General features: G+C 41.6%; 1 protein-coding gene and 2 pseudogenes across 1 annotated transcript; 1 reads left to right on the top strand and 2 right to left on the bottom strand.

Moving 5' to 3' along the window:
• Positions 1-104,572: 104,572 nt before the first annotated feature.
• On the bottom strand, positions 104,573-105,302 carry LOC117720117 (large ribosomal subunit protein bL35m pseudogene; annotated as a pseudogene).
• A 13,971-nt stretch (positions 105,303-119,273) lies between these two features.
• Megf10 (multiple EGF like domains 10) lies at positions 119,274-275,577 on the top strand. The gene is made up of 25 exons (XM_034518166.2): positions 119,274-120,035; positions 163,101-163,233; positions 171,210-171,311; positions 172,834-172,934; positions 196,719-196,811; positions 217,420-217,666; positions 219,387-219,507; positions 223,130-223,266; positions 228,616-228,828; positions 233,710-233,884; positions 235,125-235,245; positions 236,010-236,173; positions 238,230-238,332; positions 249,234-249,380; positions 250,611-250,745; positions 251,220-251,348; positions 255,254-255,382; positions 257,503-257,631; positions 259,574-259,702; positions 261,713-261,949; positions 263,117-263,244; positions 264,233-264,356; positions 269,849-269,893; positions 270,641-270,847; positions 271,923-275,577. The coding sequence occupies exons 2-25, from the start codon at positions 163,118-163,120 to the stop codon at positions 272,132-272,134; spliced, it is 3,444 nt and encodes a 1,147-aa protein (XP_034374057.1). The 5' UTR covers positions 119,274-120,035; positions 163,101-163,117; the 3' UTR covers positions 272,135-275,577.
• Positions 134,932-136,408, bottom strand: LOC117719824 (heterogeneous nuclear ribonucleoprotein A3 pseudogene; annotated as a pseudogene).
• Positions 275,578-288,358: the final 12,781 nt, after the last annotated feature.

Below are 288,358 nucleotides of genomic sequence, written 5' to 3'. Positions count from 1 at the left end.
TTTCACTGGCTTGAAACTCACCTATTAGACTAGGCTGTCTGACCCGTGAGTCAAGGGAATTAGCCTGTGTGTGCCTCCCCAGAGCTGGGGTTACAAGTGAGATCCTCCACAGCAAGCATTTAGAAAATATGTTTTAAAGAACAATTCTTTGACAATTTCTTACATGCTTACAATGTACCTTGATCAGATCCATCCCCAACTGTTCCCACCAGCTCCTCCCTAACCTCCCTCCACACACCCCCGTCTAACCTTCACATCTTCCTTCCCACTCCTCATTCTTCTGATACTTTACTAAGTCTGATTAGTGTTACCTTACACAACCAAGGGCAATCTACTAGCAGCTGCCCCCATGAAACTGCACACAGGAAAATGACTTTTTCTCTCCTAGAGGCCACCAGTGTGAGTAGCTCCTCTGCTAGAGGTGGAGCCACACGAGACCTGCCAGATTGATTCTCAAATGTCGTCTGGCTTGGTTTTGTCTAGGTCTTGCAGACAACTGTAAGAGCTATGGGTCCATGTGTGTGATGGCCATGCCATGTCCCTAGGATAGCATTTCACAGCATTTCTTTCATCCCCTAGCTTTTACATTCTTTCTGGTCACTCTTCTGTTACATACCTTAAGCCTTGGAATTATTAATATGGTCTATGAGTATAAACATAAACATTGAGAAGGCAGCCTGACAGTATTCCTATTTGGCAAAACAACAGTGGAGGTTCTTTCCCCTCATCTCAAGGGCCTACGACCTCTCTAGCCATGGGCTAGCTTTACCACACCAGACATAAGTTTCTTCCTATGAATCAAATCTCAAATCCAATCAGATAATACTTGTGTTATTTCCTTAATAATCGTGCCACTATTGCACATGTGGGTGGATTCTGCCAGGCAGGTCACTGTTGGGGTGTGCAGGGTTCACTGATACATAAGCCCCTGGCCTGCATAGCACTTTGGGTACAATGAAAGCTAGCCAGCATGGAGAAAATGTGCAGGTCAGCTCCAGTTTGATTTATCTATGTGCTGAAACCAAAGTGTGTTATGTCTTCAGCAATAGAACCTTACCATCTAATTATGGTGGACAGTCAAGGGCAACGACAGTGGCCTGTGGTCTTCAGAGCCTCTGGGGCCTCATTGGCCAAAAGCTCAAAGGAGGTGTCCCACACCTGGTGTATTCACTTAATAATCTGTGTCTTCTAGAAGAAGTAAGACACCTCTTTAAAAATTACATTTAAAGGGATCTTGCAAAGTTGAGGATTTCAATAAGACGTTCTTATATCTATCTTCAGTTTTGGTTAACTTACCCCTCTTCTCCCTTAGTCCTTCTCCTGTTCCCATCCTTGACTTTAACCCCCATCATTTCCCATAAGAGCATGTGCTCCTAACATCCCCTCTTCCCTTAACACCTTTCCTCTTCCTTTGGGTCATGGACCCTTTCTAGCTTCCTGGCCTCTAGAGACACTCCAAATTAAATATACAAATGTAAAAATTTGAAGCTAGGACACACATGTGAGAGAAAGAGTTTGTCTTTTTGGCCCCACCCCAGGTATCTTTACATGGATTCAAAGGACTGACTTCAGGTACTTGTACAGCAAATGCTTTAATGACTGAACCATCTCCCTACAACCCTCATCCTCTATGTATGTGTGTGCATGTGTGTGTGTGTGTATGTGCATCTCTCTGTGTGGGAGTGCATGTGTATGCATGTGCATGTGTATGCATGTGCATGTGTGTGTATGTGCATGTGTGTGTGTACACCCGCGTGCATACAGATGTGTATATGCATCAGTGTGTATGCACATGTATGTGTGTGTGCATGTGTGTGTATGACTGCACGCACATAGATTTGTATATGCATCAGTGTGTATGCACATGTATGTGTGTGTGCATGTGTGTGTATGACTGCACGCACATAGATTTGTATATGCATCAGTGTGTGTGAACACGTATGTGTATGTGCATGTGTATGTGTGTATGTGTGTGTGTCTGCATGTGCACAGATGTGTATATGCATCAGTGTGTATGCACATGTATGTGTGCATGTGTATGTGTGTGCGTGCCTGCATGCACACAGATGTGTATGTGCATCAGTGTGTGTGCACATGTATGTGTGTGTGCATGCACATGTGTGTGTGCACACCTGCATGTGCACAGATGTGTATGTGCATCAGTGTGTGTGCACATATATGTGTGTGTGCATGTGCATGTGTGTGTACATGCCTGCATGTGCACAGATGTGTATGTGCACCAGTGTATGTGCACATGTATGTGTGTGTGCATGTACATGTGTGTGTGCACGCCTGCATTGCACAGATGTGTATGTGCATCTCTGTGTGTGTGTTTCAAACACAGGCGATTCCCTGGGCATAGGCCTTAAACTTCCTTTCCTCTATACTCACTCATATTTCTGTGATTCAAAATTATCTGTATCGATGACTCCAAAATATCCAACTTCAGTTGCATCACCTTCCCAAACTACTGCCTAGGACCTGCTTCCATCTTCTTTTGGATACAAACAGGCATCTCTATGCCCAACACACAGCCCCCAGTCCTCTGTAACCCACCCCACCTGTGGAATTCTCCTGGTCAGCAAGCAGTAACTCCAATCTTCTATTGGTCTGCTGAAAGCCTGCAGACGTCATCTCTGACGTCTTGCTACATGCTCACCCCTGTTCAGCCAGCATTGCCTTAAAGCACATGCAAACAAGCGGTTCGCCCCCCTCCCATGTCCCACTCCTATCCTTGCCTTTCTTCCTGGAGGCTATACTTAACTTTTTGAAAGTGCATCAGGTCATGTCTCTCCTCCACTCCTGTTCCCCAGTAGCCCCTGTCTCACTTCCATTTCTGTGACTCAAAGTCATGTGGAGACTGGAGACTCCAAAGATGTAGCAGTTAAAGACCCCCTGATGGTCCTTGAGGCCCAGAAGAGCCCAGCTCCTTATTTCTTATCTGTTATCGCTCACTATTCTTTCTCCTTTAGAGTCCAGGCATGTTCTCATGTCATGTTCTTCTCGTGCTTTTTAGCCTCAATGCAGACCCCTCTTGTTTGAAATGTTTGCACTGCTTGTTCCTTTGGCCAAATCTTTACTTGCTGTACCCTTCCTGGAAAGCCTACCTGGCCAATCTTGTTAAAAGTCCAATCTTGGATGATCTCCTTTTTACCTTATATTTCCCTGTGAAATTTATTACTAAGCAACTCAGAATATACTTACCTTATTTACTTGACTGTGACTTTTCTGCACCACCAGAACAGAAGCCCATGAATGTAATGATCATTTTGAGTTCTGTTCACTCAGGCTGTTTCCTCGGTGCCTAACACAGTGCCTGACATCGGCAGGTTACTAAGTCATTATTTGTAAAATGATTTAATGACTAAGTATTTGGAAAAGGAGAAGGTTCACTTCCTCTGAGACACAATGTTTTGATCTGCAGGGCACCTCGATTATTTTAGTTACATCGAATGCTCTTCATAGTTTTGTTTTTCTCCAAGAAATAAATGCAGTATCTCCTCATTCTTTACTACATTCATTGCTGATAGACATAACCAATAAAGATTTAAAATGATACTATGAATAAAATCACTGAAGAAAAAAATATGTAAAGATATTTACTATAGATATTCAACAACTGTTTGCGTTTGTGTTTAAAAAAATACAATGGAATTTCTTTTCAAAGATCTGACCTTAAAACAGTATCCTAGGGTTTTTTTCCTTCTTGTTGCTGTGATGAAAACCACGACCAGAGCAACTTGAGAGTAAAGAGTAAATACATCCAGGTTGGGCTACAAGGTGTAGTCCATCATCAAGGGAAGGCAGGGAAGGAGATCAAGCAGGAGCCTAGAGGCAGGAATTGAAGCAGAAACCATGGGGGAATGCTGCTTGTTGTCTTATTTCCTTGGCTTGCTCAGTCTACTTTGTTATATGGCCCAAGAGTACACGTGCAGGTGGTGTCCTCCACAGTGAAGTGGGCTTTTCAACATTAATTATCAGTCAAGGAAATGCACCGCAGACTTGCCTGCAGGCTTAGCTAGTGATAGCATTTTCTCAGTGGAGGTTCCATCTTCCAAAATGGCATCACATTGGCTTAAACCTGGCCAGCATAGTATACATGTACGCATACCTGCTTTAAGTGTTCTCTGAAGATTCATGCTGGATAGTGTCTAATTTCCACATCAAAGAGGAACAACAGACTATTATGCCAACCTTTTTTTTAAACTTTAATAATAACTGTAACCTGGTACAATGTATGATCCTAGCAAATCATACTTATCCTTAATAAGATATTTGTACATTGTATTTGTCTCTATCTACAACACTCAGAAAGCAACATACCAAGATGGTGATTTGTTCTCATGTCCATTAATATGACTATCATGGAACTTGAAACAGTCAGAATTTCATAGGTGCATCCTCTGCCTAAATATATCATGGGATGCAGTTGTTTGTTTGTTTGTTTTCCCCTGTGTTAGACCCTATGGAAGAGCACAGCACAACTCTCCTTTTGACAGGGCTCACTGAGGGAATGTGATTGGGTGGGGATAGCCTTGAGTATCTGCAGATCTATAAATAATAGAGCTCCTGCTAAGGCTTTGTTTCTTTTCCCTGGGCTGTTTCCAGGCAATGACTGAATGTAACTGAGATACTAGGACCAGGTAGACTACTGACTTCTCTTCTAGGCATTTTTGGAATGAAGTGTCCACATTGGCTTGACTGAGAAATTCTCAGAGTTGTAGTGCAGTCTGGAGCTCTTTCTTCTCAACCTCCTTCTTCACATGTTGCATGTATGTGGCTGACTCACAGACATTGCATGTATATTGCCATCTCACAGACATTGCATATATATTGCCGGCTCACAGACATTGCATATATATTGCTGTCTGAAATTTTCTCTGCCTTTATGCTCCTTGTTGCTATCTTACCTTCATCAGCAAGTTCCCCAATAAATATATCCAGCATTTAATCCTGTCTTGGTGTTTGCCTCTCAGAAGATCTGAATTGTTGCAAGAAGTCCCAGCGGCAGCAGCCCAAGAATTCATGAGAAGGGATCTAGGGACTGGCTGACTTATTGCCTTGTTGACAAGAAGAATTACATCCTGAAAGGAGTAGAGGACACTGCTGCTCTGCAGCCCAATCAACAAAGAATTTACTTGTGATGACAAGTGGAAAATGTCTAGGTGGAGAATAACATCTTTACCAGTATGATGATTCAGGCATTTGTAAGCTATGGGAATAATATCTATAAAAACTGCAAGGTTGTCTGGTTATTACTAGATTAGTTGTATTGATGCTTTCAGAGTATAAAGAATACTTCAATAAAACAAAACAAAACAAATAAATCAAACAAAACAAAACACTCAGGTTGCTAACAATTGGTGAAAAGCCTGAGAGAGACAGAAGCTCTCAGCACCCAATAGCAAGGTCTTCATCCTCTATAGTGGGAGATCAAACACAGATGGAAAGCAGTCCAGGAAGCAGACTCAGTGTAATAGGGTCTCAGAATTTGACGTACAAGTAAGTGCTTAGCAAAGGTAGGCATCCTGCACTGATCTCACAGACAGGGACGAGCAGGAGCCCTGAGATTTGGGATAGAATCATATCCATGGATGTTCCTGAGGACTGTGTCTCTGCTGGAATCTTCACAGTGAAGGAAATGTGGAAACACATGTATGAGCCTCTGCCACCTTATTCCCCATCTCCTTCATCTACTTGAATAGAGCTTGTTTTAAAGACTGACCAGGACCAGCTTTCTCCAGGAAGCCACCCTTGATGCCAAGTATATGTACGTGCCTTTCCTCTGTGCCTTCATAATAGTCTCTTCATATTTTCGCTCCATAACTTGTCCCTTCATGAAAACTACATAGCCTCCCAAGTGAAGTTAATGAAGCAGAAGGCTACTCCTGTGCAGTGACCCCTTCCAAAGACCTTGCCTAAATGCCTACCCATACTATTACATTTTTCCTTAGAGAGAGCCCCAAAATGTGTGGAAGAGCCTTTAAAAATTCTTATCTGTACCCTCTTTTTAGGTCTTTTCACCTATTAGTAAGTAATTTCTATGTGGGAAGAACATTTTTCTTATTTTTCTGTCAACTGCATATATTAGGTGTCTAATAACTGTTGAAAAAAATAAATAAATGACTGAAAGATAAATCTACCACGAGGTTGGCAGGGATTGAAAAGTCTAATGGTGGTGCAGGACACAGCAAGAAGTGGAATTAGGTACACAGCAAGGTGGCCTGGTTTCCAAAAATAGTCAGGAGAGGGGCATTGTCTAGGACACCAGAAACAGGGTATAGTAGTGTGTCAGATATCACACAAATAGCAAAGGTCAGAAAGCAGTCAGAGAAACACAGACCCGATGTGCAAATAGAAGTAGGCAGAATGGGACAAACAGCCCAAGTCCAGGCCAATGACCAAGAAAACACAGGGGAAGACAATTCCAGACACAAGACGGCTGCAGTGAGCAAGCAGCTCCCGCACAGCTGTTCTACAGTTCTTTGTCTACACAGACAATCTGCAAGAGCAGTTCAGGGAGTACAACAATTCAAAGCACCCTGTCAACAGATGAGGCCTGAAGGGGACAAAGGACTCTGACTGCCAGCATTTTTCCCACGTGGGTTGGTGTCTGAAGGATATCTATTTCCAAGCCTGAGCATCTACTGAAAATTAAATGATAAAAATGCTACTGAGTTCACAAAGCCCTCTTCTTAAATAAATAAATAAATAAATAAGTAAAAAATCTGTATCCTGTCCTGAGGTATTCCTTTTAAAGATTTGCTTTCAATGATGTGACAATAAATGGATATGTTGTAGTTTGAAATCAGGACAGCCGTTATGTAAAGGAGACAAAAATTGCTTCATTAAAATGCATGAAGAGAGAAGCGATGGATTATAGTATAGATCATGCGAGAGATGAGCAGATTACTGAGTGCCAGGCACACAAGGGAGACAGATTAATGAAAAATAAATAAAGGGGCCTCAGGAAAACAGCAGGAGTCTGAGCACTGGTCCGCTGCGTAGCATAGAATAGAAGCCCAGAGCTGTAGAGATATTATTATTTTCAATTGGAATGTTGATTTGAAAATTAATGTTGTTCACATCTTTCTGTATCATATATATATCTTTAGACAATTAAAGATATTTTGAAGTTAGAACATCAACATGGTGGGGTCTCTAATGAAGGTTTCTTACCCTGGGAAAAGTCACAAGCATACTACAATTTTCTCAATGGATGGATAATCGACAATTAGAAACATGGGAGTTGGCCTTTCTTGTTGTGACTTTGCTATGTGTCTTATATGAAATACATCATGGATATGACTTTGAAGATGACTGTATTCATTAGGGTTCTGTGTATTCATTAGGAACAAAACTGAGAGAGCATATATTAAAAGGGAATTTATTGGAGTGGCTTACAGGCTGTGGTCTGGCTAGCCTAGTGTTTGGCTCTCAAAAGAAAGGTGAAGAATCCAGTAGCTGTTCACTCTGCCAGGTTGGATCTCTCAGCTGGTCTTTAGTCTACATTGGAATCCTGAAGGAGTAGGTTCAAATACCAGTATAGGAAAATGTTAGCAATAGGATAGATGAATTTGCAAGAGAGAGTGAAGGCAAGCAGGCAAAACTCTAAAGCTTCCTTTTATGTCATTTTATGAGGGATGATACAAGAAGGTGTGGCCCTGATTTAGCCTAGGTCTTTCTACCTCAAACGATCCAATCAAGAAAATTGATTAGTCTTGCCCATAGTCTTGCCCAGCTGCTTGGGTTTTTGTTGATTCCAGATGTAGTCAAGTTGACAACCAAGATTAGCCATCAGAAGGAAGCTACTTAAATTAGGAAAAACTCAGGAAAGGAATAGATTTGAGATCAGATGACCCAGGGTTCAAAAACCAACTCTAGTTAACATTTGCACTTTGTGATTCAGACAAATTGCCACACTTATTTGAGCTTCAATATTTGGCAGGATAAAAATGAGGCTTGCCTTAATTAAGTCAGAGTTTTCAGTGCATCTCACATGATTCATTTTTAAGGCAATCTTGAAAAACCTATATAAATATAAATCATCAACCCTATGTTACAAACTCCATGAAGTTTCAGCTTTGCACTTTCACAGACTCTTAACAGATGATGTTGTAAACCCATTTACTTGTCAATACTGACAGCAAGAGGCAGGGGATGACTATTTTTAAGAATGATATTATCTTTTGATTACTCAATCTTCTGAAACTTGGATTTACACTTTCTGCAATGTTTACGTTTAAACAAAACACCAACACCTCTTGAATTTAATGAGCTATGGTTAAGTATCCTGGTGACTATATGTGCTTTTGAGGATTTAATATGTTTAGATGTTTATAAAGGTTATAGGGAAGGTAAACAGAGTGGAAGTATATAGAAGAACTCTGAGAAAATGTTGAAGGATGATAGCAAGCATTATATAGACATCAAACTCTGTGACAATGAACAGTGCAGAGCAATATGAAACTCTGTGACAGGTCCCTATGCTGAATTGGCCCCTCCACAGTCCCTTGGTCCTTTTCTCTTGGGGAAAACATAGAAGAAGGCAAGTCAATAGGAAGAACTACATTCATGTCGCCGTGTTTGCACTTGGAGATACAGACACTCCCAGATGTCTCTCCTCCATTCTTCCTTTAGCTTTCCCTCACTCAGCTAGAACACTGGCTGGTCTTGGTGGCTTTCCTGCTTATATGATCCAAGCTTATTCAGAGGCATCTGAGCTTCTGGTAACCACACTTCCGTCAGTCAGAGTTGCTGTATGTATCTGCTTATGTTCATCATTAAGTAATAAGTATGAAGAGGTACCTATGTAAATTTGGTTTTACAGGTATCCCTTCCTTCCCCCACTGCACTGAAGCGGCCCTATACTCCATCTGATGACGAGGAACCACTGTCTCTGCCAAGATGATGACTTCTGCCTGCTTTCTAAACACAAGGACTCCAAAGTGCCATAAGCAATAACAACTTGTAGTTCATTCAGTGTGGGGAGCCAATAGAAGGTAGCTATTATCCTTGCAGCCATCTTGAGCCATATACCCTGACAAGAGACTTGTTTTCAACAGCCTACAACAGCTGAGCACACTCTGATAACATCTTGTTTTATATATCCAGGATTTTCCCTTGTGTGTGTGTGTGACTTAAAGGTGTGACTTAGAGATGAGACTTAAAGGTGTGGCTTGAGAAGTCAGATTTATAAAAGGCGAGAGGCAGACAGAAGAAGGAACTGGGAAAACTTGGAACTTGGAAGCACTAGGGACTAGGAACTCGAGACTTGGGACTTGAACTAGGAACAAGAAACTTGGAAAGAGAGGAGAAGAGGGACTTGAGAATAAACGGGACTGAATCACACTCTGTCTGGTCTCCATTCTGCACGGACAGGAGCAGCAGTACAAGCCGGGACAATTTAGCCCCCAAGCCTTTGGCAGTGCGGGTTCCAACATCTGGCAGAGCGGTCCGGACAATTCAGATCTTATATTCTCTGGCAAGAATATACTTTTTGGGGATGAGAACCCCAACCTTGCCAGGTCCATAGTCCATAAATGGGAACCAGTGCTTCCCCAATGGGGTTGAGGATGACGTCCAGTGGGAGCATTAACTCCAGGTTCTTTTCCTAGAGGCGCAGTGCCATCTAAAGCCTCTGGTTTATTTTACAGTATTATTTCTAATCTAGCACTTCAGGCGGCCCTTCGACTTCTAACTTCATACAACCAATTTCTTCTAGATGCAGTAATTTGTGAGATGACTGCTGGACTATTGTACATGGACCACAAGAGTAAGCCTTGGGTACTGCCAGCAGCTGCATTTTGCTGAAATATAGGAGCCACCACAGAAAGTTTTGTGTCACATTATGGATCTTAGATTTTCATCTTGGATTAACCACCTTGGTGAAAATTATGCATGTGTGGATTTCAGTGAGGAGATGCAGCAGTCACAGGAGCAGGAGGTGACAGGCTATGAAATAAAGACATTTCATCAGGAATCAAGAGAGCGACTGAAACATGTGTAGTTTAAATGTAGCGTTGAGGAAGATTGGCGAGTAAACGCCTGGCCTTCCACCTTGGGTGTGTGTATCAAAGAAACATCGCGTGAAGAATGTGCAGGGAAGGAAGTTGTTCTGGGGGAAGATTGTGTGCTTAGTTTTAAGGCAACTTAGCTTTCAGGGAAAAAAAATGGCATCTGAGTCCAAAGTTAAAAGAAAATCTGGCAGGAGGTGACCACTGAGAAACCATGGGCACTTAGGGAACGTGAGGAAGCAAGGGAAAGAATGAGCTAAGCTGGAAGGTATGAGGAAAATGCAGGGCACGGGGGAGGGAGAGAGAGAGAGAGAGAGAGAGAGAGAGAGGGAGAGGGAGAGGGAGAGGGGAGAGGGGAGAGGGGAGAGGGGAGAGGGGAGAGGGGAGAGGGGAGAGGGGAGAGGGGAGAGGGGAGAGGGGAGAGGGGAGAGGGGAGAGGGGAGAGGGGAGAGGGGAGAGGGGAGAGGGGAGAGGGGAGAGAGGAGAGAGAGGAGAGAGGAGAGAGGAGAGAGGAGAGAGGAGAGAGAAGACAGAAGAGAGAAGATGCTGGAAAGTTGTGGAAAATGTCAGAACAGACCACAGGAGAGAGTGAGGAGTGAGGGGGCTGCCGAGTCTGATACCAAGACCTGGAGTAAGATATTTTAACATGCCAAAGGCTTAGGCCTGTAATCCGAAGACAAGCATGTATATTGGGGTTTTCAGCAGCAAGTGTAGCGAAGCCAGGATGAGAAGATTCGGAAAGTAGTGATGGGACCAGGCCTGTGTCCAGGTTGAGCGAACAGGCGGACTGTGCAGGAGGGACATTGTATGCAGAGTTTTAAATGATGGACAGGTGAAAGGTGCTGAGCTTTGCCTAGTGATTAGAACCTAGAGTAGTGCTTCTCAGCCTTCCTGTGCCGCCATGACCCTTTAATACGCTTCCTCATATTAGCATGATCCCAAACCTAAAACTATTTTTGTTGCTACTTGATAACTCTAATCTTGCTACTGTTAGGAGCCATAATTTAAATATGTGTTTTCCAACGGTCTTAAGGCAATCCTTGTGAAAGGGTCATTTGACCCCTCCAAGGGAGTCTCTACCCACAGGTTCACAGGTTGAGAACCACTGATCATTTTTTAAAAGATGGGAGGTAACTAAGCCTTCTAATAGTCTAAGAAGCTAAATGTTTAGAAGATGGGGAACTGGGTCCCAAACTTGTAGTACCGTCTGGGTCTTAAGTGTGCTCCAAGGCATATGTCTTAGTTAGGGTTTTACTGCTGTGAAGAGACACCATGACCAAGGCAACTCTTATAAGGACAACATTTAATTGGGGCTGGCTTACAGGTTCAGATATTCAGTCCATTATCATCAAGGCAGGAGCATGGCAATGTTCAGGCAGGCATGGTGCAGGCAGAACTGAGAGTTCTACATCTTCATCTGAAGGCTGCTAGCAGAATACTGACTTCCAGGCAGCTAGGGATGAGGGTCTTATAGCCCACACCAACAGTGACACACCTACTCCAACAGGGCCACATCTCCAAATAGTGCCCCTCCCTGGGCCAAGCATATTCAAACCATGACAGCTCATATATTAAAGATTACTAGCCTGTGGTGCTTTGATGAAGATGGTGGCAACAGGGCCTAGAATTCTCTGCCACAAGCCCAGTGAACTGGGGCCAGGCTACACTGAAACAGCCATCTGAAATGATGAGCTTTTACACATCTTAAATTACATTTTATTGAATTATTGTGCCTACCTATCTGTGCAGGTGTGCAGATGTGTGCCTGCACCATGGCCAAGGTGCATACCTGTCAGAGGACAACTTGTAGGACTTGGTTCAATCCTTCCATCATGTTTCCAGGGACCCAACTCACATTGTCAGGCTTGAATGCAATTGCTCTTACCCAATGGGTTAGCTAATTTGCCGGCCCACATTTTCTTCTTTTAGCTGATGTTGTCAAAACTACCAGAGAGCTGACCAGTGCACGTGGGCTCCCACTGTTCCCTAAACTCCAGGTTCTTCTGTTTCATTTAGGGCACTGAGCCTGTTGCTCTACAAGCTAACTAGCACAGATCTGGTTGTCTGTGATTATAATCTTGGTATTTTCTGTCATCTCTGAAGTCGAGTGATTGATTTACTGATGGCCCAATCAAACATAAATGCTTTGTTCACCAACCAAGAGTGGAGTGGTGTGTTGACTTAGGCTCCATGGAAGGAGAACATGGGGAAAGGATCAAAGGTGGCAGCGGAATGGAATTGTCCTTTCATCTCAATGCCCAGCTCTTGTCCGCGACTCTTATCCCCTTACTGACTTGCCCTGGCAGGGAGCAATTAGTTTCAACGGGAATAGAATTATTTGGGAGTAGAAAAAGATCAGGAAGTGTCAGTTTGCTCTGGCTTCTGGAAACCTATGATTTAGGATATGATTAAAACCATAGTATCATTTCTAGAGGCAAAAAGATCAAGAAAAGGTGGTCACTGATGGTGAATGTGAAGATGTTCTTCAGCCCAGAACATGCTCTGTTGATGGCCAGCCGTTACCATCCAGTCTGAAAAACTGTTTGCAGAAGTATTCGCCTGAAGCCCTACAGTGAACAAATGAAGTAAGTAACAGCAGTTCAGAGGTGATTAATTTTAAAGCACATGCTTTCCTGGAACAGGGGAAAGTGACCCACGTCATCTGCTCAGTGCCCACTTGACGGTCTCGGTGGGATTAAAAAGTCACCCACCATCTCTCATGTACCATATCGGTGTGTGCTGAAGCAGGCCTGTTCCTGAACAGCCACAAAACAAAATGCAAAGTGCTTTGCCTTCCTCACTGCTTGGTGAGTGATGAGCACCCAATGGAAACCCTGGGCACTGAAGCCCAATTTGTATTAGTGTTAAAGACTTTCACTTGTTTGAGAGACAGCGGAAAAGAACTGTGCTATGTAAGTGTAATCAGGGATGGGTGAGTTGTGAACAAATATTTTTAAAAAATGGAAAATTAGGATTCATGGTGGGTAATATGTATCATTTGTACTTAGAGGCACAACAAAATTAAGACACACATACACACACACACACACACACACACACACACAGAGTATATTGTCCAAATATATTTGTCAGGCGTGTGTGTGATTGCCTGTAGTGTGCCATGGCAGAAATACTTCTTGTTTTCAGGTAGTTCATAATCTGTGATAGATCATGCAGATAAAGGCACAATAAATATCTGAAAAATAACAGCTACAGAGACAAGAATACTAAGAATTTTTGGAAAGAATATAAAAGGTGATAGAATGTCTATCCAGAAGGATTATTGCACAAGGAACTTGGGCACGGCAGCTCACATATCAAGTGAGACGAAAATAAATAGGGGCGGTCCTAAGATAGCAAAGAGTTTGGCAGTAAAGTCTGGGCATTCAGAGGTGGATTTGGCTGGGAAGACAATACAGCTGACCCCTCAGGGCCCCTCATTGGCACAAACCCTTCCCACAACTGCAGCGATGTGTTAGATATACACGTACCTTTGCTGTTTTAGGAAAAAACAAATTCTTTATACATTTTAACAATGATCAGTTCACATCCGCTTCTTTCCAGCCAATGTCCTTTGCCATACTTCCCCTTGTGTTGGACTGTAAAGTAACAGCTGGCAATGCCCCTGGGATCCAAGTGAGGTGAATTTACAACGCCTTTAGCTTGCATTTAGTGGGCTATAACTATGAGGGACACAGTCTCCTCCATATATAGTTGAGTGGTTCTCAATCATTTAGTGTAGGACTGACTTGGAGTAATTCTCATGCCATCCACTGATGCAGGATGGTGTGGTTCAAATAGTGACGTGAACATTGGCCTACCACACCTGAGGCTGGAAGAGTGGGTGGTGTAGGAGAAGCAGGTTTGAAAACACAAGAAAAGAAGTTACTCTGGATAGTCTTTTGGTTATCTGACATTTAACACTTTTTGTTTTAAAAAATTTTTTGATAAAGTAGATACAATGTATGGCTAACATGTTAGTAGAATTTTAATTATTCAGTACCATAATATTCGGTAGGATTAAATACACATACATTGCTGTGCCATAATTACCATCATACATACACAGAAACTTTTGCAAATGAAACTCTGTACTTATTTAAACAATTATTCCTATTTCTGTTTTTTCCAGGTTCCAGCCACAAATATTCCACTTTCTATTTCTATAAATTTGATTATTCCAAAAACTCACATAAATGGAATCATGCAATATTTGTCTGACATATTTCACTTGGCATGATGTCCTTGGGGCTCAATCACGTTGCCACCTGTCAGAACTGCCTTCTCTCTTCAAGTTTGAATTTCTTCCATTGTCTGCAGGAACTGCATTTTGTTTTGGTGATAACCTATTTAAGGACACTTGGGTCACTTCTGACTTTTGGATATTAAAAAGATGCTAAAATGAACATGAGTGTATAATTTCTCTTGAACTCTGTCCTGCTTTCAAATTTTCAAACGTAACACATTCTGCATGCGAATGTAAGAGACTGGTTAGATTGCCATTGATACCTAGTGGAATTGGAAATTCTTGTCTACAAGTACTTTCTATGATGTAGTAATGCAGTTAGAAACATAACATTTATCTTAGATTTTTGTCAACTTAACATAAGCTATGTGTATAGGGATAGGGCGCCTCAATTGAGAGAATGCCTCTATCAAATTTTCTGTGGGCAAGTCTGTAGGGCATTTTCTTGATTAATGATTAATGTAGGAAAGAGGGCCCCACTTACTGGAGGCAGAACCCTTGGGCAGGTGGTCCTGGATGGTGTATAAAAGCAAGTCGGCCAAACCATTGAGAGACGCCAGTAAATAACATTTCTCCATAGCCTCTGCTTCAGTTCCTGCCTCCGGGTTCCTGCCTTTAAGTTCCTTCCCCAATGTTCCTTCATGGTGGACTAGAAGATGTAAGATGAAGTACACCCTTCCTTTCCCAAATCGCTTTTGGTCATGTGTTTGTCACAGCAATAAAAAACAAACTAAATCAATAATTTTTTTTTTTAGCAGAACTCGCACCAAAATAAATATGTCTGAATGAATATAATTGCAACCCAAATCTATTCCAGCATTACAAAAAAGTGATAATTTTCATTTGTGAACTAACATTTTCTATATTCCAGCTGCTCAAAATGTTTTGATTAATCATCACTGAAGAAAGGTTGCTTCTGTTCTGTTTTCTCTAGAAAGATAGGAAATCTTTCAGATGAAGATGCAGTCTGATACACTGTGGAGAAAGGAATGACAGAGATGCCAGGTGGCTAATGAATAAAACTTATTTTGATATTTTTCTGTTGTGCTGGTTGTGGCCTTTGTCAACTTAAAATAATATGATTTTTAATTCTTAAATCCATAGCCACAGTCTTACCTAATTTTGTTACTTTAATCTTGTGACTGCTTTCCTTTCCTTTTTTTTTTAAAATACACTATCTCATTCTGCAGTCTTAGCAGACAATCTGAATCCTCTAGATTTCCCATTTTTTTGGAATACACGTTTAAAATATTCTCTAATGCTCCTCTGGGCACCACTGGCTCTGTTGTAATGGCTGCTTTCATCTCTGCTTGTAGAGTTTCAGCCTCCTCTCTCTTTTGGATAATTTGGCTGGAGGTTTTACTTATCTTAAAAATAAAACTTTAAAAAACCATCTTAAAAACTGTTTTTGATTTATTTATGTATTATTTTGGTACCCATATCACTGATTTCTTCCTGCTCTTTGTTGTTTCATTCTGCCTACCTCTGTTGGGTGTGGCTTGCTTGGATTCTTCTAAGACCGTGGGTTTCTCACATTTGCTTCTAGGGAATTTTAAGTTTCCTCACCGATTTCAATGATTCCATTACTCGAGTATATTGTTTAGTCTCCAAGTGTTTGTTTACCTTCTGTACTTTCCCCTGCTATTGATTTCTAGGTTTATTGTACTATGAATTGATAAGAGAAATTCCTTTGTATCTGGTGAGCTCTAATTTGTGGTTTAGGATACGGTCTATTTAGAGAAAGTTCCACGGCTATTAATAAAAGTAGGTATTCTGTTTTTTTTTTTTTTTTTGCATGGAATACTCTGTACATAATCTGTTAAGTCATTTGATCTGATACAGTTTAACTCTGAGGTTTCTTTGTTAGTTTTTCGTAAGGGAGCACTGAAGTTACTTCACTACTGTATTAGGACTCATATGAATTTTTATGCCCATTAGTGTTTGTCTTATGAGATTAGGACCTCCAACACTTGGTGTATATATTACAATTATTGTGTCTTCTTGATAAATTGTTGCTTTTAGTCATATGTAGCAGCCTTCTTCAGCTCTTCTAATTTTGGCTTTTATCATCTGTAACAGTGAAAGTGGGGGAAGTCATCACAGGCCTGAGATCTGTACAGATGGTCTGTCTTCCTGCTTTCAAGACTAGCTACATGCTAATCACCCCTCGGGTATGATGTGGCCGTGAATGTCAAGTAAACTACTGGAGCTTCAGACTTCAAGACTCTACAGCGGTGAAGGGCACATGCTATGGCTCCAAAGCCTGATCCACTCAATGATTTCAGGTTCAAGGCTATCAAACTCTACGGTTGTATATAGCTGTTGATATTCACCCAGGACACTTACGACAGGGCTACTTTTCCTAAACACGCCTTTACCGGAGCCAAAGCCTTGTTAACTGCATTTTTGGCTTTTCCTTGTCAGGGTGTCCTGCTCCCTCCAGTTGCCTCCTAGGGCTGTCTCTTACCATGGGGCTGTGGGGAATTGAGGCCAAGCTCCCTGACTCATGGTTGTTCCCTGTTTCTAGGCTCTCAGGGCATCTCAGATTTAAGCAATAAGTCCCCTTGAAGAAGGCGCCGATCTCTGAGTCATATAATTTCAAAATGAGATTCTCCTCCACTGCTGTCCCATCTGCCAGAGGAATCAGTTTCTCACCAAAACCTGCAAGTACATTTGAGGCTTAAGAGGATTAGGGGCTTTGTCCTGAGGACAGGCTTGCTGGTCTCACGGGAGTAACCTGGATTACCTTTTGGCTAAGGCTCTGCTTCCCTTCTCCCTTCTAGCCGGAGAGGGCATAAAGCTGTAGCTGTGTTGGGCTTGGCTCGCTTCCTTCTGGCGAGATAGGTGTGTTTTCCTCTGGACTATTCATGTATCTACCTTTGTGGATTTCCAAAGCTCTCCTTCCTTTTAGAGAAGAGTATGTCGTTTTTTATTCTGACTCTTCTCCTTCATGAGCTCACATCTTTCTTGGAAGTGCCCGTGGCTACAACTTTCTTATTGTTATTAGTTTTTTAAAGACAAGGCCTCCATATGTAGGCTTCGACCCCACTGTGGAAACAAGGCTGGCCTCAAACTCAGCAGAGATCCATCTGCCTCTCCTTCCTGAATGCTGGTATTAAAAGTGTGTATCACCACACCCACTACCGTGCATGGTCATTTCTTACTTTTACTTCATTCATTCATTCATTTATTCACTTTACATCCTGATTTTCACACCCCTTCCTCCTTTCCTCCCAGTGCCACCCTTACAAATCCCTCCCCCAATTATCTCTCCTCTTCTCCTGAGAGAAGGGAAAGTCCCCCTTGGTTATTCCCCCACCCTGGGACATCTAGTCCCAGCAGGACTAAGCATATCCTCTCCCACAGAGGCCCGAGCAAGCAGTCCAGTTGGGGAACAGGGGTCCAATGGCAGGCAGCAGAGTCAGAAACAGTCCTTGCTCTAATCTTTAGGGAACCCATTTGAAAATAAGCTGCCCAGCTGCCACAAATGTGTAGGGGGCCTCGGCTCACTAGGTCCAGCCTCTGCATGCTCTTTGGTTGGTGGTTCAGTCTCGGTGAGTCCTCAAGGGCCCAGGATTGTTGACTCTGTAGGTCTTTTTCTGGTGTCCTTGACCCCTCTGGCTCACTCAATTCTACCCTCAACTCTTCTACAAGACTCTCCAAAGCTCTGCTTGATATTCGGCTGTAGGTCTCTGCATCTGCCTTTGTCTAGTGCTGGATGAAGCCTCTTGGGAGACAGTGATGCCGTGCCCCGATCTGCAAGTATAGCAGAATATCATTAATAGTGTCAGGGACTGGCTCTCTCACACGGGTTGGGTCTCAAGTTGGGGCAGTCACTGGTTGGCTGTTTGCTCAGTTTTGGCTCCATCTTTATCTCTGCACTTCTTATAGAGGGCTGCAAACGGCTCAGTTTGGGCCTCAAGCCTTCGATCTGTCTCTTTGATGTTTCACCACCAGCCTGACTATCCCACTGGAAGTTTCAGGTTCTTTCCCCTCTCCCATCTGCTAGTCCACACACTCTCTTCATTTTTTGTGTTCATGGGTTTTCTGGTGCACGTTATGGGAGATTTCCCCATAGGGTACAACATCACTTATAAGATACTGGTTTCAATGTAGAGTTCTCTTAAAGTAACAGGCCATTAGTGGGGAGGGCTTTGGTATATGGTGTTAGGAGGTTTGTGCTTACTACAACACTGGCATGCAGGAGGGCAGCGTATGGCTCACATACACTTCTCTGAACTTTGTTATTTTTGGTTTGTGGGCAATTTCCCAACTCTGGAGTCACATTTTTTTTGTTTGTTTGTTTTTTTGTTTTGTTTTTGGTATTTTGTTGTTGAATTCTGTTTTTTTCTTTTTTTTTTTTTTCACCCTCCTGCTTCTGCCCTATGTCAGAGCACAATCTTGATTTCTTTTTCGAGGGAAGAAATCCCTTTCTTTGTACATTTATCAGAGGTGCTCTTTAAGTTCTGAACATCTTTTCTTTTGTTCTTAAAAATAGATTTTAATGACCCCTCAGAATTAGATGCTGGATTCATTAACAGCCAAAAATCTAATTGGTGCTTCCTAGGGTGACAAGAGAGGCTGATAATCTTTCATTATTCCCAGCAAAACAAGAGAATGCTTTCTGTTAAAGACTCTCAAAACAGCAAAGGAAAAGAACGCCACAGAGTTAACTTGCTTAATGAGAGGCAGCTTCATCCGTTAGGTCCTGACATAAATGATGAGACTTGAAGGGATTTTAGAGAGGGAAGGCAGCTTAAAGGTGCTTTGGTCAACCCTAGAGAGTTTACAGAGGAATACGAGGGTCCAGGGAGGGTGAATTCAGCTGCTAACGTTAATGCTGTGGGCTGAGGACCAGGTCCATCCCGAACCTGCCTTGGGGTGGTTTTGTTTTATCATATACAGGTTTCATATTATGAAGTAATTTTAAGCAAAGCTCTTGAATACTGCATAATATTATTTTTATATATTGAGATCAGACAAATTCAACAGTCCCCACTCCCTCCTCTTCTCTCTCTCTCTCTCTCTCTCTCTCTCTCTCTCTCTCTCTCTCTCTCTGTCTTTCTTTCTTTCTTTCTTTCTTTCTTTCTTTCTTTCTTTCAGCTGACATTAGTATTGTCTACTTGAAAAGGCTGGGTGAGTTTTCAAGGTTCCTTTAGACTTGAGTGTAGTGTTCTCTCATCTATTTTACTACAACTACGACGATGATGATGACAATGACGACGACAACAACGACAATGACTGTTACTACTACTATTTTGCAACCATTTCTCAGGGTACTCTTCCTTTCTTCCTTTCTTCCTTTCTTCCTTCCTTTTTTTCCTTCCTTTCTTCCTGTCTATATGTCTGTTTTTTAATGTGCATGGGTGTTTTATCCACATGTATCTCTGTGCACTAATTGCATTCCTAGTGCCGATGGAGACCAGAAGAAGCTGTCAGATCTCCTGGGACTGGAGTTTCAGACAGATGTGGGCTGCTATGTAGCTGCTGGGACTTGAACCCAGATCCTTTGGAAAAGCAGCCTGTACTCTTAACTGCTGAGCCATGTTTCCAGCCCTCAGGGCACCTTTTAAAGCAGGACACTTTGTCATTTACACAGAAGAAAGAAAGACTGTAAAAGAAATTCAAGCCTTCTTGAAACTTAACATACACTTGTGGACCAGATATTACTCCCAAAATATGTAAATGCATGCATATCTAAGAACAGTACACAACAATAGAGGTTATCTAAGTTATGATACAGACAGCTGAACTCTTTGCATTCTGGGTGGGTTAAACTGCTCATTGGACCAGGTTCTGATGCACCAGGAGAGTTTTGCAGATATTTAAGAGCCACAAACCATAGCTTTTAATATCTTCAGAGGGAAGGTCATTTCCATTCATCATGTTGATATTTGAGTGACATGTGAGCCAATGTCTGAAGCAGCAATGTATCACCTTGATTAAATAAGCTTACAAGAAAGGAAGACAACACAAAAAGCAGCATAGGAGGATGCCAATGTCCCAGTTCAGGAAAGAAGTGGTACAATATCTTGAAGCCAGGCCCAGCCTTGTGTTCAGGAATCACGTACTTTTTTGTATGCTCATGGATCTGGAGGAAGCAGCAAGCAATATCCCACTAATGTAATCTTCAATCTTCAAAGTGACAAAGCAAGTAACATTTAAAACATATACACCAATTATCCCTCATTTCTTTCTACCCTTTACCCCACTTGGGGTTGTGGATGGTTTTAGTCTTCCCATTGGAAAACCTTCCTCAGCTGGGTATTTGTGGGCCTCAGAGGAGGATGGAAGTGGAAAGAGATAAAGAAAAGTTGATAGCAGCATTTGGTGCATTCCAGAAAGAAGAATGCACACCACTTCCTGAGCAGAGTCCTGGGAAAGCAGAAAGACCACAGGATAAGAATGTTTGCACGCAGTCTAGACGACTGGGTGTGGACAGCTTTGGACACTCTCATGTCTTAGCTGGGCAGAGAATTGGCAAAAATGGTTATGATGTCATGGGGAAGTTGTAGATGAGGTCACGTAATAACACCCGATCTCTTTTTTGGTCATGCGTCTATGGACAGCACATAAGATGCCTCCCTTTCACAAATTCAGTGTGACATTGACCTTCTGAACCTTAAATACAACCAGAGCAAAGGTCAGATTAAAGGTCAGATTCTGCTTCCCAGAAGAATAGCTCTTCAAGCAGAAACCAAGTTTCTCTTCAGAAGAGTTCGGTTTTATTTCTGGTACCCTGAGTCTATCTCTTGAGATTCATTCCCTCTACACCAATTTATTTCCTTCCCCAAATACGTCGTGAACTGATGTCATTGTTTAAACAATTGGTGTTTCTCAGGGAGGATCCAAATTTTAAAATGGATACAGTTCTTTCTAAAATAGTGTGGTTTCTTGTGGCTTCCTACCAGCTTTCTGGGAACTGCACCTAGATCAGAAACTTCAGTACAAAAATCTGATGTGACACTCAGAAGAAACAAACCATTAGCAAACTCCACCAGAGCTGTCCTTCAAATGACTTTGGGGGCTCTCTGCTGGACAGGTTCCAGGCCAGCTGTTGTACAGCCGAAACATTGGGACTCTGCTGGAATCTGTAAAATGCCCAACCAGAATTTAGCAGTGTGGTGTTAGCTCTACTCGCATCCACTGAAAACAGAACCACTTCCACAGAAGGTAGAGAACGAGGAAACAGAGTGTGTCCTAAGCCAAACAGGCCAGCGCTCTATTTGCTGGAGGGAGGGAAGGTGAAGAAAAAAAGAAGGAAGGAGTCATTAGAAGCCATGTTCTGTACACCTACCTAGGAGGGAATCATCTACATCTGGACGTTAGCAGAGGAGCCACTTCCTCGAGATGAGGATGTACAGACTGGATGCTGCATACCCATGTTAGATGTAATTGAACTTCCTTGGGCTTCTAGTGAAAGATCAGAGTTTCTAGCCAATTCAAGCCTTGCATTGTGACTAGAGTCCCCCTGCCTCTTTGTGTGTGTGTGTGTGCTGTATAATTCATGAACCATAAAATTAGTCATTTTAAAATGCACAATTCAGGGCATTTAATATAACCCAACATTTTCCTATACAGTATTTTCATCATCCCTACCCTTATCCCCCTAAATCCCACACCAGGGATCCCTTGCTCTTCATCTCCTTCTCTAATAGCTACCACTATGGTTTGTGTCTCTGGGGTTACATTTTCTGGGTGACTCATATGAACATGTATATAATGGACAAACTTTGGTGGCTGGCTTCTTTCTTATAGTATAAGTTAATGTGACTTAATGAGTTACTGTTTTTACCATTGAACATAAAGGAGTTATTATTTCATCGGCCTTTTTTTTATTTTTAACGTCTCTTTTTATTTTGCGTGTGTTTGTGTTGGGGGTGATGTGCATGTGGAGGTCAGATGACAAATTAGGGGAGTCTTTTCTCTCCTTCTATTATGTGAATTCTGGGGAGAAGGATTCATCCCTTGTGAATAAGGCAAGGAGCTTTCTCATGCGCAGTCTGAAAGATCATACATTTTGCCTAACAACTTTCATCTCCTCTGTCTCCTAATCTTGAGAGATGCCATTCTACTACCTGAGACGATCAGTTTAAATATTTGAGATTCCATATAAAGGAAAAAACTTTGTAGCACTTCTCTTTTTGTGTTTGGCTTATTTCACTGAGAATTGTCTGTCCTCAATGTAAAGATGCCCTATCTTGTAGCTAACTGACAATATTCCTTTATGGTTGTATGCTATGTTTTTCTTATCCATTCATCCATCAGTGGACACCTAGATTGTTTCAACATTTGGCTATTGTGAATCATGTTGTAGGGATTTTTGCCCAGAAGTAAAACTTCTATAATATGGTAGTTCTATTTTTAAAATTTAATAGGAAAATCCTTTCTGTTTTTGTTCATAGCTGTACTATACAATATACCATTTATATGTTTTCTTTTGAGAAATGTCCACTTAGGTGCTTTTTACATTTTATAATTAGATTTTTGTAAGTTTTCTCCAAAGATTTTAGACATCTTCATACTTTATTTTTTATTATTATTGTCTATCAGATATATAGTTAGTAAATATTTTCTTCCAATAACTAATTTTCTTTTAATGTGCTAAAGTCCATTTTTCCCCCAACCCATGAAAGAGTCCAAACATGTAAATCTGACTGGCAGCCACTTCTAAAAAAAATAACTATTTTTACTTATATGTATACTTGTCTGTCCATTTGTGCCACATGTATGCATGCACCCTTGGGGACCATCAGATCCTCTGGACCTGGAGTTCTGGGGAATTTTTAGTTACTCGATGAGGGTGTTTGGAACTAAACTTAGGTCCTCTCACAAGAACAATAAATGTTCTTAACCGCTGAACCATTTTTCCAGCCCTAAGGACTGCTACTTCTAATAGTCCTGCAACCTTGAGAACTGCTGTGTTAATTACCTAATGTGTGCTTCTTAATCCTGTTTGCACATAAAAATTGTCTGGGAAGCCGTTAAACCTTCTCACTCCACACATTAAGCCAGCAGCTCTGGGAACAGCATCTAAGCACCTGCAATGTCTAAAAGCTCCTCAGGTGACCCTAACTTGCAGCCAGGGATGGGAGGCAGTGGCACATGTCATGTTGTGTCACTGTTGAGTCAGAATGTTCTTGTAACAAGAGGCAGAGCTGAGCATCTACGCCTGTCCCCACAATCCTCTGCTTTTTGTCTGATTAGAATTCTAGAAAGCCACAGTGGAACTAAGACCCAGCCTGGTAATTTCATGGCAATGCCCTAGATTTTTCTATCAAATCCCATCTCATTTGTTATGGAAGAGACAGCAGTAACTTTAGTGAAGTTTCTGTCCTGATTTCAATATTTAGCATTAAATTCAATAGAATTTTGCCCTGAAGTTTCAAACACTAAAACTTTTTCGAAACACCAGGTTTCACCTGGACCAGAAAGTTCGTTATTAATTGTAATTATAATTAATTGTAATTGTAATTAAGATGAACAATTATAATTATTAATTGTAATTAAGATGAACAATTATAATTATTAATTGTAATTAAGATGAACAATTATAATTATTAATTGTAATTATAATTCATATTAACAATTACAAGTATTAATTTTCTGGTCACAGAGAGTTATTGAAGCAATAAATGACCTGTATAGTTTTTAATGCCCCCGTCAGCTGAGCAGGAATTCTGTGTATATTGATCACAAACCTGTAGATTCCTCTGTTTATACCTCATCCCCATATTTAGATATAAAATAAGCAGAATTTGAAAACTGCAGAACTGGAAGGGATTTCAGAACACTGTTCCATCTAGTGATCTGCTTTTTTTACTTGGATTTTTTAATCTGCTAGGACAGCCAGGCTTCCTGATACCCGCTGGAGTCACAAAGGCTCTGGCATGGACAACTACCGCATCCTTTTATCCAGCTAGCACTGGCTCTCCCCACCCCGACCCTGTGCTTCCTTTCTTCATATTGCTGTCTGTGAACTTTTGAATCCCAAGTCCAATCAAGTCACTTGATTCCTTGCTTCATAGTTTTTGCCTCAAATTTAAGTACAGACTCCTCGGGTTCGTATATAACATCTGTGAGCTGATCTGACCTTGGCTCCCTCTGAGGACTCATCCCCTCGAGCTCCCATTTCTCACTCTAAATTGCAGTCAGCTCAGGGTTAAATGTCTTAAATGCAGTTCTCTGGGTGTGTCCTCAAGGCAACCTTGGATTTGCACATGGCTTGCCTGTCCTATTATGGTGTAAAAGGTCCTTCTATTCTCCAATAGGTATAACTCATTGCAGGTTATAATGACAGAGAAAGCTTCAGACCTGCAGCACAAGGTAAGATGTGTAAGGACTCCTTGAATTGAGGATAGAGATTGGATATAGGTGCTTATATTCTGAAATAAGAAAATTTTGTATTTTGTTTCTATATAAAGAGCTTCAAATCAAAGACAAGAAAAAAATTAAATGAATTGAAAGTAGAAATCTTTGGGGTTCATGGTGTTAGTGGTGCTATTTCAACACCATAATTTTTCTATCCTCTCTCTCTCTCTCTCTCTCTCTCTCTCTGTCTTTATATCTCTATCATATATCATTATTAAGAATCAATCTCAGTTATGCAATATTAATCGATTATCATGTATTTATCTCTTGTCTATATCAATTATCTCTATCAATTATATTAATTATATTTTATATTATCTAGCTCTGTGTCAATATCTATTATCTATGTGTCTATTTTCTAGCTATGTACCTATCATCTAGATATCTATTTATCTATGTATCAATATCTATTATCTATCTATCTATCTATTATCTATCTATCTATCTATCTATCTATCTATCTATCTATCATCTTTTTATCTATCTCATTAGTTAAATCTCTGAAGCTTCTGTCAATGACATTCCTTACTTTATGTCAAACCATTAATATTGGTCTACATATCATAGCCATTAGCTTCAAGTTTTAAAACTTTATGAAAATGTCTGTGCACGTTTCAATTGTTTTCCTCTCACAGCATAGTGACCTATTCCCATGCATCTAAGGAAATTCTTTTATTTTTATATGGTCTTTATTGTTGCACATTTTAATTCTTCTTGTAATAGTTCTCCCTGTATCTTTCTTTCCCTCACAGTCTTAAATACCATGTACATTAGCATGTATATATTAAGCATATCTCTTTTCCCTGCTATAACTACCATGCTTCACCCATTCATGCTCCCTCTCCAACAGTGACCAACTCTGTTCCTCTTGTATGCCTTCTCCTAGATGTGCAAGATATTTGGGCTAAGTACTGAGGAATGGGCCCTATGTACACAACCTGGCCTTCTACACTCTGGACACCATATTGTGTAATGCAAGTGTAGCTACCTGCAAGGTCTCAGCTCTGGGGATTCTCCTGCCCCTCCCCAATACTTAGCATTGTGCAGCTTTCTAATATCTGTTCATATTATAAGAGTAAAGTGATACCTCATTTATTTAAGTGAATATTGCTTTAAGAACAATTTTAATGGAGACACACACACACACACACACACACACACAGAGAGAGAGAGAGAGAGAGAGAGAGAGAGAGAGAGAGAGAGAGTTAGTTTTCAATGTTTAAGGACACTTGCTGCTCTTGCAGAGGACTTGGGTTCAGTTCCCAGCACCCAATGGCAGCTCCCCTTTAGTTTTCAGGCAGCGGATGCATTCTTCTAGCCACCATGGACACAGGCACACGGCACACATGTGGTGCACAGACACACATGCACGCGAATCACTCACATAGATTAAAAATATAATAAATGCAATGTTAAAAAGAGCAATGCTAGATTTGCAGTAAAATTAAGCAGAAATGACCATTTCCTACGCCCTTCAGTTCTGCCAGATCCCCACGTCTCCACCGTTTACAATTAGCATCTTGCACCAGAGTGCTGTGGGCTTTTGTTGTTGTTGTTGTTTGCAACCATTGAGCCTGACTTTACCCTCATCACTACCCAGATCTCTAGAGTTTCTCGCTGCTATTCCCACTCATATTTCACCTCCTCCTCTTCCTTCTCCTCCTCTTCTTCTGGTGTTGTATGTTCTAAAACATATACTGGCGTGCATCTACCATTAAGGTGTCATACATGATAATCCAATACCCTGCAAACTCTCCATGTCTAGCCAGTTCACCCTTGGTTTCCTGTTTCCCTCTGAAAGCCACTAATGATTTTACTGTTTCTGTAGTTGCTTCCCCATCTCAGAATGTTATACGATATAACATAAGACAGTATACGGTGATTTCTTCACTTAATAATACGTACGTTCATCAATCAATTCTTAGTATTAAGGAAACACATAAGGCTCCTCCTACTCTTTCCACAGCTTGATTATTTAATTTCCAGGGCCAAATAATACTCTATTGTTAGACATATCACAATCTGCCCCCTCAACCATTGAAGAACGTTCAGTTACTTCCACATTTAACAATTATGATAAAGAAACTTTAAGCATGTGCTGCAGGATTTTGTGTAGACAACAATTTCAGTTTATTTGCATTTTAAGTAAGGACCAAGAAGCATGCCTGCCATACCACAATAGAGAGGTGTGATTGCTTTTCCAGCAAATTACCAAATTGCCTCTTAATGTACCTGGACCATTTTTGCTTTCAGTGAGTCAGGAGTTTTTTTTTTTGCTCCATGCCCCCTCTAGCATGTGCTAGGGTCAGTTCTCTGGATTTTACCCATTGTCATGGTTGGGCGGTAGATCTCATTGTTTTGGTTGGTGGCTTCCTAGTGGCCTATGAAGTGGACCACCTCCCCATGTGTTTACCTGCCCGCCGCATATATTCTCTAGTGAGTTGTCAAAGCTTTTTCTCTACATTGAAATCTAATTGATGTAAGATCTTAAAACCTTTATGTTTTGGATAATGGATTTTAATGAACCATGTCTTGTAAACTCTTCAATTTGTGGCTTCTCTTCCCATCTCGTGATTATGTCTTTGACACAGCGCACGTTTTTAATTTTAATGACATCCAGTTTATTAATTATTTGCCTCCCAGGCCATGCTTTTAGTGTTGTGTGTCAAAAGCCATCAACAAATGCAAGGCTCTTGGATTCTCTCCCATGTTACCTCCCATGTGTTTCGAAGTTCACATTTAGGCCTATGATCCAGACTGAGGTAATTATAGTAAAAAGTATAACAAATGGAGAAATATACCTTGTTCACAGAAAACTTTCCTTGATTTTTGTCCAAAACTTTTTTTCTGTAGCCAACTTATAATTGCAATTGATGAGTGTGAGTCTCACATAAAAGTTGGCTGATTTATGGCAACACATGACATGGTGTCAAATGGTGGAGACTCGCATTCAATGCTGCCTTGATTGCCACTTGTTGATAGCTTCATCTCATTTTAAATTATTTTATTTGTGATGCTGGGGCTCAAACCCAGGCTTTGTGCATGTCAGTCAAGCACTCAACAGCGAAGCTACTGTTAGCATGAAAAAAAAACCTGTTTTTAAATATTGGAAGACTATTTCTTAATTTACATCGTGTTATTTACAGTGTAACAGCTCTAAATTGATGCATTGAGCATGTGCAGGAAGTGGTGAGCAGAGGCTAACCTTGCCATTCCTCAAGGACTGTTCACCTTGTTTTGAAACAGGGTCTCTCTCTCTGGGACTTGGACTTTGCTTGCTGCCTAGGCTGGGCTGGATGGCCAGTTAGATACACAGATCCACCTGTCTGCCTCCTCAGTGCTGGGGTTCCAAGCATGTGCCACCATGCCTAGCTTTGTATGTGAGCACTGGAGATTGAACTTGGAGACTGTGCAGGACAAGCATTTTATGGATTGACTGAACTACCCAGCATTTTCATCTTTTAAAAAATTAATCTCGGTGGCTAACATGTAAGCTAGGTTTGTGATCTCTCTCTCTCTCTCTCTCTCTCTCTCTCTCTCTCTCTCTCTCTCTTATGCACACACACACACACACACACACACACACAGATACACACACACTCACCAACCAAATAAACAAAAACAAGCTTGATATAAACACCTTAAGGAAGGGAGAGAGGTTTTGGTTCACAGTCCTCAGCTCTGCTGATTCTGGGCTATGACGAAGCAGAATATTATTGCGATGGAAATGCATGGCAAAGTCTGTTGACCTCATGCCAGGAAGCATGCAGAGAAAAGGGATGGCAGAAAGAGCCACAGCAAAATATAGCTGCTAAAGAACATCACCAGTGCCTTTCCTCCCATGAATCCCTACTTCTTTCCTTTACTTCTACTGTCTCCCACTAGCACCATCATGTTAGGTTTCTTTTTGAGGGTGAACCCATTGACTAGGTCAGAGCTCGTAGGATCCAGTCACTTTTCAAAAGCCCATAATTCAGCAACTGGAGCCCTGGCACACAAGCCTGTGACGGACATTCCGGATCCAAGCTACAACAGTGAGCAGTTTAGAGGGAGTTCTGCAAACTTTCTGTAAGAGTGAGACGGAAAGTATTTGAGACTTTTCGATCAATATAATATCTGGTACCACTGCTCAACTGTCAGTACACCATATTGTATAGGTAACCATAGACACTGTGTGAATCAATGAGCATGTCTGTTTTCTAATAAGACTTTAAAAAAATAGGTTTGGGGCTGAACTGGAGCTATTGACCATAGCATCCCCTATTGTACACAACCAATGCTAAACCCTCGTTTCAGCGTTGCCAGCTTTTGTGATGTGATTGTTGTCACCATGACTGATGACATGCCACAGCATGCAGCAGAGTCAGGAGGAGTGCACAACAGCACCTCTATGAAGCATTCCCACCATCCAGCTATAGAAGAATTCAGAGCCGGAGCCCATGAGGAAGCGTAAAATGTGACATAGTTGTTGCTACCTCTAAATCGTGTGTGTGCTTCTTGCGGAAAACAGACACTTGTATCATGGTTGCCAAAAGCACACTGGTGCAGGAGTCAGGGAGCACGGAGAAGAAGACAATTGGAGGCCTGTTTGCTACTTTTTTCTGAGGGTGGAGGTGACCCAGCAGGCAAGAAGCAGTGCCCTATAAGTATCTCACAAGGCTTGCTCTTGGGCTCTGTATTGGAAACGGGTAGGGAAGAGAACTTGGGGACATGTAGTTCAGCCTAGCCTAGTCGTCATATTACAAGGCCACTCCCTCCTGCTATTACCGACTTTCCTTCTACCTGTCATAGAGCCAAGCTTCCTTTATGTTTCCTTTCAGTCCCTAGAAGAGGGCTTTAATATCATTTACCAACTCATTGGCTTGTTCTTCATACTTACCTATTTTGCTATATGTTTATCTATCCATATCTATGTCTATAAAGACAAAATGAGAGAGAATTTTTTTTTAATATAGAACCTTGCTGCATCACCCTGGTTGGTCTGGAACTCACTCTGTAGACCAGGCTGGCCTCAAACTCACAGAGTACTGCCTGCCTTTCTGTCTCCTGAGTGGTGGGATTAAAGGTGTGTGCCTCCATGCCTGGCCTTAGATTATTAATTTAAAAAATTGCATCTATTTATGTACTTGTGAGTTTTTATGTGTGTGTCCATGTACTAGTGTGCATGTGGAGGCCCGAGGACAACTTGCAGGAGTTAGTTGTCTTTCTAAGTCCAGTTGGGTCCTGAGGACTGAACTCAGGCCAGCCGGTGTCTTTACCTGTTGAGTCATCGAGCTAGCCCTAGGTATCTTATTTCTAACACACTGCTTGATCCTTCCCGTGTTTCCTTCTCATTTCATATTGCTGTTATCATCACCCTCAACACAGTCATCACTTGAGCTTCCTTCTATGCCTCTTCCCATAGTTTGAATGAGGAGCTTTAGATGGCTGAGATTTTTATCTTCTGTAGTAGGTGTGTTCCTTTCATGGCTTTTTGGCTATGCTGTGCTAAGAGCTCCTCCCCAGAGAATATCAGTTACTATTATGGCCATGTGTCGAGAAAGGACTCAGTTCCGGCATCCATTTACTTTCAGGAGAGTTAAAGCTGAGGACAAGAGCCCAAGGACAGTCTTAGGTCTACAGAGCTATTGATTGTTTCTGCTTTCCCAACGGTCACAAAATATTTCTCTCTCTTTAAAAAGAAAATTTATCATGGCTTATGCATGTTTGTGTGTCTGTGTGAGTGAATTCTGCATGTGTGCCAGCAGAGGCTGGAAGAGGCTCTCGGAGTTCCTGAAGCTGGAGTTGCCAGTGGTCCCGAGCCACCTGAAGGGGGTGCTAGGACAGAACTCACATCCTCTGAAGGAGCAGCCAGTGCTTCTAATGGCTGAGCCATTTCCTCAGCCCTTACAAATACTTCTGCTTGTCCGGTTTCCCATTTGAAGACTGAGTCTTCAGAGGCTGAATCCCCCTGCTTGGGTTAATGCCCGTGGGTAGGGCAGTAGACACTAGTGACCTTGCCCTTCCTTCTGACTCCTAAAGGGCTTTGCCCTGCTCTGGTTGTCTCCTCCTAACATGCAGCCTAGGTTTGGGCTTCTCTTTCAGGTGGATAGCAAGCTGACACAGAAACTCTGTTGCCCTTTGACCACCTTGAAGCCACCTCTTTCACTGACCTCATGAGCCCTACGCTAAAGCGCCTCTCACCTTCCACCCAGTCAACTCCTCAGACTCCTTCTCTCAGCGTTTAATTTTGTTGTTGTTGGGTTTTTTTTTTTATTTTTATTTTTTGTTGTTATTAGATTCTTGTCTCTGTTTTTCCTCTGGCTTCTCGCTTCTCTGGGGTTGATTTCTGGGAATGTGCCAGTGGTCAGTGTAGTTTTTCATCTTGACAGGATGAGAACAAATGGTTTACAGGATGAGCAGGTGAATCATAGCTGGAAGCAGTGGGGGCTACAAATGTGCAGCGAGGAATGCTTTGCTCTACATGTAATTTTTATTGTAATTAATGTGTTTACTAACAAGAAACGTGTGGAGAAGTATATGGAAAAGTGAACCCAGAACTGAAATAAGACTTCAATAGTGGAGCAACACTGTCAGCCACCCCAGACCCATTTGTGACCCTTGAGATAACAATTCGGCATTCCAAGTTCATGTGCAATGCATTTACCCCACCCGGCACCCTCCAGACTCTTCCTATAGTTATGTCTCTGCTTCCTTTAGTACTCAGGGTTAACTCTCACACCCATGTGAATGCACTGTACATGTGACACAGCCACACACTAAATACATATTTTATTTATTTTTTTACAGTTAGCATTTGCCACTCCTCTGGGTTGTTCATGGATCCCTGTGTGGGCCACGCCCCTCTGGCAGTGTAGGGTGCTTGCAATATGGTAGGATGCTTGCAGTATGGTTTGCATGACATCTTCTGAGTCCCAGTCCCCCACCTCTTCAGAGTGAGCCCCACTTCCTGCTTTGCCCTAGTTTTTGCTTTATCAACTGAGGGAATATTTTTCTTCCTCCGAAGATATATCATCAATTTATAAATTCCTATCTCATTTGTTGACTCATTCTTTTGTCTGGTGTAGAAAGTAGTGCTTCCTCTAGCAGATTCTGAAGTTTATAAGAGGTAAAAGTCTGTGTGTGTTTGTATATATGTGTGTGTATGTGTGTCTATCTGTCTCCTGTCTCTGTCTCTCTCTGTGTGTGTGAATGTATATCTGTTTGTGTATATGTATGTGTCTCTCTGTTTCTCTCTATCTCTCTGACACCTTTCTCTCTCTCTGTCTCTGTCTGTCTGTCTCTCTCCCTCTCTCTCTCTCTCTCTGTATGTGTGTGTATGTGTGTGTGTGTGTGTTGTGTATGTGTGCAGGTACATGCATTTATGCAGAGAGTCCAAAAGAGGACTCCCTGCATCTTCCTGGATCTTTCTCTGCCTTATTCCCTTGAGACAGACCCTTGAGACAGAGTCTTTGAAGATGGAGCTAGGTTAGCAGCTGGCAAGGCCCAGTGATCCCAGTCCTTCTGTCCCTCACACAAGTACACTTGGCCAAGCTACATAGGTGGTGGGATCTGAACTCATTCACTGAGTCATCTCTCCAAATTCTTGCCTCCAAGTTTTCATCACTCTCTGGCATCATTTTAATAATCATTTAATATTTCTACACTATAACTCCAGGACTCTCAACAAAGCAGACTTTTAGGCCATCTTTTCCAGGCATGTTTATTTGTGAATTGTTTATTTTGTTGTGTTTGAGAGAGAGTCTCCCACTGTAGTCCAGGCTAGCCTCAAATTTGTGGTGTTCCTCCTGTCTTAGCTTCCTACATGCTGGAACTAAAGGCATGAGCCATCACACTCAGCTTTGACACGTAGTTTTGAGTCCATCAGCCATCTTTGCCTTGCACCAGATATTAAATACCAACCTAACAATGAATGTCTTAGGACCTAGAAATGATCTGAGGCTCCCCTATTGCTAGTGCAGATCTAGGTGAGCACACTGCTGAGTTCTGGAGTCTAGAGAATTTGGTCTGCCAGGCTCTAAACCAGTAATTCTCACCCTCTGGGTGGTGACCTCCTTGTGAGCCACATATCAGATATTCTACATATCAGATATTTATATTACAATTCATAATATTAGCAAAATTACAGTTATGGAGAAACAACAAAAATAATGTTGTGATTGGGAGTCACTAGAACATGAGGAACTGTATTAATGGGTTGCAGCGCTAGGAAGGCTGAGAACCACTGCTGTAGATGGTGCTGGAGGTAGTGGAGCTTGCCCATTGACAACAGCCCCCTGACTTGGTGGCTTCCTTGAGAAGCTCCCTCCATGGGTTTTCTTGCTGTGGTGTTGGGTGTCTCTCCTGGAAGTTCTCATGTTTCCTCCCCATCTGTCTGTCAATGTTATCTCATAACTACCTCTTTTTCTTTCTCCATAAAATGGCTAGAGGAAAGTCTATATTAAATTAGTTTTGCCAATATGCATTGTGTGCCTCGTGATGTCTTTATTCTACCACAAGACATGAGTTTGATTTGCTATAGAATTTTAATCGAGTGCACTTTCCTCAAAGATTAAAAATCATTGCTCACCGACTCTGGTGCCTGAGAAGAAGTCAAAAACCACACTTCCCGGAGTTGTGTGTGAGACTTGATTCTTCTCTGTAAAGATCTTTTGTTTTGTGCTAAAGTGATGCTGTTCTCAAAACTGTTTCTATATTATCAAATCTACAAGTGGCAATGTTTTTAAAAAACAAAGTTTCAGGTATTGCCTTATGAGAGCTCCCTGTCTCTTGAGTTTTCTTTTCCCATTCCTGTTTTTCCTCCCTGTGTGTGGGTGGGAATCGGATACTAAGAATTGAGCAAAGAATTTGTTTGGCTAGTGCTCTGCCACTGAGCCATATCCCTAGCCTCTCTTTTTCTTTTCTTTAGAAGCAATCACTTTTAACCCCATATATACTTTGGAAATATATAACTTAATTCATTTTTTTTTGTGCAAATAAAGTAGGTCACTGCAGGACTTTGAAGAGTTTCACATCTGATTGTTATATACTATCTCAAGAAAATATTATACATCAATGACAGTAGATGACTACTTTGTGTTTAAACGAACTTTAGGCTATATACATTAGAGATTTAACAATGAGGAGAGCTAACCCACTCCATTTTAGAACAGGCAGCCATGTTAGGCCTTAAGTTTCAGTTTCCCAATGAAGCAGGCAAGACTCCTCAGAAGAGCCATGGACAATGGGTTGTTAGTCAATAGCCATCCTGATGAGCCCATCCTGAGACATCTAGCTGAAGGAGATGTCTTAGTCAGGGTTTCTATTCCTGCACAAAACATCATGACCAAGAAGCAAGTTGGGGAGGAAAGGGTTTATTCAGCTTACACTTCCACATTGCTGTTCATCACCAAAGGAAGTCAGAACTGGAACTTAAGCAGGTCAGGAAGCAGGAGCTGATGCAGAGGCCATGGAGGGATATTACTTATTGCCTTCCTTCCCATGGTTGCTCAGCTTGCTTTCTTATAGAACCTAGGACTACCAGCCTAGGGATGGCATCACCCACAATGGGCCCTCTCACCCTTGATCACTAATTGAAAAAAATGCCTTACAGCTGGATCTCATGGAGGCATTTCCTCAAGGGAGGCTTCTTTCTCTTTGATAACATCAATTTGTGTCAAGTTGACACACAAAACCAGCCAGTACAGGAGATAGCAAGGCTGGAGCTGAGTCGGTTCTTGAAATTCTTCAAGGCCTCACCAAAGAGAATAGAACTAACATATCAAACAATCAGAAATTGTACTAATATCACTGCTGTGCTTCTAGCCAATTATGTTAGGGGTTACCTGACCCTTCTAGAAATTCCCCTAGCCTTACATAAAAGAGGGCTTGTGAGCACCTCTCCTCATTGCTGTTTTGATGAATGGTTGACCCCCACATGCTGGTTGTTTCTGCAGAATAAATGCTCTTTGCCTTTGCATACTATTTGAGTCTGGAGTCTTCCTTCAGTGATTTTTAGACCCTAACAATAGTAGCAGTTGTTGGTGAGGTTTTCTTCCTCGGAAGGATGTTTCATTTATTTAGCTTGCGCTTGAAAAGAGGAGAAACCTCTGTTTCTAGGAGATGGCACGTTAATAGGCTAGGAGATATGAGTCCATAAGATCTTTGACCTTAGGCAAAGGCTGAAGATTACAGCTAAGTGCATACCTTTGGAGGTCTAGGAAAGTTGGTATGAAGCTTTTTGATTAAGCCTCATACTCAAGTAATTCTCCTCCATAGAATTAATAAGAGGTTCTGTTGCCTAGACAAAGGCAGACTCCCAGCCTTAGCTGGGATCATGTTTGAGCAGCCACAGGACCACTTCCCTCCACCCTACTATTACCTCCACTACCATCAGAAGTAGGAGTAGCAGCAGCAGCAGCAGCAGCAGCAGCAGCAGCAGCAGCAAGCAAGGCACTTCCAAGCAGCTTGGACTTCAGTTGCTCTTAGGTGACTGCTCAGCCCCGATCAGCTAGCTTCTGTAATGATTATCAAGATTTCTACCCTTTTAAGGAGTAGCATTTGGCTCCAAAGCAAGGAAGTACTAACACAGGTGCAAATGGCACCTCCTCCTCAGCAGATTTGGCATCCCAGAACACCGAAATGTATGGGAGAGATAAGGGAACCAAGATGCTGAACTGACTTTCTATTTGTGTGGACACAGAGGTCTGAGTTATGCACGGGAAACCTCTTGGGGCAAAGGTGGGCTATTATTCAACCTATAAAATGAGACCTACTTGCTATGCGTATTGTGTTTTACTGATAGCATCTCTCAATTTTTCTTGACAGCTCTGGTTACTTCTAGTTTAATATATTTTAAGCAGCTGAGAATGAGGGATGAAGAGAGAGCAATGCAGACCGGACCTGTCATTATTTTGATTTTGTATATGTGTGAATGTGTGTGTGTGTGTGTGTGTTTGTGTGTGTCCAAACCATGTACTTAAGATGTCCCCAGAAAAACAGGGTAGCTCCTACCACTTCAAGATGCACTCAGCTCAGTGTGTCACTTTTCTTATGCCAAACTGAATAAAAGGCATCAGGGAGGGGGACGGGAGGCAGGAGGAGGGGAGTCTGGCAACCTGAAGTTAGGTACCAAGAACCTTAACCTTAGTTTCTCTGAACACCACCAATAAGCAATGTTCCACACAACCACATGTACATCAAACCATAAAATAAAATAAAATAAAACTTCAGGCAGAAACATCTGTCATATCATGAGATTTGTGTACCAGGGCAATAACCAACATTCAACAAATAATCATAAGCCTGATGGGAAACCAAGCAGTGTTGATCATGGGAGCCTCTCCAAGAATGAAAAGATGTAAACAGCTGGAACCAGCCCTGTGTCCGTGCTTCTCACTCAGTAACCCGGCTGCTCCATGGTAGCTGTTCGCAAGGTCCTGGAAATCAGTTCTCTAGCTCAAATCCAAGGTGAGTTGGACCCAGGGACTCTTTCAGTCACACTCAATTCTGCCCAAGCCACAAATGCAGAGCACTGTGTCAGCTGTCCCGATCCCTTGGGCACCTCAGGGCTGCAGTTACATCTGACACTAATGAAAGACACATTTATCCTTTGTGGTTAGGCAGAAAGGACGCGGAGGAGCCATTCCATATATTAAATAGAAGGTGTGGATAGGAAATGAACGAACTGATTTCAATAAGATAAGGGAGATTACTTAGCTGTGATAGCAAGGGGCTGAGACTTGAAGAAATTGGAATATGAGAAGTTCTAGTTAAGCAAGATTTTTTTTTTAACCCCTAGAAAAAGCAGAGCTCTAAAGTAAGCAAAAGTAATCAGAATGTATCAATTCAAGAGAGAATAAGATATGGCACTTGGAGAGGAGAGGTAATAACTGCAATAATAATGTTCAGGCTCTGGTACTTTCTGAGACCAGTTCAATAAAATGTAACATTAACAATTTCTCAGGGAAAAAAACCAATCAACTGTTCCCTCCCTCACCCCCTTCCCTATGGCTTTATCTTCTGCATGGATTCGTCATTCATCACTTCCTTTTACCAAGTGTATCCTTGAGAAACTCTGGGATATTAAATAACAACAGAGTAACATCTTAGTACCCACGTAAGAATAAACACCAATTAAAGTTTTATTCAAGGAAAGATTATCCTCTTTTTCAAAACCAAAATGACTCAATGTAGGGGATTGGTTCCACTCTGTTCCATTGTGGGTTTCTTATATAGTATATGCTATAGCTAATGATGTAACATTTCCATTTTTATCTTAACTGATCTATTACAGACAGAGCAAGTTTTTACCATTATTTGATAACCTGATCTCACTCTGCAGTCTTTGAGGTATGGTTGCATGATGTGTCACACACTGAACCGAAGGGAGCTAAAGGCAGTATTTTCTGTGCACCTCTGTGTACTCAAGTTGGGTGCTAGATTCCCTAGATTCCATAACATTTGGGTCTCCTTGGGTCAGGCACACTGGACTATCTTGAGAGTCTCTTGAACTAAAGCTTTATGAAAAAAAAAAAAAAAAAAAAAAAAAAAAAACAATTGAGAATAACCAGAACCTGGAATCATGGCCAGTACTCCAAGTCACATGAAAACAGAAATACTATTTCTCCTGTGATTCTGTTGATGAAATATTTACCATTTACATACTACTTATTAGGATCACTGGGTGCTGCCTATGTGATTATGGTGACATAAGGGACCGTCACCAAATGGCCTGCCCAGGCATAGCTGAAGAAAACAAAACAAACACAACCCCAAAACCAGTGGTCATGAGCCAAAAGGCAAGTCAAATACTAGATGTGGAAAACGGTCATAGAAGGGGAAGCTGAGGTTGCCTTTGTTTCGTTTTTTGTTTGTTTGTTTGTTTGTTTTTTTAATACTGCTAAGACTCCCAGGTCTTAGTTATAACGCAAACAAGAGAACAAGATGTCATCAGCAGCACCTATTCTGATGATCTCTCAGAAAGACCTCACCCCCACACATCCATATATGGACATTTTGAAGAGGGAGCCCAAAATGGGGACCACAAAAAGTTTTGAACAGGGGCCGCTACTCGGAAGCATAGGTCTAAATGGCTACCATTTAAGTAAGTGCCTCGGCAGTACAAAGAAGATGAAAAGAAATGGCCATCATCCTGAGGGCAGGAAGAGGACAGTTGGTCTCTTGAGAATAAAAATAGGCTGAGGTGAGGGCTATGGTGGTGGGGAGTAAGGAAAAGACAAGCCATTAGAGCAGATTTGGATGCCAGACTTCCAGAGAGTCTCCAGGAAACGTGTGGAGAAACTAGAAGGACATTGTAACACAGAGGGCTGCACAGTACGTGTGTGGTAGGCAGAAAGATGTGAAAAAAACACATTCTTAGGTCAAAGAAGAGCGGTTAAGTACAGAGAGAACCACAAGCTAGTCTCTAGACAGCAGGCCTCACTGGATGCAAAGGTTTGATCTAAAGTAAAATTTCTTGTCAACAAAGATCAACACTATAAATTAACAAGGGAGGTTGACTGAAGATTGTCCCAGTATAGTCAGGCATGAAGTCAAGAAAATAAGGAAAAAACAAAAACAAAGAACCAAACCTTATGTTTGAAGCCTGTAGTTTCACAATTCTCTGATTTATGAGAAAATTATCATTTCTACTTTTCTATTTCACCTACATCTGACATGAAGGCAGTCCAGGCCTAAGTGTGCCTTCTTGAGCACCTAGCCGAGGAACCCACCAGAGAACACACACAGGTTGGTGTCTGTCACCCACCATGCTGCCAAAATGCCATCAATAAATCATGGGATACACCCAAGAGGGCGCTGTAAATCATTCAGAGCTGCTATTAATATTTTAGACATGTTCATTTTTAGCAGTGTCTTAAATTTTAGTGTTTGCATTTCATTTTAATTCAACACTTGATAATTGAAAAATGGGGCTATTAAAAATGATCTTAGGGTTTTTATTTTATTTTTTTTATTTTTAATCATTTAAAGATCAAATAGAACAAGGGACTGGAAAACTGCTAGATTCATTTTTTTGTTACCGAAATTTCTTCCTGGCATTTTGCATGCTTAGTCCCTTGGCACACAGGAAGAGAGTAAGCATTGGTTATTCTTGATTAGTTAGAATTCAACACCCCCACCCCCAACCCCCACCCTCTTTTAGAGGGCTCACTTTATGTGGTAGTGAGGCAGGAGAGTAGGGTAGAGAGTGGCTTCTGGGAGGCTGAACACAAAGGCTGAGAAAGTAGCAGCAGAAGGGACCCTGACTAGGACTGGCTGGAGCTCCTGGTGCCAGCAAGGGAATACTGCAGAGTATTTGAAGATGGCCCCTGGTTCATTATTAACACTAAAATGCACTTCCCAGGCTGGAGATTTGAGATGCTAATGAGATGTGATATGCAACATTGTGAGAGAGCTAGAGTAAGAAAGTTCTCAGCTTGCAAATGACCCTGTGAACTATAGGACACAAAACATAAAAGTCCCCACTCTTTGCATAGCACTGCCTGACTCTGCTCTGGCCTGCTTCTTACCTGGGACACCTGTTGTTTCTTGAGCAATTTGCTGGATATGCCTGCTGCTATCCACATGTTGCTGTCTAATTACTTGTTTGGGGACACACAAGAACCTGGTATCTCTCCAGAGGAGTGCACTGAACCCCCAAATCTGCCGGTGTTAACAGTGCAGTAGGTGGGAAAGTGAACTCTTTATCTAGGTTTGCACAGGACCTCATTGGCTTTAGCATTGCAAGTCTCATGTGCTAGGGAATGACTTAGTCTAGAACCACCTGAAACAACTGACTACCTGGTGGGCCCCCACAATCCTTTATTGACAGTGCTGACTGTTGTGTTTTACAAAAAAAAAAAAAAAGAAAAAAAAAAAAAAAAAAAAAAAGAAAAGAAAAGAAAAGAAAAGAAAAAGGAGCCAAGGATATGTTTGATAGAGCGTGGTATGGTGAGGTGGGAGCGGGGCTTCAGTGGATCCATGCTGAGGCATCCCTTCCCCCTGAGATATCAGCCATAAGGAATGGAGTTTTTAGCCGGGCAGTGGTGGCGCACGCCTTTAATCCCAGCACTTGGGAGGCAGAGGCAGGTGGATTTCTGAGTTCGAGGCCAGCCTGGTCTACCGAGTGAGTTCCAGGACAGCCAAGGCTACACAGAAACACAGAGAAACCCTGTCTCGGAAAAAAAAAAAAAAAAAAAAAAAAAAACCAAAAAAAAAAAAAAAAAAAAAGAATGGAGTTTTTTAGAGCATGGGAACTTGGGAAGGGAGTAGAGACAGAGAGAGAAAGAGAAGGAGAGGCAGGCCAGGAACACATGGAAAGAGAAGGGGGCAGGGGATGAGGAGAGAGGGAGAAGGGACAGAGAGGAAGAGAGGAAGAGGAGTAAGAGAGCTAGGAGGGGCCAAACAGTGCCTTTTGTAGTAAACTGTGGGGCGGAGCCTAGAAGGAATGCTAACACTGACTCCAGGAAAAATACGGCAGATTTTATGTCCCATACCCTACAGTGCCTTCCTACCTCTTTCTTTCTGTAGCCTGTTTTCTGGTTTGTCAGCTCCAGGAGAAGCCCATAATATAGTCTATAGGACTAAATTACCACACCCATTAATCCCAAATAATCACTATGGTCAGAGAGTAGAAGACACTGACTGCCTTGGATGTTGACACGGGATAACATTAGAGTCATTTGACTCAAGAAGGGATGGAAAAGGTGCTTCATCAAAGTAGGAAGAAGTTTGTTGCCAAAAGAAGCAGGGGAAATGGACTCTGAGCAGGGAAAATCCAAGAGGGACGCTTGAGATGGCGGTTTAAAGTGACTTGGCTTGAAGAGAAAATGCATTTTATAAACTCGAAGGCATTGTGCAATTTAAAAAAAAAAAACTCTCCTTTTATTAATTGATGAATTGCTTCACTCAGAATTTAGAAATGAAAGGCTTTGAAAGCCAGCGCTCTGATTTGATTAGTGGAGCATCCAACAGAAAGTCATGCAAATGAAACCAGCGGAAGGCTTTCTGGGAAAGCAAAGCTGGGGCAGATTCTGAATGTTTTCATTGGCATTGGAGGAGTAGACTGTGGGGGTGGGGGTGGGGGTGGCAATAGGGGTGGTATTAACAATGGGGGTGGTGGGGTGGGGTGGAGGTAGTCAGGAAGGAAAGCATCTGAAGAGTATTGCCTATTAGGAAAGCCTATGAGCAGCTAAATGTACTTTCCTCCTCCAAGCACACATCTTTATTTTGCAAACTAATATTGATTCTCTTAATACAAATGAAGGTCATAGGCAATTTGGTCTGTGTATAATTTGGTAAGTTTATCACATAAGCGTCATCTCTAAGAGATCGCCACTTAACCTAAGTCTCCTTTTCTCCTTTGCTTCCTGGAGAGAATGTTCCCTTATATTGTTATTGGTCAGAAACCCATAAGACTAATGTTAGCAAGGCAATGGATGGAGCGCCCTGGACCTTCCACTTCCCTACAAATAAACCAGTTTGGCAGTAACTCAGGAGCAAATCCTCTTTGTGATGAACTCTTCAGCTCTCCTTTGTCTAAGGAAGCTTCTGCATCACATTTTTCGAAGGACAAGAGAGAAAGGAAGGAGAAAACGAGAGGAATAGGAAAGCACGGAGACCCAAATGTCTGCATCATACGGTGAAGAGCCTCTGAGGCAATTCACCTCAGTCCCTTGTCCCTTGTCCCTGGGTCTGAAACCAAACAGGTAGGATATTCAATTTCAATTTTAATATAAAAGTTAAGGACAAACATTTGAATAGATTTAGTATGGTAGGTTGAATTTTTTTCATTGTATATGTGTCCATGTGCAGACATCTTGATGCATCAGGTCCTTTTGGATTTTAGTCGCTGAGCTCACTGATAAGGTAGGTGAAAGGCCAGTCAGAAGAGGAGGTCAGCAAGAGGAGGAACGAGGGGCTATGACAGTGCAGGCCTTTATCTGGTGGAGGAGACCTCCAAGGGAGTCTCTGTGGGAACCTGGGCCTGCTGTTGGCTTATGTGCTGAGGTAGTTGTAGGGTAGGTGATGGGGAGGAGAGGGAGGCTGGAAGGCTTTCTTTTAAGCCCGGGATTGGCCAGAGCAACCATACTATGATGAACAGTGAGTCAAAGAATGTCCAGGTGAATAATAAACATTATCGTCAGCCTCTGTCTGGGCTGCTCTCTTGTGGTAGCAGAAGTCTAGGAAAACAAATCAGTTCTCACTATGTTGTCTCAAAGAAACTGTCACTACTTAACCGATGCAAGAACTTTTCAAAATGACATGGCCATGGCTAACAGTAGGGTTTATCTCGGAGATGGCTTTAGGTTCTACTAGGGCACAATGACATTTTGGTTTCTTTTAAACTGTACCCCTGACTACCACAGAAAGGCTGCCTTGTTCCTCATTCCTGTATGGCTTGCCAACATTGTAGAGAGCAGGGTACCAGATGCTCAAGAAGGACATATACCCAGTAGGTACAACTAGCACTTGACTAAGTGCAGAAGAGCAGTGTGAACATAGCCGATGTTGGATCCATGGAGCAGGCCAATGCTCAGAAATTCTATGTCCTCAACACACACTGTAAGATGACCACAACAGTGAAGCATCTTGAGAAGGTATGTCCCAGCTTTCTACTTTGGGATACAAAGCCTCACACTTCCTGTCCCCACAAGCCATAAACAAGCCCCACTTCACTATCTCAGCAGGCATCTAACTTGGCATCCAACATTGCTCTGGGGGAGTTCCACCAAAACAAACCTGCTGAAGGAAACCAGCCAGTGACAAACAGGTGATCATGCTTCTCAATTAAGACTGGTGGTTCTGCATCCAGGTGAAGTTCTGGGGACCAAGTAAGTGCTTCTGGTCTCAGGTAGGAGCTTAGTCTTAGAACACCTAGCATCACTTGAAGGTAGATTTTAGGGTGCCTGACATGTTCCACCACCCACGCTCAGTTGCTCCATCCTTCAAGTAGAATTCACAAGGGGCTCCTGGGATGGGTAAGATGTGGATTGAAAGACACATAGGAGATACTAAAGACACTTATGAGATGGTCAGTGACGGCAATAGATGAAGCCTAGAGATAATTCACAAAGGAGACAGCATCTGAGAGAAGTCTTGCTTCAGATGTGGGTAGTACCATCTAATAGGATAGAAGTTTAAATGGAACAAAGATGGAAGAAGGAGGGAGCCAGACAACATGTGAAAGGCCAATTGACATTAGGTTATTGCTGTTGGACATCAGACTTCAGTCATGCTTTCCAGCATGCAGCCACACTAGTGATTCTCCAGAGAGCTTAACGTCGGCAGCCTCAGAATAGGGTTACATCATTGGTCTTTCTTATTGTGTGGCTTCCAGCTTCTCACACTGAGCACCAGTTTCTTTGTCTCAAGACAGCCTCTGAGTGTGTTAGCAAATCTTATAAATCATATATATATATATATATATATATATATATATATATATATAATATGCATATAGATTATACACATGCACATGCATGTGAGCACGCGCGCGCACACACACACACACACACATACACACACATACACACACACACACACACACACACACACACACACACACACACACACACACACACACACACACACACACACACACACATTCCTGTTCCTCTTGATAACTATGTCTAACAGAGGTTCCCAAGCCCTGAATGTACTAAAGAGTAAAGAGCCAGGTGTTAGCCATCCCTGGGAGCACAATGGACAAATCCTCTGAAAGCCAATCTCTGCTAGGAGAACTGTGCATTCTGCACTAGCTCAGACTGGGTAGCAGGACAACTGAGAGCTATCCCACCTGGCTAAGGTCCTGAGCCAGCCCTTGCTCACGTGAAGGACAATATAGCACAAGACTGGTGTAGGGACTGAATATATACTCTTCTTCATAACTGGCCATTTCAGCAGATGTAAGACATGTTTTAAAATTAATTTTCTTGTATTTGTATATGTGTATAATTTACATGCATACTGTTTATATATAAACAGAAATACACATATAAATAATTGTTTTTCTTTATTCTTTTTTCTATTTTCCTTAATTTTTAAAATTCTTTTTTCCTCCGTTTTATACTTTAATATTCTTGTTTTGAATTTTCAATACTATTTTTTTTTCAGATAGGGCCCTATGTATCCCAAGCTGGCCTTGACCTAACTCTATAAACTAAGGATGGCTATGAATTTCAGATCCTTCAAGTAACCTGATTTCTCCAAGAGTGTACCACCCTCTAGTCACTGGTTTAAAAGATTCTGAAATGCATGAAACCAAATGACAAAGAATTCACAGAGTGATATTTAAAATGGTCAGCGAATTCAGAAATAAATTCGATCATATATTGTAACTAAGTGCCAAAAGTACAGAACAATTGAAGAGCGTCAAAAGGCAAAAAAGCGATGTGCTGAGTCACATATAAAATTGTTTCTGGCAGATTAAGAGCAGACTTTCTACAGAAATTCAAAAGGGCAGGAAGGCACAATATGCTGTATTTTAAGTACCAGGAGAAAGCAACCACAACATATGTTACTGTATCTAACAAAATCATTAGTCAGAATCAAGGGAGGTGATAAAGATAAAGATAAAGAAAAACTAGAGAAATTAGTGATGGCAAATAAAGCAGCATTGCAGAACAAAATGGAATCCTGTACACAGAAGGAGAAGAAAGATAAGCAGTCGCAGAAGCATAGGGAAATAATTAGCTGTGTCAGAAATGTAGATGGGCAAACAAGGACCCCAAAGAATTAAACATTAACTTTTGATCTCTAAAATTAATAGGGAGAAAGAAATGAGTGTGGATTATCCAAAACAACCATAAGGAAAAAACCAAACAACCAACCAGAAGTAGTACATACCTTTCAATAATAAACCCAAATGTAAAATTATCCAACTAAAGGATACAGATTGACAAACTCACCAGCAAGGACAAGCTGAAAGAGGAACACACTGAAAGTGAAAGTTATAAAATGATATCTGTTTGAGGTTTTAAAGATTTATGTTATTATTTTTAACGATGTGTGTGGGTATTTCTATCAATGTGCGCACATATGTGCCTGTGTCCACTGAGACTAGAGGTGTCAGATCCTCCAAGGTGGAGTTTCAGGGAACTACGGGCCACCTGACATGGGTGCTGGGAATTGAACTTGGGTGATCTGCAAGAATCATCCCTCTAGCCCCTGGAAAATAATGTTATAAACAAACAGACTTCCAAAGCAAGCATCAGTGGATATACTTCTGTATGACAAAACACAGGGCAAGGCACAATCTATCTGAAGAGACAAGGAAGGTCAGAGCATATTAATAAAAGGAATAGTCCAGCAAGAATATGTAAAGAATACAAATAAATGCACACCAACTGTTTGAGTGCCCTATTTTATTGAGTAGAAATGAGAGTTAGTGCCAAATACTGTAAACAATGGGCTTCTTCAATACCCAACTCTCAGCAACCGATCATTCCAATAACCAGCCAGCAGAGGAATATCAAACTTACTTTAAACCAAGTAAAATATGGACCTAAGTGAATCTACAGGCTATTCTGTCCAACAGCTGCAGAAAAGGCATTCTTTTCATCATTGGACAGCACTTTCTTCAAAACAGATACATCTTTAGACCACAAAGCTTGTCTTGGCAAATTAAAAAGAAAATCCTGCACCTTATCAGATCATGGTAAAGGGAAGCAGGAAACCAACAAGAAAAGCCACAGAGGAAGGAGCCCTGTGAAACTCTGTTCTCTGGAGATGACCTGACGATCGCAATGATAAACACAGAGCAGCTGTGGCTACATGCACAAGACCTGCACAAAACGAAAAAACAAAAGCCATGAAGGCAGCATGGGGACTAGGTTGGGAAAAGAAGGGTTGGCCTAAGTAAGAAAGGGATGAGAGGGACATAGATATCCCAATGCATTGGATAAAATGCATAAAATGTTAATAAGAAAAAGGAGATAACCTAAGCACACACAAACGACAACACCACAATAGCAGGAAGGCCATGTACGTAAAGCTCAGACTCACAAACTCAACAGTGTAAAGCAAGGAGCTTTTCCCTTTGAGATCAGGAGGAAGGCAGGGATGCCTGCTCTCAGCATTGGCATTCAATACAATACTGGAAGTCCTAGCCAGAACAATTAAGGAAGACAAAATAAAAAGCATCTAAATTACAAAGGAAGAAATAAAAGTGTCTACATCTGAAAACATTATATACTTGTAAAACCCTGAAGACTCCATTAAAAAACAAAAACCAACTGCTGGGAACCAGTAAGTGACTTCAGCCCGTTTCAGGATCCAAAACCAACATATAAAATCTGTTGTACTCCTATACTAAAATGCATCAAAATGAATTGTCTTAAAAGGAAATTAGCAAAACATTCTACTCTACAATGGTGCTAAAAAGCATAAAATACCTGGAATAAACTAAGGAGGTAGATACTTTTATACTAAAATTATAAAATATTGATGAATTTGAAGGAGACACATACCTCAAAGCAATACATCCTGTTTGTCTGGGCCAGGATACTTACTATTACCAGAATGTCCAAATTACTCACAGTAATCAGCAGACCCAGCACAATCTCTATAAAATTTTGGTGGAATTCATGTAGAAGTAGAAAAAGGCCCTGTAATTCATATGGAATCAAAGGGCCAAACATTTCCAATTAGATTTTGAAAGAGAAGAACAAAGCTATAGGTATATTTCAAAATATATTACAAATGACAACAACTAACAGCCTGGGATTGTGTAGAGATGTCTCACAGGCCAGTGGGGTAAAGGGAGCTCCCAAAACTGGATCTATGCATGTTTAGTTAACTGCTCCTCAGCAGTGGTGCCAGGGATGCTATCAGGAAGACTACATCCTCGTGCCAAAGAACAACTAGACCTTTGTATCATACCACACACAAATCAGCTCAAAGGGACTGAAGACCAAGGTAAGACTGGAAATTTAGAGTTCACTGAAGGAAACCAAGGAGAAGCTTCTAAATGCTGGTCTTGAGTTCATGGATCTCAAGAAGAAAGCACAGGTAAGAGGAGGGGAAGCAAGAGAGGTTAGAGCTAATGAAAAGTTCTGCACAGTAAAACAAACAAAAACCCACCCTCCCCCCTCAAACAGTCAAAAAGGGAGAAGAGGCAGCTTATGGAATGGCAGAAGAGATTTGTAAAACCATATATTAAAAACCTTTCCACACAGTGACATGACATCATGCACAGAGTTGATGCAGAAGAAGCACATATTTGAGTTACCCAAAGAAATTTAGCAAAGACGTTTTCTAATGCTTTAAGTCAGTCTATGATTTTGTGTGGTATTGCATTCCTAGATATTCTAGGGTACATGCAGCCACATGTATCCTGTAGGCCTCAGGTTGGACACACATGAATAAGGGGTTACTTTCCAAAACACATGAGGAAACTCACTAGAACAAACAAGCCCTATCCCTAATAACCTAATTTTTAAAAAAATGGGCTGTGACCAAGAACATGTTTCTCAAAAGGAGATACACAAATGGCCAGTAGGTATAGAAAAAAAAAAAGCTGTTTCCCTAAATATTATTGTTAGAAACATGCAAATCAAGACCACAAAAAGATAGCATCTCTCGTCTGCTAAGAGGATTTTTATCAAAAAGATAAGGATAAGAATGTGGAGAGATTGGGATCTGTGTGCACCACTTTCAGAAAAGGAAAACTACAGAATGCTAGGGAAAACCGCATGTGGGTTCTACAGGAACAGAACTGTTTCACAGCCCCACAACCTCACTTTTTGGCAGCCATCCAAACTAAAGTTATATTCCCCTAGAAATGTACACACTCAAGGTTCATTCCAGCACTGTTCACAACCGTTAGCGAATGGAAACAACTTAAATGCTCACTGGCAGATGAGCAGATAAAGATATTGTGTACACACACACACACACACACACACACACAGAGAGAGAGAGAGAGAGAGAGAGAGAGAGAGAGAGAGAGAGAGAGAGAGAGAGAGGAACGCCAGTCACCCTTTAAAAAGAAAGAAACCTTGCAATGTACAAAACATGAATGACTCTTGGGACAGAGTGAGAAACGAAATAAGCTTGCTGCAGAACCATAGAAAATTCTAAAATGTTTTCTTAATCTTGAAATAGTCAAGTTCATAGATCAAACAGCGAAGCACTGGGTAGCAGCTAGGAGGAGCAAGCCGGGGAGTTGTGAATGCACAGACAGAAGTGTAAGCTAAGATGTGGAGAGGTGGTTCCTTAGTGCTCTGGAGATGTGCCGGACACCCAGATACCACACTCACCTCCAGTGTTGTTAGCTTACCTACACACTGGGACAATGGGGACAGCATGGCCCTCAAGTTGAGTGTTTTCTTACACTCAACTTGAAGGCATTTAAAACCTGAAAAGCTCCTTCCAGGACCCAGGAAGCTTCGACAAAACTCGGGAGACAACTTCTCTCCAGTTTTGTTACTTTCACAGTGTTCCACTGGGAGAAAGAGGTGTGTCCACATATTCTGAGTGTTCTCAGGGCCTTTGCTGTTCCTTCTAGCTATTCTGAATCTCATTTGGCACAGAGTGAGGAAAAAAAAAAAAACAAACAACCCACCAAACCCCTTAGGTCACATGGTTCAGCTCTTAGGAGCTAAGCCTCTGTTGAATGCATCCTTCTCCCTTTTAAATTCCATTTATGGCTCCTCCTCCACATTGAACGCTTGTCTCCATCGAGGGTAGTAGGCTTTAATTAAACCAGAAACACATGAAATGGAAAAGTCAGGCTCCCCAAAGAGACAGAAAAGTACACGAATACATACGCATAAAGTTATACATTTTATGAATACTTTCTTACGACAGAGACATATGTTCATTAAAAATTAAAACAAAGAACCAGGTCAAGAGATTTCAAAATTCACCATCAGTTATTAACACTGTGAACACTGATATCTATTCTTCCAGCCTATGAGAAAGGGAAGGAAGCTTGGCAAGTGTGTATTTTCATATTTACAAATTGGGATGATGTTTTGTGATACTGTGAATGTAAAGTATACCCCCTTTTCACATGACACTATGTAATTATTGCTCTTAGAAGAATTCTTTCTTACAGCTTTATGTCCTATTCATTTTTTCTTAAAAATGTACTTTAAAATATTTTTAGCACAGTAGCAATTGATAAGCATAAATGTAGAGACATTTTTCTTCTTGTATTTCTTTCCCCCTTGCTAGAGGAAATCTTATATATTAACATTGCTTTTCTCTAGACAATACCTTGGTGCAAGGAAATAAATCTAAGAACAGGCCCCATGGGTGATATTGAAAAACAGAATCTCCTTGTGTTTTTGTCATAATACAGAGACTGTCCATCTATTTGCTGCGTGTATGACCCTACTATAAATAGACTTCCTCCTACCTTCCCCATGAGAGTCTTCAGAGAAGGAAGGGGAAAAATCAGCCTCAATATTCATTGGATTCAGGATCTCTCTCTGCTTATGTTCGGCACTTCATTATCAGTGTCAATCATGCCCTTGAATGCAATGTAGAACTGTGGTTCTATCTGAAAAGGTAATTTCTCTGTTTAACTTTCTGTGGCATACAATAATGCTGCATTTTGCAAGGAGACAAAGAGACATTCTACATGAAAGTATTTCTATCACTGTGTTAGTCTGAATACACCCCACTGAGCAAATGCATCTTTTTTTCTGGGCTACTATGTTTGTAGCATGAGCTATATGGTGAACTACCAACTAGACAGCACCACGGCACTCCATTAGAACTGAGACGATATAGTTAATGTGGGTAAAGGAATAGAGTGGAAACTGTTTGCTGAAAAAAAAAAAAGTTGCTGACTGGTGAGACAGGAAAGTCTACTACCATCAAGCTCCAAGTGGCTAACTTTCAGAACCAGGGGGTGAGCCCGTGTTCACAGCAGGACAGGGCAGGACAGGAGGGGAATCAGAATGCTCTCTGGGAAGCATTTCTATACCACTGTCCTTTTATATGCCAAGCAATCTACTTATGACATTTTATGGGTTACAAAGGCCATAGCAAAGCAGGGTCTGGTAAGGTGTCAAGCACATAGAACTTGCAGGTCAGCTTCCACCACATGTGAAGGGTGACAAATTGCTTGCAGGATGTGAGACGAGTCTTAGCTGGGTTAATCAGGAGGATAACAGGTGGACAGCAAACAGTCAGATGTAGCTCCCTTAAAAGGTTCATATTCAGAACAAAGGGTCAAGCCTGACGTCATCACTAACACATCCAACAAGAACCTAGAATGGATAAAGGCAGAAGATGTAAATGTCAGGGTGTGAGGAATCAGCAGCACCACGATGTTTGTGTCAGCATGGGAAGTTGGGTAGGTGGTAGAGAGACAGGGAACGACTTGATGAAAGACTGATGAAACCTGATGGGAGATTTCCACCTGCTGAGGAATGCTACTCCTTTCTGAGGACAATGAGACTTTTGCTGATGGCACAACAAGGCCCGTCTTATTAAATACATAAACTTCCAGGAAGCTAGCAGGGATTACTATGGAAAGCAAGGAGTTCATTAATTGGTTCTTACAATTGTTTTTTTTTTTTTTAAGGCAAAGATATGTCTTGTAATATTGATTACAGAAGGAGAACACTGAAAATAACTTAAACAGCAGACAATAGAAACGGAGCCATGGTATTGTGGAAGAAAATAAAGTAACTCGTTATGTAGTGGAGTGAGGTACTCTCCAAGGTGTTAAGTGACAGGAGCCAGGTGCAATGTGGATGCTGGTCTAGATAGTTGCATAAATGCATGAAAGAAGGGGGATAAATGTTGGCATATGCATGCAACCTAGTTAATGTTAACTAGAGGGAAGGCAGGCTGGGAAGGGGGTTATGATTCACTGTTTGGTGATTTGATTGTATTCTTAAATAATTATTAATAATTATAATTAATTAAAATAATTATAACTATTTAATTATTTTTTTTAATGTGTGAGTGTTTTGCCTGCATGTATGTCTGTATACTACACACATGCCTAATGCACAAGGAAGCCAGAAGAAGATATTACATTCCCTGGAACTGGAGTTATTGACAGTTGTGAGCTGCCATATGTGAGTTGGGAATCAAACTTGGGTCTTCTTGGTGTTCTTTCCAATTAAGCAATCTCTCCATCCCCAAGAATTATAATTTAATAAACTTAATTATCTATTATCAGATAACCTACATGAGAGAGATGTTTTAGAACTCTGTAATTCCAAGATGGGTTTCCCTGAAAGCAAGCATTTTTAGCTGCAGCATTGAGGGCATTCCAGCTAGTGTACAGCAGCTCAGCCATGCTGTTTGGTGGCAGAGCAGTATGATCTGTCACTCATATATGTTCTGGTCCAAGTGGGCAATGACTTATGAAAATGTGAAATTAGAGGACTACCCTGGGACGGTGACAGGCTCTGTGACATAGAATTCTACCTTATTCTCATTAGCCATATTAGTCAGTTTAATGGAGACAAGAATAAATAATCATTTTTTATCATGTTCTGGATGCCAATAATTGATGGATAATGTAACTCTTATTTAAAACTGTTGTTATGACAGCTGCAGCAAGCCCTGTGATGTTTATACTGAAGGGTCGAGACAAGGGTTCTTTCCGGCCATCCAGCCACAATTTCAAACAGGTTAGTTCTTTGGAGCTTTTTAAAACTTAAACCTCTGGATATAATGTACAAATATAAAACCAAGCTGAGCTCTTCCTCCCAGTGGGTTATTCATGAGATTGCTTTTATCTAAGATACACCAGTTTCCTCCTGTTGTTTCAAGGCTAAAAAAAAAAAAAAACCCAAAAACCCTTGAACTCTGTAATATAGATTTCTCAGTTTCCCCGAAGCACCTAGAATTGGCTTTTCTCTTTTCCTTTGAATCCCAGGAATGAGTCTTCTCTTCTTAGAATAGCTCTACACACACGTCACTAAGCTGATTTACTGTATTATGCACCACTGTAGGCTCAGCCATCATGGCTTTCTCTCACTGAGAGAATGAAACAATTATTCAGAGTCAGCTATAATGAAAGGATTTTGCCCAATTCTGAAAGCACTAGGCACAGGGGATTTTTCTAAAAGTCCTGATTTTATTAAGGTTTACCAGTGGGATGGGTTTGAAGAGTCAGAAACGAAGAAATTATGAACACAAATAGAATGTAAGATTCAAAGCAGGAACATGTGGCCCAGAGCTTCACATACTAGCACAAAACACTTTTGAAGGATAGAGTTTTTACTCGGGTTTTGTAGAACACCATAATGTCTTAGAAGTCATTTCATTTTGGTGGGTTTTTGATCTGCTTTTTGAATCATTACTTCATGTTTACCCTTTTAAACATACATTTACATTATACATGCACACATACTCTCGGTGATAGCTACATTTTAAGTGGTCTATGTCTCTTTTAAACACAAAGAAAGATGGATAGAAAGTGATTATTTACTATTGCTTGGCTCCCAGAGGCAGGAAGATCTTTGATTAAAAGCTGGGAGCATGTAGCTCAGTTGAGAGATCAATAAACAAGAGGCCATCACAGCCTACATTGAAGTTGAGACCATGGTATGTCCTAATCAGAAAGTAATGACCAACCGCCATGTTGAAAAAGTCATCATTCAAGAATGTCCCTCCAGGGTTTTGAAGGCATCTGAAAAGCACCTGATGACATTCACTACAGACTCATTTTCAAGACCTGGTAGCATCTCCCCACTTGATACCACTCCAGTGTCTTACTTTGTGGGCTCAAAGTGTGCTCATAAAAAGACAAAACAAAGTTGAAAACAGCAGGGAGTTGTCAAATGGTTTCTTGGATACAGAGACACAGTAGAGGGACATGAATTCTCAGAGAGTTTATATGTCCTTGTCTCACTCTGCCAAGCCCATGTGTTTCAACTGCTATGAGGTTCTCTTCTCTTCTTGGCCTAGACATTTTTTCCCCCCGCTCTTTGAAAAAGAGCTAAGTGAGAGAAATTTTGTCAATACTTAAATAAGCATGCAACCTGTCTTGGGCACTTCACGAATAAGCCACAAGATGAGTTAAGAAGATTATGTTACAAATGGCAAAGTGTGGGGTATGATAGATAGCTCCTTGCAGTGAAAGAACGATGGGTGAGCAATGGAATCAGACATCTGGTTTTCACAAGTCCCTTGTGAGGACAGAAGTTAGTATTATTTTAGAGAAATATTTTAGATGTGCTAGAAAAATATACTCTACCACAAAAAATATACTCTACCACATATATATATGAAAAATCCTCAGAGGAAGAAGCCAACATGACAAAGATCCATATTCTGTTTTATTGGCTTACCGATCAAACATTGATGCTGATGAGGGGTCTTCTGAATTTTTCCTATTTTGGTTTTTACCAGCATGAATGCAGTGTTAAGTCCTTTAGCACTTAACATGTCGTTCTTCAGCATATTGTTCAGAAATCCCTAAAGACAATTCGCTCTAATGGTATTCTGCTTTTAAGAATTCCTAAGACTTGGCCTATGTGGTTTTTCTAAAGCCATGAATCAAACGCTGATTATGTCTCACGAAATGACAAATAAAACTAGTAGATAACATAAATGGCTTTATATATAGAAAGTACTAACAGTACTTTAAGAAATTAACTAGAAGAAATTCATTAAGAGAAAAAGTCCTTCAATGATTACAAATCTCTAGACACCCAATACTTAACAAGAACTCAATACAACATTTTAGTGACTTGAAATATTATCATCAGTTTCAAACTAAATGAATTGAACACGTGACCAACCAATGCCTGCTAGATGTTAGAATCATTTTTTTTTTCTAGCTTGACAATATTTCCTCCTTCCAAACTAGTCATGATTGTCTTGTGGTCGTTTGAGCTTCTGATTATAGGTTATGTATAGATGTAGACCAGGTAAGGATTTCCAAGAGCCAAAGAAAAACCATAGGTGAGAATCATGAGAGAGTTCTTTTGGTTACTTAATAATTTTCCAGGTTAAGTATATATAGACAGGCTGGTGAGATGGCTTAGTGTGTAAAAGCACTTGTTGCTTTTTGCAGAAGATCTGGTTTGGTTCTTAGCACCAACATAATGGCTCACAAAAACTTATAACTCTAGTTCCAGGGTGTTCAATTCCTTCTTCTGAGCTCTTTAGGCACCAGGCATGCACATGGTATGCACATGTAGATGAAGGTCAAACACATACATAAAACAAAATAAATAATCTAAGGTATGTATAAGAAGTGGGTGAAACTCAAGTATAGAAAGTCAAAATAGCCTTAGTAGCTAGAAGCTCCCTAAATGCTATTTGGATCTAATATTTCTTTGTATTCTGAGTTCATAAATGTACTTGTATTTATTTAGCCATTGCCTAAAGAATGATAGCATTGATTAAGTTCATAGATAATTAATAGCATGAGAAAATCCAAAAAGGATAGATATTTACACAGCAGAGACTTCAGTACTGCATAGAGAGACTCAGGTGTACCCCCTAGTTAGTTTTACTCTATTTGGATGAAGAGACCATGTTTTTCATTAGCATATGAAAAGCTTAACTTTTGCTATGGGGCGGGTACCCAGGGAAGTAATGGGATGGCCCTGAAGAAGCAATTGATCTTACTTTGTTCAAACTGCCACCAAATGGTCTTTCTACTGTCTTTTTAGACTCAGATACTTGGTTTCATCTCACAGAGAATGGAAATTTAGTTGAGACCCAGGGCCCAATGCACTATGGCTCTCCAGAGTTCTCCAGGAGGTGGAGAGGAACGGGTTCCATTTGCTCTATGAGTGCAAATGGGTACTGACTCTAACTCAAGTTCAATAATAACCCTGGACCTTGGATAGTTGATTTGATTCTAAAGGCTACATTATCTAGGATTGAAAAGGACAAAATAAATTTAGAACAGGTCAGTGGAACTACCAACCCCTTTGAATTGAGGATTATAAAAACACGGAAAATGTTACTGGACAAATAAATAAATTGGAAGTATAAAGGATTTTTAGAAAGCTGAGAATTAATAATGAAACAATAAGTGTTTTAGAAAGAAAAGCTAAGATTTTTTCCTTAAGGAATTATGTTTTCTGCTTCTAACTGGGGGGGGGGGGGATCTTTTTTTGCTACAGGGTGCATTCAGAAGGTAATGAATGTTTGGATTGTTATAGTATCCTCTGAGCAGGGTGGTAGGAACAGTTATCTAAACTCCCAATTCTTTTACCAGCTTGCTGCTGCTGCCACTTGCAGGACCATGAGTTAGAACTGGGAATCAGAATCAGAAGAGAGTCCCAACCTACAGCCCACACTGATCCTCCAGCAGCTCTTCTATAGTGACCCAGGACTTTAGTTTTTTGTGACATATTTCCACAAAAGGAAGTAAACATTTCTTCTCTCCCCCTTCCCAACCCTGATGGTAGACCAGAGCACCCATCTTGGACCATGAGGTAGGAATGGTCTTCAGCTTAGATGCCACACACAGAATATGGCAAAAGTCAGTGTAGTCTCTGACATTGCTGCTATCTTAGCAGCCTCTCAGTTTCTTTCAAGTGAGAGATAGATAAACTTGCATAAAAATATTATTTTCAGGACTTTGTCACTTGCAGTCAAAACTGGCTCCTAAACTTGGTCTCTCCTTAAAAGGCAATTACTATGGATGCCACGAAGCAAGAAACATCTCTAACAGGAGTTGGTGGACCAACAGTCTTTGATGAGGCTGAAGTTGGGGCCCAATACCTTTCTTACATGGAAGGCTTTTATTTTCTTTAGTCTTCCACAGGAGACATTGAGCCTACCCTATTTACTCTCCTATTTAGACATACAAAGCTGAACTATGATATATGATGATGTGTTTTCCCTTCCCATTCCTCAAACAGGAAATTTAAACCCTTACTTCACCAGTAACCAAGTGTTATGTCCTTATATTTAGAACCCTATCTGTATTCAACAGTAGTTGGGAGAAATGAGTGACTGTGACTCTCAGAATCCGGGCTGGTGAGATTGTTTAGAAGATAAAGGTGTTTGGCATGCAAATCCTGACAGTGTGAGTTCAAATCCAGAGCCCACGACAGAAGGAGAAATCCATCTCATCAGAATTGTCACATGACTTCCACAATGGATCACATGGTGGCAAATGCACATGCATGCTTCCCCCATCCCACACTGATAATAAGCAGAAGAAAAAAAAAATAAACAAACCAACTAACCAACCACCCCTGGACAGGCTTAAGGTGCTTCTGTGGGAAGCCAACAGCAGTCAGCAAAGCCACCCTTCAATTTTTGAGTTGCTTCTATTCACTTGAAGTTCTTGAGATATTAAAAAAATGAAAAATTTTCCCTTCCAAAAAATATTCTAAAGTATGTCACAAAGTGATATACTTGATGACATCAGACAAATGAGTGTTTCTAATGTAAGGAGGGCTCAAAGGGAGACGAGTAAATCCCACTGAGACAAGGGGAAACAGAGTAGACATCATGTGTGGATGGGGAGAGGCGACTGGGTATACGGGTGGGAACAGGAGGAATGAGGTAGGGGGAGGATGGAAGGAGGTAGTACTGGGAGAGACAACTAGAATGGAGGTGCAGCTCAGGGATGAGTTAGAAACCTAGGGTAATAAAAACTCTCAGGAATTGATGAGGGTGACCCTACCTAAGACTCCTAGCAATGGGTGATACAGAGACTGAACTGGCTATTTCCTGTAACCTGGCAAGACTTCCAGTGGAAGGATTGGGATACCAAGCCAGCCACAAAAGCTTTGATCGACAATTTGATCAAAAGATGTGCTGGGGTAAAGGTGGTGTAGTACTTGTGGGAGTGGCCAACCAATGACTGGACCAGCTTGAGACCCATGATGCCATGAGAGGGAGCCCACTTCTGACACTACATGGAGGGCCAGGACCCAGAAGCTGGATAGACCAGAGACCCACGATAGAATCAAACACAAATGGAAAAAAAATAGGTCAATGAAATGATTCCTGGTGATACTCCGCTATACTCACAGACTGGCATCTAGGACATTTGCTATCAGGCTTTACCCAACAACTGATGAAAACAGAGGCAGAGACCCACAGCCAAACATTAGCTTTGAGAATCCTGAGGAAGAAGGGGAGGAAGGATTGTAGAAGATAGAGGGGTCACGACACCACAAGAAAACCCATAGAATCTACTAACCAGAGCCTATAGGGCTCACAGAGACTGACTGGCCAAGTAGAGAGCCTGCATGGGACTGACCTAGGCCCTTCGCATATACATTAGAGTTGTCTAGTGTGATCTTCTTGTGAGACTCCTAATAGAGGGAGCAGGAGCTGTCTCTGACTCTGTTGCCTGCCTTTGAGACCCTTTCTCCCTACTGGGTTGCCTTGCCTAGTCTCAGTAGAAGAGGCTACTCTTACTGCAATTTGATATGCCATGGCTGGTTCATATTCATCACGGCCTTCCTTTTCTGAAGAGAAACAAAGGAGGAGTGGATGGATAGGGTGGGAGAAGGAGGAGGGAGGGGAAACTGTGGTCAAGATGAAAAATAAAAAAAAATAAAAATAAAAAAACAAAAATTTCCAAAAAGTATTCTAAACAAAATTACATACTTGATGACAGATGACATCAGAGAGGTGGATGCTTCCAGCGTGAGAAATTACTCAGAAACTCCATGTGACACCCGATTGGGAGAAAAAGTTGCAGGCTTACATTTGTGCCCCACGTGCAAATACAACCTAAGTTAACTGTCTTGGCTTCCCTGGTGATGATACATTTAGGGAATCAGACCTGGGGCTGAGTTTGAAAAGTCCGTGAACCTTTAGAGAAACACCAGCAATGACTTGGGTTTTGGCTGCAAGTGACACAGCCCTGAAAATATTTTCATTCGAGGTTGTTTATCTGGATCTCACGTGAAAGAGACTGAGAGGCAAGGCCACCAGGACTGTGACAACAGCAGCACTGTCAGAGACCACACTTACTTTGGCCATATTCTGTGTATGACATCAAGACTGAAGACCACCTTGCAACCCACACCCACCTCACGGTCCAGGATGCTCTGGTCCACCACCATTCTAAGCATCAGGCTGGGGAAGGTGAGGAGAACTGTGTTTACTCCCTCACAAAAGGAATCCCTGAACTTAACACAAAGCTCCTCTTCCTTCACTTCATCGGCCAAGATGAGTCATGTCCTAAGATGACCGAGAGGGAGGCTGGGAAATGCCATCTTTCAGCTGAAGAGCAGTCTAGTCTATCCTGTTCAAATACGTTGAGGTTTCTTGTTACAAAGAAGTGTGGAGGAGAAGGTTGTGGCAGATAACTGACTCACGTCCCACACCATGCCAAAGCCTTAAAGACTCCTTTACTTTCTAGCCTCCGAGCCTATTGGATGAGACGTTCCCGCTGTCAGTCTGTCCTCATTTCAAACTCGTTTTGTCTTCCTTGATTTTTGGAGATCAGTCATAGCTTTGCTACAGTGGCTTATCTTCGGCTCCTCTCAACCACAGGTGGCTCCTGATCTGATCATCCAGAAGTTATACGAATCTCCTGTAAAGCCTGGAGTCTTAGAAACGAGATGCCACATCTAGTTTTCTTAAGGACCTTATCTTTGGGTACTTACCCAGTTCCAGTAATTAACGTGGTCACAGTAGAAAAACAAAGACATATCTTTTTTCCTGCCTCACTTTGATACCTATTGACATCAGGCTGCTGAGCTGGGACCGTGTCTTTGTCTCTGCTTCTTCCGTGAACACAGTCCAACGCTGTGGGGCGATGCATTGCTCCGTTGATTAATGTCTTCCACCACAATAGTTTTGGTGGACGATCTATCTCTCTAGGTAAAAGGTTTCTCCAGAACAAAGGTTCCTTTAGGCAGAAGGTTGTAGCCTCTCTTGATCTTTTATTGAATGGTTTAATCATGTAACTCGTTTTTCATCCCAATTTGTTTGGAGTCAGCCTTGGAAAGGGTGGGAAAAATAAAGGCCCACGTGAGAAGAAAACAGGGTCAAGGTCAGAGGGGAGGGAGCTGGGGTGCCGGATTCTTGGAGGGAGAAAAAGTAAGACTGACTGACTGAGCAGGTAAACAGGCGGTACATGCTGTGGGGTTGGAAGGACCACTTGGTGTCCTGTTTCCAGGTGCAGCTCTGAGCCTCAGCTGGGTAACTATTTGTTGTTCCACTTGCCCTCCATGGTAATTTCTTTAGTGGCCAAGAAAAGCTGAGTTATGATTGTGTTTCTGGGCGTTTCACAAAAAAAGCCTTAATTATGCCCAATGATGCTATATGAGTATTATATATAAGTGTGGTCTACCAAAAAAGTAGAAAATCATGTGAGTGGAGCATTATAGTAATCTTTATTTGATTTAGAAAGAAATTGATTTGATCAAGACTCTCAACAAGCTTGTCTGTGATTGTCCTAAAGCAGGCAGTAGGGGAATATGACGTTTTTTGAACTTGATTGAATTTAGCGTAGCCAATGGGTACTGATTAGTGAGTCAGAGTATTTAATGGGGTCACTCAACTCGGTCCTTGTCTAATGAAGACATAAGAAGTATGCTAGTCAAGTTTTTAGACGCCACTCAGTTGATTGCAATAGTTGATGGGCTAAAGAGCATGTGAGAGGATTGGTGACTAGGCGCATCTCAGTGATCTGAAGTGAAGAACAGGACCTGATGTCAGGAAGGTTCATGGTGGATAAATAGTGGCTACCTGTGCGGGTGTCACACAGGCCAGGCAGGTGTTGTAGCTGAGGGGATTTAACTACTGTTTTTTTTCTCTCTCTCTCTCTCTCTCTTTCATTCACTTGTTCGACAGATATTTTTCAAACCCTCCCTTTGTTCAGTGCTGGAGCCTTACAGATGAGCAAGAAAGAATTTCTTTCTTTATGGACATAATTACGATGTTACAATAAGAATGACACCACCGGCAATGGTAGAATAAATTAGTGTCCACGGCAATGTGTCATGTTCACAATTAGGGAAGCTTACTTCGGGAAGCTGACAGAGAGGCTGAGATACGAAGAGTAGATATGAGTTAGCTTACCATGCAATGGGGAGAGGAAAGCGTTTTTTCTCCCGGAAGGGCGCGCAGGCATAAAGCTCTTCAAGTAACACTGCAGGTATGGGAGTAGGCTTGTTAAAATTGTGGTGTAGAGGGCGTGGAGTCAATAATGAGGCTAAAATTGGAGAGGGAGGGGTTGGGCGGGTGTTACAAGGTTTCACAATTCACTTGGAGCTTGGATGTTGTTTTCGTGGCATGGCAAACCCACATCTGGATGTGGGTGCTGGAGGAAGATCCAAAGGGGACAGCTGAGCAGAAAGGAAGCCATTTTCCGATTGGAGGAGCACACGTTTGGGAAGGGACTGGGTGTGTTCAGTTTTGCGTTTGTTGGATTCGTGGCCATCCGAACTTGTATATGATGCTGATGTCCTCGCCTAGGACAGACATCATGATGTCTGTGTGGCTGGTATCTGGTAGCCAATCGGGTATAAGAATTTAGAATTCAAAGGAGAAGTTTGAACTGAGGATGTAGATTTGGGGAGAAGCTATGAGAACAAGCAAAGGAGTAAATTTGGGTTTCCTCCGTGTTCACGGAAGTTAAGAGATGATTGCTGTAGATTTGGATGCAGGATGACGCAGGGGCTAAAAGCTCTGGCTGTCACCAGCTTTAACCAGCTCTGGCTTCACACCAATCCAGCCACATGAGCTTAGCTGAAGACTCTGACTCATGCCTAAGTTTCAAATTCTTAACATTTAACTGGTGGGTATAATGATATTATTGTTTTTAATTTAAAAAGTTTTGTGTGTATATGTGTGTGTGTCCATTGAGGCTAGAACAGGTTGTTGAATCTCCTGGAACAGGAGTTACAGGTGGCTCTGAGTTGCCCAATACAGGTGCTGTGAACTGAACTCGGGTCCTCATGAAAGAACAGCAAGCGCTCTTAGCCACTGAGCCTCTCTCCAGCCCCACAGCACTTGTGTAAGAACAAAATAAGACGATGCATATGAGAGTTCAAGCAGTAATGAGCACTACTATTTGGGTTGTGTTTTACTTGTGCTTGTATGGACTCTCTTTACTAGGGCCAGAAACACTGTTTTACTCTGAGGAGGGACTGAAGCTTCACCACACAGTTGAAGCTCTTGGGATCAACCAGCTTAATATACAGGAGGCTCAGATAGAACTTTCAAAGGCAGAAAGGACTTCCAGAATACAAGAAGTTAGAATTACCCTGTGGGAGAAAAAAAAAAAAAAAATGGCAACAGTTTCAAAAAGACTGACCTCAGCCCAATATTCTGGGAAGCATCTAAGAAGCAGGGCTCTCTGAGGATGGAAAAGTTTGGCTCCTCTACCCTTCTTCAGTAAGTAGCAGTTCCATCTCTAAATCAGGGTCCCCACAAATGTGATGGGAAGAGTCCTTTCTTGTTACCAGGGGATGGAAACAGATGTTATCTTACAAACAAGCTGTCAGAGTTCAGCTGATGTGAACAGGCTGTATATTTAGGGCCCAGGACCTTCAGCTAAGCTCATGGATGGGGGCCTATGAACCTTACATTACATTTATGCTCTCCTCTACCCATAAAAGACATCTTTTCTTCTCTGGGTAGGCTGAGTCTAAGTTGTTTTAGAGAAAAACACTCTTAACATGGAAGTGGTGTTCTACAACTGCCCGGCATCTGTGTCCCAAAGGCACGGAGCCCAGGGTCAGGGGTGAAAGGGAACACACTTTCAGAGTGCTGTTGTGAGGTCTTGTTTTCCACTGGCCTCTCTGGTCCCCATCATTCACCCCACCCCCACCTCACCAGCTGAGAAGTCCCCCCCCCTTCCCTTCAGGGCACAGCTTCAGGAGAGACACAGTGCTAAGCAATAAATTAAAGGAGGGCAAGATTTTCAAATTCTTCCCAGCCTGGGTTTATTTCCTGGTAGTAAAATGGAAGGAAAGTGGAGCACACCACTGATTTACGGGCACCCTTCCCTTCAGATTCCCTTCAGAGCTCCTCTAGCTGCATCTCTGGGCTGTGCCTGACATTTATGATGCAGGGTATTAATATCTTGGAAGAGGAGCTGTTGTGCTAATTATTCAGACCTGCTCTGACAGCGAACTGGTGAGGAGCACTCATATGTCAGATGCCGTCGACGCATTAAGTCCTTCATCTAAAATAGGTGGGAATTACAAGGCACTACCTGCTCTAGCTGTAGAGATTTCACAGGATGTCTATGGGATGTATTAGTAAATCAACCCGGATGAAGCTGCCTGGGAAGCAAGAAGTACCTGCCCGAGAAACAGAATACCAGGGAAAGCTTTTGAATCAAGAAGTGCCAGGGACACACCAACAAAAAGGGAAAACAGAAACCTAAGAACTAGCTTTTCTTGGGCTGGAGAGACGGCTCAGCCGTTAAAGGCTAGGCTCACAACCGAAAATGTTAAGAACTAGTTTTTCTTACTCTAGAAAGAAAAACATTTTCATCCCTTTCCAGTCCTTCAGGTGTCAGATGTGCCTTGTTTCTGGTAGCTATTTGTAATATTAATCATTTTAACACTATCAAACAGACTGGGTTTTTACACTTGATAAATTTTTGATGTTGGACCTTTGAAAAATGCAGTGAAGTAATTTTTTTCCCCTCGAGTTTCTCCCCAGAAGCCAGTGTTAATTTGCAGATGCCAACACATGACTAACGATTTTATCTCAAAAGATTAATACACATTAAATGAACATGGGATGGAGGACTCATGACTAGATATCCTTCCTGCATGAGAGATGCTGGGCTTTGCAAGTCTGATCAACAGGCTCACTGTGGTCTCACAGGGACAGGGTTGGCTGTTACTTGGTCAGCCAGTCAGCCCGTTGAAGCTGTCTATTCCTTCTTTGCCAAAGAATACTGAGTTTGTTCAAAGAGGACTATGCTTAGCCCCAGTAGGTAAACTGTGCCTGGATGTCAGTAATGGTAAACTAAATTTTCTTGCTTGTGACTGGTTTAGAGGGAGAAAGGTATTTTAACTCTGACCCCTACAGTGTAGGGAGGAAACTGGAAGGTTGGAGAGGGAACAATAGATCTGAAAAAGAAGTACCAGGAGATCGACAGGTGGGAGTTAACTCCTTTCGCTTTCCACCAGTTTCCTTCCTCATGTTGGATATGGCACCTGGAACCAGCAAACATCTTAGCAGCTGAGGGGAGACCATAGCCAGTGCTGGAATGGCAGAGCAGCAAGGTGGAAAGAACCTGGGCTCTCAATGACATCATCAAGCCAGTGTACCCTAAGCTGCATTTTTTGTCAAGGTTGGAGTGTAACATCGCCAGTGTAACACCATCAGTTTCTTAATCACAGTATTTGTTGAAGAATTTTCTTAATGCTATTATGTGGTAGGAAAATGTTATAGTGAAAATTTAAAAAAAAAAAAAAAGTGAAAAATTCCCCCAGAAGCAATTTCTAAGTTTTAAATGTCATACCACTCTGGGTAGGATGTGAAATCTCATGATGACACACTTGGGATGTAACTCACACCTCTGCCCTGAATATTTCAAGGAAACAATCATCCTATATGTGCCTTTCTGATTGGTTTTTCCACTTGGTGTCTTGAAGTTTGGCTCAATTACTCCGTTCTTGTTTACAAATAGATACTATTTCACATTCATTTTCACTGTGTGTATTCTATGTGCTTCAATACCCTTAGAAAGCTATATGTTTAACAGTATGTATATTTACATGTCTGTCTGTCTGTCTGTCTGTCTGTCTGTCTGTCTGTTTATGTGAGTACAGTGCCCTTGGAGGCCAGAAGAAGTCATTGGTCCCCCTGGAGCTAGAGTTACAGGTGGTTACGGCTGCCTGAGATGGATACTGGGAACAGAACTTGGATTCTCTGAAGAGCAGGACAGTTAACCACTGAGTCAACTTTCCAGCCCCAAAATATCAAAAAAAGAAAACAATTTGTTTGGGAAGGTAGCCCTTGAGCCATGGTGCCAATGTGGAGGTCAGAGGAAAACCTGTGGGAGATGCTTCTCTCCTTTCACCATGTGGGCACTGGGAATTGAACTCAGGCCACCAGGCAGCAATCACTCTTACCAGCTGAGCCATGTCCCCACTCCAATCACACACTGATTCTGACACAAGCTTTCACTACGTATCCCATGTTAGGCTTGAACTCCTGCATTAGCCTCCCAAGGTCTGTGTGTCATTGTACCCAGCCATAAACTACTGCGTGTTTTCCCCAAGCCCTTCAACACTTATTTAGATGGATGTAGGACTGCAGAGGTTCCCTTTGAACTTTTCTTTCACATATTTGACTTCTTTTTGCTCATTTTGGTAGATTTTCTTGATTATTTTTTCATTCCTTTTGTTCATCTCAAACCCAAGTGGGTTTTGTTTGTTTGTTTGTTTGTTTGCAACTACCCTTTCTTTCTCTAGCAGTTCCTTCTTGTTCCTTTATAAAAATAATAAACCTGTTTTTGATTTACTTTGTTTCCAAGTCATTTGGTTCACATTTAATGAGTACCTATTTTGATGCCCTAGGCTTGATGTAAGATGTCTCCAGACATTCTTCCAAGGAGATACAGGGTGTCTCCTCACGTAGACACATCCACCGTGTTCTGAATTAGGTAGAACTAGACTCTTATTGAGTGCTGATGTGTCCACAGGGTGTGTGTCGGAACTTTTCCTGGCTCTGAGTCAGCCAGATTAACCTGGTGTCTTCAGGGTGGAGTCAGTTTTTCTGTTTAATACCCTGTTGTCAGAAACAGCCTGTTGCGTGCTGTACAACAGGGCAGATGCCAGCCTCAGTGAACTTTCATGGCATGGGTTATACTTCTTTAAGAAGTTTGGGTTTTCTCACTTTATAGACAAGATTTGTCTTGCTGAGGCATTTAGATGGATGATTTTTTTCTTTTGATAAATATACACCATCATATTCTAACTACAATCAAGACAGAACAGCTTCATCCACCCCCAACGTTCCCTTGACTCCTCTCTACCTTCTCCCGGCTTTGCTACGGATTTCCTTGGGTGTTTAGCATCAATCCTTGGAGTATTACCCGGGTGCCCACTCTATCCTTATAGCCCTGCACATCCCTATAGCGTCTCACAAGCTCCCTTGGGGCTGAGAGGGATGCTTGTAAGCACTGTGGATGGGCCTACAAATGCTTTAGGACATGGGTGTGAATGGAGTAGGAAAGCTGCTTGTTTGGCAGGTCAAATTCCATGGTCTCTGAGTGCGTTGACACAAGGGGATAGGAATGCAATGGGAGGGGCCTACCTGGGTCAGGTCCTTCCTAAGGTATCAGTTGGCTAATTACACCTGACAGTCTTTGCCCCATTATTCCTGACTTGTTTTCTGTCTTCTACAAATGTAAGGCCTCCTGTTACTCTCCTGAGGTAGAGAAATGGTTCTACCTACATGGTGGCTTATAAGACGGAGCCCTTTGCCCTGGATCAGCCACTAACTCATCCTATCTTCTTTATTGTTGCCAAGAAATCCATCAAAAAGTATTTCTCACTGATAGCTTTATTCCTAGCCACAACGGTACTCTGCCTTTACTCCTGCCTTATTTCTTTATTGCCAATGCCATGGGACTGTGAGCGATACCAGGTGAACGCATAGACACTTGGTATACTGGCTGGAGCATAAGACTTAAAACAGTCAGCTTGTAAGAATATGTATGGTCGCATTACATGTTATTTTCTCAAGTGAAACATTTCTTGGGACGACATGTGCATGGTACCCGTGAACAGCCCCACGACTCATACTTCTTACGCCATGGACTTGAACTCTACCATCGAGTTTCTTCATTGTTTTAAACTTAAGAGTAAAATTAAGTTCTTGGTAAAAGAGAAGTCAGAGAAATTGGACTCCCATAAGGAGCTCTGGGAGGTGTCTCAAAGACACTTGGAGATGGTTTGGAGACATTCAGTGTTGTTTCAGGTATTCTGTAAAATGGCTTTCCAGTAGCTTTGCTCAGCAATTTGTCATAACGTGTGACACATATGGAAGAAGCTACAATTTTAATATTTGCCAAGGTGAAACCTGGAGTACGGTACCTTGATGTGGTTAATAGATAAATTCAAAGGGAGTCAAACATCATATTAACATCTACTAAGCTGGTGAGCTGAGTCACTGACCTGGCCGGACACACCCATGTGCACACACACCTTACTGCCCTGCTATTTGCATGCTCCTGGGTTTGTGCCCACTGGTGGACCACAGGACACACACCAATTTACTATTAAACACGTGCTTGGGGATCCACCTCCCATGAGAGCTTTCCAAATAATTCCCTGTCTGACATCTGAAGGGGACGGGCAGAGCTGGTGTCCTGTAGACTAGATCCATAAAGGACGGTCTGAGGTTCTTCTCTTTGGATGAGGACTCCACAGAATCCCCCAGTCCACTGAGTCCCATTGGTACTGTTTAGAGATGTATTAACATTAACTTTTGAAAGAAATTCTTTAAAAGAGGACAATTAATCTAAAAGTAAAACCAAAACAGTCATTGTAAACTGTAGGTTGCTGATAAGAGAGTTTTCACATTCGGTCATTTCTTTCCCTTTCTTTCCTTAGAAACTCAAATAAGGGTAGCCAGGTGTGGCGTGACATCCCTGTAGTCCCTGCACTAGGGAAGCTGAGACAGGAGAATGGAAAGTTCAAGGCCAGGCTAAGTTTCTTGTAAGACTCCATTAAAAAAAAAAAAAGATGAATGGGTGAATTGATAAAGAAGTAATTTAAGGAAACTCTAGTGACAGGAAGGGACTCTGTCCATAGGAAGGGAGGGATGATACGGCTGTCAATCAAGTCCCTCGTGAAAGGCTGGATCTAGCTGGCCTGTGGCGGTGGCTGTCAACGCTCTCACAGTCCCACTGTCCTTAGTTTTTATTGGCCTTTGCTGGAATCTCTCTCTGGCCCGCCCTCTTCTATAGTACCCCGGCATGCTGCAGAACCAAACAGGTTTATTAAGTAGCTGAGGTGGTAAGTAACTTGACCTCCATCTTGGCAATGGTTGGTTTTATATGGAACCCCAGTTTTTGGGTTATCTTTCCTCTCACACCGGAGTCTATCTCAGATCTGTCCTTCATGTCCATGATCAAAAGAGGCTGCCAAACCCCTTTACTAGTTCAGTTTTCCTTAACCTTTACAGGCATGAAAACCCTAACACCCCCCACCCCTTTACTTAAAGAGACAAGCGGGGGCCTGTGGCCGGGGGGGGGGGGCCGCGGCTCTTTTCATTTTGGAAAGCACGAAATTATCTGCAATCACAAGATGAGATCATTGCAGCTTCTCTTACCCTGGTTCAAGTTCCACACCTGACCCTGCCCACCCAAACCAGCTGTTCCTGTTTCTTCTATGAGTCATTTTCTCATGATGGCACCTTGGACACCCGTGCACTGGCCTCTGTACCGGGCATACTGCTGGGTACTCGTGAGTGACTCCTCCCTACCCTTGGTGATGCTTGGCAACCTTCCAGCTGCCACCCTCTCGGGAATTAGGTTCTGCTGGTATGGCCGGCCCTGTGATTGCAGGCTAAGTCACCTCATGCAACCAGGACCGTGAAGTCTTGGATCAACAGTGGGCAGACAGAGTAGGAGAGTCCAGAAAGCTGCTAGTAGGATGCCCACAGGGAGGTGCCCAGTGAATTTGTGAATAAGACAAAAGGGTAGGTGGAGAACTGTAGAAATGGGGAGAGAGAGGATACCCTACAGGTCAAGGGAAGTTGAGGCTTTTGGAGGCTGAATTTAAGGCAGCCACATGTGAGCCAGGAAGAAGTAAGCAATGCAAAAGGCTGTCTGTGCACTGCACGGCACTTTGGTCCCAAGTTACTTCCATTGGCTACTGAGACTGTTTTTGTTTGTTTGTTTGTTTGCTGTGTTTTTAAATTTCTCCCACTGTGGCTCCTTCCTTCCAAGGCGTGTGGGCAGCGACGTGCAAGGCTTAAGGAGGGTAGAGAGACCTGCACTGCCCTCTAGCTGCCAAAGCAGAAACTGCGACAACTCAGCCGCTGCTTGGGGGTTGCTGGTAAACCTTTTAACATTTGGAAAGTTCTGTTATTTGAGGGGGTTCAAACAAAGGTCAGTGATAAATGAAAAGGGACCATTCCCTATCTTGGGTATCTCAACATATGCTGTAGACAGCAGATGAGTCTATACTATTCCTTGCTTTCTCTCATCCCCAAAGTGTCCTGCAGTAAGGCCAGAAGCATCGAAAGGTGAGGAGACCTTCTTCTTCCTTCACAGCGACCTAACGCTCTCCTTCCCATTTTCTTCTAAAGCCAAGTTCTCTCTATTAGTATCCCCCTGTTCCCAGCCTCACCCAACGGGCAGCCCAGCCGCTTGGAGCAGGAAGGCAAGGCAAGATGACTAAATCCAGGCTGAGCTCTGATGTTGAAAGCTAAGTACCAACACCCGTCTTCCTGTCCCTGGGCTCGGAGCTGGCTGCATTTCCCTCCCAGAGAAGCTTCACACCCAGGTGAGAAGGTGTATGAGGAGGTCCAGTGTGTGTGTGTGTGTGTGTGTGTGTGTGTGTGTGTGTGACCACCATGATAACACGGAGAGAAATTCTTCACAGACTTCTTAGTCTTGTGTTTAGTTTGTTTTGAGGGAGGGGAAAAGTCATTGAGTTAAGACTTTACAAAGCTTTGGAGGCTGTGGAGGAGGCTCAGTGGATAAAGCAGTTGCCATGTAAGAGTAAGGGCATGAGTTCAGATGTCCAGGGCCCACATAAAGTCAGACCGGATAACATGTTTGCAATCCTACCATTCCTACGCTGAGATGGGAGGTGAGACAGGAGAGTCCCAGAGGCTAGCCTGCCTTGCATTTGAATGAAAAAAAGAATAACAAAAAAGACAAAGAACATGACTGTTCCTAGGTAGGGTGAAGGAGAAAGTTTATTGTAGATTTGTGGGAGAGCAGAGCCAGAGGAGGGGACACCTGGGAGAGACCACAGTGGACATGACCAGACTAAGCTATACCATGTAAGGAGAGAAGAAGGGGAAGGGAGAGAGGAGAGCCAGGTGCAGCAGACAGGATGTCCAAAAGAGAGCAGACAAAAGGAACAGGTAACCAAAATGGCTGGACTATATTAGGAAGGATATCTGGGAGAAGGGCAGCCCAGCCACCTGGGCTGGAGAGTTCAGGGTAAGGAGGGGGTTAGGGAGTGAGTCATCCAGGAAGACCCTGTAACAGATGGGGGCTGAGGGATGAAGGGAGAACCTGGCAGCCAGGGCTTCTTTGATATGTTCAATAGGCAGCTCAGCCATTTGTCCCAGGTTTGAAATCTAACATCCCAGCCTTTTGTTGATAATAAATAAATAAATAAATAAATAAATAAATAAATGACAAGTGGTGACAAAATCTTCTCTATGACTACTGCCTGCTGACATTGGGGCAACATTGTTGGGGGTCGGTGTGCAAGGAAGCTGGAATTCTGGCCAAGTCTGGGAAAAGCTGGTTGTTTCAGTCATTGACCAGGCTCTGTGGGACAGTCTGAGGCTAGGCACCTGCAGTCAGCAGTTAGAGCAGCCTGTGAAGCTGGATCATCTAAAGTGAGCCACTTTGAAGCTGTCTGGGTGCAGGTTTTGAAGTAATACCTGAAGCTGGCTAGTTGCAATGGCAGTCTGCAGTTTATTTGAAATCTGCTGGGACTAACTGAATAGGGAAAGAAAGGTAAGGTTAAGAGGTTTAAGGTTAAAATTTTTATCATGGGTGTACATTAGAAACTTCCAGGCCTGTGGAAGTTTAGGGAGGGAAGTCCCAAGGCCAGGAGAGAGAGGGGGGCACCCTCAGGAATCTTTAGTAGGTAGGGAAACTTAGGGAATTCAGTAGGTAGGGAAACTTAGGCTGTTGGTTGACAGGATTTCTCAACCTGGAGTCTGTTTGACCTGTGAGAGGTAGATCCAAGGCCATTCCCTGAAGCTTACAAGATTTTTAAAAAAGAGTTTATAAAAGACACAAAGCTTAACATATTAGCATTACCACTGTTTGTAATCTGTACTGAAATCCATATTGTAGAGAAGGTGGTAGGCTCATGACTTTGAGTCGTAATAAAAGCTTTGGAACACAAAAACGATTCTTGGTTAAAGGCATTCACTTTTCAGAGGGCTGGATATAAACGTTAGATAGAGATGTTTTAGTACAGTGAGAAGTAATTGTTAAAGTCTATACTTAGAAGACACTCAAAGGAAAGGTAAAAATTTGAGCTTGTGACTATGATAATAGTCCTCAGAGATTAACCTAATAGCATTGAACAAGAGACCCTGTCTCTAACAAGGCAGAAGATGACAGCCAACACCGAAGCTGTTTTCTGTCTCCACACACACTTGCCATGGCACTGTGTGCCCCAGGAAAGATGAACATGCACGCACACACAGAAGTCTTTTAAAAACAAGAAAAAATACAAGATGGGTGGAGTGAATAACAGTAAAGAGGAAACAATATTGAACTGGTCTGGAAAGGAAGACTGTGGTGAACTGAACACTGTTACATTCTAGGGACTGCAGACAATTACATTACTCTCTCAACAGCTCCACAAGGCATGTCTCTTTTGATTTCTTTCTATACTTGGAACAGTAGCCAGAGCCATACGTGGAGTTGAGATTTAAGTCCTAGCCTTTGCCATTTCAAAGTTTGTGTTTTTCCCTCCTAACGGAAAGCAAGAAAACCAACCGTTTCCACACCCTGAAGAGAGCCATACTATTTTACTGCTAAAGAAATGTGTGCAGCTCCTGTTCCTTTCCTTCTGATGCCTTCATTTCTCAGTAGACAACAAACCTTGTGCAAGGTAGGTTTGGGATGCTTGCCTGTTTTGGTAAACATCTCACCACTCACATCAGTCCCCAAGCCAGCATCTGGCGCCATGTTAGTGACTCACTGTGCTGGTTAGTTTTTGTCTACTGGACACAAGACTAGGGACACCCAGAAAGGAGGAACCTAGGGGTCACCAACATCAGATTAGACCATACACAAGTCTGTGTATGTGTTGGGGGGGGGTTACTCATTAACAATTTATACAGGGTGACCCAGCACACTTTCAGTGGTGTCATCCTTGGGCAGGTGGTCCTGGATTATATATATAAACAGGTTGAGCAAGCCGTGGGAACAAGTTAGTGAGCAACGCTCCTCCATGGCTTCTGCTTTAAGCTCCAGCCTTGAGTTCTTGCCTTGGTTTCCCTTCTTGGTGAACAACAACCTGTGAGCTAAACAAACTCTTTCTTCTGAAAGTTGCTTTTGGTCAGTGTTTTATCACAGCCAAGGAAACCAAGTATGAACATTCACAGAGGACAAGTCTGTAAGAGCTGTATGTTCAGTTTCAAACCACTGAGCCCTTCCCCCTCTCTGTTTTGAACGTACACAGTGGTCTTCCCAGTGATATTCCTAATTCCACGCTACACACAGCTACTTCATTAAATAAAACAGTCTCCTGGGGCTACTTTGCACACATCAAATGGCTACCATGCTTTCAGACTAAAGTCTGAACTCATCAGTGGGTTCACCAGGTCCTCCACTAATGAATCCACTTCTAATGACCCCACTGGGATCCTGATTTCTTGCTGGCTCCTGCATTTGGCACACAGGCTTGCTGTTTGTACTTGTGGAGGTAACTGAGGGTGAGATGCCTGATGTGTTATTGTGTGGAATTTACCTCACACCTTTCGTCGACCTTGTTTCTGCTTCTGCCTGTAAGATGACTACCATGTTGTAGCATGTACCTCTTTTGTAGTTTCTCCTTCTTCTTCTCCTTCTCCTCCTTCTCCTCCTTCTCCTCCTTCTCCCCCTTCTCCTTCTTCTTCCTCCTCCTCCTTCTCTTCCCTCTTTCTCCCCCTCCCCTCCTTCCCTCCTCCTCCTCTTTCTCCTTCTCCCTCTTTCTCACCCTCCCTCCCTCCTCTTCCTCCTCCTCCCCCTTCTCCTCCTCCTCCTCCTTCTCCTCCTCCTTTTCTTTCTTGATTTTTTCAAAACAGGCTTTCTTTCTCTGTGTAACAGCCCTGGCTGTTCTGGAACTCACTCTGTAGACCAGGCTGGGCTCCAACTCGCAGAGATCCACCTGTCTCTGCCTCTGGAGTGCTTGGATTTCCATACTTGACTTTAGCTTATAATTCCTAATAATCTAAAATATAGATGCTTGGTGGTGACTCTACTGTCCTGTTCATTACTGCTTTCCAGGGCTTAGGCCAACGATTGGCATGTAGCAAGTGTTAGAACTTATTGTTAAATAAATACATGACTCGTTTGTCTCAGGATTCTTGATTCCATCTCTATCTGTAGCCCACATGCGTGTCATTCTTGAGAGATTGAAAATAGAAGGACTGACCACCAAGGCTTGACCACCAAGAGAGTCAGCAGAATGAGGAACTGAGAAGAAGAGAGAGTCAGAACATCGACTGAATAGCATGGAAAGGGGATCAGGGATCATGTCTGGGTCCTGAGCCAAGATCTCCAGGGGATGTTTTTTGATTTATCTACAAACATTTGTGATGGGATCTTATTACTACACATGGCAGGAAATTGCAAATCAGCAGAAAAGAATAAAAGGCAAAAGAGAAGATGCTCAGAGAAGGGAAAGGAAGCTTTGGACAAGGGACTTCAGCTCAGCACTTCTCACAGAATTTAAAGAAGCTACAATAGCATCCTCACCCCTGACTTGACTTTGAAAGTAACATCAATCTTATCTGTTTTCAAGGTGGAAATTATTAAACCAAAATTTTGAGTTTTTCTTGCTATTTGATCTTACTTGTATGTATACTACTTTCATGCTAATATACATTGTAGATTTTATATTTTTGGTTATGAGCCTACCCTTTAATGGCTGAGCCATATCTCCAGCCTCACAGTAGATTTTAAAACAGCCAAAACCTCCCTTCCTGGACACATTGTCCTCATTGTCATGCAAAAGTTTCATGTAATTAGATGAATGGAAATTTAAACTGCTAGTGGCTAGCACAAGAAAATATTCACTGAAAATTTACTATATACAGACATGTAAGCCTTGAACATCACACATGGATTCTGAGAACCTGGAGGTTAGGCTCCATGTTCTGTGTGCTTTATGTTCTAGGATCCAGGATATGGCAACTTCTCATAGATTGTTTGCTGGGTCAGTGTGCAAATCTATGCTGCTAGGCTAGGGACTTTGGGAACAGTCACCAAGTTAGAGTGTATAAGTAGATATTCAGTGAAGAATTAAAGGCCTAAATAGTGGGGGTGCAGATAGGAGATGGAAACACTCAGCACTTGAGGGTATGTGGTCTCTGAAACATGTGCCTGTGCCAGCTGCGTCTTTGTCTACTCGACAGGAACTCGAGCCATCTGAGAAGAGAGAACAACAGGTGACAAAATTCCCTCATTAGATTGGTCTGTAGGCAACCTATGGGTATTTTCTTCATCAGTAAGTGATATGGAGGGCCCAGGCCATCGCAAGTGACATCACCCCTGGCATGCAGTCATGGGTTGTATAAAAAAATCTAATAAGTATGAGAGTAAGCAGCATCCCTCCATGGTTCCTGCCTCAGCTCCAGCTTGAGTTCCTTCCTTCTCCCAATTGAGTTCTTCCAGTGATGGACATATAGGCCAAACAAAGTCTTTCCTCTCCGAGTTGTTCTTGCTTGTGGTACTTATCACAGCAACAGAAAGCAAATTCGAACAGTACCATTTGGAAATTTAGGGAAGGGTTGTCAGAAGGGGAGGTTTTATTCATAAAGCATTTGTGAACAGAGAAGATGAACAGAGATTATTGATTTCATTTTGCCAAAGGACTGAAGATTTGGAGAAGAGATAGAGGCAAGAAAGCATAGTGAGCAGGGCTTGTGCTATTCAAGGAAAAAACTACCTGAAGCATCATCGGATTGAAGAACTGCTGGTGAGGTCCTGAATCTCAGGAGGGTTGCAAAACATCACTCTGTGCCTTTGTGGTAGCTTGCTGAAAGCAAGTTCAATCTGGAGCATCTCAGAGAGTTTTTTACTGCCTCTAACCTGTGCTCACAGGAGTGCTCATAACTGTCCAAGTTGTTGAGTGACAGTGGCTTTGTTTCTTGGCTCTTTGGGGGCCACACATCTTCACAGAGCCCTGTTGCTGAGGACACAGTTCAGTCAGGCCCCTAGAGGCTCTGTTTTCTATCCCAGGTACTGACAGGAGAGGAAACAAGCTGCAGGTGTCAGTAGAAACCAGTCCTTTCCAATTAGGTTTCGTTCGTAGGAACTCACCAGGCCTCCATCTGAAGTAATAGACATGCAGGAAAAAAGTGAATTAAAAAGTTAGATTTATTTTTTTCTTACTTACAATGGACAGCACAAGGCCTAGGGCTGATGCTGGGATCTTTTTGATATCCTAGGACCCTCTCACATCCACACTCAAGTCGTTCTTATGCTCTTGGATTTCACGACACATTGCTCTACCTTCAACATGAAGTTTCTAGAGAGGGTGACAGGTAAGGGCAAAGGACACAGTCTGCTTTTATGAGCTGTGCCAGAAGTTTCTTCCTTGACTTTTGTTTCTTTGCATCAGCAAGAACTGCATGGCATGGTCCTTGACAGGGTCACAAGGGGCTGGGGAAATGTACTTCCACCCGGGCACATGTCTACTATGGGAGAGATTAAGGTTCTGTCAGCAAAGAAGAGGATGTGGACATTGAATAGGCAAGTGGCAGTGACAGCCATATCAAATTAGGATAACAAGTAGATCTACAAGCCAGTCTGTACTTATTCAGCAAGTTGTATCTCTGATTTTCTGTTGGTGTTTATTGGTATGTGTGTTACAGTTTTATTCCACTGGACTGGATCTGATTCAGGTTTTACTGTATTCTTGGATGGTATACATGTAACTATCATATAGCTGCCTCCAACAAGCAATTCCTTTTTGAAAAAAAAAATTTCTTTTGAGAAAGCATTTCACTGTCTATAGACCAGGCTGGCCTCAAACTCACAGAGAATTTGCCTGCCTCCATTTCCAAAGTTTTAGGAATAAAGGCCTGCTTCTGCACACCCAGCTAACAGCACCCGCTTTGTTAAGACAGGGTTTCTCTGTGAATCTCATTTGGCTGTCCTGGGACTCTTTGTAAGCCAGGCTGGTCTCAAACTCAGAGATTCACCTGCCTCTGCCTTCTGAGTGCTGAGATTAGAGGCGTGTGCCACCACACCCGGCTTACAGGCATTTCTCATTACAGGTTTTCCCAGTCTTTTACCTTCTCCAATGAAAAATAATTATTACATGTACTTTTTTTTCTTTTTTGAGATTGTTTGTAAGTGCAGGACATCACATGTGCCATAGTGTGCATGTCAGGTTAGAGGACAACTCTTGGGAGTCCTGAAGATCCCAAGGATCAAACTCAGGTCATCAGGCTTACTGCAAGCACCTTTACCCATGGAGCCATCTTGGTGGCTCACCTCCCACTGACATCTTGATGAAGATGACCATCTGATTAGTATTAAGTAGTTCAACAATCACTTACTGTCAACTCAACTCTCAGATCCTATGTCTGGATCAGTCTCCACCTGGCCTTTGATTCTCAAGATGAGAACTCTGATCCTTGTGGATAGCCCGGCCTTGTATTTTAATACTAATTCCCCTTTCCTGTGAAGGGCTACAGAGGAGGTGTGAGTCATCACACAGGTGATTTCTAGTGAACCTTCTGCCCATCTTAATTTATAAAATAAAGGCTGAAAGCAGTGATTGGGCAGAGGAAGGCGAGGTGGAGAAATAAAGGCTGGGGAGAGAAGAGAGAGAGGATGACTAGGGAGAAGGAGAGGAGAGAGAAGAGGATGGAGGAGGATGACTGGGAAGCAGGAGGTAGAAGGACAGACACAGGGTGTGGAAAATCCTCAAGTTATAAGGGTCTCATAGCTGGGGAACAGAGTAGTGTAGGGGTATCTGCCCAATAATCTAGGTTTACAGAATATATTCATAATTATTGAGTTGTGCTTTCATTGAACAGTCATATTTGGGTTAGAGATTTAAATATCTCCCACTACAGATCCTCGTGTGCCAGGGAAACATTTCAGTGGCCAGGCTATCTCTTCAGTGCCCTAGCATCTTATTTCAGTTGTCATCGTCATCATCATCATCATCGTTGTCATCGTTGTCATCATCATCATCATCATCATCATCATCACCACCACCATAGCACCAAGAGCCTGTCAAGCACCAGGCATTGCACATACCTACTCAAGTTCATACCAACCATGAGTTCCATGGTTATCCATGTTACAGATGGGAAGCACACACACAGAAGTTAAAAGACTCACCCACACTTATAGCAAGCAGCAAGACTGTGATGAATTTTTTTGGTTCCCAAGGCTGTGCCCTCACCCCTAGAATGCACTTCCTGGCAGGATTCTAATTCCTAAGTGTGCCCGATTTCCCCCTAACTTTTTGCAGGCTGTGTATCTCCTCTTAGTTTTGGATTTATGATCTGTAGCCCCTCTCTTGAATAAAGCCAGTAAAGCTTTGTCTATACAAATGACCTATGTAAATGTCTCTTGGCATGACAATGGCCAGTGAGGAAATAGAAATTATATTTTGCTGTCCTTGTCTGGTTCTCTCAGTAATGGATTATGTCTACAGGATATGAATTCCATCAGCTGAGAAAGAGCAAGAATGATCATTAATAATCATATAACTGACATCATACGGCTGCTGGAGCAACACACTCAGAAGGACACAGCATCACCTATGTGATGGCACTGCCAAAAAGGACTTTACCTGGATCTAATCATGAGGAAACAATCAGACAAACATACATTAAAGGGCATTCTGCAAAGTAACTGCCTGGACTCTTCAAAGGCATCAATGTCACCAAAGACAAAGAGGCCGGTGAACCCTCCAAGATGGATGGATACTAAAGAGACAGCGCAACAGAATGCAATGTATCATCTCAGCTTTGATCCTGAAGGAGGTGGAAAATGGCTATAAAGGACATTTTGGGGACAAACGGGAGATTCTGAATGTGGACTGTTGGTTGATGTTAAAGGTTGATAGTGATGTAATGATTTTATGGAAGAATGTCTTTTCACTTTGTAGATAGATGATGAAATAAATAATACATACAATTGCTGTATATATTCTAAATAGTACAAAGTCAATCAAATAGCAACAATTGGACAAATCTAGATAAATGGTAAATGATTAATTATTATATTATCTCACAAGTTTTCTTAAGGCTTAGGGTGCTCATATTTTTAAAAATTCAAATTAAAGATGGCTAGGATAAAGACCAGCAGGGTGTCTGTGCTTAGGGTAATACTTCTATATGGGCTTTTATGATAGCAGGTGTTCTGGGATTTCCCACTGGGATTTGGAATTCTCTGTGACTGAATTAACACTTCCATTCTCACTAGGTTGGTAGCAGCCTGATGGATATATTTTGCTCACTAGCGTGTTTACAGTGGTTCTTTGAGATTGACATATATTTCACACGTTTCACTAATAATTCACCAGTACTTTTCATTGAAAATGTTTAGAATTTTTGTTCCTCATTGTACCACTCTTTACGAGGATAAGAGATTGTTGCTTGGAGTTTAATTTCCATTCTTAAATTGATGTAATCCTTTCTCACAATGTAGAACCACTTGAAAACCAGTGAAGTCACCCAGCTTCCGTTTGCTTCATTACTGATATGATGTCCTGTCAGCTCCATCAAGGAAATATTGTTTTCCAAAATTAAAATTGTGAATCAACTTACAGGAGGATGTTGTCAAATAAACAAAGAATCATCACTTATATTACACTGCCAATTTTTTGATAAACTTAATTCCTCTAAATGCATTTAGCTTTAATGAAGAGTAATACAATTTAATAGGGACAGGAAATGGAATCGTTCATCTTTCCGATCCCGGGCATTGGCCAGATGTCTTCTGCTTAATGTATTGCTTCAAAGTGCAGAAATTTATTTTTTGTTTCCTCAGTTTTGTCCTCTCTCTCGTTGTGTGTGTGTATGTGTGTGTATGTGTGTGTATGTGTGTGTGTATGTGTGTGTATGTGTGTGTATGTGTGTGTATGTGTGTGTGTGTGTGTGTGTGTGTGTAGGTGCCATGAGGAGTAATCCACATCTACATGCTTAATTAAATCACTCATCAGACCAGAGACTTTCTGGTGGAATGTTTCTTGAGATTTGTTTCCAGTTTCTGAGGCAATGATGTGTATATAACCCAATAAAATTGGCAATTATTAATATATCGGCCATGGTTATTTCACTAGTTAACGACATAAAGCAAAATTCAAAATGAATTAAACAAGAAGAGGGGTTTCTGTGTACAAACCATGAGGGGAGCCCAAGGTGCGCATGGGTCAGGGGCTCAGGTGGGTGGGGCCGAGGCTTCTCTTGGTCTGAGCTTTATTATCAGGTAAGCTCTCTCATTCGAGGTAACTAGGAACTGTTCATCGAGCCACACAATAAGTTATTCATAGATTCAGGGTGATCTTTGGATATTTTCAAATGGGAAATGGGTTCCAGCTGACCCTGAACTTGAATTTAGAATGTGTCTATGTTTCATTTTGGTGATCTGCTTGGCTTCTTTTTATGGTTTGTGTGTGTGTGTGTGTGTGTGTGTGTGTGTGTGTGTGTGTGTGTGTGTGTGATCTGCTTGACTTGGTTTTATAGTTTGTGTGTAGTGTGTATGTAAGTGTGTGCGCTTAAAGTGATGTTTTGTCACAAGGCCTCTGGGAAGGAGCAGAGCCAGTGATCACTTTGCTAGTGCTGTCTTTCAAGAGGCCTTGAGTGCCTGTGGAAAGCAGAGTGTTAAGGGCTGAAACGATAGTTCCTTATGAAGATTTTTATCGATTATGAAGGGAATGTAGCACTTTGGGTGTGCTAAGGTGAGACAGCACTGACATGCTAGCAGTCTATTGGTGCCCAAGGAGACAATGTCTCACAGAGAGACAGATGAACTCCATGGTGCCAGCTCCAGCTCCATGTAAGAGATAGTCTTCAGAGATTGCCCAAACTGCCTTCACCTTGCAATCTTTTTGCCCCAACCTCCTGAATGCTAGATTACAGGCATGAGCCACTGACTCCATTCTGCAGCTGGAACCTGGAACACTTTATGGAGGGTTATTTGTGTCCCTCGGGCTCAGAGGAAGGCAGCTGCAGAAACAGTACACTAAACTCTTTGTTAATTAATAATTTTCTTGTGTATGCCTTTGTGTGTGTGTGCATGTAAGCATGTATGCATGTGTGTACAAGCGTGCATGTGTGTGAGCATGCATATGTGCCAGCATGTGTGTGTGCATTCGAGTGTGCATGTGTGTGTGTGTGCTGTGCATGTTTCTACAACTGAACATTCAAGTCATAGTTGATGCCAGAATGTCTTCTTCCATCTCTTCTCTAAGTTTTTTGTTTGTTTGTTTCAGAGTAGCATTGAATCTAGAGGTTTCATTTCAATGAGGGTGGCTGCCCCATAATCCCCAGGGATCTGCCTGTATCTGCCCTCTAACCCTGGCACATAGATAATCACCGCCACCCTTGCTTCTTTGATGGGAATACTGGGATCCTAACTCAAGGAAACTGTGTCATGCAATAGGGTAATGTATCTTGACCAGGATTTCAATCTGATAAGGTAGTAAAATGGGCAATTCATTTGGAAAACCAGTGGCATCACCAAAGAATGGTTCTTGTTTCCAGCAGTAAGGAAGTCCTGTTTTTTTTTAACATGGGTTTTCAAAGGCATCAGTGCATCAGCACCAGGAGATGTGTTCAGGCACTTTGTGAATAACTCAGCAGCATTGAGAGCAGTCTACATACATGCATACATATATACATACATACATGCATACATACATTCTATCTATCTATCTATCTATCTATCTATCTATCTATCTATCTATCTATTCATCTATCCTCTCTCTTCTTTGCATTTAGGAAATTGAAGAAGCATCTACCACAGGATTGCAGGGATGTGTGTATCCAAACCAGTTAGGTTGTCTGCAAAAGTTAACTATAAATTTTATCTATTGGGAAAAAAAAACCCTCAATTACTTTTGTTTCTGTAAGCTTATAGCCTGAATAAAAACCATGGCTAGCAGAATGCTCATTAAAGTGGATTTAAATTTCAAATGAAAAGTTATTGACTTCCAAAAAGGTAAACATAGCTAAGCACCAAGAACCATCTGAAGTTATTAAATGACTGACTTACCTACTGTTACTTCTTTAATATTTTGTTTGTTAACTAAACTATAAAGCATAATGCTGAAAAAGTAACAGCAAGCTATTTGCCAGCAGCGACTTTCCATAGACATTTAAAATTTAATGGTCTGCTGAAAAACGGTGATGGATTTTGGTCTCCTTTGCCCCAAAGTCCTGGCTCTCATAAAAAATGTAGCCTACTTCGTGTCTCTGGGAAGGAAGGATTAGGATGGGAGATCAGATGATAAATTGTTTGCCATCAGTATCTGGCCAGAAGAACTCAGCTTAGACCTATCACATTTCCATGTTTATTTATGCACTGCACCATTTGGGTATTATAATAAAATTTTTATCTGTCCCTGGAGGCAAAATTGAGTTATATATTAAATGGCTATTTTCTTTGTTTTCTGCTTAGGTATGCATGCAATGTGGTGGTATAGTCTATATTCCACACTTGCTTCATTCCTGCAGAGAACATTTTTGCAGCTGACAGAGTAAAGACACACCATGCTTCCAGACTAAGAGAGAACATATTGGCAAGATAAAATACAGATGTTCGCTGTGTTTTCTCTACTTCATGGTTGTTCTCAGTGGAGGTTAACCTTTATGAATATGTCTCCCCAACCCTGTTTGGACAGTTGGACATAGGAATTCACAATAAATTCGAGATTGTAAAAGATAGTTTCAAGGAAAGTATTTCAAAAATATTTTTAGTGAGGGAAAGCAGTGTAAAACTTCATGATTCTCCTCAAACTGCCTTTTTATAAGTCCACCAAAATAAAAACTAATTTTCCTACAGTTCTGTAGGGAGAAACTGGAAATATATAATTTCCTTCCAAACAGTTTTAGTCTTAAGTTAGAAACAGATACAAAATTTTTCTTAGCATAGTCTAGGACAAATGGAATTCTTAGTGTAACATAAAATACGATATTCTAAATGTGTTTATATTTCCCCTTTTCTTAGTCCAGGAAAAAAATCAGAAAACAAAGAACACTGAAATATAAAAATGGACAGAAACTATCAAAAGAATATCATAAGGCCATGTGTAAATCCTCAGCAGAAATGCCTGCCCAATCCACAAAGCAAAATGGCAGAAGGAAGCACCATGAACTGTTCTCGTATTTTGACTGTCCTGTTGGAGAAATGACTTCTTCCTCTGTAATGATAATAGAAAAATCTCCTGATAAATTTAGGGTTCAAATGAAGTGAATCAAATGTGTGCATTCAGATTAAACAATGTTTATTAAATGGACATTGCCATGGAACTAGAACTTAGTGAGGGGAAGCTAATTTTTTGGTTGGATTCAAAGGACCTAATGCTAATTTTGAAAGTGTGGACTTCCATATAAAGAAAAGATCTAGAAACACACACACACACACACACACACACACACACACACACACACACACACAGAGAGAGAGAGAGAGAGAGAGAGAGAGAGAGAGAGAGAGAGAGAGAGAGAGAGACAGAGACAGAGACAGAGACAGAGACAGAGACAGAGACAGAGACACAGAGAGAGAATAAGTCTTGGAAGGAAAGAAAAGAGTAAATATGGAGCCCTTTTCCAGAACACTGAGCATAAGCCCTTAGGGCTGGGCATTTAGAAGTCAAGTAGAAAGTCAGAAAGGTGAGCAGAAGTAACGCTATCCTAGGCATCCAGAAAGATAAAAACAGCAGACAAGGCTGAAAAATCAGTAACATAAGAAGTAAAGGATTAACTCTGAAGCATTCACTCTGTACACATCTAAGTGAGCAGGAGAAAGCCCATGAGGCCTCAACCCTACATAAAGAACTTCAGACAACTAAGGGATGCTGAGAAAGGGAGAAGTAGTCTTCTCCAGGGAAGAGTACATGTATTGGTTATTCAATACCAAGTGGTCACTCCTGAAAGCATACATACAAGGAACATCATACAGACCAAGCAGTCACATTTAAATATGTGTATGTGTGTGTATACACATATATATATATATATATATATATATATATATATATATAGTCTCTTAATTCATTAATTCCTGTATTTATATTTCTATATGTCTATTGGTGTCATCTTTTTCCAGCTCACATTTAGACAGTCATGCTGGTGAGATGTATGGGTGTAATTTCTGGCATTACTAGGAGACACAATATCACAGCAAATTCTCTGATCTTCTGGCTCTTTCAATCTTTGTACCACTTCTTCAGTGTGTCTTGAGCCTTAGATGTTTCACAGGTGTATCCATTGAGATTGGACTCCGCAACTCTACATTTTGATTGGTTGTGGCTTTCTGTAGTAGTATCCATGTGTTGCAATGTGGAATTTCCTTGGTGAGGGGTGAAGTATATATACTATATACTATATACCATATACTGTATACCATATACCATACTGTATTATATATAAACATATATGACATGAATTTGAAAGAGAGCAAGAAGGGATATATTGGATAGTTTGAAGGAAAGAAAGGGAACCCAAAAAAGTTTCAAAATGTTTCTCCGATTTATGGTTTTAAATGTGCATGTAGGCCCACACAGGTGCATGCAGTTTCTACATAGAAATACATGAAAACATTTGAAAAATGCCAGAGGCAGGCACTAAAGTGCTGACCCTGGTTAACTCTGGGTACTTGTCGGAGTAGAGTAAGAGAGGGAGTCTCTAACATTTTTAGTTTTTACACTTATGTATCATCTTAACTTTTTATAATAAAACCCACCCTTGCACATCATGTATAATAAAGATCAATGAAGCATAATAGAATATCTGCTGTAAGAAAACCAAAGCAGCACCAGGAGGCAGGTGGTTTTCTTAAAGAGTACTCCTGAACTTCATAACTGCCTCTTGGGAATTTAAAGGTGTTTTAGAGCCAAGACAAGGGAGCATTCTAATTTATTCAGCGTGTCCAAGGCAATCCCCAACCCAAACCAGATGAATGTAACATACAGTAAGTCTACAAGTCATACCCAGAAGGACAAATGTAAATACTTAACGTATTAGGAAGATAGTTAATAACAAAGTAGCACTCATGGCCCCAAAGCAGAAGTGATCTAATGCTGTGACAAGCTAGTATGCTTTACACAGTCATCTAGAGATGACATCCCACACAGAGCCATTCATTCGATGTGTTATTAGTGAGCCAGTGACGATTCTTAATTCTTCTATACAATGAAGCACTAACAAGAGTGTAAGGAATGTTTCGGTGGGAGAAGTGTTAGCTGATGGGAGAAATACATGGTCAAGTTTCTATCTGACATTAATATAAAACAATTACATGCCTGGAGAAAACTAGAGGTATTTTTATGCTATTTAGAGATAATACAACAAATTATTTTCATTATTAATATAGTATTCTGCAAATACTAATCAATACAATAGGATGAGTTAAAAAGTGAGCAAGAGTATTGGAAAAGAAAATTCCAATGCACAGTTATAACTCCTTATATATTTATTCCATTGTCTATTGATGACTGGCTAAAAATTAGAAGATAGGCATTCAGTAAACTGGCCATTTACAAACACAGGGTTTTCCTAGAGACTAACAATCTTTGGTTATGTTACATAACCATAATGGAAATAGATGACATCATAATAACATAAAACACAACATGATTCAACAACAGTAAGTGCCTCACAATTACCAAACCCTATTTGAGGACAGAAAGTCTCAACCCTGTTTCTAAAGGAAATAATCAGTCTTATAAAGGTGCGACATCGCCATCAATTTTGTTTTTGTAAACCCAACAGACTTTAAACGAAAGCAGAAGGTAATTGGGAGGAAGCCTTAGTAGTGATTTTTATTTAAATCTTTTTCATCCAAAATTATTTTCGTAGGTATAATGGTGCTTGTGAACAATCAGCGCTCCAAAGACTGAGGCAGGCAGACTGAGTTTAGACCTAGCCTAGCCAAAACAACAAGTTCCAGACCAGCCTACACTGCCTAGCAAGACCCTAGTTCTGGCAACAATTGTAAACTCTTATGGGATGCTGTATGTCATTCTGATGGTTCAGCATATACTGAAATGTTGATCATCTCTTATCGTTAGCACCAATATTGCCAGCTCTAAGTGCAAGTTCTGCTGGCCTATGACAGTCACCTCCAGTCACTATATATAGTAACACTATAACTCTCATTTTATACATTTACTCTTTCTTTGTGGTGAGAGCTATTTTGGAATCTATGTCGTTTACTGCAGTATTTGTTGTAGAGTTCTAGAAGTCTCTGTGTGTCTGATGGGGGTTTACAAAAGACAGATACAAGTAATGTAACAAGTTCACCCTAGGATAAAGTAGACTAGGAAACAGGTAGATAATCATGGTTGGCATCTCTGTAGGGAAGCAGTTTGTGTGTGTGTGTGTGTGTGTGTGTGTGTGTGTGTGTGTGTTTACACAATTATCCAGGATAAGGAGGTAGCAGAGTATTTGATACTGCAAACCCTAAGATTGTGATATTTATTGAAAAAAAAAAAAAACCCTGTTTTTAGTTGTGGTGTGGCTCAGCCCTAGCACGTGCTCCTGTACACACACACACACACACACACACACACACACACACCTTTAATCCAAGTGCTTTCTGTTTACTGTAGACAGGATTAGATAAAGTCAACCATAGGTCAAGGGCAGAGCCAGAAATCAGTTGACAGCGAGTGAACACAGGAAAAAAGCCATAGAGAGTAAGAGAAAATCAGAAGGATGGATTGAGAGACACACGGGAAGTAGAAAGGAGGGACATTCAGTTTGAGAGTTTTTTGAGACAGTGTGGAGAGAGCTTCTTTTTAGGGCTTCAGCTGTTGAGGAAGATCAGCTGGGTGCTTTCTCTGCCTCTCTCAGGCTTTCACCCCATCATCTGGCTTCCAAGTGTTCATTGGTAAAATCGAACGGTTGAAATTTTGTTTAGACACAATACAAGGAAGCTTTTATTGGTACTGTTTCAGCGAAAGGCCAACCTTTTCTGATCATCTGAACTCAAACTCACCCAGGAAAGACCTTGCCATTCCCATGGTATTGTTGACATGGCTATGCTCGTGTTGACAACATGCAATCACTCAGGACGCTAGCCGTTCCCCATACTGTCCACTGTAGCCTTTCCACCAGGCAGTAAACAATGGCACTGCTCCGTCTGCTTGTTACTGTACCTGCGAATACCTTCCTATTTTTAGAGTTTCTTTGTTGTTGATAATGGAGTAAGGAAGAAGGAGAGATCTTGATATAATCAAGTACTCGAGGAAAACCCAAAATTCCAGCCTGATTCATCCTTCCATGGGACCTGCTGCTCTCCAGACTTCCTTCCTCCCTGTGCTTTGGTGCCTGGCTTTTTTGGTCATGCTGGGGGGCATATCGTCTCCCATTTATCAATCCCATGTCTTCCTCTCTCATGATTTATATTCTGGGGTGGAGAAGTGCTTTATCTAGAATGTTCCAAGACTGTGGTACAGAACTGGCCTATGGAAGAGTGCTGCCCCCAGTGCCCACCAGGCGACAGACACAGCTGCTGTCATTTCTGCATCTTCCACCTTGAACTTATCATCTGTACCCTGTGGGGATCCTTCGCCCCCATCACTGCTCCTGTTGAGGTCCTGAAGCTCTAACGCTGTCTGAACCTCCACATTAGAAGCTCTGCTTGCCACTGTGTTTTATGTTTAACCTGTCTGGCCCTTTTCTTTAAATACATCTTTGCAAGTGTTATTTCTAAATGTTAAGACACATCCACTTATGAAAGTCAGCTTTTCTTTTTACACAAATTAGAATAGCAAGGGCTCAAACAGGAGATGCCCAACTTTCACTGCACTGGTGGGTTAAGCTAATCCATTACGACAAACTTAGTTTGTAATTCTAACAGACTTAGCACAGGGTTTCCTTTTTCTTCTTGTTTTTTTTTTTTTTTTTTTTTGTTTTTGTTTTTTTTTTTTTTTTTTTTTTTTGTTTGTTTGTTTGTTAAACAGGTTCACTACATAGCCCAGGCTAGCCTTAAACCTTAAAATTCTCCTTCCTATAGATTCTAGGTGCTGGAGTTGTTGGTCTGTTACTACTATACATGGCCAGCAGGCTTTGATTTTATTTATTCTCAGTGATCACTTCTGCAAATGTAATGACAAGCTCTTCTCTTTTATTAAAATTTAGACACATTCCTGAATCCTCTCATGGATTAAGTTTGGCCATGGCCTTCTTTTCCTATCCTTGAGGAATCCCTGTTAGGCTAAGGTTATTTTGGGGGGGATTCCTCAAACTTTGTACCTGACCAGCAATAATTTGTATCCTTCAGCAATAATTATGTCAAATCAGCATTTACAGATGTGCTTGCTTCTTGCTTATAAATCTCTATAAGTCCTTGTTGGAGTTGGGATTGAGTGCATTCTCCCCCAAGATCCTGGTGAAGTAGTTTCTATGGCAACTGTCCTGCCTTCTCCTTTGATTAAAGTCAGACTCACCATCTTTAATAAGTGATGGTGAATTTTCCTTAGTAATACTAACCTACAACACATGGTCTAATGGTAAAGTTGTAAGTCAACATTTTATTAAAATACTTAAAATAAAACCTCAAATATTCTAAAAAGAAATTGTCCTTGGGATTAAAACCAAAGCAGAAATTCAGCTTTTTGGTGACAGGATACAAAATGGTTATAATGTTAACTTTCCTTCTTTTTCCTCCTCCTCTTCCTCTTCCTCCTCCTTTCAAAACAGGACCCCACCATGTACTCCAGGATGGGGTGTGTGTGTGTGTGTGTGTGTGTGTGTGTGTGTGAGAGAGAGAGAGAGAGAGAGAGAGAGAGAGAGAGGCAACTGCTTCTCTCCAGTCCCATCTGCCCTCCCTCCCTCCCTCCCTCCCTCCCTCCCTCCCTCCCTCCCTCCCTTCCTTCCTCCCTTCTTTCCTTCTTTCCTTCCTCCCTTCTTTTCTTTCTTCCACACAGCCATATGCATGCTGGGCAAGTGCACTACCACTGAGCTATCCCTGAATGTAAATTTCTTGGCCGAAGCTCCATACTTAATTGCTGAGCACTTACAGGTTTAAAAAGTGGTACAAGTTAGCATAGGAAGCAAACAGATCCTAGTTTTCCAAATTTATTAAAAACTGATCTGTTTCTACTACTCGGATAACATTTTCTAGCAACTGTTCAGATAAATGTTATCTTTAACGACGTGATAAAACACAAAGATGGTCTTGTTTTCTTTGTGATAATCTTTTAAAATTTCTGTAGTGGAAGTTTGACAACGGGAGGCAGACAGAGCCCCCCATCACTATGATAGACATCTTTATTTCTTGATTGCGTTCTTAAATTTTGCTTTCACAGAAAATTATCCTTTTACTAAAATGAAATTGTGGAAAAATTTTCTTGTCCTTCAAACTGAGATAATTGTGCTAATATCAGCGAGCCTGTCCTTTGGGTAATCTAAAGGAACATGAAGAAATAGGATTTGTTTTAATATGTTGTAATACATAAATGAGAAAGATAAAAGGCAAGAAAAGAGGGATTGTCTGCTGATAGTACTTGTGTCAAGCACCATGGCACTTAAAGTCTACATTAATTAGAGAAGATGATTGTAAGTCCTTTCATGTTCTAATTTAAAGGTGAACAACATTCATCAGCAGTTATTAAAATATATCCTTTGTATTGGGGTTGAGACAGTGACTTGGAAGACATACAAGGAAAAATAATGGGAGTAGAGAGCAGAATTTATGGAGTTTATATTTCTCTTATCTAGTTCTGCGGTATGTTGCTCCTAAACTAGTGCTGACATTTTACTGCCATTGGGATAGTGTCGGGAGAGGGAAGAATTTCCCTCCCGGAAGTGCTGTCCTCAGAAATGAACTGACATCACTGAATGAGAGGGGTCACTCCCTTCCCACTCTCTCTTGTCTTCTCTTCATTCTTCTGCCATGTTTTGCTTTTTACCACATATGACATAAGGAACAAAAGATGCCAGGCTCCTGATGCCTCATTTTCCAGTCTCAATCTGCGACTGAGAAATTTCTGCTTCTTATAAATTATGCATCTCAGTGTGTATACAACTCTATTTTGATTATATAACCTTACTAGGGAGTGGCAGAGAGGTGACTTCCCCAGTGATCCTGGCTACACCCCAAAGCCCATCAAAGTAAAACTTCCATTAATGAGATCATTCGATTTTGAGGTGTGAACAATTATAGAGAAGGCAAAACAGGGGAACTTGCAGTGGGCTGCCTGTGACCTTCCAAGAAAGAGTTAGTCAACACAGGATGAGTGGGGCTGCTCCATATGACCAAGATAAGCACGGATTCCCAACATTCATGGACCAAAGGAGTTATGCTTCATTGGGGTATAACTCTAGTGTTTTAATTTTCTCAACCCATAACATCACTTTTTCTATGGCCGACAATTTCTATTTTAGACCTCTATTTTGAGTCATGGAGGGCAATCAGCAGAGTCCATTCATCATCCATTATAAATCCAAGGGATGGAGGTAGGTACATTGAAGTATCAGGTAGGGAGTGTGACCCCAAGACATCATTGGTCCTGTATGCATTTGCTGTAAGGTTAGTGCCATCTGGCTCCTGGTCACTTTCCTTCTGCTGTGGAGTCAGGCATGGTGCCAACACTCCCACAGATGATGATGTGAAACCCTGTTGCCATTCTCACAGCTTGCTCTTCTTTTCATTTTCATCTTTGTGCATGGGGATCATAATGTGTAGCTTTTGGTCATGTGGTATATTTTTTGGCCTCTGTAAGAGCCTCAGGCTGTCATATCTTCTTATCAAGGCTTTGAGGCCCCTGTAGGTCTACCAGTAGCCCTCTGTGAAATTTTCAAGCCATTAAGGGTAACCTGGGGTGACCTCTTGATCTACTGTGGGGATGTGGGGAATTGTAGAGCTGTTTCAAACACTCGGTGCTTATAGAGACTCCCATATCAAGATGGCCCAAGGCATCAGCTAAGAAAATCACTTCCAATTTCCTTAGGTCAAGGTATTAACTTGTATAAGAAGATGAAAGGGGAGATGGGTTCCAAGCTATGTTGATCCAATGGGTTTCAGTACTGTAGTTACATAATGAAGCTCTCTGACTTCTCTGCCCTGATTCTGTACTGTCACCTCTATTGGTTCGGTTGCATGACACCTGCCAGTAGAGATCATAAATTTCCTTATCTAATGAGTTGCTCATGATTTTTATTTAATTATGAATTATTCACGGAAGTGTTTGGAAAAGGTCTTCTTTCATTGGCATAGCTGGACTGCATTACAATTCTGAATAACCTTCTATTAAAGGGAATGAGATCACCCCACCTTAGATCAAGACCAGACTGAATGGCAGAGCTAAGTTTAGAATAATTGTTTCCAAAGGTACTTGGCTGTATGGGAGAGAGGGGTATCAGAACAAGTGAAAGATGACTTAGGCAGATAATGAGCGAGAGGATAATGTTCTCTAGGCAACAATGTTCAGAATCTTCTTGAGAAAACAAGGCACTTAGTAGCTGGTAACCAGAGTGGGATTTAACACAGAGAATTAAGGCAGAACGCCACCGGAAAAGATGGGAGAATAAAAGGAAGGGCCAGGTGACATTAGTCCACTGACAGTACCATATCTGTCCAGTCTGAACTACTCCAAGCCTCTCTGCCTGGCACAGTGCAGTTCCTTCAGGGTCACACTGCTGTCACAGCAACTGACTAAGCAGGTGACTCTGCCTTTCTCTTTTCCCTTAGTAAGTTGATACAGAATTCATCCATTTAAAATATAATTAAATGCTTCTGGTATATTCACTGGTTGTCATTCATTAGTTCTAGAACATTTTCATTGCAACCAAGAGAAACCCCTTTGCTTAGATAACATCCAGAATTTCTGTCCCCTCATCCTTTAGTCCTCAGCCCCCACTAATTGACCTTTTATCTCTATACCTACTTCACAGAAATAGTCTTGAGTCTTTGAAGGGAGGTAGTGGCAGTTGACTCAAGGTTCTACATGTGCTAAGACAATATCTTTGAACTACATCTCATTCCTTTCTTGACTTTTAATTTTGAGACAGGGTCTCTCTAAATTATCTTTGCTAATTTGAAATTCACTTATAACCTGGAAAACCCTCAGATTTGTCATGCTTCTGTCTCAGCTTTTCAAATACCTTGGGGTACATGCTTGTGCCACCAGGGCTGGCTTGGATTAATTCAGATGTTTTCAACATTGCAGTTCTTTCATGTTGTAGTTTGTGTCAGTGCGCCAGTTACTTTTATGCCAAATAATATTCTTTTCATTGTTATACCACATTTTATTACCCTTTCATCAATCAACAAACGTTTTGTTTTTCTACTTTTCTGCTACTGTTAATGTTTCTATGACTATGCATAGGCTAGTCTGTCAGCTTAACATAACTAGAATCATCTGTGAAGAGACATCCTCAAAGAAGTTGCTACTGTCAGACTGGCCTAAGGGTATGTCTGCAGACATTTTGTTGATTGATGTGGGCAGGCCCAGTCCACTGTGGGCGGTACCACTCCTAGTCAGGTGGTGAGCCTGAGCTGTGGAAGAAAGGTAACTGAGCAAGCCAGAGGAATCAATCCAGTAAGCAGCTCTCATCCATGGCCTCTATTCAGTTCCTACCTTCAGGTGCCTGCTTTGAGTTTCTGCCTTGACTTTCTTTAGCGATAGACTGGTGTAGAACCATAAACTGAAATAAACCCTTTCCCTTCATTTTGGTCATGGTGTTTCTTATAGCAACAGAAAACAAACTAGAATAGCCTGTTAACACATTGTGTCTGTGTTGGTTGTAGATTTTATAATGGCTCTGCTGAGTCATGTAACTGAATTTAACCCTTTGAAGAACTGCTAAACTGACTTCCACAACAGCCTCACCAGTCCATGTTGACTGTCTGAGGGTACCAATCTCTTCCCATTTTCACTCTCTCTAATATTTGTTGATGGTTTATTAAAATTATTTGTGCTATTGTAGCTTTCTTAGAGGGCGTGAAGTGGTCTTCCAGTGTGACTTTGATTTGCATTTCCCTGATGGTTATGATGGTGAGTTGCTTTTCTTGTATTTATGAACTCTTTGTTTATCTTTTACAAAGTATTTCTGAGATGTTTTGAATATCTCTTAATGGTACAGCTTACTTTTTAAAAACATCATTTATTATAATAGTTCTCTATAGAGTCTAAATACATGTATTTTTTGGATATGTGATGTAAAAATGTGCCTTTCTCCAATGATGTGGGCTTTTATTCTTTTTCTCTAAACACAGATTCTGACTATTATACACAATCTGGCTTTGAACTTATGACTCTCCTGCCACAGCTAGCAAGTTCTGGGACTATAGGAGTGCCACATCCATCTATCTTTTATTTTTTGATGATGTCCTTTGATGGTGTCTGTTTTTAAATTTGTTAAGGAACATTTTTTTTCTCAATTTTTTTTTCTGCTTAAGGTTTGGAGTCCTGTCTATGAATCTGTTGACAAACCCAAGAACATGAAGAGTAACCCATGTTTTCTTCAAAGAACTTTACAGTCTTTGTAGGCATAATGAGGACTCAGATCCATGTGTATAGGGTGTGAAGTAGGGGTACAACCTTCTTTCTTTTGTTGGTAGATGCGCTGTTGTTATTCTTATGTTCCTCTTTAATCTTGAGAAAGTTCTAAACTGAAATGCATCAAATAAAGGGACTGGGAGTAGAGGCTCAATCATTCAGCCCCTGTGATATAATGGAGAGCTTCAAAGAGTAGAAACCAGCACACAGAATGGGTATACAGCTAACACAAACACCAGAGTGCCACGGGGATTGGCCTGCCGATGATGACACAGAAAGCAGTTCAGAGAGAAGTTTCCACTTATTCAAAGATCTGAAACCCTTCCAAGTTCATTCTCTCAGTTCTATCACTTATTTGAATGAGCAAGGAGGAGCCCAATTTACTTTATTTCTCTCACCTCCAGCCCTCCCATCCCAGTCTAGAGATCTCTAAATCTGACTTTGAGGGATTGTGTTATATCCTTTCAGATGTCCCTGATTGACACACCTCTGTTCTCTAGAGCTTCTAAAATACCATCTTTAAGTGAGAATGCTTGGACCGGAAAGGAGAGCCTTGGTAGAGATGAGGGAAAGTTTGCATCAATCAATGCTTTGAAGTTTTATCCTGCTGTACTCGGGTGAGGGTAAGAAATGAGATGAGCAGAGAGGGACATAAACTCTTCCAGTAGTCGCTGACAGTAACAGTAATTTCTATGCTAAGACACAATGACAACAGCAACAGCAACAAATTCCTATTGGTGAGCTGAGTGTGCAGCCCAGTGCTACAGTGTGTCCTTAACATGTGCAAAGCCATGGGTTGAAACCCCAGCCGCCTCCCAACTCCAACTCCTATTGCTTGAAGAACTAAGAAAGTAGTCGCCCCTGCTTCAGGATACCCTGCATTGCTTTTTGTTTTGTTTTTTATTATTAATTCTGGAGCAATTTGAAACAATATGATGAACTTTTTAGAATAATGAAAGAAAATTTCACAGGCACAGGCGATCACTGTAGCCAGGTCATTAGACAGTGGAAAGCCGCTCTTTGCCTGACATTGGGAAGGTGGTTTCTTGAATGCGATACAGTGTGTCAGAGTCAGGATGAAACTTTGGGAAGAGAAAATGGATAATTATAGATAAGGAGCTGAAATTAATAGGTGGGCAGGACATTCATGCCTTTGCTGGAAATTTCTAGTACGACCGAGCAGGTATTAGAGGTAATTTGGCAATGATTTTACAACTGTATTTTATAATGAACTGCATCAGACTAATATGGACTGAACTGTTTGAACATCTTAGACTTTAATTTATTCAGCTTAAAAGCTTAGTTGAAGCAGAAAAAAAAATGAGAGAAAGTAAGCTATGAGGTTGCCTTGCCTGAATCCTAGATGTAGCTTGAACATATTTCTAATCCTTTTTACTAAGGATACTTTTATGGAAATACACTTGGAGTTGTATAACCTGACCACCTTTATTAATACAGGGATTTAGATGGGCAGAAACATGCTTGCTTTATTTTACTGTGTCAATTTTTAGCCCAAGTAATCCTGTAAATGATTAGCTAATTATATTCAGTCTTCACATTAAGCTACTTAGCTTAAATCCAGCGAGATCCTAAAAAGTGAGCGCATCTTCAGTGCCAGGAAGAAGAGAGTCTGTTCTCTGCACTTGCAAAGGCCAACAGAATGAGACTGTGTGACCAGAGGTTACACATTAAGGTTCCCACACACTGCAGACAGAAATGAAAAATAAGAGCAGCCTGTGAGAAGAGCAACATGAATTCCCGGCACCATTTGGAACCTGCATGAGCCAAAGCCAAATAGTATCACTCCCCAGACTCCATCCCTTATGACACAAGGTGGGGAGAATCCTATTAGCATGGCACTCTCTCTTCTATTTTAAAATGTATGGTTACAGGGATTGGAAAGATGGCTCAGAGGTTAAGAGCACTGGTTGCTCTTCCAGAGGTCCTGAGTTCAATTCCCAGCAACAGCACGGTGACTTACAAACATCTGTAATAGGATCCAATGTCCTCTTCTGGTTAGTCGGAAGACAGCGACAGTGTATTCATATACATGAAATAAATAAATTAATTAATTTAAAAAATGTATGCCCCAACGATCTCACATTACATGTGGGTATAAACAGAACTTGTTAATGAGCATCGGAGGGAAAATAATGTAAAAATTCAAGGGTGTGGGTTTCAGTATGGCTCACAAGGGAAATTCAAAACAGTACTTAGCATGTGGATGGTATCTCCAACATATAGAACACACTTGTCTCACTTTGTCCTCATGACAAGCATCTCCAAGGGTAGACAGGGAAAGTAAATTTAGAGTTCTTTAGGATCCAGAGCATCTGATTCTCAATTCTATGCTCTCCTGTTTACTCTATTTTGAAAGTGCTTTTCAGGTACTAAGACCACTGGAACATAACTCAATTTAGCTTAGAAAATCCAGCTCTCATAGAACTGGATATAGTGGCTCACGCCTGTAATCTGTCACTTGGGAGTCTGAGGCAGGACTATTTATTGCCTGGAGTTTAGGAGCAGTTTGGGCTAGAGTGAGTTTCAGTTCAGCCTTGACTGCAGTGTGAGATTCTGTCACAAACTAGACAAGCAAAATCCCCCAAACAAAGTTAAACCACCACCCCCCACACAAGGCCACCAAGGAAAACCTGGTAAGCTTAGATATGATTGTAATGGTTAGCAACACCGGCTGTAGGCGTGGCTGGATCCAGGGGATGTTTAGAACTCTTTTTTTTTTTTTTTGGTTTTTCGAGACAGGGTTTCTCTGTGTAGTCCTGGCTGTCCTGGAACTCACTCTGTAGACCAGGCTGGCCTTGAACTCAGAAATCTGCCTGCCTCTGCCTCCCAAGTGCTGGGATTAAAGGCGTGCGCCACCACCGCCTGGTGTTTAGAACTCTTTCTGTGCCTACATATGACTTCCCTCTACTGTGTTACACTGTGGTCACTGTTGGGCTCAGGCTTGGGACCACAGGGATGCCAATTTTAATCTTCTCAGCCTCAGTTCTATTAGAAACAAGAATCCTCTGTCTACATTGAACTGAAAACTCCAATATTAAATCTCACTGTACTAGATGGATCCAGGGTAACTGAACCATAGGCTCTGAGGTAGTTCTTTTAAAAAAGTTAACCTGTAGACATATATGTTCTAGGAAAAGTAAATTCTAACCCCCTGAGACTTAGGTACATATGTCAAAAATACAGCCTGCAGAATCACCACCACCATTTATGAGATACGTCTTGGGTGCACCATGAATCCAGATATTTATAGTGATTGGTGCTGACCATGGGTATTCCTGAGCAGACAAAGATCTTTACTTCTCTGCAGCTGAATAGGTCTTAATCATGCAATGAGGTCAAATATACAGCTTAATTTGCATTTATATGGTAATGTCTTTTTCTAGCACATTTTCTTAAGAGCATATTTGGATTGTAAAAGAACTAACATTTATCAAGCATTTATTCACACGCAGAATAGCAGAAGACAGGTCCTTTATTTCTATTAACATTTTTATTAGTTTTTTTTTAAAGTTAGCATTCAAAGCAATGAGTTTCATTTGGGTATTTCCATACATACTTTATTCATATCTCCTTCCCCACTTCTCTCCCTGTCCCTGTCCTCTCTTGCTGCTCACTCCAAAAGCTCCAATCCTACTCCCTTGTCACGCATATTTCAGTTTCTTCTCCTCTTCATCCTCTTTGATCGTAATCCATTCTTCCTCCTTTCTCAGTTCCCATTTTAGTTTCGTGACCTTCTGCCCCATATAACACATGCACGCACGTGCGCGCGCACACACACTCACACACAGAAGTCCAGTTTTTACACATGAAATGAACCCATAATATTTTTGATTCTGAATGTGGTTTATTTCCCTTAACATAGTGATTTGCTGTTTCATACACTGAGGATGCAGTGACTTTATTTTTCTTTATGGCTGAATAAAATTCCATTGTGTATATATATGTGCCATTGTGATGAGTTCAACAATAACCATTGATGTGCAGGTGTCTCTGGGTAGAACCTACTAGAGTCATTTGAGCACATCCCCAGAAGTGGCAGCGCTGGGCAACGAGATACATCTCCCTTTATTTCTTTGGGAAGTCTCCTTCACGGCTGCGCTATGTTTATCGCTGCAGCCATGGTGTGTATGAGCGCTTCTTTCTCCACATTCTTGTCGGCATGTCATTTATTCTATGGTGTGATATAGACTTTCAGGTTAGTGTTAATTTGCCTTTCCCCAATGGTCAAGGATGTTGAACACATCTTCAAGTATTTATTGACCATTTGTGTTTCTTTGGAAAATTTCATTAGCCTGTTTATAGATTGGATAACTTGGTCTTTTGATATAGTCTTTGCAGTCATCTGCATAGTCTAGATACCAGCCCCTTGCCCGATGTACAAAGTTGGCAAGAGATTCCCCCCCCCCCCCCCCACTATGTAGACTCTTTCCTCTCTGATGATTGCTTCTTTTGCTGCAAGGAACATTTTAATTTCATGTAATCCCATTGCCCAGTTCTCAGGGGGTGTTTCTTGTGTCATTGGTGTCCTTATTAGAAAGTCCTTGCCTATGTCCATATCTTGAGGTATTTTCTCTCTAGCAGTTTTAACATTTCAGATCCTTATTATTAAAGAATTTAACCCATTTTATGTGGAGTAAGACATGGGGACTGAGTTTTATTTTTCTTTTTTTTTAAATTTCATTTACATTTTTATTTTATTTACATTTAAGATGCCATCCACTTTCCCCATTTCCCCTCCCTAGAACACCCCTGTCCCATGCCCCCCCTTTCCTTTTTGCTTTTATATAATTTTTTAAAAAATGTTAATCAAAGGATTTATAAGTTTGGTAATGCTCAATCAGAAGCGTAACCCAATACCCAACCTAGATATAAAAACTATCTTTGACTGGTGGAGACATGTGAACATGTGCCTCCGTGCCCCCTCTCTCTTTCTCTCTCTCATCACCTAGCTTCTCCTCTCCTTCATCTTCTCTCCTTACTCCATCTCTTCCTCTCAGTACTCCTTCCTACTTAGCTCCTCCTACATATCACTCTTCCTGTTAAAGTAAAACTTATCTTTCAAAATACAATTAGAGCATACTTATTCTTAATTGTACCAGTGAGGTACAAGATAGTCCTAATACCCAGTCCATCATTCTGTTGATTAACCAGAACCTCTGTCGTCTCTTCTAACTAAAACACTTATTTTTGATCCTGGCTTTTTTTTGGCTTTAGAATGAATGTCAGCTGAAAACCATCTACTCAGATCTTTTCTCTCAAAGTAAATAGCCAGGATTGGCTATGAGACTATAGGTCTTCAACCCTGTCAGAAATCCAGAATGACTGAGTTAACTGAAGTCATGGGAAGCACTAAACATAGCTTCTAAAACTTAGCCAATTTATAGAGACCGCTGAACACCTGAAAAGCCCCTATACTACCGAACGTTGGAGTATCAAATCTTCAGCCTTCTGGCCCAGAGTCATCTGACAGACCTTAGTGATGCAGGATTATTAAGGGCTGATTACTCTGTCTAGGCAGATGTAATCAGTCGACTATTCTGCATGTGTGTCCTTTTCTGGACAGTAATTTGTCTGTAGATGGAAAGAAGGCAATTCTTGCCTAGTGGCTGTCACCACACAACTGGAGTAACTCCAAGGATGCTCAATTTCTTCTTAGAATCTATGACAGGAAGCTGTCAGGAGCAGACAGGTCTCTAATCAGAATAGACATTAATATATAAATATTTGTAGCATCAATTCTATGGACTTCTGATGTTTTGAAAACCAACTATCCATGTAAAGTAACCTGGACTGTTGTCTGTTCACTCCTCTCAGCTATTTCTAAATAAAATATGGGAAACCTCCTAATAATAAACTCAAAGCTATGAATTTGCTATAGTCCCTTAACTCATAGGTTAACTGTCCCAAATCAGTTAAAAAAGTTAAAGAAGGACTGGGTCTAGGCCTTGTATTCCTAAATGTGTTATACAGGCACAATGCCCATGAGAGTATCAATGTTCTTCTCACTTTTATATTAATAAGAAGCTCGTACCAATGAAAACCTTAAATTTGAAATCAAAGTAAATTTTGTACCATTTAAGAATAAGAAATTATAACTTCATTTTGATAATAATTATACATATTTCTACCAATAGGTTATGGCTATGCAATAAGTCCTAGCTAATCCTCCCTGTTCCAACAAAACCACTACTTGTCCCTAGAAAGACAGACCATTATTAACCACATTAGTCCCCAAGCCCAGGGAATGGGGCGCTGACTCTTCTTTAACTTCTTCAAGCTGATTACGGGCGTTGAGATATTTGAAGAGGGGTGGGGGAAAGAGTAAGTTGATAAGTCTCTGATGCTGTGTCTTCACTGAATCCAGATGGAATTCCAGGACATCGGAGGTTTGGGCAGGTCTGCTCAGTATGCTTGATGAGTAGATACACCAAGGCTGTGTATTCTGCAATATACAATTCTCAGAACAAGTTTTAGTATCAAGAAAAAAAAATTATCCCCCCTAGGGGGCTGACATTTTCTTAAAGATGTTGGTTCTAACAACTTTTCTTTTTTTCCCTTTTAAAAATTGGTTGTAATATTTACATTTCAGATTTTATCCCCTTACCCCACTTCCTCCCACCACCCAGAAAACTCCTATCCCATCCCCCTCCTCATGCTTCTATGAGGCAGTGACCACACCTACCCCCCCACTATCCCCTCCCCACCCTCACATTCCCCCCCACTCTGTGTTTATTTTTTTATGGGACCAAGAAATTCCTTTCCCACCTATGCCCGACAAGGCCATCCTCCCCTACATATACCACTGGAGTCTTGGGTCCCTCCCTATGTGTTCCTAGGCTGGTGGTTTAGACCCTGGGGGGCTCTGGTTGTTTGGTATTGTTGCTCTCCTCCTGGGGTCACAAACCCTTTCTGCTCCTTCAGTCCTCTCTCTAAGTTCTCCATTGGGAAACCCCTGATCATATCAGTGGTTAACTGTGAGCATCGTCCTCTGAGTGTGTTAGTCTTTGGCAGACCTCTAAGGAGACAGCTATATCATGTTCCTCACATTATGCACTTCCAGCTATCTACAACAGTGTTTAGCTTAGGTGGCTGTACATGGGATGAATACCCAGGTGGTATGGTCTCCTGATGGCCCCTCCTTCAGTTTCTGTCCCATGTTTTGTTTCCATATTTACTCCCTTGAGCATTTTTGTTACTTGTTCTAAGTAGAACTGAGGCATCCCCTCTTGGTCTTCCTTCTTCATGAGCTTCATGTGGTCTGTGGGTTGAGTCTTCGCTAATCCAAGCTTTTGGGCTAACATCTGCTTAACAGTGAGTAAATACCCTGTGTCTTCTTTTGTGATTGGGTTAACTTGCTCAAGATGATAATTTCTAGATCCATCCATTTACCAAAAAATTTCTCGAATTCATTATTTTTAATAGCTGAGTAATACTCCATTGTGTAGATGTACCACATTTTTTGTATCCATTCCTCTGTTGAGGGACATCTTGGTTCTTTCCAGCTTCTGGCTATTATAAATAAGGCTGCTATGAACATAGTGGAGCATATGTCATTATTATATGTTGGAGCATCTTCTGGGTATATGCCCAGGAGTGCTATAGCTGGATCTTCAGGTAATGCTATGTCCAGTTTTCTGAGGAACCACAAGACTGATTTCCAGAGTGGTTGTACCAGCTTGCAATCCCACCAACAATGGAGGAGTGTTCCTCTTTCTCCGCATCCTTGTCAGCATCTACTATCACCTGAGTTTTTGATCTTAGCCATTCTGACTGGTGTGAGGTGGTATCTCAGGGTTGTTTTGATTTGCATTTCCCTGATGACTAAGGATGTGGAGCATTTCTTAAGGTGCTTCTCAGCCATTCGAGTTTCCTCTGTTGAGAATTCTTTGTTTAGCTCTGCACCACATTTTTAAATAGGGTTATATGATTGTCTGGAGTATAATTTCTTGAGTTCTTTGTATATATTGGATATTAGCCCTCTATTGGATGTAGGATTGGTTAGGATCTTTTCCCAATCTGTTGGTTGCTGATTTGTCTTATTGACAATGTCCTTTGCCTTACAGAAGCTTTGCAATTTGATGAGGTCCCATTTGTCAATTCTTGATCTTATAGAATAAGCCATTGGTGTTCTGTTCAGGAACTTTTCCCCTGTGCCTAGGTATTCGAGGGTCTTTCCCACCTTCTCTTCTATTAGTTTCAGTGTATCTGGTTTTAAGTAAAGGTCTTTTATCCACTTGTATTTGAGCTTTGTACAAGGAGATATGAATGGATTGATTTGCATCCTTCTACATGTTGACCTCCAGTTGAACCAACACCATTTGCTGAAAATGCTGTCCATTTTCACTGGATGGTTTTAGCTCCTTTGTCAAAGATCAAGTGACCATAGGTATGTGGGCTCATTTCTGGATCTTCAATTCTATTCCATTGATCTTCATGCCTGTCTCTTTACCAATACCATGCAGTTTTTATTACTATTGCCCTGTAGTATAGTTTGAGGTCAGGGACGGTGATTCCCCCAGAAGTTATTTTGTTGTTGAGAATAGTTCTCGCTATCCTGGGTTTTTTGTTGTTCCAAATAAATTGCAAATTGCTCTTTCTATCTCTATGAAGAATTGATTTGGAATTTTGATGGGGATTGCATTGAATCTATAGATTGCTTTTGGCAAGATGGCCATTTTTACTATATTAATCCTGCCAATCCAGGAGCATGGGAGATCTTCCCATCTTCTGAGATCTTCTTCGATTTCTTTCTTCAGAGACTTGAAGTTCTTGTCATGCAGATCTTTCACTTGCTTAGTTAGATTCACTCCAAGATATTTTATATTATTTGTAACTATTGTGAAGGGTGTCATTTCCATAATTTCTTTCTCAGCCTGTTTATCTTTTGAGTATAGGAAGGCTACTGATTTGTTTGAGTTGATTTTATATCCAGCCACTTTACTGAAGTTGTTTATCAGGTTTAGGAGTTCTCTGGTGGAAGTTTTAGGGTCACTTAAGTATACTATCATATCATCCGCAAATAGTGAAATTTTGACTTCTTCCCTTCCTATTTGTATCTCTTTGACTTCCTTTTGTTGTCTAATCGCTCTAGCTAGGACTTCCAGTAGTATATTGAATAGGTAGGGTGAGAGTGGGCAGCCTTGTCTAGTCCCTGATCTTAGTGGGATTGCTTCAAGTTTCTCTCCATTTAGTTTGATATTGGCTACTGGCTTGCTGTATATTGCTTTTACTATGTTTAGGTATGGACCTTGAATTCCTAATCTTTCCAAGACTTTTAACATGAAGGGATGTTGTATTTTGTCAAATGCTTTCTCAGCATCTAGTGAGATGATCATGTGTTTTTTTCTTTGAGTTTATTTATGTAGTGGATTACATTGATGGATTTCCGAATATTGAACCATCCCTGCATTCCTGGGATAAAGCCTACTTGATCATGATGGATAATTGCTTTGATGTGTTGTTGGATTCGGTTTGCGAGAATTTTATTGAGTATTTTTGCATCGATATTCATAAGAGAGGTTGGTTTGTAGTTCTCCTTCTTTGTTGGGTCTTTGCGAGGCTTAGGTATGAGTGTAATTGTAGCTTCATAGAATGAATTGGGCCTTGTTCCTTCTGTTTCTATTCTGTGGAATAGTTTGAAGAGAATTGGTATTAGGTCTTCCTGGAAGGTCTGATAGAATTCTGCACTAAAACCATCTAGCCCTGGACTTTTTTTGGTGGGGAGGTTTTTAATGACTGCTTCTATTTCTTTAGGGGTTATGCGACTGCTCAGATGGTTTATCTGCTCCTCGTTTAACTTTGGTACTTGGTATTTATCTAGAAAAATGTCCATTTCATCCAGATTTTCCAATTTTGTTGAGTATAGGCCTTTGTAGTAGGATCTGACGATTTTTTTTAATTTCCTCTGTTTCTGTTGTTATGTCACCCTTTTCCACTCTGAATTTATTAATTTGAGTACTATCTCTGCACCCTTTGGTTAGTCTGGCTAAGGGTTTGTCTATCTTGTTGATTTTCTCAAAGAACCAGCTCCTGGTTTTGTTGATATTTTGTATAGTTCTTTTTGTTTCAACTTGGTTGATTTCAGCCCTGAGTTTGATTATTTCCTGCCGTCTACTCCTCTTGGGTATATTAGCTTCTTTTTGATCTAACTCTTTCAGGTGTGCTGTCAATTTATTAGTGTACGTTCTTTCCATTTTCTTTTTGAGGGCACTTAGAGCTATGATTTTTCCTCTTACTACTGCTTTCATGGAGTCCCACAAATTTTGATATGATGTGTCCTCATTTTCATTTAAATCCAAAAAGTCTTTAATTTCTTTCGTTATTTCTTCCTTGACCAAGTTATCATTGAGTAGAGCATTGTTCAGTTTCCACGTGTATGTGGGCTTTCCGTTGTTTTTGTCCAAGTCAAAGACAAGTCTTATTCCATGGTGGTCTGATAGGGTACAAGGGATTATTTCAATCTTTTTGTATCTGTTGAGGCCTGTTTTGTGACCAATTATATGGTCTATTTTGGAGAAGGTACCATGAGGTGCTGAGAAAAAGTTATATTCTTTTGTTTTAGGATGGAATGTTCTATAGATGTCAGTTAAGTCCAATTGGTTCATAACTTCTGTTAGTTTCATTGTGTCTCGGTTTAGTTTCTGTTTCCACAATCTGTCCATAGCTGAGAGTGGGGTGTTGAAATCTCCCACTATTATTGTGTGAGGTGCAATGTATGCTTTAAGCTTTAGTAAAGTTTATTTTATGTATGTGGGTGCCCTTGCATTTGGAGCACAGATGTTCAGAATTGCAAGTTCCTCTTGGTACATTTTTCCTTTGATGAATATGAAGTGTCCTTCTTTATCTTTTTTGATTACTTTTGGTTGAAAAACTATTTTATTTGATACTAGAATTGCTTCTCCAGTTTGTTTCTTGGGGCCATTTGTTTGGAAGATTGTTTTCCAACCTTTTACTCTGAGGTAGTGTCTGTCTTTTTCACAAAGGTGCGTTTCCTGTATGCAGTAAAATGTTGGGTTCTGTTTATGTGTCCAAGCTGATAGTCTATGTCTTTTTATTGTAGAATTGAGTCCATTGATATTAAGAGATATTAAGGGAAAATGAATGTTGTTTCCTGTTATTTTTGTTATTGGCAGTGGAGTCATGTTTGTATAGCTACCTTCTTTTAGGGTTGTTGGAAGATTACTTTCTTGCTTTTTCTAGGTTGGAGTTTCCCTCCTTGTGTTGGAGTTTTCCACCAGTTATCCTTTGAAGTGCTGGATTTGTGGTAAGATATTGTGTAAATTTGGATTTGTCATGGAATATTTTGGTTTCTCTATCAATATTGATTGAGAGTTTTGCTGGGTACAGTAGTCTGGGCTAGCAATTGTGTTCTCTTAGGGCCTGTATGATATCAGTCCAGGATCTTCTGACTTTTATAGTCTCTGGTGAGAAATCTGGTGTAATTCTTATAGGTCTGCCTTTATATGTTACGTTGCCTTTTTCTCTTACTGCTTTTAGTATCTTCTCTTTGTTCTGTATATTTGATGTTTTGATTATTATGTGACGGGAGGTGTTTCTTTTTTGGTCTAGTCTATTTGGGGTTCTGTAGGCTTCTTGTATATTTAAGGACGTCTCTTTCTTTAGGTTAGGGAAGTTTTCCTCTATAATTTTGTTGAAGATATTTACTGGCCCTTTAAGTTGGGAGTCTTCACCTTCATCTATACCTATTATCCTTAGGTTTGGTCTTCTCATTGTGTCCTGGATTCCCTGGACGTTTTGTGTTAGGACTTTTTTACATTTCATATTTTCTTTGACCTTTGTGTCTGTGTTTTCCATGGTATCTTCTGCGCATGAAATTCTCTCTTCTATCTCTTGTATTCTGTTGGTGATGCTTGCGTCTATGACTCCTGATCTTTTTCCTAGGTTTTCTATCTCCAGTGTAGTCTCCCTTTGTGATTTCTTTATTGTTTCTATTTCAATTTTTAGATCCTGGATGGTTCTCTGTAATTCCTTCACCTGTTTGGTTGTGTTTTCTTGCATTTCTTTAAGGGCTTCTATTTGTTTACCTGCGTTCTCCTCAAATTCTTTGAGAGTGTTTATGTCCTTTTTAAAGTCCTCCATCATCATCATGAGTAATGATTTTAATTCTGAGTCCTGCTTTTCTGGTGTGATGTGGTGTTCAGGACTTGTTATGGTGGGGCAACTGGGTTCTGGTGATGCTAAGTAACTTTGGTTTCTGTTGTTTACATTCCTGCACTTGCCTTTCGCCATTTGGTTAGCTGTAGTTCTACTTGCACTCACTGGTTCTGACTGGAGTCTGCCTTTCCAGTTATCTTGGTTGTATCAGAACTCCTCGGGGTATGGATAACTCTATGATCCTGAGCTCCAGCTGCTCTGGGTTCAGTGGCTCCTCTAGGATATTTCAGGATATGGAGTCTCCACAGTGGTAAACCAGCTAGGTGTTTGCTGTTCTGAATGTAGTTGCTCATCTTGGATGCTTCAGGATATGGTGTCCCCTGCTCTGCTGCTCGGTGGGCCGTGTCCTCTCTAGGATGCCTTGCAGCTCTAGGGTCCTTGACCTCTCTTGGGTGCCTCTGCAGCTCTGTGGTCTGTGCCTTCCCTAGGGTGCCTCTGGACTCAGTTTCCAGGGGGGAGCAGATCAGCTGGAAGACTGCTCGAGCCACAGGTATCTGGGCCAGAGGCGGAAGGGGAGTGGTTCTTCGCAGGGGCAGGGTCTGGCTGCCAGGTGCCCTCTGGGGGGCTCTGTACTGCCAGTTGTGCTTCTAAGGCCTAGGGCTGTTTGTTGGTTCTCCTACCTTCTGCTTTGCGGTCCGTGCCCTCCCTAGGGTGCCTTCGGACTCAGTTTCCAGAGGGGAGCAGATCAGCTGGGAGACTGCTCAAGCCACCAGTATCCGGGCCAGAGGCGGACGGGAGAGTTTTATTTTTCTACAGTTACACATACAGGTTTCCCACTACCAGTTGTTGAAGAGGGTGTTTTGCTTCTAGTGTATGATTTTGACAATTCTGTGGCTGTAACTTTGTCAGTTTATTTCTAAGTCTTTTATTCTTTTCCTTAGATTCATGTGTCTGTTTTTGTGACAGTACTGCACATGGCACCTTAAGTGTCACCATAGCTTTGTAGTATAGTTCAAGGTCAGGTACTGCTGTGTTTCCAGCATTATTTTTTCTTGAGATTGCTTTGTGTATTTGGTGTCTTTCATGTTTCTACACAAAGTTCAGATTTTTTTTCTAGTTCTATGAAGAATGCCATTGGAGTTTTGATGGAGATTACATTTGAATCTGTAGGTAACTTTCACACTATATTCATTTTCACACTCTTCATCCAGTCTGTAAGCATGGACAGTCTTTCCATTGTCTAATTCTCTTCTTTAACTCTTTTCTTGGTGGTTTAATTTTTTTTGATCCATGACCAATCTGGAAATGTTTAATGCACTGGGTGTTAAAGCACAATGGTGGTATTCTATGCTTGCCTGTTAGTTGATACAGTTTACAGTTTAAAACATACTCACTTCTTCTAGGGCATCATGTTCACAAAGATGCACATTCCATAGTTGGGAACCAGTGAGATCTCTGAACCATACTCGAAGGCTTGTTTGATCATGGTACATCTGGTAAGGATCACCAGTGCACCCATTGCAACTCTTCCTCTTCCAGAAAGACATCATCATTTTATCTAGGTGTTTCCTCTGGGTCTTGTTGGAGAACACAAATTTCCTCAAGAGTTTCTTTCATGCAGTTGACTTTTTCCATAGTTTTTTCTTATAGCCAGCCTTTCTCCTTAGCTAAAAGCCAGAATGAAATTGAAGGAAGCAATTCAGGACCAGTCTTACTGTCTTTCTCTTGCCTTCCATGGGTTGCAGGATGTTAGAGTTCTGACCAGTGGCTTCAGGACATTGGGAACCAATGAGGTCACTCCATTAAAGACTGACTGTTGCACTGTGCCCATATGCCAGGTGTCTGACAGGTGTGACAAGTCTTAGAGCAGAGGAAATAACTGATGTCTAAATAAGTCTAAAATGAGTAAATGGTACAAAATAAAGAATTAAGACAGACATTTTTGGCGTGGTTCCTATAGGTTGATGATGCCAAGACATTCAGGGGACACAATATTTCTGAAGCAGCTCTCGCTGTACCTATAAAGACAAAGCTTTCATGTGCCACCTTGCAATCTGGTGGTTTAGTATTGTAGAGATCTTTCTTTTCTTGTCTAGGCCTATAAGTCATTTCACTACTCTCTATGAAGCTATTAGGATTAAAATATTTTTTTTTCTTGGCGTGTTTGCTATTGTATATAGGAAAGCTACTGATTTTTATTTGCTGAAGATGTTTATCAAATATAAAAGTTTTCTGGAAAAGTCTTCAGGGACTTTTAAATATGGGACCATGCTCTCTCCTAAGAGGGATAATGCGACTCCTTCCTCTGCTATTTTATATTCCCCTTTACATTATATGAATGATTCAATTAACACTGCTGCATGCAGCTACTTAAGATTAAAAATTAAAGTAATTAAAACTAAATTAAATTCAGTTCCTCAGTCGCACAGGCTACACTTCAAATACCGAATGACCATGTACCGATGGCTACTGTGCTAGGATAGATATAAAACACTTCCATCCTTACAGAGCATCCCATTAGGTCTCTCTGGATGCCTGCCTCAAGTCTTTACTTTTCAAAAGAATTATCGAGAAATCTTAGATCACACAAAATAACAGAATGAAGCAACAATCAGGCCAGAATGTGACAATTTTTAAAAAACATTGGTTCTCAACATTCCTACTGCTGCAATCCTTTAATACAGTTGAGGATGTGGTCATCCTCAACCATAAAATTATTTTGTTGCTACTTCAAAACTATCATTTTTCTACAGTTATTAACTGTAATGTAAATATCTGATATGCAGGATATATGATATGATCCCAAAGGGGGCTCGACCCACAGGTTGAGAACCACTGACTACTCTGCACTTAGAAAAGTCAACGTTATGGCAGTATAGGGGTCTGTTCTAGATCTTTATAATTCTACATGTGTTGGCTAGTTTTGTGCCAACTCGACACAAGTTAGAGTTATCTGAAAAGAAAGAACCTCAATTGAGAAAATGTCTCCATAAGATTCATAGATTTATAGGACACTTTCTTAATTAGTGATTGATGGGGGAGGGCTCAGCCCTTTGTGGGTGGTGCTACTCCTGGGATGGTGATTCTGGTGTCTATAAGAAAGCAGGCTGAACAAGCCGTGATGAGCAAGTTAGTAAGCACTCCTCCATGGCCTCTATATCAGCTCCTGCCTCCAGACTCCTGCCCTGCTTGAGTTCCTACCTTCACTGCTTTTGGTGATGACCTATTATATAAAATGTGAGTGAAATAAATCCCTTTCTTCTCTAGTTGTTTTTGACCATGGTGTTTCATGCCAGCAATAGTAAGCCTAATCAAGACACTAAGAGAACTAACTGACACCAAGTGTAATGCTGGACCCCAATCCAAGTACATGCACTGGGCTTGCTGGCTAGTGTTTATTTGCTAACTCATCCCAACCTAGAACCATCAGAGAAGGGAGTCTCAGCTGAAGAATTGTCTGAATCAGATTGACCTGTGGACATGTCTATGGAGGTTTGGCTTGCTTTTTCATTTGGGGAAGGAAGAGTCACTCTAAAAGAGGGTAGCACCTTCCATGGGCTAAGCTCTGAGCCATACAAGACAGCAGAAAGCTAGCCAATTGTCACAGCAACAGGAAATAACATGAGTGAGTCTCTTTCTCTGGGTTCTTGACTGTGAATGTAGTGCAACCAACTGTCCCAAGGGCCTGCTTCTGTGGTTTCCCTGTGATGATGGACCATAACCAGGAACTGTATGCTGGAATAAACCTTTCCCTGCTATACTGCTTTTGTCAGGATACTTTATCACAGCAACATAAATGAAACTAGAACAGAAACCTAAATTTGTCTCAGAGAGGAAATCTGAAAATGCACCAAATATCATATGGTGCTATGGAGTCACCAATTTTATTTAGCTGTGATAAAGATATAATGGTGGCATTGCAAGAGAACCTTCCAATTTCTGGAGATCTATACTGAAGCGTTTAGGTATGAAATATTTATAATGTTTTGAATTCAGTTTGGAAGGGTAGAATAGGAAATCTAGAGAGAAGTATCATGATGGTAGTCCAAGGTAAATAATGGTTAAGTCTAAGTGCTAGATATTGTTATTTCAAATTTAGTATTAAAACTTTTCAATTGAAAGGATATTTTGAAGAATTCATGTTTTTAAAACATGAGTTTGACTCCTCTATCACACTTAGAAAATATTTTCTCAAACAAGGATTTAAAAAATAGTCACTGAGATTATCTTTGAGTATTTTTTTGTTTTTGTTTTTGTTTTTGTTTTTTGTTTTTTGGGTTTTTTTTTTTTTTTTTTTTTTTTTGGTTTTTTGAGACAGGGTTTCTCTGTGTAGCCCTGGCTGTCCTGGCACTCACTCTGTAGACCAGGCTGGCCTCGAACTCAGAAATCCACCTGCCTCTGCCTCCCAAGTGCTGGAATTAAAGGCGTGCACCACCACCGCCCGGCTTGAGTATTTTTTAAAAGATAGGTTTTATTGTTAATTATGTGTATGTGTGTCTGTGTGGAAATATGTGTGTGTGAATCCAGATGCCCTCAAAGGCCAAATAAAGGCATCAGATCTTCTGGAGCTCCCTGAGTAGCACAGTGTAAATGCTGAGAACCAAACTCTGGTCCTCTGCAAGAATAGCAAGGGCTCTCCATTATCCCATGCCCGCTTCCAGTATTTTTAATGGGTTATTTCTTTCACTACTTAAATATTTAATCTGTTTGAATTCTGTTTTGTGTTAATGTATGAGATCATGATTAGTTATATTTTCTTTCTAATTTAAGTAATTCTATTTGGAGGCACAGCATCCCGGTGTTCTGGGCTGGCAGTGAACTCGTGATCCTCATGACACAACCTCCAGTGGTGAGATTGCAGGGTCTATCCTACACCTAGCTTACTTTTCTCTTGAGTAGTTAGGTGGTAGTGGTTATTATTTTCAATTTGCATCTTTTGAATTCACTCACTGTTTTTTTTTGGGGTGGGGTGGAATTAGTCCTTGGTTTTCATTGGGAGGCTCAGCCTTTCTGGTTATACACATGCTGGGGAGAGAGGGTATTTATTTTGTCTGTAATGCAAAAGCAGATGATTAAAAATTTGCTATTCTTTCACTTGTCCCTGGCGAAGAAACACCTGGTCAGAAGCTATAGTCCTGCAGTCTTCTTAGACTGAGTGGGGACTGAGGACGAGACTGTGCAAGGCTTGAGCGGGCATCACCATGTGAACCATCAGATCCTACTTAAAGGATGGACAAGTGTTGGGAGACTTCAACTCTGGTCATCAAGTATGTTCCCATGAAATGGAAGCTAAAGCTATGTGTCTATTATTGTCTTGTAACAGAAATTGAAGCTTCTGTGTAAGAACATGTTTCAGTCACAGTTCAGACAGGAATACCAAACCAGAATCAGAAACAGAAGCAAACAGAAGCTTTCATAAAAGGGGGCTGAAGGAAGGTAAGTTAGGTCTACTCCTGACTTTTCACTAGGCCATTTCCAAAAGCTTGAGAGTCTCTGTGATCCAGAGTGGGGACCATGTAGACACTTGACTCCTCTCAGGGAACTTGGTGGCCCCAGGATGGGTGAGAAGGTGGGAGACATAGGCCATTGCAGAGACACATCTAGGAGGCTCAAGCTATACCTTCTATTGCTGCCAGAGAAAGAGATCTATTCTCCCTGACCACTTTCAAAAGCCATGTGAATTTATCCATCTGATGTAGCCTAACAATTCAACCTGGTTGTTGCTGGCTAGGGAACCAGAGGGGGAAATATTTCACAGGCTTTCAGTCTCTGCAATATAAAGAGCAAGAAGAGTTTATGAAGAGAGCTCAGCAGACAAAGAAAAAAGTGAACAGTGTTCAAATGTTTATTTTAAATGTTTTTGTTTGTTTGTTTGTTTTGTTTTCAGTGTGAAGATCAAACCCAGGACCTTGTATATACTGGTCAACTGTCACTGTATCACATCCCTGCCTTCCTGTTTAATTTTCAGGACATAGCTGTTATGTTGAAGTCTAAAGTATGGACCATATATTTTATAGGCAAAGATATTTGTAAGACTTTGGGGGATGAGAACCAGTTGAGGCTCTGGGCCATGTTTGTCACCAAAGGATTCGTTCCAGCCACTAGTTGGTAGGAATTAATGGCCTCTGACATCATCTGACCCAGCAGAGCTTCTCTGTTGAAGGGCAGCCAGCCTGAGGGCTGCCCAGGGCTGCATAGCAGGGCTTGCCAACCAGAGCAGCCTTGCCAAGGCTCCAATCTGCACGCTTGCCCCAGCGTACACATAACAAAACGAATCCTTATCTTAATGTATTATGAAGAAGGCTGCAAAACACTGCTTTTTTTTTTTTTTTTTTTGTGGCAAAGTAGCCTTTTGCCATTTTTAATATGAATAGCATTCCAGAGCATAAAGGGTCCAAAGTGAATTAATGCATGGTAAGTGCCAAGAAAGTCTTTTCCTGGGCAGTCCATCCTCACCTGTGTGGACGCAGAAAGCCCATAGAAAGCATTCACACTTGTGTGGACACACAGTGCCAACAGAAGACAGGAACTCACAGGATATAATATTCATATCCCAGAGGATAATGTTAGGTGAATAACAAAGACAGTTGATATAAATTTCCTTTGATTTTTGGAGAAGTTAGAGCATTGATTAATTAGTTCTCTATTTGCAGTCCCGCTTCCCTTTATGTTTCTAGCAGGACTGAGATAATGGTTACAGCAGGAGAGACGCTCTTACGTCAACTGAGAGCCGTATTTGGACAATTTGGTGGTTTGTGCATTAAGTGAATTAAATAAATTCATTCTCTGAAGTCTCTGATCTTAAAAGTAGTTTCTTCCTTAGAAAAGATAATTTCCAAATGGAAAATCAAAATATTCCACTGAGTTATAAAACTTTTGCTTAAAATATGTTCATCACATCTGAGAATTATCATGCCTTTAGGCATCTCATGGTGCCTGAGATGTATCAGTAAACAAAGAAGACACTGATCCTCAGTCTTAGGAAACTTAGCTTCTAGCCAGGACCAGACAGAGACCAAACAATACACATAATGAATTGGTAAATTTTGTAGGATGCCAGAAGATGAAAAAGGGATGGGGGGGAGCGAGGGGGGAAGAAAGGAAATAAAAGTAGTATAGAAGAGAGTGAAGTTGTGGCTGTAAATATGAAAGATCATTGAGACAATTGGCGTTGTGGCATGGGTCTTAAATGACTTTCCACAGACATATGAGAATTTGGTCTCTAATGCTATCTTCTTCAGAGATAGGGCCTTTGGGAGGTGATTCCACGGTGAGGGCTCTGCCCTTGTGATGGATCAACCTGAGGATAACCTGATAGGCTTGTGAGGATGACTTTGTCAAGAAAGCAAGCTGTCTCTCTCTGCTTCACCTCTGCCACAGAGTTAGCAACTCTGTTCTACATGCATCCCTGCCCCCATGTTCTGCATTATTACAGGCTTAGAGCCACCGTAGAACCAACTGACCATAAACCCGAACCCCAGAAAGCGAAGGGCAAAACAAACCTTGTGTTGATCTATTTCAGGTTTCTTTCCACGGTAACAGAAACCCAACACAATAAATAAGATGTGAAAGAAATCAGGCAGCAGGTTTTCTGTTTTAGGCAGAGAACAGCAAGGGCTCGAAGGAGGGAATGGACCAGGTGTGTTTGAACCAAAGCCAAGAAACGACAGCATTTGAAGCAGACAGCGAGAAGAAGGGAGCAGGAGGGGACATCAAAGAAGTCTTGGCAGTGAATGGACATGGCAGGACCAAACCAAGACACCCATTTCTGCTCTACAAAAGATACTGACCAAAGATGGCCCTATCCTCTACCTGGCTACATCCTTCCCTGGGAGCACTCCATATCCAATGAACATTCTACGAGGATGTCTGAAATTGGGTACTCAGTGATTCCATTTTTGGCCCACATGAAGGATCCATTACCTCTGTGTCAGATGTACCCACACTCTCTTGGCACCATAGATGCAATAATTCATGGGAAGCCAAATTCCACACACGATTCCTGGGTGTACCTACCTCTCGATGAGGAGTCAGTTCAACTTTTGTCCCTGCCTTTCTCCTGTCAGAGAGCCCAAGCTGGGCCCAAGTTTATGTACTCCCCCTCCACTTTCTAAGTGCAGGATTATAAGCATGTGGCACCAGTCCAGGCTCCTGGTAGTGGCTTCATAATAGCACGTCTCCACTGGTCCTCATCAAGCCTCATGCTCATTATGCGACTACTGGATTTCCCTCAAAGCCCGAGGCATTCCTCTGTCATCCATTTGTTATCTCAGCTGCATCATGCTCACCATATAAGCAGGGCTGCTGCATACACTGTTCAGTGTGCACCCAGCATGAGATCCCAGCAGAGAGGGACATGAAGACTACTCCAGGGATGCATTGTCCTTTGAGCCTAGGCAGTGGTCTGTAACCACTGGCAAAAAATGAAGTCTTCGAACTGAGTGGATGTGATAGCGCCTACTGTCTTTGCCAACAGAGACACGAATACTCCTTGTTTTTCACAAAGTGCTGTGTAGCTGACAGCAACCCTCCTTCTGAAGCCTGAGGGGAAGACCTTCCTTCTAGAAAAGAAGCAACACAGGACAGACACTTGCTTTGCCCTATGGCCTTAGGGACATGACAAACTGAGCCAGCCAGACACATCTACCACAGGCTTTGAATTCAGATCTTGGGCAATGGAGAATCCCTCTTGTTAGTTCAGTGAAGATTCTGATTGCCTTAGGGTCCAAGGCTTGATGTCCAAGGCTAGAAATACTGATGAAAAGAACGCTGGCACCTGCCATTTGGTTAGGGGTCAGGATTTCCCCAGAATAGGTCCAGGGGGGGATTTCAATCTCTGCTGTAAAACCTCAATGTGTTCCTGATCACCTTCCTAACCCAACCACCAGCCTTACTGGTATTACTCTATATGCCCAGGAACCTTTAAATAATTTCCCTTTCATTTCTGTCTCTCACAGTCACTTGTATTTGTTAGGTAGCCAGTTTTGTGAGGAGTCAGAAGTCAGAAGTCAGTGGAATGCTACCATCAAGTCTTTTATTCCTTACCATTGCTTGCAGACATGATTTGATGTGCAATTACTAAATTTTTTTTCATCTTTTTATACCATTATGAGAAACTCCTGAGGCATTCTAAATACTTTCTGGGTTGGAAAAGCTTGGACAGGTGAGATAGCTTAGCAGGTAAAAGTCACATAGAGGAAGAGGAGAACTGGCTGTCGAGTTGTCTTTTGACTTCCACATGATATGGCAATTGTGGCATGGGCGTGTAAACACACACACACACACACACACACACACACACACACACACACACACACACACAAATAAATAACTAAACTAACTAATGAACAAAGGAACTAGGTAAACATGATTGAAAGACCCAAGCTCAAGGCTAGTGAGAATCAGTTTCCAGCTTGCACCTTGTCTCTTGTCCATTTTCATGCTTCTCCTCCTCTCACTGTGTTTTACCAGTGGCCTTGTGGTAGGGAACTGTGTATCTCCTCTTAGATTCTCCTGACTTTCTCATCCTGCTTCTATTGAAGTTCACCTTTCTAGTTTCTTTCAGTGTGGTGTGGCCTGAAGGAAGGTTCGAGGGGAGTCTGGAATCTGCTGCTGGGTCACTGATGCTGTGGTCTATGCTGTATGGTGAGCCCCATCTGTGGCAGGTATCTGAAGAACAGTGCCTAGGTAAGTTTTTCAGGAGGCCCTATGAGGATCTAGCTGTACAGCCCAACCTGAGGCCCTTCTGCCCCACAGTCTTTGTGGGTCCTCTGCTTTTCTTTTACCAGGAAACTCTCATAGATAAAGAGGTGAAAGATTTCTTTCACTCAGATATCTCCAATGGTGTATTTTTGACTCCAAGGAAAGACAGACGCTTGTCTCAACAAGCAGTGTTGAAGATACTGAAGATGCTGGCGCCAGTGTCCGTTGCTTGCTTGTACCCCCTCCCTCTGCCCTGGCTTCTCTTCTTTCTTCCGTCATTACCTGTCATAGGGAAAGAAGAAATAGTCTCACTCTTTCACACACTGGGGAAGGAAAAGTCTTCAAGTGAATGACAACTTCTACATAGCTGACAACTCTTTTAGAATTCCCTAGTTTTCTCCTGTAGGAGTAAAGATGTGTGGCGGTAGCTGTGCTTGCTGGCACAAAGAGAGCTGGCTTTCTCATGCCTTTTATTAAATTCTGAGGGGGTTGTGTTTTAAGCTACTCTTTAGCAAAAGGACCACTCACTCTCCTTAGCTTTGAAATGATAGCTGGAATTCCCAAAGAACTAGAAAATCCAGCTCCCCACCCTTCTCTATCTATGCTGACAGCGAGTACCCCAGCTGATTCACAGCTCAGCAATCACAGGTCAGAGCTTTGTTCAGTGTAATTTACAGATGGCTCAATGTTCATTTCCTCTTCTCGAGGATGCTCTTGTTTTCTTTGGGAGCATTTCATCTCCCAACTTGTCTGTGCTCTTGAAGGAATCCAATACAGGCATCTGCCTCACTACAGAAGTTTGAAGGACCGAATTGTTATTGTTTTCCCAGGGCATTCAGGATATTACGTGAAACTTAAGTTCGGCCAGATAAATTGTCTCTCCTGTGACTTTGATCTTGAAAGCTTGAAGTGAGGACTAAGGAAAGAAATGGTTCAAGTTCATTAATGTCAGCAGGCACAGACCATCTCTGTTCTGAGACCATGGCTTTGATGGGTTCTTTCTAGTCCTCTAGAGAAGGCCTTGCTCATTTTCAAACTTTGTCACACAGCTACCTTCTCTTCTGGAATCCTTCAGTTATCTCCCTTGGTTTTGTTTTCATTCAGTCAGACAGAGCTGGCCTCTGTTACTGAGAAACAAGAACCCTGGCTGTCACAGGAAGCATTCAGATTGCAGACTAAGGGAGATGACAGGACAGGAATTGTTTGTTTGCTTTATTTCCTGTTACACATGTCACTGTTGCAGACACCAGCAACCATCTTCTATATGCTTTTCGCAAGAGTGATCTCATTATGCAGAATACATAGGTTTCTTTGGTCGAAATTGTAATAGATTTGTTATGTCAAACACTGTGAACAAAAACATCAGTATGAAGAAGGTCCCTTCTCCAACTCTCTGCCATTTTATGGTCTTGGTTTATGGGAAACAAAACCCATTTCTTAACTATCGCCAACTATGCTGCTGCTACATAGAAGTCCGCCTTTGCAAGAATATTCCAGACAGGCATGCTGTCTATCCAGAGATACCTGAAACATGGCATCACACACAGCAGCCAGTCCAGATACACTCAAAACTCACCAAAGTAAGAGAGTTTTGAAATAAACTGGGACTTTGCTACTTAGTATGCTGTTCTAGGAACCGATGCATCCATCTAGGAGTTTGATAAATGCAGGCCCCCTCCCCAGATACAGAATTGGAATCACATATTCCACAAAGATGCTAGTTGATTAACAAGCATATTAAAATTCAAGAATCAGTGGTGGAGAGAAATATCACAGAACATTATGATGGAGTAAGTATTGTTTCATGAAATTGGTTCTAATTATATAGATGTGGAGTTGCACATTTGGTTATGATGATAAATGTACTTCTTGCCATGGAGCGCATTATTATTTTTTTTAAAGCACTGAGCTAGAGGAGATAGCTACAGTTAGGTGGGGTCCTATCATCCTTCTTTGTAAGAATACCAGAATTCAGTCACCACTGTGGAGTCACACTACCATGATGGGGACAGGAAACTCCCCTAATTCATAGAACCAGGCTCCACAATGATAGATGTGATTCTCATGTACTGTCTTATCTTTTCTCATCTCTCCCAATACCTTTAAAAAGAAATGTCTTAAAAACAAACAAAATGATGAGCACTGTCTTTAAGAAGAGAATGAGCAGAACATCTAGAGCAGAAGAAAGGCTAACAGGAAGTGGCTAAGAGGACCCTCGTGGGCCAAGCACTCCACGTTACCGATTCTCTCCATTAAGGTTACAACCATTCCTAATACTGCCTGAGTTTGGGTTTGGGGAGAAGACTCAATCTGTGTTTACCTAAGAGCTTCTAAGTTTCCTGAGTAAAGACTCCAAGAACACTCAGGCTCTACAAAGTGGGTTGAAAATGCTCCTGGGGAAGATTGTTTAAAGGTGGCACATGGGTGAACTTTGGAGAGCCATGGCGGAGATTAGAGATGAGTAGGTTTGAAAGCCAGGCCTGGGGTCCACTGTGTTTCTATCAGGCACCAGCTCTGTGATCAGGGCCAAGTCAGTTGCTCTCCGAGCCTTTAGTTTTCTATCTGTAAAATAGAAATAATGATGCATATACCTCTTTCCATGGATAGGGCCCTATCAGGCAAAACCACTTTAATCTCATGCTATGTTTCTAAATATACACTCTCCAATTATCTTTCCTATTTTTAATTTGTAATTGATTTTTTGAAATTATAATTATATCATTTTCTGCTTTCCTTTTTCTCCCTCTAACAACTTCCATGTCTTCTCCTTGCTCTTCTCCAATTCATGATCTCTGTTTCTTTAACTGATATATATGTACACACACACACAACTGTATAGATACATATATATGCAAAAATATATAAATATAACCTTCCCAGTATGTTTAATGTTACTTGTGTATATATAATTTCAAGGATGACCAGTTTGTATTGGATAACCAATTTGGGGCTTATCCCTGGGGAAGACTATGTTTCCTGACCTTAGCATTTCGTAGTTGCTTATAGTCTGAAGCAAGGAGATCACCAAGAGTCTGAGGCCAGTCTGGGGCTACCCAGTGTCAGGCCAGCCTAAGCTATAGTGTGAGGTTACTAAGAAAGAGAGCAGTTAAAGATAAAGGAGGGAAAAATATGTAAGCAATAGAAAAAAATTAGAGAAACTAAGGGCTAGTCTTTCTAATAGAGTTTTTTAAATGAACTTTTAAAACAGTGTGTACAAAGAATAAAAACACAGAACATTATTCAGCTTTATGCTGAATATAGATAATAATTTTCAACAAAATTTTAGCAAATATTAAAGAACAAGAACATCAATAAAAGATCGAGGCTGGAGAGATGGCTCAGCAGGTTAAGAACACTGATTGCTCTTCTAGAGGTCCTGAGTTCAATTCCCAGCAAGTACATGATGGCTCACAACCATCTGTATTGGGATCTGATGCCCTTTTCTGGTGTGTCTGAAGACAGCTACAAGTGTACTCAAGCTTAAGTAAATAAGTAAGTAAGTAAGTAAGTAAATAAATAAATAAATAAATCTTTAAACAAAACCAGCAATATATAAAAAGTACAACTTACATTGACCAGACAGGCTTTCAGGAAAATGATAGTGGAACTAAAGATTAAACAGTTAATTCTGTCAACTAGTTGGAAAAAGATTGTGTAATAATTTTAATTGACACAGAAAAGTATTTGTCACAGCTTAGAAATCATTCATGGCAAACAAAGGAAGAACTGTTAGTGAATTCAGGACAGAAGGGAACTTCCTCACCTTACAGCAGGTATTCGTGAAGGTTAAAACACTGTACTTAGCAATAAGAGACTGTGTTTAACCTGAATGAGAAGGACTCTTACAGGCTCCCATATTTGAATATTTGGTCCCTAGTTGGTAGAACTATTTGGAAAGGATTAGGAGGTGTGACCTTGGTGAGTATGTGTGGCCTTGGTGGAGAGGGTTTGTGTCACTGGGATGGACTTTAGACTTTGAGGTTTTAAAGATGGCACCAGCCCCCCACCCCTTCTGCCTCCTATGTGGATCAGATGTAAGCTTTCACCTACTTCTCCATCACCATGGCTTCATGCCTGCCAGCTGCCAAGCTTCCTACCATTATGGTCATTGGCTCAGCCTCTGAAACTAAGGAAGCCCTTGATTTCATTCTTTCTTTTATAGGTTGCCTTGGTCATGGTGTTTGTTTGTTTGTTTGTTTTACCAGCAGTTGAAAAGCAACTAAAACATGACCTAAGGTATGTAGAGGTCCTGACCTAGCAACTCTGACTGATTTTATTCAGTGGTGCCCTGGGCATCCTACCCAGTATAATAAGTAAGAAATAAAAGAAGAAAATCTGAATTTATTTGTATGTAGAAAATCCAAAATAAAATAAAAAATTCAAAATAAAAATAAAAAACCAAAGACTACTACAATTAATAAAAATTAATCAAATTTTATGACACAAAGCTATTCCCATCAGCTATTTCTCTATACTAGCAATAAACAATTAGAAATTAAAACTCTAAAATATTTTCATTTGCAACAGCATCACAAATCACTAAATTACTTACAAACACACTTTAAAATATATGCAAAATTTCCATGATGAAAACTATAAAATTTTTATGCGAGAAATTAAAGAATACATAAATTAATGAAGCTATAGAAGTTTGTAGGTTGGAGGATTTAATGTTGTCCATATATCAATTCTCCTTAAATTGACCAATGAGCAAACTGACAGAAGAGAAAAAAAAATGTTCAATATGTTTAAGGCACTCTCAGTTGTAAAAGCAAGGTTTTAAAATAGTGACAAGCTAACTCTAGAGTTCACGTGGAAAATATAAACCCAAACAAACAAAAAGAAGGGTTAACAAAGTTTGCAACAAAAGGGAATAAAGTTTAAAGGTTTATTTTACTTAAGCTTGATGTCTCCATCAACATTCACTAAATGGGGAAACCATTTGTGATATTGTCTATACAACTGGACACAACTCAACAATAATAATAATTTTTTAAAAAGGAACACAGCCTGGGTTTAGGTGACAAAGTTAATGAGCTACATGATGTCATGCATATGCCATGCTCAAAAAGACACATGTAGCCACAGATCTAATTCAGAGGGGCTGGCAAGATGGTTCAGGATGTAAAGATGCTTGCTGCCAAACTTGATGGCCTGAGTTTGACTCTCTGGACACACAATGGTGGAAGGAGAGATGTGACTTCGACAGGTTGTCTCTGAGCTTTATACCAAAACCTCTCAACTCCAACAAGAGACATAAAAAATACAATAAAACATTTAAAAAGACCCCACTGGACAAAATGGGAATCAGTTTGGAGATTTACCTTTGTGGTGAGGTAGAATTATTGTCTCAGTTGTTAGTGGTTATCCAGGTGTTTTTATTGTTCAAAATACACCAAACTGCACAGCAGAACATGGCACAATATGGTGAAGCCTCATTTAAACTGAAAAATGTTGAAAGGAAAGTGGAATAGAAGGTTTTTTTTTTTTTTTTTTTTTTTTTGGCAAACTTTGGGGAATACACACTCTGAACTGGTATTCATCTGAGAGCTGCAGAAAACTGCCACATCCATCAATTGCTTTGAGGCCTCCCTCTCTGTCCTTGTCCTTCAGAGTTCAGATTCCAGGCAAGGAGGGTCTGTGGGTCCTAGCCCAGGTCAGGTCCTGAATGACCTTCCCACCAGGACTATATGTAGTGCTTCTGACAAAGGCGGTATCCCAGAGATAAGTGAGGGTGCTACCTAGTTAACTAGCCAGCCAGCCAGCCAGCCAGCCAGACGGACAGATGGACAGATAAAGCAACCAGTCAGCTCACAAAAGATTGTCCTCTCCAGTGATACCAGGGAAGAGCAAAGACAATGAGGGCAGGTGTGGTTCAAACATGTTCACTTTGCTTCAAGAAATAAGAGTGTCCCTTTGTTTCACTATGAATTCACTCAACGTAATTTAGGGTCCAGATTATCTGCCACGATAATTTAACACAGTTGTAAACCTGGAGGATTTTCTAGAAAGAGTTTCCTTCATGTGAGGAAAAGAAGCCTGGAAGAGAGGATCGTCTGGCTATCCGGTGTTGAAACTATCACCCTTGCCTGCTTTCGTGTTTGTTTGGAAGTGAGTAGAATTAAGAAACCACTGTCTGAGTACTAGAAAGTTTTATATCTTCTCCAGTTGTTGGGATGCAATGGAATTGCTCAGTCTGGAGAGGCAAAGTGGGCGGAGGAAGGAGGACGGTGTGCTCAGGTCCATCCCCGTGTCTCCCGGGTGTCCTAGGCAGTCGGCAGAGGGAGCTATTCCCCAAGAAATCACCTCGGGCTGCCAGGCAGCGACCCGCGGGGAGTTCGGCGACGGGGGAGCTGTCCCCGTGCCCGCCCCACAAGGCTGGCGGGTCACCCTCCAATCGCCTCCCTCTTCCCTCCCCACTTTCCCAGTCACTTAGCTGCCGCTCGGTTCCTGGTGGCCTGGCCTGGTCCCCATCGTGTCTCCTTCTCACTTTTGCGCTCCCTCACTCTGGAGACGCGCTGTCCTGTCCGCTTGGCGGACGCTGGCCCTGTCCCCCAAATCCTTGTAGAGGGCCTAGACTCTTCTCCTGGGATACTTTGAGGAGGGATTAGCACTGGCACTGTGGGGCACAGCACTCCGCGATCACTATTTCAAGCCCCGTGGTGACTCCAAGTTTGCCAACTTCTTGACTCAGTCACTGACGGGGGTCCCAGGAGTCTGGGCAGGAAGGAGCTTGCAGGTTTGGAGGGACCGAGAGCGAGCGACGTCGCTCCCCCTCCCCAAACCTCCCCCCACCGGCCACTGTCCGGAGGCAGCAGCTGCAGCAGCGGCAACTGCTCGCATCCCAGCGGGGCTCGGGTTACCGCCTTCTTCCTCCAGCATCTCCGGCCAGACAGGGAAGAGCTTGTTCAAGTTTGCAGCGGGACTTGGTCCCTGTGCGAAACTGGGGCTCCGGGACGGGCCTGCTCCCCAGCGTCCCCATCTCCAGAGCTTAAACAAGACCCGCAAACTGTGCTTTCTCCTGGGACTCTGCTTGGAAACCAGCAGCCGCTGTTGGGAACAGATTTTAAATCTCGGCTGGAGTGGGTGAAGACAAGGGGAAAACAGGTTGTGCTGCCAATCACAGCATTTCAGGACCGGGTAAGAGTTAAGCAAACTCAACTCTGGAAGCCCTTGTCCTTGGTGGCGTGTGTGTGTGTGTGTGTGTGTGTGTGTGTGTGTGTGTGTGTGTGTGTGTTTGTGTGTGTGTGTGTGTGTGTGTGTGCGCGCGCGCGCGCAGGGGGGCACTTTGGGGCCAGAGAGAATGGTTCCCCTTAACCAGGATACATTGGTCCCATAGAAGTGGTACAAAGATGTGTTGTCCTGGTGGTTTATCTGCTACCCGAGGGATTTGTCATTGTTTGTGTTTGGTTTTGTTATCTGGGACTGTGCAGGGAATGCCAGGGAAGATCTCCCAGTTATGGGTGGTTTTGTTTATTTTCTGCCTCCGTGTTGCTTTGCCTGCGTTTGTTCCACGTTGATTGTGACATTGGTGGGCGCAGGGAGTTTGGGGGGTGGAGGGCATCATACAGCTTCGGCCTGGCCTTTCTCTGAGGTCTGTCTAGTACTACTCTGGGGTCTTGACTAGTTTCCTAAACTTTTCTTTCTTTAGTCCTTGATACTCAGTTTGTGTTTGCTAGCAGGAGATGCCTCTCTTCCAGCCTTTAGGGGTGCGGGGGTGGGGCAGGGGTTACAGGCAGGTTCACAAACCATAGGGTCCTTGTCAGAATGCTAGGTTCCTTGGGTAATGCTGAAAGGAACAGCTCTTAAAGCTGCATTAACTTATTTAAGGAAAGTGTACACTTGCCGGTCTTTTTCTTTTAAATCTCTTCATGCTAGGACTTTTTAACATCCGATTTGGGAAAACATTTTGTCTCTATCTTTTTTTTCTTCTTCTTCTTCTTCTGGAAGTATTTTCCTGAATGGCCCTACTGAATAAAAGAAACACGGGGGACCAAGCTTGCAGCTTCTTTCACACATAACCTCACAGGAACCCCTACATTTTTAAAGGAACAATGAAAGCCTGGGATTTTATTGGCCTGAATGAGGCATTATTTCTGCTTTTGGCCAATAATAGCCATGCTGTGCCAAGGCAGAGAATGACATTCTTGATCCTTTATGCCAGGTCTTATTTTGTATACAGTATTCTCAAATTAAAAAAAAAAAAAAAAAAAAAAAAAAAAAAAAAAAAAAACCCTTCAGTCCTTATGGGTGAAAAGATCAGGCCACATGACATTACCCAGAAACCCCACCAGTCTGACTGGCATGCTCCAAAGAGTCAATTTGCACTGTGCTTTTGTTTTGTTTACAAGGCCAAGGAATTCCTTTGGTAAACTCTCAGGGTCTGGTGTTCTGGGCTCAGCACACCACTCTGATACTTTGCAGTTGTGCGGTTTAGTGTGGCTTCACACCTGGATGTATGTTTATAAAATCAGCATGAAATAATCCTGCTTACTCTGGAACTAAAGGATTTAATGCTTGGGAAGCCCTAAGAAGCCCCCACACAGAGGAGCGCTTAGCTGTTGTTGTTGTTGTTATCTTATTGTCTTATTATCGAGCCCCATTCATGGTTGTGTTGCTTTGATTATCCATGGTCAGCTATCAGCAAACGTTAGTTGATACTTTAACTGAGAAGGACTATGAAGCTCACCTTTAGGACAGGAAGGTTTGCTCAGTTGGCTCACATATGCTCTTTGCAGTGTTTTCTGTGGGGCACTTTCAGTGGTAAGGAAGGTGGGAGCTGAGATCTGAGAAGGGTTCATGATTGGATGCCAAAGGCTGTGGGGAGTGACAACCCCTACACTTTTTAGAAATCTTTTGTGTTGGCATAGTTTCTTTATCGTACCTTTATGAAGGCTCTCTTACACTTTAGAGGGTTTCGTAACTAATTTTTTCGGTTTTACTTGCAAGATGAGTCTGTGTCCTTGCTTTATGACTGACCGTCTCTGCCCTGCCTCAGTTTAAGTATGCCGGCATTTTCCTCATGTGGCCAGAGCCCTCTATAAAGCAAATCCCAAATACTTTAGCTACAAATCTCAACACCCGATTAAAGATACACACAAGCACAGAGCACTGAGGATTTCAATAAAGTTGGACCTTAGACAAGCTGCTTCTCTCTTTTGACACCAGTGGTGGGGGCGTGGGGTAGGGAAAGAGCTTCGGTGTGCCTCCTGGTTCTAAGTCTTTCCATTAGTGGCCTTAGTTCTCTGGTGAGTGTGTTTGGTCCATTTTCTGGTTTTTTAGAACTTGTTTGGGGTGCATAAATTATGGAACTTCCTTCTTTGCAGGCCAACTAATGATAGGTAAAAATGGAAATGCACTAAGCCTGCTTATCAGCTGCTTTCAGACTTTGCGTGTACATCAGAAGCAAGGAGGAAATATTTTTTTTTAATTAGATATTTTTTTTACCATGAGAAATTACCAAAACTTGATCATTGTTTACCTAAACAAATAACAGTTTCTTATGGTTCATTCATGTGTAAACCTTGGCCCCTTCTTGACTCAGAGGCAGAAAGTCTTGGGTGAAGTTGATCTCATCCGCAAAGTCCCACAATTGGTCCAGATGCCAAACGAGTCTCCTGCCCATTTCACAGCAGCGCGTGTGTCTTCAGCACCTTCTCTTCAGTCTGATGAGACATTTCCAAAATACAAATCTGATCATGGGATCCCCTTGCCTAGTGATCTTGGCAGATCACTAGGTACCATCAGCATCTCCCAGGGGCTTGTTGAAAATAGTTCCCCAAGTGATGGTTGAAGGGATACTGGATCCCACAAGTCCAGTCAGTCAATCAGCCTTGGTGCTGTCCTGCATGTGACCACCTTTGTACAATCTCCTTTGTTGTTCTCTGCGTCCCTGATTCCCAGCCCTCCAATCCCTGTAGATCTCATTATGTCCCCAAATCCACAGCACCCTTTCCTTTCCATGGCCTAGCTGTAGATGGCCCTTTCTGTTGGGAATGCCTGTGGCCTTCTTTTCTGTGTAAGCAGCTGCCTGCTATCCATTTATCTTTGAAGATAAAGCTCAAATCAGATGTTCTCTCTGAATTTTCTGTTTCTCTCATAGGCAGTGGGTGTCATGTGAGTTGCCATCCTGCTCTGTGGACAGCTTTAGTTTACAGTGTTGTTATCGGAATGATATCCCCAGCAGGTTGATTCATTCATCATTTTTTGTCTAAAGACCTTACTCAAATGGCTGGAATATAAAAGCTATATAATAAATGCTCCCCAAAATGTGGGAAAAGAATGAAGGAATGAACAGTATCTATTATGAGTGTGTCTATTAAGAGTGGCGGAGAAGTCAGTACAGAGTTTACTACTTACCTAGACATAACCTATGAAGTTGAGAGTGGCAGGAAAGAAGACACTCTAGGCTGTCCTCAAGAGCTTACAGAACACCACACAACACTGAATTCACACCACACGTTCAACACCACAGTAGGTGCTACACATGACAGAGACAGACAGTTATGCTTTTGGATGCTTTTGCTTGTGAATAACAGTGTCTTGGTGTTGAAGTAGAGATGCCAATATCAATAAAAACATCAAACACTGCTCTATGCTTTTCAGTGCATTAGGCACTTAGGCATGTGTGTGGTAACTGGATCAGTACTGTTTTTCTTAGTTTCCTACATGGACACAGTCCTGAAACAGGTCTCAACATGGGGCAGAGCTGTGTGATATGAGGACAGTGGCCGCAGAAGGCCAAAGTACCTCAACTTCTACTTTGTTGTCTAGACACAGCATATAGTGTGCTCCCCTTTCTTAACTTTCCTTTCTTAAACATCCTTTGCTTTGGTTATTTCTTCCTCGAGTCACTGAACATTAGCCATGGTCCATTCAGTTATCATCTGATTCTGTTGAAAGCTTTGCCATTTTTAGTGTCCATAATAACTTCCGCCTTTGTCTCACATTAAATTTAATGAGAAAAAATACTTATAATTGCCAGTAGACTTTTTATTTTTCCTGTCTCCACTCATTTTTTTCTCTGAGAATGAATTATGCAAACGAGCAAATGCTGTCACAGCAAAGCTGAGCTATAGGCTCACAGCAATTTGTAAAACAGACATGGGGACAGTCCCTTCTCTGGCGGGAGATGGCGGCATCCGTGAGTGAGCACAGGAACCTGAGGCTGTAGGGCTTCGAACCCGGCTCCAGAATGTGCTGCTGTGCTCCCCAGTTTGCAAGGATGTGGACCCAAGATTTACTTTGAGAATTTATTTTAAGAATTGATGCAAGACTCATTGAGTCCTGTTGATTCATCTTTTAAGATTCTTTCCCCCAAATGATGTTTTTTTTCCATGCCTTATCACACACCAACCTCATGTTTTGCCTGTGCATCTGAATTGCCTCAATTATGTTTTTGTCCGTTCTCCTAATCTGAAATCCAAAGTTTCTGTTCATCTCCTATCCATATTGAACAGTGAAGATGAATATGAGCTTTTGTATATATATATTTGTAAAGGGCTAATTTACGCAGCTTAAAGGATTGTTCATGCTATGAATGAAATGCAGTATTCACATCACTGGTGTTTTATTTGATTGAACTTCATCTGCACAACTGCCAGTGGCCATGAGTCTGTTCTTTGATGATAAATGCCATGCCCTGAGCCAGTCTGGAAGTATGGCTGTAACATTACATCCTGTAGTTAACACTATTAATGCCTATTGATTTCTCTCCTATTTCATTTTTAATGATTTATTCTCCCAGATAAAGAAACTATGTAAAGCATTCTAACCACCTCAATTTCCTACTCAGAGAGCAATAAATCATATGCCCTCCTCCCTCCTCGATTCCACTTGTAAGACAAGGGAAATAGAATTTCAATGTGGAACGCCTTGTCTTGCTAGGTGCATGTACAGGATATTAGCATCTGTTAAAACCATCAGATCTTTGGAGAAAGGAGGCCTCATTGTGGGGGTGACCAAGTACCGTGTTATTAATATTATGTCCAACCCAGATGAACTGTGCAAATATGGCTAGCTCTAAAATACAGCTGCAGATGGCATCTTGTATTTGTATTTGTCTTTAACAAATCTTCTAAATACTTAGGTTTTATTTTGTTGTTGTTTTGTTATTTTGAGACAGGGTCTTTCATGTAGCTCAGACTAACTGCAAACACATTGTGTAGCCAAAGACAACTTTGAACTTCTGATTCTTCTGCCTCTACCTTCCAAGTGCTGGGATTGCAGGCATGTTCCGCCATGACTGGTTTATACAGCGCTGGTAGAAAAACTCAAAACCTCTTGTGTGAAGACAAGCACTCTACCAATCGTGATACATTCCCATCCTTCAGTTAGTTTTCAAAATATATATTGGGAGCTGGACAGACAGTTCAGCTATAAAGAGCACATTCTGGACCTGATTTGGTTCCTGGAACCCATGTTGGGGTGCAGTCACCAGCACTTATCCTCACACACCCCAGAGTTAAAATGAATAAAAATAAATCTTTGAAAAAGGTCTTGGAGCTGGGTGTGGTGGCACACACCTTTAACCTCATCACTCTGGAAACTGAGAAAGTCAGATCTCTACGAGTTTGAGTTTATCCTGGTTTATATAGTGAATTCCAAGGCAGCCAGGGCTAAATAATGAGATCTTGTCTCAGACAAACAGATGCTTTAGAGATCCTGGAAATTGAACTCCTGGTATTGGGCGTGCTAAGCACACATCTTTCCACTAAGCTCTATACCTTCAGCCTTAAAAAATTTTGTTGATAGACATATAAAAGCAAAATTCATCAATTCTAGTCATTTTATTCATGGAATAAAATAGAACTATAACATCTTGGTCTCAAATTTAGGAAACAAATCCTTTAGCCAAAATGGAAAAAAAAAATTTAAGTACTCCTCCCCATTGACAAGCTTGAAAGGTGTATTTCTTTTTTTAAAAAAAGTTTGTTTTGTTTTGTTCTGAGACTTGGTTTAAGTATGTAGTCCAGACTAGACAAAATCTGAGTGGTCTTCCCGCCTCAGCCTTCCTAGCGCTGGGGTCCAGGTCAGCACCACTATATTTGGATTTTAAAAAGCACTTTATTTTGGAAGGAATTGATGACAACACATGACCTTTGGCTTTTACAATTAAATGGTTTAAGTTTTATTCCTTAAAAAAAATCTAGATTAAATGTTCACATATATACACTATATATACACTATATATACACACACTATGTATACAATATATACATACTATATATATGCATTATATACTTTCTCTCTCTCTCTCTCTCTCTCTCTCTCTCTCTACACACACACACACACACACACACACACACACACACACACACACACTCACACACTCTGTCTGTCTGTCTGTCTGTCTGTCTGTCTATCTAGCCAGCCAGGTAGAGCTTGGTGTAGTCAGGGTTTGATAGGCAGGTCTGAGAGTGGCTTCAGGTTCATGCCAGGAAGAGGGCTGGGTGTGCAGATGGGGAACGTCCTGCTAAGTGAGGATTTATGTGGGCAGGACACCTCAGGCAGGGCGATCCCAGCCAACACATGGCAGTAGGAGCATTGAGGAACCATTTCAAAGGAGTTGAGAATTATTTTTTATGACAGCTATTTATGGAATCACAGGACTGGTTTCTGTCTGTCTCTCACATCACTATCTGAGTTGTAAAGGAATCCTTCACATGTTACTGCTATTATTTTGTTATAGAGACCAGATGTGGGCACCCTATTGAGACTCAAATAAAATTTGGTTTAGAGATCCTTCTCCATTCATGAGAAAGCATGACTGGAAAACTTGAGCCTTTTCACCGCAGAGGGAGTTCACAGGAAGGGATGGCCAGGGCTCGGGCTTTCTAGAGTCATCAGGGGTGGAGTTTAGATTTACTCTTGACCTGTTTCAAGATTGTTTTACCACATGATGGTGTCAGCTGTCCCAGCCTGAAGCTACTTACCTAGCATAAATGTCACTATACATAGTAAAAGCCTCTGAATAGTTGACTTTTAAAGTTTGGGATTATGGAGGGAGTTCATACTTTACTATTTAAAACAAAATACTAAATGTAATCTTTGTACATTTTTTTGAGAGGATGATGAGATACATTTCCAGCAAGCAGACACACAAACCCATATGCAAACTAAAAAAAAATCTTTAAATTTGTGTGTGTGTGTGTGTGTGTGTGTGTGTGTGTGTATGTGTGTAACTGGAGAGCAAGCCCAATGTATGTGTTATGCTAAACGGTCACTTCTGCCATTGAGCTACATCCAAGCCCAACATGCTTGTTTGCCTGCACTGTTATTGGTGACTGTGACAGTGCTTTTCTTTGGTTCCTTCTGCCATCTGAAGCTGTCCTGGTCTGTTGGTCTCTGATGTTCTCAGTCTCTGTGGGATGCTCTAAGACCCTCCCTTTTTCTTCTCTTCCTGCTCTGCCTCTTTCAATAACACTCCTGTTGCCCTCTGGAGAACCATTATTGTTCTTTAAGCACACCTGTCTCTTTTCCCATATCCTTTGGTGCCCTCACCTTTGCACCTTTTGCTTTCTAGACTAAGATTTATAACCCTGGCACAGCACTCAGTGTCAGACCCAGTCAGTGACTTTCTTGCCTCTACTTCATCCCTTAAACAGATGCACAAATGCCATCAGTGAAGATGAAAATGCTTGTGTTGGGCCTGGGAATGTGCCTTCTCGGCAAGGCAGGATGATGCAGATGGTCTAGGATGATGCACTAGAATTTTTGTTTGGGGTCATGGTGCCCCATTCAAATAGCACATTTAGTTTTTTTTCTTATGATTTTTAATTTTGGTGATGGCCGGAGTGGGCATGGAAAACAGCTAGTCTGTGTGAAGCTGTTCCTTTCCACCCTAGTTGGAGGAACAATAGCTGCAATACAACACTGCTCATGTGACAAGCAGAGAAAGGCACCCATTGTTTGGAGGTTGGCTGATGTTCCTTCCACTTGGCTCTGCCTGGCTGTCCCATTGAGCTTGGTAGCCCCAAGGAAGCAGACACACTTAAATCAGACAGACAAAGAAAGGAGGTCAAGGCCTTCCACAGATAAACTACTTGCAGCAATGTGTTGGAGGTAGGGTTTTAGAAGGCAATATAATTCTGGGGAAGACTCATTCATCTACTGTTTGAAGCTGCAGACACACCTCAGGGAAAACATGAAGAGGTTGGAACTCCAGTATGTCTTTGACCAAGAAGGATTTTTATTTTTTATTTTTATTTTTTACCATTGTCACATTGACTTATCTGATTATAGAATTGTATTATTTACTGTAAAAGCCTAAAAGATCTCCCTCTATGATAGGTAAAGACATATTTCTCAGCTTCTTTCTTCAAGTTCATCAGAACAGAGGTTGATGTTGGGTTAGGGGTTGGTAGAAGGCTTGCCTATCACAAACAAAGTCCTGGGAACAATCCTTGTTAGCACCTAAACTGGGCATGGAGACACATGCCTGTATCCCCTAACCCTAACCCTAGCCCGAACCCTAACCCTAACCCTAACCCTAACCCTAACCCTAACCCTAACCCTAATCTCAGCACTCAGGAGGCAGAGTCAGGAGGATCAAGACTTTAAGGGCATCTTCAGTTCCATGGTGGGTTCCAGGCCAGCCTGAGGTTGTTAATCAACCACCACCAACAACACCTAAGTGTCAGTTCTGAAAACCTCCCTGGATTATGGCCTGATGTCTCAGAGGAAGATTTCTTGGGAAATGGTCATTAATTATATCTTAAGTGTTAATAAATCCCGTATGGATTTGAACAGAGATCTTGCATATTTGAGAGTTACTTTTTGAATTCAAAATATAATTAAATCCACCTGAAAGTTACTGATGTATTTGGGAAGTTATGATGCTGTGTAGATACCATCCCTTACTCACAACTCCCCTGCAGGATCCCTGTTCTTGATGGAAAGAGTTACAAACTTCTGTAAAGATCTAATTGTGAGATCAACAACTGGACACATTCTTTGAATCAGAGGAAGATTCAAATTCAAGGTCACATCCTCTGCAAAGGTCGCAGACTTTCCAACAGAATTGTTCTTTTAGCCTGATTACTCCCTTTACAGGAAAAAGTATGTCATTCATTCAGAGTTTGCCTCTGGGTTTCTTTCAAAAGGACACTCTGTCCCTAGTTCCTGTGCATATTTGTGGGTAGCTATTCTTTGTGAGTCTTTCTTAATTTTTCTTTTCAATTAGATAGAGAATATTGACCTGAGGGAAGCAGAGGAGGAAAGCCTTGCTGGGTGTAATGGGTTCGAGAGAACACATTTGTATTAAGTGTTCAGGCAGCTGGTGCCCCGGCCAGTAGGAATCCTTCTCCTCTGAGATAAGAGGTTTGGAGGCTGGCAGCATCTGCCTTAAGTAGGATGGTACTCAGAAGAGGGCAATATATGACTCACTTCAGGTCACTTAGAGCTCCTAATTAAGTCGGTTTTGGGACCTTGATTATAGATTATCTTTGCAAATCCATTAAAGAAGAAGAGACAAGTGGATTGTGGAGAGGCAAATATCTTCATTTTCATTAGCTTTCCACTCTCATCTCTCCTGTAGTTTGTTTATCCTTTAGTCAATGGGGCTTTGGTGTTGCCAATAATATGTATGCCTTCAAAGCAGGAAACAGTGAAGGGGGAGCTTCACAGAGCTAAATGATCATGTTAAAATCTAGCTTTATTAGTTAATTAATATTCAATTCATTGTCATTAGGCCGGTTCGTTGGCTCTGTTTGTATGAGGTAGAGAGAGAGGCTTTCTCCACGGGACTCAGAGGGGGGACTACTGTACTGTTGAAGTCACATAAAGTGAAGTGTTGGCTGAAAACAACGGAGGAGTTGCGGTTGTCTCTTCATTGTTGTTTCTCATGTGTGGTCTTCTCTTTTAGTTGTTCGTTACCTTAGGGATTCCTTTTGATGTTGTCCATGTCCCCAAGTGGCACATTTAAATCTTACACTCTCTCAGGCACAGGATGCTTGTGGGACTTAGTTTTCTATCAGAATTTATGAGCTATCCACAGAGGGCTTGGGTTCAATCAGATGCTGCTGATATGGCTGTATTCAGCTTGCCGGAAATCCTTGAGCAGTTACGTTTTGATGTGTTTACCCCTCTGCCCTTCGATGTACTTTGCTATACGAGGTGAAAAGTTAAAATACCAAAGCCCCATGTTTACTATGGAATTAGATTCCAGCAATCACAGGAAGAGGTAAACTCTAGGAGCTCCACTGCCTCATCATGTGGACCTCACTCTGCCGGAAAGATAGAACTTTAATGTGTAGGGGTACCCTCCCCCCACTAATACCAGGAAGAGGCAAGGTACAAATCAAAGGGCTTAGCTAGGTATTATGTTTGTCTTGGCAGTAAATCCAGTACTGAGAAGTCAACATGTTAGCAGAATACCATTCTTTAGGGTCTAAACTCAAGACAGCTAAACAGTAGGCTAGCTTATCTTTACCTTCTTCCAATTCATAGTAATCTGCCATAATAAAAGCAAGAAAAAACCATGTGGATCATGGGTATTTTTTTTTGACTCATTAGATGACTGTTGTCCTAAATTCTGATATTGGAATACTTCCAACACACACACACACACACACACACACACACTCACACACACACTCACACACACACTCACACACACACTCACACACACACTCACACACACACTCACACACACACTCACACACACACTCACACACACAGGCATGCACCCACACATGCACACACATGCACTCACACACACCTGACTGTTTTTCCACAGTAGCACACAGTGATAGGTGTGTTTCCACCTCTTGCCTCTCACCTGTTTCACCTGACTTAGCCAAACTCCACAGTGTTGGGGGAGGGGTGGGGTGGTGTAGAGCAGCACAGCAATTAGCACTTCCTGTCCCACAGCTGTTTGTCCTCCTGTTTTCTGTCATCTATCAGTGCAGGGCCATCTAGATTGTACCAGCATGAGTCATTGCATCTGTGGGACACCCAACTCTGTATTTTTAATATGGGATAATAGATCTCACTGGAAAAAGAAGAAGAGTGAATTATTTTCTAAAGGAGAGTTTGGGCCATTGGCTTGGACATGAGTATCCTATCTGTGAGAGATCCCAGTTCCTATTTTGTATTCTTCACTTTGGACATTTATGTTAAAGGTTAAATATTGATTTATGTAAACATGTGATTACAGTTGTGGGATAAAAACACAAGATTTTCAGGATCTTGGTCTGCTTCTTGCTTTTACTGTATGAAATGTGACAACCTAGTCTGAGATTCAGTCTCTATTCCGAAAACTCTGTGACTCTGAGCAAATGGCAAGCACTTTGAGATCTGTTGATTAACAGTGACATACTAATAGCATGTAACTCAGTTGCGTGTTCTGTAGTGGCAAGCATACAGTAAGCATCCAGGACCTACTCTCATCGTAATTCAAAGCAGGTCACATGAAAGCAAGGAAGAATAATGAACCCATCCAGGAATTAGACCTGCTTAATGCTTCAAATGAGTGATGCAGTCAACCGCTCAGACTCTACTAATTAGCACAGAGTTTAAAATGTGTAGTCCCTAATATAAATGCAAACTATAAGAGATTTTAAAATATTCTCAAGTATAAAAATGATAAAATTTACTAATGAGCATATAGGTTTAATTATAGTATTTTGTTAAAAGAAACATTATCTTGACTATAGGATTAGACAAAGCTGCTGGTACAGTTCCTAGTACAGAACTTACTCTTCTAAGTAATGGTGATTTTAAGGTAGGCACTTCAAGAAAATCTTGTGAGTATGTACTCATGGAAGCATTACTTAAAATAGTCCAAATTATTTTGGTGGATAGAAACAACTCACACGTCCATCAGTTGAGGATGAGAGACCATGTAAATATGTCCTGGGATATTATCCAGTCACAAAAAGGAATGAAGCATGGCACATGTTCTAACAGGGATGATTGTGCTACACGAGAGGAAGTATGTACACAGTCTACATGGTACTTTATTCCATTTACATGAAGAATCTGGACAAGAAAAACAAATTCTCTCAGAATATAGATTGATGGTTTGGTGGGCTTGGAAATTGACTGGTAGACGAGACTGATAAATATTTGGTGTCTTGTTGGAGTGAGAGAACACTCTGGAAGTAGATAGTCACAATGATGGTGTTTGTGTGACATGGTTAAAATGATGAATTTTAGGCTACATCAACTTTATTCTAATTTCCTAATTTGTTTTTTATTTACTGTATAAAATATCTAGATGCTTTTTTTTGGGTAAAATGTACCTAGCTGCATGGATTGACCAATCCACGCTCACTTGTATCTGCTATGAGGTAAGGCTTTCCTGCTTGTTGGGAAGGATGTTAAAGATGAAAAGACACTGCTGTATCCTTAGGAAGATGGGAGAGGATGAAGGAACAGGTGACAGACTGAAACTAAACCTTCCTCAGATCCCTGAATTTGGGTGACTAGACAGGGATTTGTGGAAGAGATGGAACTTTGAAAGATAGGTGAACCTTATGCCATAAAATAAAGGAAGAATTCCAGCTTGTAGAAATGTGTGTGTGTGTGTGTGTGTGTGTGTGTGTGTGTGTGTGTGTTGGGGTGTAGGATACAAGGACAGGCAAGGGCATCAGGCAGTGGCCAACACAGTGACGTCTTTATGATCAAGTATTGATAAATAAGGATAGAAACATACATTGGAGACAAGGATGGAAGTCTTAAGAAGCTGTTGCTAATGGTTACCTTTCTGGGCCAGGGAGGTGTGTGTACCTAGGTAGGTGGCATGTCTTACATAGGAAATGGTTGTTTAGTGAAGGCAACATGTCAACTGTGCTACGAGAACACCACAGTAAAAATGAATAGTTTAAATCCAAGCCTTGGGGATTAATGGCAAGTGATTGAATGCAGCCTATGCCACCAAGAAGACAGCAGCAGATTGCAAAGGTTTTATTGTTGATGATAGGAGTATAAAAAAAATAGAGGGTGACCTTAAGGAGACTAGTGCAGTGATTACACCAAGTCTACACAAATGCATTCATAAGTAATTTAATTAAATGATTTTTTTTAAATGAAGGATTTGTGTGTGGGGGTGAGGGCTATTTTATGTGTTGGTGCATTTATGTGGAAGCCATTGGGCAACATCATTGTTGTTCCTTGGGTACCAGCTACCTTTTATTGAGGCAGTGTCTTAAGTTGGCTCATCTGGCTGGCTAGGAGCCTTAAGGTATTTGTTTGTCTCAGTCTTCCCAGTTGCCAGGAGCAACAGGTAAGCACTCACAGGTAAGCACTAGAGAATCCAGAGATGTTAAACATAGAGAGTTGTCTCTTCAAAGAAAGAGATTTATATCCCATTTTCCACCCAGAAGGTTGGGAATGGAGATGGCTACTAGCTTAGGTAACTCCTGTACTAACTGTAGGGCCAGGCCATACCTGGCTATCCCAAGCTCCTACAAGCAGACCAAAGGTGGTTAATAGTCTAAGAGAATTCTGTGCTATCTGTATGGCCAGGGGCTCACCTAGGCTTCTACAACCAAGATTGGATGTGACTGATAGTCCCAATGACACCTGAACTTTCTGTAGAGCTGAGACCACACCAGATCCTCCCCTAGGCCCTTAAGATAACACATGTAGCCTATCTATAGAGACTATCTTCATGGAAGAAGTGACATGTACTTCTTGAGGAGAGTTTCAATGTAACTATGCCACATTGTGCACATGGAATTGTGTTACATCAAGAAACTTTTTTTTTTTCAAATTGTATTGTGCTTAAATATGCCTAAAATAAACTGCCCATGTCAGACTCTTTAAGTTTGAATCAAAACTAGCTACTAAGTCATGTTGAACTGGATTTCCTTCTTGCATCACATGGATTAATACTCTGGTGGCCATGGTCTTGGCAGAGAACTTCCACACCAAGCATTGTGTCACCATCACTGGCCTTTTCAGTTTATGGGGTTTGGAGATCAAGCTTCTACTAACAACATAAGCACTTTACTGATCAAGCTGTCTCCTCAGTGAAGTATATTTTATTAAGCACCTATTTATTGTCTTGGATGCAACTGTCTCCGTTAGGGACAAGGACATGACTAAAGTAAGTAAGTGCTTACACTAGAGGGTTTTCATTCTAACATGCGCTGTGAGCACTAATTGTTACGTCTAGTTGGAAGCTTGAGGCATGGGTTGCTATAATGCAGTGTAGCACATGGACTCAGAACCAAGCTCCCTGGATGGGGCCCATTCCATCATTTATTGGATGTTTATGCTTAAGTCAGTTACCTGATGTCTCAGTTCTTTTATTACTTACATAGGGAATAATGATGTTATTTCCCTCACAGAGCTGTTTGGTCATTGATTGAGACTGTAAGTAGCAGGAGCTGGGCATTGCCATCCAGCAAATGCTCAGTAACTTTGGTTTATTTGTTTGTCAGTATCTGGTTTCTATCCAGGGATTTGTCTGGGTCACTTCTGTTTTTCCTTCAGCATATTCCACAATCCTTATGTAAGGATCTCAGACCTCAGCTCTCTTTCATATGCCATACTGTGTTGGGTATGAACTTGCTGCGTTAATCAGCATGCAAATTCAGCCTTTTGCAGTTCAGGCAAACAGCAGAGTCTTTATTAACAAACTGCCATCTAGATCTTGGCTTGGGAAGAAATGTTCAGATAGTGCCCCTCTTCACTCTGCACGAAGACATTGTGTGACACATCCTGGCTGAGAGGTGCAACCTTCAGTGCTCACAGTCTGGTATAGTAATCATAGCCTGTGCTGCAGGCCTTATCATGCAGTTTCTCTCCTGAGACAGTCACAGCTTGAATTTAATGTCTTTGTGTCCCCTCATCACAAGTATCACAGGCTACTGCAGCTCTCTGTACCTCTTTCCCTTTCCATGAATAGGGGTGAATAGACAGACATGTCAGAATCTAGAAGGAAGCTTGGAGCTTATGGGGAGAGCTTATAAACTCTGAAGGCCTTTCTTTCTCTTGCATAAAATAATTTTAGAATGTATACTTCTTGGGCATATACAATCCATTGTACCTTCCTTCCTTTTTTTTTTTTTTTTTTTTTTTTTAAAAGTTAAAAATTCCTTAATTTTTTATTCCTGGTACCACTACCACAATTTACAGGGCAATATACCTGATGTAATGAAAAGAAAAAGAAAAAGACAAAGACAAAGCTACAACAGATAAAAGACCTCAGGAATGTACATCTAATTGACACTACATTGCATTAATCAATAGCTGCACTTTTTGCAAACTGCGGCTATGACAGTCCTGAACAAGAAGGGTTTCCTGTTTAAGCTGCAGTAACTTTTCTGACTATGGATCATCGTTCCTCCTGTGGCAGATTTTTTTACAGCTCCTCTAATGCATTTGGGACGACTGTCTCAAAGTAACCTGCAGCTTTCCTGACAACTCCTCGCTCTCTCTCTCCTGCTAAGAACCGTAGCCATTTCTGTTTTGCTTTAAAACCTTCTGCTACAATATCCACCATTTCCACCTCCAGATCCATAGCCACCACCATAGGGACTGCCTGAGCTTCTTCCACCAAAACTGCCCCCTTTCATGGGTCCATAATTTGATTGCTGCTGTCCACTATAATTTCCAAAGTCATTATAGTTCCCACCACCATAGTTACCTCCACCAAAATTTCCTCCTTCATTGTAACCATCATATCCTCCTGCACCACCACCATATCCACCACCTTGGTTTCCATATCCCGGTCCACCACCTCCATAACCTCCTCTACTACTGTAACCAGGACCACCACCATGGTTGCCACCATCACCTCCAAATCTATTGTATCCACCATCACCACCTCCATAACTACCTCTGCTGCCACCACCTCCACCACCATAGCCTCCTCTTCCACTAAAGTTTCCTCCACCACCTCCAAAGTTTCCTCCACGACCCATGAAGTTGCCAGATCCACCTCCACGACCTCTCTGTGATCCAGCAGACTGCATCTCTTGTTTAGAAAGGGCCTTTTTCACTTCACAATTATGCCCATTAATAGTGTGGTATTTCTGAACAACAATTTTATCAACTGTGTCATGATCATCAAAAGTTACAAAAGTAAATCCTCTCTTTTTCCCACTCTGCCTGTCTTCCATAACTTCTATGGTTTCAATCTTGCCATACTTTTCAAAGTAGTCTCTCAGATTATATTCTTCTGTATCCTCTTTAATACCACCAACAAAAATTTTCTTCACCGTTAAATGAGCACCAGGCTTTACAGAATCTTCTCTAGAAACAGCTCTCTTTGGTTCCACCACACGCCCATCAACCTTGTGGGGCCAAGCACACATTGCAGCATCTACCTCTTCAACACAAGAGTAGGTCACAAAACCAAAGCCCCTGGAACGTTTTGTTTGGGGATCTCTCATTACCACACAGTCTGTAAGTGTGCCCCATTTCTCAAAATGTTCTCTTAAGCTATCATCTGTGGTTTCAAAGCTCAGGCGGCGACGGCCGGAGTCAGGCTGGGGGTGACCGGGCGGCGATTTTACCTCCATTTTGAGACCGGACTCGCCTCTTCCAACTCGAGTTCAATATGGGACCTGTACCTTCCTTTCTATCCAAAAATGGTTAAGTGTTGTGTTGTGAACTGAATCATACCCTGCTCCACCTCCAATCTGATATTAAATCCCTATCTTCTATTGACTGTGCTTGGAGATAAGACCTGTCATAAGTTGATAACAGTTAAATAGAAACAGACTAGTGGACCTTCCAATTTAATAGGGCTGGTGTTCCAATAAAAAAATGGAGACGGAGCTAAGGAGATGGTTCTAAGTGTGTAAAGTGCTTGCCACACATACAGGAGGACCTGAGGTCTCATGCAAAGCCAAGTGTCAGGGTATGGCTCTTATAGCAACTGTACCAAGGAAGGCAGGGACAACTGGATCCCCAAGGCTCATTGGCCAACCAGTGTAGCCTATTTGTGACTTCCAGGAGGATGAGAAATGTTGTCTCAAAAGACAAGTGGGTAGTGTCTAAGTTTGACCTTTGACCTCCACACACATGCATGCATGCATGCATGTAAACCCCCCCCACACACACACACATGTACACATATACATGGAGACTGCTTGGGATGGAGTCAGGAAAGAAAGGACAAGAACATATATAACTTTGACGGGTGCTAGAGGATACTAATCATGCTCTAGTTCCTAGCGAGATAACTTGAAAGTGGGTGTGGTTGGAGAGTGATCCTCAAGCTGCCTGACCCTGATATTACATTTTTCAACAGTTGAGATGAGCTTTTAACAGATGAAAGAGTGACCCTGGGTGAGTTGATCAGAGCTTGTGAGTACTGGAATGACCCTCTTGACCTCGATGATGACTGGTCCTTGAAATGTCAGTCCAGTGTCATTGCCCGAGTTAGACAAGGTTCCTCAACCTACCCTGAGGATTGAAAAGCTGAATGTATTCTCAGCCAGAGATCTCCTAGAACCAGGTGAAGAGGAGACCTATATTTCTCAGATGATGAAGATATGACAGGTTTCAGGTAAAAACAAAAGTGGAGAAGGCTTGGCATTGGATATTTGTAGCCTTGAGATACATAATCTTTGAATTATAGTTACAGAGTATTTGCAGGCTCAGGAGACAGAATTCACGGTCATTGATGGTTCTAACTACTTATCACCAGGATGACTCAACGTTGTCTTGCTAATATTCTGAGGTTAGAAGATCTATTGCAGAAACTGGGACAGAATAGAAAAATTGAGAAAGAAGGCATGACTCGGGCTAGCAAAGAGCAAGTCTTCCCTGGGGCAATCCATAAGGAAGTTTACAGACAGTCAGTGTGGATAGTCAGAGGATGACCCAGTTTCAGGCTTGCTGCACCTACTGAAGCCTGACAAAGGATATGGAGGAAGATGCCCTTCTCCAGGCAGGCTCAGGATGGCACTGTACCTAGCTTAGGAGACATCAAAAATGTTTGGTCATGAGCAGAGTATATTGGTAGAACTCACACTCCAATAAATGACCAGCATCAACCAACCCCTACATTGTGCTGCCAAGTAAACCAATGTCATTTCCAGATAAACTCTTTGTCATGTCTGTGCCTATTGAATGTCTCCCAAGTGTATCACCAACCAGGGGATATGCCATTCTATACTGATAATGACTTAAATCGATCCCTGTATTATTTTAAATAGACTTTAGGCTAAATTGTGGGTATCAGGATCAACTCAGTGTGTGATTGCCAGTGGGACACACAGCATGGCTGCCACTTTAGAATTGCATCAGTTGGAGGTAATGCTTTGGTATTCTACTCTTCAGACAGGGAAAGCAGTGACTTCCAGCTGCAGATCTCGAAGCTGAGGTCACTGATCCACCAACATGCTTTTCTTGCTTTACTTTGGTGTGGCCTTGAATGAAACTACAAAATGCTTCTTGAGTAAAGGAAACACACATTTCATCTACTGCCCAACTGATTCAGAGTGGCAGAATTCTTTGTGTACTATATGAGGAACACAAAGAGTTGGTGTTGAGTTCTAGCTCTGCTTGGTATAAAGCACCTGACATTCCTCTACGATGTTTTCATGATAAGACGATGGAGAAGATGCTCTCCAACCTCATGAACTTGCTAGGGAGACCCATGCACTGTCTGGACCATAGAGTGAAGCTAGTGGGCTCTGGTTGGTTGCCTGAAGCCAAGCCTAACCTTACCTAGTAAATAGGACCTTGGTCTGGAGATGAATCTTGACACTAAACGAAGGAGCCTCAAGCATGTGCCTTGGCGAGCAGCTCTTCCTGCCCCTTCCGTGACCAGAAGCAGCAGAAATGAGTTACCAACGGCTGCTTTGCTGGAGGTTCTTTTCTTATGCTGCTTCCTGGTTAGCCTGTAGCCCGGGCTTGTCTGCAGAACCTTTCCGGGTTAAGGTCTGTGCTTCCCCGAACCTCAAGAATAAACTAACTGCAGACCAAAGGCAAACCTCCTGCCCAAACTACGCCCCCATTTCTTCCACCACACAGTGGCGACTCTAGAGGAAACTATGTAAATACGAATCATGTTCTTTCTTCACTGAACTAGTACGCTGTTTCTTTAAGAAAAATTAATGATCAGCTTTAAAATATTTTTTAAGCTTGATCTTTGCTTCTGTTCTCCCAAGAGACCCTGAAATGCAAACACCAGGTGATGGCATAGAGCCCTGGTTCCAGGAAGCCATCTGCAATCCTCAGGCTGGTCTAACTGGATATTAGGGCTCAGGACCTCCCTAATCCGTGCCACTTGCCTTGACCTGAGCAGACCTTGTAGAAAGACAGAGTCTTGCTGTCTCTTCATAGAGCAGTTGCTCCAAATCCCTACTACAGCTGTGCCCTGCTTTGTTGGAAAGTGCAGGGTGACTTAATTTTTAAGCTCCTTTCTCTCGATAGGTATTATAAGTAACAACTGGTCTGCGGGAGCACTGGCCAGAAACACTTGCGATCAGCCTTCTAGACACAGACAGCAGTGTTTTGTGTAATCCCAACATCATTGACAGTTATGAGTGAGGAAGAACCGAGGCCCCCAAAGCTTTACTGACGCAGAAATAATCCAAACCGAGGAGTTAAGAACCTCAAATTCTGTAGAACCGAGAAAAGTACAGAGCATAAGGGCAGTGATGGCTAAGATGGCCTAGGTTCAACGGTGACGTCACAGGGAAACAGGCAGGCAGTGGTCCAGGTCTGGAATTCATTCCAGCGCAGCACTCTCACTCAAAACCTGAGATGCACATTTGGTTTCCACTCATTTCAAGTTAAGAAAAGCCTAAATTGCTTTCTTTGGGATTCCCCACTTGAGTTCAGGGTAATTGCAGATTAGAATTCTCTAGCAGCCAGGAAGAGATCCCCGTGTGGAGAGAGGGGTGGGACCGGGTTCACCACGGGGCGGGGTGGGGGGGGGCTGTTTTTGCTTTCCTTCTTCACACTCTCAGACTGTAGCATCTTGATTACCAGTCCAAGTGTGATCCATGGAGGGATGCAGAGAGAGTCTGTCTTAACACAGCTGCCCAGCAAAGAGAAGCAAACAAAAGGCCTCTTGGGGGAGACATCTGTTGCTCCCTTGGACCAGCCTTGATTGTAGGCTTTTCCCCCCCATTGTAGTAAGATGCACACGTGTCATAAAAAATTTGCCAGTTTTATTTATTTTCTTAGCATTCTGTTTAGGTATTCGCTCTCCCTCTCCCGTTTAAAATTTGTTCTTAAGAATTTTGAGCATGTTTCGGTCATCCTCACCCCTCCCCCATTCACCTGTTTTAAACGTTGGGCTCTATAGCATTTTAAGAACACTCATGTTGGTATGGAACCGTCAATCCAGTCTCTCTCCAGAAGGTTTCCGTGTTTCCCAACGGAAGCTCTGTACCTCTTAAACACCAGCTCCCCGTTTCCTTCCCACTGGCCCCTGAAACCCACCACTCTACACTCTGCCTCGATGAATTTGGTAGGCGCTCATATAGACTGGATGGTTTGGTGGCTGGTACTTCATATGAACATCTTAAGGCTCACCCACATTTCAGAATGTGTGAATCTTTTCAAGGCCAACTATATTCTGTTTGTCAGTATGTGCTGTGCTCTGCTCACCGGTTCACAGATACCTGCGCTGTTTTACCCTCTGAGAGATGGGAATGAATCAGTGGGGTAGAAAATCTGTTCAAGTCTGATTTCAATTCTTTTGAAGTAGATGCCCAGAGGTGAAATGGTTGTACCTACTTCCAAGGTGTTTTGTTTTGGTTTTGCTGTTGTTGTTGTTGTTGTTAGTTTGCTTTATGAGGCTAACAGTTTCCCACAGTGATGGCTCCCTGTGACAAACACCTCTGCCCGCAGTGTGTAAGAGCCCATTTCTCCACCTTCACCAGCATGTATTATTTTCTGGTCTTTTGTTTCTTCTTTGCAGGGAGTGAAAGATTATAGTTATCCTGATGGGATTGAAGGGACTCTCATTTGAATCCAACCTGCCAATGAATTCATGTATATACATTCTTATAATACATTCTTAAGAAATAATATAAACACCTTTTTCTTTAACTTTTTAGACAGGGTCTCATTGTTGAGCCTGTGGTCTTTCTTTATCGTATGGGGGCTACAGGGCTGCACCAATGCACTCAGAAATTGTTTTATTCTTGACATGGGTTTTTCTTTGTGAAAGCTATGTTCAAATATACCTGGGTTCAAGAGATCCTCTCATCCTAGTCTCTATAGCAGCTAAGATGATGGCACAGGCTGTTACCATGCCTGGTTCAAAAATGGTTAGTATTCACTGATATTGAAAAATAATTCCTTTTTATTTGGCACAGACTGGGTGCATTTTTCCAGCTTTATTGAGATGTGATTGACAAATAGAATTAGATATATTTGTGGTGTTCAAGATGATTCTCTCTCTCTCTCTCTCTCTCTCTCTCTCACACACACACACACACACACACACGTCCATTAGCATATCCCTTTCTTCTTTCTGAGAATGCTTAGAGGTGCTCCTTAGCAGGGTCAAGTTTATCATACAGTATCCTTCACCTAACACCTTCAGAACTTATTCATAAACAAAAGTCCACACTCTGGCCATCAGCTCTCCAGCCCTGACTCAGGCCTTGACCCCTGGCAGCCACCCTATAGACCATAACAACAATACCGACTTGAGCTCCACTTTGTGGAGAACGGAGAGCTATAAAGAGTGAAACTATGCAATCTTAATGATATATATATATATATATATATATATATATATATATATATATATATGAAATAAAAGACAACATATAAGCAAAATATTATATAATAATCCAACCTTTATACAACAACGTGTTTCAATACGGTAATGATGAGGTCTGGTACTAAAGTGCCCATGGAATTAAACAATTTTTGAAGGTAACTTGTTCAGTCTTAAATCAGTTGGTTCTGTTTGATGAGGCTTGGAAGTTCTTTTTGCAGTCTGAATACTAACTCTGCTTCATGTTATATCTGCCATGGTTTGGTGTCTCTTCATGTTTGTGATGGTTTTTTTTAAAGCACCAATTAAAAGAAATGACAAACTCATATTTATGTTCTTTCTTTTATTGCCTGTGTTTTTAGCATCATGTCTGAGAAATCACTGCCAACTTGCTTCTAGACTTCTGTGGAGTATAATAATATTGTTCTTGAAAATTCCATTGAAGAAATTTTGTCTTGAAATCCACCTCCTCCCTTAAAAAAAGTATTTGAAGAGAATCCTTTATATTATTTAAGAATTAATAATTTTTATTTCACCGCATTTTACCACCCTTTTCTCTCTGGGGGATAATGAAGGCATAAAAAGGAGAGGGGGGAGTCTTATTTGGAAAACAGCCTCAATCATGTATAATGTGAAGAGAGAAAGATCCCAGAAGGCCAAGGCCTATGGAGATCCTTCAGCAGTCAGGACAAGCAGGATGTATAACACCATGGCTCTCAGTTTCCAGCCCCCAAACAGAAAGAGTTCATGCTGATATATCAGAATCTTCTCCAAGTGTGTATACAGTCACTTTTAGACATGTGAAGTTCTTTCTAGATCACCCCTCAAGTTGCTTTTACTGTAAGTCTTGAGAAGCTTCTCAAGAAGAGCCTTCATTCTTGCCAGCTTCTCACACTTTCTGAACTTCGTTCCTGAATTGTCTTCTGGATAAGAAGTGACTGTCAATAGCAGCTACTCACTTAAAACACTCCAGATAGTGCTTGTGGTTAAGTTAAACAGTTAGGGGGTCTACAAACTCATACAGTCTCCCCTGGAGAGAAAATCATGCTGGATGGTTCTAGATCATAGAATCTATAAGAATGCACACTTCTGTCTTTCCTTGGAACTCATTTCATACTAAGAGCTCTGAACTTCTGCTCTTGACTTTCGACTTGAAGGGCTGAGTCAAGGGAGGATTTGTGTCTTTCTCTACCCAGCATATGCCAGACTGGAAGTTGTTTGCTTAGCTTTTAGACTGCAGTCTTGTTTGAAAAGTGCATCTCTAGGCCAGTAACTGTCCCTGGCTGTTGCCTGAGTACGAAGTCATCTAGGGCTATGGAGAGACATGAGTGTCTGGATTTCTACATTGTTAACAAGCTGAATGATAGCATGTTGTAACTGGTGACCCTTTGCAAAGGAGCTATGGTTTACGGTTTACTTAGTAAATCTCCCACTTGCCTACATAACAGGCTGGAAAGAATCATTGACTAGAGTTACCGACCATAACAAATGACAGCATTAAGTTTGTCTAGTATGCAGCAAACATTAATTTTCCAAAATCTTATTTGATTGTTGTTCTTCAGAAACAATCCTCTTTGTTTGTGGACCCCAAGGGATCCAAATAACCCAGATTTCTTGACATTTTTAGGAACATTTTGAAGTCATTGTTTCCTTGGGAACCAAAAATGCTTCAATGTTTTAAAAAATTACAATTCATTTATTTATTTATTTGTTTAGTGCATGTGTATGTATGAATGTATGTATGTATACGTGTGGGTGAATGTGTGCTATGACATGCGCTGAGATCAGAGCTCAACTTGTGGGAGTCTGTTCTCTACTTCCACCATGTGAGTCCCTGAAATTCAAGTCAGGTTATTAGGCTTGGTGGTGAGCCCCTTTATCCACTGAGGCATCTAGCTGGCCCTGGGGAATGCTTTTAACTTGTGACACTTCCCCCTAACATTAATCTTAATGCCTGCAAAAAGACATCTCACAAATTCACACAGTTCAGTCACTCCTGGTCTCACCCTGCCTCGCCTCTCACCTTGTATCTCTTGATTGTGGGCTCTAGAGACCTGTGCGTGAGATTGAGAGAGGTGGAGATGCCAGAATAAGAACCCAGGCCATCTTTCATCTTAGCTGGCACCAGGAAGAGAACGCCTTCATTCTGCACAGGGGCTTGTGGGGACCAGACATGCTTGTTTGCCATGTGGCTCTTGCTGTAACAGAGACTGATGGTATTCAGACAGGGAGCAGGAAGCTGCTTTCATGGGGAAGTTTTTGGCACGGTGTCTGACATACGCTCCAGTCAATCATGGTAAAGTGCTTAATAACAGATGTGGTAATTAAGCCTGAAGAGCGCAGTCCCTATTTTTCCATTTTATTTCAGAGAATAACAAAATGCCTCATTAAACCTCTAGCTGTATTCAGTTTTGAACTGGGCACACTGGTGTCGTCAAAAAATGAGGCCTGCTCAAAAACTTCCTTCTGATGCCCTCATCAGTCAAGGATGCTGTGTGGGGAGACTGGAGTCCCTGGACTAGGATGGTTTTGCTCTTTCTGGATTTGCCTTATACTTCAAAGCCAAACCCTGTTTAGATTTTTAGGCATGGTTGGATTCCCGTAAGAGCCTTGGACATAAATGGACAATTTCAGTTTTTATGTGCCTTACTCTATTAGGTCCAAATTACACTGCTCATAGCAAGACATTAACATTAGCATTCAATCTTAGAAAGGTTTCAGATAACCTGAATCCACCACAAATTACCATATTTTAATATGATGAATTATCTCTGAAAAATTAATTGCATTTGAAAAGGTCTGACTTTGATTGTGGCAGAGTCAAAAGGCAAGCGTCTTCATTAAGCTTGTTTTGCTGTCTTTTAAAATGATAAACACGAGTCTAGTCTGTCTAATCATTAAGGGAAATTAATTTAAGAGTGCAATTACTTGGGACAGGTAGAAAGAGTATGTGTCCTTAATAGTAAGAGTGTTTGGCTGGGCACATTTTCTTAAGCCCTTCCAGAGCCACTGTGGGGCAGTTTTGCAACCTTAGGACTCTTGGGGAAGGCAGGGCTCTTTCTGGCCTTTTCTGACTTTTTTCTACACAGCTTGCTTGGGTAGGGTAGATTTGGAATCGATATGTGTATTGTGAAGATGATGTTTTGTTTATTTGTAGCCCAATATAGCCATGCATCTAATTCTATAAAATTATTGTCTCATTATCTTGTTTCTAAATGCAAATTTTGCATTTTTTAGGATATCTCCAGGATAATTTCTGGCTGGCTACATTCTGTATTTTATTTTTCTAATCTGGTTTGGGGAATAGATGCTCAGAATAGAATTAAGATTTAGTTTTAATTTTTATGTGAATAAAGCATACATTTAACCCTTTGTTCCAATTAATAGAAAGGGATCTTTCATATTTTTATATTTTCATGCACTCATGTGCTTGTGCATATAAGAGGTTATGACTATATTTAATAGCTCTTCATACTTGCGCATTCATCTGAAACCTAATTTTTTGTAATTCCTATTTTACTAACTTTATTTTTTCAGAGAACATTGATTTCGTTGATGTCAAACATACTTCTTGTTGAACATGAAATCAGTCATGGATGCAGTTGAGTTCTGCTTCAAGAAATAATTCTCATACACATAGAAATTAAACTGAACGGTGAAATCTCATAGGTACTATAGGGGAAATGCAAGGGTCAGGCAGAAGCACTGCCATCACTTTTATCGGGTGGTTGAGAAATCTTTTCTTTAAATCCTATTCAGAATGGTGTCTTTATGCTTTATGGTGTCTGTCAGTGGCTAGCAAGATCTACATTGGTACAGGTCATGCTTCAGTTCAACTTCCATTGTTAAGGAAAATATTTCTGTAAGTTCATAGAGGTGTCTTTAAGATAAAATGGACACAGAGCAAGACAACGTAATTATGTGTTCTCTACTACCTCCTGGCAAAACTGTTTCTTCTTAAAGCTATCTTGGCTCTTGGCACACTGTTCTCTCAGTCATGGGTCCCACTCAGCTGTCTCAGATTTCCTTGTCCCCTAGGCACCTATAAACTCTCAAGTGAAGAATGGGCTGCCCTGATTGTCCTGCACAATATGGAGGTAATGCTTCATGACTGCTTCCTTGAGCATGCTCTGTTCTTATCCATGGCAAGCCAAGTAGAAATGCAGAAGTAGAATGGGAGATGGCAAAGCTGTAGATTTTGTTTTCAAGGATATTGCAGTCTAGATGCAGGGAATGGAATTGATTATGTCAAAGATGACCAGCATAGGTTGGAGAGAGAGCTAACTTGGTAAAGTGTTTTTCTCACAAAGATGGGGACTTGAGTTGCATTCCCCAAACCCATGTAAAAATTGCCAAACATGAATGATAAGAACCTAGCATGGAGGAGGGGCAGGTGGATCGTTGAGTCCAGTAAGAGACCTTGACTCAAAATGTAGGGGACAGTACTTGAGAAACAATACCAGAGGTTAGAACAATACCAGAGGGAAGAAGCTTCCAAGTCAGTATTGGCTTCTGATTCCTCCATTCCTATGACCAAAGTGTGTAGTGTCTTTAGTAATAAGGTACTGCCATTAAGTTCTGGTGGGCGACCAAGAACAATAGCAATGGTCTATATTGTTTTGGGAGACCTTCCCCCAAGAACAACATGTTGCTGAGCCAAAGACAAATCCCAGACTGGGGGGAAGTTAGAAGATGAATACTTCCAGATTTCAACTTCTCACCTGTTTAGTACAATGGAAACTGTGTGCACTGGCATCTGCTTGAAAATCACAAGACATATTTTCAAGGGTGGAATCCCAGAAAATTGCCCATGTTCTAGTGACTTACTAATACTGCTTTTTTTTTTCTTTACTAAAATTTGAGAAAGAAAACCAAAACTAAACTAAAGTAAGAAACTAGGATAAAAATGTATGTCTTCAGGGGGAGGATCACCCTAGCACCCCATGTAGTAGGCCGATACTCAAACTCTTTCTTCTCTGTATTTTTGGTGAGCTTGTAAAATAGTAGGTTTTGTAGGGATGGTTAGCTATGCCTTCCCTAACCTCTTCTCTACTAGAAAATTGTATGTACTTTCTAGTAAAAAAAAAATAAAGGAATATTTTGACTTCTGCATTATTAACTAGATATAAAATAAGGCAATAAATTATCATAGCAAGAACACAAAGTTGGCAGCGGCTTTTATGATGGTTTGAGTTTGAAACAATTAGGGAGGTCTAGATGGTAACCAAGAGAATCTCAGACTAGACCCCAGACTAGATTGAAGGGAAGGAAGATGGTATTCCAAGGGAGCCTTCCGTCCTTCAGAGGTTTTCTGTGAGATAGTCTTTATGTGGAGTTTTAATTTATGCTTTTATCTTCCCCTTTTGAATTAAATGATTATAAAGTTTAAAGTCGTGAATGAATGACACTTATATAGTTTATTGATATGCTTCTTTATAACACAGAAAGGAACAGTGTGGGGGTGGCATTTTCAGTGACTTGTAGTTTCTTGTGTGTGAAAAAGTGAGTCTCTCCGATGATAGATTTTACAGTTAAATAAACGTAAGAAAGAATTAATGATGTAGGCAAAGGGAGAAACAGTAGTCGAAGCGGGCCAGAGCAGAGGAGATTCAGGAAAGTGTCAGTGGATGTAAAGCCAGCAGCCCATGAAGCTCTGGCTCAGAGCTGCAGCTCAAAAATCCTTTGCTTACTTCACTCAGCTCTCTCATAACCAGAATCTAACTGAGAGCGAAAGTACTCTTTTTCTTTCCCATGAAAACTGTAATCACTTTGTCATTAACCTAACAGGTTTTGCATCATTAATGTTAAATTTGCACATTTGTCTTATTTGAATAATGTACGTGAGTTTATATTTTCTTGGGGGCTCATCAAAACATTCCTTTATTCTAGTCACAATTTGACTTTCATCAAAGACCAACGTTTAATTACTTCACAAAATTAAGACTTAATAGGTTAATGAGTAAAACCGCTCAGTGCTAAGCTTGACAACCTGAGTTCAGTTCCCAGAACTTACTCAATGGCAGGAAAGACCCAACTCGCACAAGTCCTCTGGCCACCACATCCGTGCCATGGCACAACTGAAATGTTTCTTTTGAGGAAGTCACATCTGTCTGTTTTTGTTGTTGAATGCATGCATACAATACATAGATAAATGTAATTTTAAAAGTTAAGACTTCAAATATAAATTGCATAAGGTTTTATGTTTTACTATTAGTAATGACAAAAATTACATGTATCTATTATTCATATATACATATGTCTATATAGCACCATTAAACATACATATAATGCTTTCCTTTTTCATCTATATGTTATGCCACACTGTAACAAATCTTTCCTTTTTATAAAATGGTTCTGAACCTCTTGATAGATGCAGGAAGCAGGCAGAGCTACCCTCCAGCTGCTACAGACTAATAACCTGCTAATTCTTTAGGGTCCCACAAAGGTCTTCTCAGACATTGCTGCTTGGGTGAAGTTACTGAAGTGGGGATCTATACTAGCTCACTCAAGTGAGCACCAGGAATTATGCTTCTCAGCAATGAGGGTGAAATTGCTTTAAAAAAGTTCCTTGTCCTAAGGTTATACTTTTCTTCCTTGAGTTAAATCAGTGGTTCGCAACCTATGGGTTTCAAACTTTTGCTGGTCAAACAACCCTCTCTCTCATGGGGTCACCTAAGACCATCTGCATATCAGATATTTACATTATGATTCCTAACAGTAGCAAAATTTCGACTATAAAGTAGCATACAAAAAGTATGGTTTGGAGGTCAGCACATGAAGAATTCTATTAAAGGGTCTCAGCATTAGGAATGTTGAGAACCACTGAGTTAAATGAATAGGAGGTTTGAAGCCTTGAACAAATGACAGTAATACCATTTATGAGACACTCAGCTACCAATAGTTTCCAGGATGTGCAGTTCCCTGGAAACTGACACACAGAGGCCACCATCTGGCCTCATTGTTCATCTCTTACTTGTTACTTCCTGGGTGCCTCTGTCTCTCCACAGCGAGCCTGTCGATTTTTCCTTTTAATTGTTCAAAACAGGGTTTCTCTGTGTAGCCCTGGCTGTCCTGGAACTCACTCTGTAGATCAGGCTGGCCTCAAACTCAGAGATCTGCTTGGCTCTGCTTCCCAAGTGCTGGGACAAAAGCCATGCATGCCGGAAATACATTCACGCAGGGAGCGTGGTGCTCTGCAGTATGGAGGATGGTGTGGATCAAGTCGAAGTTGATGTTTCTAGACACTGTTGCAAACACTTTGTTATCAGGAAAGGCTCAGCAAGAGCAATCAGGACCCCAGACAGTTGCATGTCCCTCCCACCATGTGAGGACACAGCTAGAAGGTACTTTTTGTGAACCAGAAAACAGGCCCTCACTAGACACTGAATCTGTTGGCACTTTGATATAGATTCTCTGGCTTCAAGAAATCAGAAGTAACCAGCCAGCCTGCCTGCCTACCTCCCTTCCCTTCCCTTCCCCTTCCCTTCCCTTCCCTTCCCTTCCCTTCCCTTCCCTTCCCTTCCCTTCCCTTCCCTTCCCTTCCCTTCCCTCCCCTCCCCTCCCCTCCCCTCCCCTCCCCTCCCCTCCCCTCCCCTCCCCTCCCCTCCCCTCCCCTCCCCTCCTTCCCTTCCTTTCCCTCCTTCCTTCATCCAGTTATCAAGAATACTATGAAAATTGAAATGCGCTCTGAGGAGACTGAGAGACATCAGTTCCTCTTCCACAAGTTCCTTCTAGTAATATAAATAACTCTCCTGCCAGGCCCATGTCTCTTGTCTGCTACTTCAGTCATAAATGTCATACATATAATTCTTTTGATAGTATCAACTCAGAAATAAAAAGGAACATTCACAAGTTGCCTCATTAAAGATTATTTTAGTCTTAACATTTTTTATAAACACCCTAGGGCCTATTATTTCTATATTAATAATCTTTTAAGGGTAGCATTAGCCACACATAACAAATTAATCCTATCTTTATCATCTCTGTGTGTAGCAATTTGTATTATTAGTTAGGACAAATTGACAGGACCTTGAATTTTGGCTCAGATTCAGCACAAGGAAGAAATATTTAGAAAACAGGTTTGTGGCTTGTGTTTACACTGAACTCTGGACCATGGCATCACTGTCTAAAAATCAGACTAGTGGGCCAGTTCTCTCACTGTGTTCATACAAATGTCCATGAGTCTTGGCGGGAGAGATGGCTCAGTGGTTAAGAACACTCGCTGTTCTTTCAGAGGACCCTGGGTTGGTTCCCAGCACCACATAACAGCTCACAACTCTCTATATCTCTAATTCTTCTGGGTACCAGGCATACATAATGATAAACACTTTTTAAAATGGCAAAAGAAAAATATAACTTTCATAACTTTGACTACCATCCAAGCTGTGTAGCCCGCTTATGTTTCTGAAAAGGACATAAAGACCGAGCTCGTGGCTTGCCAGACATGAGCTGGATGTTGAACCAGGCTAGAGTGTGGTTCATTCCTCTATCCTCCCACCTCTGCCAACCCAGATTCCACAGCGTACCACACATATACAACGGGTCAAATTGGGAGTCACAGGGCAACCAGAAGTGAGGATTACAGACAATGTAAATGAAGGAAGTGCCATGGAAAATGGCTCTTAATTTTCCTGTCAGGATACTATTGCTCCTTGGCTATTACTCAGGGTCAGACAGGGTCACCTCTTGAATAAAGCGTCTGTCTGGACACCACAGGAAGTGGTGGTGATGATTCAGCTTGTGGCACTTTATCTCCTAAGACAAAGCTTTATTTTCAGAGCCATCAAGCTGGGGGTTTGGGCTGTGGCTTTTTATATTTGCATGTAGATGTATTTGGGGAGGAAGCCATAAGAGGAGGTGGCCCAGCATTTTCTCCTCTAGTCCCGACCAGACACAGCTTTGGATAATGACCTTCATCCACCCACACTACCCTTCCTCAGCTGTCTATCCGCATTTTGCCTGAAATCTTCAAAGCTTTTGAATATGTGGGTTTAAAGCCACCCTGGTAAAATTACCGAGACTCTTTCTGTAATGCCTGAAGAAAGAGATACCTGTGGTCACTCTGCATCCTGGTTGGGGTTCGTGGCTCAGTGCTGTGTCTTTGGGGAAGAATGGCCACTGAGTCACCAATGCCACTGGTTACTTTTGACCATCTGTGCAGCATAAGTGTGGGGACACTTTGTGTACTTTCTAATTCTCTATCTTAGATCGAGCAGTAAGTGGCTTAGTCACTCAGAGAGGCTGACATGTAACAGATTTGATGGAGCATTTGATGCTGTGGTACACAGAGGCTGTTTGTTTAGAATGACTGCTTCTCTTAATGGGCCAGAGACAAAACTAAAATTGGTAGACCCAGGCTCTGGGTTCCAGTGCATTGAACCCACAAACTAGCACTGTGATTTTCATGAATTGTGTTCTCTTGAGGCCTTCGTTATTTTACCCAGATATTAATGGAGTCCCAGTAAGGACTTCTTTTGTTTCCTGTAAGTTTTAGGGATTTGTCAAAAATAAGTAAATAAATTCTTGCTGATGGCAGCATCCTGAATGAAGCAATTGCCTGGTGATTTCTTCTAGTAGTTTCATAATTTTTGTCTCATGCTTTTTTCTGTCTTTTTTTCCCCCAGGCCTTCTGTCTAACTCATCCTTGTTGTTTCTGTTAACTGGTGAGGCATGGAAGTCTGGTTCCCTCCTCTGCACATGACTATACCATTTCCCCAACACTTTTATTCGCAAAGTATCCTTTTCTCCAGTGCAGGTCTTAGCACTTCCATTGTAGGTACAGGTGTATTGTAGGTGTAGGTGATGAGTTACTTCTACACTCTCTGCTGTATTTGAGTGGTCTATGTATACAGGAAGAAACCCCCAACTTTTCCCTTTTCAGTACATTATTAAATATGAACTTACTGTATCTGGCCTTTGTTATTTTGAAGTAAACATGTGTCAAGTTATATGCCTAATTTGCTCAGAGATTTCATTATAAGGAGATGCCAAGTTTCATGAAATGTTTCTTCTATATCTTTTACGATGATCACACAATTTTAATCCACTCAGCTGATGTGTACTTTTGTGATAAAGTACATCTTGCTCGAATGGCAAAATTAGGCAACCTTGCATCTTTGGCACAGTTCAGTCTTTGCAGGATGCATATCTCTAGGAATCCTGTGTCTCCTTGGTCAGGAAATTTGTCAGCATATGATCATTCACAGTCATCTATGGTGATCCTCTGATTTTTCTGGTTAAAAACCCTCTTTTTCTATTTACATTTTTTTGTGTTGGTTGAGCTAAAAGCCTATAAATTTTGGATCTTGTTAAAAAAGCACAGATCTCTGTTTTTGTTTTATTAAAACATATTAAGTTATCAATATTGACTTAATATTAATAATATTAATATTATTAATAACATTAACATGTTGATATTATTAATATTAAGATATTAAAACTAATATCTCATTAGTTTCAGCTCTGATGTTTTATTGTTTCTTTTTCTTTTACTATTTCCCCACTTTTCCTAATTTTTTTAAAGATTAATTTATTTATTTTATGCATGAGTACACCATTATTGCTCTTTTCAGACACACCAGAAGAGAGCACCAGACCCCATTACAGATGGTTGTGAGCTACCATGTGGTTGCTGGGAATTGAACTCAGGACCTCTGGAAGAGCAGTCGGTGCTCTTAACTGCTGACCCATCTCTCCAGCCCTCTTTCTAATTTCTTAAGATGCAATGATAACTTGTGTATCTGACATCTTTTTTGTTTTTCTTTTTCGAGATAGAGTCTCACTATGTAGCTCTAGCTGTAGTGGAACTCACTTTGTAGACCAGGCTAGCCTTGAAGTCACAGAGATCCACCTGCCTCTGCCTCAAATGCTGAGATTAAAAGCATGTGCCACTATGACCAGCTATATTTGATGCTTTTAGAACTTCTTAGTTTTTTGGTGTCTCATATATCTTAGTACATTGTATTTCTGTTTGCATTTATTTCTTAAAATTCTAATTTTCATATCAATATCTTCCTTGATCTATTTCGTTCTTCAAGAATGGGTTGAATACTTAAAAATTGTTTTTACTTGTATTGTTGTCAGAGAAGATACTATAAATTGATTTCTTTCTTTTTAGTGCTAGAATCAAGCTTTATACATGACAGGAAAGCACTTTACCACTGAGCTATATCTCTAGTCAATGATTTCAGCTTTTAAAAACTTGGAGACTTGTTTTGTGGTCTAGCCTTTGCTCTGTCTAGAGAACATTCTATGTCCTGCTAAGAACAATGTGTATTGTGCAGTGCTGGGTGGTCACTGTACAGATATGGGAAAAGTCCATTTGGTCTAGGATACAATGTAACCCCACAGTTTTTTCTTTTGTCTGAATGACCTGTTCATTGCTTAAAATGGGGTATTAAAAATCTTCTACTATTCAAAGTTTTATATATTGCTCAACCAAGGAATATTAATGCTAATTATTATTATTACTTCAAGTTGAGAAAAATGAAAAGAGCGTTGTTTTGATCTTAAGATATCAGAATCCATTATTCAATGTTTTATAAATAATTTGTAGTAGAACAAAAAACACGATAAACTGTCCAAGTTATTATAAGTTGGGTCAGGTTTTGTATCAATACATATTAAATGGTTAAAGTTCAATTGCTGGGTAATTGGGGACAGTGCTTTGTGTGTAAAAACAGCAGATGTGCCTCAAGACACAGTCATTGGTGAGGTCATTCTTGTAGGCGCAAAATAACAGATCATAATTAGAAGATGATGGGCTTTTGCTGAGAGTCAGAACGTAGGGAGAAATTTCCAGAACCATCACAGGTAGTTTCTTCTGTTTACTACTGCTACTAAAGTTTCTGGCAACATGGTGGGCATTGTTGCAAAGTATTTTGGGCACAAGACAAACAAATTTTAGTACAGAAATACTGAAAAATACTCACATTGCTTACTCTTCCTGCATAACATTACCTCAAACTCAGTGACTTAAAATAACAAACATCTATGACCTCCTAGCTTCTAAGGGCCAGGAATCTGGGGGTAGCTTAGCTGGCAGTTCTGGTTCAGGGTCCCGTGATGTTGTAGTCAGTAAGTTGGCAGGGGCTATAGTCATGGGAAGACCCAGTGGGGGTTCCACATCCTGGCAAATACTCAAACTGGTCTTTGTAGGAGGCCGTCTTTCTGTTGTGGGGTATCCACCGGAGAAGAATGCTCAGACATGAGTTTAAGCCAATAGAAAATCTTCGTTAGCTCGTCAGTGAATACGTGAGGCATTTGGGATCCCCATGTAGCCCTGAGCTATTTTCAGGATGAGTTTTTAAGCAGAAAAACTGTGTTTTAGGTTGACATGCCTCAGTTAACAAGAACATTTAGCCAGAAGCAGAACTACAGAAGCCATAAAATAAGGTTAGTATATTTAGAGACTTCCCCAGAGCTGTGGGCTTTGATGGACTAGGTCTTTGTTTTCATTTTGGCAGGTGGTGCTGTGTACATGCTGAAGTTTTATGGCCCAAATAAGATTTCCATTATGGAATCAGTTGTGTTAAGGTCTTGGGAGCCTATTAAGGTGTGGGGCATGTTCTACATCTCTTACTGTGGCACTGTTCCTCCAGGCTTCTTGAGTGTCCTAAAGATGAGACCACTGGTTTCCCAAGGAACTGAAATCCAGGAAGCAAGATGAAAATACAGTGTCTTTAGGGCCTACATTTAAAAGTTTTACTCTTTTTTTTTTTTTAAACAATGGGCTATTGATTATACAAATTCTCTCTCTCTCTCTCTCTCTCTCTCTCTCTCTCTCTCTCTCTCTCTCTCTCTGTTGGGTGAGTGTTATTCAAGGCAGGTACCATTGAGGGGTACCATGGAGGCAAACTATAACAACAGGGTATGATTATAGTTAGCAGATCACATTTGAAAGAAAATGAGTCAACTTTGTTTTAATTCTTTCTTTAGTGTATGAAAATAACTTCTCAGTGACTCTAGTTGAGAAGAATGGGTAGAAAGGTCACTGAGGTCTGTGTAGATCATGAGAAGTGTGAGAAAATAAGCTTGCTTTTGTCTTCTAAATTCTGAAATGAGAAATGGTATCTGAAAATCCCTTTTCTAATAAAGAAGAGATTTGTTTGTTAGCATGAGATAGACTGAATTCTAAAAAAAAAAAAATAATCAGTATTTAGAAGGGTGGAAACCTCAAACTATCTCCCTGTGATATGGACTATAACTTCATTATTTCTGCTGACCATACTGATGCTTCATGTCCTTCTCGCTTCTGTCCTGGAGGCTTATCCCAGGAAGACCATTTCACCTCACACTGACTTGTAGTAACCTCCATTCATTCTCTGACTCTGGAGGATTTGCTCCCTTGGTCAGGTTTGTCCACACTCTCTATTCATTTCCCAAATGCCTCATTCTTTGACTAATGCACTCAAAGTCTTCAACTTAGATCCAAACGGAATGACAGAACTGGTAATCTTGAAACTCTAGACTGTTCACCACCCAGCAGTCTACAAATCCTTTATAAAACTGGTGTTTTCTACCCCACGGATATGGACTCGCAACTTTTTCTTTGCCATGTGACCTGTCCTGAGCTTTTCATTTATTTAAAGGGTTCCTTTGTCAGGTGTGACACTAAGGATAGGTCACGGGTGTTTTGGTTGACTCTGCTTTGCCTTAATTGTCTGATGTCCATGAGAGACATTTAATCTCAGAGGTCCCCTTAGGAATGTAATAGACCCACCCCAGAGTCAGCAAGACTGTGTATGAGGATTCCTAGTTTCTTTTATTTCTAAAGCCCACAGTCGATTTTACCTCTCTCATGAACCTTCACAGCTTACATTGATTTCTATTCCTTTTAAAGTCCTGGGGTGCCACTTCTAAATTGATTTGTTTGACAAATAGCCATATATTTCACATCACCTTCTTCTTTAATGAATTTGAGGTTCTATGGGTTAACTTCCTTACAGGTCACAGGAAAGTATAAGAACGAGAGTTTTTATACTTCCCTGCATGTGGGTATGAAGTGAATGTTATGAATTCCCCCATGTATCTGAGTGAGGGATTCCTAGGAGCACTGTAGAAGGCTTCCACATGTTGACAGTTGATGGGCCACCAGGATCTTCTCCAAACTGCTTCTTAATTGTGGGTTTGGCTGGTTAAATAGATGGTGATGTAGCCCTCAGTTCCCAGGACATCCTATTTCTGTCCTAACCACAGCCCGCGTCAGGCTATGCCGTTCAGTTTGTGGCATTTTCTGTGTGGGTTGTTAGCTGCATGCCTGGTGTCTTTAGTGCCTTGTCCTGTTTTGCGTAAAGTTCCTAAGAAACACTGAAATCATGATTGAATACTTTCTTTGCACTATATTTAGGGGCTTGAGGGGGCATGTTACTGATTTATGTTTATAAAATAGGATTTGCTAAATAATGGTTTCTTTTTTTTTCCCAATATTGGTAGTTATAAACTGCTACCCTTCTTACAAGCATTTTAGGTGTACTGTGTGACCATTACAGAACACATTTATCTTATTTATAATATCTGTGTTATGTTACAGGCTTTGATTTTAGCAAGCTAATACAAGTAAACCCCTACACACACACACACACACACACACACAAAGAAACAAAAAAAATAGACATAGCAAATATAAAACTTAAAAGTGTGCTCGTACTTGGACAGCAGAATATGCTGTTAGCATAACTAGTTTTGTTTGGACCTTCAGTGTTCCCAAAGGCCCAGGTCTTAAAGCCTTATCCTAAATGTAACACTGCTATGGTAACAGAACCTTTAAGGGATGAGGCCTTGTTATTGGGGGGTGTGTCCTGGAGAGGGATGTTGGGACCCTGATCCTCTCTCACCTAAACACAACCACTCTGAAGTGAGTAGTCTCTGCCATGTGCCCCAACCATGACATAACATGTCACTGGAGGCTCAGGGCAACAAGGCTAACAGAAGCCTCTAAAACCTCCAGCCTGGATAATATCCTTCACTTGTGTTGATTAATCTGGAGCGGCGGGGTGGGGTGAAAACAGAGCTCATGGCAGCGAGTCATGCTATATGTTCCTTTTTACCTGCTCAGTTGTATTTCCATGGAGCTCCACCTCTGCTTGTTCTCAGGACAACCAGCAGATGTTACTGGCTTGGTATCAACAGAGTGAAGCTGGTCTGTGGCTACTCTGCCCACAGGCTCACCAGCCACGAGAGACACAGCATGTCTCCATCTGAGCCACAGGAGAACTCACCGCAGCTTGTTTGTAAAGAAAACAGTAGAAAGACCAAGGAAAATAGCTGGCTCTTAGCGTCCAGAGGAAGAAACCACTGGTGGAGAAATGTCCATACTCCATCAATTTTTTGATTACTTTAGGGATAGATAAGAAGCTTGGTGTGAGAGCATTTGAGTTATTTCTATGTACAAGCTCAGTGCTTCTACAGTGATAATAGATTTTAGAACCATAAAGGCTTATCTAGAATCATTTATTCCTCTGTTGTTACAAAAATAAATTAGCAAGTCAACGCCCCGTTACTTATTTCTCCTTAACACACTGATAAAGAAACACTGTCTATTATTAGAACCCACACTTACTCAGTGTACGGATTTTATTCACCCTGATTATTTACAAGGGGCTTCTGTGTTTGAACAAGCGAAGTGTCAAGGTGGCAAGAGTTAACTCCACAGCCTGGCTCCTCATGCTAACAGCAGTGTTTTACCAATGCTAATCAGCTGTACTGATTTTCTGTTTTGATTTTTCCAGAATAATTAAGTGAATGATCTGGGATGCAATCAAGTTTGACACCAGGGGGTTCATGCAAATGACTTATTTTTTTTCTTCTACATTTAAAATTTTGTTAAATGGAATCCTAAGGAAAGTCATTTGAACATGAAGACTAAGTGGACGGGGGGGGGGGCGGGAAACGTTACACCCAATTTCGAGTTTTAAATATGTTAGCAATACCTATTTTAGTGAAGAAACTCAACACTTCGTTGCCCCTTTTAATGAAAATAATGCTTTCTTAAAAATATACGTTTTCAATTTTGAAAGAGAAAATATTGGAAAATTTTAGTATGAGACAGTGACACAAAATAGAAAAGAATAAGGGGAAAATGATTTGAACTTTTCATTCTTGAAAATAGGCACAAAGGAAAAAGATGTTCACACCCATCCCCAGATCCATAGTGCATTCTGACAGGAGCCTGATATAGCTGTCTTCTTAGAGGTCTGCCAGAGTCGGACATATTCAGTGGCAGATGCTCACAGCTAACCATTGAATTGATCAAGGGGTTCCCAATGGAGAAGTTAGAGAGAAGATTGAAGGAGCTTAAAGGGTTTGTGGCCCCATGAGGAGAGCAACAATACCAACCAACCAGAGCTCCCAGAGTCTAAACCACCAGCCTGGGAACATAGGGAGGGAACCATGGCTCCAGTTGTATATGTAGGGAAGGATGGCTTTGTTGGGCATAGGTGGGAGAGGAGATCCTTGGTCCTATGAAGTGAGTGGGGGACACTGAGTGGGGGGATATTCGAGGGTGGGGAGGTGGGTGTGAGGGGGGTTGGTGGGGGCGCATCCTCATAGAAGCAGGAGGAGGGGAGATGGAATAGGGGGTTTCTGGGTGTGTGTGGGGGAAATAGGGAAAGGGGATAACACCTGAAATGTAAATAGAATATCCAATAAAAAATAAAAAGAAAACTAATAAAACACAGAAAACACAATGTCCTGTTAACATCTGATTCAGGTTGAAAATCAGTGCCTTTAGTAAACATTTCACACAAAAGGACAAGCCATGTTTCTGACTACAGTGAAATCTCTGGTTTCTATAGTAATCTAGAGTATTAGTATTCTTGAGATATCTTCTCTCCTCATCACACATAAAACATTTGAATGATCGATCTCCTCAAACAGTTTGAACCAGCTATGTGCATTTGTGTGATTGCTGCATCTGAATCCAGCGATTGTTCTGGTTTCAGACACTTTACACCTAGGACATAGACTATCCTAGAAGTCAGTTGATGTTCTAATTCTAATTAGGAAAATGCTTTGAGATGAGGCAGCCATGTTTCTACATGCTCAAACATACAGACACAAACACACCTTTTAAAAATCACATTTCAATTTAATATATTTTTATTCACATGTAGTGTTTTGTGACATAATTTTTAAAGATTTATTTTGTTTTTAATCATTTTAGATAATTAATTGATGTGGGTTTTTTGTTGTTGTTGTTTTGTTTTGTCTTTTTTTTTTTTTTTTGGACAAGGTTTCTCTATATAGCTCTGGTTGTCTTGGAACTCAAATTGTAGATCAGGCTGGCCATGATCTCAGAGATCTGCCTTCTTCTGCCTCCTGAGTACTGAGACTAAAAGGCATGTGCCACTACACCTGGCTGTGCCAGCATACAAACCTTTTAATGCATGGATACTTCCTTTGCACAAATGCCCCCTACAACCTGCCCTTTGATAGCTCTGGATGCTGAATGTTAAAAGCAAGGAACAACTGAGATAATGGCTTCATTGGCAAAGTGCTTATTGTCCACAAAGACCCAAGCACCGAGGTAAAAACCTGAGATGGTGGTTGCTTATAATCCCAGCTTTGGGGAGGCAGAGGCAGGATCCCTAGGGCTCATGGGTAAGCAGGTCAGCCTAGCCAGATCATAGTGACTCTGTCTATAAAAACAAGACAACTGGTGTCTCCTTAGGAAGGACAACTGAAGCTGACCTATAGATACACACACACACACACATGCACGCATGCACACACATATGCACACACACCTGTACCCCTAACACACAAACATATAAACAACAACCAATAAAAAAGACCAAATTCTGCCTTATTGGACAGCCTCTCTCAGAGATTACTTACCTCAGGCAGAAGGGAAACTGGACCATTTATGACACAAGTTTTACGTTAAAGGAGAACACACAGAGTCTCTCTTTTTCTTGGCAGTTCAGTTAGCGTAAAGCAATTTCTAACTTTACAGACTAAACATTTCTAATTGGTAACTGGATGGTTTGATTTGAAATGGTGGCTCAGGAAATAAACTTCCCTATTTGGGGTAATTGTTTATGAGTCGTTGGCAGATTACTGTTAACCAGCCTTCATTTTGTCTTTGAGGGAAACATGAAAGCGAGTGTGCATATTTCACACTTCATTGAGGGGAAACACATCCTGACAAAGAGAAGCCAGAGGGTGGGAAGAGAGTCTCTCTGCTGGTTTGTTACAACTAGCTAGGCTCAAGATTTTCTTTGTCTGGTAGGTGAGGGAAACACTAACCACATAGTACATGTCTTCAGCTGGAAAATGGGGACAGTCAGAGCCCCTGCTTCCCAGGCAAGTTACTATGAAGATGAAGTCATTGGTGTACAGGCCTAGTGCTGTGTGTAGTGTATTGTGGCTGAGAGGAAATGGTCACTGTATTACTCGTCATCAGCCAGTTTACCATCCTGTTCTCCGAAGCAGAGCTTCCTTTATGAGAGTCAGCTGCAGAGCCCACAGCTTCATAATGGGAAACTGTGAGAAATGTCACTAATTTGCATCGATTCATAAGTCATAGCTTAGCTACTTAATTGTGCTTCATATATTGAAATTATTTAATGACTATCCTTTTAAAAGATTCCACAGCCTACCCTGTGTTTTAATTATCCTGCAAACTCATGATGTTTTCATTCCTTCTTAAGTACTTCCCTATATTTCTCTTTTGTGGAGTCATGGATAAAGTGTTACAGGGTATTTTAAAATATTTGTCCTTGTAGACAATCTTGATCTTGAAGAATTTAATATTTCCTCATTTTATCTGTACTGAATCTGAAGATTCTATTATATCTTAGTCTTTAGGTTTCCTTTTCTGTTATTGTTTATTATTGTTGCTATCTATCTATCCATCTATCTATCTATCTATCTATCTATCTATCTATCTATCTATCTACCTTAAAGTACAATTATTAGCCTTAAGACTCAAGTCTGTAATTTCAACTACTTGGGAGGCTAAGGCAGGTAGGTTGCAAATTCAAGGCCCTCATGGGCTTTAAAGTTAGGTCAAGACTGTCTAGGCAAATTAGCAACTGCCTGTCACAAACATTTCAAAAGTAAAAGCCATACTGGGAGGGTAGCTGAGGGACCCAGCACTTACCTAGCATGTGTGAGACCCCAGCTCCAACCTCCGGAAAAATAAAATAGAAAAGACAAACATACAACAACATTATGAGATCTTTTCAAACCACAAACTTTTTGTGGTATGAAAAATTAGTATCATTTCTTCAGATTCCAGTTCTCTCCCAGAAAACGACTGGTTTGTTCAGACAATTTGATCCATTGTTGCTAGTTTTCCACAGGCAAGACAATGCTTATTTTATTTGTAATTTATAAATAGGCCAGATATTTCTAGTTCCGTGTCCATTTCTATGGTGTATTGATGACAGTGTGCTAATGAAGTCTTTTGTGTTGAGGTCTAGCAAGTGAGGGAGTGTGTGTGTTTTCCTAGTGCATATCATCACAGTTCCAAAAAATGCATGCTTGGTGCAGTCTCTGCACATACTAGGTGTTGATAAATGATCAGTGATGGTTTTGCTTGAATACATAATAGAATCCTCAATCTTATGATGTCCAAACTGAACTCAGCGATAGGCTGACTAGTTAGTTCCCCTAGGGCCAAATCCTAAGTCCTTTGATTTGATTATTCCTGCATTCAGTGGCCAGGTAGTCTGAATTCTGTTAGAAATCAGGTGCTCCACCAGCCTGTTCTTCAGAGACTCAGTGCTGTCAGACACCAGACACATCGTCACCCACTGAGGTAAGGGGTGGTATATTTCCACTGTCCCTAGTCTGATATCACAGTTGGTCCCTCCTGATAGCATGGCCCTCTCTTGTTGCCTGTTGGTCTCTCTGTCTGTTTCATGTCTCCACTCAGAGATACCCTCCACCAACCCCTGTCCCCTAACAAATCTCATCCATGAGATCTGTTTCATGGTGTGATCTCTTAGGGAGATACTTTGGCCCCAACCTGCCAAGGTACTTCTGCCACTAAATCCTAACACTATCTGCTAAACCATTTTCAGAGTCAGTCAAGTCCCTGGCTACCAATGTTGCTGTCTAGTTCACTCTTGGTGGTCTCTTTTCCCTCTTGACAGATGTGGACAGTGTCACATTTCCTACACACTTTAGTAATATATAAAGTGAGGTCATGGTTGCTCTGAGGTGTGGTTGAAGGGAAGGTTTTTATTGTAGATATGAGGGAGAGTATAGCCAGATGCATCTGGAAGAGTTCAGAGCAGGGGGGAAGGTAATAGACTAAACATGGCCAGCAGATTGGACTACACGGTGAGAGGAGAGTGAGGTGAGAGAGAGCTAGAGAGAAAGAGGGGACAGTGTATGCAGACAAAGGAGACCAAGAGAGCGGGCAAGAGAGAAAGTCAAGAGAACACATGGCCAAGACGTCAGGGTTATATAGGAATGAGAAGCTGGGGGAAGGGAAGTCCATGAGCTGGAGAAGTTTGGGGTAGGGCATGGGATGAGAAGAGCCAGGATACCAGCATGGACTCCGTGACAGGGATTCATGATGCTCAGAGAGCCTGGAGGTCATTGCATTTTGGTATGCTACTAGGTACCACAGTTAGCTCCTTTGTCCTGACTTTCTTGTGAACATAATGAGTAGCTCCTGGTTGTACTTGGTCAGAACCCTGTACTTCACTGTAGCTTACAAAAGGACTGTGGTGTGTCCACAGATGCTCTAGTTGTTGTCTTTCTCCTACAAGAGTTAATTAAGCTTTCTGAATATACCCAGCTCTCCTTCACCTCTGGACTCCTTGCTTGGAACTCCTGTCTTCTCTTTCTGCCTACGGCCAGCTTCTCTTTCTACCTCTTGCCAACTTCATTGTTTTCTGTACTTTCTAATATGCTGCCACCATAGTCTTGTGTTTCAATTTCTCCAACATTGATGCCCAAACAGCTTTACATTTTCCCCAGGTATCTGTGGTTCTGAAACTACTATAAGAGAGTTTGATTTGGTTTTTATTCAAAAGATGAAAAAAAACCAAAGCATTCTGTGAAGAAACGTGTGTCATGTCATTAAGCGTCTGTCTCAATGGGCAGGAAAGGGGTACTACTTGTATGTTTTTGGATATCTGTATTTCTGTCATGCCTAGGGTTAAGTGGCACTCCAAGCACATGGAATAAATTGCTTTATGAATCTCAGCCTGAGCCTGAGGTGCCTTTCTCTATACTCAAAGGAGCTTCTGTTTCATTATGCATTCTTGGGGACAAATGAGGCCAGATTCCTCTGTGGGCCCTCTTCTTCCAAAAGGAAATATGCCTCACAGGACAATCTGTATTGCCCTGGCAGGTTTCTTTAATGTCAACTGGTATGGATCAGAAGAACCTTTGTCGTGGTGGTAGTTAATGATGAATTGCACATTTTAGACACTTATAAAATGGCGGACCCCCTGCATAACATGAGAAATGTGTGTGTGTGTGTGTGTGTGTGTGTGTGTGTGTGTGTGCCCTAGCAGCAACTCGTGAGTCCCACTGATCCACTGGAAACAATAATGTCTGTTGATTTTAATGCTACTTTATTGGTTTTCTTCCTGCAGATTATTCTTCAAAGAAAATGGCTATTTCTTCAAGCTCATGCCTGGGCCTCATCTGCTCACTGCTGTGCCACTGGATGAGGGCAGCATCCTCGCTGAACCTGGAAGACCCCAACGTATGCAGCCACTGGGAAAGGTAACTGTCCTGAAAGCAGCCAGCTCAGTCTTTTCCATTGTTACCACAGGCCTGATGCATAGGGACAGAATTTGATAAGACATTTTGAAATAACTTTTCCTGTGAAAAATCAGTTTAATAAATTGAGTCATGTTACCGACGGTGGAATGCATATTTTGTGGGAGAAACTTCTGGTTCTAACATGGGTACAGTTGTAAGAAGGAGGGATAGTAATTCAACTAGAGTTTAAGTGGAAGGCTGAAAGTGCTTTCCCAAATGTGGTGACTTGAGGAGCTGGACCTGTGCTTGGGCATGCTGAGTAAGCAGCAGGAAGCAGCATGGGGTAACCTAGTGTACCAAAACATTGAACTACATGGGATTAAAACAGTCCTGCCATGGGTAGCTTGGGAAGGGAGGTCTGTGCCAGGCCTGGTGTGCCACAGTTCTGCAATCCCAGCTACTCAGGGGTGAGGAAGAGAGGTCATGAACTCAAGCAAGGTCTTCCCTCACTACAGATCCAGTTTGAAGTCAGACTTAGAAACTTAACAAGACCTGTCTCAAAAAGCGTGAGCTTCATGTGGGCCAGGACAGCAATTTAAGGAGCACTTGCTTTGGGTTGAATCCAAAAAGCATTAAAAAAAAATCAGGCAGGATTTTTGAATGGACACTGAAGGCTATGTGTAGACGATATTCCCTGAGGTGCTCTGGAAGACATGAGTGGATAGCTGTGTGGTTTGTGGTGTGTGTGTGTGTGTGTGTGTGTGTGTGTTGGGAGCTGGGGTAGCTTCTCCAGATGGAAGATAGCTTGAAGTCAGTGTCTTGGAGATTACCCAGAACTGGACTCAGAACAGTAACTGGGACAATGAAGAACCTAAACATCAGGCAGATGACAGAGTATCCATTAGTCAGCAATTCACAGTAGGAAACAATGCAAAACACACAAAAAGCATCATTAGGGGTCCTCTGGTTTCCTCTGAAGCAGAAAAGCAGCCCAAACCTGCCCTGTGCTGGCACAGTATCAGCAGGCACAGACTGGACTGCTCTGACTTGCTGCTCATGGGTCCCAGGAAGGGTCTTTATCCCAAAATAACAGTTCATGCAAAGGTTTAACTGAGAGAATGGTGTTTGGTACCCAGATTGCGATGTGCATTTGTACTGGCTATAGCAGGGTTGATCCAGTTCTTGGTGGTGATGTTGGGCCACCTTCAACACCATAGCAGAGTGCATATTCTACTAGTTTACAGACTTTAAATAGAGGTATGAAGCTGAGACCAGCAACGGTAAGATGCTAGGGGCGCACAGGTATCTTCCTCCTATATTACATGGAACTAGAGCCTGCTGCCATCTTTGTAGGCAGCAGAGAACCAGGTTAACAAAAACATGATTACGCTATCAATTAAGGAATCTATGTATCATGAAACTTTATGCTGTAGAGAAAATAGGTAATAGAAAGTTGTATGAATTTATGATGGTAGCAAAGTCACATAGAAAAGGCACTTACTAATTTCCTTTAATTGTCTTTATAGCACCTTCCCCAAGACATTTCAGTATGGAAGGGTGCAATAAATATTTGTTAAAATAATACGAGTAAGTCTGGAATGCAGGAACGTGAGTACGTGTGTGTGTGTGTGTGTGTGTGTGTGTGTGTGTACACCAAATCAACTGGCAGTTAAACTTCTTAGTGGTTGGTGGCTTTAGGTGGGAGGAACAGGTTAAACTTCTTAGTGGTTGGTGGCTTTAGGTGGGAGGAACAGTTACACTTGGGAGATACTGGGAGGTACCAATCAGTGGATCTTGAAAATGTATCAGTTGTAACGTGAAGCTGATCCACCAGAAAGTAGAGCTTGCAATGTGCGCCATTGCTGACGTGGACGTGGACAAACAGCAGAAGGGAGCTCCGGGTTAGCCCGGTTTGACGGTGTTGGGCTTAGAGAATCAGGCAGAAACTCATGCCTGGGAGGACTGGGAATTTAGCACTTGGATGTTCGGCATGATGAAACAGGAAGTTGCTAAGTGGATGGCCAAAAGGAATGTGGGCTAGCCCAGCCATCGCCCATTTGATTTGATTGGATTCCACACCCACACTTGGGCAAAGCTGTCAACACACCACTGCCTTGTCCTGTTTGTTTGCCAGGGATAATTCTCACTGTCTGGGACCCTGCATGTGCCATGGGCTCAGTAGATGGTTACTGAAGTGTGGACCACCTTCTGATAGTGAATCAGACGACCCAATATGTACATGGGCATGCACAGTAAGAGAGATAGGCCACTGTTATCTCTACCTTGCTGTAGAATCTGGTGTAGAAATTATTACCAAGAGGGAAAGCCAATGGGAGTTACAGAGACACAGTTTTCCTATATGCAACTAGAAAAAGGGTCGGTAGCTACAACCTCCTTGTTGATAAATATGTTCTTTTTTTTTCCATCTGCCATTTCATTTATTGTTTTTATTTGCAGGAGGAGTTGAAACAAAAATTTAAGGGTTTTTTTTCTCCCCTAAACATGAATCATCCATGCTAATGATTCCTAAAAAGGGTAGTTTTTAAAAGTGTTTTGGTAAAAATAAAAAGGTGTACCAAGATCAATAAAAATGATCAAAAGAAGGGTCTTTGAGATGGCTTAGTGGGCAAAGACCCTTGCTGCCAAGTCTGAAGACCCAGATTCAATCCCTAGAATCCACATGGCAAAGGGTAAAGCTTATTCCTACAATCTCTCCTCTGACCTCCATATGAGTACTCTCTCTCTCTCTCTCTCTCACTCTCTCTCTCTCTCTCTCTCTCTCTCTCTCTCTCTCTCTCTCTCTCTCTCTCTGTCTGTCTGTCTCTGTCTCTGTCTCTCTTTCTCTCTCTCTCAATGTACACACATATATAAAAACTGTGAAGGTACATATATTTTCAAAAATGTAATGAGACTATTTCCAAGGACCTGGTAACAGGGTTTGAATGGGCTTATGGTAGACTCTATTACAGTAAAAATCACCTATGCTCTGAGTTTTAGAGCCAGGAAATGGAGCCTAGCTTCCCCGTGTGATCATGTGGAAGATGTGCTCTTCGGCTCTGCCAGCCCTACAGTGTCAAAATTTAGCATTTTTACAAAGCCTTCTGCTCTGTGTGTAGCTTCACCTTGGAGCTGTCAGGTGCTGCTAGCTGAATGCCCCATGATCTCTCAATAGTTACTTTCAGATAGTGCCATTCCTTGTTTTACAGCAGGAACTGAGATTTTAGGAACACTGTGCATAAAATGAAAGGAGAGAAGATTAAATCCTGAAAAAAAAATGCACAAGGGGAGGCCTCTGAGTGGAGGAATCCTACGCAGTCTCCTTTTGGAAGGCAAACGGTTCTGAAACCCTCAGCTGCCTCCCATTCCTGTGCTTCCTGAGTACCAGCTCTTTCATCTAGATTCTTACTAAGAAGGCTTGAAAGAGCAGAAATGGCTTCTTTCCCAAACCCTCAATTAGTAATACAGAAGTGGCAGTAATTGAATCAGCAGTCCTGAAGTGAGCCGAGAGAAGAAACGATGATTATTACCATATCTGATTAAAGTAACAAGATAATTCAGGCAGATAAAATGTAATTAACCACTTTGGAATGTGTCCAAGTGATGATGGCTCACCCCCTCCTGCTCTGTGACCTTAAATTAATCCTGCTGGGGTTTCTCTCCTGTAATACTTAATAGGTTAAAATCATGATGATATGTTTCTGTGTGTTTGAGGAGATTCAACAAACAAGCCACAGATAACAGAGGGATTGAATTCCTTTAGGTGAGGGGCTTTCTGTTCACCACTTGGTTTTGAGGCTTGATGTGTTCTGTTGATGGCCCCTGAGAGGAGACAATCAGAGAGGGGAGGATTTGTCAAGGCCTCATGTCATTTGTTAGTACTGAATCCTAACTGGATCACGAGCATCGGAAGCCAGTACTACTTGTGACAGGAAGTAGGTTAGATGGATGTATACCAGACACTAGACAATGCAGACTCAGCCTTCTTTGCATTCAGGCCTTTCAGGAGCAGGTCCTGGTCCCTGTGGTGGCCTGGCTGGCTAGCCCAGGAACTAACACAGTTCAAACAGTCATCAGACACTTACCAGACACAGTGATGAAGAGGGTGTTGGGAGAGGTGGCCCATTTTGTACATTCTCCTTCCTGATGTCAATGTACAGCTTCCAGGTAGCAGGCTGAAGTGACAGCCTAATTGTCCAATGGCAGATATTAAGTGAGTTAGGTGTAGACACTGACAAAGACTACTTGTGACCATGGGGAAAAGCTTACAATATGTGCTCAAGTTTCAAAAGTGAATACACTGTATGATTATAGTGTAAGAAAATTCAAAACCCCCAAACTAAACACCAAAGATCACAGAGGCAGCAACTTGCTGGCCTGTGGGTGTGCAGTTGTTATAGAATTCTCTCATCCTCAGTCTAAAAGTTTGTTTTTCAAATTTCATAGTGTGAAAGAGGACTGCCGGGTCTGGACTGAGTCAGAGAAGATGCACCTAACCCTCAAGAGATTTGAGCGCCCAGGGTGTGGGGAGGTCTGGTGGGGTGGGGGTGAGGTGGGGACATTCTCTTGGAGATGGGGATGGTGAGATATGGGATGTGGAACAGTCAGAGGGTGGACCGGGAGGGGGATAAGATCTGGACTGTAAAAAATGATTAAAGAATAGAAAAAAAAATCTGTAAAACAAAAATGCTTCTAGCTTGTAAGTCCCACTTTCCCAAGGACAGATAACTTCCTGGAGTGCTGAGAGCTGTCGTTCATGTAAAACAACAAGCCACATGTTTTCATGTCTGTAAGCAATGTTGGTTGCCCCACTGCACAGGATGTGCTTGTCCCCTATTGGATGAAGGTGGGAAGTACAGAGCTTTGCAGGCTTTGCCTTTATAAGCATCAAACTAATGTAATTTGTGGCCATTCTCTGGGAATCCTGGCTATGGACCTGGCCAGTGTCCATTGTTCTGGCAAGTATTTAATAAAGCTTGCTTCAAATTTAGCTTAAAAAAAACTGAAAGAAAAAGAGGGTAGGAAGATATCCCAGTTAGTAAAGGGCTTTCTGCACAAGCCTGAGCCAGACCAGAGCAAGATCCCAGCACCCATGTAAAAAGCATAGCGTGGTGGTCATACTTGTGTAGACACACAAACACAACTCTCACCTCAAAGGGAGTAGAGTTTATCATGGAGCCAAATCTGAGTGAGTGACCATTGGCCAGGAACCCAGATTTATGCTCCCAAGTTTCATTGTTCCGAGGTGGAAACAGTTTCAGAAAGCTCTTACTGTAACAGAATAAAGTAAGTCACAAATCAGGGCATTAAAAAAAAGCACACGTGGTAGAAATATCAGAGAGGCAGGTTGTAGCTGGGGGGGGGGGCTTCAACTCTAGACTTTATGTGCTATCGAGAGTATTCTTAGCTCTTCCTCTGGGGGAAGAGGGTTTTGTTAAGTTACTAGATCCCAAAGATGTGTATGAGTTTATCAGGATCATAAGTCTGACAGAAGTGAACAAAGAATGGTGTTTTATGGGGTTAGTGATAGCCCAAGAGAAATTGCACTTTGGTTCAGGGACTACAACCTTTCAACCTCTCTATAATCGCCAAAGTTTTAATCAGTCAGTCAACCATGCAGACAGCTTCCTTTCCAGAACGCTTATTCAACCTTATAAGCTCAGCACTGGAAGGCAGAGCCATGAGGACGCCTGGGGTCACTAGTAGCCAGCCTAGCCTATTCAGAGATCTCTGAGCCAAAGAGAGACCATGTCTTAAGACAAGGTGTGTGGATCCCAAGAAGTGACCCCTTAGGTTAACCCTTGTTCTCTCTCTCTCTCTCTCTCTCTCTCTCTCTCTCTCTCTCTCTCTCTCTCACACACACACACACACACGAACACACACACATACCCACACGTGTACAGATAATCACCTTTGCTCTCCAGTTCGTACCGAACTGAATGCCATAGTTCACAGGTGTCTAGGAACCCTGTGTCACATCTAATTCTGACAAACTAATTCAGTTCGATAAAATCCCTACTGTAAATTCTGATAGAACAAAGGTTTGCTTTGTTTTTTTTTTTCTTTTACTTTTCATTCCAAAGCACGAGTGGGAAGTGGCTCCATTTTCCCTGTAGGTGATGCAGGTCCATAGCTATGGCATAGGTCCGTGCCCAGAGGGATGGAAGAGAGACACAATAGTGTGGCCTTAAGATTCAATTATTTACAAGTAGCTGACTGGGAGGGCAGACACACTGGCAAGGGAGTCTCAGTATTTACACTGTGTGAACCTCACAGTGCTGAAGAAAATACTAGTAGCTTAATATGACATGTCATCTTGAGAGCACTGATATTTTAATAGAGACCTCTCTCTTTGTACAAAATGAGTCACCTCACACCAACCGGGGCTTTGCAGCTGAACTTGTGTCTTTGGGGAGTAGCAAGACCTCACTGATGATTTAGAATACTGTACATTAGAGATTCTGGGAAGGCATCACCATGCTAGCTCTGATTATCTATCTAAAATGTAATAAAAGACCCAGGGCCACTGGGATTACCCGAGGCATGTCACCTGCTTTCTCAAATTACAATCCTGCCTTCTAACTAACTGATCTTCTCAGTGGGTCCAATATTTCTTGAGGATCCTTAAATATCCCTAGGTACTACACTTCAACATGCCAAAGAATGAAATACATATAAAAGTGCAAATAGTAGGATTATCTCTCATATATATATATGTGTATATATATACATATATATACATATATACACACATATATATATACATATACATATACATATACATATATATATCCCATTGACACATAGGTATAAAACAATTACCAAGACTAGTTTGAGATCTACAGTTTGTGAGGTCACCATTGCACAACCTGTCAACCAGGCCTCCCCCTGTATAAGTTGAATTCTTCCTGGTAGAACTTCATGTTAGAGGTCATGTTAGTTTCTTCTAGTCCATTCTCATGTTGATAATTCTTGTTAATGAACTTAGACTATTGATTTCTCCGTAGGTGAGCCAATGATGCCGGTCCATTTTGGTTTTGTATAGATTTTAACGGAGACTTAAAGCAAATGAGGCAAGCCTTTTGAAAAAGAAAATTCTTCCGATTGTGTTGTAGGCAGATATTATACGCTGGAACATGCAAACGGCTTTCTAATTGAGATGTATAGAACCAAGATTTGGGTGTTCTTTCTATTTCCCTTTCCCAGGCTGCAGGATCCCATGTGTTCACTCTACCAAGAAGGCATTAGTGGATTGTAATGGAGAACAGAATGTTTACTAGGTAGCAAGCTGCTGGCATGATTGTTTCAGGCTGATTAGCTCAACCTATTTCTGTATTTAAAACTGAGTTTAAAGAACTCAGTGTAGCCTTTATTTTTGTGTAGTGTATACTCTTCTACTGCCTGGGAAGTTGGGCCAGCACATGAAAGCCAAGTCTTCTAATTGTTCTGATTTTTCAAAATAACCACTGACATGCAGTTCTTTCTGAATGCCGGAATTGTCTCTCTGCCTATTAACCTTGTTTGTCTGCTGACTTACGGTGGGTGAGAACTTTTTATGAAAGGTCTTTGTTGTGCGTGGAATCCTGGGATGAGAGCAGTGAATTTAAGTGCAGAAAGACAGTGATGTATTTTGGGAATATTATTGTAGTGTGAATGGGAAAAAGTTTTCTGCCGAAATGTGTAATGTGAGTCCTTGTCTTTTACATTGTTGCTAATATCTATCTTCGGGCTGTGTTAGTTCAATCAAAAACCTATGAAAACAAGAGTCCTCTCTATTAAAAGCTAGTATGTATGGGAGCTGAACATGTAGGTTTAAGACATGATTTCAATCCCTAGGGCTGTGGAAAGAAAGAAAAGAATCAGCGTGGGGTTACAAAGGAAGATACTTTAGCCTCTGGTTTTTGTTTTATGGTTAGTTTTCTATGTGGGGATCATATTCCTAGTATAAAAATGAAGTGGAGGACCAATTGCTGATTCCTGGTTTTCACTTCTCTTTTCAGCTATTCAGTCACTGTGCAGGAGTCTTACCCACATCCCTTCGATCAGATTTATTACACAAGCTGCACGGACATCCTGAACTGGTTTAAATGCACTCGGCACAGGTAATGGAAGCTTGGGGTGTTTATGACCCTGACTGTGGAAATGGAGTGTGATACAGTCAGAGGTACCAGCTACTTTCAAAAGTGCATCCACTGTTGTTGAGGGCTTTGATCCCAAGCCCAGGGGACAACAGAAGGCTGATATAGTCCATGACCTTTGTGACTTATGGTCTAACTACAGGTGATAGACACATCTACTGTTCTTTCTGTGCTTAGTAAAACCTCATCCAGCTCCTGTCTAGAAGATGACTGGGAGAGTCACTTTTTTTTTTTAAATTCTTTGAGAATTTTATACAACATATCTTTTACTATTATATTTTCCTATGCCCCAGTTTCTCTTAGGTTCCACATGCCTGGGTTCACATTATCTCTCTCTCTTAAAAAAAGAAACAAACAAAAAAGAGGGGACATCCACTAAAAATTATGGAATTCGATGAGTAAGCCCAAGACCTGCAGAGAGGCTCAAGCTAGACAAAATTCCAGCAAAGAGGAGGGGAAGTGGGCAGGAAGTCCCACCCCCAAGCAAGAGGCTGTTTGAAAAGAATATCTGTTGAGAGAGGAAACATCAGTTTTCTTAAATGGCGTTGCACTGGGAATATCTCGAGCACTCTAGGGCAGGCCCCTTGCTCAGGGGTAGCTTTTCAAGCAAAAATAGAAGACAGCTTTCCCTATTACCGTCACCAGATTCCTAGAAACGTATGCTTCAGGGTCTGTTTCTAGTTGGACGTCTGACTCAGTTTATGTTGAAATTGAAATAAGATAGGTTACCTATGATCCAGGAGAACACAGAGCCAAAAATATTAGTGCATGTAATGAAAGGGAACTTTGATACCTTAATTCTCTTAGCTAAATATTTATAGTATCATGAATTATGGAGTGTGATACCTGTCATTTTATGATCCAGTTATCTTTTTAGTATGTTTCTTCATTAAACAAACTTTACAGGCTCTATCTTCTCACACTAGAAGGGAAAGTTCCTTGAGAAGAAAGTCTTCATACTGTTTTGCTTGCTGCCGTTCCTCGGTTCCTAAAATAGCGCCTGCAATATGCTAAATGCTTAAGAAATTCATGTACGTGTAGAATTAGTAAATGAATGGCGCTTCAGTTAAATCAGATGGTGGATTTAGTCTTCTCGTTTATAGTAGGATGACACTATGCTGAATGGTGAAAGAAAATCTATGAATTCTTCTTTTGAAACCTAAGTGAATGATGACTTGTTCAGTATCATATAAAATTAGTCAACACTTTTCACGTTGTCTCTAGGTAGTTGAAAAAGAGAATGCACAACATTTTTGAGGCCTTGAAATAAAGTTCAAATGGGCTGGCTTGGGGAATGCTCCCTAGCAACTCAATAATAAGTTATAATAATCTTGGTCAACCCTACACTCTGTGTTTCTTTTTTTTGTTTGAAACACTTGCTTTTTGTACCTTGATTGCGGCTGATAGTTTCTTTTATTAAAATAGAAATTATTCCTTGTTAGTTCATCAATCAGAGCTAATGGCACAATCTTTTTCCTTCACACAGAATCAGCTACCGGACAGCCTACCGCCACGGGGAGAAAACCATGTATAGGCGCAAATCTGAGTGTTGTCCAGGATTTTATGAAAGCCGAGATATGTGTATCCGTAAGTAAAGTGTCCACTCTCTGAGCTGTTTGTGCATGTCCAGTGCTGCTCTACCTCTGAGGTGGGGGACCTCCGAGATGGGGTGGTTAGAACATTTCCCTTTGTCTGACTGCTTGTGCCCTGTAGAAAACATTAACTTTGTCTGCAAGTCCTATCAGTCTCCAGAAGAATCTTGCCCGGGGAGAAAACAGCTATGTAAAAGATGCTTGCGAGGCTGGGTGTGGCCAAGTCAACTGTTATATTCAGCTGGAGATTGGCTAGGAGTCCCTGAGCTGAGGTCATAGGAGAGAAGAGAAACCTTGCTTTCTCTCTGCTTGCTACCTTCTGAGGGGTCAGATGCTTTGTTTGTTTGTCTGTTGTTTGTTTTGTCATGGAAAGTTGAAGGGATGGATCCAGGGCACAGAGAGAACAAGTTTCCTTCCCTGCAGCATATCCCACACTTGACTCTGAGGCATCCTGAGAGAAGCCTGGAGTTTATAACATACTTCAGAAGACTCTAGATCTCATGGGATACTGTTGCAGTGGAGGTTTCTTGGTATTCTGTATAAGACACTTAGAAGAAAGGTCATGAAAAACGATTGAGTTCTGATCTGGGGCACTGATGTTAGGCGGAAGTGCGGGATGGAGGAGAAAAACAGGGTTCTGCTGTAATCTAGAGGCAATGGGGGTGACTGATCTGTCTGGGTTGACAGTACTAGCTCCACCAACCATTCAACTGGGTGGCCTCAGATTTATCATTTGTACCTACCTCTGTGAGGTTCCTTGTTGGCTCAGAGGGTGGGGGTGGGGAAATAAATCTGTGCCTGCCAGTATTCGTGCAGACATCAACAATTCCTCAACTCTGGTTGGAATTACCACTGTATCTGCTGACAGATGCTTACAGAAAACAAAAACACAACCTAGAATTGACAAAAAGGAAACAAAAAATACATAGTACTCGGCTCTTGCCGCCAGTAAGTGTTCTCTGAGAGCATAACCTGTTACTGTAGATATTTCTAAACTAAACTCATGTGACAGCATACATGATCTCTAAGTTGTCTCTACTATGAACTGTTCCACAAGCCATTCTTGTGGTTAAATAAATCTTCACTTCCTAAATCAGTGAATGCTAAATTTCTGGGAGTTGAAGTGCTAGGCCAGAGGTATGCCTATCTGGAGGGCTGCTTTCTAGTTTATAGGCACGGGATCAGGAAATGAGAGAATGCCTGTTAGCTTGTACCCTGTGACAAGTTTCCTTCGTAATTTGCATGTCTTTGATTAATGAGGACGGTGGGTAAGAAAAATTACATGTTTGTAATCAATCAGAATAATCAGGAACTGATCTCAGGGGCTTCAGGTGATGAGAAGCTGTCAGGAGAAAGACCAAGAATACAGTGCTGGGGTGGAGGCCTTACTGGCTGGGCTGGCCATCTTTCAGGGATGTGGGTGACATGGTTTGGATGCCCCTAGCTTGGGTTCAGTTACTAACAAACACAATTGTCAACCCACACTCAGAGAGTATGTCTGTGCCAGATCATAGAACTCAAGAAGAAAGCCACAGTGCTGTCAGTCTGGGATTGCTCAGGCCTTGTCGTTGGCTATACCTCCCTGCCCCGTCAGAATGCCTGAGTGCAGGACATGAGATCCCATAGGCCAGCTAGTGTGGGAAGAAAGGGCCCAAGCAAGGCCAGTTAGAGTACAGCTCAGTGTTTCATGGCCACAGCTGCAAATCTACTAGTTCATCTGGCCTGGAAGGATGTTGGCAAAGTATCAACCCGTTTCTTCTACGAGACTTGTATAATGGGTTCCCCAGGCTATGTGAATGACTGACAGTTTTAGCAATCACTTTCTCTAGGCTTTCTTAGCTCACCTGCTATCCCTATAGGCAGAAAACACTTTTTGAAAAAAAGATATGTTAGTGTATTTACTCAGCTCACTATATGCTCTCACTGGCTTGGGAGCTTTTTGGTTTCTGTTGTTGTTGCTGTTTTTGTTTGTTTTGTCTTGTTTTATTTTTTAAGGACAGTTTGCATTTATCAGCTGTGATGGCTTATTTCATTGCTGAGTCCATCCACCCCCAAAGAACTTACTTCTCTCTCGATTGCAGTGGAGGATGTCTTTCAGCAAGGGTCTGTACACTATACTGCTGGGTTAGCTAGGTACTGCTGTGCAGACAGTGGGAAGAGAGAGCTAAGTATTCTAGACTCTGCTTTCATGATACCTTCCCAACTGGTGTTGCTGCCAACCAGGTAGCATGGTCATCATATTTTAATTGTTTCCAGTTATAGAAAGGAGCAGAAACAGAGATTAGTTCTTAATTCATGCTAATCAACCTTAACTAAGTTAACAAACTATCGGTTTATATGAAAGGCAGAATGGGTTTTTTTTTTTTTTCCTTCTGCATTTGCAATCAAATTTCTTTCAGGTAACTGAAAAATCCCCTTCAGGAGAAACGGTCTCAGGTATACCAGGCTGATCTGAAACTTGCCGTAAGGCCTTGGATGACCTTGAACTTCTGATCCTCCTGACTCTACTTCCTGAATGCTCGAATTACTGACCTGTGTTACCTTGTGATCTACACAGTGTTGGGTATCCACAACAGGGCTTCAAGGAAGCTAGATCATCGCTCTGCCAACTGAGATACATCCACAGTCCTAAAGGGACACTTTGTATTCTATTTTTCCATGTAAAGGAATTCATTGGTTTTTGTTTGTTTGCTTGCTTGTTTATCCCAAATATTTTCTCCTCTCCTTCAAAGGAAAGAATTAGGTTCAGTAAAGAGAGTGCAGCACAAAGATGGTTAAAGTTAACATGCACTGATTGTGATATAAAATCCAGAGGCTGGGCTCTGTGATTACATGCTTATCTGAGAGCGCTATGCTCCTTTCCTTCAGGGAGTTTGCCCTAAGTAGTTTTTAATGTCTTCAGAATAACAACAGATTAGTAGTTATCTCGATGGAGTATTTATTCTGTGCCAGGCATATATAGTATCCTTGTACTAATTCCCCCAAATCTCACCAGGAGACAGATATGATCATACGCATTTTGTAGATGAGGAAACTAGTCAGGTGGTGGTTGGTGGTGAGAAATGGTGCTGTATATATTCTGAATGTGGACTGAAATATCAAGCAAAGGAAATTGGCCAGCCAGCTGATAGGTCAAGGAGAGTTACCTAACTGTCATACTGTATTTCTCAAGAGTGGCTTAGTGGCATTATGGTTACATGACCTCAGAGATATTAAAGAAGCTGATGGGCAATTTTGCCTTTGAAAACAAAGTCGCTTAATTCATTTCACAAATTAGACTCTGGCTTTACATTCCTCTCTTTTTAAAGTGACTAAAATGGGCAAACATTTTTTTTTCTTTTGAAGTTGGACTTTGGAAAGGTTTCTGAAAACAAAGAACTTTATAGATATTGTTTAGATATATAACAAATGTGGTGATTCTGTCTGTATCCGATGAGTGGCCGCTTGTGGATGCATAGGCGTATATGGGGTAGGATGGACTTTTCACAAAGCTAGTGAGGGAGCCTTGTCTGGTGCTCTTCCTGTTTCAAAACTTTGGAGGTTTGGAGGATGAGACTGGGAGTTCAGAAGACACAGAAACTTTTAAATTTCATATTCATAATGGGGAGATGTCTAGAGTTTAGCCTTTGTGGGATTTTCATCAAAGGTCTTTCAAGATGTGACTCTCCTTCCATGTTTACCACCAATAGAGGCAGCAGAGGATGCTGAAATACACTTTCTGTTCTGCCGGCCAAGGGAAGGGATCCCTGGAGAACAATACTCTGTTTTCTTTGTGTTTGAAGTACAGTGAGAAGAAGAACTTCTCTGCTTGAGATGGGAGTGAATGGGCAGATCCTCTGGGAAGGCTGTGAAATGCAAACCCTAAATCAGGAGGTCTGGGCTAGGCACAGATTTATGTGCTTCTACTGAGGGTTCGAGGCTGTGCAGCAGCCACTGGTCCATAGAACATACTGAACAGCTAGGCTTCTGCTAGAAGATAGATAAATGTTATTGGGCAAGAAGAACCAAAACGTAAGAGGGAATGGTGTGAGTATAGCCTTTTCTGAAAGTTTGGTTGGGAAAAAGAAGACAGGAAAATTTTTTACAGAGAAGGTATTACTAAGACATGAAGAAATTTGTGACACTGAGATTTTCTGTTCATAAATCATGATGGGCTCTTAAATTCATCCATCTTTGGTTGGAATTATTGTCAGATCTAATGTCTTTAGTTATTTTTGATATGGAAAAAATTTCAATTTAGTGAAGAAACACCCAGGGAACAAAAACAGTTCTAATGTATGTGTGTATGTAGAAATATATCTGTGTCTGTCTTGGAGTATGTATTTGCATATGTGTTTATATATGTATGTAGATACATGGTTTTTAAAATCACATAACTGATCTCTTATAAAAAATGCTATCGATTAGAGTGTCAGGTTGTACATGCTCACTCAAACACATTCCAATGCAGTTTTATAACACATACCAATATTTATGTTGGTTATGTTCTGTGGGTTTTTTTTTTTTTTTTAGACTTTAGGTTGGTTAATATGCTGGTTTCATAAATTGGTCTTAATGAATATGTGGGTGTTATAATTATGAACCTGAAGTTCATTCATGTTGCAGCACATGTCAGGACTGCCTTCTTCTCCTTAAAGCCACATGTTTATTTTTCACTGTTTGCTAAAGTTTTTAAACTCCAGAGAGCACACTCCACATGCTACCTTCGTGGAGAATGCCTAGTCCATCACTTTCACTAGGATCTATCTCAGATACATCATACTATAGACACATCACTTTCTACTATGTTTCAAATTATATACATAGGTTGACTCAGTACTTCGAAATTTATAATTCCTTCTTAAGAGAGAATTTTTGTCTAATAACCATGATAAATAACTCAATTATGGATTCTTCTCATTTATTTCTTGTCTTCTATGCCTACCCACATCTTATAAATGTCAAAATATCAGTTCTAGTTTGAAACTCATGGATATTTTGGAAGTGAAAATCTTAACTTCTGAGTTGTTCTGTTAGAGACTAAAGAAGCAGCAAACTACTGTTGATGTCCTTCAGGCTTTGTTGGTGTTACAAGGTAGCAGTGAGGTACAGACTGGAGAGAGGACAGACAATTTGGTCCCCTCTTCTTAACTGGGCTACTTTGTGGACTTGAAATAAAGACCTAAAACTACATCAGAAGAGACAATAATTTGTTGTATCTTTGAAATGTTTTCTTAAATTATTTTTTCGCAGTGAAACAATGTTGTCTCTATGAAGCACTAGAGGAAAAAGATCAGTCACTTATGTTGCCATTTTTGGTATAGAACACTGTATCTTGCCAGTTCCTTAAATCCAAACAAATCATTATAGATGTATACCATGTAAACACTTCTTTTGCAGATGGTTTTATTCATTTATATTATATTATGGATATATTTCCCAAAAGTTAAGTCAAATCTATTGATTTTTATCATTAATTTACACAACTAATAAATTATTTGTTGTATGGCTGAATAATACTGTATTAATATGTACTAATGTTAGCTTCTAAAATAATAAGAATCATTTTATAAATCTTTCTGCAGACATGAGTAGTTCATAAGACAAATTATGTTGTGTAGAATTTCTGGGACAAAGACCATGCAGGTCCATTGTGTGTGATTGTAATGAAATACCATAGTCAGGTTGCTTTAGAAAGAAAAAAGATTGATGTAGCTCACAGTTAACTGCTTCAGGACCAAGAGTATGCCATTGTTTCATTGGGGAGGAATCTCTTGGCTTTGTCCCATGATGTGGGGAGAATGAGTGTGGACGAGACAGGTGGTCAGAGATGCTGAACTTTTACAACAATTGGATTTTATTAAGAAATACACTAAGGAGAACTAATCAGGTTCCACGCGAAACAATTCTTCTTGAGGCATACCTTGGCCATCACAAGGACCCCATATTAAGCCCTATAGTTTAAAGATCTTAAAGCTTGTCATTCAGAACTGACCTTTGAGGACCAAGCTTCAAACAGGAAGCCTTCTTGTGGGGAATATATATTAAATCATAGCAAACAGTATGCATACTGCATCATCCAGGATTCGATTTGGCTATGAGGCGCCCAATGGTGGCCAAACCAATAAAGAAAAATAATTTCTACCTTTTCCATCTACCATCTCTAGGGGGTGGTCTTTATTTTTATGAACCATAGTTGAGCCTGACATATCAATCTAGTTCCTAAAGAGCTGATGGAAGAGGCATGAGAAGAAAATCACATGGCAGTGCAGCTGCCCCCCTGAGTCACGATGGAAGTGGTCATATTCCATTTCCTATTGCATACTCATGGCAAGACTTTAGTAGTGTGGGTTTATCAAGCTTCGAGGGCATCTGTGGAAAGAGGATAGTAGGTTTTGAAAGGCAAAGACAAGAATGATCTTACCCACATTTTAAACACTAATGTGTTTATATCAAAACTGCCAAATCACTGTCTGGATTACAACAGTTTACATGTCTCCTCCCCCAGTAATACAAGAGGGTGTCCATCTTTCCATAACACCAACACTTAAGTATTCTTTTTCATTATGTTGGGTGAAAAAAAAATAGGACCCTGGTTTATTTTTGCATTTCCAAATTATGAGTGATGCTGATCTTTTTAAAAGTTATTTTTATTGTCTATTTGTCTTCTGACTTAAAGGACTAGAGCCAAATGGGAGCTAAAAAAGAGGCTTTGTCTTTCAGCGAATCACAGAAAGAGCAATTAAGATCACCTGGGGATGGTGCCAAAGGAAAGGGGACTAGGATGGTTGGGGGCTGGTAAAAAGGACAGCTTGAGGCTACGAATTGACTAACACACGTCCAGAGCTGAAGCCTGCAGAAGCATTAGGCCTCCAAATTTCTTTAAGTTCATCATCTCAATGGGCACTGGTTGTCTGTATACGCCAACCTTCCACAGGGCCCCTCCCACAGCCTTGACTGTTCGATGCTCCCCTAGCGATGGGTACTCAGAGTAGTCTCTTGTCTCCTTCCCATGCTCTTTACCTTGAACACTGAGGAGAGGGATGATCTATGATACCATGGCAGTGAGGGGAGGGGAGCCCTTGGTCCAATGGAAACACAAATGGGTAACTCGTAGGAAGGATTCCAGTGTTGTGATCCCCAGAGAACTATAGCTCTTTCAGGGACATTTTGGAATAAAGAAGCCTTTGAAGCAATACTAAGGACCTAATCGTTATCTCCGTTATAATTCTAGGAAGGTATGCTTGTTGCTACACACAACTGATCTCAAGCCACTTCTTTGGAATCTGACCTTTAGTAAATTGGAGATTGTGTATGGGTTTGGTTACACAGGACTTGAAGGAGCTCACAAGTAGGACATGGACAACTACCCCTCAGTGGGAGGAAACTGGTAAAATCAGACATACATCGCTCAGATGTTGTCCTTGGCTTTATTTTGGCTGATGACAGAACGCAGATTGTTGTAAGCCCAGTGGCCTGCTGCAGAAGCATGAATAGACAAAAAAAAAAAAAAAAAAAAAAAAAAAAAAAAAAAAAAAAAAGGCCAGGGCTCCCTTCTCAATTCACTTCCCACTCTCTGAGGTCCAGATGCCTTGCATTCCCCTGCTGGGCGCCACTGCAAAGGAAGAGACCCTTTTGAAAACTGTTTCTTCTAGGGGAAACTTAAAGGCTGTTATTCCATCTTCCTTACATGGAAGTCCAATGTTAACTTGAGTTAAAGCTGCAGTGGGGACTCTCAGGCTCGCAAGGAGTTCTGAAGGGAAATGTCTGAGATCTGGCTTCTCCCCCTTTTCGCTTGCAGGCCTGCTCTTGAAGCGTACGTCAGTTCCCATGGATGTGCTCTCTTGTCTTTGGCACTTGTTAAGAGAACCTGGGAACCGTAAATAAAAAGCCCGAACTCCCACACACTGATCTCTATATGATTTCCTGTTCTTAGCAGGGAGGAGTGTGACAATTGATTACCAGAGCACTGAATAAATATTCACAGTTGATTTGAACTTGGCCAACTCTATGTAAAACTAAACGGGCTGTAGGCAAACGGGGGAGCTGGAACTGTTGTTGGTGTTTTGTGTGAGAAAATAACTCTAAAGATGAACTCCGCTCTAATTTAAATACCGTGCTTTAAAAAAGAAAGCAAAAAAAAAAATCAAAATACGTATTTTAAAGTGTTTAGTACTTTATATATATATATTTGGGATGAATCAGTTTGATTTATAGAACCTAAAGAAAAATGTTTTATATTTAGAAACAGCTAAGGAAAAAATAGTTCATACTTTTAATGAAAAAATATATCAGGTTTTATATGAAATAAAATAAAATAGGTGATGGGCTTTAAACTGAAACGCTGGGGGCGAGGGCTACAAACACCTGCAGCTTACTTATTCAGGAGTCCTTTCCTTCTGAGAGACAGATGTACTTTGGAGAGCCACAAGTGGCTATTTGTCATGTGACACATAATTCTTTCCCCCCTACCCCAGCCTCTTCCTTTGTCCTGGGATATTAAGTTATATTAGACTGGAATTTATAAAAATGTTCCCTTCTGGGAGAATAGGTGCCTCTCTTGGAAGCAGCTGTCTGGAACATGGTATTTCGAAAGAGTCTGGGATGAGAGGAAGCACTGGTTGTCAGTGGGTGACCCAGAGTTATAGTGGGTGGCCTGTGTGCTCTGTATTTTCAGTCTCTGAAATCATGTGGCATCCTAAGGGATTTTTTTGATCTATTGGAGAGGTGTTATGGAGATAGCAGTTGTCCCAGTTAATCATGCTTCCTAAATCACCTGTTACAAGCTCAGGTTAGCCACTTCACTGCTGGTTCTATCATCTATTTACCAGACAGGCTTTTGTCTCCAGGACAAACTAGCTGCTTCTATGAAAGCCAGAACATTTGCCAATTAACTGAGGATAACACTGTGTACACTTTTGTCAAGTGGATGGAAACAGTATACCCAACATCCACACACTGCCACATTGTCACCCTAAGGGAGGTTGCACTGAGAGAGAGAGAGAGAGAGAGAGAGAGAGAGAGAGAGAGAGAGAGAGAGAGAGAGCTTGAGTATGGTGACCATACTCACCATGTGAGGGTAAGGCTTGGGAAAAGAGGTGACTGAGATGCTAGCTTACCTCTCACCTGCTTGGTGACAGTGAATGACACATTTCACCTTTTATCCAGGTTTTGTGTGACTTGGTCTTTTTGTTGTTGTTGTTGTTGTTGTTGTTGAAAACTTTGGGACCCAGGGTTCTTAGACTGAGAGTTGCTTTGGGCTATGAAGGCTCAGCATTTGGCAGAGTGTTGTTCAGGGAGAGAAGAGTTTTCCTGCTCTGCAAGCAAGAACGGAAGGCCTCTTTTGGAAGTTGAAGGCATCCAGAGTGTTCTACTCTGAGCTTGTCTGAATCTCACAGGCTTATTTAATTCGTGGTTTTGATCTTGCTGAGCGTTTCCAAAAATTCTTCTGTCTTTAGACTCTTGGGCACACCCTTTTGAGGAGAGATGAGCATGAGACAGTCAGTTTAGGCTGGCCTGAGACAACAGCAAAATGGTATGTCCCTCAGTGAAACTACCCATCATGCCCCTCCCGACACATGCAGTGGATTTTTTCATGTTTCCATAGGGACCCTGTTCTCCGTTGCTATGGAGTCCTACTTGTTTCAGAGGCACCTATCAGAAAATGCGGGAGAAGCCTTTTGTCCATACACTGCACTAGCAGAAATTCTAATTTTCCCACACGCCCACTAGAACCCACTCTTGGATTTTCTGGTTGGGGACACTGCTCTGCTAGGAGTGCAGACATGATCTGATCTAATAAATAATGCAGAGGGCCTTTATTGTCTTCCTGGTTGTCAGTCCTTCCCTGGTACTTTGATTGTTATAAATAGAAACTATGAATTTAATCTTAAAGAATTCCACTGTGAATTCAAGATAGACTCAATGCCACTCTGATGGAAACCTTGCCTGCTGCTCTCTCTGCCAAAGCAGCTTGACTTTAGTGTCCCAAGGAGACTAAGCTAATGGAAACAATGGGAACTTGCCTCACCTTCCGGAAGTGAGTTTGTGAAGCTGCAGTCTTTACAGGATAGGTGGAATGTTCACAGGCCTGAGAATACATGCAGCCTCATTGCAGGGACAGATAATCACTATTGTAAAAGTTCGGAACTAAGAGACAATTTTGACTGGACTCCTGCTCAAATCTTTTTAGGAAAAAGTCATTTAAAATGATATAAAAACCATGTTTGATCTAAGCAAACAACCACACAACATTGACATGACCAGGTGACAGAGTTGCCTTTCTACCCCCTCCCCCGTCCTCAGTCTGGGGTAGAGACTGCCAGTAACATTTTTTTGCAGATAATCCGGTGGTAAACCTAAGGCTTCCATCTGAGCCACACACACTGCACAGACATTTTTTTTTTTTTTATTTCTTCAGCTGTAGCATTAAGAATATCTGAAGTTCTAGTCTTAGTCTGTTTCTAAGATACATGAGTCTACAAAAGCCTCGAGAGAACTCAGAATTTCAAGACAATTTTTGCTCAGTCAAGGAACCTTCTTTGCCAGGTCCCAGAGGGACCCTGAAGTGAGTCTACCTGACCAGCTGGGCCATAGGAGGACTGTCGAAGATCCTAGTGGACAGTTGAGTGAAGACGTAGGTCTGTGGATGCTTATGCTTCAAAACAGCAGTTGGGTTTGTCTGGTGTACTGACATGCAACTGTGAGCATAAAGGGACGCCACCAGAGATGGGGCTGTCCCCGATGAACACTGGCTTCCTTCCAGAAACTGAATCTTGGGTGCTCCTTTCTGTATAGATATTCCTCTAATATCTATCTATCTGGTCCCCAAAGGCATTTTAGTTGGTGTTCTATGTAATTTGTTTTCCTTTCCTTTCCTTTCCTTTCCTTTCCTTTCCTTTCCTTTCCTTTCCTTTCCTTTCCTTTCCTTTCCTTTCCTTTCCTTTCCTTTCCTTTCCTTTCTCTTTCTTTCTTTCTTTCTTTCTTTCTTTCTTTCTTTCTTTCTTTCTTTCTTTCTTTCTCTTTCTTGTGGGACATTCTAGTAGCCAAGTTTGTATAGCTTGCTTGATTTCTCCTTTTTTAACAGATTAAATTGCTTAATTTACACATTTTCCTTAAGGTGTCCACACTATGAAACAAAGGCTCCAGACAAGGAAAGCAACTAGCAGTTAGTATTGGTCCTTGACTCTTGGGCATACAGACTTGATTTGTTCCCAAGTGGGTATAGATGTAAAAGGAGAGTGGTGACCTGGGACATTGAGACATGGGTCTCAGATTCCAAAAAGGAAGTGTCTGAAGATCACCCCTGGGGGGGGGGGAGGATGGAGAGTGGGAGAAGTGTAAGCCCGGCCATGTCTCACTGCCTTCTTAGCTTTCCCCAGGACTTGCTTCAATTATGATATCTGATTCAGATGCAGAGGCTGGGAACACATTACGATCCAGTGAACTAGGGCAAAAGCCATGTAGTGGAAAACAGGTCTGAAATGCCCCCATATCCCTACAGTGAGGGGTCAGGCCAGGGGAAATGTTCTTTCTTAGAACAAGAGAGGCTGGTGTGTACTTCCGGTGGCAGCGTCACATGTTTCTCATTGACATAGATGAGACAGAGCTCTCAGAGCTAATCTACCTGGGGAAGATGAAACTTCCTTCTGGTCCCTTCTCTAATTTTAGGTGAAGAAATTTTAAATCCTACTTAGAGTGAGTCAGCGTGGGGTTGTGACATCAGACATGCTGGAGGCTGAGTTGTTAGGAATTTCAACTTAGCAAACTAGAGTTTATTCCGGCGTCTGATGCCTTTCTGAAACGGTGGCCCATTAGGCTCATAGTACTGGAGTCTTTTATTATCAGCCTAAACGGACCAGTGTGAGGGTTGTTGCCAAAATCTATAGTGCCTATGTAAGTTCAGAATTAAATGAAAACTCCACTTTCCAGCAATGAATAGGATTACGTGTGCCACAGATGGCCCTTTTTATCCTTATATGGGCTTCATTGCAACTGTCTGTTTCAACACAAGTTTTTGGCTATGTTTCTCCACTTTAAGTTATTTGCTTCATTGAGGGAATGCTTAGGGGAGCATCGCATTGTGACACTTCTCCAAGATATATTTCTTGAGACGGTTCAAAACCAATGCCTTCATAAGCATTTGCAGAGCCCAGGGATCCTTACTGGAATTGCAGGGCTGGAAAGGTAGCTCTGTGTCAGAATGCTCGCCAGCTCCAATCCCTGGCATCACAGAAGAATAAAAATTAAAAAGGATCTCACAAAGTATGTACAAATTTTAAAAACAGTCCAGATGTTTTCTTCCTTTCCAACCCCTCGGTATATAAAGTTCATGGATCCCCTTTGGAAAGTTTTCTTCAAGTTGTATTTTTTTTAAAAAAAAACAGCTGAGTTTACTTAAAACGAATCACACATGTTTAAGTACACAAATCGGTAAGAACTGACAGAATTAGTGCAAAACCATGAAACCCTCATCCCACTCATAATAGTGAACTCCCTCTATTTGGGCTTCTCTTTCCTCTCCTCCTCTGGCAAGCATAGCTCTGTCTCTGAGCCTCTAGGTTAGGCTGTGTTTGTAGAGCACTGTGTTTGTTCTGATGTCTCATTTTTTCTATGAAGCATACCGAAGTTGAGATTCATTTATCTTGTTGGATATATCACTGGCTCATGTCTATTGCTGAGTAATATTTTTATATATACCATCCACCATTTATCTGCCCTTTCACCTACTTATGGATGCATACATATGTTCCATCTTATTATTACTTTTAAAATGATGCTTGAAAAACTAGTGTATAAGTGTTCCAGAGGCTTTTGCTTCTCTTAGGCAGTATCTGGAATAAAATGAAAGAACTGTTTGACATTTGGACATAGGTGTTCAAATCTGCTTTGTTTGTGACAGCTCAAAACTGGAAACACCCCAAATGTCTGTCACCATTTTGAGAACATTCTGTTTTATTTTGATGAACACATTCTCATTACTATATGACCTTCATTGCCTCTGAAAATAGCCTTTTCTCTAAAATTATCTTTAATATTTGTATAATTATAGTAGAGTTTTAAAAATCACTGTTAGTATCTTCATTGGTGTTTGGTCAACTTAACACAAGATAGAGTTATCTGGGAAGAAAAATCTAAATCAAGAAAATGTCTCCATGAGATTGCTGATAGGCAAATCTGTAGGGCATTTTCTTGATTCATGGTGGATGTGGCAGAGCCAAGCCCACAATGAATGTTGCTGTCAGTGGTCCTGAGTTGTTTAAGAAAGTGGGCTGAGCAAGCCATGGAGAGCAATAAGGGGCATTCCTCAATGGCATCTGCCTCAACTCCTGCTTCTAGGTTTCTGCTTTGACTTCTCTCAAAGATGGAGTGTAACCTGAGAGTTGTGAGCTGAAATAAGCCCTTTCCTCTCTGAGCTTGCTTTGAGCGTGGTGTTTCATCACAGAGATAGAAACACAACTAAGACAATGTGCCTTTTAATGTTTAATGTGTTTTGTTATTATATTTAACATGTAACTTTTTTTCATTTTTTATTGGATATTTTATTTACATTTCAGATGCCATCCCCTTTCCCCAATTCCCCTCCCTAGAAAAACCCCTATCTCATGCCCCCTTCTCCTTTTTGCTTTTATACAATTTTTTAAATGTTAACCAAAGGCTTTATAAGCTTGGTAGTGCTCAATATCAATCAGAAGTGTAACCCAATACCCAACCTAGATATATCAACTATCTTTGACTGGCGTGGACATCTGAACATCCGACTCCATGTCCCCCCCCCCCCCCCTTTTCTCTTTCTTATCTCCTAGATCCTCCTCTCCTTCTCCTCTTCCTCACCCTACTCCTCCTCTTCCTCTCTGTATTCCTCCCACCTTAGCTCCTCCTACATATCACCCTTCCTGTTAAAATAAAACTTTTCTCTCAAAATACCATTAGAGCATAACTATACCAATTTATGTCAGTAAGGTACAAGATAGAACTAATACCCAGACCATCATTTTGTTAACTAAGCAGACCTCTGTCATCTCTCCTAACTAAGAGACTTAGTTCTGAGCCTGGCTTTTTTTCCTCTTGGCTTTAGAATGAGTGTCAGCTGAAAACTGAAAACCATCCTTTCAAATCTTTTGTTTCAAAGTAAATAGCCAGGAATGGCTATGAGACTATAAGTTTTCAACCCTGTCAGAAATCCAGAATGACTGAGTTAACTATAATTGTGGGAAGCACAAAGCATAGCTTCTAAAACTTAGCCAATTTATAGAGACCACTGAACACCTGGACAGTCCCTATACTACAGAACATTGGAGCATCTGATCTTCAGCCGTCTGGCCCAGGATCATCTGACAGACTGAGTGATGCAGAATTATTAAAGGCTGATTACTCTGTCTTGGCAGATATAATCAGTCGACTATTCTGCATGTGTGTCCTTTTCTGGACAGTAATTTGTCTATAGATGGAAAGAGGCAATTCTTGCCTAGTGGCTGTCTCACCACATTTGGAATAACTCCAAAGATGCTCAATTTCTTCTTAGAATCCAAGACAGGAAGCCGTCAGGAGCAGACAGGTCTCTAATCAAAATGAACATTAATATAGAAATGTTTGTAACGTTAATTCTGTGGACTTCTGATGTTTTGAAAACCAACTATCCATTTAAGGTAATCTGGACTGTTGTCTGTTAACTCCTCTCATCTATTTCTAAAGAAAATACCCTAACAATAAACTCAAAGACATGAATATGCTATAGGTCCTTGACTCACAGTCTAACCATCTGAAATCAGTTAAAAAAGTTAAAGAAGGACTGGGTCTAAGCCTTGTATTCCTAAATATGTTATATAGGCACAATGCCTATGAGAGTAACAATATTCATCTCATTTTTATATCAATAAGAAGCTCATACCAATGAAAACCTTAAATTTGAAAGTAAAGTAAATTTTGTACCATTTAAGAAATTATAACTTCATCTTAATAACAATTATACATATCTCTACCAGTAGGTTAAGGCTATGCAATAAATCTTAGCTAATCCTCCCTGTTCCACCAAAATCACTACTTTTCCTTAGAAAGACAGCCAAATATTAACCACCTCAGTCCCCAAGCCCAGGGAATAGGGTCGCCGACTCTTTATTAACTTCTTCAAGCTGATTATGGGCATTGAGTTATTAGAAGAGGAGCAGGGGAAGAGTAAATTGATAAGCCTCTGATGCTGTGTCTTCACTGCATCCTGCTGGAATTCCAGGACATCAGACATTCTAGCAGGTCTGCTTAGCTTGCTTGATGAGTAGATACACCAAGGCTGTGTATTCTGCAATATACAAGTCTCAAAACAAATTTTAGTATCAAGATAATTGTTTGTTTGAATTATGGAATCTAGTCTTCTGGCAGCCTGCCTCTGTCATGTCTGATCCATATAATTCTGGAAGTTCCTATGAGGGTATGCTCCCACCATCCTCTCATTCCCGCCTCCCTGCTCTCAAATTCCCCAACACTAGGGAATCCAAACTTTTAGGCACCAAGGCCCTCCACTTCCACTGATGCCTGGCAAGGCCACCCTCAACTACCTATACAGATGAAGCCATGAGTCCCTCTGTTTGTGTTCTTAGGCTGGAGATTTTAGAATGGCAACTCCAGCTTGTTTCTTAGGACCATTTGCTTGAAAAATTGTTTTCCAGCCTTTTACTCTAAGGTAGAGTCTGTCTTTGTCACTGAGGTGAGTTTCCTGTATGCAGCAAAATGCTGGGTCCTGTTTGTATATCCAGCCCATTAGCCTGTGTCTTTTAATTGGGGAATTCAGTCCATTGATTTTAAGAGATATTAAGGAACGGTGATTGTTGCTTCCTGTTATTTTTGTTATTAGAGGTGAAGTTATCTTTGTGTGGTTATCTTCTATTGGATTTGTTGGAAGAGGATTACTTTCTTGCTCTTTCTAGGGTATAGTTTTCCTCCTTGTATTAGAGCTTTCCTTCTATTATCCTTTGTAATGCTGGGTTTGTGGAAAGATATTGTGCAAATTTGGTTTTGTTGTGGAATATCTTGGTTTCTCCATCTATGGTAATTGAGAGTTTTTCTGGGTATAGTAGCCTGGGCTGGCATTTGTGTTCTCTTAGGGTCTGTATGACATCTGTCCAGCATCTTCTAGCTTTTATAGTATCTGGTGAGAAGTCTGGTGTAATTCTGATAGGTCTGCCTTTATATGTTACGTGGCCTTTTCCCCTTACTGCATTTAATGTTCTTTCTTTGTTTTGTGCACTTGGTGTTTTGATTATTATGTGATGAGAAGTATTTCTTTTCTGGTCTAGTCTATTTGATGTTTTATAGGCTTTTTGAATGTTTATGGGCATCTCATTCTTTAGGGAAGTTTTCTTCTATAATTTTTTTGAAGATATTTATTGGCCCTTTAAGTTGGGAATCTTCACTCTCATCTATACCTATTATCCTTAGGTTTGGTCTTCTCATTGTGTCCTGGATTCCTGGATGTTTTGTGTTAAGAACTTTTTGCATTTTGTGTTTTCTTTGACAGTTGTGTCAATATTTTCTATGGTATCTTCTGTACCTGAGATTCTCTCTTCTATCTCTTGTATTCTGTTGGTGATGCTTGTGTCTATGACTCCTGATTTCTTTCCTAGGTTTTCTATCTCCAGAGTAGTCTCCCTTTGTGATTTCTTTATTGTTTCTACTTCCATTTTTATGTCCTGGATGGTTTTGTTCAATTCCTTCACCTGTTTGGTTGTGTTCTCTTGTAATTCTTTAAGGGATTTTTGTGTTTCCTCTTTAAGGGCTTCTAGCTGTTTACCTGTGTTCTCCTCAAATTCTTTGAGAGTTTATTTATGTCCTTCTTAAAGTCTTCTATCATCTTCATTGGAAGTGATTTTAAATCTGAATCTTGCTTTGCTGGTGATATGGAGAATTCAGGACTTTCTAGTATGTGAGAACTAGGTTCTAATGATGCCAAGTACCCTGGGTTGCTGATGCCTATATTCTTGTGCTTGCCTTTTGCTATCTGGATCTTGTTAGTGCTACCTGTCCTGTCTCTGACTGGAGCCTGTCTTTCATATTATCTTGGTTGTATCAGAACTGTGTGGTGTTACTAGTAGGGTAAGAGCTGGGGCCCAAAATCTACTCAGTGCTCAGGTGCAGACAGGAAAGTACCAGTGCTTCTGGTCAGGAGTGACTTCCTGGTTCCTATTGGGTCCCAGTTACTCCCAGTTTGAGGCAGACTTGCTGTCTGTTTACCTAAGATACTGCCTGGGTTAGATCTTCTGGGAGGCCTGCTTCCTCTGGGTTCTTAGAGATTGGGGGCAGAGCTGTCGCCCAAGATCTGCTCAGTCAACATGCAACTTTTATAAGCATAATATTATTTTATTTCTTGCTTTTTTAAAGTCTCTGCCTATGTGAGATGTTTAGAGCATTTCACACAATGAAATTAATTACTCTTGGTATTAGGTTTGCTTTCTGTGTTCCTTCCCTCCACGGTTCTCAGTTTTTTCCTTTCTGTTGAATACTATCCACCAGTCTATCCTCTCTTTTGGTTTATAACTATAACAGGTTTTCTGTCTTGTTTGTTTTAGGGCTGATAGCATCCTTATTATTTAATCATTCTTTATTCTAAGTTAATGCTATACTTCAGAGAGAGGGTAGGGCGTGTGCTTTGTGGCAGTGTTTTTAATTTTCCTCATGCCATTTGGTCATAGGCTTGCGTGATCCATTTACTTCAAAGTCTAGTAGAAACTGCACTTTTATGCATGTTTCTAACAGAGATGGGCCTTCAGTTCATTCTGCTAGCAGATGCTTTGTAACACACACCTGGCAGATCTTCTGAAGAGTCAGTTCACTAGTTTGAAATCAGGTTGAGAAGAATACACAGATACAGAGCAGAAACTCAAGCAACTAGGGTTTGTAAGCATCTCATCTAGAGCAATAATTCAGTGTGAAGCGCTCCATGGGACACTTCCTGTTTTTCCTCTGGTTGTCAACCACATTCTGAAAATCCAGCTGTTTGTCACTCAGGGTATCAGGAAGGAAGGGGAGCTGGAGTGATCACTGAATCTGTTTGACTTTGTGTACATGGATAGCACATCATTCTAGAAAGAAAACCAAGAAATGTGGTTGTTTGCTGGTCACTCTAGTGACCCTGGCATGACAGAGATTCTGTTAATAAAACAGAAGGGAAAAATAATTAGCAATGTCTACCAAAGACACTGCTAGCGATAACTCTGCACCTGTCCTTAAGAGACAGAAAGACACTATAAGAATGGACAGAAAGGAATTTTTGTGTATTGAAGTTTTTCCATAATATTTACTTTTCTTTCTTTTTTACATTTTTATTGGATATTATATTTACATTTCAGATTTTACCCCTTTACCCCATTCCCCCCACCACCCAGGAACCTCCTATCCCATTCCCTCTCCTCCTGCTTCTATGAGGATGTGCCCCCACTTACCCTCCACTCCCACCTCCCCACCCTTGAATTCCCTCCCCACTCGGTGTTCAGCCTTCATGGGACCAAGGATCTCCTCTCCCACCTATGCCCAACAAGGCCATCCTCCCCTACATATACAGATGGAGTCATGGGTCCCTCCCTATGTGCTCCCAGGCTGGTGGCTTAGACCCTGGGGAGCTCTGGTAGGTTGGTATTGTTGCTCTCCTCATGGGGCCATAAACCCTTTCAGCTCCTTCAGTCTTCTCTCTAATTTCTCCATTGGGAACCACTTGATCAGATCAGTGGTTAGCTGTGAGCATCTGCCTCTGAATATGTCATACTCTGGAAGACCTCTAAGGAGACAGCTATAGCAGGCTCTTGTCAGCATGCACTTCCTGACATCCACATCAGTGTCTACCTTTGGTGACTGCACATGGGATGGATGCCCAGGTGGAATCATCTCCAAATGGTCCTTCCTTCAGTTTCTGTCCCACACTTTGTCTCCATATTTGCTCCCTTGAGTATTTTGTTACTCCTTCTAAGTAAGACAGAGGCATCAACACTTGGTCTTCCTTCTTCATGAGTTTCATGTGGTTTGTGAGTTGAATCTTGGCTATTTCAAGCTTTTGGGCTAATATCCACTTATCAGTCAATAAATACCATGTGTGTTCTTTTGTGATTGGGTTGCCTCACTCAGGATGATATTTTCTAATTCCATCCATAATATTTACTACATCCAGAGTTCTAGATGCCTAGTGTGCTTTTACCTTCTCCATGATGGCTATCCATCCAGGGCCACTATACTTAAAGCCTTCTGGTGGCTATGGAGTAGTGTTTCTAAACTCAAGAAATAAGTTATGTGGCTGCAGGGTACTAAGAGGATGGACTGCAAGACAGCTACTTTAAGCCACTTTTGCATGTAACTGTTCTGAAAGTGTCCACTTTAGCCTGTAACTGTTATAGAAGTGTCTATATTAGCATGTAACTGTTTTGAAGGTGTCCTCTTTTGCATGTAACTGTTATAAAAGTGCCCACTTTAGCATGTAACTGTTCTAAAATTGTCCACTTTTACATGTAACTGTTCTAAAAGCATCCACTTCATTAACTTAGATGTCCTCTCTGTCATGAGATCTTTCTCAATTTCACCCCAGCCAGAATTAGTTAAAATCTTCCCCTAACTGCCACAGTACTTTCTATGATAGTCTTTGGAGAGATAGTTCACATAAACTTACAGTTCAATTAAGTCTAATTTCCATATTTTCAGAGATGTGGACCATCACAGGACCAAATTTTAAATATTTTTTTTCATCTCAAAAAAAACCTGTATTGTCCCACATTTGCCTAACCCATTAATATATCTTTCGTATGAAGTGCTCTATTTGGACATTTCATATGAATAGAATTATTCAATATCCCCTCACAGTCTCCTGTTGCTCTTTGCTCTACAGATGGAATTCCTAGTTTGCCAGACTAGTTCCCAGTCTGTTTACATGATTCCAAAAGTTAGTGGTATCCCACTCTCCTGTATCTCTTTATAGAAGGGAAAGGGAAACAAAATGGCAAACTACTGGGCAGTTATTTTCAAGAGATACTTGGACCAAAGAAGCAGAGTTGATTGTATCATCCATTGCCTTTAGAGGAAGAGATGCAGTGCTTGTACAGACATATTGGGGCTATGCAGGCATCTTTAATCTGCTCTCTCTTCCTTTTACCCTTTCTCCATCCCTAAGAGTCAATCCAAAGGGAACTTTATGTAGCAGAAGAGAAAACACTTGGTGGCAGCTAAAGTGCCTCAGCATTTACAAGTGAAAGGAATGAGGCCCACAGCATTAGTGATGGGATTTAAATGGATTTAGGAACTGAGGTTGAAACAGGAGCCTAATTAGAAGATTCCAGGGTCACCATGTCAGTCCTCACCTGTCCACCAACAGACAGGCTGTCCGCAGCTCTCACTTCAAAGACTTGGCCTGTTTGTCTCTTCTGTATGAGGGAAAATATGCCTTGTCTGTGCAGCCTGATGCACTCCCAGCTGGCTGCAGATGTGGGCAGAGGTTCAGCTTATAGCTGGCCTCATAGAAAGGCTACTAAAAAACATAGAGTGTGTATTTAATGATTTCAGTTTAAAGGGATGAGAAAAAAATCATATCAGATAGAAATTTTGTGCTAGGTCTCTCTTTCTGTCTCTGTCTCTCTGTCTCTGTCTCTGTCTCTCTGTCTCTGTCTCTCTCTGTGTCTCTGTCTCTCTCTGTCTCTGTTTCTCTCTCTCTCTGTTTCTCTCTCTCTCTCTCTCTCTCTCTCTCTCTCTCTCTCTCTCTCTCTCTCTCTCTCTATCTCTCTATATACATGTGAATGCAGAGGCCACAGAACAACTTTAGATGTCATTCCTGTTTTTTTGAGACACGGTCTTTATTGGCCTGGAGCTCACTGACTTAGCTAAACTGGCCGGCCAGTCCTTTATCTCCCCATTGCCAGGATTACAGCTGGGTGTCACTACACCTCCTCTTCCTTCTCCTCCTCCTCTTCCCCTGTCTGCATCTTCATCTTCTAACTTGGATTCTATAGCTTGAACTCAGGTCTTCATACTACACACACTTTACTGACTAAACCATCCCACCAGCTCCATGCTATCTTAGTTTTTAACTGCTCTTTAAAAATAGGAATAAAGGACCAGGGCAAGGAATAACGATAATAAAAAAAAGTCTCCCTATCCTTGTGGGTGAGATCTTATGATGATTCTGCCTATACTTGGGACCCAAGTTGTTGGGAACACTTGCTAAGCTGAATGCCCTTCCCTTTCTTCTTGGCTAGTCCCCTTTGGAAGGATATACATGGCTAATTCACATGTTTAACCTACTTGGTTTCCCATGAAGGGTTAATCCTGTTTGCTCAGCACCTGAGTGGGTGGCATGTCTGGGAAACCTGGGGACAGGTTAGGCTCTAAATCAGTTGAGCAGAGTGAGTTGCTGTCATTGTGTAACAAGCTGTCATATTTAGTGTCTCTGTAGGCTATGTCATCCTAAGTCACAGAGCATTTCATAGCAGTCCCCTGCTTCCCTTTGCCCCTGACCATCTGTGGATACTTGTGCAGGGATATTGTTGGATCTGGAGAGTTGGAGGTGGTGGGAAAAAAAACACAGAGCAGAAATGAAATTTGGTGACAGAGTCAGATGCTGTGTGAGGCTTATACATGTCTTCTCATCACCTGGACCTTTCAGGAGGCAATGCTCAACAATGATTCCATTAGACTGAGTTTTAATTAAGTTTCTCCCATACGTACACACTCCTAATTAGTTTTCAGATGAATTTGGTTTTTTGTTTTGTTTTGTCAATAACCCACCCACATTTTGTTCCAGACTTTGGTAAAATGTTATCTCAAGAAATTTCTTAAAATAATCCAGATTTTAAAATTGCCATCACAGGATCATTTTTTTCCTCCCTTTATAATAAAGGAGCCCTGTTTCACTTTAAAGGTAAATAACATCTAATTTCTAAAATGTTTTAGTACCTTGAGGGAGGAAAAATTGCTAAGTAGCTAGGTGATTCAAACCTAAATGCTATCAGTCCATGAGACAAGTAAGAGCAAGCATGGAGGCATGCTTATGATGGATATCAGTACCTAGAATGTGGGAGTTCTCTGGACATGCTAATATCTGTCACAGTGTATGCAGTATAGAGCTTGCTCTGTGCTGTCACCTCACCTTTCGGTGCATTTTAACTGGATCTTGTGTGTTTGAGTACAGCACACTGTTGGCTTCAAGAGTGTCCATAGCTAAATTTAAACAGATTAACAGGAGACCTGTTACAAGTGAATGCCACCTGCAAGGTCACACATGTGCATGGGGATAGAAGGAGATTAGATCCTCTGGTCCGAGTACTTTGACTTAACTTGACAGCATAAGTGGCATATTGGGGGACTGGTATACCCATAAGTTACGGGCAGTTTCTGCTTTTAATTACAATTAGAGGTGTAAATATTCTGAATCAAATATTACAAGATCACCAAGTGCTTTTGTGGAGTTCTGGCGTCAGGGAACTGTACTGTAGCTCAGAATCCCATGCTCATCGGGCCTGACATCCGAATGACTAAGTCACTAACGTGTTAAAACTTATTCTAGTGTCAGTAAATCCTTCTGGGGTCCTCTGTCTTTTATCTTCCCTTGGACTTTCCAAGGTTTCTCTCTGCCCTGCTGTCCCAGATCCTGCACCAAACAAAACGTCTAACTCTCTTTTTTTTTGTTTTGACCTCTGGCTTTTGCTTCATTCCAAATCACTCTTCCCATGTCTCTTCATGTCTGAGGTCAAGACTTTCCAAGTGACTATTCTTGTGAGTCTTATATATTCATAAGTCGTCTATTACAGATTCATAGTTATTCATATATTTAAATCTATGCTGCATATACATTATACCAATAATTAAGAATAAAGTACATAAAAGAATATTTAATGACACATTTCTCATTTTATTGTGGGAAAGCAATTGAAAAATTACTATGTTTCTATTTTTATGAAGAAAAAATACATAGTACAAAAAAATAAATGCTAAAACAAACCACAAAAAATGCTGCTTATGTGTACAACTTATGTACTGATATATTTTTAGATTAGTTGGTAAATGTATCTCATTTTTATAGAAAGTATAATTTAACTTACGTACTGATATATTTTTAGGTTAGTTGGTAAATGTATCTCATTTTTATAGGAAGTATAATTTAATCAAATGTATCTAAATTCAGGGTATCATATTCCATCCTTAAGTAAAATGTTGTAACTCTAAGCTTTTTCAATTATCTCTCACAATAACTTATATATTTAGGTATTTTAGAGAATATGTAATGGTGTGTGTATGTGTGTGTGTGTGTGTGTGTGTGTGTGTGTGTGTATCTGTGACACACAATCTATTTTCCACTCTGCTGTGTCATTGTGTGAATGCATGCACAAAGGAAGATGACCATTGTTTCTGGTGAATATGTCATATACAGGAAATATCTTCTTGGCCATGCTGCCACGGTTAGAGTCCTCATATCTTGCTTCATGGTTTGATTTTCCACATACCCTCTTGCCAGCATGGGGAGGATATATTTGGGACCCACCAAAACAGTTTTTAAAGTGCGGATTAGACAATTTCCCTTGACACTGCTTCCCTAATCTAGTGTGAAGTAGAATTAAACAGTAGAAATGGAGGAATTTACTTGGAAATATCAAACTAAAAGGGAGAATTGTTTGCTTATACAGTAGACTCTAAAGGAACTGAGGAAAGGATTGAAGAAAATTGGGAAGCATGCATGTTGTTTTTAAGTGATATGTGAGCCTAGGATGTGTAACAGCTGTGTTGTTGTTGTTTTTCTTGTGCCAACGTTCTTGGTTTGATTGATTTTTTTTCTCTCTGACAGCTCACTGTGCTGATAAATGTGTCCATGGTCGCTGCATTGCTCCAAACACCTGTCAGTGCGAGCCTGGCTGGGGTGGGACCAATTGTAGCAGTGGTAAGTTCCCACCTGCCATTGTCTGTCTCAGGGTGTTGTTGTATGGGCCCATTCTCTGTGAATGACTCTGAGCCAATGTTTCTGTCTTCATCCCAAGCGGAGGGTGGTGTGGGTTGCAAATCTAACTCATTCATGAACATTTTGATGCTTGTTTAATGAAACCACAGCATACCACATGACTGCCTTCGTTATGTCAGAGCTACAATTAAAATAATGATATCTAGATTCCAAGAAGGCTGCCCTCAAGGCCTTCATCTTCAGGATCATAAAGTTCGGATGATGGAATGTCATAGAATATAGCTACTTTCATAAGTTTTGCAGCTAACATTTTAGTGTTCTGATCAGTTGTTGCAGTGTGCATAGTTGCGTCTTTTTCTTTGAGAGAAAATGGAAATCTGATACTATATTGCAATGAATAAATCATTAAACCCATACAAGAGAAATAATTGTTTTTCCAGAACTGAGCCAGCTCCTCTGACAGCCCAAAGGGTCTTCATTGCCACCAACTACGTTTTTGAGACGAGCCTGAAAGAATTCTCACTTTCCCAGATAAGCTGGCTTCTGAGACCTTCACTCACTTTCTTTGGAGTTGGAGAGCTTCTTTTTTATTTTGCTAAGGCTTTTAGAATTAGGCTCTCTTAGATGACCTCAAAGCCATATCTCTAGGGCAAGCCTTTGTGCTGCCCATGCACAGAACGGCCAGTGTGAAGAGCCTCTTTGTTGTAACTTCGATAGGGACTGTGAGGTGTGTGTGTGTGTGTGTGTGTGTGGTTGTGAGTGTGTGAATATGTGGATTATGTAAGTGTGTGTGTATGCGAATGGGTGTGTGTGTAAATGTGTGGATGTATGTGGGTGTGTGTGTGTGTGAGTGAGTGTGAAGGTCATATGTGAATATTTGTGAGTCTGCTCCTGTTAGGCACCTCTATTCCATAGATAACTGCGTTTCCGAGTTTTGTTTTACTTCTGTTAGAAAGCAGGGAGACAGGGCGAGCATTCTGTTCACAGGCTGTTGAGGCAGAATGTTTGGGATGTGGGATTTGGCTTTTGTCCATTTTCTTGGCTGACTGACCTCAAATATGACACTGCTTTCATTAACTTTTCCAACTTTAAAACCACTTGGACCTAGACATTTGAAAAAAAAAATATTATTATAAAGTGGGAAACAGGAAAATGGATGGTATTCTTTATTCAAAAACAGGTTTCTTGCTCGTTTCAGGACAAGAGGCCGTGGAATGATTTCAGCTGTACCCATGCTTTGTCTCCTAAGAATTGCAGTTTACTTCAAGCTAAGGGTTCAGACTAAAGGGCAGTTGTTCACAAAACAAAAACCTACAGGGACTCTTTAGAGCTGATTTGGGCCCTTGAGAAAGTAAACCGTTTCTGTCTATGTTAGAGTTTTCTGACTTCAGCGACTACTCCAAAATTCTGAGAAAACACATTCTAACAACAACAGAAGATGATAATTAAGCAACTTTCACCTTGTTCCCTATGACTCATGTTTGGGTTTTGTAACAAATACAAATATAAATAAACACAAAGAGATACCTGAAGTCTTTAAAGATGCTGCAAGAATAACATTCCTGACACTTAAAATCCACATCATAAAGAGGCAGAGGGCAGGAGTTTGGTTCCCATCTCACAGCTGCCTATAAGGACAGCTCCAGGGGATCTGACGCCCTCTTGTGGCCTCCATGGACCCTTACACTCACGTGCACAAACCTCAACATTCATGCATGCCTGTACTCATAATTAAAATTATCTTTAAAATAAGTACATAAAAACAGGATGAAATGTTCTTCAACCTGAACTGCATCCAAGGCCGAATCTGCAAACTGGGTTTCATCTCAGGAAATTTGTCTTGTCCCGGACAGATAGTTCTGGAAACAGAATGTGTGTGTGAGCCTCCCACAGTTAAAACAAAAAAAAATTTCAAAACTTTTCTGTTTCCCTTCACTCTGGCTACGGCTGTGTTTGAAGTGTGTTGGATCCACACAGCATCATTGCTTGGATGAGTAGGCTGACTTTTTGTACCAGTTACGGTGCAACCAGAGGGGCAGAAACCATCGTAGATATTTTTAGTGAGTCATTGCTTCTGGAACAGTTTGAGATTTAAAGGAGAGTTGCAAAGATGTTCCGGAGACTTCTCACGTGTGCCGTCTCCGAATCCTCTATCACTAATGTCTTAAATACTCAATGGGTTTGGCGGGGACAAGTGGTTTTAAAGTTGGAAAAGTTAATGAAAGCAATGTGCTAATTGATATTAGCACATTGGTATTAAGCAAATCCCAGATGTCTCCTTGCCAGTCTCTGCGTCTCTCATGTGTCCCATGAATCCCAAGGCTCTGGATTCCCTTGAGCCACACTGCACATGCCATCATGTCTCCCCATCCTCTTCTGTCTGCGGAATTCTTGGTTTTACCTTGTTCGAGGAGAGAAGGACAGCAGAATCTCAAAGGGTAGCTGGCCTTCAGTCTATGTGTTTTGTCAGTATCCTTCTTTCACCCCATCAGGAATTCACAGCACACTACTCAAGATGCCATCAGAGTAGCCATCATGGGTTTTTGGTTTCTCCACAAAGTCATTTATTTTGTCCCCTACATTGCCTTGGAGGCAGGTCCCTAACTCTAGCCTCCCCCACAGGTTAAGGGGAACACTAAGATTCATGACGGAGAGCTTGCATCCATTACTTTACTTTGGTACTGATACTGTAGCCAGACTTATCTCTTAGATATGACCCATCTCTTTGATTTTTGATCATCTCCTTACTTTTCTGGTATGATAAAGTGTTCCAAATGTATCTCGTGTTCTTCCTTTCTTAGCCCTTGATCTAGGTGCTGGGAACGCTCATTATACCTGGAACACAGAGTAAGCTGAAGAGGAACATTTAATCAAAAACATAAGGAATTAATGAGTATAACAGTTGACAAGGATGCTGAGGATTGACTATGTACCTGAACTGTAAAGAATATAGGGAAAAGCACATGATAACAGCCATTACCTCTCAGACTGAGAAAAAGAAGTCCCAGGGCTATATGCTCTAAACCTTGTAGGATCAGCTCAGCCATACCTCACAGAGCATCAGACAGAAAATGATAGTGATACTGTTCTGACAGAACTTTCTATAAATCAGCCCTACAGTTTACTCAAGAAACTTGTGCATTGGGCAGTGTCTTTCCACCATTTCCTTAAGAAAAGGGAGGAAGTTGTCTGCCGCTGGCTGTTGTTAGTCAGTGTTCTGCAGGCTCTAGAAGCCGGGGAAGCTGTATGGTGCTTACTGCTGCTGAAGCCCGTTGACTCCAACGGGAGCTGCAGGTGCCAGAGAAGCCCCAGAGTTGGGTCAGCTGAGCTCACACCCTGGGACAAGAGCCAAAACCCTCTTCCTTTCTGCAGTGTCTCACCAGTGCCCTCTACTGAAAATGCTTAACGTTTAGCCAGAGGACAAAGGAAAAGTGGTTAACCAACTCACACATGCACTGTGTGTGTGTGTGTGTGTGTGTGTGTGTGTGTGTGTGTGTGTGTGTGTGTACTAGGCACTGAGGAATACATTTTAAATGGGGAGGCAATGCATTGGAAACCCCTTGACTTACACAGCTACTGTATTTATTCTTCTTCATACTTGCATTCCTCTCCAGCAACAAAATGATTCTGTCTTCCCTCCAGATTGGATAGAACCCCATTTCACAAATGAGAATGTTCCCACTATCTTCTCCAAATAAGGAGAGCGTTGCATCCATTGTTATTTATTCTATACCTTTACAAAGTTACTTACAGCTCTGCCGGGTGGCCCCTAAATACTACAGTTTGTCCCCTAAATACTAGCACTGTGCACCTAAAATAAAATAATAATGGATATGACCCTGACATACGAATTCTTTTAAAACTTGATTCAAATAACTTTTTGAAAATGCCCACATATATTTCTCTTTTATTGGCATCCAAATGTCACCCCGCCTATATGACTGAATGACATGAATCCATTTTACCTGCCTCCACCTTTCTCCTCCTTTTCCCTTCCCCACCATCTTTCTGTCTGAGCATCAGTCCTCTGTCCCTCTGCCCCTGCCACTGGGTGATAACTTCTGGAGGGGAGGATTCAGGTGTAGCTAATACGTTAATCTCCACTGTACTTGGCATGTGGCAGAAATGATGAGACTGAGTGAATTGTATGACGCTGAGAAGGTTATCCGTGGGTTCCTTTTGAGGACTCGCTCTGAATAGTTACAGTGTGCAGAACATTGTACTGGATGCTGAGGATAAAGGAAAAAGATGGTGAATGGTTACTAATCTCACAGATATAGCTTCAGAGAAACGTAAGACGACAGACCAAGGGATGCTGAGTTGAGTTGGCAGGGTAGAGAGGATTCTGAAAGGACAGAGGCAGGAAGGGCTCGGTGCTGTGCCAGGAACAGAGAACAACAGATTAGCACAGGACATGGAAAGATGACTCTTCAGAAACTTCTCTGAGAAGCCATAGGGAAGGAACTAAGGGGCGAGGAAGTGATTCTGAGGCTAAGAAAAGGCTTTGCTGCCTTTCTCAGAGGCTCTGAGGCTGGGGACTCAGTTGAGAAGGGAGATCAAGTAGTTTGGGGAAGATGATTCTGGGTGGCAGTTAGGACTGGCACAACACCCCAGCTCTGAGGGGCATTAGCGATGTGCACAGCTCTTGTTCCGAGGAGAACAAGGAAGGAAGACCTGGCCAGAGCAGATACACATAGGTCTCTGGGTATCTGGGATAGATAACAGGAAGGAAGAGGCTTGTTTTCTATGATCTTGTTCTCCTGTTCTTGACTCCCTTTAAAACAGGCTGGAGAGGTGGTACACTGATAGGAGAAGTGATACTGTGGAGAAAAGTATCATCATACTGATGATGATAATGGTAGCTTAACTCATATTTATTTAGCATTTGGTGCTCACCAAACATCATTGCAAAAGCACAGGAATGAACTCAGTGCTGACCAGAGTCACCCGTCCTGGTTTGTGAGGAAGGAAGTGTGTGTGTGTGTGTGTGTGTGTGTGTGTGTGTGTATGTATGTGTTTTCGTGTGTATGCACATGTACACACACATGTGTATGTGTGTGTAGAAAAGTGGACTTACCTGAGTTTATATATCCATTAATGGCGGATGAAGGTTTGACTCTCGTTCAGAGGCAGTACTTGTTAACCACAGTAGCATGCTGTCTTTTGGAGCTGAAGACATTAGTAAAACAGACTAATGAGACTTAGAGGAACAAGAGCAAGGCCCAGGAAGGAGTCTCCAGACAAATATTGGGGGGGAATCTCTCTGTAAGATATTAGAGTTGATGAATTTCGTTCTGAGGCAGGGTCTCACTAAGCAGCCATGTTTGACATGGAACTTGTGTGAAGCAGGTTGGCCCTGAATTTACTGAGTTACTCCTGCCTCTGCCACTAAAGTGCAGGGGTTAGTGGTGTTTTCCATTGCTCCCAGGCTGAACTGATGAAATTTTAGTGGCACCAATGTGAGTTTTACCAATGTGACTTTTCCATATGTGTAATATTGTGAACGATAGCCCACACAGTATCTGTGATCCTTTTTATGAAGATGATTCTATGTATGGTTTACTTTAGTGACTTTAAAAAAAAATTTACTTTATTTTGGTGTGTGTGTACATATGCCTGTGACTACATGTGCCAGCAGAGTCCAAAAGAGGTCACTGACTCCTCTTAGCTGGAGTTACATGTAGCTGTGAGCCACCTGTCACTTGGGTGCTGAGAACTGAGTTTAGGACCTTGCCAGTGATCTTGCTTTTAAGCTCCCAGCTCTCTCCCCAAACCCTCAGTGAGGAGTTTGCTTCTGCAGTTCCTGAAGGCTTTCTTTCCTTATGTTGTAAGTTCTTCACCTTTACTATGAGAGGTAGCCACACATTTCTTTTCTGAACCTACCAACTCTTCCTTTTAATTTGAAAATAACCATCGAGAAATTTATTTCTCCTTTGGACATGAGGTGCAACTGAAAATCCCAGATGAGCCAATGGCCAGCAAATAGATACAAAAGCTTCTCCCCTGGGCTCCTTAGTTTTTAGATTAAAAACAAACAGAGACAAAACTGGAAATTAATTTTGGTTCAGAAAAACCCATAAGGGGTTTTATTTAGTCACTAATGGCATTTCTGGTGTTCATAAATAGTGTAAATACTGCCTCAGAGGCGAGGCTGAGTCTAGCATTTCCAGGTGCAATGCAAGGAACAGTAAGGGCCTTTTGAATTAGGCAGGCGTGCTGTGCAGCAGGGAGCAGCAAGAAGCTGCCTGCAGGGTATTCGAACGGAGGCATTTGTCTGAAAGATATTACAAGCCAGACGTTGTAAGGCACACAAAGCTGACACACTCCCTAGCAAAGTCTGTGGTATCGATCCATTACCCAGACACAATAGTGGGATCGATGTTGTCTGAGGAGAGGAGGCCCTGGGTGCCCAGACTCCATAGCCAGCAGTTAACGTGCCCGTCAGCCCTGTCAGAATCACTTCGGCAATCAGTTTGATGGAGCAGCCAGAGCATGAGATCATTGGGTGGGGGTCAGATGCTACTGAGAGGTGAGAAGAGAAGAATGGTCCACCAGATCCACCTGAAGGCAGCTCGCGGATAGACCATCTGAGTCACACACAGAAACTGCTAATTCTGTCTATTTAAAGGAGCCTCTACCTGGACTGAGAATCCCCCTCGAAACTCTCCCACTTCTGGGTCTTACCCTTCCTTTGTGTTCTGGGTGTTACTTCCCTAATGTTTAAACTAAGAATAAGATTACCTATCTACTCCATAATCATGTGAGTATTGAACAGTGAGAATATGCATAGTCTTCAGCACTGTGCCCAGCGTCATCATAATGGCAAGTCAAGGATGCCTGCGATGCTTTCATGACAGGCATCACTTTTATACACACTTAGTCTGTAAGTGTGTATAAAAATCCACGGACAGAATAGCTCCTTCAGACAGCTCCTCTTGTTCCGGAGGTCATGCCCTTTCTTAGCAGGATTCTCCTGTCTATATGGCTTGCCAGGGTGTTTCCAATACAGAAACCCTAGTGTGGTACTTTTTAAAAAATTTATTGTCTTGTTTGTTTTGCACTATTTCCAACCTCTGGGAAAGGTCATCGGTACAAGATGCATGCACATCTGGTTTGTCCTATTTGGGACACGATAAGACCACTACAGATGCTCGTATTACTTGTACTAGATGAGGTCATATGTAGTGCTGGAAGATGAGGCTGGGCTGTCATGCTGTTTAATTGAGCTCCACATAATATGTTAATTTGTTTTGAAACTTTGTGCGATATCCATTTACCAGCGAATCTGCTGGCTTAGCCCTCAAATCTAACGTTTGTTCTCTGTTTATGCTGCTGCCATTCATCCCCGTCCAAGACATCATCCTTTTTCATGGGTGACTGCAGTGGTGTTTTTGCAGTAGTGACTTCCCTATTTCCCCCTCAGGCTCATTAAGAATCAATTCTCTGTCTTGAGACCACAGTGACCTTATAAAAATGTGCTTCAGAGCGGGCTCCTACCATCCCCACACTCTGCGCTTCTCAGTATAATTCAAACAAGCTCCGTGATCCACCGAGCCTGCATGATCTGTCCTGTTCCCAAACTTCTCATCCATCTAAGCCTTCCAAGGTCTCCCAACGCCCAGCACTTTTCCTCCCAGTTCTGGAGCACACTGCTTTCCTCTCTACTTTTGCATTTACTGTTGCCTCTGTCTGGGAAAACTCGTCAGAGACTTTCATGTCTGACCTTTATATTCAAAGAGTGTCTCTTGTTACTATCACATTCTCTTTTTAACCTTGAAAGAAAATGGTGCTTCCTGAAAACATCTGCTTGGTTTACTTGTTTGTAGTTGTTTGGTCTGTGTTTCCCTCTAGGATGTAAGCCCCGTAAAACGCACACACACACACACACACACACACACACACACACACACACACAGAGGCTGAGAAAAACAGAAGTACAGGTTTTTGTCTGTTTAATTCACTGCTGTCTAGCTTCCTTCTGGGCATGCTGTAATGTTCATTGAATATTTGTAGATGGAGGGAATGAAGACATCAATGAGCCAGGGACAGTAAACGGATGCAAACCTGAGATATTATAGGTAGCACTCTGGGTCTTTCAAGGTGCTTTCAACTTAGGAGAAGAACCGAAGGCTGTGAACAGACAAGGCATCTTCAGGAGTCAAGAGAGAGATGGCCAAAGTCTGCCAGAGATAGATCGTGGTCTGGAGTCATTCATTCTGCTGCCACAGAGGATGCAAGTCCTGTGATTTCAGGATTCACTGTGGTTGCATTGTATGCAGCGTGGACTGTCTTACCCTCAGAGACATAGCAAAAGATTCCTCCTATAAACTGATAGCTGAAATAACACTGTATATGTCAGTCCAGGTATACCAGATGTGTGGATCAGGGAATGGTTTCTTCTCCAGAGAGACATAATTACACCTTGATTTACTGTAGGCACCAAGGATTCCTGATGTGGAGAGGTGACTTCCAAGTGATGAGCCTTTGACTGAGAAAACTGGTCCAGTCAGCCTTTATGTGAAGACAGAATGTCTACTAGCCTGCCCTCTGAAATTTTTACATGTTCTTCCTCATGGAGAAAATTCTATAAGGTGATAGAATTTAGCTGTTAATGTGTACCCAAATGGAGTATAAATAGCAAGAAATTAGGCAAAGAAATTCAGACTACAAATTATTCCATAGCACATAGCAATGAATAGGGTTTCATTAACCTTTTTAGACTCTCCTTTTATCAAATAAATAGCAGGGAATAACTTAGTCCAGGTTTTTTTTTTTTTTTTTTTTTTTAATATTCAGATAGGGAGCAGAGGTATTAGTTCGCAAATCTTTGTAATTTCCTTCATTTAAATATACCAGAAGCATTTTCTGACCACAGTAATGTGCTTGCTGCCTGCTCAGCTTTGAGAGAAGTGGTGACATTGTTACCTCCTCCTATTGTCTAGGCCTCTGCTGATGCTGGTAGATCCACATGTCTTCACACACGTATTGACTGAAATAATTGCTATATATTAATTTACAACACAGTTATTTCCTGACCAAAACCAATATTTTTGGAATAATTCCTGTTCCAACATTAAAAACAAAACAAAACAAAACTTGAACAACCAACCAAAGATGATGCAGGGCCTGGACTAGACCCCCTACACATTTGTAGCAGACATGCAGCTTGGTTTTCATGTGGGTCACCTAACAATTGGAGCAGGGGCTGTCCCTGACTCTGTTGCCTGCCATCCCTTTCCTGGTGGATCCCTTTCCCCTAGCTGGACTGCCTGATTGGGCCTCAGTGGGAGAGGATGCACCCAGTCCTGCTGAACTTAATGTCCCAGGACCAAGTGTTAGTCACTGGGGTGGGGTGGGGAAGGGTGAGGGCTGGAGGAGGGGCCTTCCCCTTCTCTGAGGAAAAGTGAGGGGTAATGAGGGAAGGGGCTTGTGAGGGTCTGATTGGGAGGAGATGAGGGAGGAGGCTGTGGTTGGGATGTAAAGTGAATGAATAAATTATTGAAGAAACACAATCACTTCTTTATGATTTGTGGAAAACCTACTTGCTTTCAGAGTCTGAACATTTGTGACTTTGCATGGAATGAATTAGAGACACTTAGGATGTGTAAAACACATGAAGGTAGGAAATAACACAATGAAAATATTTATCCTACTTAGACTATTCTAGTAGGTTATGTAATAGATGTTATAGAAAGATAGTTCTTGGCTGATGAGCAAAGAGTTTTAGTTTAAGATCCTGTAAAAACTGGATGGTTTCCTCATTCATTAGTGCCGCATTAAACTAATGAAGGCAATGTCAAAGAAGGCTACGTTTTAATGGACTCACAATTTCTCCTCTAGTCAGAAAAACCTTGCTTGAGAAAACCATATTAAAACGTTTAAGTCATTCAGCCAGTATGGAGAGTCCTTGCCTAGTTTTCTAACTGTGGGGTTTTAGATGAATCATATAAGGCCTTTTTGGCTTAGCCTCCAATGAGTATTTTCACAATGGTGGATCTGCATTCTTTTTATTTTTTATTTTTTATTTTTTATTTTTTTATTTTTTTAAATTTTTAAATTTTTTATTTATTTTTTGTTGGTTTTTTTTTTATTGGATATTTTATTTACACTTCAGATGCCAACCCGTTTCCCCATTCCCCCCCCCTTAGAAAACCCCTATCCCATGCCCCCTTTTCCTTTTTGCATTTATACATTTTTTTAAAAAATGCTATTCAAAGGCTTTAAGGTTGGTAATGCTCAATCAGAGGTGTAACCCACTACCCAACCTAGATATATCAACTATCTTTGACTGGTGGAGATATGTGAACATCTGCCTCCCTGTCTTCCCCCTCTTTCTCTCTCTCATCACCTAGCTTCTCTCCTTCTTCTCCTCTCCTTACTCCTTCTCTTCCTCTCAGTACTCCTCCCACCTTAGCTCCTCCTACATATCACCCTTCCTGTTAAAATAAAACTTTTCTCTCAAAATACAATTAGAGCATAATTATGCCAATTTGTACCAGTGAGGTACAAGATAGTCCTAATACCCAGTCCATCATTTTGTTGACTAACCAGAACCTCTGTCATCTCTCCTAAATAAAACACTTAGTTCTGAACCTGGCTTTTTCCTTGGCTTTAGGATGAATGTCAGCTGACGACTATCCACTCAAATCTTTTCTCTCAAGGTAAATAGCCAGGATTGGCTATGAGGCTATAAGTTTTCAACCCCGTCAGAAATCCAGAATGACTGAGTTAACTATAATTGTGGGAAGCACAATTTATAGTTATAAATAACAATTTATAGTTATTTATAGTTATAAATAACAGTTTATAGTTAGCCAATTTATAGAGACCTCTGAACATCTGGACACTTCCTCTACTACAAAACGTTGGAGCATCTGTTCTTCCGCCTTCTGGCCCAGGATCATCTGACAGACCTTAGTGCTGCAGAATTATTAAGGGCTGATTACTCTGTCTAGGCAGATATAATCAGTTGATGGTGGGTCTGCATTCTTAATCCTTCAATCTCACCTTGTCTCACAACTTCTGGGAAGCCCTCTCTTCCGTTCCTTTCTCTCTTTTGACCAAGAACACCATGAAAGGAAGCACAATAGAAGTAGGTCTTCTCTTCAGTGTCCTGTGCTCTTGACCACCAAGTATATGTACTCTCACATGATAAACCTCTGTGGTCTAGCCTCGTCTACTACATAATGAATTTTAGCTATAGGCTTCTGTCTCAGGAGTAAGTAGCCTGTGATCAATAACTAGAACTTGGTAGCCACAAGGGATGGCTAAAAAATCTTAATAAGAGAGTACATGAGCAAAAATAAATAAATAAATAAATAAATAAATAAATAAATAAATAAATGGCATGAGTTTATAGCCCTTGCTATCCTGTAATGGCTCCTACAGTTTTTATTCTCTCAACTTCAGAGAATACATGTAATCCCCTTTCCTAGTTTTTACACACACACACACACACACACACACACACACACACACACACCCTTTATATTCCTGCAGTGTGAATATAATCATCCAGATGTTTTCACACAGACGTGTAACGTTTGTATTTATATGCATTAAAGTATAAACATTTCATGCCCTTTCTTTCTGGTTTGTGATGTGAGACAATCCTACAGTGAAGTTGTAAAAATCACAGCCTAACCTTTAGCAAATATCTTTAAGAGTAATAAAAAAATCTTTCTCAGCCAGTGAGTGAAATTAATCTGAGAGGCACTGTCCATGCTGATGGCTAGCCTTCTCTCAGTGCTTGGAGAGGTTGGTTTTGTTTTGTTTTTTGTTTTTGTTTTTGACATGTGAAGGGCTCAGGGTTTAGTACTTTCAGGGGACCCGGAAAATACATTTTTATTGTTCTTTTTTATGGATGGAGACGCTTTACAATGCTGTTTTATTTTTAAAGCCACTTGCTGTTTTTGAATGGCGATCTTTTCTTCTCCATTAACAAAGGGAATGACACAGAGCAGTTGTTTTAGCCTGAAGCACATGGAATGGAATCACAGGGAGATGAAAGCTGGGATGGAAGAGGCTTAGGAAGAAAGGGTGTGTGTCTCAGCAAGAGCCGTGTTTTTTTTTTTTTTTTTTTTTCTGTCCTTTGAGACAGGAAGGAAATTATTTTGGTCTCTTCAATAGTGCCTTGAAAGTGACTTGTTTGTACTTTGTCTCTGTGTTATGGGGATGGAGGTGAGTTTCCTTCCTTATGAACTTCTCTTTTGCCAACACATTTTCTCACCTTTAAAGCATCCTCAGCCAATCCTCATGCACAACCCACTTAAGTCACGGTACTGATCCGTGCTTTGATAGATACTTGACATTTCTGAGTTAAGGGTCCTCAGAGCCTCCTTGCTTCAAGCAAGGTTATGTAGCACCAACTGGCATCTTTCATCATGGTGAACTGGAGGACTAAGTGTCAGTATGTGGTAGTCGCATCCACATGCTTCTTCCCCCACACCACAAATGTGTGGTAGAAAAATGTCTCCCAGGCTGTTAACTCCTGCAATCCTACAATTAGACTTAGATCCCAGAGGTATTAAGATCATACTTAAAAAAATAATCCTGGGCCGGGAGATAGGCCAGTTGGTAAACTGTTTACCTTGCCAGCATGAGGAATTGGATTCAGTGTCCAGAATCCACATGAAAGGAGACGAGCAAGAAGGTGTATGGTTGTAATCCAGTTCTGGGGAGGTGGAGAGAGCTAGACCCCAGAATTCACTGAGTAGCCAGCTAGCCCACCGAGTAAGTTCCAGGCCCATAAGATACCTTGTCAGTAATAATGACAATGATAATAATAATAATAATAATAATAATAATAATAATAATAATAATAGCATAGCACCTGAGATATAACACCTAAGGTTGTTCTCTGGCCTCTACACTCACGTTCACATGCATACCCAGAAGTTCATATTGGTGCAGTTCATTTCGGGTTGTTGGATGTAGCACAAACTCACGGAACCGAACGCTCCTGTCGGGCTATAATTCCCAACCAACTTCCCAAGAGAAGGCCCTTATAGTTCACAAAGTCTCATCCTGAAAAACTTCTTTTTGCTGTGTATCTTCCCTTCCTTTGGCCCTTACATTCTTTTTTTTAAAATTAATTTATTTTACTTTTTTATATTCCAAATGTTGCTCCCCCTCCAAGTCCCCCATTGCAGAGTTCTTCCCTCCATCTCCCCCATTCAGAGGGTGCCCCCATATCACCACAGGGCATCACATCTATCCCCTCTTATGAGCCTTTGGGGAAGATGAATAGATGTTCCATTTAGGGACAGGTATCCCATCAGTCTTCAGCAGCTACATTAACTTTTACCCACTTCAGTAAGACACTGAGGACAGAGTTAACCTATGAATATCAACGCAAGTGTTTAGACAGCAGTTTGACATCATGACCATTTAGCAAAACAGTAGTAGATCCTCTGCCTATGACTTTTTGACACCCCTCCAGCCCCACCCTGACCCCAGTCATGAGCTCTTGGCCAGGTTTTTCAGAACCATGCGTGCGTTTCCTCTTTTGGAGTGGTAAGCCCAGTCTTTAACTAGCAGTTACAATTAAGACATGAGACAGCACTTTTCTTTATAGACCTGAACATGTCTTAGGCTTGCTTTTAGAGTTACTAGATAATTTATGCTTAAAATTTACCCCTCTCAAGTTGACCTCGATGGTGTGCATGATTTCTGCAAAACAATGAAACTGGAGCGGGAGGTGTGGTCTTCTAGCTTTCTAGGGCACTGGGGATGCTGTTCTAGAGTACTCACGTTCCACGGGTCAGGTATTCCAACTTGTGGAACCAAATAGCTGCTGCTAATAGCTGTACCGTGTCATCTAACAGAAGGTAACTTTTGTGTCATTAACACGTTCTCCCATTCTCATTCTGTAAAAAGAAAATTAGATAGAACAAAATCAGAAGACTTGACCAAGGTCCCATAGCTATAAGTAGATGTGGTCCAGCTAGGGCCCTGGGCATACTAATATAAGATGGTTATAGCCTCTCTCCATGTGCCAGCTAGTGATTGAAGACTTCTGTAATAAGATGAACTTGACGGTAAACATCACCTAAGGACAGAAAGATTTCATCCTGCCCTCCCTGGTCCCAGCACTAGAAGTCCTGGGATCAGACAATGTTTTAATGTTCTTATTCCTGAGAGAGAGAGAGAGAGAGAGAGAGAGAGAGAGAGAGAGAGAGAGAGAGAGAGAGAGAGAGAGAGAGATTCTCAATTTGGCATTTCCATTTGCCCTATTTGTCTTCTTTCATTGTCTTTAACTACATGGTGACGAGATTCAGTATAGCGTCTCTATTTGTTCAAAGACATTTCCTAATGCCTGCCCATTTATATTTTTTTTTAATACATGAGAGACTGTGTGGTAGGATAGTTCTTACAAAAACCAATCTGATGAAGCTGCTACTGCTGCTCTTGATCCCCAGAACTGTCATTCTAAGCAAAACCAAATATTACTCCTCAAGTAAACAGCTGTGAGGTCTTTGTTTTGAGACCTTATTATGAAAATTTACAGAAGCTTTGAATCTGCACTGAGGTCAGTTTCACAAAAGGCGCCCTCTGCTTGTGTGGTGTGAGGGAGGACTGCAGATTAGAAGCATTGGCTTGGAGTTGAACCCTTGTTTGCAGGTCAGTGCTGAATGATTTGGGGCAGATTTCAGTCTGAGTCCATGTTATATAACAAAACACAGTGATAATTCTACCTGTCTAACTGAGTTATCATTAATAAAAGGCCTTTGTAATGTCCCTATAACACCTAGTGCCAGTTAAAAACTTCTTCCATATCTTATGTTTCAATAGTTGATTTCTTTCCTCCCCTAAATAGTGGCCTCTTCTGTTTCCGTGGCGCACTTGTCAATTACTCTTTCACGGTGAGCTTTCCAGTTTCCTTTTTGTGTAACATCATTGTCCGTTTATAGGTGATGCTCAGATTGACTACCTCCTGCATTTTATCCGATTTGAGGAATGGTCTATATTCTCACTGGTTAGGCATCCCTCAGCGCTCCTACATCCTGAGTTATCGGTCAACCTCAGAGAATTTCTTTTTATCTTTAAAGAATTTTTTTGATTTATTTATTTGGTTTTATGTGCATGGGTGTTTTCCCTGCATGTATGTCTGTGTGCCAATCGTGTGAATCCACATGGTGGCTCACAACCCTCTGTGATTCTAGTGCCAGGGGATCTGACACCTGGGGCCTTGTATGTATGTAGTACACACGCATACAAGCAGGCAAACAGTTACACACGTAAAATAAAAGTAAATAAATCTTTAATGCAAAGTATTTTTCTTTTCTTTTTTTTTTTCTACTTTACATTCCGATCACCCATCCCCAACCCTTCCTCTCCTCTCAGTTCCATCCTTACAAATCTTTTACCCTACTATCCCTTCCTCTTCTCCTCAGAGAAGAGGAAGCCCCCATTTGGGTATCACTCCACCCTGGGACATCCAGTCACACCATAGGCAGAAGTGCATCTCCTCCCACTGAGGCCCAGTCAGGTAGTCAAGTTAGAGGAAGGGGATGCAAGGGCATGTGACTGAGTCAGGAACAGCCTCTACTCCCGTTGTTTCCATATACTGCTGGATGAAGCTTCTCGGGATGTAGTTATGCTAGGCTCCTGACTGCAGGCATAGCACAGTACCACTAATAGCATCAGGGATTGCCTATCTTTCATGAGATGTGTTTGGACCAGTCATTGGCTGTTCATTCCCTCAATTCCTGCTCCATCTTTACCCTTGCATATCTTGTAAGTAGAACACATTTTGGGTTAAAGGTTTTGAGGGTGGGTTAATGTCCCCCTCCCTCTACTGGAAGCCGTGCCTTGCTTCAGGTGGCCACTGCAATCCGTATCCCCAGCTGGAAGGAGTCTCAGCTAGAGTCACCCCCATAGACTCTTCAGAATCTCCCCATCGCAGGTTTCCAGTTACTTCCAGAGATGCTCCCCCCACCCAGGGATTGCTGTTCCCTCTCCCCACACCTGATCCCCATTACCCATTTCCTTCTCCACTCCCTCTCCTACCCAGTTCCTTCTCTCCCTCTACCTCTGGTGACTATTTTGTTTCCTTTTCTGAGTGAGATTCATGCATCCTCTCATGGGTCCTCCTTATTAGGTCTCACTCTACTTACTTAGTTTCCCCCAAATAATTTCTTAAATAGTGGCTGTCAGTGCTGTGTCATGCCATAATGGATCATGTTAAGTAAAACGCAATTGTGGGGTAGTCTATGTACCTAAAAACTTCACAGGCAAAATGGCCTCCTGAAAGGTGCTGGTAGCTTGAATACAGAAATTCCAGCTAAGGTTTGAAAACTGACTTTACGGCCTACCCTTTGGGTATTTTTATATGTTTTGCTTGAGTGCCTTCATCCTTGATGTGCTAAATGCAATGAGAATACTAAGCTTGCTGTGATGTAAAGTGTAAAACAAATAAAGAACATCTTAAAACATGGCGTATTGTTGCCTGCTTTTCTTTTACTGCCAAGAAGGTATGTATTGGGAAAAGGAGGCAACCTAGCTAAACAAAAAAACAAAACAACAAAAAAAAAAAACCAAACAAAAACAAAAACAAAAACAAAAACAAAAAAAAAAAAAAAACCACAGGAAAAACTGTGCATAATCTCAGGCCCTACCAGTGCTTGCTGCTGACATGTTCCTGCGGGATCCAGTGTGTCCTCTGTCTCTCCTGCCCCCCGCCCCTCAGATATTAAATCCAGCTAAATGCTTCCACTGATATTTTGCATTTTAAACTTAAATTAATGGCAGTTTCATCTAGTTCATCTAGTTGCTAAAATTGGATCACATGATTTATACTGTTTTTAATCTACTTTTTATAATTATGATATTGCCAAGATTCTAGTTCATTAACTATTCTCTATATCATTTTTAATTGTGCACAGTGGTCTGAAGTATAATTATTTCCTTTTCTCCCCCCACCAGTCTCCTGTTACTGGAAAATTAGATTATTTCTATTTTTTTTATTATAGAGAGTGCTGAGATAAATATCATTATAATTTTGGAAGAGTAAAATGGTACAGGTTCTGGAAATGGGTGATCTTCGCTCTATGCCTCATGGCCTGTAACTCTGAACAAGTTACCTGGATCTCAGCTTGTCTGTCTCTGAAATGGGGATAAGAAACCACTTACTCCTCACAGTCCCTGGGTTAATCCATCTCAAGTCTGCAGAGACTGGACACACCCGAGTGTATTTCTGTTTAGACCTTCCCCAAGCCGTGTAATTAAACACAGCACTTGAACTGAAAATAACTAGTCAAATTCTGCATCAACATACAGATCATCTCTGCTTCTTGTCTCGATAATGTCAACTCACCCTAGAAGTAGCTGGAATCAGAGGAGAAAACTGACTTTTATACTGTAGACTGCTCAACCTAACGGCAAGTATTTAAGAGTTGACACACAAAGATGATAAGACAACTTAGAAAGGAAATCGTGTTTGAATGCTGCCCCTGCTTCTGTACTCTTGTCATTCTCCTGTGGTCGTCTCTCCACAGACTTCTGTGTGTAGGCTCTGCCCTCATCCTCAGCTCATGTTGACACAGGGCTCACACTGTGGGGTCTGTGTAACAGTGGCTTTGTAGGAAAATACAGCCCAAGGCAGGAAGGCTGTCACTTCAAAGCATGCCATAGCGCTTAGACACAGCCAGGAAATTAACCATGTCGGCATATGATATTTCTTTGAAAGCCTGCAACTTCCTTTTTTTTTAAAAAATGGTGATAATAGCAATTTTTATTATAAACTCATTTCTATCATAAGGGGATGTTTTAAGGTTTTCCTTTCTCTCTCTCTCTTTCTTTCTTTCTTTCTTTTTTCTTTCTTTTGTGTGTGTGTGTGTGTGTGTGTGTGTGTGTGTGTGTGTGTCAAATTTTAGGAAATCAGAGCTAGTGCCTGCCTGCCTGCTTTTCTGGGAAAATGTTGACTGGGATAATGTTGACTGGGGTGTAGGAAGACTCATGGAGAGCAGAGATGCAGAGATGGGTTCAGTCTCCTCAGTACCTACCCCCACCTCTTCTTCAGATTGCCACTCTCTTTATAATACACACTCTGTGATGTGCATGTGGCTAGCCCAACTCTTACCGCAGCATCACAGTAGAGAATAGGCCCTACAACAATTCATCCCAGCTTTTAAAAATATGACCTTGGTATCTTATCCAGGTAATTTTCTCAGTTAAAATTGCCTTTTATGCCTGTCAACTTACTTTCATTTAAGCACAAGAGGGGACAGGTATTTAACCTGAGGCTCCCACAACTTACGGAAGCTACGAAAACTCTGGAAAGAGTCTAGCAAAGAAGAAGATGCAAAGCCCTGGAGAACTGAGTATCTGATAAGAGTATTTGAGCTGCAATGTGTAGTTCACTAAAGAATGGGGTCAAGGGGTGGGGAGATGGTTCAGTCAGGAGTTCAAATCCCCAGTCCCATGTAAGAAGACAGCTATGACAGTGAATGCCTGTATTCCTAAGGCCACAGTCACAGAGAGAGAGGGTCTGAGGGCTCATTGGCCAGTCAGTCCAATCAATCCCCGAGCTTCAGCAAAACAAAACACAAAACAAAACCAAACTAAGGTATTGAAATGAGAAAGATACCCACATCAGCCTCTAACCCCCCACATACAGATATGTGTGCCACACCCCACAGAACACAGATGTTACCTTCATGCACCAGAAATAAGACCATTTGTAACAGGATAGGAGTCAACTGGGCTGGTTTGGGATTAAAGCAGAAGAAACGGATTTATGAAAGGAATGGTGATTTTGGGGGGTGGGGGTAGAATTAAGATTTCTCTCACTACTGATGATGATGAAACAGGGAACAAGTGACACAGGACCACGTACCTTACTTCAGAAGACTTTAAAAACAGGATGCCCGTCTCCACCTAAGATAAGGCCCCATGTATGTACAGTTTTAAAATAGTGAGGCTTTCTTTTAAGACTAAAACTTAACAATTTTAAATTTTCAGTGTCTTAAGTAAGCTACAAGCAACAAAAGAAAGAACAGATATGAATAATAACTAGGCTTGGATCTCATTTTAGAGTTAGCACCTAATCTTATTTTGCAAAAGGAGACTGCGCGCGTAGGTAATTGCTTTCCTCATCTGCCTTAAGTTCACTAATTCTCGCTCATTGTTTTTAATTCTGTTAAAGTGTGTTTATTAAAACACTAATGAGGCCAAAGCCGCACTGATTAAAAATGGAATTATTCATTTAAACCGTTTGCTGTTATGAAATCCACGGTAGATTATACTGTTGGAAGATGGAGCCTCTGCTTCTGGTGAGTTGTTCACCACATGCTCAGAACTGTGGTTTTCAAAAATATTATTCCAGGCCAGTTGAACTTAGAGTTATTCAAAAAGACAATTTGCCCTAAGAGTTCTCGCTGGTGTGAGTACTCCCTGGTGACAGTTATGGTATTTAATAATAAACAAAACAGTTGGATGACATGCACTAATCAAGGTGTGTTTGTGTCCGTCTTTGGTTTCAGGATGGTTGAGTTGGGCTGTGTTTCTTCACTGACCTGCAGTTATGCTCACTGATGTCTACCGAACAGCCATTCTTATTATTCAAACCCACATATATAATACATCCTTCAATTTCCGCTTCTCCCTTTTGCTTTGTATGGTTGATTGTGCCTGTTTTCCTTTGGTTTGTTGTCTGTTTTCAGTTCTAGGTTGGATGTACTTTTTAAATAACCCACACCTTTTATTCCACCCTCCTCTTCAGGAGATCCCTGGGCTTACTGAGTGACATTTTGACTATTTGTATCTTTGCAAACCCAGACTGCAGAAGGGCCAGATAGATCTTTAACATCTTGGCTTCTGGTTCCCGCTTCTTTTCCCTGTCACATGGTGGGTGCAGGCAGCACCTACTAATCTGAGCAGTTGCCCTTGTTTCTGTTCTGTCTCTTTGCTTTTCCTTCTCTGTCTCTTGCTGCCTTTTTCCCACACTAAGGATGGCTCCATCTTTCCTTGCTTAAAATCCTTCAACTGCAGCCCCTTGCACAAAAGATGTTATCCATCTGTACAAACTGCTCGTCCTCAGCTCCCTCCACCTCCAGCCTCTTCCTCTACCGTTCCCTTTGGTCTCTCACTGGCCCATTCATTACCATGGCCACACCCAATGCTTAGGGAACAGGAAGAGTGGGAAAAGATTATGTTAATGAGTAAGCACTGGAGTGGTGCCACCAATAGTACCAGGTACCCTGAGCGCCAGCTTGTGCAATGCAGCTGTCGATGCTGGAGCCTGGATGCTCAGCTTAAGATGGATGATGAGGCTGGGGATACAGTGTCGTTGGCAGAGTGCTTGCCTAGCATGTGGGAAGCAGAATTCAATCTCCATGAGGTGTGGTGGCTCCCACCTGAAATCTCAGCACTCCTGAGGTAGAGGCAGGAAGATCAGAAGCTCAAGGACATCCTCTGCTGCTACATAGCTTGAGGCCACCCCGGGAGATGAGAAACTTTATCAAAACAAAACAAACAGTGGCAATGTCGTGAAGAAGGCTTACTGTTCCTGCCAAGATGAGCAGAGTGAAGAACGCGGTGCCCAGACCCATGCTCACACTCTGAGACCTTCCTCTTTTTCTCCTCCTAGCTTGTGATGGTGACCACTGGGGGCCCCACTGCAGCAGCCGGTGTCAGTGCAAAAACAGAGCTTTGTGTAACCCCATCACTGGGGCTTGCCACTGCGGGGCGGGCTACCGGGGATGGCGCTGCGAGGACCGTTGTGAACAGGGTACCTACGGTAACCACTGTCACCAAAGATGCCAGTGTCAGAATGGAGCGACCTGTGACCACATCACTGGGGAATGCCGTTGTTCACCTGGATACACTGGAGCCTTGTAAGTTGGTGCACTGTGGAGTCGCACCGCAGATTGCCCCAATTTTGGCCACTAGGGCCCCCTGATGCTTGACTTTTGAATGCTAGAGTTCAGCCAAGATGTAAGGACCAGCCTCTAGACTCATCAGATGCTGTGTGAATGAGGGTGTTTGAGGGTTACTGTGGCAGGCGTGGATTTCTATTGAAAATCTCCCACAATTCCATCACTATCTAGGAATAGTTAATAGTGGTCCAGGTGGTTCTGCCCTTGTGGTAATTAACTTCATATATCCAGGTGGATCCAGAGCCTGAGAAAGAAGACTGAATGTTTGCATGGAATGAAAGTCAAAAGTGTGAAAGGTCATCTGGGTCACTGGTGCTCACGGTCACATATATTTCATTATGCACATAAAAGTTCACATATCACATCTAGTCAGATGCATTGTGCAAGTTTGTAATAATGATATTAGTATACAATATAATTATTACTAATAGTAAATTATTATTATCATTATTATTATTATTGAACACTGACACAACTCCTCTAATATCCATGACTTTACTTTGGAAAGGGCATTCTTTGGCTTGCTTCTGTTAACAGGGTTTTTAAAACGCAGAATTTGCCAAAAAAAAAAAAAAAAAAAAAAAACCAAAAATTAAGAGATAGAAAAATCTTCTTCCCTTCCTGAGAAAATTATCCTCGTAAATCACAGAACTAATAGTTGTGGAAATGTAGCTGATTAGGTAAATATGTCCTGCTGACAGTGCTAATGTCTGTAAAGTGAGCTAAGGGAAAAAACAAAACAAAACAAAACAAAAAACGCACTAAGCCTAGAAAGCCCCAGTTTTCAGAAGAGTAGATTAGTGTCTCAAACTGCTTAATTGTTAATATCACTATTATGGGTTTTTATCAAGGTCAACATTAACCAGGGCTGTGGGAAGCTTACAGGTAATCAGAGCAAAACCAAGGTGGGTTAGTGGGGAAGGCCTAAGGTCAGTGGGGTTGAAGGAGTGGGGGCTTCTCATTCAAAAGAAGAGGCTGCTGAACACCGTGACTAAGCACACAATGGGAGCATGTGGCCATTTAGATCCTCTTTCAAGTGACAACAATCTTCCAAAGGAAAGCAGCTTTAACTCTAGCTCAAGACCTTTATAAGACGTCCAGGGAAAGGACTCTTCTTCCTGGAGTTCTAGAGCAGCAGGGCTTTGCCTCCACGTGGAAGCACTCCTGGATGGATGGTGAGAGTTCATGCAGTACAAGCCTAAGGGTCTGAGTTCGGATCTCTAGCACCCACATAAAAAGCCAGGTGTGGTTTGCCTGTGACCCTGGTGCTGGGAATCCAGGGACGGAAGAGACAGAGGATCCCTGGGGCTTGCTGGATACCATCTAAGCTGTAGTCAGTGAGAGACCCCATCTAAAGGAATAGGGTGGAGACTGGTAGAGGACACCCTACATCCTTCTCTGGCCTCCAAATACATGCATATGGGCAAGTGCGTGCACACACACACACACACACACACACACACACACACACACAGAGAGAAAGCTCAAACCAAAGCAAGGACCCAATAGTCCATCAGGACACTTCCATCCACTCTGATTAATGTTCTGATTAAATTAGTAATTACTGAATGAGGAAAGGTTGTATATTTTAGGGTTCTGGACAATATTATATCTGCGACTCTGAGGATCCTTTACCAGGATAAATAACGGTATCTTTTGTTTCACTTAAATCCCTCAGTTGTGAGGATCTTTGTCCTCCCGGCAAACACGGTCCACAGTGTGAGCAGAGATGTCCCTGCCAAAATGGAGGTGTGTGCCACCATGTCACTGGAGAGTGCTCTTGCCCTTCTGGCTGGATGGTAAGTGTCCCCTCCACTCCCAATCATCACACATTCCAGGACGCGAAAGAGAATATCATATGGAGACTTAAGCTCAAAGGCAGGTAGCGGTGGTTGTGACTCCCACACTGGGAATACACAGCCATTTAGAAACAAATCTCCCAGTCCAGAGAAGCCAGGAGGTAACTTCATCCTGTGCTTGTCTGTAGAGTGTATTACGAGCCCTCACAGAAGCAATAGTGACCATGTACTGTACAATTCCCCCAAAGAAGAAAAGAAGCACTTATCTGATCTCACAAATGACAACAACTGATAAATGCCGAAGTTATTTAATAACTGTCTTCACAGTTGTATCCATAGATTACCACGGCCTATGATAATGTCCTTCTTAACGGGATAAGTGTCACATGAAAACATTAGGCTGTCATAGAAAGCTGAAGAAACACTGAAGTAAATCATGCAGATCAAGAACTGTAGGGCTTTCCAGACACTGTAAGGATAAGCCACACTTAACAAAGCTTCTCAGACTTTGAGCATGATGCTTTTCGTTTAGGTAGTAAGTCTATAGGCTTACCGCTGTGTGGGATACAGTGTGAAAGCATTGCTGATTGAACATGTGAAGCCAGGAAACAGAGTTAGTTCTCATCCCTCTGAGTTGGCTTATGCATGTCTTCTTGAAGAAAGCAACGTCTTCCAAGAGCAGTTTACACTGTCGTTACCATGTCTGTCCAGGAATTCTTCTTGCACAGCCTCTAGTGACTTCCTGGTTGTCAGGCCCACTAGGCCCCTTCTGTTTTTTCTCTGCTTTGTTTCTCTGGAGCTTTGACTCACTTGGTTGCCCACCTCTCTGTCTTAACCTTTTGTTGTCCTCTGCCTCTTCAGTGGCCATCTCTCTTCAGCTCACTTCTCTCACTGAAGAGCTCTTCCTAAGCCGTTTCTTCTACAGGAACTTCTGTCAGACCCATGGCTTTAGCAGTCATCTGCTGCTTTCCCGGGATCTTTATCTTACCTTCCCTGAGCCCAAATGCAATTTGTAACTACCCTGTGAGTTGCTCCAACCGTGTTAGCCTGTAGTTACAATGTCTCAGCAGTACTTTCTACAGGCAAACGTGGGGGTGGAATTTATCTGAAACTATTCTTTATTGTAAACAAAGAACATAGGTGTGGACCTGAAGATATAAGGGAGAGTTTTATCAGGACCACTGGGGCATATGTACAATGAATTTATCAGACCCATGATGAAGGTTTGGCCAAAGTCTAATTTTTAAAGCAAAATGTAGGAGCTAGGAAAGGAATGGAGTTAGGGGATACAGCATTTTGTTGAAGGACTGTAGGTTGTAGGAAGCTGTGGAAGGATCACTGAGGTGTTTCCAGTAGACCCAGCAGAGCAAATGTTAGGAAACCAAACCCAAGATAGATAGATAGATAGATAGATAGATAGATAGATAGATAGATATCCGCCCTTTGGATCTGAGTGCAAGTCAACATTTTTTAGAAGCCAAAGTAGAAGTGTCAGATTATCTTTGAGTCCTCTTCTTCTCTCAGCTCCTGTATTCAGCCTACTGCTAATACTAGCACTTGCTCTAGCCCTTGCTGGCTTCTTGGCAAGGAAACACTTTTGCTACAATGGCAGTGTCCAAGGATCTCCAAGATCTTTGGGTGAGGAACTGCAGGCATTTCACTGTTAGGGCCTTCGAGTTGCCTCATCTTGAGGTGTCAATGTTTCCTTGATACCTGGAGGTTATGATGTGGGAAAGTGGTAGCCACAGCCTAGAACGATGAGTTCTGGAGGCAGACAGATGAGTCCACTCAGTGGGCCTCCATAATTTGCCCTTAACCACTTCCTCTTGGCCACAATGGATGTTTCTTAATAGAAGCTTCTAGTCATTTTTTCCTCTGTGGATAACTGAACTCCCAGCTTAAATTTTTCCTTTACAACATATTACTGTATTGTTGTGTTAGATGTCTCCAAAGGTAAAGTGGCTTCCCTACCGCCCGCGCGCGCGCGCACACACACACACACACACACACACACACACACACACCATGCATATCTCAGGCAATAGCACCATCATCATCATTCTGCTGCTGGCTCCCACGAGGCTTCATTCAAATCCAAAATTTCAATAGCATCCCTGGACGTTACGAAGGACCATTATGGGTCATTAGAGTCAAATCCTGAGAAAGTGAGCTTTTGTACCAGACCCCACTACATACCAAGCCTTGGTCAGCAGTTCACTGGCCCTTGGTCCATCATTCCTTCAGCAATGTTATTATATTCCGTCAAGTGCAGTGGCATGCACTAGCACAGAGTGATTAGAGCTATTTTTATATCTGCTCTCCTCATCACCCATGAACAAACCAGGCAAAGGTTACTTATCTTTGACTCTCAGTACTCAGCACAATGCCTGGCACGCAGATGATTTTCAGTTAAACACTAACCCGAATCATCTCTCTAAAGCTTTTATGGTTCCAAGAGCCTGTGGAAGAATCTTTCCTGCTTGTGGATAGCTAGAAACCACCAGAGGGGACTTAATTAGCTCACCAACTGCCTTTGTGGGTAGCCAGTAGTTAGAGAAAATGTATTTCTTACGCTATCCAGAATAAACATTTAGCAAACCATCTGGTGTTCTAGCTAGGCTCCAACTTCAGAGTACACACAGTCTGTCCCTTTTGAAAGAGAGAGGATAATGGAAAAAACATTAGGGAAATCCCATTATGTGGGATATGTTCTTTGCACTAATTATGACTCCAATAAATATTCTATTGATTATAACTCCAATAAATCAGAGTCCGTAAGCCCAAGTTACAGGTTACACAGTAAAGTAGAAAACAGTGGGGTATTGCATTGATAGACTGAGATCTTGGGGTCATGTCTTAGTTTCTCAGGCCCAGAATTGGGATACCCATGACTGTGCTTGCTAAGGATAGCTCCTAGGGTAAGGAGAAATGTCCTAGTGTTTGGGTTTTCTCCTCAGGAAATAGGTTTAGTTTGCCTCAGAAATGCTTGTCGGACCTGCTTGAAAAATATGTTTTTTCTTCTGAAATAAAAGTCAACCCTGCAGACGTCTTTCTTAGGCAATGTTGTTGTTAATTCAAGTGCACAAAGTTTTAATCTTATGCCATAGTAATACCATATCATAATTACAATATTATATTGTGTTAAAAAAAAAAACAGTGGTAGTGTTTAGCATCTAGGGAAGCATTCAGATGCTCTGTGTGCACCAGATGTTATTACTTATGTAGGGGATGTTCAGTGAGCATTGTTGGCTTATGGTGCATGTAAGGCTCAGGGAAGAATAGTTAGTAAAGTTTATAGATTTCTGCTTAGGTTGCATTAATAATTTTATGTAACTTTAATGTAAGGTTCAGTTTTTAATACAAAAATTTCTTAGGATAATTCTTCTGGTGTCTTTGAATGTAACTTGAGAGATAGTCTCATTGAGTCAATAGGTCAGTCTGAAATTTCTCACATTTTAAAGATGATGAACACTTTTGTGTTCTAAAATGCCCTTAATCTAATTTTCTCACAGCCCTGCCCCCCAAATCTCTCCCTCCCTTTCTGCTGTCCCTGTTTTCTTCCTCTGTCTTCCCTGGTGCTGGCTGGTGGCCCATCTAATTTTCTAAGTCTCTTTGAATTCAGGGCACAGTGTGTGGTCAGCCCTGCCCTGAGGGTCGCTTTGGAAAGAACTGTTCCCAAGAATGCCAGTGCCACAATGGAGGAACGTGTGATGCTGCCACAGGCCAATGTCACTGCAGCCCAGGATACACAGGGGAACGGTAAGGACACACTTGTGTTTCTTTGACTATTCATAATGAATAAGGTTCTAATTATTCTAATTAGAAGGAAAGTTTGGAGAGTCCAGGGAGCATGCTCAGTGTCGTGTGTCTATGCTATCTAATATTTCAGAAGTCTAAAAGTGTTCAAAAGCCTCTGTCCTCATCGAATGTATAGAAACCAAGTCACAGAATGATAATAGTGAACTGGAAGAAATCAGAGAGACATTAAAAAAAAAAGACAATAAAATGTCAGTTGGTCAGAACCCATGATGAGTGTGTCATTCTGGAATGTTGAGTATTTAGGACAGACACTATATTTTCAGTACTTTTAGATAGATTTGAAATATGACATATGAGGAAAGAGATGCGGTGATTGACAGGTTGATTTTCAAATGGAACCTGTACTTAGGGTCTATATAAAGTACAGCTTCCTCTTCATTGCCCAGAATATCCTTAAGAATGTAAGTCACTGGGGATGGAGAGATGGCTCCATAATTAAATGCATACTGCCTTTGCAGAGGACCTGAATTCAGTTCCTAGCATCCATTTCAGATGGCTAACAAATACCAGTAACCCTTGTACCTCTGATCTGTCCAGGAAATTACACTCCGCATACCACACACAGGCACATGTGAACACACATTAGTAATAATAATAATAATAATAATAATAATAATAATAATAATAGTGATAATCTAAAAATAAGAATAGCCATTGTATTTATTATATTGTGTGGAGGTGAGGGCATCAGTTCTGTGGGAGAACTTAGAAATCTGTGATCTGTGTGAAACAGAAGCAAACAGGCGATTTCGCTCTGCGTGTGTTTCTGTGACTCTTATATGCATGGTTGGCCACTTCCTGTATTAAATGGCAAGCAGTTATCTCAGTGGCTCTCCTTGGCCCACCTCCTCAACATTGCTCTTAATTTGTAGTTCCTAGGTGTCTGGACATCTAAGTTCATTGCCTATGACGTAGAGACAGTGACCGGAAAGGCACATGGGCGGACTGCATAAGCACAAAGAGCCTTGTAATGCTTCGGCACGACACTTTCCCTCCAGCTTGTGATGAGATTTAGGAAACTGAAGGTTTTGGAGCAGGCCTGAAGCTTATCCACACAGTTTTTGTGACCGAGTGGTGTGCAGGAATCGTGCAAACACTAGCAATCTAGGAGCTTCATACAATTACACGCCACTGTATTTTAGTGATGCATGTAAACAAAAAAGGAGTTTTTACCTTAATGATTTTTTTTATTTCCTAATTTCTACTTTAATTTTATGGCTTTCTCCACCTCTTCAGGCAGTGTCTCTATTTACTTATTAAATTCGTTTTCTAAGCATTTTGTAATTTAAAAATCATCTTTCAGTTTCTAGCTGGGTATTTTCTAGATAAATTTGCTTCTTAATTTAATCTTTACCAATTTTTAAAAATTAATTTAAATGTTTTAAGCAAAGACTGGAATTGTTTAGTTTTGCAATGATAGTACCCACCACTAAAGACGGTTGGTTTAAAAATATTTCTAATTTACTTGAAGCTCTGAATTGCTGCTGACCAACAGTAGGTCAGTGTGGGGATTCTTCCTTATACTGCGTTATTGGAGATAGCTTTGAGTATGTCTGATGTTTCTGCTTACTATGTTACCCAGTGTCTCTTCTCCAGTCCTTTTTTTTGTTAAGTCTTTTGTTAGCAGTGTCCACTTAATTTAATTAAAAGCCATTTTGTTGTTTATGAATACAATTATATAATTTCCCTTTGCTGTTTTGATGTATGAATTGTAGACACTTTGATTATTCGTTTTACAGTGTAAGACTGGGCTCCACCATGTGGCCTTGTGAGCCACAGCCCAGCTCTAAGCTGTGCATATACATTTATATTACAGAAAACCGGGTCAGGAAGAGGAGAGGAACAAAACCAAACAGAATCAAAAGCAATGTTTTTTATATAAAACATTTCAGATTCTAGAGACTTTAAATTTAAAACATAAAAACATCACACCCACAAGGCAAGTGAGCAGGTGCTTAGCACAAGGTTGGAACACAGGGGAAGAGAAGAGCAGCTAATTTTCAAGTAAAAATTTGAAACTCAAGGAAGTGGGGAAAATGAGGTGGGGGGGGGGGGAAGAGTTGTTCTACCCAGGCGTTTGTGGAGCGCTGGCGATGCCCTGTGGTTACTGCTTTCCGTTGCTAGTCTTGCCCGTTTAAGTTAACATATGTAATCTGTGGAATGCAGAAAGCACATTCGTCTCTATGAGAGAACACAGGGTGTGGCTGTGGGGCAGTTTGTGGCAGGAGGTGGGGAGGAGACGCAAGGGTGGGGATTGTGAGTGTCCCTTCACTTGTCTTGAGACGTCAGTGTGCCTGGAGTGATTAGGAGGGGTTGCTTCACAGTGGGTGCCACCACAGGCAGCTGCTAGCAAATACACCCAGGATGTGGGGCCGCCATCCCACCACGGGGAAACAAGTGGTGAGCCCTGTGGGCTGGCGGGAAGACATAGCAGATGACAAATAAGAGGTTTTGAGGTCTTTGGAAAGACCCAAAGGACACTGCGGTAAGGAGATACAATCCAGTGAAGTCGTCAAGAATGAGAAGATGATCTGAGGTCCTCACAAAGCTCTGCTTGACGATGCTTTAAAGAGTGCTAATGGTGTGTCACAGGATCACTCTGGTTCCTTGATGATAAGGCACGGCCCATGCCTATAAAGAGTGCTCAGTAAGTATTCGCAACTTGGTAAGGGAGTCTGTTATAGTGAACCCCAAGACAGCCCTGCCAGATCTGTGTTCTGCATGATTCTGAAAGTGAAGAAAAAGCTCAGGTGCAGGCACAAAGTCAGGAACTGCAGCCCAGGATTAGAGGAATGCAGCATGCAGCGCTGGTCTTCAATGCAGGGCCACCCTGTAAAAAGTTGGCTCTTTTCCAATTCCTGGGGCAATCCCCCAGGACGGCAGCTCCAGATGTTACAAAGTCAGGCTGCTGACCCTGGAGTCCAGGTCTGATGAAGAATGTGAGTCTTACACAGTGAATTATGATTCCGCTCAGCTATTCTGGTCACTCTGGGAAGTGACACACTCCCAGACAAGACTCCCAGAAGGACAAGAAGGAGCTGCCACCCTGACTTCATCCCCAAGTTCCCAGTGTGATACAAAGTTGTGATCAGAGTGATATCGGTGTAAGGATGTGCTCAATTAATTAGTGTTTTGTCAGGTTTTGTCTACTTAGTGATCATCCTTTTTCCTAACTCCAAAACACAACTAGAAATTTCTTCCTTCTTTTCTTTTTAATAGAAATCGTCTTTTTATAAACTAGCAATAATAGAAATAGTTTCTACATTTCTTTACATCTTGTTTAATAGAAATAGTTTCTACATTTCTTTTCTGGTCAATTTTTATTACCCTTTGTTATTTCTCTGCCATCTTTCTTAAGAAAATGTATTACTGATTCCTGAGATAGCCCTTCTTGTTTTTCTTGTGGAACCATAACAGCAACGTTAATGGTTTGAATGGGAAATGGCAATATAAAGCCAGAGACGAACCAGAAAGTCACAGCCACTCCGTGAAGTCTGTTTAAATAGAAAATGTTCTGTATACACCTAACCGTCACACTGTACCTTATACATGTGTACAGTTGTAGCAGTGATTTAAAAACCACGGGAAAAGTCTCTACTAGAAAGCTGCCCTCTGCCCTCTTCTCAGGTGTACATACCTAACCGTGATTGACAGGAAGGTGCTACGGTACTGACAAAGAGAACCTGTTGTCATAGCTACAGCTTAGATGGCAAAACCAAGTGAATTCGTTCTGCATTTATACTAGAAACTACTAGCTATTTAATTAGAGGCTAGAAAGATAAATACAGGCCAGGGCCGGCTATTATACATTTTGCTTTCCAAGAGAAAGAAAACACTGTGCCAATTCACAAGGAGTCCCACATATTAGTTCCCTGTGATGGGGCAATGTAACTTGCCTAGACATCTGACATGCACTGTTTCCAACAGCCTTTACATCGTGCTAAAACCACATTAAAATCATGCAGATAACCCTAGATCCAGCCTTTTCCTGATTAACACAGTGAACATTTATGTATTTACTGTGTGTGTTGGGGGTGGGGTGGTGCAGAACAACTTGAGGAAGTCTGCTCCCTCAATCACGTGACTTCTGGGATCGAATTCAGGCTACTAGGTGTCTTTTCCCACTGAGACATCCCACCAACCCAAAGTTTAACATTCTGTTTTGTTAATAAGTTTATGGAAGAGGGTGAGGAACTGGAAATTTTTTTAATCCTTTTTTCCACTGGTGTTGAGTTGTGAGGGTATCTTGTCAGACATACTGTGAAGCTGTCTTGCCAGCCTTTAGTCAAAGCCTGGAGTAGGTAAATCACTGTACCTCACAAAGTCTTTCTCTAAAGTGTACCTTTTAAAGGACCAAATCAGATGACTTGGTTTATAAAAGCATCTTGAAGGTTAAAAACATATTTAGGAGGCCCTCTTTGCTTTTCCCCATCAAATTTAGTGCATACCAGAGCCAGAGTCAACCAGCAAGATGTCAGAAGGTTCCCAAGCTTCTCCTCTACACTTAGAATCCCATATTGAAGCTCGCCACACCCTATCATTAGACTTGTGCCAAGCCTGGTAGAAAGGCTGTTTCTCTTGGAATTGCTTCGGTGCCATTGCTTTTAAGCATGTCTTGCTGCTTGCATTGTTCAGATCTGAAAAACACAATACTGACCTACATTAAAAAAAAAAAAAATCAGAGTCTGGTATGGCCGGAAAGCCACATGGGAAGTGTCTGCCGAGACAGTGTCCCCTACTGTGGCATGTGTTCCACTAGATGAGACTGTATTTCTGTCTTCTTGGCAGAAGGCTCCCAGTCACCTCATCTCACCAAAAAGAGATTTGGCTGGCCCCTTTAACTATTCATGCTTTCCGTGGAGAAGCTGGGACTCCTTTCATTCCTCCAGGGATGAGCCTCTGACCTCGACCAGCTTACCAAAGCATGTCTCCCCTCTGAGTCGGTTCTTCTTTGTTAAAAAGAAATTTTGTGAAATTTTGGATTGATTTTTTTTCCCTTGCCATTTGGCAGTCCTTCACAACAGAGGGCGATATTCCACTCCCCTGAAAACTTTGTTAGAAAACTCCAAGCCTTCTTATAGCCTACAAACGAGGGTAGAGGACATCTGATTTTGGAAGTTCAGAATTCCTTTGTATTTAGTTCTTGCTGTAACAGAGCGATCCATCTCGTTACTTTTTTTTTTTTTTTACCTGTAATAGACTAAATATGGAATACTATGGGTTCACAAAGCATTTCAACTTTTACAGTTAGGCTCTCCTAAACCAACTGATGGTCTCTTGTTTAAATAGGTGTCAGGAAGAATGCCCTGTTGGAACCTATGGAGTTCACTGTGCTGAGACCTGCAGGTGTGTTAATGGAGGGAAATGTTACCATGTGAGTGGCTCGTGCCTGTGTGAAGCAGGCTTTGCAGGTGAACTTTGTGAAGCACGCCTGTGTCCCGAGGGGCTTTACGGAATCAAATGTGACAAGCGGTGTCCCTGTCACCTGGACAACACTCATAGGTGAGTGCCAGCTACCTCTGGAAAAAACATTTTTTATTAAAGTTTCCCCTTAGCAACTGAAAGCCCATGTTCAAAAGGCTAAGGTTATTGGTTGTGGGTGGATATTAAGTTATTTTATCAATCAATGGGGACTGGTAAAAAATGATTTTTTTTTCTGAGATTAACAGAACTTTTCCCTAAAAGAAGGCTTGTGTGACATTCCCTTAGAAGCAAAGATACCGTGGAGAGGTGGGTTAAGCCAAGTTCAGGATGGGAAAGCACCATGCTCACTGAAGCACCGTTTGCTCGACAGCACATCTGTGGAAGAAGGAAAGACTACAGAGAGGAAGTGGGAGGGTTTGTGAAAGCACTTCACATGTGGCTGTCACATGTGGAATCTTTAGGAACTGATTGTTCTGACAAAAAAAAAAAAAAAAAAAAAAAAAAAACCCAAACAGCAACAACAAAAACACCTCACAGGGGTCTTTCAGCTCAAAAATCTCTCCAAAAATTTGGGGACAGGAAGCTATAATCCTGCCCCACTGTGCTTGTCTGTCTCTGAAAAGTATCTTCCCACCTATTCCTTTCTTTGCCCTCCTCCAAGGACCAGATACATATGACTTAGAATTCCCAGCCCAGTTGCAGACTTCTGGAAAAGATAAATTTGGCAAAAATCTAGTACAGTATACAATAGTTCAGATGTTAGCTGAAAGAACTTTGTTTGCATTCAGTGCAGATGGTACTACATTTATACTGTATCAAGTCCACTGTATCAAGCTGTATCAAGTCCACAAGAGCTACAGGACACAGAGGTGTGTGGTTGGTTTATTCTTTAAACCGTTACTAGGGACAGAAGAAAAATGTACTTTGTATTGTATTGGAATGGGTGTGTGTGTGTGTGTGTGTATGTGTGTGTGTGTATGTGTGTGTGTGTGTGTGTGCATGTGTGTAAGAAATGTACTCTCCACGTGATTCAAGTAATTTCGCTATGGTCAACTTTGGGTCTCCTTCATTGGAACATATTGTTATCTCTTACATGAAACATTTAAATATTTAGGTAATAAACTCTCTGCAAAGATTTATTTTTCAACTTCCTGATATATAAGGAGCTGGTACAGTTTAACACAAGCCATGAGTTTGGCTTCCTTTATTACAGTAAGGTAAGCCTCTCATAGCCGCATCACCAGTGGGCTGTATCGAGTATTGAAACAGATGCAATCTAATAACGCAAGAAAGCTAAGAAAAGAAGAAAACAGAAGAAGACCTCTGTTCTGAGGGAAATTCGAGAAGCATGGAGACTTGATTTTTGGTGATTTTAGATGCAGAGGGAGTGTGATTTTTCTGTTCTTTATCACAGGGCTGTGATGCTTTTGACAGAGGCCCCATCAGACTAATGCACGCAGCTAACAAAGCAGATGAGATTGTTTAACTATTACATAGATCAAAGCCATACTGTAATGAAGTGTATCAAGTATTCAGAAGATTTAGAAATAAGTCAAAATGCCATTATTCATGAAAGCTATTTTAAAAGATTAGCTTTTACAAATTTCCATGAAAGCTAGATACATACAGATTACATGAGTCTATCTTGTTGGATACACAGTTGGAGTCATCTATTAATTCTTATATCTTGAACAACCCTGTAAAATGCAGGGCCATTTAGAGATAAAAGGAGGGGGAAGGCATATAGAATCATTGCTTTAATTGAAAGCCTAATTTGTTCCCTTATCATCTAATGAAGTAGATGATATGATAATGAGTAGACATTTGCCATTATATATAATTCAAGCAATAAATGTAGCCAAACCCTTTCTGTGTAATTAATAATGTATCTAATGCAGTGTTCATAGTTTACATAGTCTTTAGGTTTTGCGCATGTACATGTTGATATATGAGAGGCACACATTTGGGGAGGGGTTAGTATAGGCTAGCATAGTTGACTCACAATAAACCAACGATGCCAAATTTAGTACCCCTAGGCCATCAGGTATTCACTAGCCAATGACTTCCTACTTCGTGACCTAGGCTCAGTGCGGGAGTCTCTTCTTCTATTTGCCATAGGTTCACCTGGCAGATCCACTGATAGCTGATTGGTCCTGGAAATGTTCACTTCCTGTTTGGCATTTGGTGGGATGAGAAGAATGACGAGGCCCATTAAATCTCCAGAAGGGTAGCCTGGGCTCATTTTAGCCATCTGGCTTCTAAAGGCAACAATAAACAGGGAAAGCTCTAACATCTAAATTTAAGCCTTTCTTTATACATTTCTTTATACATTTTCTTTATACATTTCTTTATACATCTACATTTAAGCCTTTCTTTATGTCATGTTGCCCAATATTCATTTATAAGATGAAACAACCCTTACAAAGGGATCAAGATTCAATAGACGCTATTTTTTCATTTCCTTCTTTCATTTAGTATGTATGTATGTTTGTATGTATGTATGTATTATTGGACATGGTCTTATTATATATCCTTGGTTGACTTTGGAATGTGTTATGTAGACCAGACTGTCCTTGAAGTTGACCTCTGTTTCTTTATAAGAGGGACCCCCCCCAAATTGTAGCCACTTAAGTTTTTAATTCATTATATAGTTGAAATTAATTTAAATATATTTACAAGTGATATTATTTTAAATCATATTGAACCCAAAGACATTCTTACTGACCTAGACTTTTTGGTGGAAAACTAAGTTTCAGAGCAGAAATTATTCTGAGCTTTCAAGGAAGCAAAACCAGTTTAATTTGATTGCACACAGCATGTGTCTATTAACCCTTGTGTCTATAAACCCAAGAACATTCAGTAGCCTTGAGCAGTCAGTGTGTGTCTTATTTTGCAAATACCATCTATCCTAATTTGCTTTCCTGTTGTTGTGATAAAAACCATGACCAAGACCAAGTTGGGGAGGAAAGGGTTTATTCCAGCTAATACTCTGGCACCAAGGGTAGAAATTTAGTAGGAACCTAGGGCTGAAATGATGAAGAAGGGGTGCTTACTGGCTCCATCTCTGCTCATGCTTACCTAACTCTGTTATATAGTCCAGATCCACTTATCTAGGGATGGTGCCACCCATAGTGGACCGAGTCCTCCCATATTGATCATCAGTAAAGAAAATCTCTCACAGACATAGCCATAGGCCAATCTGATTGAGTCATAATGAAAACAGAGAACAATTCTTAGCTGTGCATGGTAGTTCATAGTTGTAATCTTAGCAAAGGAAGAATATCTTGATTATGAGATCAGCTTGGGATATGCAGCAAGGTCCTGTAGCAATGAGTGAGCAAGCAAACAAACAAACATACCAGCAAACAGCGCAATCCCCAGGCAGGTGGATGGAGGTACCACATACAGAAGTACAGATGACTGACTGGGGTCAACAGATATAAAAGAAGGGAAGGATGGGGCCCAGCCACAGCACCGCATGGTAAGCTTGAGATGCCAGGTGTTTGTCCAAGAATGATAGCAGGGACTACCTCAATCCATACACATGTAGGTCTAAGTGTGTCTGAGACCCAAACCCTTGTTTTCTACATTCAAACCTCTACACAGGAAATTTCAACTGTATCAAAGTATTTAGGTTTCTTTCTTTATGTTTGCTGAGCATGGTTTGGAGGATCTCTTGACTTTTTTCTGTGAGTAGCTAACTGTAGCAGGAGTCTGAAAGTCTATTTTAAGAAAAAAAGAAAGAAAGAAAACTTTAGAAAATGAAGGTCAAAGTCTTCTAGCTTCTTCAGAAGGAACAGAGGAAGGAAGAGGAGAAATGACAGACAGAATGTAAGATTCTGGGGTGTGGGGCCGGAGAGATGGCTAGGAAGTGGAGAGTATTTGGTGTTTGTGTAAAAGACCTGGGTTTGGTTCCCAGCCCCCACACAGCGGCTCACAACCGTCTGTAACTTCATCTGTCCTCTAGGGTATCTGAAGCCTTCTTCGGACTTCTGCGGGCACAAGGCATGTATATGGTGCTCATACATACATGCAGGCAAAACACTCATATGCATAAAAAATAAGATTCTGGGGTGTGTCTGAGTCTTTCACACCAGCAGGGACTTCAGGTAGAAGGCTCTGTGCCTTCCCTAAAGTCACCCAGGTAGACGGATCTGGACATTCTGTCTTCATCTCTACAAGTCTCCCTTTCCTCCTGAGAGTACAAATTCTATGAGTAGTCCTGTAGAAAGACTGTTTAGCAAATGTCTAAACACAAAGTACATGTCGTTTGTCCTGTTTAAGGAGAAGGTTTGGGATTCATTGGGAGGGGAGACGTCTTTACACAGACTTCCTGTTGTCAGCAGAGTGAGTTTGGTTGTCAAGGCTTCCCGTGTCAAGAAGCACACATGCTTTGAGCCAGCTCGCCACAGAGTGCTTTATTGTGTCCACTCACACACATGGGCATCTTAGCACAGCTGACGTGTCCATCTGCTGGGAACCAACAGCTGGCTGCCTGGCCTGTCAATGTGGCTGCCGTCTCAGCTAGCAGCTGCTGCTTTACTACCAGGTAGCTGTGCTTGGAGGAGAAGCAGGCTGCAAGGTTGTTATTTTTGGAATTCCTTGGATATTGCACCGTGGACTTGGCATTGGATGGAGCTGGTCAGTGTGTCTCATGGTGCCAGCTTCTTATTGAATTAATGCTTTCCATGTAAGACAATTAAAAAGAATTCTAGACCAAAGGATACAGTTATTATAGTCACTTGAGTAGGGCATGGTGCTGATTCCCTTCATCATTTCTGCAGTAATAGTCGAATGTCAGCCAATTAGTTAAGTCACAGCACCCATAGGAATTAGGTTTAAACCATGTTCGTGGAATTACCAGCAAATTTGTGACTACCGAGAAAGCAACATGTGTGCATGCCTCAAGTGTCACGTTTACCCTAGAATGACTTGTTCTTTTTCATCTATGTCTCTCAGCTGTCATCCCATGTCTGGAGAGTGTGGCTGCAAGCCGGGTTGGTCTGGACTGTACTGTAATGAAACATGCTCTCCTGGTTTCTATGGGGAGGCTTGCCAACAGATCTGCAGCTGCCAAAATGGGGCGGACTGTGACAGTGTGACTGGAAGGTGTGCCTGCGCTCCAGGATTCAAAGTGAGTAGCTTGGGCTCTGGAGGCAGGAGAGTGATGCTGGGTAGAGAACTGCAACAGCGTGGTTTACTGTGAGCTACTGTGAAGTACAGTAAATGTGATCGAACCATTCCCGGCACTCATGGGAAGGGAACTGTTTGAGATCAGAAACTTTAACAGTCCACTGATGGCTGAGAACACTGATGAAACTATCAAGGCATCATTGATGTTCAATATTAAAACACATCAGGAAGTATGACCCATTGTAACTGTTCCTTATATACTGCTTTTATTCTGACCTATTGGCAACAAAGTAATAGCTCTCCACGTGGTTGTTAGTTATTATTTTCAACAGTTTCTGTTTGAATTCCACAAAATTGAAAGACACAACATGCGTCAGGTTAGCATTTATGATATGTTCACACTCTACACATGGTTTTGAAGCCCCTTTGGGGGTTCAGATTCTACAGATGTACCTGTACAACACCGAATTGTGCCTGTGGTCCCTATTGAAAAGGGGAAGTGGTTAACTGTGATTCATTTCTTCCACTGTAAAGAAGATAACACTGAAGTCTGAAGAGTGTTGATGGTCATTCCGGAACACATAATGTAGAAGGAGTGGGCTGTGGAGTCACAGAGCCAAGGGGACCTTTCAGAGTTTCCTGATCAGTGTCGCGATTCTCAGACTGACCCCTGAATTAACCTTCTCTTAAGAGTCTTCGTGGTTTTGAAAAGAGATGTCCCTGGGTTACCTTCCGTAGCTCAGTTCTGTTTAATGCCCACTGCTGGATATATTGAATCATACCACTGGCTGAGCAGTGCCGTGGCTCAGCCATTAACAAAATTATGTCTTACACAAGGCAACCCATGAAGCATCTAGGAGCCTATGAACACTGATGTGCAGTGTTTGTACTCTTGTTGACAATAATTTTACAGCTACAGTTTGTGTATATACATCTACGTGCATAAGCAATGGAGAAAGGTTTATTTTGGAGTTCTGTTATGAAGACAAATCAAAAGAAGTCATTGGGCTTTTGTGGAGGCAGAGGTAATATTTGATATATTATCATAAACACGAGCCAGGCAAGATTGTACCTGAATCTCTACAATTTGTATAGGAATGGAAGTATAGCAACTTTCAAAAGTATAGAGTGTTAAAATCAGAGAAGAAACATAATTAGCATCACCAGAGTATGTTTGTGTTTGTGCTGGCATAGATTCACTTGGTAAAAATAACCTGCGTTCTGCTGTTATGCTCATCCAGGGAACTGACTGCTCCACTCCGTGTCCTCTGGGACGCTATGGGATAAACTGTTCTTCTCGCTGTGGCTGTAAAAATGATGCCGTCTGTTCTCCCGTGGATGGGTCATGCATCTGTAAGGCAGGTAAGCATATGTATGTGAATCTTTTATCTGGTCCTGGTCCTGTTACGTGCTAGAGTCACTGAAAGTCACCCCAATGGGGCTCTAGCTCTAAATTCAGTAAAATCATAAAATGATGACTTCAGCATCCCTCATCCTTCCCGAGTCCAGAAAAGAAACTCAAACTTGTTCCTCTCTGAAGGTGCTGCCAGCTTTCAAAGTCTGAGTCCATGATTTGGGAAAGGGTAAACAAGCAGACATGTCTATGACCCCAAATGGCCCAACTTGGAATCATAACTAGCAATGTAGCCAAGCACAGATTTTATGTGTGGCACAGAATGTATCCTCCTCCGTAGATGCAGCCAGGATCTTGGAAACACATTTTTCATAGTTAATGGCTATTGCTTCAAAGATGGGGTTAGTCTTCCAAGGACGAGCCTTCCATTGCCTCTCATATAAACAGAAAAAGCTTATCATTCTACCCTGAACATCACAGCACGTTAAAGTCGACCTCACTCCACATCCCTTCCAAGGAGCCCAAGGGATGCTTCTCAGCACTGGCATCCCTGACCGATCACACAGCACGGTTGGCTGTTTGGTTCCTCGGGGGTTCCCTTTCATTTCTGGTTGAGGCCTTTTGTGGCAGATCCAAGGCTGTCTGCTACTTCTGGGACAGTGCTGTGATGCATTTCCAAGATGTCTGTACAGGGAGAAGTGGCTTGGAAGGGCTCAGCGAAGCTCCCCGTTGCCTTTGTTTTTTCACACACTCTGTCGTTCTTGTCACGCAGGCTGGCACGGGGTGGACTGTTCCATCCGCTGCCCCAGTGGCACATGGGGCTTTGGCTGTAACCTAACGTGTCAGTGCCTCAATGGTGGCGCCTGCAACACGCTGGATGGAACCTGCACCTGTGCACCAGGATGGCGAGGGCCAAAGTGTGAATTTCCCTGCCAGGTATGTATGCTCTGGGTAGCTTTGCCTGGAGGACTATGCAGGAGGGATGACTTCTTTGTAGTTTTTTTTTTCCCCTGATGGAAAGTGAATGAGTGTGACTCAGTCTTCAGTAACTATTACAAGACTCGAAGTAGACAGAGGCTTGGAAAGGGATCGAGTGGAAATCAGCTAGGAGGACTTTAAAGAATATCTCCTTCTCTCCTTTTGGCCCTCTGCTGATCTCCCAACCTCCCAACCCCCCAGTCCAGCATTTTCTGGTTCTTATACACTCGCCTTTTGGTGGCAGCCAGGCAGCAGCACTGGTCAAACACCCAGTGTATGCCTGTCAACTCTCCAAGTATTTTGTTTCCATTATAATGGAAATCTGCATGCTTTGGGGTGGGAAGTGACAGGGGATTGAAAAGGGGGCGGTGGCTGGTGTCACAGAAATGTGCACTGGAGTGATGAGGGCAGGTTTGGGAACAGCCTTGGCTAATGTAAATATTTCTGGAGGCACAGGAGTCTCCTCGGTGAGCACTCCCTTCCCTTGACCTAATTTGGAGCTGGGCATCCTTAGAGTGCACCCTCCTCCATAGCTGCTGTAGGCTAGCTGACGGTGAAATGGGGAGTTCTGTAGTAACCTGTTGCATGCCTGCTTTCCAAAGCACTTGACTGGCTTCTTTTCCTGTTCACATCACACTTTCTTCTTGAGCCTTCAAGCATCCTAACAGCAGTGGTATGTTCTCTTCCCCCAGGACATCATCAGATGACAATGTGACCCCCCCTCCCCAATTGGGCCATTTCCGAGACAGGGCTTTCCCCAGACCTCTTTTTTTCCCCTCTGGGCCTCCTCTTGTTAAGTACAACCCATTTTCTAAAAGAGAAAGGATTCCTGCCCTGTATTATTCTGTGCTCCCCAGCCCCCTAGGAGTTAAACTAGCTTTGCTGTGTCTGTTCAGACCAGTGAACCGATTATCAATGCCCGGAGCTAGGCTCTTATGTTGTCTTTTACTTGCTCATTATAGACAAAGTGGAAACCCCAGTGTAAGCTGCCCATTGTTTTGCATTAGATGTATTCGTAAATCTGGGGAGTCTGATGGCCCAGTGGCTTCTGTTATAAGAGAGCTAACTGCTGTGCAATCCTGTCAAACATTAGTGTAGCCTAGTGAGTGGTTAGGTGGCTTCTTTGCTTAATAAATTCTAGGCAAATGATTACATCATCTAACACCCGCTGCCTGGTAATGCTGTTTCTATGTCCCCACCCCCAGTCACTGGGCTGTTTTCCTCATTGTTTGGGTGCTACAGGGACGTTTGTAATACCCTACACCAGTTCCTAGAATCTGGGGTAAAAAAAATAAGATTTCTCTTCAGATAGAAATATTTCCATTTCTTCCTCATGAATCATACCTATCGCCCAAGAGTCCCCTCTTCATTGGACTACTCAACAGTAGCATGTACGTGGAGGGGTGGATGGGGGGGGTCTGCCGATGGAGTGCGCATTTACAGTTCTGAATTATAGTGGTCTACACAGCTTGGTCTCTTTCTGGGAAAAGAAGCTATGTGTTAAAGAAAATAACAATAGATTTTCAGTTTTCTTTATTATCTATCTAATCTGCCTATCTAGTTTGTGTGTGTATGTTTGTGTGGTGTATGTGTGTTTGTGTGTATGTGTGCATTTCTTTTTTAGGTGGACAAAGACCTCTTTCTCCTCTAAGGAAGACAATTATAGGGAAGACCAAACTATGTTTTAAGAATAGTTAGAGACAAATGAACAGTTTTTTGAGTTGTGGTAATGATAAGAAAAGGCTCTCTCAGTCAACTGGCATGCTTATATTTACTGTATGTATGTATATGCATGTGTTGGCATGAGTGGTTTAACCATGCAAATCTCCCAACTATTGTATCAGGAGTAAGCTAGAGTTAAAGTAATTTTAAAATGCTACCTCCTCAGGCTTGCATTTTGCGTCATGGGGACAGGTAGTATGCGATGCATGTTCCTAAGAAGCGTGTCAGGGCCATTGTTGTTTGGAAATACCTAGGTTTGTCATTGCTGGCTCTAATGTTCTCTTCCTTGCAGGATGGCACGTATGGGCTGAACTGTGCTGAGCGTTGTGACTGCAGCCATGCAGATGGCTGTCACCCCACTACGGGCCATTGCCGCTGCCTTCCTGGATGGTCAGGTAGGAGCTTAGGGCCAGTGTTTAAAAGGGATAACCAACACTTTAGTATCTAGTGGTGCTGTTTGCCTCTTCAAAAAAAAGCACACATACAGCTCGGTTTTTCAGGAAAGAAAATAAAAATGTAGTAAAGTCCCCAACAAGGGGACACAATCTTGCTATGATATGTTAAGTGTGGGTGTGACTAATCAGTCACCCAGGGTAGTCACTTCTATTGAGTTGACATGCAAGATCTGGTTGCTAAAATGTAGGCCAGCAAGATTTCTGTGATATATTTTGAGTATTGAGAGAAAAGGAAGAATAAAATAAATCCCCAAACTATAATTAGAATCACTATGGATATAAAACTATTAACTATTACTAATATAGTTCATATACAAATAGTGAATCTCTTTCCTGGAAATTAAGGTTTAAAAACTGTATCTTTCTTAAAAATTTGAGTCATGACAAATTCACATTATGATTAGCATGAAATTTCTAACCACAGTAGAAATATCTCCTTATTTTATGTGGCTTTATGACTTCAGCTATGAAGTTTATCAGGCAAGTCAGGGTGCTGGAAGAAGGATGTTTTTACTCATGATGTCCAAGTTTGCTTAGTTTTAGTGCCATCTTCAAAGCCCGCAGTAAATCATGAGCAAGAACATCACTCTTCTTACAGGAAGGACCTCTTTGCATTCCCACCAGCAATGCCTGAGCGTTCCCATGTCCCTACCCACACATCTGTCTTTCTGGTGACATCCGTCTCCATGGGTGTGAAGTGGTACCTCTTTGAGGCTTTGCTCTGTGCTCCTTTGGTGACTGGGGATCTATCCTGTGTATTTATTGGCCACCTATAAATCTTCTCGGTAGAAATATCTATGTAGAGCTTTCATTAACTTTTAATTGAGCTGTTTTTCTTTATATCATTTGGTTCTAAGACCACATTATATAAAAGATCTTTGCCAGACATGATTTGCAAAACATTCCTTTTTATTTTCAGATTTTTTTCTTTGTTATTTTCATAGTGTTCTTTGGAGCAGAAGTTTTTATTCTGATAGTCTACCTTGTCTAATTTTAAAATTTTGTGTTCCCTTGTGTTTTTTTATATCAATTCTAACTAATCAAGCTGGAGAGATGGCTCAGTGATTAGGAGTATTGGCTGCTCTTCCAAAGGTCCTGAGTTCAATCTCCAGCAACCACATAGTGGTTCACAATCATTTATAATGGTTCTCTACATAAGATAAATAAATAAATAAATAAATAAATAAATAAATAAATAAATAAATCTTTAAAAAGTTTAAGGTATCATTGTTTAATAGAAAATTACAGAGATTTATTTTTGTGTTGTCTTCTAAAATTTTATATACACACATCTCTCTCTTTCTCTCTATCTCTATCTCTATAAGTCTCTATCTCTATATCTATCTTTTATACATAGGTCTTTGATTCACTTTGAGTTAATCTTTTACATAGTATAATTGGGGTGGGGGGGAAAACTTTATTCTATAACCAATGATCCTCCCCAAAGAGGTTTTTGAAGACTATTCTACTCCTTATTGGTTGTCTTAACTTCTTCCTTGCCAGAAGTCAATTTCCCATAGATGTGAAGCTGATTTCTGGATGTCCTATTCAATCCAATTGGTCTGTATGTTTGTTCTCATACTAGCAAAATTCTTCCTTGATTGCAGTAGCTTTATAGGAAGTTTTTAACTGGGAAAAGTATAAACATTCCAATCTTGCTTCCTTTGTATGGTTGGCTCCGTCATGCTGGCCCCCTTGAATTTCCATATGGGTTTTTGCATTAATACATTAGCCTCTAAAAATAAGCAAGATGGAAACTTAATGGGGTTTAGCGGATACTTTAATTTGGGGAACACTAGAAATTTAGCCACATTGAGTCTTCTTCACATTAACAAGCATGGCCCGTAACCAGCAACTCCTTCAAGAGGGTCTTTGAGCCCTCCCAGAATTTGCTGAGAGCTTCTTCAGTTGCAGATAAATGGAAGAAAACAGGAATGAGCTGCCATGTGTTAGTGTCATGAGTTAGAGCCACTTTATCAGATAGGGCTAGCTGTTCAGTGACTTCATTTGCTGTCCGTAGGAGCGACCCGGGCCTCAAGGCCCCTGTCTTTGTAGTTTCTTCTTGCCTTGTCAACCTGGTTTACAGTACAAAAGTCCACCTTTCTATGTCCCTTATCATCACTGATGTTGAGGCTGGATTGTGTCAGGCCTTAAATAACATCTGTGATTTCACCAGGGTTCTTGAGTTTTGCAAAATAGACAGACTGGTATTTAATTCTCAGTGACTTTAGTGAGAAAAATAGCACGTACCTTCTGGTAAATTCAGTGTGATCCTGACAGAGAAGCCACATTACTTGACTTGGGCCCTATTCTACCAAGTCTACTTTTGTCTTATAAATACATAGAGAATGGGAGGTGTCCTTGAACATACCAATCAGAACTCAAGTGTCAACCTGCTCTGATGATTTAAAAAGGCCAGGATATAAAAGGCACACCCTAATACACAAGAGGGAAGCAAGAGATGAGTTGGCTTAAAGCCAGTCAGAAAATGTGTTCCTGGCATTCCACAGTCTGGGTCATGGGGTAAGACAAATTATCCCCCATCTGGCCTTAGACCTACCAGGCTCCTGTGGGAATGCACTGGCTTTGCCACACAATATGATCATATAATCCTCTCTGCATCTGTGACCAGCCTGCTTCCTGTCTCATATCATGGATCTATGGCTCTCTCGCTCTCTCTCTCTCTCTCTCTCTCTCTCTCTCTCTCTCTCTCTCTCCCTACACTCTCTCTCCCCCTTGTCTCTCTGCTCTGTAGCCTGTACTTATGTCTCTATTGCTCTCAGGCCAGCCCAGTGGTCCCAGTGCCTCATTTCTCTGGGTCTTCCATGGGCCTGGGTTTATAAGTAGCTGTCAGTCACTGAGCCTGTCGAAAGCTTGTTCCCCACACTCATAGTAACATTTGGTACAAGCAAACATATGTGTGTGTGTGTGTGGGGGGGACAGTTTCAGAAAGTTTAAACACATCACATTCAGATTGAGAGCTGGATTACCTTCTCTATACAGAAAGGACAGTTTCTGCGTAATATTTCCACAGGACATCATTTCATTGCCGGCCATGAATAGACTCTTCTTTTTTCAGTGATGAGTTTGATTTTAGTAAGTTCCTTGTTAAGATTTGTTTTCACCACAGGAAGGAGGCTTTGTTTCTCACCAAGGAGCCAGGTTTCAGCCAGATCATCATCATGAGCCCAGAGAAGGCCAGGAGTTGGTCTCTTTTCTTCTTTGTTGCTGAGATTGTTCTAGGTGTCATGCATGTCCAGTCTGATGTAACAAGGAGATGTCCCAGTGAACTGCAATAAAGGGCTTAGGCTATTCCCCTGACTGAGGAAACAAAAGTGGCACAAAGTGTTCAGCCAGTAAGGACACAGGCAGGGGTGGCCATGAAGGACAGATTGGAGACAGAGGGGAGGCCATCAGTATAGGTAGACTGCACAGCCATCACCTCGTCTTCGAAGGAAGTCTGGTTTCTTAACCTGGAGTCCTCACCACCCAAAACTTTGCGGTGTTAGGTGTTATCTCAGGTTTGTGTCTTCCTAAAGGAACTGAGATTTTTCAAAACAGGGCTATATTTCATGGTTCTTGACTAGGGGAGGAAGGGCCTTGTCAGCTCAAATAGTATAACTTCATTGAAATTATATATGTATAATATTATATATAAATATTAATGTATTATATATAACACAATAAATTAATATAAATTATATATGTGTATATACATAATGATGATTAAATAAAAAAGAACTTACAAATTTAAAAAGGAGCAAACAAGGATGGATGTAAGGTGGGGTGTGAGGGAAGAAAGAGAAGGAGGAGAAATGACATAATTATATACAATTTCAAATAGTTTTTAAATGAAGGAAAACCTGTCTACAGATGTTAGCATGTTTTAGTGAGGAGGAAAATATAATACCACGGATGTCAGCCAAAACCCAAAGTGCATTCAATATTCTAACTTCTCTTTCTAAAATAAATGCACCACTTCCACAAAGAAAGGAAATGCATGTTCACTATACGCAGATATTTACAACCTTAGTCTACAGACAATTTAAGTCAATAAATGTTTTATTGGAAAGAAAGAGACTTCATTGGAAAGCTGAGGAAAATGAAATGCCACTGTAGTCAGAATATACATTTTAATCCTTTTGGATCTGTGGGGCACGTGGTACTGTGATCAAGGATATCAAGGCTGTCTTGGGCTTTGTACACATCAGTATTCACACCGCACACATACACGCGCCCTCACATACCGTGTCTGGTACATGTACAAACACATCCCACACGGCTATAAACTGAAACTAGTTTTTCAGAAATGATTGAGAAATTCCAGAGGAGATACAGTTTTATGTAGATAGACGTACGTGGATGTGCAATTTTCCAGAGTAGTAGTGGAGTGACAGGCTTTATGAAGTACTTCCTAAAAAAAAAATGGTAAAAACAGGTTGATGGTTCTTCCTTTCTGCTCTGGGTTCAGTCATCCAGGAGCACCTACTCGCTGAGTATCACAGCTAATCACCATTTAATTCCAGCTGCCTGAACACGTGCGGTCTGTGGCCTGCTTCCCCTGCTCTGGCCAACATCACTGTCAACTGGGACAGCTTTCTATTTGCATGTTCCCAGTTGCCATCTAACACCTACTGAATGGGAGTTTGGAGAGTGGAAGAGAAGGTGGGGCAGGAACGAGGCGGGGAGGAGGAAGCTCTCACCAATCCATGAAGCACTTTTTGTGCAAATTTTGAAAAGATTTGAGAATCTCCCAGGATGCTCTCCTGGGCACATGGGGTGAGCTGTGTGTCTTCCAGGGGCACTTATCTAGAATACTACCTACACAACACGACTTGGTGGTCCTTTCTGTCATTTAAAAAGTTAGCCCAGTAGCCCAGAGAGTGGCATTCTTCAGTCTGTTTAGTGGAATCTGGTACACCTTGTCTTCCTGATTATTGCTTATGGAGCCAGAGGACCATTTCTTGACAGACAACTCATAGCAGTGGCAAAAGAAAAGATGATGCTCAAAGATGCCTTTGTACCAGAACAGGAAAATTAGATAGTGAACTGTTGGAAGGGGGTTAATGTCACACCAGCCCCTGATATCCCTGGGAAAGTGAGTGGGAATCACACAGCATGGTAGAGCAGAGAGATGGGAACACAGAATGGAATCAGAGGTGGGGGTCCTCATCTGAGGCCAGTCAGGAATGGGAGACCTGAGAGGAAAGCCTGTGGGCATGTCAATAACAAGAAATCAGCTTCTCCATGGCCCCCCGGAAGCAGAACTAGAAACCCTTTTTGTCCTAAACACCCACTGCAACCACTGAGACAAATGAAAACTACCTTCAGGGTTTATCTATTCCAACATAGCTCTCTGGCATCTTAGTGCCAGCCTTCCAGTGATGCCTAAATAGTTACCACAAGGGGCTTGGGAGAGTGGAGTCCCAGAGTCATATAAGTGAAAATCCACTTACGTCTAGTCAACATGCAAGTACCTAATTAACCGCAAGTGCAAATGACTCACTTCTGAGACCTTCTAGGTCTGTACGCATAGAGAGCAGGTATCTGTCTGTCCCTCACATGATGGACAGAGTCTCTGAAGTGAGAATGGCTCCAGAAAAGCCACCAGCTTTCCCACTCTGACCCACAGCCTGCTGTCTGCTTTCACCCAGAGCTGCACTAAGGCAGGCAGGGCTGGTCTTGTGGCTACAGATGTGAGCCTCCCTGTTATCTATGACCGAGAGAGACTTTTTTTTTTGTCAATGCCCACTAACAAGGTGCAATTCAACAACCACAGTTGAGTGTCTCCATGTTCTACATAGGCATAGTGGTTGCGTTCTGGGAGGGAAAACATAAAACAGTGTCAACTCCTTCTGTGTTCTGTCAGGACAAACTATGGACAGAGGCAGTACACTGTTGAATTGCTTGCCTATGCCGTCTGTGCCATCACTTTGAAGATGATGTCGGGGATTGGGAAACTAGTGAATTTATGACCAGATACCACAGTTCTCCTCCACTAACCTACCCCCAATTACTATTAACAAATATCTGTCTTACTCTAACACGTATTTAATAGATTGCTGCCCAGGGTTGAGACATTGAATCAAAATAATTTTCTTTCTTCTCCAACATGCCAGATATTGTAATGCTAGTGTAAGGGATATGAGGAATTGGGGCTATGTCTTTGAGAGGGGAAATAATGACATCCCAGATGATTTATTACCACACGCATGCAATCGCAAGTGCCCAGGGAATGCTGGTTTCCCCGTAGAGGTCCCCAGCTTAATGCATCAGGCATTAAAACCACGAGCATTTCTTTAGTGCTGCCTGGCTGAAGTTTATCACGGTCATTCAGCCATCGCCTAGCAACTTGAAAAGCCTATCAATGGGCTCTTTGTCCCCAGTCCTGGCAAAAAACACTCCCTCGCAAATCGCCTTATCAGTGTTGGAAATTTTATCAGGAAGAAGTGCTTCTCTTGAGCAAAACCGCTTGTGGCTCTAAACCCACCCTCTTCCCATCTGCTCCCTCCTCCAATTAATTTAGAAATTATTTTTCAAAGCAACTAGTTTTGAAGTTTTTAATCTGTTCCTTGGTCAATGTCCCAAAGAAATCGAGTATTTCATTATTTTCCTATTTCTCTTTAGTTGGGGGTAACGGCTCCCAGCCCACAAAAGTTTGCCTTCCTGATTCAGGAAGGAAAAGGGGCTAGCACACACAAGGACCTGTGTCATGAGGACCTTCCTGCTCTGGTTTCTGCCCTCCTGAGCCCCCACATTCAGAGCAAATGTTCTCCCACTATTCACTGGCCCATATCCTCTCTGCATACACCATCCCTGAGACAGACACACTGAAAGCATCACCTCTTAATCAAGACACACTGGTACCCAGGGCCAAACATTACACTCCGTGTGTGGTAGTCCTAGACAGCACAGCCAGGCTTTCTTGCTCTCACAGCCGACCAGCTGAAAGGATGCGTTGTTTTGGGTAGGGTAGGGGACAGAGGAACTTTCCATCTGCATCTTCTCCATCTGTCTATAGAATTCTTCTTCCCTTGTGGATGGTTTTGATCTGTGTCTTCTTGTTGTTTGTTTGTTTGTTTGTTTGTTTTTTCATTTGTCACCTCAATAATCTCAATCTGTCCCCAGACTTTTTGTCTTCAAGACTCATCTCTTCACACCATCATCCACTCTCCTATAAAGCAGAAATGTATCCATGCCATCTCTCATTGGTCTCTCATAACATGGCACATGGGTGTGAGGGGCAGGGGTCTCTTAGCTATTCTCCATCGGTCCACGGCTATTCAGATGCTTCTCTTGGTATTTCTAGTTCCTAAGTTTCACCTGTTCCCAATGTTGGTAATTCCTGAATACTTCTGAATAATTCTGCATACTTCTTGGGACTCCGAGTCACATGGCCACTGTTCCCTCAGCCTAGAACTCTCTTTCCTCTCCCTTGATCCAGGTTACTAGACAAAGCTGGAGGTATGGCCTGGGGCTTTGTCACCCTGGAGTTAACTTTTTTTGAGAATGTCTCACCAACAAGCCAGCACTAGCTAAACTCCTAGAAGGCATACTGACTTAAATTACTTTTCATCTTCGGCAAGTAAGAAAACAAATACCCGTTTCATGGACCTGATCAAAGTTGGCCAATATGAGAGCAGTAGAAATAATGAGAGGATGGGGGTGTTCAAGCAAACACAATTCCTTCAGCACCTCTCCATCTTGGAGGATGCCTCACACATCCCTCAGAACCTCGTGATGCCCGGAGGTGATTCAAGGAAACACGTCACCAGGACTTAATTGTGATTCTCATTGTCCGAAGTTTTACACTTTGACTCTCAAAATGTGGGCCTTCTTGGAATATTAGTAATCTCTAGAAAAATAGAATCCCGGCAATAATAGATTTATCATGCCCTTCCCGTAATATATAATGAAGGAGACGGTAAGGAGTACAGACGTTCTGAGGAGAGGTTGGGCTGTAAGGATAAAGGATGCTACAGAGGAAAGATAGCATCCTACTTTTTCTGAGGGCTTGTCTCATCTCTAATACTTGTCTTGAAATAGACTAGATGTCAATATCTACTCCTTTACTACACAGAATAAGAGAGTTGAATTTCCAAGAAAGAACAGAAAATTGGATGTTTATAATTTATATTCAACAGAAAGTTTCTTTCACAATCCTGAAGCTAAAGAAAGGAAAGCTTTTTAAAAAGCACACTTGGTTCTGCTGAAATATGCTTATCCAACTGTGGGCAGGCAATCTCTGAAACAAAATGATGGGTATATCATGTGAAACATGGTGAGTTTTTCCCCCCCAGTGGGTCTCTTTGCTATTCCATGGTGCTTTTTACTTATTGGGAAAATTACCTTGATGAACTTGATCATGACAGATGGGTGTGCTAGCCAGCTGGACAAGTCTCCTGAGGGAAAAGAAATCAAATACCAAGCATACGATCACTTAATTTACATCCGGCTTTCAGTCATTTTTCATAACTAGCTCTGCGTGCTTATACACAAATCATGTTAACCTATAATATTCAAAGCCAGTGTGATGGTTACTTTTGGTTGTCAACTTGACTACATTCAGAATTCACTATAACCCAAGTGGCTGGGTACACCTGTGAGGGATCCACCTTTAATCTGGGCCCCACCTTTTGGTGATGGTCTATGTAAAAGACACGGAAGAAAGGAGGGCTTGCTCTTTGTCTGTTTGCCCTTTCTCTTACCAGCATTCATTCCTTCATTCATTCATTCCTTCACTGGCATTAGAAACTACTTCTTTGGTATTCTGGTGAATACTGAGACATCCCATTTTATGAATTGAACATAATGATTCTTTGACTTTCTGCTGGTAGGTAGCTATTGTTGGAATAGCTGGACCACAGCCTGTAAGCCAGTCTAATAAACCAGAGTATACATATCAGAGATTATTCTATAAGTTCTATTTCCCTAGAGAATACTGACTAATACAGCTAGTATACTATAGCTGAATTTAAGTGTAATACGATTTGGCCAACAGTTGATAAAAGTAAGTCACCTTAAATGGCCAAGTCTCAACCCTCAAACGCCATTCCACATTTAAAAAAGCATAGAGAAGTCAGAACTAATTTTCAGGTTGGTTATAAGGTTATCTGAGTAATTGCTTGGGCTCTGTATCCTCAGGCTTCTCTTTGAGATTAGCCTGAATGGCTCTGGGTCAAAATGCCCAAGGACATCTGAATCTGTGAAGCAGGTGGCCCCTTACCACCTTGGCTGTCAAATAGAAGTCCTGGCTTACAGTGGGAGTGGAAAACCTGAATCCCAATTGAGAGAGAAGCCCCAGGCAGGTTAGTTACTCTTAGTAGTATTTTATTTTTTAGATATAAAACAGAGCTTACATTTGCAGCTTGCTCCTGAGTTCAAAGCTCCTCTGAATATCTGATGATTCTGTGTCATATAGGTATTGGTTTGAAAAAACTCAGCTGAGACTCTATAGCTGGTACTTCACATTCAGAGTGTAGAATTTGCAAGTCTGTCTCAGCTTCCCAAAACACCTTGAAAAGTAAGATGTGTGTAAACACAAGAAAAAAACAAAACAGCGGGCTCCCATTCTATTTACTTCTGTAGGGAACACTTAGTCCCCAATCAGTATTTTATATCTTCAACTGGTTTTCTCTGGAATAAAAGTCTGTTGTTAACCAGAGTTGGAAAAATGAATTTGGGCCTGATTTGCTAGCCTTTGCCATGCTAAGGACTTTTGGGAGGATGAATACAGAGACAGGAAAAGGTAGAGATTTGTTATTTTACAGAAATGGCTTTATACCAGCTGGTGACATATTTGTGGTCATTTACAAGGACTTCCATATTAGGTTCAGGGAAAAATAACTTTTCACCAAAACAACAACAAAAAGACAGGCAAAATGTGGTATAACCTGCCTAGTGTCCTCCAGGCAGGGTCACTGTGAACATTCTGGAATAGAAGAGGGAGCATGACTGTACTATGTTCTCCCTTGGTCCCAGCAGTCATCAGTGCAGCCCAAGCTAGAACTCTCTCCTTTGTATGTGAAGGTCTTGAGTTCTGATGTGACAAAGAGATTCCTGTTGTCCTTCAAACACGAATTTATGAAGCTTTCCTCTGCCTCCAGTAATGGCTGGCTTTATTTTCCTCTCCCCCAGATTAGCTTCCTGTAGATGTTTGTTTATTGGGTCATGACTAGTTTAAGGGGTCTTTATTTGCCAAATAAAAAGTTAAATAGCTCCATACAGCTTCATAAGAGTTACTTAGACAAAAGGACATAAACAGTATTGGCCTGGGATATTCTGCCTCTATCTGTCTGATGGGAAATGACAATTTTAAGGATGAAGCCGGCAACACATTTGAGTGTGTCAGTTTATCCAGCACACTGGAGTTTTGACATATTTTAGGATTGTGCTCTCTAGTCTCTGCCGGTAGGGTTTCCTTCACGTGAAATAATTTAATCATTTTGTGCCTTTCTATTTCTCCGTAAAAACAAAATGGGGGCATGAGTAGGAAATCAATAGTATTTTCTTTTTCTGATAAAATTTGCCTTCACTAGACAAGGCCCTGGGGCTCCCTGCTGGTCCTTTCTATTAAAGAAGAAAAGTCAATGTAGTGAAATAAATGTTCTCTCCTTGATTGCATAGGAGGGACTTCCGGGTATTAGATATGTTAGGATGACTCCATGTGTTTGGTGTATGTATACATGTGATGATAACTAGATTTAAGTCTGATGCCATCTCTGCTTACCGTTGTCTGAAATAGTTGGTTTTACACCATTCCTGACCCCCATTGTTGTATTAGCAACCTCAGGGGCCCACACTGCACCTCCCTAATCCCTGCCCTGTGTGTAATGTTTCAGGTGTACATTGTGACAGTGTGTGTGCTGAGGGACGCTGGGGTCCTAACTGCTCGCTGCCCTGTTACTGTAAAAATGGGGCTTCATGTTCTCCAGATGATGGCATCTGTGAGTGTGCACCCGGATTCCGAGGCACCACTTGCCAGAGAAGTAAGTATCTCCTGTATGATGGTTTCTGCACACACACACACACACACACACACACACACACACACACACACACCTACCTTTCATGGGAATTATGTACAAAGTCATCTCTGCCCCACCTCTTAGTTCCTAGTGACAGTTTGTGGCAGCCAAGGGAAGAGGAGTCCTTGAAGAACTGTCATCAAATAATACTTCCCAAGAATTTTACTCATTTCAACCTCCAGAACCAACTTAACGGATGGAGGGGGAGTAGTGGGGGGTGTGTGAGGGGGGTTAACCCTTTCTTCTCCTTGACTATGTCTTTACCTCACTGACCTGATCACCAGGACACAATTCTCAATTCCTCCCTAGAGTGTACAAATGGTGTTCCAGAAATCCACTGACCTGTAAATATTTTATTCGGCAATTTGGCATCAGGCTCACCTCAATTACCAGAAGTCAACATCAGCCAAACCTTGAGGCCATCACACACCTCACCAGTAATCTGAAAGTCAGTGCTGTAGGGAAAGCAGAATTGAAAGTTAAAAATGGGGACCATAGACGTTGCTCCGTAGGAAGCTTGAACTGAAAAACAATCTGTAACATACTGCTAAATCTTTCGGTAAATGTAATCAGGAAAGAATATGTGAGCGGTTATAACATGCACTGTTGTAACTTCTCAAATCAATTGCTTTTTTCCATTAAAGAGTTCAATGCAATCATTCTATATTTAAATCCAAATGAAGTCTCTGGGAGCATCCAGATCCATAGCGTTCTTGTGTACTTACCCTCTCTAATCTAATCGCAGTTAGTAACCTGTACATTTTTTTTTTAACAAGAAAGATCTTCCAACCTGGTGGGTTTATCATATTTTGCCAAATATGGTTCTTGAAGAATAAAGAATCAGCAGAGAATTCAGTGATGCTTAATTGAGATATTGACATATAGAGTTTCATTTTTCCCATTTCCTTAGTTGTTCGACAAAATGTCTTTGGACCCCTGGTCTTGGGCTAGCCTTGAGCCAATCACAGGAGGATAGTGGGGAATACATGAGACATTCCCTCACCCCAGTGAAATCCGGAGATCCGGAGTTTTAGTGGTTTCTTCTCTTGCTAAAAGCTGCCTTCTTGTTTCATGCTTGAAAAATCTCCATTATCATTTAGAGTTTTCTTATTCCTCCAGTTTCACTAGACCTCTGTGTGGAACAGGAGATAAACCCAACTCAAGAAGGTAACTCTGAGTTTCTATTTGCAGTCTGTTCCCCGGGGTTTTATGGACATCGCTGTAGCCAGACATGCCCGCAGTGTGTGCACAGCAGCGGGCCATGCCACCACATCACAGGCCTGTGTGACTGCTTGCCTGGCTTCACCGGTGCCCTGTGCAATGAAGGTAAACACCCGGGCACCCAGGAGAGCCATGGGGGAGCATCAAGCTTCCTTAGGCCATACTTAGAATTCCGCAAGGCCGCGTATGTCCTGCTATGACCAACTCTAGGTAGTTCTGAAAATAACACAAATGTTGGAGGCACTACCTTGTCACAAAGTTCTCAGCTCCCTTGCTTGTGTCTTACGGTTTCATTGAAACCATTACCTCATGAAAGTCAACGTGAGGAAGGATTTTGACTCCCTCAGTGAGAAACTATAATTCAGATTTCTACAGACACCACAGTGACTTTTTGAGATGCTGAGATGAAGCCTTTGGTTTCATGTGCTTGTAAAAATGAACCCATCTGGGATTAGGGTATGTGCCTTTTGGACTGAAGGCAGGAGGCAGCTGTGTGTGACCCTGGAAATGGTTTCCCATTCTCAGGGTTCTGTGAGGTGCGTTCCAATTATAGCTGACTGGACTTGTGTTTATTCATAGTGTGTCCCAGTGGCAGATTTGGGAAGAACTGTGCAGGTGTTTGCACCTGCACCAACAATGGCACCTGTAACCCCATCGACAGATCCTGTCAGTGCTACCCAGGATGGATTGGCAGCGATTGCTCCCAACGTAAGTCTTATTGGAAAACAATCGATCGATTTCTTATGTCTTAGGACTGAATGATGAGAGTTTCTATGATCAGGTAAGAATATATTACCATGACCATTTGTTAAATGCATTATAGTTTTTAAATGAAGAGTTGTATGCAATGACCTATCAATATCTACCAATAAATTGATGTGACTCTTTGGGAAAAACCTCAACTTGTAAAATGTCTTCTTATTCACTGCTCAATGACTAACTCTATCTATCTATCTATCTATCTATCTATCTATCTATCTATCTATCTATCTATCTATGGATATATATCAACATATAATTATATATTCTATATCAACATATTAAGTATTTATATAATTATACATGTAATATAAATATATGTAAGTCAATGATATATATGGAAACTCATAATTACCTTTATGAGTTGGATTTATATTCTATTCTACCAAGAGGTCTAGTTAAAATGGAGGAATGAGAAAACAACAAATATGATAATGAGAATATATATTCAATGACTAATCATATTTATGGCTCCATGTAACCAAATCTTACCACATTATGTAGTCTCATTCATATATATACATATATATATACATATAATGTTTCATTCATATATATATTATAAGTTTCAGCCATATATATTATATATTATACATTTATATATTATATAGTATATATGTAATATATGTCAAATATATATACATGTAACATATTATATATATATATATATATATATATATATATATATATATATATATAAAATCAGTGGATGGTTAGTCACTGAATACACACACACACACACACACACATATATATATTCCCTGTAGCTAAGGCTGTCCTCAAACTCATTCTGTAGTCTAAGATGACCTTGAACTTCTGATTTTTTTGCCTTCACTACCTGAGTGCTGGGATTACAGGTATATGCACATCCATACTTGCTTTTATGCAGTGCTGGGAACTGAACCCAGGGCTTCAGAGATGCTAGGCAAACATTCTACCAACTGAGCTACATCTCCATCCCTATTATCTGTTGATCTGAAACACAAATAGATGTATTTAGAGACTATGTTCTTGTCATGTGCTCATCCAGAAACTTATGGAACCATGAAAAAGTCAAAGCAAATGACGTGAATCTTAGAAACTTTCTGGGATCCTGGGCAGACTGACTGTCACACTGCACCTCACATCTTGTCCTCTCTCCCTTGGCTCCTCAGGAGCCTCTCGTACTGCTTTTCAGATGGGAGTAGTATGTCCCTAAGAGGAACTATGTTGATGACTTTAGACTACCAGAGCCATGAAGAGAGGACGGTGACCATAAGGCAGACCTTGAAAGGCTAGTTTGTGCACTTTCACAAAGGATTCAGCTTTTGATCAAAGACAGCATATGTCTGCCTTTGTTCCATCATAGCTTACATACTCAGTTCATAGCGACTCTAACATGAGGCCATATGATAGGTCAAGGAATGACTCTTATTCTACATGGCGCTTTGTTGGCCATTGAATTCAGACTCTAGAGTTTTAATCCATCTGTACTTATTAATTGGTATGGAATATGTCTTTGTCTGAATATTAGTTTTGCTTTTAGTCATTTAAGCTGTCTCCCATTGCTGAGGTAAGAAAGCCTTCGGTAAGGGCGATGCCTGTTGTTACAGATGATTTCATAGTATGTGTTTTAATCTATTGGGGATGGGATTCCAAAAGTAATTGCCATGTGTTCAGATCTGTGCACTGAGGCCTCTGATGGATTCAGGCTGGCACAGTGGCAGGTTGAGGAATAGGTACTCGAAATGAATGACGATGGGGCTTAGGGAAAACAACAAAGATCCGATGTCATTGCTGGGACATGATTAGTCTAATTTTGCTCCTTTAAAACTTATTCTTCAGTCTGGAAGTTGGTCACTTCCTCATTTGGAGGAGGAATGTGCTGGAAGGAAGGAAAGTGAGAACAGCACTGTGAATGGAGACAATAGCATGGCCTGTCCCCTAATCACTGCAGAGGAAACCCATTTGTCTGGCAAGCCTTGATTCTCCCGGGACCGTCGCTTTCATTGATTCCTATGGTCTCTGGGGGGCCTATCTTAATATTTCTTCTTGGCTGGTCATCAGCTAGTTTTAAAAAAGGGAAGTCCTTAACCAAGCAAGCAGAGACTGAAAACTAATGGAGAGCATTTAAAGGGGCAGGTGTCCTTAGCAAGGCAAATATCTAAAGCCTTGTCTCTATGCTTACCTTTGGAAATGGAAAATTGGAATAATCTTTATTTATAACCTTTGATCAGAACCAACACGTGGATAGAGCCTGCTTGCTTTAAGTAGCCAACTTAAATATCCTCCAGGCAGAAGAGGGTTTGTGAAAACATAGTTAACACCCTCAGGTCTAGTTTGGAGCTGGAGCAGTTTCTGTATGATTTAAAACTCTTGCTGTTGAATCATGGGGACCAGAGTTTGGACCCCAGCATCCTCTAAACAAGCTGGCGGGGAGGAGAGACATCCCATTAACTGTAACTCCACCCCCAGTGTTCTCGTCTGATATCCATGCACACAGGTGTGCACACCTGCACACATATTGCACATTGACTCACAGACACAGAAACACAGCTAAAATATGTAAATATAAAAAGAAAAGAAACAGTGTTAGGGAAGCTGAGTGAAAGAGAAAAAGTTGGATTTTTCTTATTTTCGAAGTAGGTTGCTGAGTGCTGTGGGCTACATCAGGCAGGGTAGACATTTTAGTTGTCTCCATCCTGAGCCTCACGGTAGTCTTAAGAATGAAGCCGTGCTTATGTACCAAATAGAAACTATCGCTGTGAATCTGTGGGACCTTGGATGAGATCCTGTTACCCACTCTTGAACCAAAACGTCCTCACCTGAAAAATAAGGGAGACTACCAGGGAAACCCATTTTAATGCTCTTGAGGACTATACATTGTCCACTGTTACTCTTCTCTGGCTCTTGGGTAAAGACGGTACATATGTTTCTGGGAAATACTTTTCAAAATGACTTCAGGCTCATTTATTTTCTTTATTGCTCCATAGTCCTAATCAGATAATAAAACGGAAATCGTAAGTAGCCATCTCTTTAAATGGCTTCTTGAAGGTATAGTATAAATAAAACTATATATCTTTTTATAAATCAAATTCTTTTGTCCACGATTTATGTTGCTTTCTGAAACCTCTTCCGCCGACAGTGGACTTAGTTGATGTGTTCTCTTCTTCCTCCAATCGAGAGTTCCTATGAATAAGCTGATTCTTATAGTTGGGGACCTTAGCACATAAAATGAGATTCTAGTATCAACTCTGGAACCTAGAGACCAGCACAGGACTGGATAATCAAAGTCCTGAGCTCCTGACCCAGGAGCTCCAAGGGAAATCCCCACCACCATTTGATCCTTACTCAGTTGCTCCTTCCTCAGTGGGCCTGGGTTTGAAGAGAAGCTCTCCTCCTCCTTCTCCTCCTTCTTACCTCACCTGATTTTTCCTTCCATCACTGCCTCCCAGTTGGCTGATAGTTTTGCTTCCTCGAAAAATAGAAGTATTTGAGTAGTGGTTCCGACTCCCATTTTATCTTTGTTCTTTTCTTTGGGTCTAGAACAGTGCCAGGTACACGGTGGGTGACATTTGTTCAACAACTGACTCTTTAAAGTAATTCTTGCTTGCTCAAGTCCCCCAGAAGCCGTAAATGTGTGTGTGTGTGTGTGTGTGTGTGTGTGTGTGTCAGTAATGTTGGTAGTTACTGTGACCAGCATTGTCTTGTGGGGTTGGTGCAGTATTCGGTCTTTGAAGTCAGCTGTGAGTCTCTCGACTTTATTAGTGGTATTAACTCAGCACATGGAGGGTAGAGAAAAGGTGACTAAAGTGTTCTGTTTGGTGCTGGCCTGGGGAATGTGACTCATCTCTCCACACTTGCTGTGCTTTCAGCCTGTCCACCTGCCCACTGGGGTCCGAACTGCATCCACACCTGCAACTGCCACAATGGAGCCTTTTGCAGCGCCTATGATGGGGAATGCAAATGCACTCCTGGCTGGACGGGGCTCTACTGCACCCAGAGTAAGCAAGGGGCCTGCTGGGGTACACCAGGGGGAGCCAACCCATGGAGGAAATAGCCTCCCTGTTTGTGTGTGTCATGTTACATCAGTGAGGGCTCCTTTAATGTGCCTGTCACCTGTCGATAACTACCTTTCTCCGAGTGTTAAAGAACCCTACATTCCAGGCATCCTTTGGCTACCTTATATCGGTAAATTGAGACAGAGCAAGCACTGTGTTATAAGCATTTCTAATGTGTAACTGAGTTACCTTTCCTCTTTTCTACCAGACTGTATTTATGTATGCAATGCTTTCATTTCTTCCAGCTGTACAAATATGAGAATGAATGATAGGGATTTAGAAGTCAGTAGAGACACACACCTCACTGCTTGGCTGAATGTGTGCTCAAGAGAAAACGAGGTTTATCTATAGGAACCAACCAACTCCAAATGCCCAGCCCATATCCCACAGTGTCTGATCCAGTGCATCTGGACCAGGACCTGTGAATTTGCATTTCTGTCCATTGGTGGTACTAGTAGCCCAGGATTGTGCTTTAAAAAACATTATTGTAGTTCTTACTCCCAGCCTGTACCTCATACCTCCCTTTGTCTAACCCCATGTGGTGTTTGGCTGTTCAGCACCACAACATGCAATGTGCAAACACGTTGTGGAGAAATGCCATACTGCTTTCAGCTGAATCACGGAAACAAGCATTTATTAAGGATATTGTCAATAATAATATAACTTCAAAGACTAGCCATGCCGAAGAAAAAAAGATGAGTTAGAAAGTAGGTAACTCCTATTTAATACTGATTTGTAAATAATCCTATTTACAAATATTCTAATTACAAATATTCACATATATTCTAGAGAATAGCAGGACGGAGACTTCTAGAAAATTCTAGGATGAGGGATGGCTGTTGGCCTAGTATCTGAAAGACAGAATTGCAAGGACAGATTCGCGTCCATAAATATGCTGGAACTCCTTAGAAGAGAAGCACACTTAGGTCACTTATAATTCTAAAGTAGGGGCTACTTTAAGCAGAGGAACCTTTTAAAGTGGACAAAGCAGGATACAGTGGGACCTGCATGGGTCTGGTCTTACACAGCCCCGCCTGCCATCCTGGCATTTACCAGCTGTGTGACTTGGGATACTCAGGGCTTAGTTCTTATTTGTAGCATAGGAAGACCCACCCCTGTAATGTTAGGGCACTAACGAATACATGACAAAATGAAAGGAAAGAATCCAGGAGAGAGCAGGTGTCAGACAAATATATGGTATGGGGATGTCATTGTGTGTTGGCATCTGAGATGGGGGCTTCCACTGTGTGCTGGCATCTGAGACCTGTGTGTCATTCCTGCTTCTGAAAATTCGAGCTTTCCTTAAATGGCAAAATAAAGGCATGGACAGTATTTGGAAACAACTGACAAATCTGCCTGTATTGAAGCTTTTGCCCTGCTTTAAGCACTCCTGCAGAGCAGCTGCTGACCCATGAAAGCCAAGAGAGCGTGTGTGTGTGTGTGTGTGTGTGTGTGTGTGTGTGTGTGTGTGTGTTCCACCCCAGGCTCCTGGTGATGTAAGCCCTGGAAGCCATGTAGCAGTGTGAAGACTTAAAGTACTTTCTAAATCCCCTAAGAAACACAGTTGGTTTGGCCCTAAGGGTTCTACCCCTGTACCCCATATATTTGATAATAGGGACAATAAAATTTATGTTACAACTGGATACAGTGGACGGGACTAGTTGATGAATTTGAGTCATTTTGCACTAAAGGTAAAAATGTACCAAAAATACAAAGTAGTCACTTCAGTCCAGGGAACTCAAATCCAGGGTTCTAGAAACTAAGTGGAGACTGAGAGAGAATACTGCATCCTTCCCTGGCTCCAAGGAACTTAGTAGAAGACACCACAATGGTTATACTGACAGCTAGGGGCTCTCCCGCCTCCAGCTTGTGGATTACAATCTCCTGGCAGGAGCCCAGACTTGAGACTTCCAAGCAGCCCTCTGACAGCTGAGATGTTTGGGAACGCCTTTACTCTTGAACAGTCTTTGGAGGCCTTCAAGTTCATCACTGGTGCATGCAGGCAGGAGCTCTGTTTCTCCTAGGAAGCCTTCTGACTTCCACTGTCTTCCATCCTTATACAGGATGTCCTCTGGGCTTCTATGGCAAGGACTGTGCACTGATATGCCAATGTCAAAATGGAGCCGACTGTGACCACATCTCGGGGCAGTGTACCTGCCGCACAGGATTCATGGGACGGCACTGTGAACAGAGTGAGTACATGGCACGTCATCACTGGGCATCCAGATCACCTTCCTCAAGCCCAGAGATGCTAAGGTCATGTGACTGCAGCTTCAGTAGTGTGAGTGATGGTTAATTGCCAGCACAGTTGGTTTCCTGCTCTCAAAACCTTCCCTCTGGAATCCTTGCTGTCTGTCTTTCCTCTGAGTTCTGAGTGGAAACCCACCTAGCACTCTAGGTAGACAGGGCGATACTGTAAAAATGAAGTCAAATTCAACTTTTTTATTATGTTTTTCCTGGCTTTCCCTCCCTCTGTTATTTTTGGAACACGGTTTCTTGGAGGCTTTAACAGACATGCCCACTCTCCCTTCATGGCAGCCATGAGTTCAGATTTACACCAGAGGACAGAAGTGGTTAAGGAGAAGTCTCAGGCCAGCCTCAGGAACGAGTGTGGCAATGAGTCCAGGACAATGGTGCCACCCTTTTGATAATGAATTTTTACTCTTCCCACTAACAAATTTTCATCTGAGCCTTAATCTTAAGTTCAACACGTTGCCTTTACATTTCGCCTTTTTACTCCTCAGGAGACTATGCTGTAGGAATTACCCATCTCTGTCGTGGTTCAGTATCCATCCACATGCACAAGGTTACAAGACCGTTCGCCTTAGTGGAGTATATAAGATGAGCAAACTATTCTTTTCCTCTGGGGCTTTTGCTCAGCGCTGAAGATAAAACAGTAAAGACCAAAGCTGTGTGAGGCACTCTCTGATGCTAAAAGCCCCGAGGCAAGGCAAAGTGAGAGATCACCACTGACCACCAGTGTATGCTTAGGAAGGTGGTTGTAAAGATGACAGGGTGCAGAGATGGTATGGCCACCATTCCTCCCATCCATCCCAATTTTACAGCCTCTGTGAAGCTTTAGGTGCTGATACATAGCTTGTTTGTGCAGAATCTTCTTTCTACAAATACAGCAAAAAGCCACCCGGAGCCAGTTCTAGACGAAGAATACACGATGTTTGCTTTGCAGGTGATCATAAAACATATACTGGGTCACAGAGTCTCGTGAGTAGCAATCTCTGTGTGTATAAATGCCGTCTATGCCTGCCTGCAAATCCTCCGCCTAGAGCTCAGGGCAGGCTCTAAACTGCCTTGCATTCAACTGCCAGGCAACCAGTTAAGGTCTTACTAAGAAAAACCTCTCAAGTGCCGCCATGATAGCTCCGAATATGAATCTGGAATTAAAGTGTCCCTGTTTTTGAAGTCCCCAATAAACAGGATTGCAAGGTTTGCCAGACTCTGATAGTGATAGCACATCGCCCCCTGCTGTTCACTTTGGAAACAACATCTGTGTTGAAACTTCAGATTTAAATTCCACCCCCTACAAGGTTCTTTTGATTAACAGCATAAGACTCATACTATGTTAGTCTCTGAGAACTCAGCATGACAAACCTGTACTTGAATCATTCTATGTCAAATGAAACTTCTACCTAGAAAATAACCAAAAGTGCCCCCAATTCCTGCTAATCTCAGTGAGAACATGTCTTTAGGAGGAATCCCAGAGCCTACATAAAGTATGTGTTCTGAAGAGATTACTTCAGGCTTACACTGTTGGGTCCAGTTTTCTCCGACCCACAGATGTGACTGGGGGGGGGTCACATTAAATTGCTTTTCATGTTTTCATTTGTTCCACGGGAAGTCTCACAGACCCTCTCACACCTCAGAGCCGTGGGTATTCAGCAGGCACATGTGTCAAGAGCTGAGCCATAATGTTGAATGGCTCTGTCCTGAGCAGCAGGACTGTGAAGCATACTACGGCTCAAGGACCACAGTCTGGCTTCCCATACCTCCTATGGCCCCAGTCTGTCTAAGCAGGAACCCATGGACAGGGCTCATCACTTGATATGCAGGACACACAGAAGGCAGGCTTCATCTCTCCAAGTCTTGGGAAATACAGTGGCTTCCTTTCCTCTCCAGAATGCCCTGCAGGAACGTACGGCTATGGCTGTCGCCAGATCTGTGACTGTCTGAACAACTCCACCTGTGACCACATCACTGGCACGTGTTACTGTAGCCCAGGATGGAAAGGGGCACGATGTGACCAAGGTAAAATACTAGTAAATAATGATGCTTCTTAGTGTGTGGCCACAGTGAACACTCAGTATTAAGTACTTTCACTTACGCCAACATGGGTAGACCTAATTAAAACTCATACAGGCTAGCTGATTATGTGGTTGCCAGATAGATACCTTATTTTCGCTGTCTTTAATAGAGAAAGAGACCAGCTGAAGGTTATAGCAGTTAGACAATGTCCCCAAAGCCACATAGCTGTGACATGAATATCACAGCTTTTCGTATTCTAAAATCCACAAACTTTCTATTTTTTTAAAAGATTTATTTAGACATAAGTGGCAAATAAAACCACACACCTTACATAATTTTCTGAAACCTGAAACCTGTACATACCCCTGAGGCGACCATTCCAATAAAGATAATATCTGTCTGCCACTCTCTTACCTGTTTCCCCATGCCCATCTCTGCTACTTCTTACGTACACTGCAGGACACCACTGATCTTTCTGCCACTGTTTGCATTTTTTTCCTAGAATTTCCTGTGAAGAGAATCACATTTTATCGTTTTGCAGTTTTTCATTAATTTATTTATTTATTCACTTTATATCCCAATCGAAGTCCCCTCCTCCCAGCCCCCTCTCACATAGCCCTTCCTCACCCCCTCCTCCCCTTCTCCTTTGGGAAGTGGGAGCCCCTGCCCCAGGTATCAACCTACTGTGGCATATCAAGTCACTGCAGAACTAGGCACATTCTGACCCACTGAGGCCACACAAGTTAGGGAAACCACATTGTATTCTTATGCCTGGTTTTGATTAGTTACCGTAAGTATTCTAAAATAGGCTTTTAAACAAATCGATAGTTCAGTTCTTTGCTGCTGTGTAGTGTTCCTTGGAATAGACATACCATGATTTGTGGACATCCGGATGGTGTTCAGTGTTCGGCCATCATTGTTAAGGCTGTGTGAGCAATGAATGCCAGTCCCCATATGACATGTGATTTCATCTCTTTTGGGTTAAACTCTCCAGACTAGAGTGACTGAGTTGGAAAACAGACACATTTGTGTCTGTGTTGTTTTAACTTGGGTTCTGTGTTGTTTTCACTGGGGTACTCATTGTTATCATTTGGAATTATTTGCCAAATATATTTTTCATGGAAGTATTTCAACAGTTCTGACACTCTGGGGCAGAGGGCCCTTCGAGAATGTTCTCCTGATGGTTATGGGAGGGACTGCCACTGGAAGTTTTGACTTTGATGGGTAAAGTTACAGGTGTTGTTACCAGGAACATCAAGAGAAATCTTTCTGCTGCTGAAAATAGTTTTTCATAAGATAGTGTGTCTAGCAGTAAGAGGCTTGGCCTCGGTTTGGGTCAGAGCTCTGCTTATTTAGAAGGCAAATCGCTCTTAAAAATAACTAAGGGTAAGTGAGATCAGAGATTGAGTTAGTCAGTGGGTGTATATGACTTATTCCTATGTAAGATCAGTACTAAAAAACACATCAAGCAAAACAAAAATTAGAAACATTATTATCCAAGATTAATTGCCAATCTGAGTTCAGTCTGAAATAGATGAATAGTTCTCTCTCTTTTTTTAAATTTATGTATGTATGTATTTATTTATTTATTTATTTATTTATTTATTTTGGTTTTTCGAGACAGGGTTTCTCTGTATAGCCTTGGCTGTCCTGGAACTCACTCTGTAGACCAGGCTGGCCTCGAACTCGGAAATCTGCCTGCCTCTGCCTCCCAAGTGCTGGGATTAAAGGCGTGCGCCACCACTGCCTGGCTAGATGAATAGTTCTCAACCCCGTGCCTGACTCTCAGGGTTTTATAACTGCCTCCCGAGGGCTTAGAGCAGGGACATGGCACCAGTTGCATTTGATAGTAAAGTGTGTCTGTGTTTACCGTGCTCTGCTTCCAAATAAGTGTCTCGTGGACTGTAAACACCCAAGCGTTAGGCTAGTGGGCGTGGTTTTTGTTTTAATAAAGATAGAACCTGTATCTGGCTCACGGTCCTCCACACTCAGTCTGTTTCCACCCTCTCCTAGCTGGGGTCATCATCGTGGGCAATCTGAACAGCTTAAGCCGGACCAGCACCGCCCTTCCTGCCGATTCCTATCAGATCGGGGCCATCGCGGGCATCGTGGTCCTTGTTCTTGTTGTGCTCTTCCTGCTGGCCCTGTTCATCATCTACAGACACAAGCAGAAGAGGAAGGAATCCAGCATGCCGGCCGTGACCTACACCCCTGCCATGAGGGTCATCAACGCAGACTATACCATTGCAGGTAGGGCTGCGGTGCAGGCAGGGCTGATGTGCGAGGGAAGCTGCCCTGCGGGGAACCCTCCTAGTAAAGTTAGGTTCTTTGGAATTTGGTGTTTGCCTGTGAGCCCATCACATCTGACAGTTTTCCCTGGCGTGACCTCGAGTTCTGAAGAGGTATATGTGCTTAGAGATGTGGCTTACATCTTAGCAATAGAAAAATCATCACTTTCATTTTTTTTCAGAGGCTTTTGAAAAAAAGACTTATTGTGTTTGTGTGTGTGTGTGTGTGTGTGTGTGTGTGTGTGTGTTTCTGTATGCAAGTGCCTGTTGGGACCAAAAGAAGTAGTCAGATCCCCAGGAGAGACGGTTGTAAGCTGCCCAGCGTGGGTGCTTGGGATCTTGGAATTGAACCTGAGTCCTCTGGAAGAGCATCAAGCATTCTTAACCACTGAGCCGCCTTGTCCAGCCCTTCAATAAGAAATTTTAAATTGGGATCAATGAATGGTTGTTTTATATTTAGACAGTTTAATTCATGGATAGACTCTACTGAACAGCCAGTCCAAGTTCTGTCGTATATGCATGTTGAGAAGAAAGAGAGAAAGAGAGCACAGTCTCTGCTGTGTGTGCTTCAATTGGCATCCTCCAGCCCTATGCCTGCACATTTCAGTAACTGGAGAGAGCCCGAGGTATTAGAAAGTGCCAAGGCAGTCCCTTATGAAACCTCTTCTGAATCTTTCTGTCACAAGTAGTGTGTGTGGGTGTGGGGCTGGGGGGGAGAAGACAGCGATGACAACGCTCACATTCAACCATCAATTGGAGTAACACAAGTTTCCTTTTATTTAGTCTTCAGCAATTACTGAAGGACCCTGGCTATATGCTTATAAATATTATGATTCTGGGAGAATATGCAAAATAGGCCATTTACATAAGAGTATGTTTTCAGCGCGGAGTTACTGTGTCAAGAAATCAAGTGTTTTTAAAAAGAAGCCAATGGGTGTAGATGCAGTTTCTTATGACACTATCTCTGTGTTTACAGGCCCCAAAGCTAAGAGCAGTCTTCCTTGAATGCATTCACGATTTCCAAGGAGGCTACTGCCTGCTCTTCTAGGGGCTTTGAAGAGTGGGCTGGGCAGGAGAGGAAAACATGTGTACTAGTATTTTGATTTAATCGTTTCCTCTCCTTTTTCAGAAACCCTGCCTCACAGCAATGGCAGAAATGCCAACAGCCACTACTTCACCAATCCCAGTTATCACACACTTAGCCAGTGTGCCACATCCCCTCATGTGAACAACAGGGACAGGATGACCATGGCAAAGGTGAGAGAAAATGCCTCAGGAATCGGAGCGTGGGGAGGGGAGAGACGAGGCACACATTCTCGCCACCATGGCACCACGGCTCTGGATACTCCCTGTGTCTTGCTCACTTGATTCCTCCTGAACTGTCCTCTGAGTGTGGCTGAGCATCCCCAGAGGACACACCTCTAAGTAACAAAGGCTTCCCGTGTCTTGCACTGCTGCTGCTGTGTGATAAGGTCTCGATAGTAACAATCCACACCGTTTTTCTTCCATCAGGGATAGTGCCCCTCTTCACATGAGATGAAAACGATATCTCATGATGGTGTCGATATAAACTTAAAGGCCTACTGTGAAATCATAATATCTTCTCTGACCACCTGTGCTTCTGTGTCCTCCCAGGATGCTCCCAGGATGTCCCTGGGAGGACGCTCTGAGTTTCAAATGTGCCTTTCCACTGTGCCCGGTCTCCATTGTCTGGCTCACCACTGTCCAGATTTCCATTAGGGAAAGAAGGAACAGAACAAAAGAAGGAGAATATCAAGTTAATTCATTTAATCCTTTTCACAGCGGCACCTCAGAGTTATAAATAGTACTTCACCGGCCCCAAATACCGTGTTCGCCATCCCCCCAGGTCTCAGACAGGGTCTCATGGTCATATTTATGCCCACTGGAATGGCCAAGGCACCGAGGACTCACAGCATCATGTAGACTTTCATAGAACATGCACCCACAATTCTTTTCTTCAATTCAAAATTCTTTGTTCATGACTTAAAATGAAGTCTAATTGGCAAAAGGTTACAGTGTGAAACGAAGACCTCCAGGTCACAGGGGCGGAGCGGGGGCGGAGGCGGGGGAAATCTGGACAGAGGGACATGCACTCTGCGTGCCAAGGATGAGTTACCTCACCTCATCTCAGCCTGAATTGAGAGAAGGACCTTGCCATGAATTCTGAACTTCAGTGTGTTGTTCTCTTCTTAAATCTTCTTGTTTGCTTTTTTTTGTCCCATAGTCAAAAAACAACCAACTGTTCGTGAATCTTAAAACCGTGAACCCGGGGAAGAGAGGTGCATTGGTGGACTGTGCCGGGACGTTGCCAGCTGACTGGAAGCAAGGAGGCTACCTCAATGAGCTTGGTGAGGACCATGAGCGGAGCGCATGCGCATACTTGACAGTCTAAGTGTTTATTCTTCTGTGTGTGCGCTATTGCCATCCACCAGAAACAGGCACCCGACCCAAATAATGAATCATGTCTAACGCCTCCATAGGGTTAACTACTAACCTTAACGACTTATTTGTTTAACAAACACCACTGGGGTACCACTTTGCTCCAGGACTTCTAGAAAAGCATCTCTGCCTGCTAGGGGCGTCCTCCACATTAACTCAGCTCTCACCGGCTCTGAGAGGGAAGTCCCCAGCACCATGTGACTGCTGAACAAATGAACCATAAAGAGCTGGAGTCCCTTTCACAAAGCCTGGTGAACTGTTTTAAAATCCTGTTAGAACTGACCTTGAACGCTGTTGACTTTTGACCGGGCACGATTTTGTTTGCTCTTAAGACTGAATGCCGTGCGCGATATCCCTTCCCCTTTCCAGGTGAGGAAACAGTTGTGAGATTAGTGATCTTCAAGAGTTGTGCAGTTGGGATCAATTTATATTCTTAAGTATTACTCAACACCCCAAACGGCCCCTGCTAATGTAGACTATGTCTATTTGATATTTATCATTTTACAAGTTAAAAATTAAGAACATTTAAAAAATAGTTATTTTAGCTAATTTGCAATAATAGTAATCTCGTTTCCTGTCACTGAGAGTATTTTAGAAAACTACATTTTGCACCACCCCCATGCTGCAGAAGTGTAGGAAGAATAGCACTGCCTCACCGCCGTAATTTCTGTCTGGCTTAATTGTAAATAGCCAGATTCTCCGGTCGGCTCTGCAGCTGGTTGGTTGAGTATCTCATGCTGTAGAGCTTCAGGAAAAAAACGGCTGTTCACTTGAAAGAGAATTGGAATGACAGGCAGGCAATACTGTTTTACTATTGGATTTGTGTTAATTTTGAGGCCCTCCTCATCAGGGATTGTGGGTACCAGCTTCTGGAATAATCTGCCGAGCGCGTGGTGCCGTGTGCCATTAGATTTATTCTGTTGCTGTGATAAAAATCAAAATCAAAACAGAACAACAACAAAAACTAGCCAAAATCACCTTCGGGGAGGAAAGGGTTTATTTCATCTGACAATTCTAGGTCACGGTCCCTTATAGAAGTTAGGGCAGAAACCATAGCAGTTTCCCCAACCTTCTCTCTCTCCCTCCCTTCCCCACTCTTTCCTTCTCTTCCTTCCCCCTTTATCTCTCTCTCTCTGTCTGTCTGTCTCTCTCTCTCTCTCTCTCTCTCTCTCTCTCCTAACTTTCTTATACAATTTAAGTCTACAAGACCAAGGACGGTGCTGCCCACAGTAGGCTGGGTCCTCCTGCATCAACGTAGCAGTAAACACAACCCCTTAAGATACACCCATAGGTCAGTCTGATCCAGGCAATCCCTCAGTAGGGGCCTTCCTCTAAGATGATTCTAGGCTGTGTCAAACTGACATTTAAGGCTAACCACAACATTTCACATATGTTCGTTAAATGTTGGAGTTGCCAGGAAGCCCAATGAAATGCCTTAGGTAAACACAATTGTTACATGGAATAAATACTTAAATGAACTTTTTTTTTGAAATATCGGTCAGCTGTACAGGACAGACCCACTCGTGAATATCATCCCAAAGATGCATAAATCAAAAAGCTCAGAGGGCAATGTCCAAACAGATAAAAGGAAAGGGGGGAAAGTTGAATCTCAAGGTGGAATGTATGACTGTCCCTTCTACTTCCTCTGTGGTCTCTATGCATGTGGAATTTCCTAAGATGCACCATGTAAACTTTATGGGCTGTGGAGGCCTCTTATTGTACAAATGTCTCAGTAGAACAGTAAGTGAAAACTAACTCTTAATTGTAAGCTATAATAATGTCATCAGTGGGGCTTTTACTTCTTTCAACAGTAAGATTATGTGTCAGATTTCAATACAGGTCTAAATTACAATCTAGCCCAACAAAATATATGGCTTGATAGTACTAATGGGGAAATCTTTTTTGTTTTAACCTATTATAATTTGCCCTGATTTTAAACAATCATGGCCGTGGCCACATCTTTGCTTTCGGACCCAGAGAGACCCAAGAGTTATTGCTCTAAACTCTTCATGAGATGCTGAGAATTTTTTTTTTGATTTGTTTCTCCCTAAGAGCAGCTTACACAGGAGGAAAAGGGTAATTTTTCTTTAAAACACATAGGCACAATATGGGTGGTAAAGCAGGTAGGATTTAAAAAAAAAAAAACAATGGAAAAGTGGTTTTGTTTGTTCTTACTTGTGTACACACATGTACATGAGAGGGGATGTCATAGTTGTGTGCCCCTAGAGACCAGAAAAAGGTGCAAGATCTTTGCCCCCAGAACTGAAGTTGGGCAGTGTATAGTGTGCGCCATTGGGTGTGAGTGTGGTGACCTGAACTTGGGTTCTCTGGAAGAGCAGCCAGGTGACTGAGCCATCCCTCCACTCCCGTGGAATGGTTGTTTTGATGATGTTTCAAATAGCCCTACCCTTGACAGAAAGAGCCCAGAGATGGACTCCTGTTGTTGTATAGCACAGGCCTGGAACTTTGACTCTTGGGTTTATTTATTCATGTTTAAAATGGGGGCGGCAACCTGGGAGCACATAGGAAGGGACCCATGGCTCCAGCTGTAAGGGAGGATGGCCCTATCAGGCATAGATGGGAGAGGAGATCCTTGGTCCCATGAAGGCTGGACACCAAATGTGGGAGAATTCAAGGGTGGGGAGGTGGGAGTGGGGGGTAGGTGGGGGCACATCCTCATAAAGGAGGAGGGGGAATGGGATAGGGGGTTCCTGGGTGGGGGAGGGGGAATGGGGTAAAGGGATAACATCTGAAATGTAAATAAAATATCCAATAAAAAATTTAAAAAAGAGATAAAATGGGGGTGGCAAGCATGTGCTGGCTTGTTGTGGGAACCAGATGAAACTGAGCATTTGAAAACCCCTTTCCTGGGGATCTGTACAAGCAGGAGATGTGAGGGACTCGAGTCCACCTGCTCGCTTACTAAATCAGCCCCCACACCCTCCAACAATAAGTGAGAACCTGGCTAAGTGATCCTGAGGCTGCACTTGTCTTTTGATTTTGATTTAACCACACTGATTTTCTTTCTAATGTCTGGAGAAAGGATAAACATTGAGTCTAGACCCAGAAGGACATTTAAGAAAACTGCCTGTAGTTTAGAGAGGACCAAGAGAATTTTGTAGAGTAATGTAACCACAGCCCTATAGTCATACAGTTCTCAGAGGCAGCATACCTTTCCCATCCATGGAGACTTTCTACCAAATCTATGAGGTCCCAAGACCACTCTTGCTTTTAACACCAACTGCAAGCTCACTGGTCCAAAAGATGATAGTGTGGATCAATAATTTCAAGAATGATTCCCAGAACTCACTGAATGCTCCTGTAATCATGATTTCAGATTATTAGTAAAGGGATATGGATTAAAACCTACCAAGGGAAGAGTTCAAGAACGGTCAGAGCTTGAAGGTGACCAGTGGTCTTTTCCCACTCAATTATAACTACCTTGACTTTTCCTGGCACAACATAAACCACTCAGTATTGCCAACTTGAGAGGGTCACCTTACCACTCATATCCATGATTGAGGGGCTTGTCTTATGGACATGATTAACTGCCCAAATGATTGTGCCCTTACTTATATTCTATCCCCTTATAGGCAAACCGATATGACACAACCCCCTATATGAATCATCCTTCTGGTCTGTCTAATAAAGTTTCAACCCTGTACCTCTAAGAAAACAAAATATTCTTACTGGGCAGAATATTGTAAGATCTTAGAGGTTGCCATTCAAGAGCTAATGGCCAGCCAAGGCCAGGCTTCTCTTTGGTAGGGTTCTATTACAAACTGTTTCATCCTGTCCCTCGATTGCAGTGCTTCTCAACCTTTCTGATGCCATTTAGTTCCTTTATTATAGTTCCCCAAGTTGTGGCGACCTCCAACCATAACATTATTTCCATTGCCACTTTATAACTAATTTTGCTACTGTTGTGAATCATAATATAAATATTTGATATGCAGATGTTCTTAGGTGACTCCAAGAAAGGGGGTCGTGACCCACAGGTCGAGAACCACTGCACTGTAGACTTCTGAGCCTTGACCAACCATGTGAGGTTGGGCTGACAACTGAGACCAAAAAAAAGTGAGCTTTGGTGAAAGAAAATATTTCCATGTCTTGCTCAACAATGATTGGTATTAAACAGCTTCCTTTATGAGAGTCCCTCTTTTTTCTCCTCAAAGATCCTGCTAGGGTATCACCATCTAATCCTGAATCTAAGGACATCAACAGATAAGTGTATAGGGCTGGGTTAGCATTTGTAAACATTCTATTTAAGAGTTGGAAGGTTCATGACACATCATTATTCTCTGCTTTTAGCCAAGTCTTTAACATTGCTTTGAAAGACAATAAACAATGCCCTGCAATGCTTACAGAAGCTTACAGGTGTTGATGGTGCTGACACCTTAAGTGTTACAGAAACTGAAACCCCATTTATTCATATGGTGCTTCAGAGTCGGGAAGCCTTTTGAAACATGTTCTACTTCATTTAATGATGAGAACAGCCATGTAAGGCTGGAGTGCAGGTTTTGGGGTCCTCATTTTAGAGAAGAGAAAACTGACACTCAGAGCTAAGCATCCGCCTTAGACTTACACAGCTATGGAGTGATGGGAGCTAAGTGCTTTGGCTCCTATCCACTCCCTTTTCTTCTTTCTCTGACAGCTCCAGTGGGATCCTTGTTTGCTGTTCAGTACTAGCACTGCGAGGTAGCATTTGTACGAGGTGGTATAGAACAGGCTAGAGAGGGACTCCTTGTCTTTGCCAGAGTGTGAATGCTATAAATTGGCAGTTACAGTCTAATGCTCTATCTAAGGTACTTTCGACATCATTGTGTTCAGTGTTTGCTTGCTCTCACTGCCAACAGATTTCACTTGGCCCAGTGTGAGCAGGACTATTTATTCCAAGCCAACACCCACCTCCATGAAGTAAATATATTTGAAAACAAGCCAACTATTTATTTTGTCTAGGTAGACTCATCTGCAAATGTTCCGCCCCCCCCCATACTGGGAAAATTAAAAATTTCAAGTAAAAATTAATAAAAAATGGTCAAGGTCCACCACTGGTTTATAAAGTATTAATGGAGATGATGTTATAACTGAATACTAGTTAATGTGAAACTAGTACTGAGACCCTTGAGGGAGCTGTAGAATGTGAACTCTCAGGTCTAGTCTTGGCTATGTCCTCCATGTTATTCAGCTTTGATTCATGGTTGATGATTCCCTTGTCACTTTGTTCCTACATGAGTTCATCAGGCTTTTCCAGTGCGGGTAAATGATGAGATGAACATGTCTGTGCATACAGGATGCTTGGGTCTAGCCCCTGGCATGACTGATACGTCTGTGGTAATTTGCCATGTGGGCTCCTTTCCGTTTACCTTCAGTTCTCACGCTTTGTTCTTCTTCACCACAGGTGCTTTTGGGCTGGACAGGAGCTACATGGGAAAGTCCTTAAAAGGTATGGTGTATATTTGAAGAAGGATCTCAGAGGCTGAAATAATTCTTAAAGCAAACAAAAGTAGAATTGTCAACATGATCTAGAACCTGCTATGTGACAAGTCACTATGCCAAGACATGATCATGTTTGACAGACATGGAGAGAAAGACAATGGCGGATCTGTTTGGGAGCAAAGATTCTAATTTTCTGAGGGAATATACTCACATTTTCTTTAAATTAAATGGCGTCTAGGGAAAGAGAAATGTGCAGTGGGAGACAGCTGGAATAAGAAGGAACCAGATGACCATCTAATGACCCTCCACAATGATTCTGAGCAACATGGTATCCAGTACTGAAGTGTTACAGAGGGTTTCTACAGAACAAATGCCCCTCTCTCTGTGATAATAGAACTATCCTGTGTTTCTGGGACCATCAACTCCTGGTTTATTGATTTAAAGGCTTGAATTAGTAAATTTTCTCATAGTATCGGAATAGAATTAATTGTATTTGGATGTGATCATCAAAACGAAATCAGAGCCATGCTGTTTTTCTCAGTAATCTCCTCAGAGGCAAGCTACAATTACTTTATAGATGGACAGTTTTATAGCAAATTGTCTTCAGAATAAGTGGTAAGTGCACATTATTTTCAGAAAACACCATTATAGAAACTTACCCATAAAGAAATAATCTGCTCAAGGAAATTATCAGCAAGAAATGATGTTGCCCGTGAAACTACACTTATTCCTTTTGTTCAATTTCTCTTCTCAGATCTGGGAAAGAACTCTGAATATAATTCAAGTACTTGCTCCCTAAGCAGCTCTGAAAACCCATACGCCACCATTAAAGACCCGCCTGCGCTCCTGCCTAAAAGCTCTGAGTGTGGCTACGTAGAGATGAAGTCACCAGCTCGGAGAGACTCCCCATATGCAGAGATCAACAACTCAACTTCAGCCAACAGGAATGTCTATGAAGTCGGTGAGTTCTCTATCCATATAAAGACCATTGGCACAAGACTGTGTTCGAAGCAATTCTAAGTAGCCGATGCCTTATATCCCATTGGGTTTTACAGGGATCATATCAACTGATGTGAAATGAATGTCTAAGGAAAACAACATTTAGCAAATTTAAAATATTTTTCCTTGTCTTCCACATGGCCATCATCTTTTGTTTCATAGCCATGATAAATATTTTAGCACGTATGTGGAGGTGCATATGCCTCATATTAGCTAATACACTAGGTAAGCCCTAACAAATGGCTCAAGTGGAACAAACACATGGCTCCATTTCCTGTATCCACGATATTAACATAATGCTTTTCATTTTAAATTTGTTTAATATGTCAGTTGTATTCTCGTATGAATCTGATATAAATTAGGAGGAATTAAAATATAAAATTATGCTTATTTTAAGTCTATGGATGCCATTTGGAAAAAAAATAAAACATACTGCAGCCAATGTTGACTAAATAGTAGGTCTATATAGTTTAGTCTCTCTCTCTCTCTCTCTCTCTCTCTCTCTCTCTCTCTCTTCATATATATATATATATATATATACATATATATAATGAAAACATCATGATAATGAAGAAAATTAATTAATTAATTTACAGACAGTGATAGCATCTCCCCAACTGCTCTTTAAGCTCACCACAATAAGATGAGAACTCAGCTCAATGTTTGAGGCCAATGTTGTGAACATGTTTAGTATTTCCATAAATTAAGGTAACCTCTAAGAACACTTTCACCTGTAGAGTCAGGGGCGTGGACTTGGTTATTCTTAAGGTGTCCTGAGACAATGATTCATATCCATAATCTCTGTTTATTTCCTTGATTTCTCCATCCTTTTCTATGAACACCATTTCTCAGTGTCCATTTGCTCAATAACTATAGAGTTCTATTCCCTGTGTGATTATAAAAAAATATTCTTTTTCAAAACTATTTCCCTATTTTTTTATAAAGTACTTCTTTTGTGTTTGATATGTGCAAGAAATGGTAGCACCTTAAAACAATTCCCTTGCTGATACTTTTTTTTTTGTTCCTGGTTATTACAGAACCCACAGTGAGTGTTGTGCAAGGAGTATTCAGCAGCAGTGGTCATGTCACCCAAGACCCATACGACCTTCCAAAGAACAGTCACATCCCTTGCCATTATGACCTGCTGCCAGTAAGGGACAGTTCATCCTCCCCAAAGAGAGAGGATGGTGGTGGTGGCAGCAGCAGCAGCAGTAGCACTACCACCAGCAGCAGCAGCAGCAGTGAATGACATCTAAGGACTACTGGGTGACCATTTGTACTTTTTCCAAGCCTTCAGTTCATCTCCAGTTGGCACTGCAGATGACCAGGAATTGTTCTAATAAGCCGTTGTTGGACACGTACCAGAAAGCTCCAAACTGAGACTGACACCCATCGAGGTGTGTTGTGAACACAGGGTTTGGAAGGAGAGAGCTTCATGATTTCTCATTGCTGTTAGATTAGGAATGGCACCAATGACTTGTCTTAAGATATTGGCCGATGAGGTGAACTTTGCAGAACCTTTCTGAGACACAGACTGGAGGAGACACTGTATTGTCACCTGAAAAACTAAAGTCTACTTGTTGTCTGTAGCATCACAGAGCCACTCCTAGGATTGTGCAGGTCACCACACAATTTACCTAAAAAAAAAAAAAGTGAAAATCACTAAACACATAGGAGACAAGGAATATATTCCTGAGTCCTTCTTGCATAATGGGTTTTTTTTTTTTTCCATTTGAACTCAAGATCAGAAGAATTCTGTCAGGTGGTAGGATTGGATAGCAGTGGGAGCAAATCCAAACATAAAAACTTTATGTTTGTTTTTAGGGTGAGCAAGGTACAATTAGAATTATTTTAGGTATAGTATAAGTATTGCAGAAATCAATACATGAATGTGGCGTTTCTGTTTGACCTTTGGCCCATGTTAGATTCATGACGTCATTCGACTTGCTGTCCCGTCATGCATATTTACCACTTGAGGTTCATAGCTTATCAGTTATCCGTAAATACAAAGATGCAATCTTTTTTTTTTTATTGAGTGAGTGTCTGGTGAGTGGCAAAGGGTGTACATTTTCTATGTAAGATGCTTAAGTTAGGGGAACCATTAGTAATACTTGCTGTAATATAGACTTAGAGGGATGTTTTCCTTAATTTTTGTCCCTACAAGTGACTGAAATGTTTTTGTGCATATTTGGGGAAAGGGCACTTTTCCTATTAACTGTTGATTTAGAGAAACTATGCTTAAGCTGGCCTTTTGCATTGCTAATGTGACATGCACTCATTTCCTTTTAGTTTGTATTCTCATTAAGTCGTGTATTCTGTTGTGTGGTGTTTGGATTGTTAATGCAGAATTATGATATGTCCATCGTCTCCTGAATCATTGCCATTCATCTTCTGCTCAATGAGAATGCATCATCTTTCTTTTGGAGGGAGGAAATGAAAACATACAAATTGAACCTGTTAAAATTGGCTGTTGCTAAACTAGTATAGCAGCCATAGGTGCGTAGCTGATCACTGGAATGGAAAAACCTTCTATTAGTCCACAGTGGAGCTCTTTGGGGGATATTAGCTCCCTGAGTATTGGTTAAAGTCGGGAAGAAGGAGCCATGAGTACTACCAGTGATTTTGCTGAAGACTTTCATCATGATCATCAATAACTGAGCATCTAAACTGGGACACTTGTAATAGTAAATGAGGGCATTTCTAATAATCATCAGGCACGGGGTTTAAATATAGACTGTTCCCAGCAGACCAGAACAATTGCTTGCCTGGTGTGCACTATTGCAGACACAAGCTTTACCCCCAAGGCTTTTGTCTCAATGAGAACGCCAATAGGATACAACAAAGCATTGCTCTACATGAGCACACAGAAGAGAGGCTGTGAGGGTATGCAACATCAGAGCAGAATGACATGAAGACCCATGTGACAGTCTGCTGGAGTCTATTAATAACTGACTACTACACTCATCTACTAGCGGTAGCTATAAAGTGGTGTCCTAGTTGAGGTGGAGTGTCTAGTCATTTTGTGTTTTACACCATGTGCCTATCATGATGGGTTTGTTTGGTCAGGTAAATAGTTCTGCAAATGCTCTTAGGGCAATTGCTCTTATATTATCTGAAACATTTAGAAACAATTGATTTTTTTTTCCAGTAGGTAAGCACTGGCTGATCCCTAGGGAATAAGCATCGAACAGACACACGGGTTAGCAACTATAGGAGTCCTTTCTGCTAAGAGAAGGTTGAACACTTTCCCCCCTTTTCCTTAAATATCATCTCTTTTAAGCATGATAGTAAGATTGAGGTCCCCTGTGACTATATAGAGATTGTTTGTTTGTTTGTTTGTTTGTTTTAAAGCTGTCTTTCCCCATTTTACCATTTGGGGAAAAATTGTGTGCAAAGGTGAGAAGAACTTACTGGGATAAACCTACAGAGAAGGTTCCAAACAGTTGTCTTATGAAGTGGGGATGACATGCCCACAAGCTGCCCTACGGAATCCTATTGATACCCATGTCCTAACACAAGCTGACCTCCTGAACCTGGATCCAAGGTAGGGTTTACCTAGAAGTTTCTTCAAGACTTTCCCAAAGTCAGAACACTTCACATTTCAGACATTGTAAAAATCCCATGTTGTCTTTGGAGACAAAGCATACTTTTCTAGTTATTTTTCTATCATGTCTCTTTGGTACCCTGCAGAAGAAAACACTGGATGAGTTTAGTGGTACCTTGTATGGAAAATCCATACGCAAATGTGGTCCTAGTCATTACTCTTTCTTTAGAAGTTGATGTTTTAAATTTTTTGCCATTTACTATACTTGTACAGTGTTATATCAGAACTTGCCCAGATGATAACTCATATACTTGCTTTCATTAGGCGAATATGATATTTGTGGCTAATTCCACGATACAGGAATCTTCATAATCACTCCAGTGCTAGACAGTGCTTCCCATAGAGCACCAGTAACAGACAGAATTCAATGTGTTTAGCGATGCTTTTGTGGGCGTTGGCCAAATACAGAAAAACTGACCTTAGAATTTTACAACAGAGCAGCATAGGGTGTCATGGCCAAATCCGTTAGCATAATACCTCCCGACTGTGAGAAATGCAGGCAACTTTATGAAAATATGGTTATATTTATGTCGGTGGGCCATAATAGAAACTTTTCAACCAAATATAACTCAAAGTCAAACAAAAGCAGCATAATATCAACTTGATATTAGAAATCTACAGTTCAAGTAAGACAAAAATCATAAAAATCAAATCTTAGGATTATGGTTTTAAAATAATGAATTTTCCATCTCTGGGTAACATGTCCTTATTATTCCAAGGAAACATTGAAGGGCTATTTTGATTTTAAAGGCTTACTGCCATGGACATATACAGAGGCTTGGTGTGTGGAGTGGTTGCTTATGAAGCAGGGGCTACACGCGGCAAACTGCCCCAGAGTCCTGTTCACCATTTTTGTCTCAGCTTTGTTTTGATATGACCAAATCGCAGTATTTCTCTCTCTATTTTTTAAGAAGAAAAACTCAGAATGCAGTGTGGTTTACTTGGTGACTGCAAACAAAGTTAATGCTTTAAGTGTTATCCTCCCTCTCTCTTTCCCAAAGACAATAAACCCTCCTCAGAATTAGTCTTGTCATTTATACCGCCAAATAGTCAATAGATGAACGCAATAAACTTTCCAATTAAAAACAGCTCTGCAGCGGTATTTATTTCTTCATGTGTCTCCGGTGATCAAGTGGGCAAAAAAGGTTCACAATGCTACTAGAAAATTTATACCCTGTCATGTGTGGTTCCGTAGTACTTTACATGTACATTAAAAGGCATTAGCCCTTTGTTATATGTAATTGCCAATGTATATGCTTTTCCTTTAAGTCAGTGGTTCTCAATCCTCCTGAAGCTGCGACCCTTTAACACAGTTCCTCATGTTGTGGCGACCTCCAACCATAAGATTATTTTGTTGTTACTTCATAACTATACTTTTGTGAATATTATAAATAGTAATGTAAACGTTTTTGGAGACAGAGGTTTGACAAAGGGATCATGACCCACAGATTGAGAACCACTACTTAGACCATTATGTTCGTTTGTTTTTGAGCTGGAGTATCATGTAGGCTGGATGTCTGAGGATGACCTGAACTTCTAATGCTCCTGCCTCTACCTCCTGAGGTATGGATTAGAGGCATTCACCACCATGCCCATTTTATGTGGTTCTGGGGCTCAATCTCAGGTTTTTGACCATAATAGGCATATAGTCTACCATCTGGACTTTATCCCAAGCCCTAGATTACTTGTTCTTGAAAAAAAAGTAAGCCACATTTTATTCATTTGTGGACTTGATTACAGTTTCAGAGGGTGAGTCCATGACCATCGTGGTGGGAAGCATGGCAGCAGGTAGACATGCATGGCACTGAAGTAGTAGCTAGGAGATTACATCCTGCTCTGCAGGCAGGACGCAGAAAGACAAAGACTAGATCTTTTGAAACCTCAAAGTCCACCCTAGGCACACATCATTTCAAACAAGGCCATACTTTCTCTAACAAAGGCACACCTCCTAATCCTTCCTAAAGAGTTAACACTAACAAGGACCAAGCATTGAAATATATGCGACTATGGGAACTATTCCCATTCAAACCAACAACAACAAAAAAAAAAAGCTCTTTCCTTGAATGGACCTGCATGCCATGTGTAGTTGACAATACAGAGAAGCGTTTCAACCCTCAACGCTGTATTCAGCTAAGGGAGGTAAATCAGCTCACTAGTTATATATGACATTACTAACCTACTGAACCTTGCAAGGCCTTGGTTTCCACGTTGTAATATATTTGGAATATTAGCACCCATTTCATGGGGCTTGTGGAGGGTTAGAAATTATCCATGGCAAGAATGTTTTCAAAGGCTGGCATGTATAGACACCTGGTAAATGTTAGGCAACGTCACTAGTATAAAAGTAAGCAATCATATGAATGAGTTTGCAATCATCAGATGAATGGCGAGATTGAAAAATCAGAAATGAGCATTAAATAAATATTATAAAAGCCATCTGTTTACATGATCATCCTGGTCTATTTTTTTTTGTTCTGTCACATGATTCCACACATATTTTATTACTAGAGAAGTAATTCAAAGAAACACAAGTATTATTTCATCTGGTTACAACTTGTAATCTTCCTGAGAATTTGCAGTGCATGCAGACTTAGAGTCACCTAGACTCCAAATAAGTCAAGCTTCCCAACACAGACAGATGTTAAGTCTGTGAAAGACCATACAGGTAGGGGTAAAAAGAGAAATTTAACTTGTCTGTGAACTGGTGAGGGGTGATTATAGAGGGGGTACCCAGTGAGAAACAGATGACTTGGGAGGCTACAAAAAGAGAAAGGTGGAGAGGAATGTCTCTTCTGTTGCGTTCGAAGCAGTGACAGAAGCTAGAAGTGTTGGGTTCTCTTAAGTGAGGTTGGATAATTCTCAAGTTGGGTTGAGGACACCTGTCTCTACTTGAGTTTTCGAACTGAAGGGCCTTCTGCCTATGGCGTGGTGATATAAAAGACTAGCCTGGCTAGTGGCTATCTGTGAAGGCCACTTGTTGCACTATGCCAAGGACCAGAGCGATCCACAGACATGCTGGAATTCAATACACTATCCATGTGAACAGACAGAAGATTGGTAGGAATGTTGTAGCGCAGTTAGAGAGGGAGAAATGAAAGTAGGCGATTAAATGGGCCTCTGCTATGAAGATGGAGATAATGTAAGTAGGATTGAAGCTCTTAGGGAATTTAATCAAAAGAGCAGAGAGAGTTTCCTGGAACTAAAACTGACTTTTTACTTTACAAATTCATTAGCGGAACATAAAAACTGGCAGTATGTTAATTAAGAGGACTGAATTCATGTTTTCAAAGATTAATTAAAGAGTAAGTCTCTCTCTCTCTCTCTCTCTGTGTGTGTGTGTGTGTGTGTGTGTGTGTGTGTGTGTGTGTTATATTTGCATCTGTGTGCATGTATAAAGAGGGAAAAAGGAGAAGGAGGTCAGGTGTCTTCCTCTATTGTTTTCCACCTTAGTTTTTGAGACAAGGTCTCTCACTGATCTGGGAGTGCAGTGTTTTGGCTGGGCTGGTTAGCTGGCACACTTTGGGGATTCTGGTGTCTCTGTTATCACTGAGGTTTTGGACATGCTCAGCCATGACCAAGTCTTTGCTCAAGGGCACAGGGGATTTAAGTACATGTCATCTTGCATGAATAGCAAGTGCTCTCACCAGCCTGGCCCAAGAGTAAAATCTTACAGATGGAAATCATAGGTGTGGAGAAAGGCTGGTTCAAGGGTCCTGGTATAAAAAATGTTGCTGGTCTAGAAAAAAAATTGGGGAACCATGAAATTATGAAAGAATAGCAGAAGAAAAACTTTCACAATGTAACCCAGGTTTTCAGACCTCTCTTTCAAGTATGGCCTATTCTTTCTGATGGGTCAATGAAAATTTGTGGAGAAAGGCACATCCTGGTGAAATCTTTAAACTACATAAAAAGACTTAACAAATTGTGTAAGGAGAGAAAAATCTAAGCAAATAGAGACACTGTAAGATGGAAGAGTATTGAAGAGGAAGCTGCGATTGGCAAGGGCAGGAATGACAGGATGGGTTGAGTTGTGTAGCTGCCTGCCCTTCTCATCTGTGGTACCTCTTGCCAGGACAAGGAGGCCACCTGTCAGCAGAATGCTTAAAATCTCCTATTCAGTTTTGGTTTCAATTTTTGATCCTAACTAGTATAGACCAAGAAGAGACCACGTGCCCTGGAAGCACAGAAGGTGCTGTGCTATGAAGGGGAATGGGGAGGAGGCTGGAGATACAGAAACACCTGTTTATCATTAACTTGCTATTAAGGAACCAGCAAAACTAAAACTCCAAGGTCGGAATGAGTCAAAACTTGCATAGCTCTTGGCGAACATTGTGTTACAGTTCATCCAGTGTTAATGATTTAGAATTCACTCCTGATTACCATGTGGTAGGAAAATATCAAAGTAGACTACAAAGTGGCCATGTATCCATAGCACATTTAATAATTTAGCTTGCTATGCCCAGAATTATAGAACAAATGATCTTTAAACACCTACAAACAGAAACTCAAAATTCATTAACCTGTTGTAACCTCCATTTAATGCTCCCCAAAGCAGAGAATATGTTGCCGAAATAACAGTGAACTTCTCTGTTTCCTAAATTTCTTGCTAGATGTCAGGTTAGTGTTTCCTTTGTGTGTGGATGGGGGAGTGTGTACTTATAAGGGTGTGTATACATGTGAGTGAGATTTCAAGTACATGTGTATGTGTGTGCAAGTGGCAGTCCATAGTTGATGCCTGGTGTCTTCGTTCCTTGATTGCGCTCTACCTTTTTTTTCTTTCTTTTTTATCAGTGATGCATCTCACTGAATCTGGATCTTGTCAATTCAGGTAGATCAGTTGACCAATCTGCCTGTTTCTGCCTCCCCTAGCATTAGAGTTATGGATACGGCCTACCCCACTTAGCTTTTATATCAGGTGCTAAAGATCCAAGCTTAGATTCTCAGGCTAATTAAACCATCCTTTTAGCTCCCAGGATAGTGGATAGTTTTTCTTTAGCTACATAATGCTGGTTACTACAATTAGGAGAACAGACAGGGACACAATTCTCCCTATATGTCTTGAGACGTTGCTTCCAATGTGCTCAGTGCAGAAACTTAGATGTCATGCTAAAACTAAGCCAAGGACATGGTAAACTATCGACAAAAGCCAAAACATTGACTTTAGTAGTTTATTGGCATAGTAGTTTAGAAGTTCAACACTGTGCTTGAGTTCTACTGGACATGATACACCTCAGAGGATAAGGAAGTAAAAGCGTTGCACTTGACATTATACTCCAATCCCTAAAGTCCAAAGTGTAGAATTAGTGGATGATAAACCTGGCTTGAGGCTTGAGGATGTAATTCAGACATGAGCATAGGCCTAATATAGCAAAGGCTTTGGATTCAAATTCAAATCACACACACGCACACGCACACGCACACGCGCACACACACACCATAACTTGACAGTAATGGTATAATCAGTACACCAACATGTAAGTGTAGAAGAAAACAAAACAAACCATCCTAGGACTAGGTGGTTGCTGTACAAGCAAGAAGATGAGTGTTTGTATCTCTAATGCTCACATAAAAAAAATCCAGAGAACAGCAGTGCACAGCTGTGATCTCAGGGCTGAGATGTGCTGGTGTCTATTGGCAGGCCAGCACATCTGTACTGCTAAGCTCTGAGTTCAGTGGTAAAGCTACTTTCAAAAATTAAGTTGGGGAGCAACAGAGGAGTATCCCTGATGTCAGCCCCTTGGCTTCACAAACAAAGCACACAAATGCATGCATCTGCACACACACATCTGCATGAAGACGCATACACACACAAACACACAAGGTTTTGTCAAAAGTTAGCAGACTCGGGGTTGAAGAGAATAAAACTAGATTCTTATCTCCCACCTTGTATGCATGAACACACACACACACACACACACACACACACACACACACAGAGTCACATACAGACATATACACACTCACATACTCACACGTATATACACACACACATACATACATACATACACACAGACAGACAGATGCACACACACACACACACACGCATGCACACACAAACCAAAAGTGATTGAAGATGTTAATGTAAGACCTGAACCTTTGAAACTGCCAGAGGAAAGTGAAGCCAACATCAACAAAGATTTTCTGAAGTAACTCTAACAGCACAGAAAATTATCGGAAGAACTGACAGATATGATTGCATGAAATATAGCATAAAAGGGTTTTTGTTTTGTTTTTTGTTGTTGTTGATTTTTGTTTTCTTTGTGGTCTTTTGGTTTTGTTGTTGCTTATATGTTTTGCATAGCAAAAGAAACAACTGCCATAGTGAAGAGAGAACTTCCAAAATGAGCAAATATCTACAATATGCCAACTACAAATCAGAAAGGGTGAGCATCTAGGAAGTATAAAAAAATCCATAAAGAGTAAACACCAAATAAAAACAAACAAACATTTGATAAATAAGCTCATGACATATATCTCAAAAGAAGAAATACTTGAAAATGTGTTCAGTATCCTTTCCCATCAGAGACATGTAAACTAAAACAACCTTGAGACTCTGTCACCCCAGCCTATATGTATGTATGAACACTTACTCACTGCTAAGGGAAGGGGGAATTTGTACAGCCACAGTGGAAATCAGTACAGCAATTCCTCAAAACACTGAAAGTAGAGCTACCATGTGACTCCACTGCACCATGCTTTGATATGTACCAGCACACCACAAAGATACTTTCACATCCTTGTTTGCAGCCACGTTGTCATCAATGGCCAGGAAACTCAGCCAGTATGGATGTCTGTCAACAGATGAACGGTTGTGCTTTCATGCACACAGTGAAAGAAAACATGCTTCACATACACAGTGGAAATGTACGTGGCCATGAAATCATGACATTTGTAGGGAAATGGATGCTCATGAAATCATGACGCTAAGTGGGGGGTGGAGGGTGCGGGGGGGATGCAAGATTAGGAATTTACCATGCTTTCTCACATATGCAGAACCTGGGTTTAAAAGCATACATTTGGGGGCTGGAGAGATGGCTCAGTGGTTAAGAGCACTGACTGCTCTTCTAGTGGTCCTAGGTTCAATGCCCAGCAACTACATGGTGGCTCACAACCAACAGGAATGGGATCTACTGCCCTCTTCTGGTGTGTCTGAAGATAGCGACAATGTACTCATATACACAAAATAAATAATAAATCTGTTTTTAAAAACATACAATAGGGGAACACTGGTCCCTTCCTGTCTGGGCCAGAGCACTGAGCAGATCTTGGGTGGCAGCTCTGTCCCCAACCTCCAAGAACCCAAAGGAAGCAGGGATCCCAAGCGCTCAAACTCAGGCAGTATCCTAGGTAAGCAGACAGCAGGGCCCGCCCTAAACAGGGAGTAACTGGGAACCAAAAGGACCCAAGAAGTCACTCCTGGCCCGGAACATTGGTTCCTTCCAGTCTGGGCCAGAGCACTGAGCAGATCTTGGGTGACAGCTCTGTCCCCAACCTCCAAGAACCCAGAGGAAGCAGGGATCCCAGGTGCTCTAACTTGGACAGTGTCTTAGAAACTAGTTCTCAGATCTGAGGCCTGGATCAGACCTCTGCCAGGTCTGCTGTTGTGTGAACCCCGGATTCCACCTGAAACATACTGGAAGGTCCACTCAATCCAGAGCCACAGAAGAACAAATGAACTCAGAGCTTCAGACAACATATCCTGAGATATTCTAGAGGAGACACTGCACCCAGAACAGCAGACACCTAGCTGGACTACTACCTTGGAGGCACCATATCCTGAGGCATTCTAGAGGTACCACTGTAATCAGTGCAGCTGGAAAAGATTACAGAGACATCTGGACCCCTAGGAGATCAGACACAAGCTAGATAACTAGAAAGACAGGCTTCAGTCAGAGACAGCAAGTACAGGCAGCACTAGAGTTAACCAGATGGCAAAAGGCAAGAGCAAGAATGTAAGCAACAGAAACCAAAATTACATGGCATCATCAGAACCCAGCTCCCCCATCAGAGCAAGCCCTGAACACCCCCATCACACCAGAAAAGCAGGAATCAGAATTAAAATCACTTCTCATGATGATGATAGAGGGCTTTAAGAAGGACATAAATAACACTCTCAAAGAACTTAAGGAGAGCACTGGTAGACAGAAACCCTTAAAGAGGAAACACAAAAATCCCTTAAGGGATTGCAAGAAAATGCAACCAAACGGGAAAAGGAATTAAACAGAACCATGCAGGATCTAAAAATGGAAGTAGAAACAATAAAGAAATCACAAAGGGACAATACCCTGGAGATAGAAAACCTAAAAAGATCAGGAGTCATTGACACAAGTATCACCAACAGAATACAAGAGATGGAAGAGAGAATCTCATGTGCAGAAGATACCATGGAAAACATTGACACAACTGTCAAAGAAAATGCAAAATACAAAAAGCTACTAACCCAAAATATACAAGAAATCCAAGACACAATGAGAAGGCCAAACCTAAGGATAATAGGTAAAGATGAGGGGGAAGACTCCCAACTAAAAGACCAGTAAATATCCTCAACAAAATTATAGAGGAAAACTTCCCTAACCTAAAGAAAGAGATGTCCATAAATATACAAGAAGCCTACAGAACTCCAAATAGTTTAGACCAGAAAAGAAATACTTCCCGCCATATAATAGTCAAAACATCAAATGTACAAAACAAAGAAAAAAAATACTAAAAGCAGTAAGGGAAAAAGGCAAAGTAACATATAAAGGCAGACCTATAAGAATTACACCAGACTTCTCACCAGAGACCATAAAAGCCAGAAGATCCTGGACCGATATCATACAGACCCTAAGAGAACACAAATGCCAGCCCAGACTACTATACCCAGCAAAACTCTCAATCATTATTGATGGAGAAACCAAAATATTCCATGACAAATCCAAATTTACACAGTATCTCAACACAAATCCAGCACTTCAAAGAATAATTGGTGGAAAACTCCAACACAAGGAGGGAAACTACAACCTAGAAAAAGCAAGAAAGTAAAACCCCAAAAACTTCCAAAAACCCCAAAAGAAGATAGTTACACAAACATATCTCCACGGATGTTAGCCCAAAAGCTTGGATTAGTGAAGACTCAACCCACAGACCACATGAAGCTCATGAAGAAGGAAGACCAAGAGGGGATGCCTCAGTTCTACTTAGAACGAGAAACAAAAATGCTCAAGGGAGCAAATAGGGAAACAAAACATGGAACAGAAACTGAAGGAGGGGCCATCAGGAGACCATTCCACCTGAGTATTCACCCCATGTACAGCCACCTAATCTAAACACTGTTGTGGATGGCTGGAAGTGCATAATGTGAGGAACATGATATAGCTATCTCCTTAGAGGTCAGCCAAAGACTAACACACTCAGAGGACAATGTTCACAAGTAACCACTGATATGATCAGGGGTTTCCCAATGGAGAACTTAGTGAGAGGACTGAAGGAGCAGAAAGGGTTATTGACCCCAGGTGGAAAGCAACAATACCAAACAACCAGAGCCCCCCAGGGTCTAAACCACCAGCCTGGGAACACATAGGGAGGGACCCAAGACTCCAGAGGTATATGTAGGGGAGGATGGCCTTGTCGGACATAGGTGGGAGAGGAGTTTCTTGGTCCCATAAAAAAAAATGAACACACAGTGGGGGGGGGGGAATGTGAGGGCGGGGAGGGGATAGTGAGGGGGGGTAGGTGCGGTCACTGCCTCATAGAAGCATGAGGAGGGGGATGGGATAAGAGGTTTCTGGGTGGTGGGAGGAAGTAGGCTAAGGGGATAAAATCTGAAACGTAAATACTACAACCAATTTTAACAAGTGGGGGGAAAAAAGTCTTCAGAACCAACATCTTTAAAAAAAAAAGTCAGCCCCCTGGGGGTGGGAAATTTTTTTTTCTCTTGATACTAAAACTTGTTCTGAGAATTGTATATTGCAGAATACACAGCCTTGGTGTATCTACTCATCAAGCATACTGAGCAGACCTGCCCAAACCTCTGATGTCCTGGAATTCCATCTGGATTCAGTGAAGACACAGCATCAGAGGCTTATCAGCTTACTCTTCCCCCTACTCCTCTTCTAAAATCTCAACACCCTTAATCAGCTTGAAGAAGTTAAAGAAGAGTCAGCGCCCCTATTCCCTGAGCTTGGGGACTAATGTGGTTAATAATGGTCTGTCTTTCTAGGGACAAGTAGTGGTTTTGTTGGAACAGGGGGGATTAGCTAGGACTTATTGCATAGCCATAACCTATTGGTAGAAATCTGTATAATTATTATCAAGATGAAGTTATGATTTCTTAAATGGTACAAAATTTACTTTGATCTCAAATTTAAGGTTTTCATTGGTACGAGCCTCTTATTAATATAAAAATGAGATGAATATTGATACACTCATGGGCATTGTGCCTGTATAACACATTTAGGAATACAATGCCTAGACCCAGCCCTTTTTTAACTGATTTGGGACGGTTAACCTATGAGTTAAGGGACTATAGCAAATTCATGGCTTTGAGTTTATTGTTAGGGTGTTTTCCATATTTTATTTAGAAATAGCTGAGAGGAGTGAACAGACAACAGTCCAGGTTACCTTACATGGATAGTTGGTTTTCAAAACATCAGAAGTCCATAGAATTGAGGCTACAAATATTTATATATTAATGTTCATATTGATTAGAGACCTGTCTGCTCCTGACAGCTTCCTGTCGTGGATTCTAAGAAGAAATTGAGCATCCTTGGAGTTACTCCAGTTGTGTGGTAACAGCCACTAGGCAAGAATTGCCTCTCTCCATCTACAGACAAATTACTGTCCAGAAAAGGACACACATGCAGAATAGTCGACTGATTATATCTGCCTAGACAGAGTAATCAGTCCTTAATAATCCTGCATCACCAAGGTCTGTCAGATGATTCTGGGCCAGAAGGCTGAAGATTTGATGCTCCAACGTTCTCTAGTATAGGGGCTTTTCAGGTGTTCAGAGGTCTCTATAAATTGGCTAAGTTTTAGAAGCTATGCTTTGTGCTTCCCACAATTATAGTTAACTCAGTCATTCTGGATTTCTGACGGGGTTGAAAACTTATAGCTATTTACAGTAAGAGAAAAGATTTGAGTGGATGGTCGTCAGCTGACATTCATCCTAAAGCCAGGTTCAGAACTAAATGTTTTAGTTAGGATAGATGACAGAGGTGCTGGTTAGTCAACAAAAGGATGGACGGGGTATTAGGACTATCTTGTACCTCACTGGTACAAATTGGCATAATTATGCTCTAATTGTATTTTGAGAGAAAAGTTTCATTTTAACAGAAAGGGTGATGTGTAGGAGGAGCTAAGGTAGGAGGAGTACTGAGAGGAAGAAAAGGAGTAAGAAGAGAAGAAGAAGGAGAGGAGAAGCTAGGTGATGAAAGAGAGAAAGAGGGGGGAGACAGGGAGACAGATATTCATGTATTTCCACCAGTCAAAGATAGTTGTTATATCTAGGTTGGTCAGTGGGTTACACCTCTGATTGAACAATTCCAAACTTATAACGCTTATGATTAACATTATTTTAAAACAATGTATAAATGCAAAAAGGAAAAGGGGGCATGGGATAGGGGTTTTCTAAGGGGGGGGGAATGGGGAAAGGGGGTGGCATCTGAAGTGTAAATAAAATATCTAATAAAAAAATTAAAAAATTTTAAAAAACATACAATAGTACACTCAGTGTGTGTGCATTTGTGTGTGCGCGCACAAGATTTTATAGATGTATGAATGTAGTTCATACAACTAGAAAAGGGTGGTGAGAAGGGATGAAGAGAACATAAGAGGTAGGATGTTGAAACATGGCATCCCTATGATGAGAAAGCAGTGGGGGTTCTATCTAGGAGAAGGATAAAACCAGACAGCAGTGCAAGGGGTATGGGAGAGGGCAATCCAGGAAGGCAGTGGATAATAACTATGTACAACAATATGCATGCATATGCAAATGCTGTAATGAATCCATTGCTCTGATTATTAACCTAAAGAATAGAGCAAGGAAAAGACCCGGCAACTCAAACTGTGGTGTTGCCCTCATACAGAAGAGAATAAGATGGTGGCCAGAGAACACTTTTAACCCTATAGAAAGGAATGATGTATCTATACACTTTATTAGAAAATGATCTTGAAGAATTTTAAGAGCCGGAGGGATGGAGGACACCAAGGAATCATGGCTCTCTAGATAGAGTAGGGCTGGTGCACATCTGACTTCGCAGCAGCATGGAAAAAGCCTGCATGGGTCAGCACCAGATGGGGTCCCAGTGCTGAGAGAACAAACAGAACCATTCCCCGATCCCAAGCCCTAAAGTGATCTCCAGTTGACAACCACTCGCAAATGAGGATTTAGTTTTCTCTAAGGGAGTCTCATTGAGGATACAAACCACACTTAGGGGTAGTCTGCAGTCCCAGTCCCAGGTTAACTTTTCAGCTACAAGATGAACTTCTGGGTAGCCTGCTTAGATGACTCCACATGGTGCCTTAGAGCTGTGTGCCATTCCTTGCTGTCAAGCATACTACAGGAGCAAGGCTAGAAACGGCATGTGTCTCTGAGAAACTTATAAAAGAACAAGTATGTTTTAAAGCAGAGATGATCTTCTGTAAGGGAAACACCACTTTAAAATAAATTAGTAAACTTAGTTAATGACAGTCATAGGGTCACAGTAAATGGCCAGTAGAGTTTATGCATAATCCTGTCCTCTCTTACATATGTTTTCCCCATCTGTTGACATGCCTTCTTAATGACATGTGCCACTGTCAATCAGAGTACGGTCTTGCTTATGGTGAGTCAGTAGTAAGTCTTGAAGTTGGACAACAATAAGCTTCTAACTTTCATCTTCCTCTGTGCAAAGATGGCTATTTTTGCATGTCTGTCCATTTTTTAACTTCACGAATCTGATATTTATTCTTCTCTCATATATTACATCCCGACTGCAGTTTCCCTTCCTCTGTTCATCCCAGCTCCACTCCACACTTCTCCCCTCCCTCAGATCCACTCCTTCTCAATTTCCCTTCAGAAAACAGCAGGCCTAAATTGGGAGAGGTTTTTTTGCTTTCAACATTGTTTTATCTTTCATAGTTCTTACTGGGTCCATGTTACATGGTCTGCAGTCATCTACTTTCTTCCTCTTTTCCTTCCTTCTCTTAGAGTCTTGGTTTTGGAAATGTCTACTGTCATATTCTCAGGTTCAGAGATACGTCCCCAGCTGTGTCCACCAACCAGAGACAGTCTCCACTTCCTGATGAAGTTTTGATCTCTATTTTTGATCCTTTCTCCATATTCCCAACTGCTTTTATAAATTATCTGCTTTTTATATTAAAACATTTCGGTTGTTTGTGGTCTAGGAATTCCTATTATATCTGTATAGTACTATCTCATGTCCTGTTGATTCAAGCTGGGTGTTTGCTTTTGTTTTTATTTACCTTGCATTTTTGTTGGAAAGTGGGCATGAAGGCTTGATAAATTATGCCTTAGTCACAAACCAATAAGATTAAGAAAGAATAATAGTTCCGTAATTCTGTGATTAGTCTTTGGGAGAGCCAATGAACTGAGCTGTTAATATTACAAGTGTTACTGAGCTCTCCTTCTCATTTGATGGGACAGGATACGTTACACAGCAGAGGCTGGAATTAGGCATTTCCTTTCTGTGCATGGAAGGCTAGAGGAAGCTGGGCTTCTCAAAATACACATTTATGCTCACCAAAAATTCTATAATTCCGTTATAGAATAAATATTTGTTTATTCATCTTAAATATAAAGAACAGCTTGAGTTCAACACCAGATCTCAAAGAGCCTATCTGCTCTATGTTAGTGGAAATTTACAGTGATTAATATTTTAGATCCCTTAC

Source organism: Arvicanthis niloticus, chromosome 14, assembly GCF_011762505.2.
Source record: "Arvicanthis niloticus isolate mArvNil1 chromosome 14, mArvNil1.pat.X, whole genome shotgun sequence".
NCBI lineage: Eukaryota > Metazoa > Chordata > Mammalia > Rodentia > Muridae > Arvicanthis > Arvicanthis niloticus.
This window is presented reverse-complemented; position numbering and strand designations above follow the sequence as displayed.

Bases quoted from the DNA above. Each gene is read 5' to 3' on its own strand.
- Megf10 (XM_034518166.2), top strand. From the start codon at position 163,118: ATGGCTATTTCTTCAAGCTCATGCCTGGGCCTCATCTGCTCACTGCTG. The intron at 196,812-217,419 runs GTAAGTTCCCAC...TTCTCCTCCTAG, and splicing joins TGGGACCAATTGTAGCAGTG to CTTGTGATGGTGACCACTGG. The intron at 233,885-235,124 runs GTGAGTAGCTTG...ATGCTCATCCAG, and splicing joins CCTGCGCTCCAGGATTCAAA to GGAACTGACTGCTCCACTCC.